The 273752-nt window shown below is 37.3% G+C and overlaps 41 protein-coding genes, 2 long non-coding RNA genes, 1 other non-coding gene and 3 pseudogenes across 59 annotated transcripts; 24 read left to right on the forward strand and 23 right to left on the reverse strand.

Annotated features, from left to right (window-relative positions):
* The first annotated feature begins 4236 nt into the window (after nucleotides 1–4236).
* On the forward strand, nucleotides 4237–6570 carry LOC117632385 (transmembrane protein 147). The gene is made up of 7 exons (XM_034365845.1): nucleotides 4237–4476; nucleotides 4613–4682; nucleotides 4833–4892; nucleotides 5086–5200; nucleotides 5335–5450; nucleotides 5706–5830; nucleotides 6085–6570. Exons 1-7 carry the CDS (start codon nucleotides 4400–4402, stop codon nucleotides 6206–6208), a joined length of 687 nt encoding a protein of 228 aa, XP_034221736.1. The 5' UTR covers nucleotides 4237–4399; the 3' UTR covers nucleotides 6209–6570.
* A 200-nt stretch (nucleotides 6571–6770) lies between these two features.
* Nucleotides 6771–8415, reverse strand: LOC117614602 (B3 domain-containing protein REM5-like). Its single transcript, XM_034343470.1, has 4 exons — nucleotides 8210–8415; nucleotides 7878–8121; nucleotides 7370–7747; nucleotides 6771–7250 (listed from the first exon to the last, which is right to left on the reverse strand). The coding sequence occupies exons 2-4, from the start codon at nucleotides 7956–7958 to the stop codon at nucleotides 6924–6926; spliced, it is 786 nt and encodes a 261-aa protein (XP_034199361.1). The 5' UTR covers nucleotides 7959–8121; nucleotides 8210–8415; the 3' UTR covers nucleotides 6771–6923.
* Nucleotides 8416–11727: 3312 nt separating this feature from the next.
* LOC117618057 (B3 domain-containing protein REM5-like) lies at nucleotides 11728–13800 on the reverse strand. The gene is made up of 5 exons (XM_034347689.1): nucleotides 13788–13800; nucleotides 13440–13582; nucleotides 13295–13328; nucleotides 12379–12689; nucleotides 11728–12297 (listed from the first exon to the last, which is right to left on the reverse strand). Exons 1-5 carry the CDS (start codon nucleotides 13798–13800, stop codon nucleotides 11971–11973), a joined length of 828 nt encoding a protein of 275 aa, XP_034203580.1. The 3' UTR covers nucleotides 11728–11970.
* Nucleotides 13801–15159: 1359 nt separating this feature from the next.
* Nucleotides 15160–18963, reverse strand: LOC117637480 (B3 domain-containing protein Os01g0723500-like). Its single transcript, XM_034372378.1, has 6 exons — nucleotides 18614–18963; nucleotides 17752–18217; nucleotides 17395–17588; nucleotides 16176–16671; nucleotides 15802–15965; nucleotides 15160–15694 (listed from the first exon to the last, which is right to left on the reverse strand). The coding sequence occupies exons 1-6, from the start codon at nucleotides 18701–18703 to the stop codon at nucleotides 15401–15403; spliced, it is 1704 nt and encodes a 567-aa protein (XP_034228269.1). The 5' UTR covers nucleotides 18704–18963; the 3' UTR covers nucleotides 15160–15400.
* A 1231-nt stretch (nucleotides 18964–20194) lies between these two features.
* Nucleotides 20195–23033, reverse strand: LOC117614807 (B3 domain-containing protein REM14-like). Of its 5 annotated transcripts, none has more exons than XM_034343713.1 (5): nucleotides 22707–22967; nucleotides 22542–22606; nucleotides 21861–22067; nucleotides 21680–21777; nucleotides 20195–20709 (listed from the first exon to the last, which is right to left on the reverse strand). In XM_034343713.1, the coding sequence occupies exons 3-5, from the start codon at nucleotides 22006–22008 to the stop codon at nucleotides 20428–20430; spliced, it is 528 nt and encodes a 175-aa protein (XP_034199604.1). In that variant the 5' UTR covers nucleotides 22009–22067; nucleotides 22542–22606; nucleotides 22707–22967; the 3' UTR covers nucleotides 20195–20427. The 5 variants fall into 5 exon arrangements, 3 of the variants coding, with proteins under 3 accessions (XP_034199604.1, XP_034199606.1, XP_034199605.1); XM_034343715.1 differs by having other exon boundaries at nucleotides 21875–22067; nucleotides 22707–22964; XR_004583923.1 differs by lacking the exon at nucleotides 20195–20709 and adding an exon at nucleotides 20720–21132 and having other exon boundaries at nucleotides 22707–23033.
* A 986-nt stretch (nucleotides 23034–24019) lies between these two features.
* Nucleotides 24020–28374, reverse strand: LOC117614165. Its single transcript, XM_034342882.1, has 2 exons — nucleotides 27575–28374; nucleotides 24020–27445 (listed from the first exon to the last, which is right to left on the reverse strand). Exon 2 carries the CDS (start codon nucleotides 27179–27181, stop codon nucleotides 24374–24376), a length of 2808 nt encoding a protein of 935 aa, XP_034198773.1. The 5' UTR covers nucleotides 27182–27445; nucleotides 27575–28374; the 3' UTR covers nucleotides 24020–24373.
* A 4534-nt stretch (nucleotides 28375–32908) lies between these two features.
* Nucleotides 32909–36427, forward strand: LOC117616384 (ent-kaurene oxidase, chloroplastic). The gene is made up of 8 exons (XM_034345690.1): nucleotides 32909–33181; nucleotides 33369–33529; nucleotides 34467–34628; nucleotides 34730–34870; nucleotides 34987–35244; nucleotides 35330–35491; nucleotides 35602–35796; nucleotides 35892–36427. The coding sequence occupies exons 1-8, from the start codon at nucleotides 33028–33030 to the stop codon at nucleotides 36201–36203; spliced, it is 1545 nt and encodes a 514-aa protein (XP_034201581.1). The 5' UTR covers nucleotides 32909–33027; the 3' UTR covers nucleotides 36204–36427.
* Nucleotides 36428–39391: 2964 nt separating this feature from the next.
* On the forward strand, nucleotides 39392–40721 carry LOC117616057 (dof zinc finger protein DOF3.4). The gene has a single exon (XM_034345257.1). It carries the CDS (start codon nucleotides 39570–39572, stop codon nucleotides 40359–40361), a length of 792 nt encoding a protein of 263 aa, XP_034201148.1. The 5' UTR covers nucleotides 39392–39569; the 3' UTR covers nucleotides 40362–40721.
* A 2937-nt stretch (nucleotides 40722–43658) lies between these two features.
* LOC117616323 (lysine histidine transporter-like 8) lies at nucleotides 43659–47019 on the reverse strand. The gene is made up of 5 exons (XM_034345596.1): nucleotides 46411–47019; nucleotides 45464–45597; nucleotides 44801–45228; nucleotides 44538–44669; nucleotides 43659–44405 (listed from the first exon to the last, which is right to left on the reverse strand). Exons 1-5 carry the CDS (start codon nucleotides 46794–46796, stop codon nucleotides 43917–43919), a joined length of 1569 nt encoding a protein of 522 aa, XP_034201487.1. The 5' UTR covers nucleotides 46797–47019; the 3' UTR covers nucleotides 43659–43916.
* A 1297-nt stretch (nucleotides 47020–48316) lies between these two features.
* Nucleotides 48317–53490, reverse strand: LOC117618065 (annotated as a pseudogene).
* Nucleotides 53491–58742: 5252 nt separating this feature from the next.
* Nucleotides 58743–63937, forward strand: LOC117618072. The gene is made up of 10 exons (XM_034347700.1): nucleotides 58743–59837; nucleotides 60072–60140; nucleotides 60259–60327; nucleotides 60441–60527; nucleotides 60633–60700; nucleotides 60840–60958; nucleotides 61221–61310; nucleotides 62143–62327; nucleotides 62423–62734; nucleotides 62984–63937. Exons 1-10 carry the CDS (start codon nucleotides 59133–59135, stop codon nucleotides 63728–63730), a joined length of 2451 nt encoding a protein of 816 aa, XP_034203591.1. The 5' UTR covers nucleotides 58743–59132; the 3' UTR covers nucleotides 63731–63937.
* Nucleotides 63938–64217: 280 nt separating this feature from the next.
* Nucleotides 64218–67087, reverse strand: LOC117618079 (protein NRT1/ PTR FAMILY 4.5-like). Its single transcript, XM_034347708.1, has 6 exons — nucleotides 66998–67087; nucleotides 66782–66860; nucleotides 66452–66669; nucleotides 65425–65865; nucleotides 65178–65302; nucleotides 64218–65091 (listed from the first exon to the last, which is right to left on the reverse strand). Exons 1-6 carry the CDS (start codon nucleotides 66998–67000, stop codon nucleotides 64218–64220), a joined length of 1740 nt encoding a protein of 579 aa, XP_034203599.1. The 5' UTR covers nucleotides 67001–67087.
* Nucleotides 67088–76160: 9073 nt separating this feature from the next.
* Nucleotides 76161–78542, forward strand: LOC117627122 (serpin-ZX-like). The gene is made up of 2 exons (XM_034359055.1): nucleotides 76161–76735; nucleotides 77419–78542. Exons 1-2 carry the CDS (start codon nucleotides 76346–76348, stop codon nucleotides 78190–78192), a joined length of 1164 nt encoding a protein of 387 aa, XP_034214946.1. The 5' UTR covers nucleotides 76161–76345; the 3' UTR covers nucleotides 78193–78542.
* Nucleotides 78543–79013: 471 nt separating this feature from the next.
* On the forward strand, nucleotides 79014–80015 carry LOC117627133 (annotated as a pseudogene).
* A 2222-nt stretch (nucleotides 80016–82237) lies between these two features.
* On the forward strand, nucleotides 82238–86374 carry LOC117614118 (nucleobase-ascorbate transporter 3). Its single transcript, XM_034342813.1, has 14 exons — nucleotides 82238–82855; nucleotides 83411–83508; nucleotides 83607–83783; nucleotides 83918–84018; nucleotides 84133–84208; nucleotides 84300–84359; nucleotides 84443–84627; nucleotides 84737–84833; nucleotides 84998–85084; nucleotides 85253–85311; nucleotides 85397–85488; nucleotides 85579–85656; nucleotides 85733–85893; nucleotides 86036–86374. The coding sequence occupies exons 1-14, from the start codon at nucleotides 82696–82698 to the stop codon at nucleotides 86252–86254; spliced, it is 1650 nt and encodes a 549-aa protein (XP_034198704.1). The 5' UTR covers nucleotides 82238–82695; the 3' UTR covers nucleotides 86255–86374.
* Nucleotides 86375–87123: 749 nt separating this feature from the next.
* LOC117631189 (probable disease resistance protein At4g33300) lies at nucleotides 87124–90402 on the reverse strand. Its single transcript, XM_034364203.1, has 5 exons — nucleotides 89607–90402; nucleotides 89050–89444; nucleotides 88587–88942; nucleotides 88303–88508; nucleotides 87124–88203 (listed from the first exon to the last, which is right to left on the reverse strand). Exons 1-5 carry the CDS (start codon nucleotides 90307–90309, stop codon nucleotides 87395–87397), a joined length of 2469 nt encoding a protein of 822 aa, XP_034220094.1. The 5' UTR covers nucleotides 90310–90402; the 3' UTR covers nucleotides 87124–87394.
* A 780-nt stretch (nucleotides 90403–91182) lies between these two features.
* LOC117631197 (protein OSB1, mitochondrial-like) lies at nucleotides 91183–93834 on the reverse strand. 3 transcript variants are annotated; one of them, XM_034364233.1, is made up of 4 exons: nucleotides 93217–93834; nucleotides 92560–92618; nucleotides 92284–92364; nucleotides 91183–91828 (listed from the first exon to the last, which is right to left on the reverse strand). In XM_034364233.1, exons 1-4 carry the CDS (start codon nucleotides 93723–93725, stop codon nucleotides 91560–91562), a joined length of 918 nt encoding a protein of 305 aa, XP_034220124.1. In that variant the 5' UTR covers nucleotides 93726–93834; the 3' UTR covers nucleotides 91183–91559. The 3 variants fall into 3 exon arrangements, with proteins under 3 accessions (XP_034220124.1, XP_034220115.1, XP_034220106.1); XM_034364224.1 differs by having other exon boundaries at nucleotides 91183–91813; nucleotides 92284–92368; nucleotides 92560–92698; XM_034364215.1 differs by having other exon boundaries at nucleotides 92284–92368; nucleotides 92560–92698.
* A 2889-nt stretch (nucleotides 93835–96723) lies between these two features.
* Nucleotides 96724–100016, forward strand: LOC117618085 (mitogen-activated protein kinase kinase kinase 5-like). The gene is made up of 10 exons (XM_034347714.1): nucleotides 96724–97001; nucleotides 97131–97859; nucleotides 97989–98076; nucleotides 98304–98366; nucleotides 98458–98624; nucleotides 98900–98975; nucleotides 99179–99238; nucleotides 99332–99442; nucleotides 99594–99782; nucleotides 99936–100016. Exons 1-10 carry the CDS (start codon nucleotides 96724–96726, stop codon nucleotides 100014–100016), a joined length of 1842 nt encoding a protein of 613 aa, XP_034203605.1.
* Nucleotides 100017–102126: 2110 nt separating this feature from the next.
* On the forward strand, nucleotides 102127–106984 carry LOC117614853 (mitogen-activated protein kinase kinase kinase 5-like). Its single transcript, XM_034343770.1, has 10 exons — nucleotides 102127–103002; nucleotides 103112–103969; nucleotides 104099–104186; nucleotides 104698–104760; nucleotides 104868–105031; nucleotides 105240–105315; nucleotides 105538–105597; nucleotides 105683–105808; nucleotides 105974–106183; nucleotides 106329–106984. The coding sequence occupies exons 1-10, from the start codon at nucleotides 102593–102595 to the stop codon at nucleotides 106380–106382; spliced, it is 2109 nt and encodes a 702-aa protein (XP_034199661.1). The 5' UTR covers nucleotides 102127–102592; the 3' UTR covers nucleotides 106383–106984.
* Nucleotides 106985–108475: 1491 nt separating this feature from the next.
* LOC117616038 (gamma-tubulin complex component 5-like) lies at nucleotides 108476–113965 on the forward strand. 2 transcript variants are annotated; one of them, XM_034345235.1, is made up of 17 exons: nucleotides 108476–108826; nucleotides 108930–109045; nucleotides 109132–109395; nucleotides 109494–109591; nucleotides 109833–109995; nucleotides 110094–110204; nucleotides 110499–111482; nucleotides 111561–111713; nucleotides 111794–111893; nucleotides 112015–112109; nucleotides 112232–112426; nucleotides 112509–112565; nucleotides 112809–112880; nucleotides 113002–113100; nucleotides 113220–113351; nucleotides 113450–113620; nucleotides 113712–113965. In XM_034345235.1, exons 1-17 carry the CDS (start codon nucleotides 108805–108807, stop codon nucleotides 113880–113882), a joined length of 3003 nt encoding a protein of 1000 aa, XP_034201126.1. In that variant the 5' UTR covers nucleotides 108476–108804; the 3' UTR covers nucleotides 113883–113965. The 2 variants fall into 2 exon arrangements, with proteins under 2 accessions (XP_034201126.1, XP_034201127.1); XM_034345236.1 differs by lacking the exons at nucleotides 108476–108826; nucleotides 108930–109045 and having other exon boundaries at nucleotides 109279–109395; nucleotides 109844–109995.
* An 8-nt stretch (nucleotides 113966–113973) lies between these two features.
* LOC117618093 lies at nucleotides 113974–117300 on the forward strand (annotated as a pseudogene).
* A 4675-nt stretch (nucleotides 117301–121975) lies between these two features.
* LOC117615378 lies at nucleotides 121976–124385 on the forward strand. The gene is made up of 5 exons (XR_004584007.1): nucleotides 121976–122158; nucleotides 122256–122875; nucleotides 122957–123035; nucleotides 123201–123382; nucleotides 123678–124385. It is a non-coding gene; the product is annotated as an uncharacterized LOC117615378 (long non-coding RNA).
* A 112-nt stretch (nucleotides 124386–124497) lies between these two features.
* On the reverse strand, nucleotides 124498–125215 carry LOC117618100 (crooked neck-like protein 1). Its single transcript, XM_034347724.1, has one exon. The coding sequence runs from the start codon at nucleotides 125143–125145 to the stop codon at nucleotides 124498–124500; it is 648 nt and encodes a 215-aa protein (XP_034203615.1). The 5' UTR covers nucleotides 125146–125215.
* A 460-nt stretch (nucleotides 125216–125675) lies between these two features.
* Nucleotides 125676–132401, forward strand: LOC117614155 (CST complex subunit CTC1). 3 transcript variants are annotated; one of them, XM_034342867.1, is made up of 16 exons: nucleotides 125676–126856; nucleotides 126963–127081; nucleotides 127228–127302; nucleotides 127423–127501; nucleotides 127599–127661; nucleotides 127743–127820; nucleotides 127991–128188; nucleotides 128555–128659; nucleotides 128762–129040; nucleotides 129221–129715; nucleotides 129806–130432; nucleotides 130531–130622; nucleotides 130804–131035; nucleotides 131158–131272; nucleotides 131579–131913; nucleotides 131992–132401. In XM_034342867.1, exons 1-16 carry the CDS (start codon nucleotides 125732–125734, stop codon nucleotides 132157–132159), a joined length of 4185 nt encoding a protein of 1394 aa, XP_034198758.1. In that variant the 5' UTR covers nucleotides 125676–125731; the 3' UTR covers nucleotides 132160–132401. The 3 variants fall into 3 exon arrangements, with proteins under 3 accessions (XP_034198758.1, XP_034198759.1, XP_034198760.1); XM_034342868.1 differs by having other exon boundaries at nucleotides 128027–128188; XM_034342869.1 differs by lacking the exons at nucleotides 131158–131272; nucleotides 131992–132401 and having other exon boundaries at nucleotides 131579–131751.
* Nucleotides 132168–133771, reverse strand: LOC117614156. The gene is made up of 3 exons (XM_034342870.1): nucleotides 133666–133771; nucleotides 132745–133348; nucleotides 132168–132460 (listed from the first exon to the last, which is right to left on the reverse strand). The coding sequence occupies exons 2-3, from the start codon at nucleotides 133210–133212 to the stop codon at nucleotides 132305–132307; spliced, it is 624 nt and encodes a 207-aa protein (XP_034198761.1). The 5' UTR covers nucleotides 133213–133348; nucleotides 133666–133771; the 3' UTR covers nucleotides 132168–132304.
* A 545-nt stretch (nucleotides 133772–134316) lies between these two features.
* LOC117614922 lies at nucleotides 134317–134915 on the forward strand. The gene is made up of 2 exons (XM_034343859.1): nucleotides 134317–134539; nucleotides 134634–134915. Exons 1-2 carry the CDS (start codon nucleotides 134365–134367, stop codon nucleotides 134891–134893), a joined length of 435 nt encoding a protein of 144 aa, XP_034199750.1. The 5' UTR covers nucleotides 134317–134364; the 3' UTR covers nucleotides 134894–134915.
* Nucleotides 134916–134969: 54 nt separating this feature from the next.
* On the reverse strand, nucleotides 134970–138764 carry LOC117614921 (aspartate aminotransferase, chloroplastic). 4 transcript variants are annotated; one of them, XM_034343857.1, is made up of 12 exons: nucleotides 138620–138764; nucleotides 138322–138397; nucleotides 138117–138188; nucleotides 137840–138034; nucleotides 137687–137725; nucleotides 137512–137601; nucleotides 137299–137407; nucleotides 137108–137217; nucleotides 136759–136902; nucleotides 136361–136527; nucleotides 135622–135886; nucleotides 134970–135432 (listed from the first exon to the last, which is right to left on the reverse strand). In XM_034343857.1, exons 2-12 carry the CDS (start codon nucleotides 138391–138393, stop codon nucleotides 135301–135303), a joined length of 1395 nt encoding a protein of 464 aa, XP_034199748.1. In that variant the 5' UTR covers nucleotides 138394–138397; nucleotides 138620–138764; the 3' UTR covers nucleotides 134970–135300. The 4 variants fall into 4 exon arrangements, with proteins under 4 accessions (XP_034199748.1, XP_034199747.1, XP_034199746.1 ...); XM_034343856.1 differs by having other exon boundaries at nucleotides 138322–138393; nucleotides 138545–138764; XM_034343855.1 differs by having other exon boundaries at nucleotides 138545–138764.
* Nucleotides 138765–140029: 1265 nt separating this feature from the next.
* Nucleotides 140030–140791, reverse strand: LOC117614205 (60S ribosomal protein L39-1). The gene is made up of 3 exons (XM_034342930.1): nucleotides 140681–140791; nucleotides 140420–140523; nucleotides 140030–140298 (listed from the first exon to the last, which is right to left on the reverse strand). Exons 1-3 carry the CDS (start codon nucleotides 140681–140683, stop codon nucleotides 140250–140252), a joined length of 156 nt encoding a protein of 51 aa, XP_034198821.1. The 5' UTR covers nucleotides 140684–140791; the 3' UTR covers nucleotides 140030–140249.
* A 1041-nt stretch (nucleotides 140792–141832) lies between these two features.
* On the reverse strand, nucleotides 141833–144195 carry LOC117618110 (homogentisate geranylgeranyltransferase, chloroplastic-like). The gene is made up of 11 exons (XM_034347732.1): nucleotides 143872–144195; nucleotides 143681–143764; nucleotides 143509–143583; nucleotides 143331–143414; nucleotides 143153–143242; nucleotides 142965–143066; nucleotides 142783–142878; nucleotides 142635–142706; nucleotides 142429–142524; nucleotides 142236–142340; nucleotides 141833–142091 (listed from the first exon to the last, which is right to left on the reverse strand). Exons 1-11 carry the CDS (start codon nucleotides 144193–144195, stop codon nucleotides 142050–142052), a joined length of 1170 nt encoding a protein of 389 aa, XP_034203623.1. The 3' UTR covers nucleotides 141833–142049.
* Nucleotides 144196–148090: 3895 nt separating this feature from the next.
* Nucleotides 148091–149300, forward strand: LOC117613917 (protein PPLZ02). Its single transcript, XM_034342533.1, has 2 exons — nucleotides 148091–148444; nucleotides 148559–149300. The coding sequence occupies exons 1-2, from the start codon at nucleotides 148362–148364 to the stop codon at nucleotides 149061–149063; spliced, it is 588 nt and encodes a 195-aa protein (XP_034198424.1). The 5' UTR covers nucleotides 148091–148361; the 3' UTR covers nucleotides 149064–149300.
* Nucleotides 149301–157316: 8016 nt separating this feature from the next.
* LOC117616788 lies at nucleotides 157317–158894 on the forward strand. The gene has a single exon (XM_034346203.1). The coding sequence runs from the start codon at nucleotides 157603–157605 to the stop codon at nucleotides 158656–158658; it is 1056 nt and encodes a 351-aa protein (XP_034202094.1). The 5' UTR covers nucleotides 157317–157602; the 3' UTR covers nucleotides 158659–158894.
* A 2689-nt stretch (nucleotides 158895–161583) lies between these two features.
* Nucleotides 161584–164114, reverse strand: LOC117613794 (deSI-like protein At4g17486). The gene is made up of 3 exons (XM_034342367.1): nucleotides 163474–164114; nucleotides 162561–162848; nucleotides 161584–162061 (listed from the first exon to the last, which is right to left on the reverse strand). Exons 1-3 carry the CDS (start codon nucleotides 163610–163612, stop codon nucleotides 161799–161801), a joined length of 690 nt encoding a protein of 229 aa, XP_034198258.1. The 5' UTR covers nucleotides 163613–164114; the 3' UTR covers nucleotides 161584–161798.
* A 2606-nt stretch (nucleotides 164115–166720) lies between these two features.
* Nucleotides 166721–168766, forward strand: LOC117614949 (uncharacterized protein At2g39795, mitochondrial). Its single transcript, XM_034343890.1, has 4 exons — nucleotides 166721–167051; nucleotides 167254–167582; nucleotides 167707–167870; nucleotides 168586–168766. The coding sequence occupies exons 1-3, from the start codon at nucleotides 166800–166802 to the stop codon at nucleotides 167864–167866; spliced, it is 741 nt and encodes a 246-aa protein (XP_034199781.1). The 5' UTR covers nucleotides 166721–166799; the 3' UTR covers nucleotides 167867–167870; nucleotides 168586–168766.
* A 920-nt stretch (nucleotides 168767–169686) lies between these two features.
* On the reverse strand, nucleotides 169687–170839 carry LOC117615121 (zinc finger protein 1-like). The gene has a single exon (XM_034344126.1). The coding sequence runs from the start codon at nucleotides 170678–170680 to the stop codon at nucleotides 169829–169831; it is 852 nt and encodes a 283-aa protein (XP_034200017.1). The 5' UTR covers nucleotides 170681–170839; the 3' UTR covers nucleotides 169687–169828.
* A 2689-nt stretch (nucleotides 170840–173528) lies between these two features.
* On the forward strand, nucleotides 173529–175392 carry LOC117613342 (class V chitinase CHIT5a-like). The gene is made up of 2 exons (XM_034341957.1): nucleotides 173529–175083; nucleotides 175185–175392. The coding sequence occupies exons 1-2, from the start codon at nucleotides 173967–173969 to the stop codon at nucleotides 175205–175207; spliced, it is 1140 nt and encodes a 379-aa protein (XP_034197848.1). The 5' UTR covers nucleotides 173529–173966; the 3' UTR covers nucleotides 175208–175392.
* Nucleotides 175393–180155: 4763 nt separating this feature from the next.
* On the forward strand, nucleotides 180156–184472 carry LOC117615745 (two-component response regulator ARR12-like). The gene is made up of 6 exons (XM_034344885.1): nucleotides 180156–180474; nucleotides 181217–181369; nucleotides 181634–182035; nucleotides 182284–182360; nucleotides 182479–183693; nucleotides 184116–184472. Exons 1-6 carry the CDS (start codon nucleotides 180345–180347, stop codon nucleotides 184125–184127), a joined length of 1989 nt encoding a protein of 662 aa, XP_034200776.1. The 5' UTR covers nucleotides 180156–180344; the 3' UTR covers nucleotides 184128–184472.
* A 377-nt stretch (nucleotides 184473–184849) lies between these two features.
* Nucleotides 184850–188260, reverse strand: LOC117615544 (brassinosteroid-related acyltransferase 1). Its single transcript, XM_034344644.1, has 3 exons — nucleotides 187802–188260; nucleotides 185960–186448; nucleotides 184850–185546 (listed from the first exon to the last, which is right to left on the reverse strand). Exons 1-3 carry the CDS (start codon nucleotides 188258–188260, stop codon nucleotides 185052–185054), a joined length of 1443 nt encoding a protein of 480 aa, XP_034200535.1. The 3' UTR covers nucleotides 184850–185051.
* A 4140-nt stretch (nucleotides 188261–192400) lies between these two features.
* LOC117624532 (CHD3-type chromatin-remodeling factor PICKLE-like) lies at nucleotides 192401–206695 on the reverse strand. The gene is made up of 31 exons (XM_034355837.1): nucleotides 206508–206695; nucleotides 204688–204837; nucleotides 204275–204412; nucleotides 204021–204175; nucleotides 203621–203782; nucleotides 203034–203278; nucleotides 202840–202935; nucleotides 202616–202752; nucleotides 202325–202537; nucleotides 202139–202246; nucleotides 201757–201807; nucleotides 201568–201667; nucleotides 201252–201394; nucleotides 201069–201172; nucleotides 200664–200802; nucleotides 200381–200550; nucleotides 200186–200252; nucleotides 199985–200107; nucleotides 198707–198816; nucleotides 198532–198613; nucleotides 197865–198062; nucleotides 197292–197442; nucleotides 197089–197194; nucleotides 196802–196876; nucleotides 196176–196237; nucleotides 196001–196077; nucleotides 195169–195299; nucleotides 194133–194505; nucleotides 193447–193576; nucleotides 193272–193345; nucleotides 192401–193112 (listed from the first exon to the last, which is right to left on the reverse strand). The coding sequence occupies exons 2-31, from the start codon at nucleotides 204832–204834 to the stop codon at nucleotides 192660–192662; spliced, it is 4320 nt and encodes a 1439-aa protein (XP_034211728.1). The 5' UTR covers nucleotides 204835–204837; nucleotides 206508–206695; the 3' UTR covers nucleotides 192401–192659.
* A 2144-nt stretch (nucleotides 206696–208839) lies between these two features.
* Nucleotides 208840–208912, reverse strand: TRNAF-GAA. The gene has a single exon. It is a non-coding gene; the product is annotated as a tRNA-Phe (tRNA).
* A 370-nt stretch (nucleotides 208913–209282) lies between these two features.
* LOC117615108 (cytochrome b561, DM13 and DOMON domain-containing protein At5g54830) lies at nucleotides 209283–212835 on the reverse strand. Its single transcript, XM_034344112.1, has one exon. It carries the CDS (start codon nucleotides 212408–212410, stop codon nucleotides 209696–209698), a length of 2715 nt encoding a protein of 904 aa, XP_034200003.1. The 5' UTR covers nucleotides 212411–212835; the 3' UTR covers nucleotides 209283–209695.
* Nucleotides 212836–214036: 1201 nt separating this feature from the next.
* On the reverse strand, nucleotides 214037–215845 carry LOC117615747 (probable CCR4-associated factor 1 homolog 7). The gene is made up of 2 exons (XM_034344887.1): nucleotides 215480–215845; nucleotides 214037–215352 (listed from the first exon to the last, which is right to left on the reverse strand). The coding sequence occupies exon 2, from the start codon at nucleotides 215081–215083 to the stop codon at nucleotides 214259–214261; it is 825 nt and encodes a 274-aa protein (XP_034200778.1). The 5' UTR covers nucleotides 215084–215352; nucleotides 215480–215845; the 3' UTR covers nucleotides 214037–214258.
* Nucleotides 215846–221442: 5597 nt separating this feature from the next.
* Nucleotides 221443–223654, forward strand: LOC117626486 (probable signal peptidase complex subunit 2). The gene is made up of 5 exons (XM_034358204.1): nucleotides 221443–221612; nucleotides 221840–221991; nucleotides 222421–222502; nucleotides 223112–223251; nucleotides 223360–223654. The coding sequence occupies exons 1-5, from the start codon at nucleotides 221451–221453 to the stop codon at nucleotides 223454–223456; spliced, it is 633 nt and encodes a 210-aa protein (XP_034214095.1). The 5' UTR covers nucleotides 221443–221450; the 3' UTR covers nucleotides 223457–223654.
* Nucleotides 223655–223822: 168 nt separating this feature from the next.
* On the forward strand, nucleotides 223823–228856 carry LOC117626473 (chaperone protein ClpB4, mitochondrial). Of its 2 annotated transcripts, none has more exons than XM_034358189.1 (10): nucleotides 223823–224512; nucleotides 224610–224828; nucleotides 224930–225167; nucleotides 225261–225456; nucleotides 225790–225844; nucleotides 225993–226143; nucleotides 226221–226529; nucleotides 226960–227225; nucleotides 227302–228231; nucleotides 228357–228856. In XM_034358189.1, the coding sequence occupies exons 1-10, from the start codon at nucleotides 224237–224239 to the stop codon at nucleotides 228666–228668; spliced, it is 2952 nt and encodes a 983-aa protein (XP_034214080.1). In that variant the 5' UTR covers nucleotides 223823–224236; the 3' UTR covers nucleotides 228669–228856. The 2 variants fall into 2 exon arrangements, with proteins under 2 accessions (XP_034214080.1, XP_034214087.1); XM_034358196.1 differs by having other exon boundaries at nucleotides 228317–228513.
* Nucleotides 228857–231522: 2666 nt separating this feature from the next.
* Nucleotides 231523–234827, forward strand: LOC117615754 (U-box domain-containing protein 7). Of its 2 annotated transcripts, XR_004584056.1 has the most exons (3): nucleotides 231523–232373; nucleotides 232897–233884; nucleotides 234551–234827. XR_004584056.1 is itself a non-coding variant. In XM_034344894.1 (2 exons), the coding sequence occupies exons 1-2, from the start codon at nucleotides 231751–231753 to the stop codon at nucleotides 233825–233827; spliced, it is 1554 nt and encodes a 517-aa protein (XP_034200785.1). In that variant the 5' UTR covers nucleotides 231573–231750; the 3' UTR covers nucleotides 233828–234023. The 2 variants fall into 2 exon arrangements, 1 of the variants encoding a protein (XP_034200785.1); XM_034344894.1 differs by lacking the exon at nucleotides 234551–234827 and having other exon boundaries at nucleotides 231573–232373; nucleotides 232897–234023.
* Nucleotides 234828–236915: 2088 nt separating this feature from the next.
* Nucleotides 236916–239183, reverse strand: LOC117615584 (stromal cell-derived factor 2-like protein). Its single transcript, XM_034344685.1, has 6 exons — nucleotides 238775–239183; nucleotides 238558–238698; nucleotides 238332–238472; nucleotides 238010–238059; nucleotides 237791–237920; nucleotides 236916–237265 (listed from the first exon to the last, which is right to left on the reverse strand). Exons 1-6 carry the CDS (start codon nucleotides 238871–238873, stop codon nucleotides 237182–237184), a joined length of 645 nt encoding a protein of 214 aa, XP_034200576.1. The 5' UTR covers nucleotides 238874–239183; the 3' UTR covers nucleotides 236916–237181.
* Nucleotides 239184–242437: 3254 nt separating this feature from the next.
* On the forward strand, nucleotides 242438–251167 carry LOC117625151 (hepatoma-derived growth factor-related protein 2). The gene is made up of 14 exons (XM_034356756.1): nucleotides 242438–242819; nucleotides 244431–244634; nucleotides 244740–244921; nucleotides 245075–245201; nucleotides 245288–245485; nucleotides 246019–246069; nucleotides 247076–247996; nucleotides 248093–248203; nucleotides 248434–248507; nucleotides 249143–249194; nucleotides 249364–249450; nucleotides 249530–249573; nucleotides 250125–250199; nucleotides 250274–251167. The coding sequence occupies exons 1-14, from the start codon at nucleotides 242718–242720 to the stop codon at nucleotides 250833–250835; spliced, it is 2790 nt and encodes a 929-aa protein (XP_034212647.1). The 5' UTR covers nucleotides 242438–242717; the 3' UTR covers nucleotides 250836–251167.
* Nucleotides 251168–268667: 17500 nt separating this feature from the next.
* LOC117615796 lies at nucleotides 268668–273521 on the forward strand. Of its 2 annotated transcripts, none has more exons than XR_004584059.1 (4): nucleotides 268668–269565; nucleotides 270248–270304; nucleotides 270549–270632; nucleotides 273263–273521. It is a non-coding gene; the product is annotated as an uncharacterized LOC117615796 (long non-coding RNA). The 2 variants fall into 2 exon arrangements; XR_004584060.1 differs by having other exon boundaries at nucleotides 270260–270304.
* The last annotated feature ends 231 nt before the right edge of the window (nucleotides 273522–273752 follow it).

The raw sequence follows: 273752 nt of genomic DNA on the forward strand, positions 1-273752 counted from the left end.
ATGACGATATTTTAAACTATTCTAATGTATCGAAAATGTAATAGAATTTAAATATAAATAAATTAGTACATTATCTTAATTAACTGACGTAACTTATATCTACCCGTTTTCCATCTTTTAATCTAATAAAAACAATAATAAACAAACAGTACATGGTAAAAGAGAGCGCGGTGAATGAAGTGGAAGACGATGAAGTTCGGAAATTTGATCGGCTAGTATTTGTCCGATCCAGAGTCTTCGATCGTCCCCAATATTCCCTCTCCGTGTCCAAGTATTCCTTGGCCAAAACCCATCTGTCGAGCCCCACCCGCGCGTGCATAGAAACCCACAAAACTGAATTAAATAAAATTAAAATGAAACTCAGTATGAGAATTAGGACAAGTTAGGAGGAGGGAGAGGACCATATTCCTCGGCGTCAACATAGGTTCCTGTCACGTGACATATTGTCTAGGCAAGAGGCTCTTTCTTTGTTCTCTTGTATTGGTCTTTTTATGCTCCTCCTCACACAAATCATATTAATATTAATAAAATGAAGCTCACAAACTCAAACCCCCATGACTTTTCTCTCCTTTATAATTATATAATTATATGATTTGTTTAATAATGGGGTGATTACAGAAACAACAAAATGACTAGAAAACGTTAATCATTTGTTAATAATTATCGAAGCCATGGTCAGCGCCTGATGCGCTCTAGATTCTCCGGGAAATGCAAATTTTGCATTACTTTAAATTATATTATAAATTACCAATTAATATAATAATACTATTTCCTTCCTTCCTTCCTGATCATATATTCTCCCCCTCAAATGCTCAAATCCTCATCTTGTTGGATTTATTTGAATAATAATAATAATAATAATAATTAAGGGTACATATTGCGTTGCATTGCAGCAGGGTAAATATCCAGTCAACATGTCTCTCTATGGCCTCAATTGCTTGGGGCCATATTCTCATATAATTATTCCATGCGTTTGTCTCATCATACTCTAACTCTAACTCTAACCCATCTGATTTTATTATTTGGGTCCACGTTAAAAACAATTCACATCAGTTATATTTTCATTTTCATATGCCACCTACCTCAAAGAATATAATATATACCTTCCTTGACCAGATATATTGCATTTTGCATTAATGGGTTCCTAATTTCCAGTTGCTTCACACAAGTGACAGATAAACTATAAGCAATATTGCTTGCTAATTAATTACAGATGCGTTTAATTATTCTTGCATTTGGTTAATTCCCGGTTTAGTGCATCCCAAGTAAGAACTGACACGAGTTTAGTTTATAGTTTACTAAGATTTATGCATGTGTCTCGTAAAATATATATATATATATATATATATATATATATGTTGCGTTTGTTTTACTGCTTAGATGCTTCTTCAAAATAAATCGTTAATGTTTTTCATCTTTTCACGTCCATAGCACGTGCAGTAGACCAATACTATATGAATGACACCTAACTACCTAAACCAAATTGGAGTTTAATTTCATGCTTAGGCAACAGATCCAAACTTAATTAGGGTTATTAATGTGGCATTCTTTGACTGCAAGGCAAGAGCTAGCTAGAACCTAGAAAAATAGCTCCCCAGCCAAGTGGTTGTGGTTCTACTAGAAAGGAAAAAACAGAGAACAGCTAGCACTGATATTAATTACCAGTGATTTAATTACTGTCATTGCTAATCATCAGGATGAATCATTTCTATAATGAATGAATTAATGAAGAGAAGAATATTAGTTTGTTGATGGCGATTCGTGAGATTAGGATACAGCCATACAAGCATGTGTTGCTTTGAGATTTGAATAGCATCACCATCTTCCCCTTCGGTTCCTTCGAGTATCGATGAAACGACAAAAAACAAAGGAAGGAATCACCGAAATCAACGCCGTTTAGGGTGACGTGCCCCATGACATTACATCATACCATCATATAAAGAATAAAACGAAGATGCAAACATCAACATGACAACATGACAACATGACAACATGACAACATGCATGCATATAATATAATATGTGTGTGTGAATATGGGTGCCCTAATTAATTCCACAACACATGCATTGCTTGCTGGGCAGGGGCAGTGTGGATTGGATGGGTTTAGAATTAATTTCCCAATGCCTTTGTGTGATACAAGACATTTTTGGTTCTCAAGGTGAAGGGTATAAGATGCTCTACTTAAAAAGGAAAATCTGACGGCTGGGAATAGTAAGTAAGGATCATTCATTCATTCATCATTCATAATGAGATAATGAGTGGACAAACTAACAATAATGCATGCAGTCAAACACTGTTACACACACACATAAAAAGGTTCATGTTTTGAAAACTAGATTTGACTTCTTCTTATCATTTTGGGTCCAACACCATCATCTCCTTTTCCAGCTTCAAACAGAGGTGAAAGTGAACTCAATTTACCTAGAGAGAGAGAGAGAGAGAGAGAGAGAGAGAAACACGAAAAAAGAAGAAGAAAAGGAATGAGGTCAGAGCCTACGCAAAAACCTTGAAACTTGAGGCCTCTCTCTCATCATTTAAAATTGGCGGGAAAATACCTTCATCCTCGATGGTAGCTAAACCTTTTTAGTCAATCCATGCACACACACCATAAATAATTAGAGGTCCATTGGGATGTCTATTTAAATTAGGTCTAATATCCTATTTTGTATATTTCGTGTCCCGAAGTCTACGTATTTGAAGCATTTTCATGCTCCATCATGTCGTGTTTTAAAATAAACTCATGTATTTTGGCATGACTTAATTACGAGCTTTAAACACTTTTTCTTCATTTAAAAGTTGTAATTTACTATAAGTCTGCGAAAATTAATATTCCAAAATTAGGGTTGCAATCATTTTCTCTTCCATTTCCCAAGCTGTGAGCCTGTGAGCCTGTGATTCTGCTGCAGCTGATGATGCTCTCGTTTTAGTCCCATTTTCAATTATGAAGGGTTTGATGGCATCCCACTGAACTTTTATTTGTATATGGGAATCATAGGAAGGAAACCCATCCCAATCACTTATATCTTCAACACCACCTCTATCTTTTCTCTTTTTGAATTAAATAAACTTCTTGTTTGCTTGGGAAAGTCCCTTGATAATTCCCGTGACACTGTCTGTCTGTCTCTCTCTCTCTCTCTCTCTCTCTCTCTCTCTCTCTCTCTCTCTCTCTCTCATTTTCCCCATAGTTGTCCCCGTAGTGGACCACACCACACACAAAATTAAATTCGTGCAATTTTCCCAACAATATAAAAGGACCCTCATATATTTCCTTGTTTTGACTCTTTCCCACACTGAGTCACTGACTGATGTATGGGAAATTAGGACGCCCCATTTATTCTGGCAAATGTCAAGCTCCTCATCAATGGCATATAGGAAAAAGCCCATCAACCTTAAATGTCAACATCCACATTTCCTTTTCACAAGGGAAAGGGGATAACACTTGATCATATTCATCATGTTTGAGTTATTAATTAATTCTTAGTATTAGTAATTTAAATATTATAAATCACACACTGCATGATGCATCTGCACTGATGATGACTAGAAAAATAAAACGATATCATTCTTGATGTTTATTGGCTAACAGTGCTCTATCTACCCAGAAATGCCGTGTGAACAGTCAATGATTCCTACAATTAATGCCATAATAAATTAACATTTCATAATTAGAGACGAATAATAAAACCAAACATATGGTATATTTCACAGAGAAAACAAATACAAGCTTTCAAATAACTAGTAAGTACTTTTTTTTTCTTCTTCTTTTTTTCTTTTTTCTTCTGGAGGTAGCTTAGCTGCCATGGCATTAGACCTAGAATTTTGTTTATAATGGTGGACCATGCGTTGGTTAGGGAGAAGTGGTGAACAGTCGAGGCCTTGGCATATAAGACAGTCCTGGAATCTTTAATTTCTGGTAAAAAGATCAAACTCGATCTCAAATCAAATAGCCACTCCACTGGGAAATTTCTTGTGTTTGTCATTTTCGTCACAAAATAAAAATTGATAATTAAACTTTTATTATTGATATTTTATAATTATATATTAAATTACTATTGGTTCTGACCAAACAAAAGAAGAAAAAGTAAGTGGTTAAGAGAATTTACCTCTGTATCCGAGGTCGAATATATCGCTTGTACTAAAATATTTAAACAAAAAACACCAACCATTGATTCTTGTATTTTTGTTTGTTTGGCCCTGTGGCCCATTTATAATAGCGAACCCCATCTACATTGGTCCAGTTTGTTGTGTTATTGGTAAACGAGGCCCATAAGAAGGGGCCGGGTCAAGTTGAGGGAAGCCTGGATCCGAATAGATGGCTTGCTCTCAAGTCGTCACCCAACTCTAGCCGAGATCGCAGTGTCCCAAGTCTGAGACGGAGAAAGAGAGAAAGGAGGAGAAATGACGGTGTTTCACTTCTTCAACTGCGCGATTCTGACGTTTGGCCCTCACGCCGTTTACTACTCCGCCACCCCCCTGTATGGCCCCCTAACTCTTCTCTTTTACTTATTTCTATATCTATTTGGATCTTATGCTCTCAAAAATCATATCCAATTCAGTTCATCTCCTTTTCCAAATCAAACCCCAACTCAATTACATGATTTAATTGTGCAGATCGGAGTACGATACACTTGGGACCTCTGTCAAAGCAGCTCTTGTTTATCTGGGAACAGCTTTAGTGAAGGTTCGTTAGTGTTCATAGTCAATAACAAAGGAGCTATACGTACAAAATCACGTTCTAGTCATTTTCATCTTGTGCCAATGGGGCAAAGCTTCCAAACACTTCCAGCAATGGCTGCTAATTGTTTTTCTTTGTTAAATCTATGTTCTGCAGCTCGTTTGTCTGGCCACTTTTCTGAAGGTATCCGACAATGAAAGCTTCGATCCATATCAGGTACTTGGGTCTTTGATTTTAGTTTAAATTATATTTCCTTATAGAAATCTACACATTTCAATAAGTCCATGCTACTTGCCACGCTTGATTTGGCTTGTTTCGAATTGAAAACATTTACTTTTCTTTCTCTCGTGGATTGTTGTTTTGACTGTGAGTGTACCAACAACTTATTAATGCATATCTTTGTATTCAGGAATTTTTGAAAGCTCTTATTGGTTTTATAGACGTTGCTGGCCTTTACTTTGCTCTGACTCAGTTGACCCACAGGAACATCTCTCAAAATCATAAATTCCAAGCAGTGGGACTTGGTGAGTAAAACATGATCAAGCCCACCAAAAAGGAAAACTATCAGTTTCTCTTCCCTTGATTTCTAGTTTAATTTGAACCTTTTACCATGATAGTGTAGTGTATTTAATAGGACCCTCTTATTCTCTGTTGGCAGGATGGGCTTTTGCTGATTCCGTTCTCCATAGATTGGCACCGCTGTGGGTGGGTGCTAGAGGACTAGAATTTACCTGGGATTACATTCTTCAAGGCCTTGAAGCAAATGCCAATCTGGTATACACTCGTTTCTTTCTTTTTTGTATTGTAGTCTTCTTAGCTGCTCTGTCAGTCATAGGTTTTTGGATATAAATTGCTGAAATTTCCATTCTGAGTCTGAAAGTTCATATAATAAATTTGTGTTAATCATATCTCAGACGATGGATTTGTAAATTTGGCTAACATATTCTGCCCTTTTTTCTCTTTAATTTGGATTTTGGAGTAGATTTGCCTTTCTATGTTATTAAGTTTCAGCTCTCTCCCTTTATTCAGGTCTTGAGCATCTCCCTTGCTGCATTGGGCTCTTTGATGTGGCTGCGGAAAAACAAGCCTAAGACGCTGATTCCTATAATATACACCTGTGCAGGGATCGTGGCAACCATGCCATCTATCACAAGGTCTACTCCTTCCCTTAATTCTACCACTACTTGAAAAATTCTGTGTTTTAGTCTATTGCTATGACAGATGGATACTTGGGGTACTCATGCCTCTCTAAATTCTCTCTCCCAAAAACTTCTGATCCTATCTTTCCCTTTCATTTTCAAATTCTGACAATTAGGGCTGGTCTTGTTCATCAATTGTCAAATGTAACAACTAGAGTGCACTCTTTTTACTTTTCCCTTTCCGTCTGACTCATTTATTGTTTTTGCAGCTATCTGAGGCGAGGCCTGGGTTGGCACTTTCCAGAGGTTGTAGGGTTTCAACTCTTTACCTCTCTGGTCATGGCCTTCATCAGTTGGCAGCTCTTTGCTGCATGTCAGAGACCTTCTGCCTGAAGCAACCAATCATAAGCCGCAACACTGGACTATCAGTCAGCAGCAAAGGTCTTGTGGATCAGAATATCCTCCATTCTCCTTCGTATGGTTACCGTGTGGTTTCATCTTTTTAGATCATTGATATGTAGAGATTCTTTTTTATATCTAATTTTGATCAGCGGACCCTTACTCACATTGCAAACTGAGAGAGTATTCAGTTTCAATGGAAGTTGAGATACGTAGGTTTATCTCATATTTCAACTTTCGTGAATTTTGCAACACATCTAAACGCGAATTTTATTTGTCTAATCGTATCCTTAAGACTAGTATGACCTTGTTTTCTGTATTTGCAAGTTGAAATATATGATCCCACTGATTGCCAATTGTTGTATGGTTGACCGTTAGCAATGGCCCTGAAATTAGTTGCATGATAAATAATCTCCGTCGTGCTCAGATTTCACGAAACTCATTTGTTTTATGTTCCCCTCAAAATATCTCCGTTCGACAGTTTGGAATAATATTATGAACTAATCACAAATACAACCAAACTTGATAGAACAGCTAGATGAGTGGACAACAAAGATTCAGCAAGCATATTCGTTTTATCTGGTACTCTCATCACAGTGAGATTTCTCTGCAAAACGCTTCTCTTCGGAAAGAGAAGAACAATTCCGACTGCAACACTTAAAACTCAAAATAACTGGCCATAGGTGAAAACTTGCAGTTAACTAACTGGCTATGGGTTTTGACTGGACTTCCGGGGCAGAACGCCTGAAAGAACCACCACAGAAGAGCTACTGCCTTCGCCTCTGCCTCTGAAAATATGAAGTAGTGTCACACCTTGCTTCACAAACTCAAAAATGATGGTGTCCCCATGTGAAATCTGGTTTGTCTCTCGACATGTCGTCCATCCTCTTTTCATCATCAAACGACCATCACTGGTGACATCAAGTTGAACAAGCCACGATCTCCCGGTTCGATCTTGAAGCATTATAGTGTCTTTGATCAAAATGCCTTCAGAGCTCATAAGTCCTTCAGTTACGGCTATAGACTTTGGAATCAACTGAAAACAAAAACATGTACTGATTAGACTTTGGAATCAACTGAAAACAAAAACATGTACTGATCAGATGCTTAATCAGAAAAGGTCTACATTTGTTTTTGGGTGACCAAAAGACTCACTAAACTATATAGATTATGGGGCTTAAAAGTTTTTGTAAAACACGCATTCTCCGATCTGAACAAGATGGGCCCCCCAGTTGATGTTTCTGCCAAATGATCACTTGCATGCCTCTTGGCTGCTGCTTTTACATCCTTCTCGCAACAAGTTTTGTCATAGATGGTGACATCAAACTCTGAGCCACCATCATAATCGAAGATCAGGAAGTCCTCAGATTCTATAAAATGATCCTTCACAAAACCAGGCCAACCCTTATGGAAGAACAAGCCATCCCGTCTCTGTTCCAGTTCCACGGCCCAACATTTTCCAGTAGGGCCTCTCATAGTACATTTTCCAAGTCTTCGTCCATTGAAGTTCTTGATAAATGCAGGTGGTATACGCTGCAAAAGTTTATAGCTTTTAGAAAAAGCCAATAAGAAAGAAAGAAAAAAAAGCTTGTACATTTTCAGGCTATGAAATTAACACAAGGGCGTTCACAAAAGGAAACCAGAAAAGAGGGGAAGATGTTACCAGATGCTGAGAGAAGTCATCACCAATAAGGAACACTCTAAAAGATGGCCTTTCTAGTGGACACTTTAGCTTCTTATCCATTTGAAATCTGAAATGTATTATGAGTAATCTCTCATAGATCGGTGCCCGCCAGACCCGCCCGAGTTCAACAAGTGACTGTTCAGCTCCAGGAGACGATGTTGAAGGACCCAAATTCCCCTTCAAATGGCTCACAACCTCTAAAAGCTAAAAAAGGTCTCACTTCCTGCAATAATCAACATGATTTGGATAATCTCAAAAACATTAAAGTTTCAAACTTGCAATCGCACTAAGGGCAGTGACTCTTTAATTACCTGATGGCATTGATCGGCGGCTCGTTCTCTGTGGTTGAGAGGCTGAGGTTTCTTCTCCTTCCGCTTTCGCTTTCTGGAATTTAAAGAAACCATAGCCTCTTGACCAGCGTGTTCGATGTCAAGACATGACAATTGAGTTGATACGACATTACAATTGATCTGACCGATAGAACAAGACAGAAAATTCATCAGTTTTTTGCCATTATCATTTGGGCATCTCTTGGCTCTCCCGTAACACTTGAATGCAAATACTAGATGCGACAAATGTACTTGTAAATGACAACACAAACATAAAAGAGAGTTTAGTTTAGTTAATGCAAACAATCTTCTCTCTAATCTTTTCTTTTGGAGAACATAAACCCCAACAAACAACTACAAATTAGCAAGAGAAATTTGACGAGAACGAGAGACCCCTAAGAGGTCATCTACCAAAGCATCATTAGCCCACATAGGAGCATTATCAAAATAACAAATGCCTAAGTCCAGGTTGTAGCTCCACCTTGCAAGGCAGTCAGCAAGGCAATTTTTCCCCCTCTATATATGATGTAACTAATAGTTCTCAAATTGCCTTAGAGAAGTGCAGCAAACTAGCAAGTGGGTGAAATCGAGAGACATCAGTTTGTTGGATAAGTTGTACACCAAGAGCTGAGTCCATTTCAATGATGAGCCTATTGATACCTTTATTCAAAGCCATTTTAAGTTTAGCTTCAATTATTTGGCCCTTTCCCAAGTTCACCGCAAACCCCTTAATCATTAATCCATTCTCCAGCACAACCACGAAGAATACCACCAGCACCAATATTCCCATAGGCAAGTTTGCAAGAACCATCCACATTCGGTTTAACCACCCCAATACCAGAAAACTCCCAAGCCAAGAAAATATGCATTTTCTCCCCAGCTATATTACCACCACATGGAACCTTACTCCAATCAGAGATAGTATGCTTTCATTTTTTTAGATCATTGATACATAAAGATTATTTTTTAAGGGTTTTATCACAAATAGTCCTTGAGGTTTGCCAAATTATCACATTTGGTCCGTCATGTTTTTTCTGACATTACTTATGTTACGAGTCCAATTTTCCTGTTACCAAATCCCATGTGCCTTCCTATTTCCTCCTTATATTTTTGACACGTGTTCCATAACTTAACACTGTTTATTTCAACATAATAAAATTTATTTATAAAAAAAAAAAAAGAAACCCATTTCCTCGCCTCATCTATTTCGTTCAGCGAAAAGGGAGCCTTGTCTTTGTTCTTTCTCCTCCAAACCCCAAGTTCATCAGATCTGCCATGGGTTTGTTTATGCCTCCATAGGATGATGGGACACACAATTTATATCTAATCTCCACCACCCGGCCCATTCATCAGACCCGCCACCTCACCGTGTCCATTTTCTTCAAGAAACCCTCAAACCCACACAGAGAAAGTGCTTCCATATTAAAGATTTGGCCCAAGGAAACATCACTCGAGCACTGCAAAGACCAAAATTTGATCAATCAGAAAAACCAGCAAGGGAAAGCTTGGAAATTTCATTTGGGGTTTAGCAATATTAAAGACCACACCAAAATCGACATGCAAACTAGCACTTGTTGGGTTATTGTTTGCCGCTCATGGTGAATATCTTGAATGGATGCAATATTGGCCAAGCTTGAGAGAGAATTTTGGCTTTGAATAATTGAGTTTTTTTAATCAATATAAAAACTTTTTCTTTAGATTTGGCCACAACTCTTAAGAATTAAATGGAAATTAGATAAGAAAAGTACTAAAGCAAGGAACGACAATGAAATGCACAAAAGAAAAGGAGAATGGTTGTGGTACTGGCGATAGACGACATGATTTGGGCTGACATGGAGGTGGCGGTGGTGAATGAGAGATGAGGAGGAGCTTGTGTGTTTTTCAATATTATTGTGTTGAAATATTGTTGACAGTGTTAAATTTATGTTTAGTCATTTGACAAGTGTCAAAAGATATATAGAGGAAACATGGAGGCACTGAGGATTTGGTAACAGGAAAATTGGACTCTAGGTGGCGGTGGTGAATGAAAGAGATAGGAGGAGCTTGTGTGTTTTTCAATATTATTGTGTTGAAATATTGTTAACAGTGTTAAATTTACGTTTAGTCGTATGACACGTGTCAAAAGATTTATGGAGGAAAAATGGGAGCACAGAGGATTTGGTAACAGGAAAATTGGACTCTTATGTTACACACTCACACATCAATTTGGTCCCGCCGTCAGATTCCGTCAAAATTTTCCGTTAAGTTGCTGACATGGACATGGATTAAACAACGTTTTAAATATTTTGGGTTTTATCACAAATAGTCATTGAGGTTTGCGAAATTATCACTTTTTGTCCTTTATTTTTGTTCCCGACATTATTGGTCCTTTATAATTTTTTAAAAATAGTTTAACATTTAAAATCTTTTAGAAAAAATGAAAATTTCAACAAAACTTAATGGATTTGACGTGACATGTACGTGGAGCCTACATGTCCAATAATAACATGCCAAGTGGATTTGAATTTTAAAAAAAATAATGTTTTGAAAATTTTCTCTCTTTTTTTAATTTTTTTTAAAATATTTTAAAGGCAAAATTGTAGCAATGGTCCCTGGACTAATACCAAACTTTACTTTTCGTCCCTCATATTGCTAAATTGTTACTGTGGTACTTTAATTATACATCCACTTTCAGAAATCGTCCTTTCCGTCATCTCAATTAACTTTTCCGTTAAAAATGAGGGCATATTTGTCTTTAACGATAAAATTTAACGAAATCTCACGGTGGGATCAAATTGATGTGTAAGGTGTAACATAAGGACCAATAATGTCAACAACAAAAATAAAGGACCAAAGGTGACAATTTCGCAAACCTCAGGGACCATTTGTAATAAAACCCAAAATATTTAAAACATTATTTAATCCACGTCAGCAATCTAACGAAAATTTTTGACGGAACGTGATGGCGAGACCAAATTGATGTGTAAGGTGTACATAAGGACCAATAATGTCAAAAAATAATATAAAGAACCAAAAGGTAATAATTTTGCAAACCTCAAGAACCATTTGTGTTAAAACCCAAAATATTTAAAATATTATTTAATCCACATTAGCAATCTAACGAAATTTTTTGACGGAATGTGACGACGGGACCAAATTGATGTGTGAAGTGTAACATAAAGGACCAATAATGTCGGGAAAAAAAAACATAAATGACCAAATGTGATAATTTGGCAAACCCCAGAGACTATTTGTGACAAAAAGCCTATTTTTTATATCTAATTTTGATAGTGTGTACTCACATTGCAAACTCTGAGAGTATTCAGTATAACATCGAATCGGTTTCTATGGGTGAACTTGTCCGGAGTATCAATGGAAGTTGAGATAAGTAGGTTCAAATTTTTTGTGAATTTTGCAGCACTAACATCTAAACGCGAATTTTGTTTATCTAATCTTGTTCTTAAGACTAGTATGACCTTGTTTTCTGTATTCGCAAATTGAAATATGATCCCACAGATTGCTAATTGTAGTATGATTTACCATTAGCAGTGCCCCTGGCATTAGTTACATCATAAATAATCTCCATCGTGCTCAGATTTCACGAAACTCGTTTGTTTTCTCTTCCCCTGACAATATCTCCGTTTGACAGTTCTGGATTTATAATATTATGAACTTGAAATCACAAATACAACCAAACTTAACAGAACAGCTAGATGAGTGGCAAGTTGTAGATGTTTGCATGTGAAAAATTGCAGTCGAGTCAACTAACTGGCTTTAGGTTTTTGACTTCCCGGGCTGCGAGCCTGAAAGAACCACGGAAGAGCTATTATATTGCCTTTTCCTCTCAAAATATGAACTAGTATCACACCTTGCTTCCCAAACTCAAAAACAATGTCGTCCCCAAGTGAAATCTGGTTTGCCTTCCGACATGTTGTCCATCCTTCTGTCATCATCAAACGACCATCTGGCTTGAGATAAAGGTGAGTAAGGCATGATCTCCCCGTTTGATCTTGAAGCGTTATAGTCTCTTTGATCAAAATGCCTTCATAGCTCATAAGTCCTTCAGCTATGGCTATATCCTTCAGAATCAACTGAAAAGAAAAACATGTACTACTGATCAGATGTTTAATCAGAAAAGGTTTTCATTTGTTTTTGGGTGACCAAATACTCACCATGCCGTATAGATTATAGGACTTCAAAGTTCGTATATAAAACGCATTCTCCGATTTGAACAAGATGGGCCCCCCAGTTGATGTTTCTGCCAAATGATCACTTGCAGGCCTCTTGGCTGCTGCTTTTACATCCTTCTCGCAACAAGTTTTATCATAGATGGTGACATCAAACTCTGAGCCACCATCATAACAGAAAATCAGAAAGTCCTCAAGTTCTATAAAATGATCCTTCACAAAACCAGGCCAACCCTTATGGAAGAACAAGCCATCCTGTCTCTGTTCCAGTTCCACGGCCCAACATTCTAGGGCCTCTCATAGTACATTTGCCAAGTCTTCGTCTATTGAAGTTCTTGATAAATGCAGGTGGTATAAGCTGCAAAAGTTTGTATCTTTTAGAAAAGGCCAAAACGAAAGAATAAAAATAAAAATAAAAAACTTGTACATTTTCAGGCTATGAAATTAACACAACGGCCTACACAAAAGGAAACCAGAAAGGAGGTGAAGATGTTACCAGATGCTGAGAGAAGTCATCACCAACAAGGAACATTCTAAAGGATGGCCTTCCTAGTGGACACTTTAGCTTCTTATCCATTCGAAATCTGAATGTATTATGAGTTGCCTTTGAGATAGATGATTCTTAGAGTTCAAATGAAAGCCAAATGCGCAACCAGGGCTGGGTTGAATTTTAAACACAAGAAACTTGTTGGAGAATCGAGATTAGGATCTATACTACCTACACAAGAAACTTAATAAGGTACTTGAGGTTTCAATAAGCTTGGAGAAAACATGATAGAAAACTGTGGAATGCATAACGACATTTCCACCATTAAGCATCTAGTTTGGGCAGTTCATTCCTACAGAACTAAGTTGTTTACAGATTCTGCATATAAATATGGGTTCGAAATGCAGGGATTACCAGGAATTAGATTGTAAATCTTCCCCAGATCAGACTTCCACATGATAGAAAACAAATCGTATAAGAAACATAGTAAACTAGCTAGCTCGCATTGTTTATCTCTGTATTTTTTAAAAAAACAGTCAGTAAGTCGGCATACGCATACCATGTAGAAGGCACTCTGTGGAGGTAAGATATACCGACAATTCAAAAGTTCAGCCTCCACATCTTCACCGGCCTCATTAACGACTAAGTTGTTGTTAAACCCAGGGAATGCACGTTGTTCACAGTATTGAATAATAGAGGCACCTAAGACAACAGAGTAGGAGTCAATTTGAGAATGATAAAGCGCATGGACTTTTAATAATTAACCAACACCTGTTTCTAAACTCGATTATGAAGCAATCAAGCACCCTGATAAGCTAATAGTCTTCATAAAACAACAAATGCCCAACGTTTCAATTTATCCAAAAATAAAGAATTAAAGGCAAAATTTTCAAACAATAAAACCAACCTCCATCTTCCATTGCATTGTCATGCGGATGGAAAGTCAGAGTGATCTCATAGAACGGTGCCTGCCACCGAGTTCGACAAGTGACTATTCAGCTCCAGGAGACGATGTTGAAGAACCAAAATCACCCTTCAAATTGCACACAACCTCTAAAAGCTCAGTTGCTCCACCAATTAAAAATTCATGCGCCTTCAGTGAAAAAGGTCACACCAAAACGAACACTAAGGCTCCGTTTGGATCATCTCAAAAACATTGAACGTTTCAAACTTTGAATTACACTAAGGGCAGTGACTCTGTAATTACCTGATGGCGTTGATCGGCGGCTCGTATGGAGTTGGACAATCGGAGACGAAGCAAAACAAAACATGAAGTGGGCTTAAGGGTTTTATTTGAAGCACGTAGGGTTTGGGAAATTTGATCCAACCAGTTATCACCAGCGCCAGTCCAAATGCGATTTTCCACTTCTTCATCTGCCGTTTTAATGAGGGGTGCTATTTTTCTTTCATTAATGAAAAATAATTACCACAACTTCCATTAAAAGAAGAAACCATTTGTTGTAAACTTTTTAAGAAGTTCGATTTTGCTTAAAAGTAATTAAGGACTAATCAGGACCACTGATCCGCGTTTTAATCAACAAACAACACAACTAATATCCACTGTTATCAAAAGTAAAAATAAAAAATCCCACTATTCTGCATGTCAATTGCATTGAGATAATAGGTCATAAAGAAAAGAGCAAAATCCCATTATCTGTCCGAAATTCTCCCTCCGATAATATTACAAGAAGAAAACAAAAAGATACCCACGAGTCACGACCCAGTAAATATACGCAAACCTTTATCTGTAATGCAGCAAAACCAAAAACAAAGAGAGTTAAAATACTAATAACACTTTCACCCATAGTGCCATGATAAAGGATAAAGGCAAATAAAGGCAGACATTATTTATATGAATAGTGACTGCCCTACCCTTTTTTATTTTGCATTTCCACTCATTGCCATGACATGTAAAGGCAAATACTTTCACATGAAATATGATGAGAGGAATTTGTATGGAATTTTGGTGTGAGAAGTGAAGAACATAACTAGGTATTTATATATATATAATTCTGAATTTTTTGGTATTTTTTATAATTTTTTTGGGTATTTAAATTGATCAACAATGTCATACTGACATCAGCAAACCCAAACAACATCCCAGACAAGTCTTGTCTTTGGACTTGCCCAGACTGATGGAGCCCACTCCTTGCTCGGGCTAACCTTCACCATTGGACTTCGTTTTGGGGGGCTAGGGGACCTTCTGCCCGTGATGGCCTGCCCCGCTGGAAGTGCTCTAACATATAAAAAAGTAAAGCCAAAAAAGAGGAAGCCACCACTTTCAGAATAAAGGGGATTTTGTAAGCAACATATGCAAATACTAGATGTGACAAATGCACTTGTAGATGACAACACCAACATAAAGAGAGTTTAGTTAGCAGTCAACATTATATGCAGGATAAGATTAGGGAATCGCAAAATGCAATTGGCATAGCTCAGCACAAAACATGTATTCAGAGGGATAGTTGAGCTAGATCAAGTGTCACAGAGAAGGTACATTGCCGACAGATTACACAACAGCTACACTGCATTAGATGTTGCTTCTCCATCTTGATGGTCAAACCCCTTTTTACCAACACCAGAAATGTGCACTTGCATTTCACGCTTACCAACAAGCTCAAAAATGCAAATATCTCCAATGTTGACATCATTTCCCCGTACAAATGCCATCCATCCTCCACAAAATGTATGCACCACTCGCCCTTTCGAGTCTGGGACAGAATTCACAGTCCAACATTCCCCTTTTGAATTTCGAAGAACAATCTCTGTTTTATAGTTGGGGAGGTGTTCTGTGGAAAACTGGTACGGGATTTTCTGCACAACAATAACCAAGTTATAAATACAAACCAGTGCCAGAAACAATCTTCAGAAGATTAATATGAACATGTTTGTTCACAGTAACACATATCTACAGGACTCACCAATGTATATGAACCGCAGATGTTGAACTTCTTCATGATTTTCACAAAACTCGGGAAACAAGAAGCGAACGATCGAGCCGCTCTTTCTTCATCAAGTGTTAACCTCATTCTCAAACTACTTCCTGGGTTTAGTTCATCTTCAACAACTTTTTTCCTGTGATTGACTGTCCATTTTATGGTTAAAAACCCAATTTAAATAATATAATCATCATGAGTTTCTTAAACGTATGGAAAATCTAAATACAAGAGCCTGAATTTATAGATAAAAGTATAGGATGCAAATCTAGATGACCTTCAAGCTCATTTCAACATGGATAGTACTCATGACCCCCTCTTTGCAAGAAATTGCTAAGAGGATTTAGGTGAAATCTTACCCAACTTTTTACTGGCAGCTTTTGACTGAGAGAGTGAAACTTTAGTAAGAGACTTTGATGTGCTACCATATTTCCTTGCGTCATTAGTGAAAGCAGCTTCTTGAAACTTCTTTGGTGCTATTTTATCAGCTTTCTCTATCTTTCTTATGCTCTTTGAATGGACTTTAGGAGAGTTCCCCGTCATTATCTTTGACAAACTTTTGAACGTTTTAATTGAAGGGAGAGCCAGCTCAGCACTTAACCAACTAGATGTTTCTCCACTTTGAACATGGACACGGAATTCACACTCACGCACAAGTTCAAAAATGCAGATATCTCCAAGCTTTATGTCATTGTAACGGACAAAAGCCATCCATCCTCCACAGAGCGTATGACTTGTATGCACTCTCGTACTTGGCACAGAATTGACGGTCCAACTTTCTCCTTTCCAATTATGAAGGACAAGCTTTACTTTGCAGTTGGGTAGATGTGCCACCGAAAATTTACACGGGATGTTCTGCAAACCATAAAGCAGTTTGTAAAAGAAAATTTGCACACGCCCAGGCCAACAATTGCATTCACTTACACACACACACACACACACACACACACACACACACTTACTTTCATATCTATGAGCATAAATGTATATGTGTATGTTTTTACTAATTTAACTGGTGAAATTGTGGAAGAGAGCAACAAGTTCGGGACAGTAAGTTCATGTCAAGAAAATGAGAAGAACACCTTTAACACTATGAAACATCTATCCCGAAAATACCATATACACTTCTGTGTGAAGGAGAAAAAGTTGAGTACTGTGAACATTGTCCAAACCCCAAATATGAACAAAGAAATGAGGAATCATAGTCACATATCTGGAGCTTTATGGTTCAAGATTTACGAGGAAACCCTTTTAAGTAATTCCACAGGGAAGCAGCAACATTGAAGATGATAGCAGCCCACAAAACAATCTGTTTTTCTACTTATAATTTTATTTGTAATGAAAAGCAAGATGATACATGGTTTTGAATTGTGGACAAACCATGATGGAAACAGTAGATCACTTTTCTGGATGCATATGCAGATAACTCAAGCAAGAGAATACTACTTATTTAACACTAAGTATCAATATACTGGCCTCTCAACAAAGTTCACTGATGCAAAACCTATGCCTAACATGAATAAATAACGCATTACAGTACAAAAGGAAAAAAGAACAAAACCAGAGGGAAGAACCCACCAGAGTATATGAACCACTGATGTTGAAACTTTTCATGATTCTCACAAAATAAGGGTTAGAGGAGCTAAATGATTGTGCTATTTCATGTGCCGATGACATCTGCACACAAACTCTACCATTCACATTTAATCCATCTCCTTTTCCGCACATATTTTGGATGGATGCATTAGCTTTACAAAGAACAATATCCAAACCTGCAAGAAAGAATAAATCACTAATTGCATCTGTATGTATTCAATTTTGTTTGCACAGACATAGATAAACTCAGTATTTCATGGATTATTTTTTTCCAGTGACTAGAAGTTGCCTTTCAGTGGGAACACAGGAAAGAGCCAATAGATCAGTTGGTTTCCTCACCAGGCTTTTCAGCTCGCTTAATTTCCTTGGAACAAGTTGCTTCTTCACACATTACACCCTCATGTCCGCATCCTTCCTCACTGCTGGAATCTCTCATTTTCTTTGCCACACCATCAACCAGTTTGCCAGATGATGCAGCCTCCTCCCTGCCCCTTTTTCGTCCCATATATTTTTCAAAATTGCTAGAGTCTTGGCCACATTCAGAATGAAATGCGGCTTCTTTCTCACACGCACTTTGATCAAAAATAAGCACAGTGAAACACAACTCACCATCATATCTGAAAATCAAGAAGTCACCACATTCCACAAAATGATCTCTCACAAATGCTGGCCACCCATGATGAAAGAACAAGTCACCATTTTTTTGAATCAAGTCAACATTCCATGCATTCCCGCTAGGACCAAACAATGAAACTAACCCAGATGTTCTACCTTCCATGTGTATCATAAATCTTTCTGGTATTTTCTGCAACATAATATCGCAATTGTGTGACCATCCAAAAAATGCAATAGACATTGAGCTTAGCCAACCAATCCTTTAACCTAGGTAGACTGAAGCTAGAAAGATAAATTAATAACACTTTTCCATGATATGCCATTGAAGTCCCTCTTTGAGCAGTAACAGAGTACCATTCATGTGTGATAAAGAATGCATAATTTCTGTGGAAGATACTAAGACCAACATCCAATAAGCAATTTCACTGTTTTTAACTGTACACCGGAAATCCAAAGCCTCACTATTGACAAATTAATTAGCAAATTTTATGCAAGAACCCTAATTCCCAAAGGAACATAAAAACAAAATGACCCATAGTTACACATAGAATAGTGGAAAAAAGAAGAGTAAGGGGGAAAAAAGTACCAGTCTTTCTGAGCTCAAATCAGCAGAATAAAACGCAAAGAAGTGAGGCCTTCTCGCATTCGACGTCTCCTTCTGAGCTTCTTCTGCCATTGGAGATAGCTTACAAGTTTCTAATTCGAAACAGAAAATTCAGCCAATTTTCCCAGCAACCAAACAGGGACAAACATTGTCCTTCAGAATTACAGAGGAGCAAGCATGATTAAATTAACCAAGCAAGAAAAGAAAGAGCCACACTGGATGCTTAGCTAGTGATCATATGACAAAACCACTTTCTCTTTTATTTTTTTTTCACAGGGAAAATTAGAGAGACGAAATTAAAAGCCAGCCACTTTCTCTCACTTACTCCGAGACTTTGATTTGGAGCGAGATTTTTACACGTACGAGAGAGCCCGTTGGGCTCGTTCCGTGTTTTCACGCCGCCTACTGGCGCGTGACTACTTAAGTCTCTGACTGACAATGCCACGTGCTATATCAGAAAGATCTGGTATTTTACGCTTACATGTTTTATGTTGCAATCGTCTAATTTCAGCTAAAATAAATGCGCCACATCATATAGGGAGGTGGATTTGGTCTTTCTATCCTTGTGACAAGGTATAATAGAACGGGAACGTTGGTTAGCTTAGCTCTTAACCGATAATTAACCCCGTATTTATTAAATTATTATCAAAGCCGTAGGCAATGACGGATTCAAAAATTCTTTAAGAAAGGGGCAATATTCGAATGAGGATTTAAATATTTTTTTTTAACTATAATGGTATAAAATTAAAACATATAAAGATGTTATGTCTATGACTTCTTGAGTATGGTCTATATATTATACCAATTAATATGAATAAAATGCATATAACATCATCAATTAATTTAACAAAAAATATTATCAATTCATCTACGGTGGAATTTGGGATAAATAAAAAGCCTCAACGCTGGCTGCTGCAAAAGCCTCAACGCAAGGAGGCTACTGCAAGCCCTAACAAAAATTATTATCAATTAACCAAAAGAGATAATTATAATAAATAAAGACCTTGCAATTGGAATTTGGGACTGCTGGCTGCTGCAAGAGTCTCAGCGCAAGGAGGCTTCCACTTTGTATTAATGCAGGTTCTACGGTGGAGGTAAGGAGTTTCACATAGGCATTTCATCGAGCATTTGCTGTGTACTTCCATGGCAGACCATAGGGGCAAATACTGCAACCTCTAAAGCATTTTCTGGTGAGGAGAAATGCAGCTACACCTCCTTATGTCTCTATGGGTCCACCAATGACCATAAGATTCAGTCGAGACACAAGTGAAAAAGAATCAACTTAATATCAAATACAAATAATTTGATTTCAATTCACCAAACTTCTTTAAACGAGTGAGACTCAACTTTGAAATTTTGGCTAATGAGATATGGTCATGCATATAAACACAAGTGAAAAAGTTGATACTGTTAATCTTATATGATTTTCGACCCAGAGAAAAAGGCTTATCATAAATGATTAATTAAAGATATCAAAGTAGTTTAATTAGCACTCAACAATAATGGAAACAGCAACCCTAGTTGCCATCTTTTTATCCGGTTTACTTGTAAGTTTTATTCAAATAAAACTGAGAAGGAAAGATTACAATTTCAAAAGTAGGCATAAAGGAGGTTTCATCCATCAGAGTTACACTCTTCTAGCTAGATAGCAACAGCAGAAGAATTACAGCATGAGCTAGATAGATAACCTCGTCACAGAATCAACAAACCCATCAAACATGATAGCAGCAACTTAGGTGATTGATGATATTGTTCAAAATCCGAAGGACATCAACAAATTTTACAATGGACTAGGATCAACCGCAGGTTATCTGGACATCCATGACACGTGCTGATTTTGAACCTGACTTAGATGATACCGGTTTCAGGTTGAATGTGCAGACATCTCCATTTTTGAGCTTGTTGGCTTCATAAACCTTGTACCATCCATTTGTTCTGATAGCTATACGATGACTGCCCCTGGATATGCTTTCCCACCTACTTAAGATCAGTGGCCATGATCTTCCAGATGGGTCTTTGAGAATTATTCTGGATGTGGCCACAATGCCATTTGATCTTGCAAATCGCGCAGGAATAGTCTGTCATAAATCAACCACCAGATTTAGAGAAAATCCAAAAAACAAAAAGAAATTTCATCATGCTAGTTGTGAGGATTGCAACTCAACCCTGAACAAATAATAAAGTCAGAATATAGTCTTATGAGGATCCACATCAGAATGATCCGACTTCAGAATGATCCACATTATTGAAGAAGCTTACTCGATCTATGTTAACTGGAACAGCCAGCATACATATGTGTTGGAAAATGTTTTATCATCTCTAGCTTCCCTATTAACTAAGTTGATAAGAATAAATAAACGACACAGTGAACATATAAAAGTAGCTCCAGTCAGCTTCACATCAATAAAGATGGCTTTGGAATATTATTTAATGGGCGGAGATTATTGAACAATCTTGAAATGAATCTTGTTCTAATTACGGGTTTGTACAAGTTGGATGATCTGCAAGCACAGATTACGGAAGCATTTCAGAATGAGATTATTCAAAATATAATTAAACAATTATTGTTACTATCAGTGTTAATGAAAACTTAACGACAAAGCTAGAGAGAGCATCAAACGAATCACAATCAAATAATATTACAACTTTAAATCTCACAAAAAGGAACAGAGCATCAAGCATGGCTCCAACTGACCAAGTGCAAGTCAAGGAAAGAAAAAAAGGGGTGGGGAGGAGTCCTTTGGGGATCTACATAATTAGTAAGCTGTAAAGTATATTTTCAGGAGAAAAAAAAGAAGGATGGCCTGCTCTTATTCAACACAAACTAAAGTTTCCCTCCTTTTGTCCAACACTACTCTCTAAAGCTTAAATATTAAAGCTTTTTTAATTATGCAACAAATAATATGTTCTCTTGCAGGCAACAAATAATGTTTTGTATATACTTCGGCAGATCTCCTTTGAAGTCCAATCATGAAATTGTATCTTCAATAATGTGCAAATAATAACATGACACACTTCATACAGCTAAAGAGATGTTAGAAAACTTACCAGGTAAGCCTTATGAGGATCCCCATGGGATTTTTTCATCGTGCACACGAACGAAGTCCTTGAGGTTGAGGATGCAGTTGCTTCTGAAGGGCTTTTTCCTGAAAATAGTCCAAGGAACAACCCACCATTAGATGCAACGCAACATGGGAAATGCAGAGAAAGAATGTAAATTTTGACCCACCTTTGGAATCATACCTTTTCTCACTACCAAGTGCCTCATAGGCAACCACATTGAATGCCCTTTTGCCGTTGTGTTTAAATATCAAAATTTCTCCAAGTTTCAGGCCATGATGGTTCACAAATTCTTCCCAACCTTCTTCAAAAGACATCACCCCATCAACAGTCCTGCCAACTCTAACATGCCAGGATCCCAAGCAGCTTTTAATAACTGCATTATCCATTTTATTTTCAATCAGAGAACTACAAAACGCTACTGGAAGTGAATGTTCATAAGTAGAACAAAATATTAGGTCACAGTTCCTAATCCTTCAATTTAATGAAAAATATAAACAACTTATAGTTATGTTAAAATGGATGGGCCTTCTCTAATAAGATGAAGACTAAATAAAAATATGCAGAGACAAAGAGAATGATAGAAACTTGAATGTCGGATCGGCTATGCTATACCTAGGCAAATATATTTTCCCCAAACCCAGACAAATTAAATAATTTTTGCCCTAGTAACCTGTTGTACTCGCATACATATACATGAAAATATATATATATATATATATATGGTGTAAAAAGTTGAAGCATCAGCACTGGTACTCTAATGGCCTCCCACAGCTAGCTAGCTAGCATCAAAATCTACACACCCAGATATATATAAATATTATACAGAGAGCGAAGAGGAGAATCGTACAAGTCTTGTGTTGAACCCAGGAGCCAAAAACTTAAAAAACTTGGAGCATTTCACAGCCATGAATCCTGATGGGATGAGTGAACAAGAAAAAGAAATGTAAAGACAGAGATGAAGGACTGATAATTTCTGTGGCCTTACAAATCAAAATCTGGGGTTTGGCCTTACCAGCTGAATACAAGGTATAAACATAGCCTCAAAGGGCCAATCTCTGCTCTCCAACGTAGCATTGGCTTACAGAGAAGTGACGGAAGCACCATTGATGGCATTGGGCGGAGCTTGTACTTTGAGTACAGAGCGCAGGACATAAGGGTCGGAAAAGCCTGAAGCTTCTGCCTCTGTGCTACTAACGCCTGAATGGCATATTTTAAGAAGCCAGCAAAATGAGCCCGCTAATTTAATTCACTGATTACCAAATGAAGAAAGAGGCCCATTACTCCCATTAACTCTCAAAGATAAAACCTCACACAAAGCTGGGCCCAATTGCACCTCTTTCGGCTGTTGACTTGTGCTGTTTCCGGTGTACGTATAAGGGTTTTAATTTTGAACAGGTGACTGGTTGAAAATATATGGTGCATCAAAAAGGTCCTGCCTTGGAGATTTGGTAATAAGTTTCTGCTTTCTTGGCATTGCTTGTATTTTTGAATTTTTGAGTGCGTTTGGTGTGATGTGAAAATCACATGCACTGGAAAACACTGTACGAAACAAAATCCATGCGAAAACGACCTTGCTACTCATGAATTATTTGAATGTTTTAGCTTATGGGTTATGACCATGTCGTCTTATGTTAATGGCATTTTCCTTCCAAGCTTTTTTGGTTCCTTTATGTGTCTTGGTCCATTTACCATTTTCAAATGACAGCAAGGTAGTGTTCTTGACCCCGTCCGAATCAATCAAATACAAAATTAATAACCAAGTTTATGGAACCAATCAACCTGGCCAGACAAGAAACCCCAAAAAATCTAATTTTTAAGTAGGGTGGGTGGTGGCTGAGGTGTGAGTCATGTGATTGTTATGCAGAAAAATGGTAGACTTAAATGTCACCAGTACAAGCACGAGAGACGACACACATAGAGAGCGTCAAAGCTCAAAGACTTGATTATTTTTTGGGGGTAGAATATGGCATTTTACGTATCAGACAAGGGATACGAGTATAATAAAGACGAATCAATCTTTACTTTCAAGTTTCAACCATCAATGTCCTTGAACTAGAACACAACAAAATCCAGACAAAAAAGCAGAGTAAAACAAGGGATATGGATTCTCTCCTCAAGTTGTTGTTGGCATAGAGAATAGAGATACTGGAAAATGGTTGTGGATGGATCTGAAGGAGATATATCGAGGTCAAACCATGTAAAGAGGTCCCCTAAGTTGCAGACAAAAACTGCTCTCTTTCTTTCTGTACCCAAATGGATGATTTATTAATGAAGAACTAAGAAATGCAAGTATTAATATTGTAGTCCTAGTTGTCATACAGCAGATGGTGGAAGAAGCTTTCCCATGAAGATAAATATTCAGACCATTTTACTTCTATTTCAAGTTACATAGGACTTCCTGAGCTGATTATAAATGGTTTTGAACTAAGCTCTGCACGAAACCAAATACCATTAATACAAAAAATTACATCAAAAGATATGACAAGAAGAATAAACAAATTCATCTGCTCACAAGGAAAAATCTCCTGAGGAGGAGCAAAAGAAACAGACCACACATAGCATCATTTCTTTCCACTTCCATATTCAGCTGCCCACCTTCAAGGGGAGGTTGCTAAATGAAACAGTAGGGGTCCATTTTCCTCAAAACAGAGACAAAAACATCCATATACTTTACAAGTGTTACGTTTCCGAATCCTCTGGTACTGTAGGTAATTCATCCCTTTCAACTTCAACAAATGATGAATCAAGAAACTTGGCAACAAAAGCCCACATCTTATATACATCTTCAAAGTTGGTCAAAAATCCAAGTGATGCTGTAACGACCTCGACCCTATAGAACATATTCTTACCGCCTTGGCGGCCATTAGCCATTGGCTTGCACAAAGATGTATCTTCAAGATCAAGTGCCCCACAGAGCTGTTTAGAGCCATCCAGGATTCGAACATGACTAAGGATACCAACACCAAGAGATATACCATTCTTTTCGGCCAATCTCTGTACAATTTCAGGGTGAACAAGTCCTCCACTGCTCTGCCTCACATTAAAAGCTACAGCAGCACCCCTTTCATATTTGATTTTAGGACCATATATTTGCACAAGAGGCACTCCGGCACTTTCATCCGAACCAGGTAATCGAAGTTGAAGTAGCGAGGTAACAAGCCAATTGATAAGATACCGCAGTCTGAGGGTAGTTTTGTTCAGACCTAACATATTAACATGATCAAGACACCGACAAACTATCTCAGGCTCCCTCCTTCCCCATTCCTGCTCATCACCATATTCTCCTTCACTCATAGATCCGTCATCGCCAAGGGTAGCCATAGATGTTTCTCCAGGCTCAAAAATATGGCTCGACTTTCCTCTGTGGCTGTCTTCTATGGTAAAAGACACCCTGCTACCCATGCTTAACTCTCGATCACCCTCTTCTAAACCGAAAAATCTACGACCGGAAAATCTATTCGTTTCCCTTCTTCCCAGAAGTCTGAAGTCACCCTCTGTCTCTCTCCTTATAGCACTTTCTTTTGACTCTTGGCAAATTTCAGAGGTTGAGGAACTCTCAAGGTTACTGTGTTTAAGACCAGTCTGGTTCTTTGGCCTTGAATCTTCCTTCATTTCAGGTTCTTCGTGAATCTCCCCAACATGAAGGGAACCTGCATATGTTCTACCATTTCCTGAGGCAGCATCTGTTTCAGCAAACATTTCTTCTTCAGGGATTCCCTTAACATGGTCCTGCTCATGTGATACTGATAATACAGCTGCATCAAAAGACAAAACAGGATCTTCATGCTGTCTGTGGTTTACCCTCTTATCGTCATCATAAATTGGGCTCTTTGGCAGTTTTGATGTTACTTTTGGAGACAAAAGCTTGTTATTTTTCCTGCCAGAAAACCATGATGGTGGCAATGGTGAACCAGTTTTCTGTCTCGTTAGTTGTCCAGAATGATCAGAACCAAATGGACTCTGACCCAAGTCAATCCAGTATGAATTGTCTGATGACTCATCCTCACTGAAGATTGGACTCTTCATAACCTCCCCAACTGAAATGCTCTCAGCTTCTTCAAATATGGTGCTTGCCCCATCCCTATCTGAGTCTTGATCCATCTCTGTCTCAAAGCAATCCCTCACCTGATTGGAAGTGAATACACCTGAAAAGGCAGGCATCAGAGACCCCCCATGTGTTTCAGGCAATAATTCTTCATTACTGTTGACTGCATCATTTTCAATTCCAGCAAGTCCATCAAGACCATCCACAGAATCACTCAGGTATTGAGGAAAAACAGGTAGAATCCTCACAATTCCAGTCCCAGTGCGCCCACCTTGACTTTGCAGACTCCCCATTACAGATTTCTTGATCAAAAGACATCCAAATCCAGTTGGGTCAGAACCAAATACCCTGTAGAACGATGTAATAATGAAATCTGGACGAAAAAGAGACAGCCCAAGTGAATCCATGTCTTTGGGACCCAATGATCCAGCATCAAGCAAAACATGCCAATTGTTCTGCTGAGCAAGTGCCATCCACTGGTAGGAATACTTGGCACCAGTTACTCTTGACTGAACAGGAAATACAAAAAGCCCAGTTGCAGAATCCTTCTTCCTCCTTTTCTTATTTGCAATTTGCTTCTTCAGCTCCCTGGAGCAAAGTTTCAGGGTTGGCCATTTAAACCATGAACTATAAACCTTAGCACCTTTCTCTTTAGCACTCTGAGCCATCCAGTTCACAGACTGGCTCTCATGATCAAACATGGTCAACAACTTCTTATTGGTTTGGAAAGGGTAAGAGTCAGCCAACAATTTAAAAGCAGACCCTCTACTAACAGTAAAAACAAGACCATATTCGCTTTCAGGGATGTTCAAATAATCCATAATCCTAGTCTTGATATCATGTTCAGTACAGCCTTTCTCAGCACCTCCATAAAGAGCATGGTTACTCAAATTTGCAGTTATCTCCGACAAAGTAAATGAAGAAGATTCCCAATATTGTTGAGTTTGGAGAGAGGAAAATAACCCAAAACCGCAGTAATCTAGACATACCTTTGCAAACGATTCTGAGAGGTGACTGTATTCTTCTGCCCTCAAATGATCAATCTTTTCTGAAGATTGGAACCTTGGGTACATTGTGAGGAACTTGTTGAAAGCTTCATGGAGATCAGGAATTGAACCCTCTGTGGAAAAGATTCGGTCCGCCGCGAGTGCTGTGGCTCGCAAAAACTCCTTCTGGGCATGAAGCCGAGCAAGAGACCTTGACCTTCCAAAGCTGCCGTCTTGATTTGGAGTCTCAGAATCAATATCCTGGGATTTTGCAAGAGACCCATCTTCGGATGCCTCTTCAAGAGCCTCCCTGAGCTTGTTTTCTTGCAATTGCCGGAGAACTGAAGACTTTCGCTTGGCGTCCACGGTCAAACCAGAACCATCTCTCCTTCTGGTCTTCTTCTCCATTAACAGAGCAGCACAGTGCGATATAGGCTTCCATACTGAAATATGCATGAAGGCCTCTCTGTTATTTTTTTTCTCTCTCTCTAACACCAGTCTGACTGCTATGCTACCCAGAAAGTAATGAACCAAGTACAGGTCCGAAAGAAGAACACGGACTCAAGTAAGCAGAATCAGAGAATCAGTTTCAAAGTAAAAGTGGGTCTCTGAGTTTGACAAAGATCGAACGCTGGCTTTTCAAAATCAAATTTTGGGCTTCAGAGATAGAGGCACATTTCAAACTTTGGCTGCTTCGCTGAGGAGCTTTTCCTTTATTACCTAAATCATTCAAACAACAAAGAGATTCTTCCATTAAAACCCAGAACTTTTGTGAGATCTGTAGGTACTGGTCATAAAGAAGAGAAAAGGAAAAGGAAAAACACAAAGGACATCTGATAAGGAACTCACCTTTAATAATCTAATGTGATCGCGGAGAAAACTCCAACTTTAGCATCCTTCAAGGGCCCATAATTAAGGAGTGATCCATTTCAGCAGAAAACATCCAAATAAACAAAACCCAACATCCCCGAAAAAGAAGAAGAAGAAAAAGATTAAAACCTCAAAACCAGGAACTTGGTCTTATAAACTCAGCATTCCCAAAAGACTCGAAGCCAACAGAAACATATCTCACTAATCCCACAACCCATTACAATTGAATTCTTTAATTTTTGGGACTAAACCCAGTAAAGATTAAGTCTTTCGAGGAAAAATATAAAAACAGAGCAAGCCCACAAACAAAAAATGAAAGGGTAAAGAGAGAATGGTGCCCAGGAATCAAAGACCCAAAAGAATAAAGAAGAGGTCTAAAGCAGAGAAAAGCAGGGCAGCAGAAACAGCTTCAATTCAACAACTCCTCGCCCCACTATCACTGCTCTTCCACCACCAACCAACTACTCTCTCTCTCAATCTCTCAGCTGGTAGTGATAGAGGTGCAAGATAAAAACAAATCCTTTGCAACCCATCAAATCCTCATTTACTATGGCAGTCAATACAGACATGTCCGCATTGAATGCTTACTGTTTCTCTTACCTCCCCACATTAAATATCACACCTCCCTCTTTGATTTTCCAGTTTAATTTACCTCCGTTTTCCTTCACAGACGCCTCCCCCACATGTTTAAAGCTCACTCACACCCAACACCAGCTTCAGCGCTCTCTCCCCTCCACTCAGCAATTTGAAGCTTGTTTGAGAAAAGTTGCGGGCTTTTTGACTTCGCGGTACCTTTTTTGTACCCACCACCGGGCCATAATCATAATATTCCTGCTAAGTGCGATAAGATATTTGTAAAAATAGAGAAACACCACTTATCTTTTTTATCTTTGCAAATCAACCTTGTATCTCATCTCAAAGTAGGTCTGCGACTTTAGTTGATAACTGCATTTTTCAAGTATTTAATACTACTACCCTCCCTTATCACAGGAAATTTAGATGAGACTCTTCATAATTAGCTTGCAAAATTAAATTGAATCACATTGGACCGTCGACAAAACTGAATTGCAAATCATGCATGCACTGGGCCTGTGCATGTGTGTGCCTGCTTTAGTTAGCTGTCACCATTTGGAAAGGCGGTCAACTTAAATGATATAGTGGCTTTTATAAGATAATAAATATAAAATGATGTGATTTGTTCGAGTCCATAATGAATTTTTTTCTTCCTAGCAGAAAGAAAATAACTTCTTACAAATATAAATGGTTGATAATCTTCCCAATAAATAATCATGTGGCATGAATAATGACTTTACTCACTGTCACTAGCCACTACCTCGACAAGTCAGCATTTGATAGAAAACAAAACAAAACAAAAACCAACTATAGATAACCATAATTTTCTAGACTCATATAATCTAAGAGATTGGAATTGTTTTCTTTGAATCTAAAATATACTGTGGTCCGTATATTGTTGGAAATTTCAATGAAAAGGTTAATGCACTTATTTGGACATGTTGAGAATATTGACCAATTTGACCTGGAATTTTCAACGAGAAAACGCAAAACTGTTCTCACTTTGACTAAGTTGAAACCATTAGTAGATGGAAATCCACATATCGTGGAAGTTTAGGATGCTTGATTTGATAAAGCAACAGACACAATCCAAAACACATGGAAATGAAAAGAATTTTATGGTTTAATGGTCACTCAAATTTCGGCCTAGTTCTTTTCTTTGAAAGCCAGAGTTTTTTTTTCAGTAATTTCCAATTATTTTATATGATATTATGCCCTGTTTCGTTTCTGGACATGACAAGGAACACCCCACTCAACACTCAACACTCAACACATGGACATTGATTTGATAGCTGGAGCTGGACGTAATGAAAACACTAATGTCTGATTAAATAATCTCATAACTAACAAAGAGTCAAATGTAATAAAGTAAGAATGGCCTACTCCAAATTTATAAAACTTGAGGCACACTGTTTTTGTTTAAATATTATTTTCCAACAATATATTTGGCTATCCGATATAAGATTGGGTTTCTTTTTCCTCAAACACACAAGATAACAGGAGAATAATAAGACCCTTCTGTGTTCGGAAAATCTTCTATTTCTGTTTTCCTTCGTTGCTAAGATGCCACGCCATGAGTTACCCAAACCCCAAGCAAGGAACAACCACTGCATCTTCTACAAAGTTCCTTTTTTAGTGCTTAATTGCTTACTAGGAGATAGAAAATCCGAACACAATACCTCAAATGCATAAATAACTGTTCTCGCTTCAACTACAAACCCTCTACATTTGATGTGCAAATTGGTGCCCCATTCATGCTTACTGAAATGAAGTCCCGATTTATAAATACAAAATTACGTGACATTTTTTGTTGTTGTATCTGATAATGCAGCACAGCTCGAACCACGATGTTTCATGTCTTGCATGCTTATTCTTGTGGTCCTCAATACTACAACAACATTTCTGTTCCTGAATAATAATAATAATAATAATAATTGATGAGTAGACCCCCTTTTGAATTGGGTAGGCATTACTTTCGAGTATTTTTCTTCTTTTTCTTATAGTTGAATGATGTCGTCAATTCCATTCAAATTTAGCTTTACCTAAAAGCTCCATATCTCTCCAGTATATAAGTAAACAATTGAGAGGTTTGTGGGGGCTACCACAAATATATATGCTCACAAACATTTTCTCTGAGTTTGGTGAGTTTGGTCGTCGAGTCTCCATATGAGACGACCATGCCAAACGTCAAGTGTTTGTGGGTGGATCGTTTCCAAATATAATTAATTTCATGCAAAATGCAATAATCCTAGTTATAGTGTTGCTCAGTCTGGGCCCTTAGCCTAACTTTCGGGCAAAATCACAATCAACTTTTGCTCGTTCCTTCATGGCACCATTATGGACAATAATTTTGAAGTTAGATCTTTGATTGGGACATATCACATATTGTTAGAAATGTATTTTGATTCTTTAAATAATTTTATTTGAGTGATATTCTTTAGGGTATCTTATGATTTTTTTTATTTTTTATTTTTAATAACAATTCAAACTATCTATTTTTTAAGTTTACATTCATAGACCATTCTTGTAAAAAATTAGACAAATCGAAAAACGTTTCGATATTCAATTGTATCATACAAAATCAATGAACACGGTGCTTCAAGAAAGTATTAAAATTTCAATAACACAATTGAGTGGTCAAATGATATCGAATTCAAGTGATTTCTTGTAAAGATGATCGTTGAATGATTATCTAAAACATAGACGATTTGGATTAGTGAAATACAATGTGGAGTGGACCCTAGAAATGTGTCTTTTAAATAAACTAATTTGAAAAATCTCTTAATGAAAGCTTTCTGTGTATATATATAATAATAATAATATATAATACGAGGACGAAGACGAGGATGAGGACGATGAAGATAAAGATTCTTTCAACTTTATCGACACACTCCACGAACTCTCTAATATTCCAACACCTACAAGTCTTAGAATTGAATTTCTGAAAAATTAAAAAGACGCTGAAATAACCAAAAAATGTATTGTTTTTCCAAATGTTGGTACAACTTTTGCCTACCTTTTTTTTGCCTGTAAAGAAACATGAACATCTCTAAATGCATATATTTTGGTTGGAGTTGGGCTCAAATGTTAAATTACATCCAATAAAAGCAGGTGAAAAGCATCCAAGATCCATCCCAAGGTTGCCCAATGCTTAGATTTTGGGCCAGTTACAAATTGTTGCAATACGCTACACACCAAGCAATTCCTTCCCCATCTTAATGCTTGGGCCCAAGAGTGATTTTGTGGTACTTTTTTGGACGTCTTCCCTTTTCTTTTCTTTTTTGGGTAAACAAAAAGTTTAGGGGGAGATAAGGCTATTCTATCCAGGCATCTCCAAGTCTCTTTAAGGACTTACAAAAGGAGTCTTAGTCCCTTTCTTAATTTTTACAAATTACCCACTAAGAGGAATTGTCGACAAAAGGACTCGAATCTATGCCTTACTAGTGAAGAGAATGCTCTTTACCTACTCATCCAACCCTCGTAGACACTTTTCTTTTTTATTTGGGTTCATTGAATTATGTTAATTTTATCTGCCATCAATTCATTTCCCTTTCAATTATCAATAATATATATAGTAATATTTTCTTCCTCTTGTTAGATACATAGTATGTTATATTACCAAATAGTCAATCTCTCAACATAGTATGTTAGTGTTCAGAAAATTAGCTAATTAGTTTATCAACGTATTTTTCCCATATGAAGTTTTACCATGAGCAGATTGTATCCATAAAGACACCATAGACAATGTTCAAATTTCAAAGCTTTCTTCAAACTTGGTGTCTTTCACGAGCGGCAAGGAAGAACCCAAAGCCCAACTCCCCAAACAGGACAGTGACACACACAAAGTCACAACTAAGAGCATCTCTAACCGATATGTCAAAAATGTCACATATACATTTAACGGCTAGAAATAACATCTCACATCACTCTAACCGAATTGTTAAAGCTGATGTGAAATGAAGGCTAGAGGTTCAGCCGTTACTTTTGACATCCAAAAAATAAGATGTCAAATAAATATTTTATTATTTTTTAAAGAGAGCTGGTTGTTACTTTCATTTATTATTTTATCCTTTATCTTGAATGATTTGACTGTTACAAATTTTTGCCTTCTTTCTCTTTCCAATTTATTTCATATCTTGAATTATCATTTAAATGTAAAAATAATAATAATTTAATTTGACATATTAGATGGAGTATAAAAATGTGTAACTGTCAAATTACCACATTAATCATTAAATTTAGATTTAATATTTAGTATTTGTCATCCCCCTTAAAAATCCTCTAAGCGCGCCAAATAAAACATAAACATAAGAAGAAAAGAACTCAACTTTGATTTCGTGACACGTGCAAAGCCTACAAGGTAGAAGAATTATTAGTTTTCTAATTTAAGGCCAACGCATGAAATGAGTCTCGACCGTTTCGATGCCCAGATGACATCTAAAATGCCATTTTTGTCCCCATGCCCGAGACTGACTGGCCATCTTTAGGAACGAAAGGCCAAAATGGAATCACTATGCTTGAGCTTACCAAATAGAAAAAGACAGACCAGTGGAGCAGATTTAGATTCAGAAGGAAGGGCCATCACGTTTTGAGTGGGCATATTCCTTTACCTCAACTACCTTAGAAAGATGACGAATTTCTTCTTCTGTTTTAGCCAACTCGGTGCTTTTAATGCTTATCCTTCCCCTCTCACTCTCTTTTGTAACTTCCTTTTCTGTCCAAGCACAAATTTTCACACCCCACCATATACATATATATATATATATATATATATATACTTTTGTGTTGGGTGATTTCAAGTATCAAAAGCATTCCCAACAGACCCAAGTACCTTTCCTTTTAGCTTTCTGGGAAAATCAATGGCCCCAATTCAACAAGTCCTTCAAGATTTTCAAGCATTGCCCTTTGCCATCCCTGTTGCACTGGGTGCTCTGTCTTTGCTTTTCCTGTTTTCCATCAAAGGTTTAATCTTTACCAAGAAGAGTGCATTTTCCCAACTCCCTTCTGTGCCAGGTACATATTTCTCTGTCTTTGCCTTAATTTGCATGTCATGTTCTTCTTCTTTGAGATTTTCTCTTGATCAGTGATCATGAGATTTCTGCTTTTATCTTTGTCATTATTAGTTTTTGGGAATTTAAGAAAGAAGATGCAATGATTATTGTGTAATTAACTTGGGAATTTGTTTGGGGTGTGTGTGCAGTGGTACCAGGGCTGCCGGTGGTGGGGAATTTGCTGCAACTGAAGGATAAGAAGCCTTACAGGACGTTTACAAAGTGGGCTGAGAAGTATGGACCTATCTATTCTATCCGGACTGGTGCTTCAACTGTGGTCGTTCTCAATACTACGGATGTTGCCAAAGAGGTACCTTTCTTCTTCTCATTTCTGCTGATCTCAGGGGAATCTGCAACTCAGGCTTTACATATAACTTGTCCCATTTTTATCTCACCAATCTCTATGTACCATGTCACATATTCGAAGGGTACTTTCATTATTTGAGGAAAAAAAATCTAATATCTATTCATAAGTTTACTATTGACCAATCACCATAGATGTTGTTTATACCAACTTATCAAGTGAGTTCAGTGTGTACCATCTCATAAGATGAAAAATAGAGCGGGCTTTGTGTCTAAAACTTCAGAGTTGGGTGAAATTTGGTTGCTTGTTAGGCCTTTTTTTAAGCTAGACTAGCTTCATTGGTGCTGAAGTTTGGTAGCAAACAGGGGACTGTGAAGTGAACTCAAGCTGAAACGTTTGATATTTAAGTTAAAGAAGAGGCAGGTTTTTCACGCTTTGATCTTTCTGAAAATTTTCATGTGGACAAGTAATTAATTACTTTCTTGCAAGAACAGCTGTGTTCTGTGTCTTAATGTGTCATTCGCAATCTCATGGAGAATTAAGACTCCATAGCTGAAGTTGCAGTTTATGAGAATCATACTTATTGTATAGCATTGTCAATTATGAGATGCAAAAGCCCCCTGTGTTTTCCTTAATGCCGTGAAAGATCCATTGGGTTGAGTTTTCTACTGATTAAATGGCTTTAATATTCTCCATTGGCATCATTATAGATTTTGATGAGAAACAGCAGTGTCCTGGATGCCCTATGGCAATGATCAAAGTGTCCTAACAATGAAGTTCTGTTTCTTAAATATCCAATATGTTCATGCTTAATACGTACATAATACAGGGCTGGTTTTATCTTGTATATGAATGCTTCTATGTTATTATTTTCCTTTTGGTATGAAGTCAATGGTTGTATATATTGGTCACCACTTTCTGCTCTAATGGTTGGTTGTTTCAGGCCATGGTGACCAGATATTCGTCCATGTCAACGAAAAAGCTATCAAAGGCACTAAAGATTCTCACTTGCAATAAATGTATGGTTGCAATAAGTGACTACAACGACTTTCACAAGATGATAAAACGATACATACTCACAAATGTTCTTGGAGCAAATGCGCAGGTTGATTGTTACAGTTTTTGTTCTCACTTAATTTGTGTGCTTACTGTTTTTGTTGCCATAATAAAGTAGATCTTGTTATAAATCCATTTAATAATATGCAGAAGCGACACCGAAGCCACAGAGATACAATGAGGGAGAATGTTGCAAGCCGATTGCATGCTCATGTAAAGAACGCTCCTCAAGAAGCTATTAATTTCAGGAAAATATTTGAATATGAACTCTTTGGAATTTCATTGAAGCAAGTGAGTGTTTCATCATTTCGTTTGAAAAAATTGTTCTTTGACTTTTGTTCCTTGTACTTGACATTGCAATTACAAAATCAAGAACATAGAATCAACTAGCATAATGGGATATGCAGGCCTTAGGAAAGAACATAGAAGACTCCATTTATGTGGAGGAGCTTGGCACTACATTGTCGAGAGATGAGATCTTTAAGGTTCTAGTGCTTGACATAATGGAGGCTGCAATTGATGTTGATTGGAGAGATTTCTTCCCTTACCTGAGATGGGTTCCCAATAAGAGCTTAGAAATGAAAATTCAGAGACTCTATACCCGCAGGAGTGCGGTAATGAATGCCCTGATCGATGATCGGAAGAAGGGAATTGCTTCAGGAGAGGTGTGCTCTCTTTTTACTTTCAAATGCATTTTTTTCTGTAACTTCTCAGTTGTTGTTTCTATAACTTGACTGGGATATGAAACAGGAACTAAATTGTTATACCGACTACTTGCTTTCTGAAGCAAAAACGCTTACATCAGAGCAAATAGCTATGTTGCTTTGGGAGACGATTATCGAGACAGCGGATACAACATTGGTAACAACAGAATGGGCTATGTATGAAATTGCTAAAGATTCAAACCGACAGGTACTTTTAATTTCAGTCACTAATTTTTCTGGTGGTTATATGCTTTTTTTTATTTTTAAATTTTGGTTTTATCTGTAACTGATATTGGTGGTTGCCTCTTTATGAAACAGGGTCGTCTCTATCAAGAAATCCAAAATGTTTGTGGATCCAACAAGATCACTGAGGAACATTTGTCCCAACTGCCATACCTGAGTGCTGTTTTCCATGAAACTCTAAGGAAGCACAGTCCAGCTCCAATAGTTCCTTTAAGATATGCACATGAAGATACCCAATTAGGAGGTTACTATGTTCCTGCTGGATCAGAGGTAATTGATAAACAAATATGCCATGAGACTTCTCATCTCTCTTTTTATTTTATTTACAGATGTTATTGATCTTTCAAGTAACTTGTAATGTGCAGATTGCTATTAATATATACGGGTGCAACATGGACAAGAATCAATGGGAAAGCCCTGGAGAATGGAAGCCGGAGAGATTTTTGGAGCCAAAATATGATCCAATGGATTTGTACAAGACCATGGCATTTGGAGCTGGAAAGAGGGTTTGTGCTGGTTCTCTTCAGGCAATGCTAATAGCCTGCACCACAATTGGTAGGCTGGTGCAGGAGTTTGAGTGGAAGCTGAGAGATGGAGAGGAAGAAAATGTTGATACTGTTGGGCTCACCACTCACAAACTCCACCCAATGCATGCCATCCTAAAACCAAGAAATTAGCCTCGAACTTCGTTTCTGTTCCAAGCCCACAAGTTGTTTGTGGCTGAGGCTTTTGCGTTGCTTATTGCCTAGACTTTTTCTTTTCTTTTGCTTTTTCTAAATTTAAGAAGATTCTGGGCTTTATCAACTTCGTTATGCCATCTGAAACAAATGTAATCACACAGGTGAATAACTTATGAAGTATTTCTGTTGAATGATATCAGCATCCTTATGCCTTCTTTATCTTTTCTGCATTCAAACTTCATTTATGTTAATTATTTCTGATTCTGGTGCATGTAATTAAGCATGAAGCTGAGACTACATATTAAAATGGGACCAGAAAATGATGTGAGACTGCCAATTATTATAAAAATATTGTCCTTTTATGTAATCTGTAACTACCTCATACCTGAAGTTATTGAAGAAATAAATGGGCAATGACATTATTTCAAGTTCACAGTAGAAACAAGAATGTCTTGTTCATAAGTACAGCTAATTATTTCTTCTATATATCCAATAAAAAGAGAATTTGCCACACAAGTGATGGCAAGGCAACATTATTTAAGCCTCAGCAAAGCAAAGGTCATACCATGAATTAAAATAACAAGCAGAGGGTAGTTGTGTTTCAAGGACACTTCATGAATGACAATAAACTTATAAATCACAAGTGAGTAGGCAAATAGTTTGTTTGGCAGTTTTATGGTAATAATTGGGTTCATGGTCGGTTGTGTGTGAGGCCAAAACGGATAAGAAAAGGATGTGAATTAGTCAAACCGTCCAGCCTCAATCTCTGGCCTAGTCCTCGATCTACATCAATGTGATGGGTTGGGTTTGGTGAGCACTTCTTTCAGCATCACATAAAAAGACACAGGAAATTTTAGAATCAGTATCAGCGCTGTCGTTTATGAACTTTTGTTGGGAAGTAAATGCACATTTTGAATGCCACTGAAAGTTTGCATAGTTATTTATAACATCCAAATCATGCAAGTAATTACATGTTTCTGCATTAATTTATTTCTTTCCCACACCAACACTGCAAGAATCAAATTGGTATGTCTCTGTTTCTTTTTTGCTTTCTTGTTGGGTTACGAATTTTCTCTGTAGGAAATTTTTATTTTTATTTTTATGGCATTTCTGCAGGAAAGTTGACATATGCAACAACAGCGAGAGGCCAAAGGCAAAGGTGTGATGAATGAACTAGAGGGCATGCCACACCACACCGAACTTTTCTTTATTATGAAAATCATTGCAAAAAACATTCTCCTCTTGTGAAAGGAAAAGAAGAAAAAACCAAAAAATAATGGATGCAACTTGCAAGTAGAAACACTGTATAAAGTAGACAAATTACATTATGAATGTGAGAAGAAATGTAATTTAATATGGGCAAGCTCATGGGTCCACCACTGAAGACTATTTCTCTCCTTGATGAGTTTGCAGTGTGTACAGTGGTGTAGAGCGGTGTGTATAGAAGTCACCTTGGAGCAGTCAAAACTGAAAAAATCTGACAGAGAGAGTGGCAAACAAATCACACACACACTCCTTATGTGATTGACAGCGACGTATAAAGGAAAGAAGTAGAGGAGAGACAATCCTGCAGGATGCGGCCCACCCCCACCTCTCTTTCCTTTGAGCTGATAATGAGCTTTGCCTTGGCCATTGACTGGCTGCTGGAGCCGCTAGCCTTTCTAGCGCTCTGCACCACGAGTCGTTCATCAACTGACTCGGTCAAGTTTTATCATATATATATATATATATGGCCTTGAGCTCACTGATCAGCTCTTACGAATGAGGTCAGATTATTTCAATTTACAAAGGCCGGCCCGCGTGCAAGTCTATGGCACGAGAAAAACTTCCCTTTTAAACTTCTTTAAAAAAAAGGAGTAAAATGAAACGAAAATAGAGAAGTATTTATTGTATACGAATTATTATTTTTAGAAATGTGTGGAAAGTGAATGAATATCATGTGCATGCAGCATAATGATATATATATATGAAACATGAACATAAATAATGTGACACTCTTTATAACTATAGTAGATAAATATATGTATAAAACATGAAGTATATAGGTAGAAGTGGGAAAGAGAAGCAAAAGAAGGAAATGAAAGATTGTGATGGAGAAGGGTCACGGGGAGCGAGAAAATGAGGCACAAGGGGCAGAAGGTGAGAGAAAGTGACTTGGGCCCCAAGCGAAAGGATGAGAAGAATCTCTGAGGCCTCTTAAGTTATAGGGATGCAGTTATCTGCAAGACTTAGGTATGTAGCCTGTGCATTAGACTAGACACCAGACAGCACTAGAATAGGTGACTACTGATACTGACCTCAGGCACACACCTCCCCAGAAGACAAGAGGAGAGAAAATAAAGAACGTAGAAAGAGCGCGCAAGGAGGCAAACCCAATAATTGCTTCCCACGCTGCCCGACACCCATCATATTGTCGGTCTTCTCCTTCGCTCCCTAGTCGACGGTTGGACCTTTTTTTCCATTCTTTTTCCAATTCCTTTTCTTTTCCATATCTCAAGGACGAGTTGGAATTGAATTTAGAACCTCTGCATGCGTAGATACTCTTAACTCAAACGAAAATACTTAGAAAACTACACTAATCTATACAATATTTGTTGTTGGAGGTGGAACCTAGTTGTAGTGGTATTCCCTCACCATGCCTATAGTTCTAATTCTTTTTCTTAAACGCATTGAACAGGAATGAAAACAACTCTCTTTTGCAAAAGATCAAAACAACTTTGGCAAACACATAGTTTCACCACATACAAATACAACATTAGTAATACTAAACACCCCACTTTTTAATATTTTGTGGTCTAGGAGGATGACATGAAGCTGGTCTCGTCTGGTCCCATGCGTTTGCAATTTGCACCACTTGAGTTTTTTTTTCTTTTTTTATAAAATTTTTATGACATGAAGTTGAGTAGATTTCACGCCAATGCTTTCCTGATACGCCACCCCACCCGGCCTCCCACCCTCCACGTCACCACCAGCCGTACTTCCTCACAGTAAAAGTAAAAGTAAAAGCAAAATGAGATAAAAATGATGAATAATCAATTCACATGTAAAAACCAATTAATTAATTAATTAGCATTAAAATTAGGCGGTAATTGAGCTGAGCCACGCGTCGCGCCACCTTCAACATCGTACACAATCCCCACAGACACAGAGAGAGAGAGAGAGAGAGAGAGAGAGAGAGAGAGAGACACCAGCCAGCCACAAATTAAATGAAGCACCTTCACAATTACACTCTCCTCCATAAAAACCTCTCACTCCTTCCAAAACTTCTCCTCCTCCCCCTCTCTCCAATCTCCACACATCTGTCTCTTTGTTCTGGAGAAACCCAAATGCCAAAACCCCTCTCTGACAACGACACCAACCACGATGCCGTTTGAATCTGAAGACAATAATCAAAAGCCACCCTCAACGACGACGACGACAAAAGTCCAACAAAGCATGGGTCACCAGGCACCGCCCCAAACCGACCCGCTTCACTGCCCGCGCTGCGATTCCACCAACACCAAGTTCTGCTACTACAACAACTACAACCTCGCTCAGCCCCGCCACTTCTGCAAGTCCTGCCGCCGCTACTGGACCCAAGGCGGTACCCTCCGCGACGTCCCCGTCGGCGGCGGCTCCCGCAAGAACTCCAAGCGCTCTCGCTCCACCACTTGCTCCTCCTCTTCCTGCTCGCCTTCCTCTTCCTCGCTCACCCAAGAGGTCACCTCAGTCGCTACCGCGAAACCCGTTTCCTTATCCGCTGAAGTGAAGCCAGAGCCGGCCTCAGATGTTGACCATTTGATGGACCTGAACGAGAACGTGGTCGGGAACGGGGGTTTTACTTCGCTGTTGAATTCTCAGGGGCCACCTCCACCTGGGTTCTTGGCGCTTGGTGGGTATGGCTACGGGTACGGGTACGGGTCGGCGTTTGGTCACGGGCTTGATGAAGTGGGCGATGCTTTTGGCCATGGCGGCAAAGGGGTTTGGGCTTTTCCTGAGGTCGGTGATTTTCCAAGTACTGTCATTGACCATAACAATAACAATGGTGCTCCTTCCGGGTGCAACACGTGGCAGATGACGACCAGTGCTGATGGTGGATTTGTCGATGGGGATTGCTTTGCTTGGCCGGAGCTTGAGATTTCCATGATGCCTGCTTCAGGCAAAGCTTTCAAGTAATAGAAACACTCTTTTCCCATTTCCAGAATTTCAACAAAACAAAAAAATATCATTTTCCTGTTTCTTTTTTCTTTCTGGGTTATGGGTTTTCCGAGTCGTACTGAAATTGTGGGTCTTATACTTGGTTTCTTAGTCTTTCTGATCATCTGATGGTCTTTTTTTGGTTTTTGGGTCAGAGTCTCTGTGGTTGGTATAGAATAGATCACTATAGGTTGCAAAAGGTAGTTGCTTTTGGTTACTTATTTTCGTCTTAGGGTTTTGTTTGTACTGGCTTTGTAAATCTTTTGGGACTACCACCTGTCTTTGACAGAAATGCTGCAAGAAAATGGACAAAAATGACTGCTTTTTGGGTATGTTGCATTTACTTTGCATGCTATAATTTCTTTCTTTCTTTCAATTTGAACTTCTGGGATGAATTTGCATAAAAGCATGAATCTTTTGTACCTTTAGACTTCATCTGACAAGCAATCGAGTTAATATATTTGTTGGGTAAAAAATTGAACTTCGTGTATGAACTCTGATACAACAGTAATTAATTAATCTGTGTTGTGTGAAGAAGATGGCATATTTGGATGGATATTGAGGCTAATTTCAGTTAGTTTAACCGAGTGATCAATTTTAATTCCTCTATAATTGGATCATTCTTGGATTTGTCTAACTACATCGGCACATCGGCACATGAGCCACGATGAATCGAGTCCCACACAAAATTAACTTGGTTGATTGAGCGGATTTGATTAAATATTATGAGAAGCCAGACATGAGCCGACAGTTTTAAAGGGATTAGCACTAATAAACTGTATGCTTACTTAAGAAATGGACAACTATAAGTTAAAAATGGTGTTAATTAGAATAATGGTGCACCGAATTGGTTTTAATTTGAAATTGATACGACCAAAACCCTACCTCAGTTTCTAAGGTTTTATGTTTATCTGCTCAGTTCTGTATTTGAATATTCTGTGTAGTTTCCTGTTTGGCATTATATACTGAAATGGGAGACTTTGATTTTGATTTTGAACTAGATGCCACCGACCAGGGACCACGTGTTGCATGGTTCATTGTGTTGTGGATAATGCCGAAAGCTGACAGTGCTTCATTTGGAATTAGAATAGCTTTTCTGCTCGATTCCATTGCAATGCAAGAGAAACTTCCGCATCTGGTTTCATTACTTCTATCACCCGTCAGAGTCACAGGAGGTGAGAGATAGGGAGAATGAGACAAATGAAACTGGAAAGGGAAATAGTTTTGTTCCAAAGTCGAACCTCTAGTTGGATGGGTTCAATGAACAATATTTCTGACTGTTGTTTGGTGTGCTGCTGAGATTTGATTTATTAAATTAAACATCAGTCCAACGTATTAGGCGGGACTCATAAAGGCCAGTTTGGATTTCCAATCTTCAAACCGAATCATCATGAATTTAACTTATCCAAGGACTCTCCGGTGTCTAAAGTTTTTCTTTTATGTTAAGAATGGATTATTGTTTATATTATTATTAAGTAATTGATCGGCTCTCCTTAAGTTCTTGTTAAGATTATGATAGTTCCTTGATTTGTGGTTAGGTTGAACTCAGTGCATCCTGCATTTCTCCCCTGAAGTTCTTTCTAATCTCCAAACCCGCTCGTAGGTTTCGAATCTGAGACGGTGTTGTGTGTTTTCTGATTTTTATATTGATGTCCCATTTGGGCATTGCTGGCAGCACAGCACATACATAATAATATATATATATAAAGATGAATTAGAAGAATCATGTTCTGCTGCATAAGTTAACGTCCGTTGTTTGTGCTACAATCAATCAATTGAATCGAATTTAAGCACAGAGATATCCACCACAACAATCCATGCATGCCCAGATGCACTTTCCAAATTACTAAATTAAAATCATAATTAAAGATAAGATACTATAATTATAATATACCTCTGTCAGGTGGAGTCATCATTCTTGTTGTAAGGATATTTGTCACCCCCCACCCCACCCAACCAAACACGCCTTTCCCTCTTCATCTTAAATTAAGAATTGCCATCATTCTTAATTTAAATATAAATAAACACAATTGTACAAGTGCATGAAGCAAACCTCCTCATTTTCCTCGAAGCATCCATTATCATTGCAAATCCCACTCCACATTACATCCGACATTATTACTTGATTAAATAAGTGCTTGAGGTGTTGGTCGACATGTATTTAGATCACTTTCATTCATTTACTAGGGCAAAAGCAAAAGATAAGAGGAAGTAAGGGTATTTACTGTTCACATGAATAGTGTATGTCCTAGTAATATTTTTGTTGTTTTTCCATCAATTACCATGGCAACCCAAGGGCAATTACTATTCACATGAGATTAATTTTATTTATATGTATGAGATTAATAAATTAAAAAATAATTGATATATATATATATATATAAATATTCTGGATTTTTTGGGTAATTTTTCAGAATTTTTTTTCTATTTTTTAAATAAAAATTTTGTCGTTGACATCAGCACCCTTACGCAACAGCTCGGACTATTCTTGCCTTCGGACCTGTCCAGTCTTAATGGAGCCCACCATCTGCCCGTGCTGGATTTGATCGCTGGAGTGGGTTTCTTTGGCTGGAGGCCTTTTTGCCATGGCAAGTTCAACCACTTGATTTGCTCTTAGAAGCCTCCAATAAGGGTTTCTCACAACCAATTGGTAAGACAAGGGGAAGGTTTAGGTAGGTTTCAGGTTTAACTCAAAATCATCACAAGTAGATATATTTTTGAGGGTCGGTTTATGTATTGCGAGGGATTTTCATATTTGTAGTTTTTGTATTTGTTTTGTGTGTGTTGGTGTGTTTGCGGTTCTTTCACTCATCATTAGTCCTAGTGGTGATATCTCGATCTTCATGGAGGCAGCGGCAACGATACTTTGGTGTTTGGTGGTATTTCTGCTTTTGGTTGACTTAGACTTTACGTCAGTTTTGGACTCTGAATTTTGAGCTCTAACTTTATGTCAGTTTTGGACTCTAGCTTTATATCTGTTTGAATTTTATTTCTAGTGGGCGTTTACTGTTACATTTGTTTGGACTCATTTTTATGAGTTCCACTACAATGTAATTGGCATTGTCTTTCTATTAATGAGACTTGATTGCGACCAAAAAAAAAAAAAAAAAAAAGCACATAGCCAATTTGTATTCTATTATATAGTTTAGGTAGGTGAGGTTGGGGCCAAATCAAATTCAACTTACCCAAAAAACATGCAATGAAAGTGGGCCCAATTCAACTTATAAGTTATAATGACCCAAAAGCATGCAATGAAACTGGGGCCAATACAAATTATAGTCCGGGCTAACTTATCTTCTTTGAATACTCATTAGAGAGGACCACAAACAGCTCAGGTGGAAGGGCTATGTAAGTATATAAAAGTATCTATTACAGAACCAGAACAAACTTACCAACCATTACACCATTTAACTATGTGCCACAAAAGAACACGAATATGTACGCACAAGACGTATTTAATTTGCAGCAAAGCAACAATGTTTATAACATTCTTAACAAATTTTGAAGAATTATGAAGCAGGGGCCATTGAAACATCAATTAGGCGGCTTGAAGAACTTCAATTTAAGTCCACTGTTGACCATGCTCCACACGCCTCCAATGGAAAAGGCCAAACTAAACGCAATCCCCAGCCAACCCAAGATCCAATGAAAATACCAGTTAAAGCTGTACTTTGTAGGCTTCTTAATGAGAACCCACATGAAGCAAGGATATGCAAATGTGACTGGAAGTGTGAGTCCTCCTAGTAGCCCGGCAAGACTGGAGAGGAAAGGGAGTGCCACTCCTATGAAGAAGTTGATGAATCCATAGAAAACTCGGAAACCAGACCGGACCCAAATCGAGCAGGGACGGTTGGTACGACTAGTGTAACCAGCTTCAAAACTGTCAAACACAGGCATTGAGTATATCTGGAAACTGCTCAAACAATTAAACACAACTAGGAGGAAACACATTGCAAGAAGTCCTCTAGGGATGTCATGACTGTGGAATCCGTACAAGGCATTGAGAATCCCTCCAGAAGGCATCTGTAGAAAAAAGAGAACATACGGAACAATCAACAAGACTGAAAAATGCAACAATTTATGAAACTTAATGAAATGGCTGAAATCAAGTCATCCATGATACCAATATGCTCCTTACAAGGTTGGTAAACTTACAAGGTTTCCATAAGCCCAAAAGCCCCCAATTGCAACAGGGAACAAACACATTGCAATGAAAAAATAGGCAACCTTGGCTCCTTTCCACATGGGCACATGAGCTGGGTGTTTAAAGGTTGATGGCATTGTTGCCTAATTCAGGTAAATGATATTCTGTTAGGTAAGAATTAAAAGTGCAAATTCCCAACTTAAGTAATTATATATGTTTTTGTTTTTAACAAAGAGAATATAACTTCATTACTCTGGACTCACAGAGAGCATACCTGAATCTCCAGAACTAAATTGTGCCCCCTGAAAGCAAAGGCTACAATACCAAGAGCATTCAGGACTGCAAAGACAGAAGCCGAAGAGGATGGCAATGTAATTGGCTCATAAGAAATTGTGGGTGGCCTTGGCTGGCTTACAGAGAGGACCCAAACCATTGTGGAGTAAGTTATGGCTGTCACAGCTCCAACGAGTGAAAGTCCTGCAATTGAATTGAGGTTTGGAAGCTGAGATAGAACGATACATAGTGAAGTGAACACTAGATACCACTCTACTGTTGTTAGGGGATTTGATGAACATAAGGGACCACAAACTATCTGGAAAAATAGTTTCATGGTCTCCCCTCCTATTAGAATTAAAGCTGTTGCAGTTCCTGCTGATAGATAGACAGTTGGGAAGAGAGCAAGCCAAACACCCAATCTTTCCCCTGTGAAAGAAGAAAAAAAAATATCTGCCATTAATTTACTTATTCCCATACCTTACTATCCACTACAAAACTAAATATCTAAGCTAAACAAGATCAAGCTAAAGGCCTCATCACTAAGCTGTTGTTAATACTTATATCAATTGCATCAGTGTAACTGTGACACCTACTGCATATTATGAAATATTTGAGAACACAAATAACCATGTGGTGGTTTGTAAATCGTGAAGTCTCTTACCAAATGCAGCTTGTGCAAGCTCCACATATCTGTTGTACCTCTTTCCTGGAACCGCTTCATGTAGCTGAACAAGAATCCACAATGTGTAAAGTTGCCAGAAGTAGGCTATGGTTAAGGAAAGTGTTCCCCAACTCCTGTGGACGTAGTCAAACAAACGAACAAGGTCAATTCATTTCAAGTACTCCAAACCTTTCAGATAATGGTATTCTTCAATTGTTATTAGCAGCTTGGTAAACTTTATCTTAATGTAAAGTGTCAAGCACTTTAAAAGTTCAAATCTTCAAATCTTTGAAAATTATAATGCAAAAATAATATAAAATGAAAAAGTTAAAAGGCAAGCCGAGTACTATTGCAGTGAAGAGAATAAACAAGTGATACTATAACCAAAGTATAAAGGTTCCTGTGTCTAAATTCCTTCAAAAAGTAATAACAAAATCATGAGTGACCCCAGTAAGATGAGATAGGGCTGGCATATGTATATTTCCAGGATCTTTGAAGCTATGGAAAAGCAAAAGATAAAGCGACGAAGTGAGACATCCCTCAAGGATGTTCTTTTACTTTGTCAAATTGAAACCTATAATGATAATCTTCAATAAATGAAGTGACTTTACCCAAGTAGACCCACAAAGCCATGAACTTTAGTCAAATTCCTCTCAGTAGCATGTGAGAGAGGGACAGATATAGAGAGATCAAAACGTGAAAGAAATCAATTTGGAGAGCGACCCATCAGGGCCACCACTGATATTAATTAGCACTTAGCTGCAGCATTAAGCAGAAAACGCCAAGAAACATAATTCTAAAGCTGGATAATTGTCTATAATATTATTATGAAAAAAGAGAACTTGAATGAGATTTAACTCAAAAAGGAAGAATTTTTATGAAGCTTGAGCTAACAAGGTGAAATGGGTAATAAAAATCAGTACTTGTGAGGTTGTGAAATTAATTACCAGCCAAGAAAAGAGAAGGCAACGGGAAGGACCAAGGCCTGGAAGCCAACGCCGGCGTTGAGGTTATGAAACGCCGCGTAGTGAGCATTGCCGTTGCGGGACTCGGTGATGGGAAGCCAAGCGTCCTGTGGGTTGAGCTTGGTGAGGTGGCCCACCTCCTCCAAGTAGCTCTTCATGTTGACGAGTACCCTCTTCATCGGCGTCCCGATGGGGCTCAGGAACCTCGGCGATATGAACGAAGTCGGCGTCCACGCCGACGACGACTTCGCCTCCTTGGACGGCGGCCGAGGCGACCTCTGCCCAGATGGAGTCTGTATCTCCGGCGTCGACACACCACGCGGCGTCGCCGGAATGGATATCAGCTCCGTCTCCGGCCTCTCGTCCATTGTATAATGTCTTCGAAGTGTTTGTGTGAGTTGTGGTGTGAGTTTTGCGTTATAATAGAGGCAAGAGGTACGAGAAGCTCTCTGTTTCTCTGTGTGTTTCTGTGTGTTTATAATGGCACTTTTTTTGTTTTCTTTTCTTTTTGCTTTCAGTGTGTGTCGGAGGTGTCAGTGATTATAGGGTGATCGTGGGGCCTTTGAGTGAGTGAGAGTTTGACAAGAGAAGTGACTGAGAGGAAGGAGGAGCTTCAAAGTTTAAGCATAGAAGTTTTGCATTTGCGCTGCTATTATTCTACGGGCAGGTGCTGGTGGACCACCACACTGACTGCAATGCATATGTATGGGCGGTGATGATGTGAATCCAAATGCCAAGCCTTTTTAACACTGAAACAGCTCGCAGTGAAACTTGAGACCTCCTCGAGTTGACCGCATGCTTCAATATTTTACTTGGCTTTGATGGAGGGCTGTGATGAGCAAGGCGTTTGGTCAAAGAGTCAAACAATCGTGCGGTGGTGGATCAATGATCATTATTTAGTAGGGCCAGGCCTCCGGAATTTTCGGTTGTTTGAGGGTTGGATTGGGCAGGGCGGGGCAGGGGTCACTATAGCACGCAAGGAGGAGATGGGACCAGATGATCATTTGTTCTGCGTTGGCGTGTGAATATAGGATTTAACTTTTAAGTTTTTCTTCTTCTTCTTTTTACTCGTTCACAGTCACAACTTACAAGTTACAAGTCGGAAGCAAGCAAGCAAGCATATGCAAGCTCCTTTTTCCAATAGTGTTACAAGATTTTGGGACATTCTGGGCAACATGTGTTCCAAGTGATTAAAGCAGCTATTCGAGGTTCAGTGTTCGAATTCTCCTACTCTCAATATCGCTTATCAAGAAAAGTTACTGGGAGTTGTAAATGCCTAGGTTTTGCGGTGCGCGTGACGTTGGGGTTAACAAGAACCTGGAAATGGTCCCTACAGTCCATCGACTTCTGAAAGACACTGGCCAGTGGCGGTAACTTTGAAAAAAGCAGTAAAACTGATGCAAATACACAGGGAAAATGCCAGATTTACCCGACACAACCCACGTTCTTCCATCTCGCGTTCGCTGCCAGTGCGAGACCTGCCATTATTTTCAACTCTTCTTTTTAAGGGATTAAAATTAATATTTTATTTCAAGCCTGGACTCAAGTCAAAGTATTGATTTACATACTGTCACGCATTGGAAATAAACTGATTATAGAAAGGCATGCAATGCAAAGTTTGCAAACTGCCCAACCATATAGTAGCAGCAGCATGCGTATTAATTATCTATCTCTTATCATATTCAGATCCAATTATTCGTCTTCTGCAATGATTTTTGTTTCCTATGATTATAAAGCAAAGCCAAGTCAAGACAGAGAATTGTTATATATGAACGACAAAGTTGCTTCTTCTTCTTTCTTTTTAATTATTCAGCCGAAAGCATAACATGGGTTGGTTAAGCCGTCAACTTTTCCTTTTGGCTCTTTTTTTTATTACTTAAATTCGACACTAACTAACTAGTGAATGGTGATTTCTGGGTTTGAGGATTGCATGCAATGGATGGAGCTTGTGAGTGGTGAAGGTAGCAGTATCATCATTTTCTTCCTCTCCACCTCTCGGCAGCCTCCACTCAAACTCCTGCACCAAACTGCCATTGCTGGTGCATGCTATTAGTTAGCACTGCCTGAAGAGAACCAGCGCAGGCCCTCTTTCCAGCTCCAAAAGCCAAGGTCGTGTAAAAACCCGTTGGATCACATTTCTCCTTGTCCAAAAGGAATCTCTCTGGCTTCCATTCTTCAGGGCTTTCCCATTTGTTCTTGTCCCTGTTACACCCGTATATATTCAAAGCAATCTGCACCAAAATAGATGAATTAATACTCATATTTTTATACATAAAAAAAGGGTGAAAGAAAAACATGCAAGAAAATGTCATGGAATTAATATATATTTTCGGTTTTCATCAATTACCTCTGTTCCAGCTGGAATATAGTAACCTCCTAACTGGGTATCTTCATGTGCATATCTTAAAAGTGCTACCGAAGCTGGACTTTGCTTCCTTAAAGTTTCATGGAAAACAGCATTAAGGTATGGCAGCTGGGAGCCTGGGGCAAATGTTCCTCACTGATCTTATCGGATCAACACACGTTTTTTATTTCCTCATACAGAAGATCCTGTCACATATATATCATGAATGTCAGTTAATTAGTACTTAATCTCAAATCAAATCAAACTAATAATGGGTACCTGTGGATTTTGATCTTTAGCAAGTTCATACATAGCCCATTCTGTGGTTACCAATTGTTAATGGATCATACCATCACTGTGAGCCGAGCCTATCACAGAACGCCACATGGCCATTTCATGGTTGGGTTACCCTTATACTGGCCTGATCAGATCTGATGTCCCAGGTGTCGATTATAAGCTTCCCAACTAAAGTCGAGTGGGACTAAGTGCGAATCAGTGCTCGGGCCTTCGAAAACCGACTTGACCATTGTGGTGCCGTGAATGACAAGAGGCACATTAATGATCAACATGACTGATCAGACCCCTGTCAAGTCAAATTACTCCACCATTTGATAAACAACCTGGCAATTGAGATAGATCAGTTAATGTACTTCCCATCCAAAGTCAGGTGTCGCCTTACCCTTGGATCCCTGAATGAGTAGGCTGATGATAGAGATGGATCATTTAATATACCTCTCATCCAAAACCAAATGTCGCTTTATTACACAACCCCTGCCAGATAAGTATGGTGATCAGAACATGTCATTTAATGTGATCCAGGCCCACCAAGGGGAATGAAGATAAATATCTCCCCTTCTAGATATATGTCTCTCCTTCTCCCCTCTATAAATACCCTTCACTTACATCAAGACAGAGTTAATAAATATTTTCATCTAGCAAACCCTACATCCATTCTCACCATCTTATAACCACTTCTGACTTAACCATCAGAGGGAGTTCAACTGGGACCAACCCCAGTTCGCTCTTATTCTGATAACTGTTCAAAGTGTGCAGTTCTTCTAAGGGGAGCATCTCAACCAGGAAGATCTGGCATAGGCCCTTACCTCAATCCAAATTCAGGCTATACATTATACAAGAAGGATTTACACTAATGTAGTATCTGCCACCTCAAGAATTGCCTCCCAAACAAAAATAGTAATTTGCTCCATTGTAAGAGTTTTTGCTTCACAAAGCAAGTAATCCAGGGAACTATTTATTTCCTGTTTCACATCATCATAGTTAATTTCCTCCAAGCTAAATTAAAGAATGTGGAATTAATCTAAGCAAAAGCATGCATGCATGCACCTCTCCTGAAGCAATTCGGTTGGTCTGCTCCTTGATCAGGGAATTCATCAGTACTGCTTTCCTGCGAAAATAGATGCCCTGGATCTTCATTTCCAAGCTCTTGTTGTTGGGAACCCATCTTCTCAAGTATGGAAACAAGTCTCTCCAATCAACCTCAAGTACAGCCTCCAGTACATCAGCCACTAGAATCTTGAAAATCTCATCTCTTGACAATGTAGTTCCAAGCTCCTCCACATAAACTGAGTCTTTTATGTTCTGTCCTAAGGCCTAACCATTTGGCCCAAATTAAGCAAATTATAGTTTTTGGGCCTAAACCAATATGAATAAACTCACTCCCTCGCTCCAACGACACTACAAAGAGTTCCGTGGAAATGCTATAATGAGAGGTTATAGGAGGGGTTCAATCTCACTATCCAATAAGAGCAAGTCCACTGCAAGGCCTTTTGCCAGGGCAAGACAGGGCCTAGGCCCTCGAATGGCTCCAACGGGCAAGGGCAAACCTGGGCAAGGCTTGAGACCCACCAACCCAGGCACTTCCCCACAGGCAAGTCCAACCCATGCTGCTACATGGGCAAAGTGACTCAATGCTGATGTCATAATGACATCACCAACCAATTTAAATAACAAAAAAGATTGAAAAAAAACTAAAAAAATTCAGATTATTATTATTATTATTATTATTATAAATACCTAGCCATATTCTTTACTTCCCACACCAAAATTCTATATAAATTTATCTACTCATATCTCATGTGAATAGTAATTGTCAATAGGAGTGGAAACAAAATTGCAAGGGATGCCACTATGCACTTGAATAATGACAACCCTTGCCTTGCCCTTGCCTTTGCCTATAGGGGTGGAAGTGCTCTAAGAGAGATAAAATATTGGACTTAAACTTTTTAATGATTGAATTGTGGGATTGAACCCCTCATTCAACCCCTTCACCTAAATCCCCCTCATTGTAGCATCTCCCGATTCCTGTCATACTCGAATATTTTTTTGAAATTTACAGCTTCTTGAGGAGACTTGTTTACATGAGCATGTAATGGGCTTGCAACATTTTCTCTCAGGCCTCGTTTGTTATACAGGACTGTCATGGCATGGACTATGCTTAGGGATTGTCTTGGCTTGTCTTGGCTTGTCTTGGCTAGGTCTAAAGTTGGATAACACTTATTCTGCATTTTGTGTATGCTTGGACTAGGACTAGATTTTTTTTTATTTTTTAATATATATATATATAAAAAACATATATGTGTATATACATGTATATATGTATGTTATAATAATATTATATAATATAAATAATATAAACACATATATATATATATATGTGTATGTGTGTATGTATATTATAATATACATGGGTATAATACATATGCATATATATATATATATACAGTCCTGATCTCTTGGACCCCTGTAGTCCAAGAGATTTATGGTCACTCACCGTTGATGTAAATTCAACGGTTCACTCATTTATGACTTGAATCGGGTAATAATCATTTATGTCATATTGCATTTATATATATCATTTTGAACCATTGGATTAATATCCAACGGTGGGTGACCACAATCTCTTGGACTCCTGTGGTCCAAGAGATCGGGACTGTATATATAAATATATATATCAGTCCTGATCTCTTGGACCCCTGTAGTCCAAGAGATTTATGGTCACTCACCGTTGGATGTAAATTCAACGGTTGACTTGAATCGGGTAATAATCATTTATGCCATATTGCATTTATATATATCATTTTGAACCATTGGATTAATATCCAACGGTGGGTGACTACAATCTCTTGGACTCCTGTGGTCCAAGAGATCGGGACTGTATATATGTATATTATACTATATAATATATATGGGTATGTTATAATAATAATAATATGCATATATATACGTATGTATATGTATCTTATAATACATACATGGGTATAATATATAGACACATATATGTATACGTATATATATATATATATGTATATATATATATATTACATATATACATGTATGCTATTATTATAATATTAATATGTATGTGTATATGGGTATATTATAATAATAATATACGTGTATATGTATATATGTGTTTATATATACATGTATATGTGTATATATGTGTTTATATATACATGTATATGTGTATATATGTACATTATAGTATATGTGTATGTAATAATAATAATAATAATAGTAATATATGTTATTAGTATTACAATATAATATATGTATCTTATACATTGATGAACATAGGACTAGTTAGTCATTCCTTTCTACATGAGCTTAGTAGTCCCCTCTTAAGGAGGTGTTTTGGTGGGCCCGGTATTAGCAATCCCATCTAAGACTAGAATTAAATGAAACAAACATGGTACTAAATTTAATCCAAATCAGTCCAAGCCAAACTTGTATACCAAACGACCCCTCAAGGTATCTCTATGGCTTCGGTGTCGTTTCAGAATATATATATATATATATATATATTAATTTATTATATATTCAAATGGAGTTAAAATAATATGTACAAATTAATTAAGTATAGTGAGAGAAGAAACAAAGAAATAATATGTAAACCTGAGCATTGCTTCCAAGAACATTTGTGACCATGTGACGTCTTCCCATCTTGTGAAAATCGTTGTAGTCAGATGCTGCAACCAAGGCGTTGTCGAAAGTTAGGATCTTTAGTGCCGTCGTCGATAGCTTTCTCGATGAAATGGACGAATGTCTGGTCACCAAGGCCTGAACACAAAAACCAACCAACCAATATTAACATACACAAATTTATATAAATATAATGAGAGATTAGATAAATGAAACCTCTTTGGCGACATCGGTGGAATTGAGAACGACCAAAGTGGAAGCACCAGTCCTGATAGAATAGATTGGGCCATACGTCTCGCCCCACTTAGTAAAGGTCTTGTAGGGCTTCTTCTCTTTCAGTTGCAGCAAATTCCCTATCAATGGCAGCCCAGGAACCACTGCACATATCCACCCACTCATCATTCATAAATCTCCAAAAACACTTAGATTCAACAAAAGAAAGTGGCAATATCTTAGGATCCCAATATATCATTTTTATTTAAAAACATAAACAAGGATATGAGAGCTATTGGGCACCCTTCTCTTACAAAACGGTTTTTTCGAGGGCAAATTCTATCCATGATTATCAGAATATAATCGTCAATGAAAGCAAAGAATTCGTAGTAGATACCTGGCACAGGAGGGAGTTTGGCATATCCTTTCTTCTGGGCAAAGATGAGTCCCTTGATGAAATATAGGAAGAGCAAAGAAAGAGTACCCAAGGCAACAGGAATGGAAAAGGGGACTAATGCTTCAAACTCACGAAGGATATTATTAAGTTCAACGGTACTGCCCATTGTTGATTTTGCAAACAAGTTAAAAAGGTGTTGTAGGACAATTTGAAACTTACAATCACACAACACATTATATATACACTGACCACGTACAATAAATGTAGCATCAAATCATATACAAAAATATTTTTTTAAAGGGTTCTATATAGTTTTAACTCAAATGATCCTTAAACTTATACACGATTTGTATTTTGGTCATTTAACTAAATTATTCGTTCAAATGATCCACATACGATTTGCATTTTTGTCCCTTTTGTACCCCAGGTGCCGTTCACATGATAAAAACTTACAGAAAATATAACGGTAGGACTAATTCACCGAATAATAAAAAATATATAAATAATTTAAACGAATAATTTTAAAATGAAAATATGATATAAATTTAGAAACCATTTGAATTAAAAATACCCCTTAAAACTATTATAATGGAATTAAAAGACATTTTTTATTTCTTGGTCGTCGCATTTTAGGAAGAAATTCGTCGTCTTTCTTTGCCATGTAAAGTAATATACGTATGTGTAGATACCCACAGTGCATGCAAATGGTAGGGCTCGCTCTTCGGAGTCTTATTTGCTCTATGGTTTATTGAGAAAACACATGCAGAGAGCGATTCCCTTTTGGCGTTCGGAGCGATGCCATTGGGTAGGGCAGTCTCTATTAGTGACAACACAGGCATTTGGGATGTCGTCTGTCTGGTTATGAAGAAATGCTTGTCAGAGTCCAATTTGGTGTGCTTCCATTCCTCGGGGCTTTCCCATTGATTTTTGTCCATGTTGCACCCGTATCTATTAATACAAACCTGCAATTAAATTAGATTTAAAACAATATTTAATTCCTTAATTACCTCAGTTCCCGCAGGAATATAGTAACCTCCTAATTGGGGTATCTTCATGTGCATATCTTAGGGGGACTATTGGAGCTGGACTGTCTGTACTTCCTTCAATTTTCATGGAAGACAGCAGCACTTATAGGTATGGCGGACAAGTGTTCCTCAGTGTTAATGGGTTGCTTTTGGTCAAAGAGAGCTTTCTTAATGGTCTTAATGTGTAGGCCTAAACTTGCATTTGGGCTATGTGGCATTGAGATTATGTCGTCTGTTAATAAATCGAAATGGTTCATTTTCAATCTAACTCAAGCTGCCCACTAAAGGAGCCCTTAATCCCTAGACTTTCTAATTCAGCCTACATTTTTAGCTGGCCCAGTATATGAACATTCATGTATAAGTATGTGGGTTAAGCCAGTAGGATAAGGCAATATGCTCTTTATTTGCACAAATTAGAGTTAGGGGTGGATATGAGTTTGATTGAGTCGTTTTCGTTCCAATTCGTAACCCACCCTGATATGTAGCGATCTATAATTTCTTGAATCCAGAACCCAATTATTATTAGACCAACCCAATTCGACCCTTTTGTGATTGGATTGGGTTGTTCAATCAGGTTAAATCAAAATTAAACCCACTATTAAGTTTTGATTCTAACCCGTAACCCAACTTGTATATAGCGGTTTATGATTGTTTGAACTCAAGACCCGTTGATTATTAAGCCAACCCAACCCTCTAATGATCGGATTCGACAGTTCATTTGGGTTGACCTGAATTTTTATTTTATTTTTAATACATATTGGCCCGAAGTTATGCCCATCCCTAATTAGAGATTTAGAATAATCACCTTGTCAAAAAGAAAAAAAAAAAAAAAAAACACATCCCTATATTACATGGTAGGTATTGACTCATATCAAGGGCACCAACATTGGATAATATATGGATAAACCAATAATATAATTTGTTTTTGCATTCTACATACTTCATAGAATTCAGCCGAAATTAAAAGAATTGGTCAATCGTCTGATGTTAATGAAGTTCCAACCTCAACAATTGAACTTTCACTAATTTTATCAGTTTTGACTCATTATAAGCAAATAAATGTATAATGTCTCGTTTTCCTATCTTTTAGATTTTTGCACTTTTCTTCATTTCATTGTATGCTACTCTTACCACATTTGTATACCACATCCTTATACCATCTTATGTGGCAGTTGATGTGGACAGCCACATCAATTAAAATCATTTAATATTTTCTTTCTTTTATGATTTATTCAAGTTTTTGTTTTTCTAATTGTCTTAATTAAAATACACTTCATCGATTTAATTGATGTGGCATATAATATGGATATGCCACATCATGTGGTATATAAATGTGGGATAAAAATATGGTAAGTGTAGCATTACTCTTAGTTTAAATATCCGTTTGACATTTCTTATTGAGTAATGCTACACTTACTACATTTTTATCCCACATTTCTATACCACATGATGTGGCATGTCCATATCATATGTCACATCAATTAAATGAATGAAATGTATTTTAATAAATAAAATTAGAAAAACAGAAACTAGAATTTTATATAATATAGTATGTACACATTAGCTGCCACATCATGTTGTATGAAATTGTGATATAAAAATATGGTAAGACTAGTATTATTCTTTCTTATTTGGGGCCATAAGTGTTCTTACACCCATTTTAGGTGTAGGTTATGTGAAACATTAATAATTTTTAATTAATAGAGTATGCTAATGTGGCCGGTCAATTCAGGGTTAAATAGTATCATTGACTACATTTAAAATAAAATAAAATAAAAAGAAGAAGAAGAGGGATTCATCGTTTAAATGGATGGACATTGTGACGGATGCAGTTGCGTCAATTAATCAGAATTTGGATGGAGAAGGGATCAAGCGTTTTGAAAATCACAAATATTCACATTATAATAATTCGTTTCCTTAATCTAATCAGCTATGTCGCTGACATATGCGCTTCCGTCATCAACTGCCTCCATACCAAACACTCACCCAGTCAAGCCTAAGATGCGTCAACTTCAAATTGTCAAACATCCCTTTTCTTATCCCAATTTCCAGTTTACCCCATTTTATTATGGATTGTATTTTTGAAGACTTCAATTCGAAGCCTCGCAAACTTCTTTTTTGAAGAAAACTCGCACAACTCACATTGGTTATTCTATTTTTCTTTTCTTTTGCCAACCATTGGATTGTGTTTTAATTATCACCGAAGACTTACTTATTTATTATTTTAGAAAATAAAATTACAGTGAAGTCTCGCCTACCTAATTTGTATTTGTAGATGAACTATGTGAAAGAAACTTACATATAACAATTGTATACACCACTTACTAACATGGACTTTATTTTTACTTGCTCAATCTTTTGTTACTAGATGACTTGGTATTGTGGTATTGCTTAATGATTGTAAAAAAATGAAATTCATAATGGGTTTAAATATATAAAAATAGACTAATTTTTTACATAAGTTGATATCTAAAATTTTAGGATATGAGTTGGTTGGAATATGAACGATCCTTCCTTGACTCATTGTAATCTATATATGCCACTTAAATATTATATTTTTAGATACTTTTTCATATCTATTGCCAATACTAAATAGAAGTCAAAAATTTATATTCATTTTTTAAATAATATTATGCATGGATGAGATATATCATGTCGAATTCTTCATAAAAAATTGTGTTCGTACAAAAGTTGTAGGACAAATAAATTATGTGGTTTATATTCCTATGATATCCATCAACGGTTTCATCGTGCAGAGGATATTCCTAGGGCTATTATCGTCTTTTGGGATCTGAAAATTTTAATTTTTAGGAAGGTTGCAGGAAGGCGAGACAAATCTCATTCACGTTAGAAGCCATTCCTTTGGTCAAAGTCATCCAAAATAATGGAAAACGACATGGTACTGTAGCCATTCTTTTACATAAACTTCCACGAAGAACCTCTCGACCTTTTAATGGTTGAATGACCAAATTACCCCGGGAGTTATGTGGAATTTTCTTATTAACATGTATAAGTTTCCATTATAGTATAAATATTAAAATAAAATTATAATATTTTGTAAAATTGTCCAACATGTTTGTTGAATTTAAAGATTAACTTTAAAATCTGAAAAAAAGAAAAAAGAAAAAAAAAAAAGGGAGCTGATTTTCCCACTCTTTTTTTCTCCACTTACACTCCCTTTTGTTTTTTAATATCATTTAATCAATTTTGTTATTTTTTGTTCTTTCTCTTTCCTATTCTACCCTTACCCTACATTAATTTCTTTTTACTTCCCTTTTATATCATTTCTTCTTTCTTTTTACTTTATTTTCACTTGCTCTCATTTTTCAATATTTTTTTGGCTTTTTTTTTTTTTTATATGGGGAAGTGTATTTGAGTCTCACTTTGGCCCTGAAACTCATTTTGTCTCACTTTACTCCTTTTTCCACAAATATATGTCTCACTTTGTCTGGATTCTGGCAAGGCCAACAAATCCCAACTCCCTGCCTTCTTCTGTTTCTTCCCCCAACAGATCAAATCAAACTAAGAAAATCAACTTCCAAGAAATAAAATCATAAAACCATACCAAGTAATCAAAAGAATCATTTCAAAAACCAACCCACCAAACCAAATCATACCCAAGTCCCAACCATTCTTGAGCCACCCAACTTCCTCTACACACCCAACATCAGTTTCACTGCAGCCCCCACCCCAGTTCAACCACAACATCCTTCCAACCACCATCAAAGCCACCCCCATCCAATCCCTCACCCCATCACCCCAAACCCACCCAAGATTAATCTCCCCATCCAAACCCCCACTGTGTTAACTAATCAAAATCAATAAAAAAATTGAAAAACAAACCCAAATCTCAAGGAGAGTGACAGAGAGATTGGTGGGTATGGAAAAAGAAAGAAAGAAAAATGGAGGAAGAGAGCAGGTGGTGGCTGGGATTGGGTGGGGACGGTGCCAAGGGGAGGGTACTGGTTGGGCACAACACAGGAGGGGTTGGGTTTTTTTATTTTTTTATTTTTTTTCTCTTTTTTATTTTTATTTTGAAAATTGAAGGTGTATATATATATATATATATATATATAATAAAAGTGAAGTAAAAAGAAATTAATGTCGGGTAAGGGTAGAATAGGAAAGAGAGAGAACAAAAAAGAACAAAATTAATTAAAAAGTATTAAAAAATAAAAAGGAGTGTAAGTGAAGGAAAAGGGAGTGGGGAAATCAGCTCCAAAAAAAAAAGGGTAAGAGTAATCTGATAGTCACACAAAGTGATGAGATAATAAGATGATGCACTCAAATCTTTAAAAAAGAAAAAAAAAAGAAAAAAAAAAGAGATTACTAAAAAAATCCGTATTTTGTGGCAAAAATCTGCACAGAATGAAATGTAATCGTAAATAAGGAAAGAAACAAAGGCCACTTTTTAATAGAATTTCAGCCGCCGTTCTATTAAACCTATACTCTTCCCCATTTGACGCCCATCTTGGTATTTTCTGGCGTCTCCAAATCCACCTGCTTGTGACTCGCGAGTCGTCAGCCCCTCACTCTCTCTCCGGTAAAGCTCGGCCACCATCTCCGAGCTTTTCCATAAACCCTAATTTTTCAAATCCCCGAACACCTCCATTCCTTACCTCAGCCGTAACCCGGCCTTTCAATTCACCTTTCCCTTCCTCGCTTCATTGTCTTGCACAACCGAAATGGCATCCATCGTTTGCTAGGGCTCTCTAGATCAACTTTATCAGTCTCCGAGAGCACACTGCATCTCATCTTCACCTACCTAATCAAATTCGTAGTCATGGCTATCCGCGTCACGTTAAGCTTCTCCGGCTATGTTGCCCAAAACCTAGCATCCTCGGCAAATCTCCGGGTCGGAAATTGCCGAGGATTTCACGAATGCTGGGTCAGGTCTCGGGTATTCGGATCAAACCAAAAGCCCGAGTTCGACCCCTCCGTCCCCGTCCGCAAGTACCACCAGACCCAATTCTCCCGTTCGAAGCCGAGCTCGCTGGCCGCTAAGACTTTGCCGTCCTTGTACACAGCCCTCGCCGAAGAGATTCTCGGCGAGAGTTCCAAGAGCCCGATCGTTTTGGGCTTGATCTCGCTTCTGAAGTCAACGGCTTTCGTTGCGGGTGTCTCTTCAGCTCCGTCTGCTATGGGTATTTCGCCGTTCAAACCCGGTTCGATGATGCCTTTTTTACAGGTCTCCAAGTGGCTTCCCTGCAACGAGACTGTTCCGGTGTCTATATTGAAGGAAGTGGACAAAGGCGGAACCTTGTGTGTGGATGAGGTCGCTGAGGTCCCGCGGTTGACTAAAAAAGAATTGGGGAGGAGCGGTTTCTTATCGCGCTTGTTGAATTCTTGCTCGGAGGACGCTAAGGCTGTGTTCACTGCTGTCACTGTTAGTGTCTTGTTTAAGTCCTTCTTGGCCGAGCCCAGATCGATTCCCTCCACTTCTATGTACCCTACTCTGGATGTGGGTGATCGCGTTTTAGCCGAGAAGGTGAGCCCATGTTCATATCAGTATATTTAATTGGTAGAATTATGTTGGTTTTTTGATGAATTGATAATTGATTTAGTATTCATTTGAACAAAATTGTGAATTTGGAAATGTAATGTTATGTTTGCAAGTATTATTTGGTTGATGTCATAAATGTGAAAACCAGATTTTCTGCAAAGTTTTATTTTTGAAATTGCTTATGCCCATCTGATTTATATCCTTCCTTTGATAAATCAGGTTTCATATTTCTTTAAGAAGCCTGAGGTTTCAGATATAGTAATTTTCAAGGCACCTCCAATCTTACAGGTATTGTGTACAGTCACATTTTATAAGGATTTTCGAGGAACCTCCATTTACATTTTGTAAGAGTTTTTCACATGTGGGTGCTGACATTATATTCTTGTGTTTTTCGTGCACTCTGTAGGAAATTGGTTATAGCTCAGGCGATGTATTCATTAAAAGAATTGTGGCTAAGGCTGGAGATTGTGTTGAGGTATAAATCTCATTAATCTTGAAGTAGTTGTTTATAGCTCTGGCTGTACTCCTAGATACGAAAACATATGTATTTTGTTTTTTGACATGTTTTATTTTGTATGTATGGAATAGGTTCGCAATGGAAAATTGCTGGTAAATGGTCTTGTTCAAGATGAACATTACATATTAGAGCCGCTTGCTTATGAAATGGATCCAGTGGTAAGCATCCTTTTCTAGGTTTATGTTTTCCTTCGGTTGATTTGCTTATGGTGACACTGAATTGTGCTTACAAAAACATTGCAATCTGTTTGCTTGATTTTGCAGCTCATTCCAGAAGGCTATGTCTTTGTAATGGGAGATAATCGGAACAATAGTTTTGACTCTCATAACTGGTAATTCTAAACTCTTAGTATTGCATTTTCTCGTAAAAAAACTGTTAGTATTGCGTATGAATATTTAAGAAGATCATTATTCTTCAAACTGAATTGTTATATCTCTGACATGCCGATGTGGGTAACTTGTTGTGTTCAGGGGTCCACTTCCTGTCAAAAACATTCTTGGCAGATCAGTATTTCGCTATTGGCCTCCCTCCAAAGTATCTGACACCACGTATGAACCACAAGTAGCGGACAATGTTGTTGCAATTTCTTGACGCATTGCCCTCTGTTTGCTGGGGGGAGGACCTCATAAGATTTTCTTCTTCTCTTTATCAAGATATTGAATTTGTTTACACCACTCTCTTGGTTCGTTGTTGGGCACGTTGAACGTGCTTTGGATGGATATCTTATCCGTCAGTCTGTGAATCTGTATGACTTTTAAACTTACGTTTGACAAGAGAGTGGGGAAAAAAAGATGAAGCTAAGCTATCATCTTGTCTGATTCATCAATTACTTTGTTCATATATGTTGGGAGGTTCAGCTGCTGCCATACATGAGGTTTTAGCACCTGTGAGAGACCAAATATCTGAAGGGAAAGATATGGCACCGCTCGTGCTGAGTGAAGGTATGATTCTGATTGCCTTTGAAGCTGGTGGGGATGCGGTGAGATGGAGATGGTAGACGCAGATGGTTCTTTACTGGATATGCTGAAAGCCTCGGCAGATGAATTACATTGGACTTCCTTTTTCCTGTTGCCTGTAGGATTGCTTCCAAGCATCTTTGTAATGACGTCTTTGGAGTTGGAGTTTTGCTGTTCCAACTTGCATTTTATCAAGACGCATTCTTTATCTGTGTAAATCGTTTTTGGTTAGTAATTCAGATCAACCTGCTTTTGATTGAGTTGATCGTACTATTACTATTATTTTTACTGTTGTTGTGATAAAGCCTACAGCGAACAATGTCAATTTCAACATTATTCTGGTTTTGTTGATCAACCTGCATTCTCTAATAATAAAGATCATATAATTGGAAAACCACTTATCCAGCATTACTCTGGTTTGGATTGTTCGATTTTTCAGTTTAACTGGTACAAAAAAACCAATCTTATCCAAAATGGTCACAAAAGAAAAACAAATCCCCATCAATCCAAATGAATTTATCTTCTAAATGGAATTTCGAAACCTTTTATTCCATTTTCAAGTTTATAAAACCTCTTCGGTCCAATACCACCCCCCAAAAAAAAAATAAAAATAAATAAACACCTGAAAAGTGAACAGAACTAGCACAACTATATGATGAACTAATAATAGCAAAAAATGAAAAATGAAAAATAAGAAAAGCGGCAGTAATTAATTGAACCGTCCGATCAACAAGGCCTTATCATCAATCATTCATCCCAACCGCAAAACGCAAAACGCAAAACGCAGAAGCACATGGCGGTTGTTGTGGTGGTTAAGTCGGTGGTTCAGGAGAGAGAGTGGGATGCGATCCCTTCCGCTTAGTCAGTGGTTCAAGAAACATACAATTACAATTTACAAAGATGAGGAGGACCGGCACTCTTCTCGTCTCCCTCATCCTCTTCCTTATATTCCCACTTCAATCAATTCTTGCTTTTAATTCTTCCACCACCCAAATCTTGCAGGTACTTCTTCCTCCTCCTCCATCTTATTTACATGATTTCTTCTCTCTTTGATTTTTAATTACTACTTTTCTTTCCCATTTTTGCCAAATTTGAAGGATGTGTTAAAGAAAATATCGGCCAAGCACAAGTGGTATTTGCAGGACATCAGGGTTTCGAGGTTGGATGCCAGCAGGGTTCGCTTCGGGAGCGCCCAGCGATATGAGTTCCGGGTCGGATTCGGGAAGACCCCCGTAGGGGTCTTGTTCTCCGACGACGTCGCTTCCTGGAAAAAGTTCAGGCAACCCAGAACCCATTTCGGCTCTCTCGTTAAGGAGCTCAGCTCCATGGCTGTAATTGACACCTTCAAAGTGGAGGGTCCCTTTGAGTTACGGGTCGGCGGCATTCATCACCTCTCCCTTTCATTGCCGGTACGCTCTATTTCATAACTCAGTGCTTAATTGAATCTTCAATTTCAGAGTTTTAATAGTTGCATCGTTTCAATCTTCAAACTGTCTTTGAATGTTCAAGTGGTGTGTGAGCTTTTGGTCAATTTCATGCACAAATAGCTAGCTCAAGAATTACACTTGCAATGATCTCTTAAAAGCTCAACACTACATATAGTTCTGGGTTGAACAGTGAGTGTGTTTTAATACATTATTGGCGTTTATATATTGTAGATGAACACTACATATAGTGGGTTTAAAAGGGTTCTTGTTGGTAAAGGCATCACTGTTGAAGTAAGTGGAGCTACAGAAGTCTCTGTGTTTCATGCATCTGATCTTGGGTTATCATCAAAGGGAAGTGGTGCTATTGGCAAGGAGAAAAGTGAGTTTTGGCCTATTTGGCATTCATACTGCGCACCGTTATTTCCTATTCGTGTTTTAGGGCCTGCAACGTTGGTTGCATACAAGACTCGAAATCCTGATGCCTACATTGAGACCAAATTTATGTCCAAGGAGATAATTGAGTTCTTGCCAGAGAAGTGCTACAGAAGCCATGCTTACAAGAAACGGGCTTGTCCCATTGATTCTTTACGTTTGAGGATATCTATGCTGGAAAGAATTTGGAAAAGCTTTCTTGGTGATAGAATTCGCCAAAGTGGTTTGTCGGGATTTGTTGAAGGGAAAATCAAAGCTTCAACTGTTGTCCGTTTCAAGGTTGAGCTCGAAAGGGAATTTCGGAGGAATGGTGCACTCCAGGGCAGGGCAGGGTGGAGAACTAGGCCGGCTGTTGAACGGGTTTGGTTTGAAGTTTTGGCAAGAGTGGAATTTGGGAGGGTGAAGCCTCTCATGGTTAAAGAGATTAGGCCCTTCATTGTAGCAGATTCAGTTGCGTGGAGTAGTTTGATGTCTAATATTTCCTTCACCAAGTCCTCATCTGTCCTTGTACCTTCTGAGGCGCTAACGTTGGATGTGAAGTGGTAGAGTAAACATGTTGTAACATAGGACTCATGTTTGAGAATGTTTTACAGATTAAGGTGGCAAGGGGTTGTCTGTGTCCTTGCCCCTTCTCTGGATGATGGATGAAACAGTACATGTCAATTGGTAAATAACCCTCTTATTTGGTCCCGTAAATAAATTGTTCATTGAAAAGAAACAAACGTTATACAGAAGTTTGATCTTATTTTGATTTTTTTGACTTCATTACTAGTTTCGACTAACCTTGGCCTTGTGTGTTTTTCTTTTATTTTGTATTTCGACTTTTAAAGGAAATCTTAAGCTTTGATCTGCTTTCAAATATAGAAATTAAATTAGATAATTAGAAAAAAAGAAGAAGACCCTTTAGAGAGGAAATGGCTAGGTTTGATACAACAATGAAACCAACTTTTATAAATAATTATTGGATCTGATTACAATATTATATGCTAATTATCCGTTGAATACCACAATAAAACCTTTAATTCTAGCCTCCTTACTTAGGCTCTTTTACCATTTCAACTTTTCCGTTCAAGTCACATTGCTTGAAAACTTCGACCTTTTTGTACTTATACCAAGATGCACAGATCAAATAAGCTACAAAATTCAGTACACTCAGCCCCGCCAACAACCAGTAGAAATAATTCAACTTGTCTCTGTTCAAGTTATTACTGGCCAGCCACCCTCCGCTGACTTTATTGACCACCTCCACCACCATTGAGCTCAAGAAGTAGCCAAATGCTATCGAACACCATGAGATGGCTGTGCTCAGTGACTTCATACCAGCTGCGCTCTCAGCATAGAAAAACTCCAAGAGACCTACCAAAGTAAACATATCTGCTGCTCCAAAAATAGCATACTGCAAGCCCAGCCAAAACACGCTCATCGGCAGCGGCTCAATACTGTCCACCATGTTGTGTTCAATGGCCACAGCTTTTCTGCGAGTCTCTATGAGAGCAGCAACCGCCATGGAAATAACAGAGAGCACCAACCCAACCGCGATCCGCTGAAGGTGTCGTATCCCAGTTGGAATTCCAGTGAATTTTCGAGCAATTGGCACAAAAACTCTGTCGTATATTGGGATGAGAAAGAACATAACCAGTAAAGGGATTACTGGGATTGATGGGCCGGGAATTTTGAAGCCAAGGATATGCGTGTCCATGGTATTGCTTTGTTGGACTGAGAAGGTCTGAAGCTGTGCCAAGCACGTGTTCATGAAGACAGTACTGAATATGATTGGGAGCATGCGAATTAGGAGCTTTGTTTCTTCAACTTGTGTGACTGTGCACAGGTTCCAGGATCCATGAGCTTTAGATGTTGAAGAACCATCAGCAGTAGTGGCACCAAAGATTGCCGCCCGGTCCAAGAATCTGCAAAATTATATTTACTATTAAGCTTATTTGAAGTAGGACTGTAGGAGGGGGCTGGATTTCAAAGTGTAGTTATTTTAATGTACCTGAATTGATCTGTTCTCTGAAGAATTTCATTTTGTTCCCCAGCTTCTTTGTCATGGATCTCGTGTAACTCATCTGCATTCTCCGGAATTCGAAGCTTTCGGTTTTTGGTAGCAGCCACAAGAACCTGAACATTTAAAAACAAAACTACATATCAATATTGAGGAACCAATAAATTTATGAGCATATATAACGGAGCAGAGTGATGCAGTGCAGGGGACCAATTATTGACACAAAACTTGTGGCTACCTGTAGGATACTTAGGAGGGGGCTGCCCTTGGGAACATTGTTTCTGTACAGAGACTTTCCCATGCACACAAACACAACAGCAAAGAAGACTGCCATGGTGCACAAAGCGAAGGCCAAGTCCCAGCCCCGGTTCGAGCTTATCCATACAACAACGGTGACACCAAACATGGCTCCAATGGTGAGGCTGAACAAGAACCAGTTGAAGAAGCTCGACAACTGTGCTCCCCCGTTCGGGTCCTTCTCGTCGAATTGGTCAGCTCCCAAAGCTGGTAAAGCCGACTTGACGCCGCTGGTGCCTAATGCAATTAGGTAGAGGCCAGTGTAAAGGATCGCAAGTTGGTTTCTGTCTGCAGCCTCGCATGTTTGGCCTGGTGTAACATTTTGGCATGGGAACGGTCTTAGCTGGTGGAAGTGTGCTTGTACAGTTAACAACCCAAGTCCCTGCAAATGTAGAAATCATGTACTTAAGCATAAAATTCAATTGGAGGAGTTGTTTATTGAAGCTATAGCAATTAGATGATAGAAAAGTTAACTAATAATTTTTTTCTATTGGTTTGTAAGAGGGATGGGACTGGAAAGTTGCAAACATACTAATCCGAAAAATATATATATATGTACAAAGTCGACCTCATTTTTTATTGTTTGCATTAGATCATCAACCAGTAGCTACATGATATCTGCGTCAGCTATTAAGTAGGTTGTCGATGATCTTCTGCTGACCATTGTGGCCAAGCTTTAGAATATACATGTATAATTGTTGCAGGCCATGGCTAGGCTTCAGAAAGTTTTTCTTTGGATGAATATCTTTTAGTTATTTTGGTTGTAGTTGTAGGTACATGCAACTTGCCACTCATAGGACAAAGGGACAAATAAAAAGCACATATATTTTCAGAAGGGAATATTTTCAAACTTAGTCTTTCATCTAAACAGTATGAGAACTAACAGAGTAGAATTAGTAGTAACAGAATTAGCAAGTGTAAGAAAAAAATTCATTCAATTTCTGAGTTCTTCTTGTAGAAAAACGTACCAGTAATTCGATGAATCCGAAGACGACACAAGTTTTGAACCTTGACCAATAGGTATCAGATATGAATCCACCAACAAGTGTTAGTATAAATGCAGTTCCCATGAAATTGGTAAGGGTGGTGGCCGACTTTGTCAAGCTCAAGTTCATATATCCATAGAAGTAAGTCACAAGGCTCACAGCATTTGCAACAAATGACATGTTCTCAAGACCCTCCGTGGCTGCATGCATACATACATACGAATTTATTCACTATCAATAATTAAAAGATAAATAAGAATATGCAAAATGCAGAAAATGAGTGGTTAGTGTCAATTATTTATAGTCACCCACCGTATACAAAAAGTGCAGCTCGATTTCCTCCTAGCCTTGCTGCCTGCTTAGGCTGCCCTTTAAATCCTCCGCAGATGCCCTGTTCATAATTTCAAATTAGAAACTGAATTAAGTACATAGAACAATAGCTGCCAAATGAAAACCCCACGTCGAATATGTTAAGGAATTTTCTTAGGTCCTATAGAAAAACAACTTTGCTGAATTGAGAAGGCTTACCATTGTGGTAGCAAGGAACCTAAGGTACACAAAGAAGCCTTTTGCTTCTCAGTTTTGTGGAGGTTGACTGAAATTGATACCAAGCTCCAGTGATCACGAGCTTTATATATAGAAACTCATGGATGCTGCTGCTGCTACATTGACAATGCCAACAAAAAGGAACCAAGTGGTAACTTGGGAAACACTTGATTGGCTGCATTTTGTTTCTTAATTATCCAATCAGGGCATTATCATATTAGCGAGATGTGAGATATATCAGAGCTGGAAAATGTCAAACACCCAATTACCTCAATTATTGACATGTGGAAAATTATGTTTCTTAATATGATATTAACTTCTCAATACCTCCAATGAATTTAGTCATACAATTTTTTTTTTTTAATAGCTAAAATGTTGCCCCTCTATCTCCAAAAGAAAAATGCTTCATTATTAGGCCTTGGATAATTAATAAAAATAAAGATGTCGACTTGTACTGAAATAATTCGCGCAGTTTAGTGAATATAATTAGCTTAATCATTGGTTTCCAGAAAGTCTATCAACTCTTTCACTTCACCCTAATAGGACCCCCTTCATTATATCGGCTTTTATATGTTTACAAGCTACTACACAGGTTGACAATTTGCATTCCAATCACAGCATGGGCTAATTGGTATGGTAATTAAAAGGGTTCATGAGGCGGCCGGCCGGAATGCAGGTAATTATTTCTCAGGCATACAACTGTTGCTTGCAAAGGTTATTAATTAGGTGACCTAAATAAGCTTTGCTAGTAGATTACAGTAGTCAATCAGATTTTGCCTTGGTGATTGGAAGTAGCACATTGCTTTCTTAAACATTTGATGAAGGTTCCTAAGTACTTGCTACTTGGTTTAACTGATGTCCAGAAAAGCCAAAGCACACCTGCGTCATCGTAACTGATCAAAGTGCTTAATTAAATTAAGGTTTTAAATAAAGTATTATTTGGTTAGAGAGAGGCAAGAAATTCATTACCCTAAGCAAACAAAGGCTTTTGGGATTAAAGAAAGCGAGTTTGGTAAAAGAGGCACCTCAAAGCTAGTGGTTTATTTGTCTCTCTCCTAGATGGCATCTTCTTCTTTCAACAGTTGCAATTAGTCGTGTAATTAAAAGGGCTAATCTATGCTCATGCCTTTTCCCGCATGCATGTGAAAACAAAAGGAAAGGGACACAAGATGCAGTAGCTGGTAAAGATGCCCCTTATATTGGCCATATAAATAAATCATTATAGAGTACGTAGCTCTGGCTACTCCACCTCCATGCGCATACATTTATATATCCTATCAGCCGTGTATACTATTACGTTCCTCCTAAATCAATATTTTGTTATAATTAAATTAATTAAAGCACTTTAAAGGGTGGGTATGGAAAATTTTAGCGATGACCCTCAACTTAAGACATTCTTTCAATGTGCCCCTGAACTTTCAATATGCTTATAAAGCTCCCCTTAAAACGTAAAGACTCGAATGAAACACTTTTTTTATTTTCTTTCTTCTAATGATTTCTTTTGGGTCCAATGAATAGTTTGTCATTGGACTTATTAGTCACGAAATTCTATAGTGAGGGTGTCATATATGGACCATTCATGTAAACTTTCATATTAATCACATGCAATGGTGGAATTAGGAATTTTTCAATAAATGTGTAGCTAAAAAATTTAGCTTAAAATATATATTTTTTCCTACTTACAATTTCTATAATTTGTATAGATGAACACAAAATGTGTGCAATAAGAGTATTTCATTGAAGAAACCATTATAGTGTATCTTACACGTTAAGGTTCATTAGTGCAATATAATCCCACAAGTACATCAATCCTTAGTAAAATAATCATTATCCTTGAGGTAAACCATTTCATATTTTTCCTAGAAAAAGCATACACATATAAGAGATTAACAAAGAGAACCCAATCTAATTAAAAAGACATTGGATACTTAGAAATGGCAAGTTGATGAACTATATAGGTATTTATCTATATATATATATATATATCGATGGGTTGTACCTGTATAGTTTTATATATATTTCTTCAAAGAACTACTTGGGCTATAGTGGTTGTAGCTCTCTACTTAGTTCCGCCCATGCCCACATGATCATTTCATTAAACTTAAGTGAAATTATTATTTAGATAAATGATGTGACTAATATGAAGGTACACATCTATGGTCTATATATGGAGCCCCCACCATAGAGCGACTCCTTATTAGTCACCCACCTTGCCTCCTCAAGCCATATATTATACAACGAGGAGCCATTCTATAATGGTGGTCATATCTAAGGCCCTAAGATGAAGCCCTATTTTTTTAACCATTGAATTTTGATCCAACATGCCTCATTTGAATATAATTTTAAAGTCCAATTAGTCAACATTTTAAGGACTAAGCTTGAAAGAAGCCCACAACTTGGTCTACTTGAGAGATATAACTAAACTCACTCAGTATAAGGGTAAATTTTACGCGCCTAAGCCCAAAAAGGGGCCCACAATAATCCACAACTCTAGTTTCATCACTGTCATCACCGCCACTATAGAAATCCTCGTCATCATTGACTCCGATCATGTTGAAATCGTTGTCTAATTACATTTCGTGGGTTTTTTGATGAAGACCCAAAATTGGGAATCAATCCTAATTGCATTAAACTAAAGAGAGCTGGGATTGAGGTTGATTGGAGGAAGGAGAGAAATAGATGGAGTGACAAGGATGTAAACTAGAGGAGTATTGAGGGTGAAATTGGCAATTTAATTTATTTAAAAAGTATAGCTACGTGGCTATATTATTTTTTAATAAATATAATATGATAATTAAATAGTTTAGCCGATCAACTATACTTTTTAAATATATATTCTTTTCAAACAGTATAGCCCTAAGTCTCTTTCCCTCTCCCGCCTCATTCTATTCTCTCTTCGCTCTCTCCCAAACGACATGTTCACCTCACCACATCAACAACAGTGACGACAATTCCTCACTTTGCCTACTCCACCAATTCTAGCTCAAGATCGCTTGCTTAGGTATTTACGCCCACTTGAAGCTTTATTTTTTTATTATAAAAGAATTTTAGTTTTGGGCTAAGGATAGATGTTCTTGTTGATGAGCCAGCGTGACGAGGCGCGGGCCTTATAGGCCAAGTTGAGGCCCTATTTCAGAAGTTCAGAGAAGCGGTCGAGTTGTAACTGGCGTATGGCTGGTAGCTCTACGCCAGAGTACTTGATCTCTTGAATTATGGGGAGGAGCTCTTGGACAAAAGGATATGAGGTTGTCTGCGTTTCCTTTGTTGAGCCATGACTTTCTTGAGATGGCTATCATCGTCTTTAGAAGCTCCGTCACGATCTCGCTGGTGAAGAAGTCTGTCACTGCCATTACTAATCGCTCTAAGCATGTGGCCGGTGAATTTTATTAAGTTTGAGTTTGAGAGGAGGTTGCTTCTCTGTTTGAGAGCTTAGTGAGCTTTTTTATTTACTTATTTATTCTTTTAATCTTGTTTGATATTGTGACACGTTATGGCAGAGGTTACTAATTAGTCAGTTAATTACAGCTTAGCCAGTAGATTACAGTCAATAAGATCTGGCCTTGATAATTGAAATTAGCACATGCTTTCTTTAACATATAAAAGAGAAAGCTCAAGGTAAGGTAAACTTTACACAAAAATAAATGTAGATTTTGCAAAGACCCACCAGTGTAGTGGTATGGAGCAATTGCTCTCTTAGATAAGATTATGGGTTTGAGTCTTAACATTAGTGTAATCAAGCCCGATCCACATGGTGTGTGGGCTGGGCGACGGCACAAGGCCCCCAAAAAAATGGGGCCTCCTACCCATCTCTAGTCCAATAAGTATACCAGCAAAAAAAGCATTTTATGTGTGAAATTAATGTTTTTTGTGCTTTATTTTGAACTTTTTGGGGTCTTTTTCTTTAGCTTTCATATAATGGGCCTTTTTTTTATATGGGGTAATTACATTTTTGGTGGTTAGAGTTGAATTTAATTTTAGTCATTGAAATTTCAATTTTCCGATTTTGCTCTTTGTATTTGTAGTTGTTAGCAAATCAGGTACAATGTTTTAATTCCAAGAGTTTCATTAATTAAAATTTTTTATATTAAAAATAAATAAATTTTAATTATTTTTTAATATTTCTAATCTTCTAGCCCAGCCCCCTGTATTCTACCAAACCTTCCTCGCCTCCCCTTGCCACTATCCCCACCCAACCCCAGCCACTGTCTTCCTCCATTTCTCTTTCTTTCTTTCTTTATTTCTTTCATTCTCTTCACCTTTTCTCCTCTCTCTATCTCTCTCCTACAAAATCTAGCGTAAGTTGAAACAAAACTTTGATTAGCAGTATTTCCAAATGGCTTGTGTTGAAACTCTACTCATTGATCTCAGAATTTTCATATAATCCAGTTAAATTGGCATCAACTGTTATGACTAGGGGTGGGTAGGTTCTGATTGGATCGGTTTCACTTTAAAACCACAGCCGAACCAATCACAATATGACGGTTTGGGGATAAAAGTTATAAAGGAAACCGAACCAAACCAAACCAATTTAAGATGGTTTGTTCGGCCAGTTTGGGCCTAAGCCTAATTATCTTTCTTTTTGCATTTTTTCCACATTGTTAGCTCAATTATAACAAACAAATTCACAACTTGCTTCATACATAAATCATTTTCTGGAGTACAAAACCATTCTAAAGCGCAAAATGTCATAAAACTTTATATTTCACTAACTAATATAGCTCAATTCAAATATTCATATATAGTTATTAACTAATTAGAGTATTAAACATGTAAAATAAAATACAAATAAATATATATACACATAAACGGTTCAGTTTGGTTTAGATTGGTTTACAAAAGTTCAAAATCAAACCAAACCAAATCATATACGGTCCAGTTCAGTTTTTAAACCATTTAATTTTTTCTTAGTCAAAACCAAACCAAACCGATAATTATGATTTGATTCGGCCGATTTCATCAATTCGCCCGAATTGATGCCCACCCCTAGTTATGACAATGCCACAGAGATCTTCTTTCCAAACATCAATTCAAACTCAAATATAAATCTACCAAACCCATAGCCTTTTTTTTCTTATGCATTTGAAATACCATCTTAACGAATTTATCATTACTACTCAAAAAGTTGGCGCAATTGAGCAAAATTCCAGTGAAAGATGCATGTACAACTCAAAATTTGTGAAAATAAGACCAAACCAGAAATCCGAACAGCCACGAAATCAATAAGAACTCAAAAACACAATCACAAAGTGCCAATCTTCAAAAAGAGAATGAAGACAAGAAATTCAAATTCAAATCGATAAAGCAGTAAATAAACTTAATTTTTGGATAAAACCACTTTGTCCCATTCAAAGAAATGGATCTAAAAGCAAAAAAAAGTAAAGCAAAGAGCAATAGCGAGAGAAGAGAGAAAGAGGAACCTTAGGAGAATGTAGCGGGAAAAGCTAGGATAGGAGATCTAGGGTGCGATTCAGATCTGTGCGGTGCGGGAGCTTGGTTTTAGCTCGTAAATTTTTTTATATAATTAAATTGACGGAATTGAAAATACTGGACATGATTTGCTAATGGTTGTAAATATAGTGACCAAAATCGAAAAACTGAAATTTTGGTGATCAAAATTAAATTCGAACATAACCCTAGTAACCAAAAATGTAATTCACCCTTCTTTTATATACTTAAACTAACCTACTTACCAACTAAGTTTTTAACATTTTATTATAATTTTTGTTCAAAATGAAGTAAGTGTTAAACAAAAAGGCCTCATTTTCATTTTTGCCCAAACCTCCAAAATCAATAAACCGATCATGTATGTAGTGTATGTGAGTTAAATATATTATTACCCATCTCAATTGGAAAAGTCCTTATAAAAAATAAAATAAAAAAGTGAAAGTAGGTTTTCATATGCACATGGAACTTGGGACATTCTTCCAATTCTGCCAATGAACTTTCAATATGCTTATAAACTCCCCTAAAAAGGTAAAGACTCAAAAGAAACAAAATTCTTCAATTTCTTCGCTGCATAAAGCTTACATTGGCCAGCAAATAAAGTTCTCCCTGTGGCATCAAAGGTTAGGACATACCACTAATGAGGTTACAAAGAAAATGTTGCAAGCTTCTGCTATTTCTGCTTCTGATGATCTTTCTTTAGCTATCTGTTCAGCATGTTTGCAAGGCAAAATGCATAGGTTGTCTTTTCCTACTAGTCATTCTAGAGCTACTATGCCATTTCAATGTATCCATAGTGATGTATGGGGTCCCTCTGCTGTAAAATCCATTGATGGCTACAAATATTATGTCAATTTTGTTGATGAATGTACTGGTTTATGTGGCTATATCCCATTCAGATGTTTTTGGAGTTTTCAAGAAGTTTTATGCTATGCTCACAAATCAGTATGATGCTAAAGTTAAGATATTTCAAACTGATGGAGGGGGTGAGTTTACTAGCACATTGTTCATTGCCTTTCTTATTCTAAAGGCGTTAATCATCACTTGTCTTGCCCTCACACTCCTCAGCAGAATGGGCTGGCTGAAAGAAAGAATCGTCATGTTATTGACACAACCATAACTCTTTTATCTGTTGCTTCACTTCCTACAAAGTTTTGGGTTCATTCTGTTGCTCATGCTGTTTATCTAATAAATAGAATGCCGAGTGTGGTTTTGAATCATCAATCTCTATTTCTTAAGTTGTTTGGTCATGCTCCTCGTGTTCAACATCTGAGAGTTTTTGGTACTGCTGTTTATCCTTACTTGAGATGTTATAATGTGCACAAGCTTCAACCAAGGACTGCTCAATGTATGTTCATGGGTTATGCACAAGGTTACAAGACAGTTTTGTGTTTTAATATGCTTACTGGTAAATTTGTTGTTTCAAGACATGTTTTGCATGATGAGACAGTTTTTCCTTTTGCAAATAAAATGTCTTCCTCTGTTTCGGGTTCGTTTCATGGAAATTCAAGGACACCTCTGGTATTGGTTTCTATTCCTATTCCTGTGTCTTCATCCACTCCAGCGCATAGTATGAGTTTATCACCATCTGGTTTGCAACCTGCTGTATCTCAGGATGTCATTTTTCCTCACCAAGTTTCCAATAGTGATCCGATTTCTCGTGCTTCTTCTAGCAATGATTCTATTGGTAACATGGTACCTCTTTTTTCTATGCCAGCACTCGTGCTAAGGGATGATCAGCTACAAGTGCTTCTACCAGCTAGCTCTCAATATGATGATGTTTCAGTTCCTAGTGGTTCTGTTAATACCCATACTATGACTACCAGGTCCAAGGTTGGTATTGTTTGCAGAAAGCCTTTTTCTGATTATCAATGCTATTATGCCTCTATTCCTTCTTTGCCTGATGAAACTGAGCCTGCAACTTATAAGTTAGCTTCTCAATCTCCAGTGTGGATAACAGCTATGCAGGAAGAACTTGATGCATTACACATGCAGGATACTTGGATTTTGGTTCCAAAACCATGCCATAAAAATGTTTTTGGCAGTAAGTGGGTTAAGAAACTCACATGGAGATCTTGAAGAAGAGGTTTTTATGAGGCAACCTCCTAGTTTTGAAGATTCTGCACATCCAGAGTTTGTGTGTCAATTAAAGAAATCTCTTTATGGTCTTAAGCAAGCTCCAAGGGCTTGGAATGCTAAATTCACTGGTTATTTACCAGCTATTGGTTTCAAATCTTCTCATTCTGATCCAAGTTTGTTTGTCAAGCATACTGGATCTAATATTGTCATTCTTCTTTTATATGTGGATGATATAATTCTTACAGGCTCAAAGGCATCTTGTATTCAAGAAGTGGTTGATGAACTGATTGCAGTTTTTGAAATGAAAGACACGGGAAAGCTTACCTATTTGTTGGGTTTACAGATTGATTATAATGCAGAGAGTGATATATTTGTAAGTCAGAAGAAATATGCTAAAGAACTTCTACATAAAGCAGGCATGAGTTCCTGCAGACCCTGTTCAACTCCTAGAAAGCCACATACTCAAGTATTGCAGTCTGAGGGTACTCTTCTATCTAATCCCTCGTTATATTGAAGTGTTGTTGGAGCTTTACAGTATTTAACATTTACCAGACCAGATTTATCCTATGCCATCAATTTTGTTTGCCAATACATGACTGCTCCTACAGACCTTCATTGGTTACTTGTTAAAAGGATACTCAGATACATTCAGGGCACTCTAGATCATGGATTGAAGTTCTCTAGTTGTCCTTTGCAATTACATGCTTTTAGTGATGCAGATTGGGCAGGATATGTGAATACCAGAGGATCTACTACGGGATTTGTGGTTTTCTTAGGTCCTAATCCTATTTCATGGCAATCCAAGAAACAAACCTCTGTGGCTAGGAGTTCAACAGAAGCTGAGTATCGATCCTTGGCACATACCTCAGCTGATATAGCTTGGATAAGGCAGGTATTGCAAGATTTAAAAGTTAGTCTGCCCCAGCAACCTGTTTTGCACTGCGACAACTTATCAGCTATTGCACTTAGTTCTAACCCTGTTTATCGTTCACGAATCAAGCATTTGGATATTGATTTTCATTTCGTCAGATAGAGAGTTCAAAGAGGAGACCTGATTGTTCAATACATACCAACTGAAGAACAGGTGGCTGATGTATTTACCAAAGGTCTTCATAGTCCTATTTTTCTCAAACACTGTAAATTTGCAGAGAAAGATTAGGAGGAAGAAAGCTAGAGAGAGAACATAGGAATTTCTAAAAGATCTTTTCTGTTTTTATTTTCTCGATGAACAATTACCACACACAAGAGCTTTATACAATTGCTTAACAACTCCTAACTGACCAGAAGATATACATGTGATCTACAGCTACAGCTAATATGCTGACTAGGCATGTACAGTCATCATTAGCATGTAGAACTCTCCATGTCGGTAGTCGGTAGTCGGTAGTCGGTTACGGGTGTAAACGAATCAGACAGACAAATGGTTGATGTATTTGCCAAAGGTCTTCATAGTCCTATTTTTCTCAAACATTGTATTAATCTTAGATTGGGGAACCCAGCTGGGTTTGAGGGGGAATGATGACTGTACATGTCTAGTCAGCATATTAACTATAGCTGTAGATCACATGTATATCTTGTGGTCAGTTAGGAGTTGTTAAGCAATTGTATAAAGCTCCTGTGTGTACGGTAATTGTTCATCAAGAAAATAAAAACAGAAAAGATCTCTTAAAAATTCCTATGTTCTCTCTCTAGCTTTCTTCCTCCTTATCTTTCTCTGCAAATTTCACTTTTGTCATCAGCTAATAAGCTTTTCCGTCTCGTATAGGCTGGAAACAATCGCAATTTCATCCGATCAAACGCACAGCAACAATGGATCTAAGAGAAAGCATCCGCAACCAGAACGACGTAGCTTTGGGACTGACCAAGAAGCTACTTCAGACTGAGGGCAAGGAATCGAACCTGGTCTACTCGCCGCTATCCATCCACGTGGTGCTTAGCCTGATCGCGGCCGGGTCGAAGGGCCCCACCCAGGACCAGCTCCTCTCCTTCCTCAAGTCCAAGTCCGCCGATCACCTCAACTCCTTCGCCGCCGAGCTCGTCTCCGTCCTCTTCTCCGACGGGTCCCCCAGCGGTGGGCCCCTCTTGTCATTTGCGAATGGCGTTTGGGTCGACAGGTCTCTCCCTCTCAAGCCTTCTTTCAAGCAGGTGGTGGACACTGCTTACAAGGCAGCTCTCTCCCAAGTCGATTTTCAGACCAATGTAAGCTCCCTTGCCCCTATACCCGTCGTGGATTTTGGTCACTGGCTTACAATAAAATGGAACTTGGAAGTCTCCAACTTTTTTTTGCTGCTGCTGATGCTCTGTCCTACTTGTTTCATTTAATCTCCAATTGCAGCAAACTTTAATTAATTTTTTGCTACTTAGCCTGTCTGTGTTCATGCTAATAAGCAAATTCCACTATGAAATCTTATCACCAATTTCTTAATTATTTGCTTTTGCATAGCCTTTGCCCTTATGAAATCTTATCACAGACTGTTTGCTAATTAGTATTCGTGCTGGTAATATGATTAGTCAAAAGACCCTTGGGATCGCGCAATTGCTGGTCTATAATGTTCCTCTTTTCGTTTAATAAAATGATTGACATTCTAAAATCGGTCGGTTTTGATTGGCGGGACTGGCAAGCAACACAATCCTACTAGTTTGTTACTTGCAGAAAACAATCCATTAATTGCACTTTGTGTGTGTGTGTGTGTGTGTGTAAAGTATGATAGAATGATAAAATTCCTAGGGGGTAAAAGCACTCCACAATGAGTTGAATTGCCCTTTGTTTCTGCCTTTCTCATTTAGTTAGTAGAATGATTGTTTTTCAGTCTGTTTTTATTACTGAAACAATAAGTATGCTGATAGCAATATTTCATAAATTATTGTTCTTGGTGCTCGAGGCTGCTGAAGTGACCTCTGGAGTGAATTCATGGGCTGAAAAGGAGACTAGTGGCCTTATCAAGGAGATACTTCCTTCCGGGTCAGTTGACAGCTCAACCAGGCTCATCTTTGCAAATGCATTATACTTCAAAGGAGCTTGGAACGAGCAGTTTGATGCATCAACAACTAAAGAGCATGACTTCCACCTTCTCGACGGGAGCACAGTTAAGGCACCCTTCATGACCAGCAAGAAGAAGCAGTTTGTAAGTTCCTACGATGGGTTCACAGTCTTAGGACTTCCTTACAAACAAGGTGAAGACAAGCGGCGTTTCTCCATGCACGTCTTTCTTCCAGAGGCAAAAGATGGGCTGCCATCTTTGGTTGAGAAACTCGGTTCTGAGTCCGGGTTTTTGGATCGCCATCTTCCCAAGCAACAAGTTGAAGTGGGTGACTTCAAACTCCCAAAGTTTAAGATCTCTTTCGGGTTTGAAGCTTCCAATGTTCTGAAGGGTCTAGGAGTGGTCTTGCCTTTCAGTGGTGGAGGTTTGACAGGGATGGTGGACTCTCCTGTGGGTCAGAACCTATATGTTTCCAGCATATTCCACAAGTCCTTCATTGAAGTGAATGAGGAAGGAACGGAAGCTGCAGCTGCTTCTGCTGGTGTCATAAAATTGAGGGGTCTGCCCATAACCACCGACTTTGTGGCCGATCATCCATTCCTCTTCCTGATCCGAGAAGAATTGACTGGAACGGTCATGTTCATCGGTCATGTTCTAAATCCCCTTGCAGACTGATTATTATTATAACATCTCCTGTACTAAGAGGAAATGTGTAGGTACATCAAGACCAGACTTTAGTATTAAAAAAATGTATGTTCATGTGCTGTATTTTGTTATTACCTAATTACCCGTACTCTCAGTAGTAGCCTTGTTTCCCATGTGGCTGGCGATTGTTGTTGGTTCTGCTGCCATGGCTTCAATCTATTGTAGAATCTTGATTCCAAATACTTATTTTATGATGTACTAAGAAGCTTTAGCTGAAACTGAGTGATGGTTTCCAGAATTGTGGTTTAGTGCTAACTATCAGTACTAAGTTTGACATTTACAAAATAGTACCTTAGTTGTGTCAAAAACATTTAGAAACACATGTTTCTGATCCGAGTTTGAGGAGCTTGCTTTGTTTGTCTTGTCTTAAAACTTTCACAATATCTGAATCAAATTTCCAAGTATAATGCTTGATTTTCTATTTTGGATACTTCTATTTTCCTTTCTTGTCTGCTTGCTTACGTTTTTTATAAAATTTCTTGTCTGCTTGATTATGATTTGTTGAATTGTTGCTATTAATTATTTTGGTGTAATTCGGGTTATGGTCCAGCATTTTCCCGCTTTCTAATCACGGCCATCTCCTTCTTTCTTATCACTTCCCCTCCACTTCCTCCACCGTCAGTCAGCATGCTATTATATTAGCAAGCAAGAGAGAGAGGAAAGAAATTTATCATAAAATTAATGCCTAAACGAAAGAACCTCCTACTAAATTAATCAAATGAAACAAACCCAATTAGAATTAGTCATCAGTTAATGTGGTGCATACGACAAATAAATATACGTACATTTTAAGCAGCTAACAATCGAAATGTCTTCCCTTCCCATCCAAAAAATAAGGCAACAATGGATGATCTAATAAGAGAAAGCATCCGCAACCAGAACGACGTCGCTTTGGGGCTCAACAATAAGCAGCTACTTCAGACTGAGGGCAGGGAATCGAACGTGGTCTAAACCCCGCTGTCCATCCACGTGGTGCTCAGCCTGATCGCCGCTGGGTCCAAGGGTCCAACCCAGGACCAGCTGCTCTCCTTCCTCAAGTCCAAGTCCGCCGATCACCTCAACTCCTTTGCGGCCGAGTTTATCTCCGTCATCTTCTCCGATGGGTTCCCGAGCGGCGGGGGCTTGTCATTTGCAAATGGCATTTGGGTCAACCGGCCTCTCCTTCTCAAGCCTTCTTTCAAGCAGGTGGTGGACACTGCTTACAAGGCCGCTCTCTACCAAGTCGATTTTCAGACCAATGTAAGCCCATGAAATGAAAGTCTCTAACTTTTCTTGCTGCAAGTCTTGGGGACTCTATCCTTCTTGCTTCATTCAAACTCTCATTGCAACAACAAGCAGCAAACTTTAACTAATTTTTTGGTAATTAGCCTTGTGTTTTCATGTTAATATGCTGGTAATGCCATTATGGCATTATGCAATCAATCTTATCACAGATTGTTTATTGATTTGAAAATTGCCTTTTCAATTAGTTAGTAAAGCAACTGTTCGTTAGTGGGTTTTTCTTAATGAAATAATATAAGAAGCATGCTGACAGAAAGCAAAATTTTCTAAATGGAGTGAATTCATGGGCTGAAAAGGAGACTAGTGGCCTTATCAAGGAGATACTTCCTCCCGGGTCAGTTGACAGCACAACCAAGCTCATCTTTGCAAATGCTTTATACTTCAAAGGAGTTTGGAACGAGAAATTTGATGCATCAACAACAAAAGAGCATGACTTTCACCTTCTCGACGGAAGCACAGGTAAGGCGCCCTTCATGACCGGCAAGAAAAAGCAGTTTGTAAGTGCCTTTTGACGGTTTCAAAGTGTGGGGACCAAATCTCATTTGTCTTGGCTTGATTCATATGCTACAACCAATAGACGTGGGATGATCGAGCTTTCCTCCCACTAGAGAAGTGCGGAGCGAGGGAGACGCAAATCACTCATCTGATCCCACTACCATGAAGTGGGGAACGGGATGCGCAAGGCTAGGAAAGCATGGCCAAACCCAAGAACTCGAAACGCTATAAAAACCAGGCTAGACCTTCAGCCAAAAGGGACAAAAATTGAATTAAACACTAAGAGTACGCTGCGCAAATACTGACTTGAGCGTCAGAGTGACTTTTGCAGGCACTCACCCCTCTTCCATCGTTCGACCTCGGGAACAAAGTCCGGAGTTCTCTTTCGACCAAGGAAGCATGTGGACTTCAGTCAAGAACCCGTGGAGGATTTCTTTTGGCCAATTTGTAAGCCCATTTCCCACAGACGGTGTATATCTTTTCACTGGAACGGTGCTGTTCACCGGTCATGTTCTCAATCCCCTTGCAGGCTGATTTATTCTTCTTGTAATATCTCATGTACTGTATTTTGTTATTACCAAATTACCTGTACTCTCGCAGTAGTCTTGTTTCTCATGTGGCTAGCACTTGTTGTTGGTTCTACTGCCGTGCCTTTAATCTATTGTAGAATCTTGATTTGGAAAACTTATTTTATGCTATACTTTGTTTGACAAAAAGCTTTAGCTGAAGCTAATGATGATTTACAATCTCGGATCAGTCCTCCTAAGTTGACAATTACAAAAACAGTATCTTAGTTGAGACAATTTCATTTCTAGGCACATGTTTCTGATCCGAGTTGAAGGCGCATTGTTTGTCCTGTCTTAAAATTTTCACAATTTATGAATTAAGTTTCTAAGGATAAACGAGGTGTGTCCTTGAGGCTCTTACTTGACAAAACCTTATTGATGGGGATCGGGATCCGGATATAGGTCACCAACCACACATACGATCACTAAAATCTAGGACTAGTGCAAACTCACATATATCATAGCAAATTCATGCCACAAATAACTATTTTATTAATCATCAACATATATCCCCTACAACTATTATATTAGCCTTATTTATAGGTTTTACAAGACTTGGGCACTAAGGCTGCTTGGTCTAAAAGTAAATTAATTAATTATAAAATCACATATAAATAATAAAAAAATATCCTAAAACTACCTAAAAAAGAAAATAACAATATATCATGAAATAACTAATTAAATGATAAATATTTATTTTGATCCACCCCTATACTCCTGCATCACTTATTACTCCCGTTGCATTATCCCTTTCTTGAGAGAGGGAGAAAAAGAAGAAGTGAGTGTGAAACAATGAAAAAAAAGGAGGGTAGGCTAGTCGCTTTCATAGGATGTGAAAAAAGACATATAGATTATTATATTTTTGCTTGATTTTGGATTTTGGATGTATATACACATCACATGTATGGTTGATTACTGATGTAGATTATTTAGTACATGGAAACGTTGTCAATTTTTTTTTTATAAAAAAAAAAAAAAACAACAACAACAACAACAACAACCTTCAGCTTCTGCCGACCTCGTCTCGTTCCAAAGGACGGCGTGGGTTTCACGTGGCTGGCGCGAAATTTTAAATCCCTATAGTGTTAGTTGTCACGACCCTCACCCCATGCAATGGTGCACAATGTCACATGTAGGCATCATTTTGTTCCAATATTACAATGGTACCCCAGAGGAACACAATCCTAGGAAGGATTTTAAGCAAAGTGAAAATTACTCATGATAATCATAATTTTGTTGAAATTTTGCATTTCCTAAACACGATTAGACAGTCGGATAAGGCAGGACCTAGAATATGATTAGACATCGGCTGCTGTGGTGGAGTGGTGACTCTCCCCTGTGCTACCGAAAGTGTTTTGCCTAACAAATAATATTAATTTCATTAAACGGTTAACGTAATGAATAAAATTATCATGGTGGTCGAAATCTTCAATCTTTCATCGGATAATTATGTCCGGAAAGCTACACCACAGAACCAAAAGGAGATAGACACCAAAAAAAGGAGGAAAACGAAATGAAGGAATTGGCTTTTTGTTCATGGAAGAATCATCCCCTGGCCCCAGCTGAAAAAGAAAACAAACGGAATGGCATAATCGTTAATACGAGAAAATGAAATGTTAATCTGGGAAAGTGAAAGGTTGTAACTCTCGTAATAAGCAAGTGGAAGTTCCTCGAAGAGAGTTAAGATGCACGCGTTCTGTTCTGCCCATCCCCTAAAACAATTAATGGTTATGCTCCTCAGTACACGACAATCATAACGTAATCTAATCTCTTCCTATGAGTTCAGAGCACTCACCCTCTCTCTCTCTCTCTTCCCATGAGTTCTGATTTTCGTTCTGGTTTCTTTGTACTTTCTTAAGAGTTTAACTCGAAAGGAGCTTTCTATTTATTTTTTATTTTTCTTGCTTGGAAGATACCAATACAAAGACTTTCTCTTTCTTTAAGCAGAAAAAGAAAAGACCCTCTTCCAATCTCATTTCCTTTTGTTTTTTCCGTTTCTTTATTTGATCGTGTCGGTGATTTACAGCAAGTACTAGTTGTTAAACCAAGAAGAAGAAGAAGAAGCTGACGCTTCAGAAATTCAAAAAAAAGAAGAAAGGAAGTGAAAGAGTGAACAAAAGCAAATCAAAAGATGGGGGAAACAGGCCACCACCACCAGCAGCAGCCTCCACCAGTACTGGTGGCTCCGCCGCGATCTCAGATGCCTCTTGGGGCGGCAAGGGGTCCCATTTGGACTCCAACTGAGCAACTCCATCAGCTTCAGTTTTGCATCCACTCCAACCCCTCTTGGCGTTAGTCCCTCTCTCTCTCTCTCTCTCTCTCTCTCTCTCTCTCTCTCTCTGTGTTCTGTGTCTTCTTTCTGGATTTTTGACAAATTTTCTTCCCACTTAGATTGCTGTATTCTATATTCTTTGAAATCCTGCGGAAAAAGCTGGTTATTGGTGAAAGTTAGCTTCTTTTTTAATGGTTGGGTTTAAAATTAAAAGTGCATGCTTTTGGTATTGGTATTACTCTTTTAGTTTAGTAGTTGCATGTCTTAATCAGTGTGTTCGTGTTGTGGATTTTAAAGAATTGTTTATGTCATTTCTTGTGGGTTTAATTCTTTCCTGATTTGCAGCAGATCCCTTTTACCATATTTGGTTCCGATTCTCTCATCTATTCTGTTGTGTTCGAATCTATAAGTGCAATGGATGTTTCATTACCAATTTCAAGTTATCCTGCTTAGCAGAATAGAATACGATGTTACTTTAAAAAATATTTTAAGAAGTTGAACAGCAAATTTCCCCTGTTATTCCTATGATATGTTTTGGGATCAACTGCCATAACTAGATGTTTGCCTTTTGCAGCGGAAACATTCCTACTGGCTTTTCAGCACTATATCGTTATGCTTGGATCCATAGTTATAATTGCAAGTACTTTTGTGCCTCGTATGGGTGGGGATCATGTAAGTTATGTCCTGTATATCATAAAGATTATAATATATTAGTGATCACACACTTAGCTTTGATCTTAGTGTTCTGACTTTATTCTCCCTTTGAACAGGGTGATAAAGCCCGCGTGATTCAGACGATGCTGTTTATGGCAGCAATAAACACATTGCTTCAAACAATCCTCGGGACAAGGCTTCCAACAGTGATGACTGCTTCATTTGCTTTTACCCTGCCAGTGTTGTCAATCATCAATGATTATTCTGATCGGACTTTCAGAAGTGAACACGAGGTATGCAAAGCTCAAAACATGTTATTCAAAGAGGATAAATCACACTTTTGTATCGGCATCCGTTGTTTTGGAGCAATTTGACTTTAAAACTTTGAGGCAAAGAATATCTGAATGATCAATGTGTATGATTGCAGAGGTTTGAGGTCACAATGAGAACGATTCAAGGGTCGCTTATTGTTTCTTCCTTCGTCAACATCTTCATTGGATTTAGTAAGGCATGGGGGAACTTTACAAGGTTTGTAATCATTATCTTGAGAGTGATGGTTAGAAGCCTACACTTGAAGTTCAATCAGGTCTTCATTATCCTTATTTTCTAACTATTGTGGCTTTCATTTTTCTCCTCTACCAGATTCTTTAGTCCCATTGTTATCGTGCCAGTGGTTTGTGTGGTTGGTCTTGGTCTTTTTGCAAGGGGCTTTCCACTTGTAATGTCTTCGATAAAACACTTCATTGCTTTCATGACATTCATAAGAATAATATCAAAACCATTATCTCACTCTCTGATGTTCTACACAGCTTGGTAACTGTGTGGAGATTGGCCTGCCTATGCTGATTCTGCTGGTCATTTCCCAACAGGTAATTAATTTGATCCAATCTGCCACTTTTTGTTCTTAGTCTATATCCTTAATAAGTTTAACGAGACTATGTTGTTTTGGCAGTATCTGAAGCGTGTTTTTCCTAGAGCCCATAACATACTTGAGAGGTTTGCTTTGCTTCTCTGCATTGGGCTTATCTGGGCATTTGCTGCTATCCTCACTGAGTCTGGTGCTTATAACAATGCTAAAGAGCAGACTAAACAAAGTTGCCGTACAGATCGCACTTTCCTTATATCATCTGCTCCTTGGTATGTACAGATATCAGGGCTCTCTACTTGTGTAACGAAGTTAATAAATTCTCTTCAAAAGAATTTTCCGTTTCCTGATACATTGTTGATATTGTTGTTGCAAATGAAGGATTAGAATCCCATACCCATTTCAATGGGGTAAACCCATATTCAGAGCGAGCCATGTCTTTGGCATGATGGGAGCAGCACTTGTTACATCTGCAGAGGTTAGTATCTATTCTATAGACCCAATTTATTTAAACATCTCAAACATTTTTGGCATTTATACTGCCCAAGGCTCTTTTGACCTGCTTCACCTTTTTATGCACTTAGATATAGTACTATACTACTATGCACAATTTTTTATGGGTTAAATAATATTCTGTTGCAGTCAACTGGAACATATTTTGCAGCAGCTCGGCTTGCAGGTGCTACGCCCCCTCCAGCAAGTGTAATAAGCCAAAGTATTGGCCTACAGGTATTGCAAAGACTCATGCTGCTCCTTCCTCCCTCCCCTCACCCGTACGATGTATCTGTAAATGCTTTAATAGAACTGAAAAGAAACCCTTATCAGACCAAAAAAGAAACCCTATATTGCTGAACAGTTAGATAATATGTGGTTCTATTTCTATATGTTCAAATGCAGGGTGTTGGAATGCTGCTTGAAGGAATTTTTGGTGCTGCTGTTGGTACAACTGCATCCGTGTAAGAAAGAAAACCCTTTTTACTTTGACATATCCGTTTCTAATGAAGATTAGGAATTTACTCGTGGCTCTAAATGATGTTGCAGTGAAAATGTTGGCCTCCTTGGATTGACGCACATAGGGAGCAGGAGAGTGGTGCAGATTTCAACTGCTTTCATGTTCTTCTTCTCTATATTTGGTTTGTTCCGTCCTACCATTTTGAAGTGTACTAAAGACATTCCCTGTGTTTACCTCATTGTGTTTGATAATGTTAATTTGTGCCTTTCAGGGAAGTTTGGTGCTTTCTTTGCATCTATTCCTTTGCCGATATTTGCTGCCATATACTGCGTGTTATTTGGGATTGTTGGTGAGTGATTCTGTTACCATTTTTTTAAATGTTCATTTATCATGAAAATTCTTACCTTGGTTTCCTCTATCTGCAGCTGCTGTTGGGATCACGTTCATACAGTTTACAAATAATAATTCCTTGAGAAACATCTATGTTTTGGGTCTTTCCCTGTTTCTTGGGATATCAATACCTCAATACTTTATCAGTAACACGACTCCGAATGGTGTCGGACCAGTTAGAACAGATGGAATATGGGTAAGTTACATTGACAATAGGATGAAACACACACACACACACACACACTCTCTCTCTCTCTCTCTCTCTCTCTCTCTCTCTGATGATGATGATGATGATGGTTTTGTTTATCTGAAATACGACATCATTTTGATGAGTGCAGTTTGATGACATAGTGAACACGATCTTCTCATCGAGCCCGACAGTGGCAATAATCGTCGGGACGCTGCTTGATAACACACTTGACGCCAAGTACTCAGTTGATGACAGGGGGCTTGCATGGTGGAGACCCTTCCAAAGCAGGAAGGGAGATTCTAGAAATGAGGAATTTTACAGTCTACCTGTTAGGATACGCGAGTACATTCCCTCCAGATATCTGTGAATGTAGTACACAACATGTGTATATAGTATACTATGAGCATATTTGTTGTGTTTATGTGCATGACATTGAGGCTTGTGATTAATTATATATAGAACCATAAATCCCACTTGCCCCTTGCCCTTTGATTTTTTTTCTGTTATTTTCTGGGTAATTGAAATAACCAAAATGGTACAAGCCTAAAGGGCAAGAAAACAGAAACCAAACAAAAAGCACATTGTCCCTTTGCTCCATTTTCAATTCTCCATGATCTGATTAAAGCAGTGGTGAGATAATGATGAAATCCATCAGTGCCAATCTTAATCACCAGTGATCTTAAATTAATATCGTGCACCACTAACTTTTGTTTGTAACAAAAACAACAAAACTATAAAGCAAATGGTACCTGTCCAGATTTTATATCATCAATATATTGTATAATCTATAATGTAGTCGTCGAAGACCAAGAATGTGAATGCTCCAAAGCTTCACCCACTACCATTCACTGAAAACCAAGCTTGGAATTGACTAAAGAAGCGTCAAGCTCACTTGAGGGTCCATCTGTCATGGCTCCCACACGTTTTCTCTCTTTCTTCTCAATACGCGTTGCCTCGGCTGCTAATCTAAAACCCAAATCATAAAAATAAGAAAGAAAAAACAACAATAATCTAAAAATCTACAATTTTTATACTATCACTAAATTGACTCAATTTAAGTTATCTCCATGGCCTGATGGATTTATCTTTTATTATCATTTTGATGAGCTAAAATGATGTTATGGGATAGGTGGGATGGGTGTAGACTAATTCAAAGAGCCATATAAGCTCCCCAAAAAAAATAAAAAAAAACATGCACGAAAATATCAACCCCAACCAAGACCATAAACAAGTGTATGTCAAAGAAACGTAAATTATTATTAAATATTCCAAATTTCTTGTCCTAACTTTTGGCTTCATGCTAAGTTGCTTGTGAGTTAAGTCACTCTGTTGCTCCTTAGCCGCCTATCATAAGGATGCTGACGGAAGAAATTGACAGCACTTGAACGACTTATGAAGTCTTGAAAGATTACAGAAACCAAGTTTCTACTTTACATGGTGGACAAGTTATTTACAATTTACGTGAAGTAATAATACAAAGATACAGCCAAATATTGGTACAATTTGTTCACTCGTCAAGCCAGTCCAGATCGAAATGTTTCTCTGCTGCCTGAACAAGAAGGTCCGGCAATGCCTTCTCTGCATCTCTCCACAGCCCAGACATCTCTTCATCGCATACTACACGACGCAGAGAATGTAATGTTGTAGCAGATTTTGGTAGGTTCCTGATCTGTGAACACTCCCTCATGTCAATCTTTTCCAAATTTGCTAACTTACCAATGCCTATGGGAAGGCACCTCAAATTAACACATTGGGAAATGTCTAGGTATTTCAAACAAAGTAGCTCACAAATGCCAGCAGGAAGCGTCTGCAGTGCCGGACATGCATATAACCTTAGGATTTGCAGAGATTTCAGCTTATCCAGATCAGTTGGCAGTTGGTATAGGCTGTGGCAGTTGGTTATGCTCAGGTTCTTGAGCAAATGCATTTCACAAATGCATGAAGGCAGCATGAATAAATCGTCACAATGATCGATTGTGACTTCCATTAGCAGAGGAAAGGCTGATTGATCAAGGCTGTTACTAATCTTGCATAGGATTATTGAAAATTTCCTCAAATTTTTCAGGGGGGTGGTGGATAATTGTGGGACGGAAACTTTTTCAAGCCAGAGGGTTCTCAACTTGGGCAGAATTGACAACACTGAAAACCCATGGAGGGTTGCATTTGATGTACTGTAATTCATTATTATCAATGCCCTCAGCTTTGGCATGTTGGCAATGAAGGGAGGTAAAAGGTACTCGTTGGAGGCAAAATTCAAAATGAGCACTTCACATTTAGGGAACTCCATCTGGAACCAGTCCATCTCTTTCATTTCACCTATATTGTAGAGTGATAAATTGTTTTAGCTCGGGTCGAAAGACTTGTAATAAACAACCTTAAATTTAATCAAATAAATCATTCAGGGCAACGTAATACCTGTATGAATTGATACAATCCTGGCATTAAATGGCTGATCTGAATACCTGTCCCATTCTCTTGGAAGTTCTTCCTCTCTTCTTGCCATAAGTAATCGACTGCGATTATTTACGCAGTCATCATCGCTCAAATGAAGAGCAAGGTCCCTCAGCACATCATGCTGTGTAACAGAGATGTCATAGCAACTGCTATATATATCTCCATCTCTACAATATTAACACAAACAAAGCGTTAAAACTCAGATTCATTAAACATTAAACAGAATGTATTGGCAACATCAATACCTTGCATCTTTCACCAGGGTAAGGAGATTCTTATCTGAAAGCTCGGCAAGAATAGCCAAGGCTCCTTCTTCATCAATACCGTGTGTTTCAACCCACATGTTGGTAAGCAGATCAAGAGGGATCTTCTTGTCTTCTGGAAAGGCACCCAAGTCCAAGAAACATTCCTTAACTTTTCGGGGTAAGCAGTTCACACTTATTGCCATCCGTTGAAGTAGATTGTTCTCATGGGACTCACAAATAGCTTCTCCTCGTGACAACCTGCTCCTTGCATTTGCCCAATACCATTCAGGCTGGTCCCTTAATGAAGCTCCAATCACTTTAAGGGCCAGAGGAAGTCGCTTACACTCGTTAACAATCTAAAGTTGAAGCAAACAATCAGCTAATAGTTTAGAGAAGAGAAAAAAGGCAACATAGAGAACCCACTTTAATTAGTGGAAAATGGAGAGTAATTGTAAGAGAGTACCTGCTTCACCAAATTTTTATCAGCAGCAGGAGGAACTGACTTTTGGCCAAAAGCAGAGTGGCAAAACAGAGAGAGGGCTTCATCTTCCTTTAACAACTCCACGTCATAAGTGGCATCTATAACTTTTGGGAATTTGAAACGTGAGACTACAAGTATCTTGCAACCGGGAATTTTAAAGAGCAGTGGCTCAAGCTCTGCGAGTGACCACACATCATCCAAAACCACCAGAGTTTTTGTTACGTTGAGCCACTCATATTGCAGATTCCATTGAGGAAGCACAGAAGTAGGACTCAAAATTTGGTTCCCCATAATAAATCCCACAATCTTCGCTTTCAGATGCTCCACATTTGGAGACTGTGACACCGTCAGGAACAAAATTCTTTCCTGGAAGTAAGCTGCATGGCACGCAAATGGTGATGAACAAAAAACAGAGTCAGTGTTTGACTAGAAATTCTGTAAGAACCCATTAAAGAAAACTCAAATTCTAGAGAACCCATAAAAGAATATACTGAAAAAGAAGCAAAAAGAAGAAAAAGTTGGAAGCTTTAATTACTCACATCTAACTTGATCATCCTTGCAAAGCTCTCTAGCAAGAGTGGTTTTTCCAGAGCCTCCAATCCCACAAATCCCAACAACCCTCAAATCCTCTCTCCCAAAAATCATCTCCTTCACCTTCTTCATCCCCAAACCCAATCCCAAAACCAATGAATTGCTGATCTCCCACTTCATCTTCCCCTCCTCCTCCACCCTCCTCACAGACTCTTCCATCCACCCACCGCCGCCGCCACCACCACTACAAGTTCCAATTTTTAAAGCCCCAAGCCGTTGCTCCAGCCGCTGGTTCCCTTCAAACCGGTCGAACCGCTGAGCAGTTTCAATCCTCATTTGGTGCACGTCAGCCAATATATGGGCCTGCAATGGGCCCTGCATGAATTTGGACACCGTATTCTCAAGCTTCTCCATCTTCCGGGCCAAGAGGAGGTTCTTGTAGACGTTCCAGCGTGGGGAGGCGAGGACCTTGTTGGCCAGCTCGAGGCCCTGTTTCAGAACTTCGGAGAAGCGGTCGAGCTGGAACTGGCGTGCGGCTGGTAGCTCCACGCCAGAGTATTTGATCTCTTGAATTATGGGGAGGAGGACATTGATGGAGGCTATGAGGCTCTCTGCAGTTCCTTTGCTGAGACATGACTTTCTGGAGATGGATAAGAGGGTCTTCAGAAGCTCGGTCGCGATCTCTCCGGCGAAGAAATCTGTCACTGCCATTACTAGTTGCTACGAGTCTGAGCGTGTGGCGGCTGAGTTTGGCAAATGCGAGGCAGCTTCCCAGTTTGAGCTTCCTAAGTTTTTCTTTATCTAATTTGAAATTATGACATGACATGGGAAATGGTACTAATTAGTCAATTAATTATTTTTAAAAAAAGGAATTTTTTTTTTTTAAAATTTGACTCTGTTTATTAATTTATTATGTCTATAGACTATAATGCATGCACTGAGCCTAATTCAAAGACTTTCAAGTCAATGAATACCACTTTAATTACTTTTTGAAAGATGCAATAATGGAAGGTAGTTGATTACTTTTTACAGCCAATTATATGTCTTGTTTACTCCATGACTTTCTTTGTAGGACCTCCATCTTTTGGTCAATCCGATTTGATTGACTTTGGAAGAGCTCGCTGCTTCTGGACAGAAAACTGAGCAGTGAGTGGCTTTTAGATGCTTGAGAGCTTGCTCCATTCCTTTGAGTTTCAATAAATCTGATAATTTGAGGCTTACCATCCTCTGATTGATACTCATCCTTAATTTTTCTTAATTAGTGACTGATTCAGAGATTGACATCTAATTTCTTTTCCGTGATTATCTAATTCAGACTCTAAAAACGACTCTGTTTCATACCCAAAAAGAAAAAAAGAAAAGAAAAAGAGTTTCAAGTTGACGAGAAGGACAGGATGGTCATTTTGTTGGTCAATAGAGGAGAGTCACCACTACGTTCTACAGGGTGCAAGAAACAAGCATCATTGATCTGCTCTCTCATCTTCAACATCATGAACAAGTGAGATAAATTCACCAATATATGATGGTCAAATTTATCTTGTTTCTAGTCATATACTGTAATTTTCTACCCAATCCTTAAATATATGCTCGTTATAATACCATAAGCTTTTGAAAAGAAAAGAATTACAAGGACTTCTATACATTCCGAATTTTCGTATGCAAATATGTCTTTGTTAAGAGCTTTACAGAACACAATCGTTTACAATTGTCTACACCCTTGACCGATGGACCTCAGACGGTAGCGATCCATGTCAATCAACAAACCCACTTGTGCGCAAACCTTCTTCTTCACTTTCTTACTCTTCTTCCTTTTTTCCCCATCAAATATTTGATGTATTTAAATTGCTCATATATCATGCTTAACCTCTAACCTGTTTTATGACCAATTCCATTTTTTTCTTGTTTCCAGTAGATGGCAGCAAGGCTCCAACACCACAATCCATTCCTTTTGTAGCCTGCACCTACTCATCATACTCCCACTTGGAGACACGGAAATGTTTTTGGCCGTGCCCTTGTTCTGCCATTCTCGTGTCAAGCAATTCGAGTTGTCTTTTAATCCATGGAGGATCACCTGGCGACAGCCAGAGAGCTTCACCAGTATCCTTGTGCTTAAAATCTGGTTGCCTTGGATTCAACTTGTCTTCCCTGTTATCCCACCATTCATACGGATTGGCAAAAAACACTTGCCACAAGTGAAGGCGATCCTTATACTTCTCTGAAACAGCTCCACCTAGATTTAGTCAAGGGGATAAAACATCTTGGGAGATTCCGTATAATACCCAATATAGGAGCTCAAATTATATAAAAACCCTATATGAAATGGACTTTAAAAACACACCCAAAACCCATTTACAACATAACAAAAAGGCTTTTAACTTCTTTTAAGTTACAAAATTGCCATTGATTTCTTAAAACAAACTCAACTCAAAAACCTCATAAAAAAGCCCAAAACACTCAATAGGACATCAAAGTAATTTAATAATTACAATTCAATTCAATATGACCAGCTGTTATTTTTTGGGTATGTTTATAGAAATTAAATAATGTATGATTTATTTATAGTTTTAGTGCTAAGAATTGGTATTTGACTAAATATCTCAAACATCTTCTCATTCAGAAAAAAAACAAAAACACAAACTCAAAAACAAACAAGTGAAAGACATTGTAATATAAGTATGTCAATACCTCCATCAGATTGTGGTTCCTCATAAGTTTTGGAGCTTGATCCTTGTCCATGTTGTGCTACATAATTCAACTCCTGCACTACTAACTATGAAAAAAAATCAATGAACATGCACATAAATATTTGTAAAACAAACAACCCATGTCCATGCCAAAAAAGGGAAAACCAACTAAATAATAAAATAAACAACTCTAAGGCATATTAAGTGCATGAAACAGGAACCAAAAATTTCTAAAGATACTCGACGCAATGTTCTGAAAAATATTAAACATGCTAACCTGGTGATGCAGTCTGGAATCCCCATTCTGATCCGCCTTTGTGTAAGAACCTAAACAACCTGAGACATAAATAAAATCATTCTGTTTCAAATGTTTGAAAGACAATTCTGCCATCTCGCCCCACATCATCAGTAGTATCCTGTTCACAAATTCTACATGAGTTCACTACATTTCCAAAACTCTCTATCAATACAAAAGCAAGTATCATAAGGAAAGTGACATGAACAGAAGTGATGAACAATCATAGACACATTTTGTAATCAAATTCATAAATCAATATCTGGGGACCAATTCCTCTGTTTTTCCAATAGAACTTAATCCTAAATAGAAGTAATGGTCGTAAGTTAACTTAACAATAACAAAGGCGAAACCATTAATAATTCATCCATAAAACAGGGATTTTAAATTGGCATTTGACTAGTTGACAGAGACACATAAATTGCTTACTGGTCTTGCACACAAATGGTAAATGGGTCACCCATTTTCATTGTCTGCTTGCCTTATACTAAACCAATTCAATCATTTAACAATAATCTCATAAAACCCAATTTCATCCCACAAAAAAACCATGCCTTGTAAATTATACTTCCACACAACAAAAGAGAGCCTTTTCATAATATTCCAATCATAAATAAAAAATTAAATTCATAAACTGACCTAAAATTGCTGTCAGATTGAGGGGAGTTTTTGACGCAAAGAACAGTGTGAACGCCAAACGGACCACGGTCGTTGTTGTTTACGACCCGAAGGGGGCGAATCACAGTGCCGATAAAGCTAGCAGAGTTGCCCAGATTCTCTTGCCAAGGATGCCATACAGTGCCGATAAAGCTAGCAGAGTTGCCCAGATTCTCTTGCCAAGGATGCCATACAGTGCCGATAAAGCTAGTAGAGTTGCCCAGATTCTCTTGCCAAGGATGCCATACAGTGCCAATAAAGCTATCAGAGTTGCCCAGACTCTCTTCCCGACGACGCCATGTTATTGTCGTTGGACGCTGGAACTTGAGTGCGCGCCGATAAACGCGGCTGCCTTCTCGGTCGTCGTCGGAAAAGGAATTTGAAACCCTAGGGTTAGCGGCTGAAGATGAAGATAAAAGGGCGAGCCTTTGCGAGAACAATAGCGAGGGACTTGGCTTCCTAAACTGGGTTAGAAGATGAAGCGCCTTCATATGCGTTTGGAGATCGCGATCATGGGTTGAATTTGAACTTTGAACCTTGAAGTCGGGATTTTGGCGGGTTTTTATCTGAGAGTTCTCTGACAGAGTCCGGTTTCTAAGATTTCGGCGGGTTTAATTTTGCTACAAGCAAACAGTGAGAAACAGGGCTCTGAACTGGATTTGAGCTGTTGGGCCTTAACGATGTCGTATTTTCATCTATTGGGCTACGGATGGATCCATATTTTATCATGAGGTTCCATACAATTTGGTCCATCAGAAATCAACATAAAATTCTTGCAACCTATATAATAATAAAGAACAGCAATTTGAAGCAAATAGTAACAGGATAGTGGACGCTAGAGAAAGAAAAGAGGGGAAAAAAAAAAAAAATTAGAGTTGGATAGCTATGATCAAGTATGTACAGCATTATTGTAACTTACCTTAAAATTTTAAAACAAGTAGAAACATGATGAACGACCAAAAAATTAAAAATAAACACGGCAAAACCGAAACCGAAACCTAATCCAATTAACTTGTATTTCTTAAATTAGCATCCAATCTAATTAAAAATCCAATTAAATATAGATATTGAATTGGGTTGGAACTTGGTTTGGTTGTTAAAGTTTTCAATTCAATGATTTTTTATTTATTTGCAAAGAGAACTTATTATTTTTTTGATAAAAGAGCAATATAGTATTTTATTAATAAGATAAACAAAAACAAGTACAAAACAACTAAGGTGCCAAATATGGATACAACTTCTCTAATGACCAAACGCAACAATAAGCTGAATTGATCTAGAGAGAATACGCACTACCTATAAAATAATTAATATCTATGAATTAGCAACCAGAATCACATGTACTCAAAGATGCAATAAAGATTTGTCACGCAACAACAGAAACGGCAATCCGTATCGAAAGTCAAAAGTGAAAATAAAATAAAATATCCTAAACAAAAAATAAACCACAACAAACTCCTATAGAGTTCATGGAAATTACTAGACTAAAACAAACTAAGAAATAAGACCACGTCTCCACAGCCAGTGGCATAGCCAAGATTTCACATTAGAGGGGGCATTTCACAAAAAAATTAAAAATAATTCGAATAGGAGCCCTCAAGTGCTAATCGGGTTAATAAGTTAATAATATCATTTCATATTGATTAATAATTTATCCATTTATTTACAATCATAATTGTCATGAATTTCATATTTTAAAATGATTGAATATTAATCTCATCATCTACACTATTAAAGACTCAAAATTTAATAATTTATACTTCAACAAGAGAAGAAATATAGAAAATGTTCATAAATCCCCCTACTTAGACATGTAGCAAACAGCAAATATATAGCAACACATATAAGTAAAAATATGAGAGAGGGCCTGAGCCCACCCTGGTCCTTAGATGGCTCCGTCACTGTCCACAACCTCTTGGGCAACCCAAGGAGAGTCATAGCATCATACCGCCTAAACCCAAACCCGATGTAACCTGACATCGTCCATGCTTCGTAGCTCCAAATTTATATCGAAGGCTGACAATTGGAGCCAAATCCTTACATGTGTAGGCCAAAAGACGACAACTATATCATTGCAACGACAACGTTTTACGACGATTACTTCTACATTATAAAACAAAGAATCATGGGGAAGGGGAAAGGAATGAGAGGAATGGGATGTGTGGAGAATAAAGGGAATGGAGTGGGAAGGGTCGGCTATAAATTTTTCTTTACCCTCCTTTTGGATGAGGAAAAATAACTCAGAATTTAGCTAAAACTTGGGAATTTAAAAGGAAAAATTGACAATTTCCTTCTTTCGTAACTTAAGCCCAGAATTTATTAAATGATGCACAGAAAAATTGTAGAAATTGGAGTATCAAAATTTCCAAGTTTAATTTTCACCAAAATAGGCGTTATTTCACAATTTCCATAATTTCACTTACAAAATTCGACATACATAAATTCAAACATTAAAATATTTAATTACCAGAAATTGAAATAATGAAGTAAAATTTTCTCAAAAAATAACGATCATGTGTGTTTGGGGGTTAGCGGCAAGAAATTTTTCTTTAAGATTTTCTTGAAGAGCAGCGATCGCGTGTGCTGCACTTAAACAAGTATAGTGGTTTGGAGTATTTACTCCCTCAGACAAGGTCTTGGGTTCGAGTCCTACTATCCGTATTGTGTGTGTGAGTTTAATATGTTATCGTCCCTTTCAATAGGAAATGTCCTAAAACCAACCAAAAAAAAAAATTCAAAAAAAAAAATCAAAACAAAGATAAATTCTTAAATTAGTGTGGTGGATGGTCACACTATTGTGCGACATTACTAATTTAAAGGTTATAATATGAATGTAGAATATAATTGATAATTCATATAAAGAGATGGATAAACGCACGTGTTGGTCAGATTTTTCCTTTTAACTTTCGTCCTCCTTAATTAAAAGCATTTACTTTTATTTTAAAAACAGCCACCACAAATGGTATGGTGGCTAATAGTTAAAAATAATAAAAAGAAGGAAAGGAGAACAACTAGAAGGTCATCTCGTGGATGAATCATGAACATACATTGCGGGTTTGTTCCTGCCTCGTGTTCCAAATTCTGACTGGCTGACTCTCCGACCTCTGCAACACCAACAACGACGACAACCTCAAAGTCTCTCTCAGTCTCTCTCAATTCGTCTCTCAAGACAAGAGAGATTAGGAGGATTCAATTTCAGGCTTTCAGTCAAGTAATTTTAATTCTGAATTAAATATGTTAAATCTCAAGAGATTAGAGTTTAGTTATTGTCTAAATCTTAACAATTAAAAATCATTGACCGTAAAAATTCAAAATGTTTGAATTTAATTCAACCACATAGGAGATGTAAGTTAACCCCTTCCACAAGCAACACCTGGGCCAATAGGCCATTAACAGAAGCCATAAAGGGGCTCAAACACTTTCAAACGACGGCTGCATCTAGCTCTAACAACACCACCATCACCACCACGTGCTTTCTCACTCACCCAAATGTCGTCTTCTTCTTCATTTTCTCTTCACAAACACTCTACCACTGCCTCTTCTTCTGCTGCTGCTTCTTCTTGCTCTGTTTCAGTTTTGAAACAGGACAGTGGGGCCAGCTGTGAGCGGGATCCGGGGAGGCTCATGCGGCAGAGGAAGCTCCGCTACCTCAGCAACCTGGACCTCAGCTTCTCTAGTTCCTCTCTCACTTCGCCTGAACATTTGTCCCCCTTGCCTCTTACTGAATCTCCTCTGATCCGCAGATCCAACTCTGTGCATACAGATAGGTACTTGGACCCTGCGTTCATTAGTTTCTAATTTTCATATACCTTTCTTCCAAGTGTATGTTTTGCTTGTTCATTATGTCTTTCTTTGTTATAATGTTGAACTCTAGGTGATCTTTGCTGTTTGAACAGAAACCAGATTGCCACAACCTCAGCAACCCTGAATTCTAATTCAAGCATTTGTCAAGGGGCATTATATAATGGTGGGGGTTTTAATTACAACATGGGCCTGAATGCTTTGTCTAGGACAACTCAAGCAAATCGAATCGCAAGTCATCCTCTTGCACCACTAAGACCAGACATTGTGTGTGGTTTTCCTATACATGTTGCCACCACTTCATCCATTAATCGTTCAAGCATTTGTCAGAGGAGAATGCCAGAAGATCTTGATTGTGGATATGAAGGTTACAACTTCAGTAGGAGTGCTCCAACAAGTCCTTCATTTAGCCCTAGAAGATCAAATGCCATGGATCCTTTTCCTACTTTTGGGGTTTCTCAAGAACAATATCAGGATTCCTATCCTTCAAGATTACAACCAAACAATCCTCATCATAGTCCCAGTCATATTTCTCCTCCTCACAGCCCCACATCTCGAAGTCTACGCTTCAACCAAGAAAGTTCAAATGGAAATGCATTTGCGTTGCATCATAAATCATTTACAGAAAGGGCTGAAAGTAGTAGTCAAGTGACAGTCAATGCTCATCCTTTGCCTTTGCCTCCTGGAGCAGTGGAACCACCACAGCCATCTATCATGCATCATAATGCAGAACTTGTATCCACATCATCAATGAAAGCTCAATGGCAGAAGGGAAAACTTATTGGACGCGGTACCTTTGGTAGGGTTTATCATGCAACCAACCGGTATGCTGGTCTCCGGCATCTTTGTGCTACTTTCTCTTGACTTTGTTCTGCAATGACCATTACTTAGTTTTGCTCTTTGTTCTTTTTCTTTCGAATTTAGCTCTGTAACCATTTCTAATCATGTGACAGAGATACCGGGGCCTTGTGTGCAATGAAAGAAGTTGATCTCATTCCCGATGATCCTAAATTTGCTGAATGTATAAAGCAATTGGAGCAGGTTCGTTTCTGGAGTCCTTTATCAATTTGTTAATTCACAGGGCAGTTGCAGTTATATATTGTTGTCTACCTTTAGGTTTATTAAAAGAGCAAGTCAAACTGCAAAGTTGTTCATCTACACACATGCCACACACTTGCGCTATGATCTTATCAGCATTGTTGTGTAGGAGTTTTTCCCATTTGCCTTTAGTATGCTTTATAACTGTTCTCACTAGCTACATGGGACAGGAAATTGAAGTCCTCCGTACACTGAATCATCCGAATATTGTGCAGTATTATGGTAGTGAAGTAGTGAGTATCTTTTTCACATGTGCAAAATTTATTAAAAACTAATCTTTGCCAAATTTACTAAACATGGGGAATATTGTTTTTGCGTATGCAGATTGATGATCACTTCTACATGTACTTGGAGTACGTTTATCCTGGATCAATCAATAAGTACGTCCAAGACCATATTATTGGAGCTATTGCAGAATCTGTAGTTCGCAATTTTACTCGCCATATCCTCTATGGGCTGGCCTTTTTGCACAGCAAGAAGATAGTTCACAGGTGAGAATAATGCTCGAGTAGCAGGGTAATATTGCAGCGTCACTTATTTGTTAAAAAGAGCTTGTTACTGTATAAATTGTCTCAATAAATGATGAGACAAGAAACCTTAGGAAAAAAATGTTTTTTCTTCAAAGAGAATGTTTAGATAAACTGTAGAGATTCTAAACATCATCCCAACCGGTTAAAATAGGGAAAAAATTTGAGAACTCATGTTGCCTTTATTGGTCATAAGCTTTCCTTGCTTTATTGAATGGAGTTTTTGTTGATTGTGCTAGGGACATAAAGGGTGCAAATTTGTGCGTTGATACATCAGGAGTTGTTAAAATTGCTGGTTTTGGGATGGCAAAACGAGTGAGCTTTGTAATTTTTTTGTTACTGACCTAATTTCCTGAAAAATTCATGTTTGAATAATCGAGATCACAAGTTTTAGTTGTTGTATATGTGATTCCTTCAGATATAGTGATGTTACGTACTTGTGTATTTTGTTCCTGTCCTATCAACACCGGCTGCAGTATTGTTCTTGGTTTTATATATAACTCATCTTTTGGATGCAGCTTAACGGACAGTCAAACAATCTTTCTCTGAAGGGCAGTCCATACTGGATGGCTCCTGAGGTAATCACATCATCACTATCTAAGAGTTTGTAGATGGTCTGTGCATACTGTACCTATAATCTTTATATACCTTCGCGCGCTTGTTTTCTGCAGGTCATAATACAAAACAATCCAGATCTTGGTTTGGCTGTTGATATATGGAGTTTGGGTTGTACCATCATTGAGATGTTGAATGGAAAACCTCCTTGGAGTGACTTTACAGGAGTAAGTTAATGAAAAAAACTTTTTCATGCTTTATTATTCATCATAGTTTCTGATTTTTTGAGTACTGTCTACTGCCCAAAAGGCAACCTTTGCTCTGTTTGAGCATAGCTTTGTTGCTTTCTTAACACCTCCTTGTCTTTCTATCTGTCAGCCTCAAGCCATGTTCAAGGTTCTGGACAAAATCCCAGATATACCAGAAACATTATCTGCAGAAGGAAAGGACTTCCTCAGTCGGTGTTTTCGTAGGAACCCTGCAGAGAGACCATCAGCTAATCAGCTACTTGAGCATCCTTTTGTACTAAACTCACACTATGCCCACAATTTTTCTCTGATGAACCTGGTGAGTTTTCACATTCAACACTCAGTTGATTTTTTTTCCCCTAAAGCTATAAATTTATGAAAAGTACAATTCAAAGAAAATTAAAGCATGAAATTTCTATTATATCGCTAGTAGATTGATATCTTGGCATGTTATGTGCGTGCACTATTGTAGGATAACTTGCGTAGTCCTAGAGACCAAACTAAGCTAGAAAATGGTCGACGAGGGAGGAATATGAAACCTGTTAGCGGCTAAAGACGAAGAGAAGAGGGCAAGCCTCATGAGAATAATACTGTAACAGTAAGGAGGGTCTTGGGTTGTTGAACGAGGTTAGAAGACAGCGCCTTCATATGCGTTCGATGATCAAGATTTGAGTTCGGTAGGTTACTTTTGTTCCAAGCAAAGAATAAGATTCTCGGTGCTTTTCTTGGTTTGGGCCCTCGTTATGTTTATTTGGGCCTTACAATAAGTTATTGGCTAAGGGTGAGTGCTTGGCCAGGCCTTTTTCTTTTATAGGGAAAAATTTTGAGGTGTTTTTTTTTTTAGTACAAACGATAATTTAAATTATAAAGAATAAGATTTGAACATGAAACATCTAGTTTGCAAGTTAAAGCTCTTTTTTAGTTGGCTAAACCTCATTGACAAGGGATTTATTTGTTTTTTTATCGTGAATCAGCTGTCGTGACATTAGACCTTTGAATTTATTTATTTTGGATAAATCAGTTGATTAAATATTGTTTAATATGTGCCGTATATGTGATTCAGTGAGTCTGATTAAAAGTCACCTTAACATAAAATTCTTTATTGAGGCTTTCTCGGATAATATAGAAAAATACTCATTTAAACTTAATTATAATCTCGTAAATAAAATAATAACAATTCTAATCCCATTGAAGCATATTGCGGAGTGTCCCCAACAATGATAATTTTTTTCAACTATTCATTTGAATTGAAGGGATCCTTCTAAAGAATGAGCGTGTATAATAATAACATGTGATATAAGAAAAGAAAAATAGAAAAAAACAAAGTAAAGTTTTTCTTTGTTTTTTTTTTATAAGAAGTGAAGATGAATGAGAAGAAGACTTAAAAGTCAACTTTTCAGGTCTTTGGGGTTTATTTTTATGGACGAGGTCTTGGGGGTTGTTCAAATCCAACTTAATGTCTGTTATTAAATAAGAATGATCCTTGGTTTGAGTGGGGAATATCTCGTAAGCCTTTGTTTAATCTTAATCTTAGAGATCAACGGAGCAAGCAAGGCACTTACAAAAGAACAATATTTTGCTTTTTACCTAGTAATGTGGCTTAAACACAAATTGACATGTGTTTTTTTTTTTTAAGTCTCAAAAGTGATTTTTCCTTCTCCTTACATATATAATGTCTCCTTGTCTAGTTATGAAAAACTAAAGAGGTGGTTTATGGGATAGATGAAAGCAATTTAAAAAATATAATTCAGTTATCTATATATAAAAGCAGAGAATGGTGAAACATTTAAAATACCCAAAAATGTCTTTTGTTAATTCAAAGATTAAGAATTAAAATTATTAATTAAATAAAGATAATATGGTAAAAAAAAAAAATATTTATTATATATATATAAAAAAATAAAAAAAAACATGTCAGTTTGTGGTTGAGCCACATCACTAGATAACGAGGAATTCCTCCTTATAGGTAAGGGGAGGGAAGTATTTTCCCTTACAAAATATGATTTGAATAAGCAAAAAACTAGTGGGTTGGCTTGGCTTGCTAAACCTAAATGCATGCCACCCAACAGCAGAACAGCCGACGAAGAATACTTGAGATTTTTCAGAGACACAAAGTAATCTTACATTAAAAAACAAGTAGTTTTGACATGGAATTTGATTCGTGCCTCCTTGGCTGGTCCAGTGGGTTTTGTCGTGTTGACGATGAGGCTTTTTTGTAATTTTTTTCCAAATCCAAATCTCCATCCCATCATCCATGTGTTCCTAGTCTTCTTCGTTCAACAATAAGTTAAAAAGGTCAAAGGGGCATACAGTAAAACACCGTAACACGGTATCAACCGGACTGCAATTTTAGGTTTCAGAGTTTTTGGTTTTGTTTTGTCAATTTTCAGAACAAAAAAAGAAAGAAAAAGAAAGTGGAGGATTGGTTTGGTTGACGAAGTCCTCTCCCCAACCAGCCCAAGAACGCCTAGCTTTGCAGTACGCATACGCTTACGGCGTATCCTAGATTTCGTCAACTCCAAACTTTCGCCCCCCTTCCTTAAAAAGCATTTAATTTAATTTTAAAAACAACACCAACACCAACTAATGAGGATAATTAATAACTAATCCCATACTTACCTTAATAATTAAAAATAAAAAAAATAAGCAGCAGAAGGTCATCTCGTGCATTGACAATTTGACATTGTAAACACAGAGAGTTTGTGAGGGATTTGTTCCTCATCCTCCTGACTGGCTGACTCCGACGTCTCCTCTCTTCTCCATCACCAAACAATATTAAAGTCTCTCCTTTAGTCTCAAAGAGATTAGGAGGGAGAGAGAGAGGACCCAAGTAAGTTCCCGGCTTTCAAGTACTCTGAGGTTTCAATTCTGAATTCCCAAGCAGGGTCTTGACCATAAATAAATTCAAAGTGTTGAATTTAATGAACAAATAAAGTAAACGAAGCAAGGAGGAAATTCAGATCAAAGCTAAGCGAGAAACAACGGAGCTGCTTCCCCTTCCACAACTTCACAACATAGCTTCGGAGCTCTGCTCTCTGAGATTTTGACACCAACAAACAATAAAAGACCACGGCTTTAAGCCTTTTAACTTTTGCAAAACCAGAACCACTTGCTTTCTCCATTACCCAAATGCCTTCTTCTTCCTTTTCTCTTCGCAGACCCTCTGCCTCTACCTCTGCCTCTACCTCTACCTCTACCTCCTCTGTTTCTTCTCCTTCTGCTTCCTCTGTTTCAGCTCTGAAACAGGACACTGGGGGCAGCTGTGAGCAGAGCCCCAGGCGGCTCACGCGGCAGAAGAAGCTCCGCCACATCAGTGATCAGGACCTGTGTTTCCCCCTCTCTGAAAAGTCTCGCTCCTCGCCCACTTCGCCTGAATATTCCACCCGAAAGTCAACGTCTCCGGATCGTGAGTCCAAGTCAAACCACTGGTCCTCTTCGGCTGCTGCTGCTCCACAACCCTTGCCTCTACCGGAATCTCCCGTGATCGGGAGACCGGGCTCTGTGCCCAAAGATGGGTACTTCGGCCATGCGTTCTTCAGGTAAATAAAAAGCCTTCTTTCGCCTCTGTGTCTCTGTATCTGTTTGCGTGTTTATATGTGTTTATTATAATGCTCAACTGGGGGCGGTTTTCGTTGTTTGAACTATCAGGAAAAAAAGAAATCAAGTTGCCACAACCTCAGCACCACAGATTTCTAATTCAATCAATAATCAAGGGGCATTCTCCTCAGCACCACAGAATTGTAATTCAAGCAATCGTCAAGGGCCATCCTCCTCTGCACCACTGACTAATTCAAGCAATTGTCGAAGGGCATTATCTTCCCAAGATGTAAATAATAATGGTGGGGGTTTTAATTACAACTTGGGACTGAATGTTTTTTCTAGGACAGCTCAGGCAAATGGTGTCTCAAGTCATCCTCTTAGCCCACAAAGATCTAACTTTGTGGAGATGGATGGTTTTCCTGTACATGTGGCCACCACTTCATCCATTAATTCTTCAAGCAATTATCATAGGGGAAAGAGACAAGAAAATGAAAGTCACAACTTCAGCAAGAGTGCTCCAACAAGTGGGTTTTCCAGTCCTGCAGTTAGCCCTCGAAGATCAAAGGCGGGGGATCCTTTTCCTACGTTTGGGGCTTCTCAAGAACAATATCCGGATACCTGTCCTTCAAGGTTATCACCAAACAATATTGCTCATAGTCCCAGTCATTCTCCTCTTCCCAGTCCCACATCTCGAAGTCCACGCTTGAACCACAAAAATTCAAATGGAAATGTATTTGGGTTGCATCGTAAATCATTCACAGAGGGTTTTTCAGAGAGGGGTGAAAGTAGTAGTCAAGCCAATGCTCACCCTTTGCCTTTGCCTCCTGGAGCCGTGGTACTTCCACAGCCATCTAGCATGCATCACAATGCAGAACTTCTGTCCACATCATCAATGAATGGTCAATGGCAGAAGGGAAAACTTATTGGACGAGGTACCTTTGGTAGTGTTTATCTTGCAACCAACCGGTATGCTGCTCGCTGGAAGCTTTGTGCTACTTTCTCTTGACTAAGTTCTGCAATGACCATTAATTAGTTTTGCTCTTTGTTCTTTTTCTTTTGAATTTAGCTCTCTAACCATCTCTAATAATATGACAGAGAGACCGGGGCCTTGTGTGCAATGAAGGAAGTTGATCTCATTCCCGATGATCCTAAATCTGCTGAATGTATAAAGCAATTGGAGCAGGTTCATTTCTGGAGTCCTTTATCAATTTGTCGATTCACAGGGCAGTTTCAGTTATATATTGTTTTCTACCTTTTGTTTATTTAGACTAACCAAATTGCGGAATTAGGGAATATTAGTCATTTATACAGATGGGCACTTGAAGTATTGAAGGAGTTTTTTCTCTTTCAATTATGTTGTGATAAAACTTTTAATGGGACATGTTGCGTTGTGTCTGCTGTTATCAATTATAGGAAGGAATGAGTTGGTTGACATTAGCTAGTCAAAAACCTGCATAGTATCTCTACACATGCCACACTTGCACTTTCATCAACATTTGTTGTGTAGGAACTCCAGTTCATGCCTGCCAGTAGCCACTACTGATTATTGCACAGAGGTTGAGGACGTGTCACATATACTGAAAATATATTTCATTTATGCTCAAATATGCTACTGCGCATTCCGTAATAGCTTTATATTTTTGCATTTATCTTTAATACGTTCTAGGACTGTTCTTACTAGCTACCTGTTGCAGGAAATTAAAGTCCTCCGTGCACTAAAGCATCCAAATATTGTGCAGTATTATGGTAGTGAGGTGGTGAGTATATATCTTTTATGGTAGTGCAGTATAAATCTTGTTTATATCTTCAAATTTATTAAAGACAAATCCTTGCAAGTTTTTGTAAAATTGTGTTTGGTGTGCAGATTGATGATCACTTCTACATATACTTGGAGTATGTTCATCCTGGATCAATTAATAAGTACGTCCAAGACCATATTGGAGCTATGACAGAATCTGTAGTTCGCAATTTTACTCGCCATATCCTCTCTGGGTTGGCTTTTTTGCATAGCAAAAAGACAATTCACAGGTGAGAATAATGCTTGAGTAGCAGACTTATATTGTGACGTCACTTATCTGTTAAAAAGAACTTGTTACTTCATAAATTGCTTGACTCAATATTTGATGTTTCCCGTCAAAGAGGATTGTCTGGATAAAATGGGGAAAAATGTCTGGAAAATCATGTTGCATTGCTTGGTTGTAAGCATTATTGAATGAAGCTTTGATGATTGTGATAGGGATATAAAGGGTGCAAATTTGCTTGTTGACGCATCAGGCGTTGTTAAACTTGCTGATTTTGGGATGGCAAAACATGTGAGTAATGCCTTGCAATGTGAAATTTAATGCATATATTTTCCCTTGAACTAGTGTAGCAGTGTTGCTTCTTCATTGTTAATCTTTTGTCACTGACATAATTTCCTGACAATTTTATGTTGAAATAATTGAGATCACATGTTTTTCTTGTGTATTTTGTTCCTATCAACACTTCCTACATTATTTTTCTGGGTTTTATATATAACTTACTTTTGGATGCAGCTTAACGGACACTCATACAATCTTTCTCTGAAGGGCAGTCCATACTGGATAGCTCCTGAGGTAATCATATCACCATTATCTATAAATTTGTAGATGGCCTGTGCATACTGTTACTGTATATAGACGCCTCGTTTGTTTTGTGCAGGTCATAAAGGCTGTGATGCAGAATAATACTGATCCTGATCTTGCTTTGGCTGTTGATATATGGAGCTTGGGTTGCACAATCGTTGAGATGTTCAATGGAAAACCTCCTTGGAGTGACTTTACAGGAGTAAGTTAATGTTGAAACTTGTTATGTTTTATTCATCATAGTTTCTAATTTTTCAGAATATTGCCAACTTCCCCCAGTTTCATGTGTTCAGTGCAAATCTGAATTCGCTCTGTTTGAGAGTCGCTTCATTGCTTTTTAAACATATTTTTGTCTTCTATCTGTCAGCCTCAAGCTATGTTCAAGGTTCTGAACACAATCCCAGATATACCAGAAACATTATCTGCAGAGGGAAAGGACTTCCTCAGTTGGTGTTTCCGTAGGAACCCTGCCGAGAGACCATCAGCTAATCAGCTGCTAGAGCATCCTTTTGTACGAAATCCACATGATCAAACTGTCTCACACTATGCCCAGAATTTTTCTCTGATGAACCTAATCGTGAGTTTTCACATATTCGACACTCAGGTTTTTATTTCTTAGATCAATAAAGCTCAGAAAAGTAAAATTCACAGAAAATCAATAGACGTTTCGATTATATTAGTAAATTGATATCTTGGCATGTTGTGTGTGTGCACTATTGCAGGATAAATTGCATAGTCCGACGGACCGTACTAAGCCAAAAAATGGGCGATGTTGATCTCTCCACACACTTCCAGTTGAGAGGTGGCTTTGCACCATTCTTCATACCATGTCCTCAAGTATCATCCCTCTCCCTAAACTAATTGCAGCCCTTGTTCAAGTTAAAGCTTCCAGCCGTAAGCATTTTAAAGACTCATGGAAGGGAAGACCCAAACCTGGGACCCATATGTTTTTGGAAGAAATGGAGCCAAGTTTCTCTCATGCAATATCTGGAAGATGCTAGCTTTTCTTTGGAAATATGCCAGCGTGCAGCTCTAATGGAGATTTTTCCGTTGCCCATTTCACCTTTGCTGCCTTTGGTGAAGTTACATGGCTTTATCAGTGAACCAATTGAGAGGATTTGGAAGCTGGTTATTTTATTCCTCATCAAGTTGAGGACTTTCAACTAATATGACGGGTTCCTGCTTTTGGGGATGACTCTTTTTTTTTTTCTTTTGAGAATGTCACGTGGAGCTAAGATCAGTATAAAAATAGAGTGCATATATTTACATAGAACAGGTGATGGAGCTCATATGAATTTGTAAATACGAATTTGTGTAGCAATTAACATTTAATTGAATCCATGAAGCCGGCTTATAGAAAATTTCAAATATTCCTTTCTCGGTAAATGAGTTCATGATAAATTTCGATTCTCTGCATTTAATATGACATGCTTTCATAAAGGACATTAATTTGACATAAGTTGATAGATGAGGAGAACAATGTCATGTGCAACCACTAGTTGCATTACGTTCCTTTTGGTTCATAGGAAATGAGATTTGGGAATAGAAAATCAATTGCTTTTTCATGTTTGGTAAGTCTAGGTATGAGAAATCATTGCCTGGTTCATGAAAAAGGAGGGGGGAAAGTGAAGTCATCCTCCCAACATGGGGTTTTGTTTTCCCCCATCATGGGAAAGTTTGGAAAAATAAACTAAAATAAACTAACATTAAATACATTTTTTATGACCATTTTATCCTCATTAACAATTCAGAATTACAATATATCATTAAATGCATTATTTTTTTATTTGATTTAATATGGGTACAATTGAAAATTTATATAAACTTTGTTTTCCATTCCTACTTAAAACAAACATGGAAAAGGAAATAAAGGGATATTTCTCGGTTACTTTCCAGGCATTACCAAACGTGAGAAAGGAATCTTACATTTCCATTCCATAGGAAATAACATAGAAAATAATTTCCTCTCAAATTCATTCCATGAACCAAACGGGACCTACATGGTAATTATACTTTAGGTTTGATGTGGAATTGTTTTATTAAATTATGGGTCCATAGAATAATTTAGGTTTATAAAAAATACTCCAAAGTATTAAGCTAAATCCTATAAAAAAAGAAGAAGAAGAAGAAAGTATTATGCTAAATAAAACCTTATTTTTTTCTTTTGAGAATGCAGAATAAAACCATTGCCATTTATCTTTTTTGCTGAGAAATAAGACTAGGTCAAAAGTCACTTTTGGTCTCTATAGTTTGAAACTTCAATTACTTTTGACCCTATAGTTTTAATTCCGTCAATTTTGCTATTGTAGTTTCATATTTATAGCAATTCAAGGATATGTTAGTATTCTTGTCAATTCCTTTAACGATGCAAGGGGCAATTTTGTCAACCCAAAACCCTTAAGTGTAAAAGCTTGTTTGAAATTCTCCCCATTTCATATTATGGCTTGAAATTCAACCACTAATCCCAATTTTTGAAGAACCCTAAACCCAAATTACCAATTTCAAGTCCTAATATGAAATTAGGGGAGTTTCAGACGAGCTTTTATGCTCAAGGATTTTGGGTTGACGAAATTGCCTCTTGCACCGTCAAAGAAATTGACAGAAATACTAACTCGTCCTTGAATTGCTACAAATACGAAACTACAGGGTTAAAATTGACGGAATTGAAACTACATAGTCAAAAGTTATTAAAGTCCCAAACTACATGAACCAAAAGTGACTTTTAGCCATAAAAGTAATACCCATTATTAAACAAATTTATTTTTGTATTTATGTTTTTCTTAGGGCGGGTGCACGTGTTAACGTGTATATAATATGGCATTGCGCGCTTCCCTTTTAAATTTGTTGTATTTCTGTTATTTTTGAAATTAAAATACTGGTTCAATTTATTCTCACTGGGGACTGGGCTTTGGGTAAAGGAAATGCTACTGCCAGCTCCAATCAACCGATCCAGTGGCTAATGCTAGCAGCGGTGGTGGAACCCGGAGGAACAATACACCATCTACGACGTCGTATCATATCCGTACATACTGTGCATAGTTTAGTTTACAACTGGGTTAGGGTTTTGCAGTGATTAGCAAATTGCCATCGTCGTTGAGGTGTTGGTAGGTTAGGTTTGGTTCTCGCGATCAATCAATTCAAATTATACAAGGCCAAACTCAAACCCAGAATTCGGCAGGGGAAGGGCCAAATTCACCGATGGGGAAGCCTCTTTGCTATGGTATGAGATAATCTTTTGCTGTTTCTTCATTACAAGTTTCTAAATTTATGCCCGTCGTGATTTTCATGTTTTCGTGGAATTAATATCATCCTTGATTCGGCAGATGCTGGAAATGCAGAAGTTTCTCAAGGTTTGATCAATAGGCTTTACAGTGACTTCTCCGATGGCATTCATTTTGCAACACCAGTTTCTTCCTTGAGGACGAATGAACTTGACTTGGTAAGTCTTTAGCTTTTAAAATCAAATGTAGTTGTACTTTCTTTTTGGTAGGCTTGGAACCTAATTTATATATTTTTCCTTCCAAGGTTCGGAGTGTGTTGCAAATGTTGCAAGGATTTTCTAGCTCACTATTTTATTGGGACCAAAATGGAAAGTCTTTTCAAGTCAAAAGTGGGTTACATGTGAATCACCTCTCTCATACAAGTCTTCACGCCATTGTCCATCAATTTATGTATGCTGCAACGTGCTTACAACTGGTGGAAGTTTTAGTCAATAAAATTGAGAAATCTGCTAAATTACCACCGCCTACTTTGAGGGCTTTTGCGTGTTCTGTTTCTTCATGGCTTACGGTATGTTTTGGATTCAATTTACTGGATGAAATTTGCTATTTTCTAGTCGTCATGTTCAACACTCGTTTATAAGTGTATGTTAAATTGTGCTTGGGCAGAGGTTGCGCGATATTTCTTTAAAGGAGGAAATGAAGATAAGCAATGATGCCGTTGGAACAACTCCAACGCTATTGGGGTTGGCCAATTCTTTATCTAGGTTCGTACGCTGTTAGCTTTACCTTCTCAAAATTTGGGATGTCAGTGGCTGTAGTTTGTCCCATGCTGTTGGAGACAATCACCACTCAAAAGCTTATCAGTATTATTAATATTTTATTATTCTCCATTTTTTTATTTACCTTCGAGGTTACTGTGTCAGCCCTACATGTCAATTCCCCTTTTGGATTCTACATCCTCATGCAATGCAATGGATATCGCTGATGACAATTTATTGATATTAGTCTTTGCTCAGGTGCTGAGTATTTGTTGCAAATAGTGCGTGGTGCCATCCCCCAAGTGTATTTTGAGTCTAATTCTTCTCTTCCTGCTGCTGACTTGGCTGTGCATGTCCTTGACCATATTTACAAGAAGCTGGATGAAGTGTGTCTTGTGCGAGGTCGTGAGGTTGTTACACATTTTTTCTACAACCTTATGGTTTCTAGTTTATACTTGTGGTTCAGCTGGTTTATGTAATCCAAATTTGGAACTTATGCCAATTTCAGGAGGAAGACTACAAGATGCTACTTCATTTATTTATTGGAAGTATATTGCCATATATTGAGGGTCTTGATTCTTGGCTTTTTGAAGGAACACTAGATGATCCATATGAGGAGGTAAATGTGATTGGAAATTTGGTTTTCCATGTCCCAAAAGTTTGCAGCAGTTTATTTATTTGTTATAAATTCTTCTACATTTTTTTTGCATCCCGCAAGTGCGTGTGATGCATCCAATCCATCTTTTATTGTTTGAAAGTTTGCACGCCATATAATTCTAATTTCTGTACTCTTTGATTATAATTTATCTTAAAATTTGTATAGGCAGTATACATGCAATTTTTTTCTATTTTAAATGGGCGGTCCTATATGTATCCTTGGTGAACACTTTTCTGGTGGCTCCTGTCTTTTCAGATGTTCTTTTATGCTAATAGAGCAATATCTGTTGATGAGGCTGACTTTTGGGAGAAAAGCTATCTATTGAGGCAAGTACAGTGTCAAATGTTAGATGTTGGGGCCTCTGCCTCATCTTGTGCCAGTGACCGCATATCAGTAGCAAATGATAAAAAGGGAGTGGGCCAAAGGGAATCCATCTCAACGTCTAGTTTTATGAAAGGAAAGGAATGGAACGATAAAGACCTTCAGTCGTGTCCACTGTTTATTAAGGACATAGCTAAGTCTATTGTTTCTGCTGGAAAATCATTACAGCTGATCCGGCATATTCCCATGACATCAGCAGTTGTATCTAGAAAAGGAAATGACTGTGAGATTGATGGTTTTAGCAGTTTGGATAAAGGTGTTCTATATGGGCATAGCATTGCAGGCTTAACTTTGTCAGAGGTTTTCTGTGTGTCATTAGCAGGCCTTATAGGCCATGGTGATCATATTTTTCAATATATTTACGGTAAACAAAAAGTGGAGAGTGATGATGGTGTAATTGTGCCAGTAAAACGCTCAGAGAAAATTTGGTGTAAGTTCTTGGTTGATACGCTGGCAGAGAAAAGGTTGGTTGATACTCAATCTGCACATGAGGATGGAAAAACACTTCCTGATGCAAAGGCAGAGAAAATGCTTGCAGGTGTTGTAAATGAATTTCCTCTTTCAAGATCCTTCTGTCAAGAAAATCCGGTTTTAACAGTCTGCCAAAAGACCCTTTCTAAGAATGGGGATGCATGGAAAACGTTGAACTTATCTAGAAATTTATGTCTGCCTCCTTTAAATGATGAAGTTTTGCGAAAGGCTATATTCGGTGGGGAGAGTGGATCGATTTCTGCAGCTGAAGGAACAAATTATACTTTTGGTTTCCGGTTTGGTGAATCTGAATATCTTCGTTCACAAGACGACTCACATATGTTACAAGTGTTGTTTCCTTTTCCTACTCTTCTTCCTTCTTTTCAGGTATTTCTGATTGATAGTCTAAGAGCATTTGATATAGCATTCTTTAGGTCTAGCTTTAATGTAATTCCTTGCCAACAGGACGAGCTCCACATGTCAGAGCTCTTACCTTTCCAGAAAAATAGCACCCTTCCATCAAGAGTTCTTACCTGGGTTCAGCAGTTTGAACCAAGAAGTACTCCACTTCCGGTGGTTTTAGTGCAGGAATGTCTTACGGTGTACATCCAGAAGCAGGTGATAGCTCGAACCCATGTACAGATCTCAGTTTCTTGGTTGTGGTTAACATGATGTCTTCTTTTATATTTCCATTGTAGGTGGATTGTATTGGCAGGCATATATTGTCAAAATTGATGAATGGTTGGAAATTGATGGATGAACTGGCAGTGCTGCGCGCCATTTACTTGCTAGGGTCAGGTATGTCAGAATTACTTTAACATGTTTGCAGGTCTTGTATGTTCAACCTGTAATATCCTGGTCTATCAATAGGTATGTCAGAATTACTTTAACATGTTTGCTGGTACCTTGCCATCTTTAGGTGATCTGCTACAGCACTTCTTGACTGTAATTTTCAATAAGCTGGATAAGGGAGAAACATGGCATGATGATTTTGAGTTAAACACGATATTGCAGGTTCAGTTACTTTTATTCAATCTAGCGTTTTCTTCCTATTTTGAGTTAAACACGATGACTGTGGGATACCTGGATTTTCTTCCTATTTATAACATAGCAATGTCAATTCTTATTAACTGCAGGAATCTATAAGGAACTCTGCTGATGGTGTGCTACTAAGTGTTCCTGATTCATTGATTGTATCCCTCACCAAAAATCATGACTTGAATGGCAATGAGCAACCACCTAATATGGCTTCACTACCCTCGACTCCTCGTAAAAGTCGTGCTCACAGCTTTGGAATGGATGGACTTGATCAGCTAAAATTTACGTATAAGGTCTAGTGATGGCTAATAAAGCTTCTTTCGTCATTTAGCTCCTTGCAACCACCATGAGCGTTTATATGTATTTTATTGTCAGGTCTCTTGGCCACTTGAACTTATTGCAAATGCGGAGGCAATCAAGAAATATAACCAGGTTACTTTTATTCATTGGGTTTTGAATTTCTTGTCGAAATTTAATCATCTGTCTTTCGTTGTTCGTTTTATATATATATATATATATATATATATGTCTCTCTCACACGAATCAATCTGACATTTTGGGGGAGAGGTGATCTGATTTCAACTTGGGATCTCCTCTTGGAGGGGAGGTGTGACTACCAACTGGGTCACTTCCTGACCACTAAACTTGTTATCTAATTGTTAAACATTGATGTAGGTGATGGGATTCTTGTTAAAGGTCAAGCGAGCAAAATTCGTACTTGATAAAACTCGAAGGTGGATGTGGAAGGTTAGTTTTTATGCCCTTTTTAGGATAAATTATGAGCAGTGATAATTTACTTGGCCTAATGACAAGAGCTATTTGTGTGTGATAATACAATGACTTCGGTGGTTCTTGTTTTCGTAAACAGGGTAGAGGCACTGCAGCAAACAATCACAAGCGTCACTGGTTAGTGGAGCAGAAACTTCTCCATTTTGTGGATGCTTTTCACCAGTATGTGATGGATAGAGTAAGTTTTGTTCCTTTTAACATAAAATCACCCTTTCTATTATTAACTGTGCTGGTATATGCTTGCTTTCTGGAAAGCATATGGAATTGTTAGATCACTAACTAGTACTTGTTAAACAGGTATATCACAATGCATGGCGTGAACTTTGTGAAGGCATGACAGCCGCTCGATCTCTTGACGAAGTCATAGAAGTACATGAATTGTACTTGTTGACAATTCAGCGGCAGTGCTTTGTAGTTCCAGATAAGCTGGTGGGTAGTTTGTCTTGTTTGAGAACTCATGAACTATGAAATAATCTTTTATGCCCCGAGAAAAGCTGAATTCTGTTTATTACTCTCTTTTGCATCAGTGGGCTCTCATAGCGAGCAGGATTAACAACATCCTGGGATTAGCATTGGACTTTTATTCTATACAGCTGACACTTAGTGGCGGAACAGTTTCTGCAATTAAGGCCAAATGTGAAATGGAAGTTGACCGTATTGAGAAACAGTTCGATGATTGCATTGCTTTCCTGCTCAGAGTAATCTTCTCTTTGCATTGATTTTGATTCAGATGGGACTGATTTTAAGATTTGCATTTAACGTGTGGTTTGGTGCATGCTGATTCTGCAGGTGCTTTCTTTCAAGCTCAATGTGGGGCACTTTCCTCATCTAGCAGATTTGGTAACTAGGATAAACTACAATTACTTTTACATGTCAGATAGTGGAAACCTCAGGACTCTCCCCAGCTCTGAAAATGTTACTTCGAGACTGGGAAAGGCTTTTCTAGGCAGAACAGACTGATAACAGTTGAGGATTTCGTTTCTTTATTAATTTTCAAATAAACCATTAAAGCCCTCCACATGCAATTTCTTTCAAGCCTCTCACCCCGACCATGGTTACCATTAATATTGTTGGTAGTGGTAGTGGTAGAAGTAGAGATGAATTGGTTGCCAACCTCGCTCGCAAACAACGTCCGGTCACCAAGGTCAACAATCTCTACCCATGGCGGAGTGGTATTGCGCTCTAGTTTCATCACTCGAAATCCTTTCGTCTTAGGTGGATTTAAGTAATTATGAGAGGTGATCAGAGGAAAGAGATTGAACGGATCGGTAACAATCATAAACAACTCCACAGATGCGGAATCTTGTGTTAGGGAAATGTATCCGGTGTCAGTGAGACGCTGGATTACTTCTCCGCTTCTTATCATCCTCTCTCTATAATCAGCTAGGGAAAGACACAGAGGTGGCCAGGGATAAAGCAAAACAAACTTTTCAACCCTATTGCTGGGTTGGCTGCCATTGCTGTTCTTGGATTATTATGTGAAACACCATTAATGCCACCCGTGTCGTAGCATATATTTTCCCATGCTTTATAACTACATCGTCAAAAAGAAGTTCCCCCTCCTCATCAATTGAGGTCCATGATATGTCGTTTATCATGCAAAATTCCAAACGACCTGTTGAGCAAAGACTGACCAGAAAACAGGGGTGGTGGTGGTGGTGGTTGTTGATGTTGGCTTCTTTCCCCATTTCCTGTTGGTTCTGAAGAGACAACTAACTTGACAGTGGAGCAGCCTTTCCCACATTCGCAGTAGTATTTTGATGAGGGAAGCGTCACTCGGGCACTTGATATTGGATTCCAGAAGAAGTAGTGAACATGAAAGAAAAAGCCCTTACGATCAACCATAATCAACCATCCCCCAATTGAGTCGAAACATGTCAAACACTTCCTTTTATTATAAATGGGATCTGATGGTGATGGAATTTTATGAACTTTTCCGTCACTTAGACTAAAAAACCAATAATCTCTGCCGGAGGAGGGATGAGAACAAAGCATAAGCCATGCAAGCTCAGGAGCAGGATGACATCGCGTGCTCTTAATCATTGCTTGCCAAGAACTGCAGACCGCACCACATCGAACCCAATCTGATATGCCTAGTCGTTGTACAATCAATTGCATGATCTCTTTTGGGACTTGTTTCGACCACATGCTGCTGCGGCTGCTACTGAGAGGGAGCAATAACATTATGTGAAATACCAAGCAGTAAAGAATTATATCCATCTTTGTCTGCAATCTGCGACACATATAGAAATATATATTTTAGGTCCACCTCGATCATATATACACCCTTTCAATTAACGAAATATGCCATTCATCATATGCGTACCTTAATCTCCACCACAACTATATTGTGTCGTGCAAAGGGCAGTGACTTTGTGCTCACCATGGTGCGTTCATTAGCTCCTTCTGGAATATGACGAAACCCTAGCTAGGTTATTGACTTGCGTACGTGTTTGGATTCGCATCACCCTTTTATTACTTGAAAACAAGATGGAGTTCTATACCTACGGGATTATTAATTGTTGCGGCGGGCAGCAACGCTATACTTAAAAAAAAATGTGGGTTTTTTCTCTCTCTCTCTCTCTCTCTCTCTCTCTCTCTCTCTCTTTTTCTATTTCCTTTTCACAGTCTTGTTTGTGGGCTGTTGAAGCTTATTTTTCTGTATCAACATTGTAATTTGTACAGGTAGTTGCCATCCACATCCTAGTTCTGGAGAAGAAATTTAGAAATGTCAATTATCAACCTAAAAATCACTTCAGGCCGTATCTTGTTGAGATCCCACTTGCCGGTTTTGTTCTGGGTAATCTATTTGTTTATTCAGGAATATTTTTAATTTAACAGAAATTTTGGTATGTTTAACCCTCGTTCTGCATGTTGGCCAAGTCAATGGACAATTGTAAAGGCATTTGGTACTACTTATCATACTTTGTATTGATAAAGATGATATTCAGATCATCATCAACACATGGAAGCAAGCTTCTTTCTTGTGATGAACAGATAAAATAATTTATTTTTTTAAAATTCTATTTGCTATCGCGGTACTCCTTTTGGCAGATGTTATTTGGTACTTCATTCACTCTAATGACTATGCAGATGGGATTGGTACTTCATTCTCTCTAATGAGAACAAACCTACAGAGCGGATATTGGAGAGCCAAAGGGGAGGCGTGTAGAATATTCTCAAACTCTTCCATGACTGGTTGGAGAGCTATTATTGAGTTCTATCAAGGCCAATCCCCTCATGAAAGTAAAACTAATTGGGTGATGCAAGAATACTGGATAACTCAGAAGAAGTTGTCTAAAGACAGCAAGCCAAAGGTAAAATAGAATGAGGCTTCCAATCCTGTATTTCTTACATGATGCGTTCTATTTATTTTGTTCTCGCCCCAACATGCCAATCAATTGCCAATTTGGTTGGATAATGTGCAGGAACCAGACCAGGTTTATGCCTGAAATCGATTACGTTTCCAGAGGTGACTACTTGGAATTGCTGGATCTTGATACACCAGCATCCTTTTCTTTTAGTTCAGATTCAAGTTGCTTGACCATGTCATCGGATGAATGCTTCGATTCTCTGGCTTTGTTAGAAGAACTAGAGCCTAAAAATAGCCCATACTTGGTAAATAATAATGCAGGTTGCAAGTTCAGTATCTCTGCACCTCTAAGAGCAGATGAGTTGGTCATGTTTGCAGCCTCTTCAGGTACATAAAAGTACTTGTTATGTTTGGTGTAGATGGCATGGCACACTGTGTCAGTTCCTTTTTCTCAGTGGCTAAGGCATGAAAATATTAAACTGCTTCTTATGCTTGTGAATTGAAGAAGCTTAAAAATACCCAATTTTTTGTTCTTAATAGGATCTTTCAGCAAGTCTCCAAGTGAAGAAAGAATCAGAACTCATTCTCCAATTCATGGTGCTGTTTGTGGCAAGATCTCAGGAAGGACTTCAAATAATATGAGCAGAATTCAGAAACCAGAGTATAGGAATGAAGGAGGCCCATCAACTTTTCATAATGTTGCAGTCTCACTCAGTAGCCATACTGCATCCCCAGAAGGAAAAAGGAGGGCTAGAATTGTTGGCAGAACCAAAAAGCTTAAGAAGTAGTATTTCTGCTTCGTGCCACTTTAGGTCCTCTCTCCATTCGACACGTGTATTTTATGTATATTAGTGATTTATGTTGGCAAATAATGGATACGTTTACAATGCTTAGAGGTGGTCAAGGTTGAGGAAGGGGTAGGTCACTAATTCAGAAAGAAAAGAGTAGGAGATTGATTGATTAAGCTGTTCTTAATGTTCAAAATATCTTTTTGGACAAATTTTTTTTTTTTGGTGGAATGTAAACTTTTCTGCTACTTGTGGTGCTTGATGAATGAATACACAATACAGGGGTCAAAAGAGATGTTTCTCTTTGTCTCATTTTATTTATTTATTTGTTTGCCTTTTTTTTTTTTCCTTTTTTTTTTTTCCTCCTGTTCTCGTTGTTTGCCTGATACTCAACTATAGCAAATTAACAACTAATAAAAGACTAAAAAATAGACTAAAAACTCATTGATTAAATAGGGAAAAAGAATGAATCAACCTCAACTCCACTGCTGCTCTGACAAGACCTGACCCGAATTCTTTTTTGGAATCCGTGTTAAACCCTGTTACTTATCCAGCATCCAATTAATGCCGGACTCACCTACTATTTTACCCTCTTCCCCGCATTCTTCCCCGCATTCATAAAGTTAAAAGGGTCAAGATGTCTACCGAAATTTCAGCAGAGTCTTCCCTGAAAAACGGACATTTACCAAATTATTTTCATCTATAAATATCACAGTTTAATATTTCCAAACTTCAGCATGCACAAAGCTAACACACACAATTTACCATGTGGGCCTTCAGCATCAAATTCAACCTTACCAGGGCAATATCAACGTAATCTGCGAATTTGTTTCTTACTTTATAAATAGCCACAAATTCCAAAGCACAACTCAATTGTTTATTTTGTGGGTGCGCTTAGGTTAACTTAGATTGCCTACGTACCCTTACCGAGGGATCAAGCCACACATAGTTCTTACATACTAAAAACAATCACAATTCATATAATGAAATATTGAATCAAACTTGAGTTTGTAACCGACCATTATATTCTTTATCTTTATATTACAACACAATCCGAATCCAAAACAAACCAAGTTTCAGACTAACTTTTTACCTGAAACCATACCTGCAACCATCCGTATAACGCATATCCTGATATCACCCACCAAGGGGTATATCATAAAATCCAAAGGCGACCAATATGTTTCCGAAGGCAGCCAATATGTTTTCCAAAGGCAACAAATATGTTTTCCGAAGGCAACCAAGGGATGAGGGAAACTAGCCAACCACCTGTGTAGACAAATTGGGCAGGTGGCTGGGGAAAATTCTGGCCGGACACCTGCAGAGTAATCTCAATGCAGGTACAGACAAATCACTAGCCGAACACCCACATAAGTAGGTACATGCAATACACTGACTGGACACCTACAGAGTAATCTCCATGTAGGTATATGCAATATCCACTAGTCGGACACCCACATAAGTGGGTACAGGAAATATACTGGATGGACACCTACAGAGTAATTTCCATATAGGTACAAGCAATATTCACTGGCCGGATACCTGCATAAGCGGGTACAGACAATATATTGGCCGGACACCTACAGAGTAATCTCCATGTAGGTACATACAATTTTAGTCATGTACATGGACTCTACCGAAGGCAACCGACCCAATTCCCAAATCATTTCTCAAAACGGTCATAAAAATTCCCCGTTTCCACAAACCTACTTCCCCAAAACCATGTTTCCACCCCTTTTTCGACTTTCCAAAGATCCGTTCATAAGTAAATAAATAAAATCCCTTTTTAAACCGAGACCAAACCAAAAACTCATTAACTTGATTCAGACCATGCCTACACATTTAAAGTCCTCCAAAGCCATAAACTAATGATACTAAAATATAACTACATCAAACTTAGAAATATAAACGATAAGCTAAATCATTCATAAATACTGAATAACACTGTCGCGATATAACAACCATTTATGTAACGATAACTATTAACAATTTCATAAATATAAACATACAACAAACTAACACCCAATATTACCACAATCCGAATCCTAAATTCATATAGTAGGAAGGATAATGAGATGGTGTTTGAACACGTGTCCACACGTGATAGGGGAGAGCCAGAGTACAAAGTTGCATTCATGTATCATGTATGTATGTGTATATGCATATATGGGTTACGTCCATGTAAAACAAACCTTTTTTTTTTATGTATGGTGGCTACAGGATTCTCTTTATCAAATTGAAAATGTGTATAGTGCATGCTTGATATATTATACTCTGAAGACTACTTTTTTTTGTCATACAAAATAAGGGGACATAAAATTGCTTAATTTTCCTAAAATAATATGTTTCAGGGTATAAAAAAATCCATCTAACCAGCGGTCATCTATCTAAACCTATATATTCGTCACAATATCAATTGTACCTAGAGCCAAATTGGAAACATTTTCTACCTGGTCAGAGTAATGTTGATTGTGGCTCCCTTGATACTCAACCATAACAAGTTAACAACTAATAAAAGACTTAAATATAGACTCAAAATTCATTGATTAAATAGGGAAACCCATAGCCACTCCACCCTCCACACCTATATTTTAGCGGCTTAAGAATGCTGCAGTGACTGTAGTTCTAGTTATGCCATCACTTATAAAGAGAAAAAGTTTGTCGTTAGACAGCCCAAGCTCATCAGCCAGATCTTCAATCCTTTGTTGACGACGATGATTATGTTCTTCCTGGAAGACAGATGGATAAGGAAAGCCTCTCAAAACTGAAAAACTTTCAAGGAAAGTGAGAACGGTGTGTTCTTTCAAGTAAAGTGAGAACGGTCTTCTAAGATCGTATATGCCCTTTCAATTTTTTTGATTTCGAAATGAAGAGTCATGAACACGTCATGCTACAATGAAGTTTCGAGAGCACGACGAAGATGATGAATGAGTATATTTTGCACTCGTTCAAAAGCAACTTGAACCTCAGCCTCGGTGACTATTGCAGTCCAATACATAAATTCTAAGATTGACGTAACAAGCAACACAAGAGCAGGAACCAGAAAAATCTTTAGAAGAACTATTTGGTAGGGTAGAGAAGAAGAAAATGGATGCAACTACTATGAATAATAAACAATAGTCATATTTTATACATGAATATATAGTAGAAAGGATAATGGGATGGTGTTTGGACACGTGGCCACACGTGATAAGGGGGAGCTAGAGTACAAAATTGCATTCATTTATCATGTTATGTATGTGTATATGCATATATGGTTTACGTCCATGTAAAACAAACCTTTATCTATGTACGGTGGCTGCAGCTGCAGGCTTGCGCAACCACAACCTTGCAACATAGGATTCTCTTTATAAAATTCAAAGTGTGTATAGTGCATGCTTGATATACTACTCTTAAGACGACTGAACCTATATATACGTCCCGATATCAATTGTACCTAGAGCCAAATTGAAAATATTTTCTATCCTGTCAAAATAATGTTGATTGTGGCTCTCCTAATACTCAACCATAGCAAGTTAACAACTAATAAAAGACTTAAACATAGACTAAAAATTTATCGATTAAATAGGGAAACCCATGACCGCTCCACCCTCCGCACCTCTAGTCTAGCGGTTTAAGAATGGTCGTAACCCGTGGCCGAGTATGCTGCGGTGAGTGTAGTTCGAGTTACGCCATCACTCATAAAGAAAAGACATTCATCGTACGTCAGACAGCCCAAGGTTATCAGCCAAATCTTCATCCTTTGCTGACGAAGACGATTATCTTCTTCTTGCAAGAAAGACGACATAAAGAAACCCCTCAAACTAAAAAAATTCTCGCGTAAAGTGAGAAATGTGTGTTCTTTTTACCTGTCGCAGTCGTTTTTCCTCCATCACAATGCATATAATTATTACAGCTCTCTCGATTATAAAGTTACAATTCCTGAACCAACATAAGGAGTCAAATCTTTGTTGGTTTAGGTGCAACTGCGCTAGCTAGTCGCGTAGCATATCAGGAGTAACGTGTGGCATTAATGTGTTTTCTAAGATCATATATGCCATTTCCATTTTTTCCTTTTCGAACGCCATTAGGAGCGCCTCTTGATGCAGTGAAGTTTCGGAAGTACGATGTAGACGATGACGGAGTATATTTTGCACTCGTAGCAAGTTGAGCCTCAACCTCGGTGACTTGAGCAATCCGATACATAAATTATGGAAATACTGTAACAAGCAACACAAGAGGAGAAACCATTTTGGTAGAGTAGAGAAGAAGAAAAGAGAAGCATCTTATGTTATACATGAATATATAGTAGGAAGAGTAATGAGATGGTGTTTGGACATGTGTCCACACATGATAGGGGAGAGCTAGAGTACAAAATTATATCTGTGTATGTATGTGATGTATGTGTATATGCATATATTGATTACATCGATGTAAGACAAACCTCTCTCTATGTACGGTGGTTGCAAGTGCAGAGCCTGTGCGACCACAACCTTGCAACGTAAGATTTTCTTTATCAAATTGGAAGTGTATAGTGCTTGCTTGATATATTATTTGGTGCATTGGGAGGTAGTTAGCCCTGTGTCCATTGTTCCCTGTGCAACCCGTCATAACAATTTGAAAACCAATAAGGCTTCAGATTCAAGCCATTCGTCAAACCTCCGAGGCTTTTTTTACTCTCCAATTTACGGTTTATGAGTGTCAAGTCTGCAGTTCAAAGGAGGCAGTTACAGTTTTGAAGGATTCAATTAATTCCAGAAAAAGATGCACATTGACATTCTTTTACCAAACCAATGCTTGTATATTGTTCCGGTTCTGTTTCGTCATGGCATCCTGTTTTTACAAAACTTGTAGGAAATGTTGTTGCTATGTCAGGCTTGAAAAAGAAGTTGATTTTTATAGGAAAGGAAGAGTCTAAACCAATGTATGTAACTAATGGAAATTCTGCATTGTATCTGCTTAGATTGTCACGGAAGTGGTCACCAAAATGTACAGCTGTTACCAACGGAAAAGGTGAATGTGGCACTGGCACATATAGAGGGATAGTCAAAGGGGCGCATATGCAAGGGATGGTTGTTGAGTTGGACTATCAGGTGTGGCTTTTGTTAACTGATCAACTTCTTACTCCACCGCATAGCCCTAGGGTGGGTGCACTCGTAAGTTCTATATCTTTTGTTAAATTTCTGGCCTTAAATTATTTCGATCTATCTATTTGTCAATTTGATTTTTTAATTTTTTTGGCTTCTTTTTCAGGTGTCTGTGAGAAATGTCCATTTTGTGAACCCCAGATTTTCTTGGACTAAAGTTCTTATACTTGGTGCTCTCTTTAGGGCTAGTGCTATTGTAGAATCCTTCTCTCCACTGGAAACTGGGTAAAGACATGTACTGTGAATTGCACTTGAGATAATTGTCATTCGCACCCTTTTTTGGATGACCTAATATGTATTTAGGCCATTTAACATCTTTGGGATGCCCAGACTTATGCATGTTCAGAAAGTAATATAATTGCATGCTGTACGTGTCATATACTTCCACAATCACAGAGTTCGTTGGGGAAATTCGTTGAGTCCTTAACATTTTCTGCCAGATTATGGTATTGGTTTTTGTTGATATCTCTTTTGTGTTTGTATGGGATATTCTGTGGTTTTGTTTCCAATGTTTAGAATATATTACTTTCCTGGTTAGTTTACTAAGCAGTATGGTTGGGTTTCTGGCATCTTATCTGGGAAGGAGACTTTTTGTTTTCTTGCGCAGTAGTTGTTATGTTATTACCTTATAGGGTGAGTTGGATGGTTGCAAGATGCTACCAGAAGGGAGGGTTTGTTCAGATGTATGCTAGCTTACAATTTCCTTTATCGATGCATCCAATTCGGGTAAATTGGTTTTGCTTCTGAATAAGCACACTTATTTTGTTATAATTTTCTGTTAAAATCTTAAATAGTTTCTATTCGCAGCATGGAGTATTCATGGAACTGTGCAACCATGATCCATGTGTCTGTGGTTGTGGACCGTACATCGGTTAACCTGAATTTGGTATGTCCTGCCCAGAATCATTTGTGTGATGTGATCTACTTTTGCATTGGCTTGCTTCTGTTTAATGTTGGGCACGTTGATTAGGATAGAACTGTCAATTTCTTACAGCTGTTTGGCGTTAAGCTATTGCTGAAAAGTAACTTTTATATATTTTCTTAAGTTCAGGTAGTTCCCTTATCTATTTTCATGTCATTGTGAGGCCTTTTGGATGAGAGCAGTGCAGTTGGAAAATAGCTGTGAAAAACTGCATGATGACAAGAAATATATAGCCTTCAACTCATGTTCAGTCTGTTAGAAAGATATTTTCAAGTGAAGATATAGGTGTATCTTTGATGGGAAGTTTGAAGGTTAGTGGTTGGTTTCCTATTTCTTAATTTCTTTAGGTATACCGATGTATGAAATTTTCTATCCCATTTGTCTAAACTGCGATTTTGTTCTTTGGCATAACAACTGTACTGGTTCCAAAATGCTGGGAAAGTACGGAAAGCTTTAGTTTGTTGATTGCGACAGAATAATGATTTACTGCAGGTTTTTTCCTTTTAACATAAAATCAACCTTTCTATCATTAACTGTGCTGTTATATGCTTGCGTTCTGGAAAGCATATGGAATTGTTAGATCGCTAATTAGTACTCGGTAAACAGGTATATCACAATGCATGGCGTGAACTTTGTGAAGACATGACAGCCGCTCGATCTCTGGATGAAGTCATAGAAGTACATGAATTGTATTTATTGACAATTCAGCGGCAGTGCTCAGTTTGTCTTGTTTGAGAACTCATGAACTATGAAATAATCGTTTATGACCAGGGGAAAGCTGAATTGTGTTTATTACTCTCTTTTGCATCAGTGGGCTCTGATAGAAAGCAGGATTAACAACATCCTGGGATAAGCATTGGACCTTTATTCTATACAGCTGACACTTAGTGGAGGAACAGTTTCTGCAATTAAGGCCAAATGTGAAATGGAAGTTGACCGTATTGAGAAACAGTTCGATGATTTTATTGCTTTCCTGCTCAGAGTAATCTTCTCCTTGCGTTGGTTTTGATTCAGATGGGACTGATTTTAAGATTTGCACTAAACGTGTGGTTTTTTTTTTTTTAATGGTCAAGAAACGTGTGGTTTGGTGCATGCTGATTCTGCAGGTGCTTTCTTTCAAGCTCAATGTGGGGCACTTTCCTCAACTAACGGATTTGGTAACTAGCATAAACTACAATTACTTTTACATGTCAGATAGTGGAAACCTCAGGACTCTCCCCAGCTCTGAAAATGTTACTTCGAGACTGGGAAAGGCTTTTCTAGGCAGAACAGACTGATTACAGTTAAGGATTTCATTTATTTATTAATTTTGAATTTCTAGTTCAGGAGCTAGCACTTCAGAGGCAATATTACAAGAAGAAAAAATATATAATTTGAATTGGAAATCTGAGTAAGTTACAAAAAGGCAGAATCCAATTAGCGTTTCTCAAAATCTTGAGAATAAACTTGTCCCTCTTTCCTCCTGTAGGCCGCTTCCAATATCGTGAGAAGAAACTTGTTCCTTCTTCCACCTGTAGGCAGCTAATATTATCTTGATCTCCAGAGACATCATCTCTCTCTCAAGGGCATCTTCAATCCCTAGTCTGACCCCATGACGCTTCCTAAAAAGTACAAACTTGCTATATAAATCCATGCCCTGTCCTTTTGGTATATGATCAAGAGCGAACTTGTAGATACACATTGCACGCAAGATTTCTTCGCAGTGCTCTTCGAATTCGGCGAAAGCCACCAGCAACTGCTCTGCTGCCTCATTAAAATCTGCTAGTTCTACCTTCTCCACTGCCCTCTCATACACCTCCCTTGCCCTCGCAACATCACCATTACTAGTCTCAAACTTGGCATATCGAATCCAAGCCTGAATTTGATTTGGTTGACATTGTACAGATTGCTCGTAAATCGCCCTAGCACCCTCCACTAATTCATTATGGAGAAGCTGGAGCTCACGTGCCTCACTGAGAATTTGCTCAGCAGTGATTTGGACAGTGGCTGGGTTTTTGTTGTTAACCATGGCCGGCGGTGGTAGCTTGGCCATCGAGGCATTTTGGGTTGGCTCTGCTTGATTGAAGGAACTCATGGCTAGGAATAGGATTTTCTCACCTAAGCTCTCTGAAAACTAAACAATTCGATTTGGATCACAGATATTTTGCAAACTTGCTGTGATGTAATGGGTTGCAGAGTGCACATTTGATAGGGTGAGAAGCGGAGGTATATATATATATATATAGATCTTGCATTTTCCAACTAGGATTAGGATTGGAAACCAAAAATCCCAGTTAAACTGAGAATCCCATTCCAGTTTATAAAAGGATTTTCTTTTTTGTTTTCTTTGTTCGCTTTGTTTAATGAAATAGAAAATCCTTTCTCAACCCAAAAACAAATTCGAGCACACATTACCAAAGTGTTATTATGTGCGACTGCCATGTCATACTAATATATGAACCATCATACCACTCCAGGCCCAAAATAAACGAAATCATATGAAACGAAGCTGTGGGACTGCGACGCGTGTGAGATTATACTAACAAAGTCAAACGACGAGTCGTTTTGGGTTTTATAAACCCCTTCGTTCCCGTTCCCGCGCCCCCACTGCTTCTCTCACTCTCTTCTCTGTGTGTGGAGAGAGCTTCCACAGTTGTCCTCCTCCTCCTCCATCCTCATCAATGGAAAATGTGAGAATTTTCACAATTGCAGAGCTACTCCAACGCGGTCGTTCCCTCACCGCCACATCCTCCATCTCCCCCAATTCAAACGAAACATCAAAGCCCTCCACACGCTCCATTCCCATCCACTCAAACCCTAACCCCAACCCCAATCCTAGCCATAAGGTTCTCCCCCCTCTTGACCACTTGACCATCATCTTCGGAACCCTAACCCTCCCCACCGCCATCGACGCCTCCGCTTCAGCCTCTTCAAATACCACTCCTCGATGCTCCTACAACACTTGCTTCCAATTCTCCGACGGCTCGGCTTCCATCTGCTGCGACATTCTTGACTTCGACGTTCGGATTATCGGGAAGAAAATCAGTGTTCTTGCTTGGAATTTCATTCCCTGGAAACGTGGTGGCGGATTCTTGGAGATTATCAGATGGAGTTTTCAAGATTCCAATAGCGGACTTCGTCCCTGTTCGAATTTCAATTCCATTCCTCTTGGTTCGGGCTCTTCAAGTGGCCACGAAGACAGCTCCAGAGCTCGTCATGGTGTATTTGGCGCATTGGAGGTAGTTAGCCCTGTGTCCACTGTTCCCTGTGCAACCGGTCATAGCAATTTGAAAACCAATAAGGCTTCAGATTCAAGCCATTCGTCAAGCCTCCGAGGCTTTTTACTCCAATTTATGGTTTGTGAGTGTGAATTCTGCAGTTCAAAGGAGGCAGTTACAGTTTTGAAGGATTCAATTCAAGAAAAAGATGCACATTCTTTTAACAAACCAATGTTTGTATATTGTTCAGGTTCTGTTTCGTCGTGGCATCCTGTTTTTACAAAATTTGTAGGAAATGTTGTGGCTTTATCAGGCTTGAAAAAGAAGTTGGTTTTTATAGGAAAGGAAGAATCTAAACTAATGTATGTAACTACGGAAAATTCTGCATTGCATCTGCTTAGATTGTCCTGGAAATGGCAACCAAAATGTACAGCTGTTGCCAAGGGAAAAGGTGAATGTGGCACATATAGAGGGATAGTCAAAGGTGTGTATATGCAAGGGATGGTTGTTGAGTTGGACAATGAGGTGTGGCTTTTGTTAACTGATCAACTGCTTACTCCACCGCATAGCCTTAGGGCGGGTGCACTCGTAAGTCCTATATCTTTTGTTAAATTTTTTGCCTTAAATGATTTTGATCTATACTATTTGTCAATTTGATTTTTAAAACTTTTCAATTTTTTGGCCTTTTTTTCAGGTTTCTGTGAGAAATGTCCATTTTGTGAACCCCAGATTTTCTTGGACAAAAATTCTTATACTTGGTGCTTGCTTTAAGACTAGTGTTGTTGTGGAATCCTTCTCCCCACTGGAAACTGGGTAAAGACATGTACTGTGAATTGCACTTGAGATAATTGTCAATCACACCCTTTTTTGGATGACCTAATATGCATTTAAGCCATTTAACATCTTTGGGATGCCCAGACATATGCATGCTCAGAAAGTAATATAATTGCATGCTGCAGGTGTCATATACTTCCGCAATCACAGAGTTCGTTGGGGAAGTTCATTGAGTCCTTAACATTTTCTGCCAGATTATGGTATTGGTTTTTGTTGATATCTCTTTTCTGTTTGGATGGAAAATTCTCTGGTTTTGTTTCCAATGTTTAGAATATATTACTTTCCTGGTTAGTTTACTAAGCAGTATGGTTGAGTTTCAGGGTATTGCTTATTGCCTCATGTTTCCGGAAAAAGTTTTCTGGCATCTTATCTGAGAAGGAGATTTTGGGAACAAAACATGTAATTTACCTTTGAGTTGAAGCATTTACTTTCTTGCACAGTGGTTGTTATGTTATTACCTAATAGGGTGAGTTGGATGGTTGCAAGGTGTTACCAGAAGGGAGGGTTTGTTCAGATGTATGCTAGTTCACAATTTCCTTCATCGATGCATCCAACTCGGGTAAATTGGTTTTGCTTCTGAATAAGCACACTTCTTTTGTTATACTTTTCTGTTAAAATCTTAAATAGTTTATATTCGCAGCATGGAGTATTCATGGAACTGTGCAACCATGATTCAAGTGTCTGTGGTTGTGAACCATACATCGGTAACCCTAATTTGGTATGTCCTGCCCAGAATCATTTGTGTGATGTGATCTACGTTTGCATTGGGTTGCTTCTGTTTAATGTTGGGCACCTTGTTTAGGTGTAGAACTGTCAATTTCTTATGGCTGTTTGTTTGGTGTTAAGTTAGTGCTGAAAGGTAACTTTAATATATTTTCTTAAGTTCAGGTAGTGCCCTTATCTATTTTCATATGTCATTGTGAGGCCTTTTGGATGAGAGCAGTGCAGTTGGAAAATAGCTGTGCAAAATTGCATGATGACAAGAAATATGGCCTTCAATTCTGTGAAGGGAGATCTCACGTTCAGTCTGTTAGAAAGATTTTTTCAAGTGAAGATATAGGTGTATCTTTGATGGGAAGTTTGAAGGTTAGTGGTTGGTTTCCTATTTCTTAACTTCTTTAGTTATACTGCTGAATGAAATTGTCTATCCCAGTTGTCTAAACTGCGATTTTGTTCTTTGACATAACAACTGTACATGATAATATCTGGTTCCAAAATGCTGGGAAGTACAGAAAGCCTTAGTTTGTTGTTTGTGACAGAATAATGATTTACTGCATGACATTCAGGTTCTTAGGTGTTAGCATATTAATAGTCAAGTCTAAATAATTTATAGTTGAGAATTGCACATTTACAATTAAATACTTTTGGTTTGTCATCACCCTAACATTTGTGTAATTCAACAATTTTTTTAATTACAGTTGATTTATTCACCATTTTATATTGAGTATACAGACTTCTCCATCTTCTGGAAGGCTGCAGTTGGTTGATGCAACTGGGAGCATTGATGTTCTTATACCAGACCTTCCATCAACTTGGGATGCCAATAGAATATACAAGGTCGTGTTTTACAATAGATTATCTGGACATAGCTACTGATCTGTACATGTCCATTACACCCTTTATGTATCTGGACTCACTTATTTCAGTGTGGCTTTCCAGGTAGCTGACTTCAGTCTTGTTATTGAAGGAATGCCTCAGTCTGTGGAGTGTATAGGATTGCTCGACAATGATTTATTCTCATGCAGAACCATCTTTCATTTCATACCGTTAGCAAGAAAGATGAATTTAACAGTTTATGTTTACTTTCGTCTGAGAAATTCAATGTGCAGAAATCTACCCATTTATCCTTGTACTGGACCGGGAGAAGATTTGAAGAGACTTGAAAGTGGAATGTTTCACTTGCTTTTGGTTACCCACAAATTTCCAGTGCTACAGAAGGTATATTCCAAATTTATTATCTTATGTAATTTCAGTGATGTTTCCAAAAGCTGCTCTGAGGAGTTCCACATACTTTTCATAAGCCCCAAAATGGAAGAAGGGGACTCTTGATAGTAGACATGGAAATACTGTCTGTGTTTCCTTTACTTATTAGTGATCTACTTACTTGAATTTTAACAGTATCAAGATGATGTCGTTATAGAAAACTCTTCAAGCATGTTTGTGGAGGCTATAATCTTGCCTTGGGATTTATTTCTTGCTGGAAGCTATGAGATTTCATGTCCAACTAGGGCTTTTGGGGATAATCCGAAGAATTCCATGGAAAGTGCTGGTGGAAATTACTTGGACCATGTTTCTCCCAAGAGGCATAAGGTTAATCATTCATCAAGCAAGGGATTAAGTTCTAATTCAGTGAACAATTCCTCCGAGTCAGTCAGAGAACCGAGTTCTTGTTCTATTTCTTACAAGGAATCCTGGGAGAAACAGATATATTGTGACTTGACATCTCGTGAGATATCTTGTTCGGCTATGATTAGTGGAGTTAACGGTCACAGTCTAGTTGGTTCAGTTATCTTGCATTGCACTAGGGCCAAATTAAATAATGGTGGCTTTTGCAGACCAAGTGGACAGAAGGTATTGCTGGAGTTTACATCTGAAAGTTTTTATAAGTATCAGGTGCGTCAGATTTCTCCTTTTCATGGTTAGGACATGCTTGAGTAAATAATTCAGTGAAATAAACTGCACTAATTTTTGTTTACATTTCAGTTGTTGCATATTGGTTGTTATTATATCACGAAGCATGACGGAGAAGATTCTTTTTGTAATCTCAAAGATTCTAGCTATTCCAGCAGTGATAACATTCTTATCCCTTCCACAACCCATCTGTGGAGCCTTTCGTTTACTTCTGATGAGATTTGTCAAAACAATAGCTCACCAAAGTGTCTCCCATTAGATAACTCTCTGAGAAATAATGAGGTTCTATCTGAACATCATAACGAAGTACGTCTTCAGATGTCCCCCGGAAGTGGTTCTGAAAACTCTTCAGATATTTCTCTCTGTCTCTGTGAAAATGTTATCAGTTTTGGAGAGGTAATCCTGAAGGAATTGGAAGAGGGCCTGATCAAGCCAGTTGTGACAGCTGAAGGGATTCCTAAAATATCTTCATGCATTAGTCTTGCAATGACTGCGCCTCTGCTATCACTTGATTCAAACGGCCTGTCTCCTGAGGGAAATCTATTATCTTTGTGTGGGCATGTCATTGCTGTTCATAGTGTGGAAGACAATTCTGTTAATCCATATTTGAACTGTCAAAACGTTGGTGATCCTCTTCAGTGGAGATTCTTGCAGAGAGCTAAAAGCAGTTGTATTCATGTTTTGGTAGACCATCATATTGTAAGTAACATTTCTATATTTGTATCATTCTTTTCTGTCTCATTGAAAATAAAAATAAAATAATATTTTGATATCATTTCGTCATGTTCATCAAATAGGTAAGGCTATCTGGTTCCTTGAGTGGACATGCTTTTCCTGTCGGATTTGGACCTGGTGTGGATGCAACATTTCACCGGGTTCTTGAATTACGGTATGCTGTCTAATTAGTCCTTGACACTTAACTGCCTTATCCTTCAGTCCTGATTTATCGTTTGGCAATTTTGGTATTCTCTCTTGTCTAAGGGCATAGTCTGATAATCTTTAGAGGCTTTTAGTATTGCACCAGTCATGTGACAAATTTGTGGGCTTGACGTATATTCTTTGGTTTCCAGGGGGCAAAATAGATGGATGTTGACATCTGTATCATTTATTGTAATCAATTCCATAAGGGCTGTCAGCTTCCAGAATAACTTCATAAAGGTAGATAATGAATCATGCAGCGACAAGTGCTCCAGTCCTGCTTCATACATGCAGAATGCTGCACCTCTAGACTTAGTTTCTTCAGGTTTGATTTCTGAGTTGGTTAAGTGCTTGGATTTCAAGCCCATGCGGTTTCATTGCAGGGTAAGTTGTATATTGTCTAGTTTCCTTCCCTACATGATTAAAAAAAATTTATTTCCTCTTCACAATCTTGTTTGTGGGCGGTTGAAGCTTATTCTTCTGTATCAACATTGAAATTTGTACAGGTTGTTGCCATCCACATCCTAGTTCTGGAGAAGAAATTTAGAAATGTCAATTATCAACCTAAAAATCACTTCAGGCCGTGTCTTGTTGACATCCCACTTGCCGGTTTTGTTCTGGGTAATCTATTTGTTTATTTAAGAAATTTTGCTATGTTTAACCCTCGTTCTGCATGTTGGCCAAGTCATCAGAAAATTGTAAAGGCATGGTGCATTTGTTACTACTTAATGCTTATCATACTTGGTGAGTATTGATAAAGAATTCAGACTATCATCAACACTTGGAAGCAAGCTTCTTTCTTGTGATGAACAGATAAAATAAATTTTTTTTTAAAAAAAATTATATTTGCTATCGCCGTGTACTCTTTTGGCGTTGTCTTGTTTCCCTGTTCAGGTTAATAATCTTTTTCTCTATCCTTATGTGTAGATGATGGCTCATCCCCATGTTGTTGCTGGGCTAATTCTGAAAGAGCTGCAACTTTGCTAAGGCTGTATGAAGACTTCCCACTGTCAGCTTTTGAAGGCAGTGGCTGGACCTTAAAGTGGGTCAGGAAAGGCGACAATGCGTGTAGTGCCACCATGTACCACCTCGAGAGAATTTTAAAGAATCACGACCGGATTACGGTGAAGAACTTTGGATCAATGTTTGATTCTTCCTATCAAGATCTCGCTGTGTCTGTGAGTTCTGACAATGCCCTCAGTAGCCATGATGAAAACCTTATAAAATTCATAATCTTCAATGCTTGCTTCAGCAAATTTTGGGTGAGTTCATTTCCAACTAAATTACTGTGGTTTCACGATATAGTTAAAAATCAATTGATTTAGCTACTATATTTGCAGACCGTAATCGGTAGGATGATGGATCCGAATGCAGTCACGCGGTTGAAGACAACAAACCTACTGGAAACGGAGATGTCTATGCATTCCATGCAACATATATGGGCCAGAGAAGTTCATTACACAAATCCCCTCACCGAGGCGAGGAATGTGGTTCAAGAACTCTGTTAGACGGGCTATTGTATTTAAGACCAATTTATGATGTGCAGTAATCAAAGGATTCATATACCCAAAAGCATCTGTGCTGTGAACTCATGAAAAGTAGGCTTCATTATCAAAATGCTGAATAGATGAGAAGATTCAATATTTGATCTAGCTATTGCTTTTTGCAAGGACGCTTCATCTTGAGAAGATGAGAGAGACCTGCTATTACATGTAGCCGACTACTCGGAATGCCAGTCTTTGCCAGCGCCCTCCCCTTCTTGTCCACCAGCACAAAGCAAGGAACATATCTAACGTCATAATGGAGAAGCTGCATTACCAACAAGAAAAAAATAATCAGACAAGGGTCTACTATGTAAACCAGATTATATCATGAAGACAGCAATTTCACCCCCAAGAAAATTACAAGCAAAATAGCGAGTAAAATACCAAATTATTTCATGGGTTCATCAACGTTACCATATTAACATATAAAAACCCATAAATAAAAATAGCTACATCCGTGTAGATATAGAATAGTGTTTTGTGAGCAAAACTAATGGGTCATTCAAAACCAATATCAAGAAATAGAGATACTTGTGGGTGGTAGTGTACCTCGGGAAGCCATTTATAGTTCTCTGCATCTGCCATAACAATGTTAAGCCAGTCTGAGTTCCTACCTTCAACCTCCCTAACAAAATTAAGCAGAGAATTACACAGCCTGCATTTGGGTGAATAAAACTCAACCACAGTAGCCTCTTTCCCACTTGCTAAAGCTGAGGCAAATGCTCTATGCTCTGCCTCCCCCTGCTCTTCAGGACCCAAGATTGTTTTTGACTTCAAACTGTTACTCTGGCTGGTTCTTGCATCCAACTGGGAGGGCATAAAGGTATTGGCCAATGAAAACGAGGACCCGGAAACTGAGTTGACGAAATTGCAAGCAATTGACCCAATAGTTTGCAGAGATTTGAATAACCAAGGACCCTCAAAGTTGCAAGCGCTAGGAGTATTAGCTTTAGCATTTTGGTTCATGTCCCACGGCCATGTCAGACAAAACAAAGGGTGTTTAGGTGCAGAACCCATTTTCCTATCTAAATTTTTTATCTCCCTGAATTAACACTTTCTGAATCACTTCAAGTTCAAACCCTAATGGATGGACATTTGTGACGAAACGTTGACAAAATTGCAGATATAAAACAAACCGAGGGGAGGCGGTGAACTGCATTAGGATACAAGATATAAGGAATAAAAGTTAGCATTGGGGGTTTATGGAGCCAAATAAAACAATAGCACTGTCAGTTAAAGCATTCAAGTTCCCTTTTCATGGTTTGCAATTCAAGCATGTTAATGGGTTCCCATAAATTCATAAACCCAGTTAAACCCCCAAAACCAAAATCAAAATTTTTGGTGCTACCTTCAATCTAATCTAGCTGAAGATCGAAAACAAAACACCCCAAAGACGAAAGCTTTAGATTACTTTTAAAAAAAACAAAGATAAAACATTGTGAAATATTCGAAGAAAGTATAACTACTTACCCCCTGTAGTACCAAAGATTCAATCGCTTGCCTCTGACATAATTGAGTTGCAGAGAGCGAGAGACAGACAGAGGTATCTGTGTAATTTCAATGGTGGGCCTCAGTCGGTCACTTCTTCTGTGAGCTTTCTTGGGCTTCAGTATTTCGCTACACATATTGGGCCACCAGCTGATTTTCATGGGCCAGGTAATAACATGGGCCCACATAGCACCGTTGAATTGAATTTTTAGGTTATAGCCGTCAGCCAACGAGAACGACCAACAACCCACATTCAGTTCAGTTGTTTTTAGAGACCTTATTGCCTCTCTAATCATAACCATAAACATGTTTTTCTTCTTCCCGTAAGTAAGTGGACTTTCGCCAACATCTTAAAGACCAAACCCACTCGTCGTCAACCGTTGTACCCTCTTTTCTTTGTTTTCTATCCAATGGCACATGAAACTTGAAAAACGGCAAGAAAACCCAGAAACAGCACCAGACAATTGACAAAATCTACATTTTCTATTCACAAAAAATGAATTTTTTACAAGTTTTCCGGCTCCTCTAGTGAGAAACGAAGGCAAATTGTGGCCGATTTGCTTCAGGACATGTGATCAAAATGCACTATATAAACCTCTTCTGCTCATATCCCCATTACCACAATCTTATTAATTAGATTTCTAGCTCCTTAGTGCCCTGTTGAGGATCAGGAATTTGAACATGGGTTTCAGTTATGGTTCACAAGGATTCATTTTGATTCTTGTAGCTGTCTCTCTATTGGCACTTGGTGACGCTAAAACTGTGGTTGTAGGAGGGTCACAAGGTTGGCGTTATGGCTTCAACTACACTCATTGGACTCTCAAAAATGGCCCCTTTTACATGAAAGACACACTTTGTACATTTATTTTAAAACTGAATATAATGTCACACTTGTTCTTCTTTATTATTTTTATTTTATGTTTTAACGTTCTAATTATTTTGATGTGCAGTTTTCAAGTACGATCCACCAAGCAACACCCGTGCTCATGACGTGTACTTACTTCCAAACCTATGGAGCTACATAACATGTGATTTCAGGAGGGCAAAGTTGTTGGCAAACAGTACACAGGGAGGCGGCGAGGGGTTTAATTTTGTGTTGAACCAGTGGGGGCCTCACTACTTTGCTTGTGGCCAGGGTGCCAATAGCTCTCACTGCAATCAGGGGCTCATGAAGTTCTTCGCTGTGCCATGGCCCCGCTGGCATTTTTGATCCTCATGCCTGGGAAGAAGCAGTGCTTTGATTTTGCTGTTTTTGTTTGTTTTATGATTCCATGATTATACATGTATTCAATAAAATTCAGGCAACCTCCTTTTTCCAGGAAATAAATAAAGGTTGCAACATATCGACCATGAATATGAACTTGAGATGAACCTTATTATTATTACAATCTCTGTATGTCTTGATAGGTAAGAGGTAAGCCCCAAAGGTTGATCTTCTCCTGCTATCCTTTTGTCGGTGCTGTTGGAGATGCCTCTCCTTTCTGCGACTGCTGATTATTATTAGACGATCTCAATAAATTATAGACACAAGTTCACAGGTGCTTAAATATGGGGAGAGGCTCAACAAAATTTTCTTAGCATCTTCCTCAAAGTGGTACCGCAGCTATGAATTCTACTTCAACTAACATTGTGGTACGAGTCGATGATTGCATCTGATAGGTATTCACATTTCGCTAAAGATAATCCTGCCAGGGAAATTCTTCCATCCTTTGTCATGTATACATGCCACTTGTTTGTCATGTTCTCGGTCTGACCAGACAAAAAAAAAGGTCAGATGTAAATCTAGGGGCAGGGTTTATGGTCAATAAAAATAAATAACTAAACGATCAAATTTGCACGAAATGATGCAAGAATGAAGAGGACCAGGAACAAAATTCATATCAAGAGATCGAAGACCTATAGATAGACTTAGATCATAGTTTAACAGGAGGGAATTACCTGAGCCTTGTTCAAGCCTGTGAAAGAAAACATGCCAATCTGCTTAAGTATGAATGACCAATCCTTTCCACTCTTATCCTTTGCAGTCAAGTTATCGTATAGTTTTTGTCTCACGTTCTTTATCCTTCCAGCCATCATCTCCATCTCTGCTTTCCATTCACCAAAAAGTGTTGGATCTCCAACTACATTGGCCACAATTCTAGCCCCATGAACTGGAGGATTTGAGTACATAGGTCGAGCAATCCTCTTCAGTTGGCTCTTTACCCTGGATATAAAAACTAAAATCATTAGCAGATCCTACAAATTCAGGTATGTCACTATATCTGATCGCAGACTCAAGTAACCACAATAATGTAACAAATTACAAGAACCAGTTCTTTATTTTTATTCCTTTCTTTGCTTGACAAGAGTAGAACCTAGGATCTACCCAAGTCTTTAAAACTTGAGCCAAGGCACAAAAGATGGTTTAGTGGTTTGCAGATTCAAGTTTCCCAGGCATTCAAATGAAACCACAAATAGTATCCAACACCATACAAAAGATCCAGAAGGAGGCTTCAAAACATGAAAAACTATGACGCACGTTGCAAGTGTTGGACCACAAATTGATCCAGAATGCAAAGAACAGGGCTTGAAATAGCAACAGAGAAAATTAAGTAACCATGTTACTTAGTAAATTATGCAATTATGAGCATTGTCTTATGCCAGAAGATAAATATGTGTAGTATAGTTTCTACTGCACCTTGTTGCTGTATCAGATGATGTGCACACAACATTGATTGCTCCAATTCTTTCTGCATAAAGACCAAGGTTTTTACTGTATGACTGAGCAACCAATAACTCTAAACCACGTGCAGCAAACAATCTGACAGACGCTGCATCAGTATCCAAGCTTCCACTAGCAAATCCCTAAAAGCAGAATGACAAAATTCAGACATTAACATTATAAAATAACTCATTTCAACAGGAATTTTAAACCATCATACTTCAATATATTATTAACTTTTCAATATGAAATAGATTATTAGAGATTTCATTCCAAAGCTTCAGTGTTATCACTTCCATTTCAGCATTAGAGAAATTACTACAGAAACTAAAATTACAGTATGACTCCAGCCAGTAGTGTGCAGTACTATGTACCTGGTATGCAACATCGAAAAATGGGATATGGTTTTTTTCTTGAATGACATCAGCAATTTTTTCCCACTGGTCAGGGGTTGGATCTATGCCAGTAGGGTTGTGAGCACAGCCATGAAGCAGCACAAAAGATCCTTCAGGTGCTGCCTAGAAGATGGAATGGCATACAAATTAATAGTAACTAATTCCATATTAACAGAGAGAGAAGATATAAATATATTACAAATGCAATTATTGAATAACAAAAACATGTGTTCTCAAGATCCAGGTGATCAATGAGTAACAATTTCAACAATCCATAACTCAATGTAATAACCATTCGTGCGCAAATTCCTGTGCAAAACTATATTACCTTTATGTCGGATATCATCCCCTCAAAATCCAAACCAACTGTTTTTGGATCATAATATCGGTACTCTGACCATGGAACCCTAGAGTCATTAAAAATATTCTTGTGGTTACCTGCAACACAATTTTGTTAGGAATGAAAAACGAGTAATCTTGAGACAAGTCTTATAATGATATGGGAGTGATGATACAGACCCCAGGTTGGAGATGATATTAAAACCTTGGCCCCAGGAAAATATCGTTCAATAAGAGCTGCAGCAAGACGAAGAGAACCAGTTCCTGATAGACCTTGAACAGTTGCTACCTTAAAGAAAGGAAAAACAAACAGTCAAAAGACCAATATAAGGTCAAAGAGATATACTACATGATTAACTTCACAAGAGGCACGAGTTCTGATTTCCGACATACTTTTTGTTGCTTTATTACTGGGTTGTCTGCTCCAAATAATAACTCCGCAGTGACCTTATTGAATGCTGCCAAACCTTCTATTGGGAGGTACTGCATATTTTAAGTGAACTGCAGTTAGTAAATCGTAATTTCAAGAAGAACAAACCACATCAGTTAGATTGTTGTGTATAATTACCTCTTTGTTTTCTCCCCTTTCAATCATAAGATTCTCTGCCTGCAAAATAAAAGGATTTCACTTTAAAAAATTTACAATAAGAAACTCAAGATTTCAAAATCTCATTAGCGAAAAATTATCCATTTCATGAAGAGAGGAGGATAGCAACCCGACCTTCTTAACAACATCAAGCACGTATGGCTGAAGCTCTTCTGTTCGATATGCCCCAACTCCAAGGTTGAGCTTTGACTGATTTGTGCTAGCTTTGAATGCTTCGGAAACTCCAAGAATTGGATCAGGCGGGGCCATGGTTACGCCCTCAAATTTAGAAACATTCACAGCAGCTACCATAGATATCCGACCAAAAGACTACAGGCAAGACAGCAAAACCACATTAGCATTAATGTTAAACAAAAATTCCAACAAAGCCATAGCAGCTCACGGCATTTACCTCTGTCTTCGCAAATAGATTGTTCCTTTCCTTGTTCAAGCTCAAAAAGGAACTCCCAAGCTTCACCTTCCCCTGTTGAACAAAATCACACCAATGAATTAAGCCGAAAGTCAGTACTTTCTCGGCAACCAAACAGTAAAAGATAAGAAAAGAACGAAACCGTTCATGAAAGTCGCAATTAATTACGAAATGAAATGAGCGGTACCTTGGGAGTCTCATGCGTAGAGAGTGAAGCTGAGGGAGACACAGAAGCTAACGAAAGCATCGTTGAAGCCATCTATCTGAAGCAAAAGCAGAATGTAAACGGTTATTTGCGTGTATAATCAAGAAAACAGCAGAAAAAATTGACGAATCAAGACTGATAATTACGCGATCTACGAGCAAATCAATAGCTAAGAGTAAGAGATAATGATTATGATGCAATCAACCAGATGGATTCAGATAACGGAGTTGAATGAATCGAAAGCTGAAATTCGACGAAGAGATGAAGTTGAAATGAGAATGTTTTTGTGGAACTCAGCGATAGAGGGCGTTGAATACGAAGCGGAGTCCTCAGCGTCAGCTGTCACGGAGAGTGAATGAGTGAGGTCAGGCTAGTACTCTGCCTTTAATCAGTGGAGCGTTTGGTCGTTATATTGGTAAAGTGGGAGGGACGTGTAGCTTACAATTATTCATATATCCGAGCTGCTCGGTTATCGCTTGTATACAAACAAATTGAGTAATTGTTCATGAATTTGAGGTGCTACTTTCGATCCTTTCCTTTTTAATATCCGAGATTCTATGCTTGATTCTTCTTCCCATATTACTTACATAATCCGAAATTTTATTTTCGATTCTTCTTCTCAATATTTCTACGTTATAAAAAGTGATTCGTTTGTGTGGGAAAAAAGGAAAAACAACATTTTTACCATAGGTCATGTGTGAATTAATGATGAATTTTTTTATGTGAAGAGATATCGAAACGTAGTGTTATTAATTATCATATTATAACATAATTTTATTTTATTTTAACAAAATTATATTCCAAATTTTGGGTTAATTTCAATTTAGTACCCTAAAACTTTCCACTTTAAAACATGTTTGCCCTTGCACTCTCAATTTTAACAATGGGAATTATGTACCCTAATCATTTAAAAAATTTGCAATATGATTCCGGTATTAACTTTAACGTCAAAATTTTCGTTAATTGCATATGTGGCAAGGTTGGATCCCACCTATTCACTTCTTTTGATGCTAGTTTAGGGGTATTTTGGAGCAAGTAATGTCTTCCTTCCCAAACCCATATGACACAAAAAAATCTCGCCCAAAACCATTTGACATCAATTACCTGAAAATACCACTCAACTAACATTGAAAGAAGTGAATAAGTGGCACACAACTCACAAGCATGCCACATAGGCAAATTAATAGAAATTTTGCTATTGAAATTAACACCGGAATCATATTGCAAAAAATTAATAAAATTAGGTACATAATTGTTAAATTTGAGAATGTATAAACAAACATATCTTGAGGGTGAAAGTTCACGGTACTAAATTAAAATTAACCCCCAACTTTTTGTCCAACATACGTGTCACAGGCACTTGCAGAGTAAAGATTGAAGTTCATGTATTTTCAGAAAAAACTTCAGAGATCTGAAGATAAATTCTCAACTTGATTCTTTTTTACTTTATCCTGCTGGCAGACGGGAAAAGAAATTTCAACTTGATTCATTTTAGTTTATTCATTTTCTTTCAAAAAATTATTGAATAGCTGAAAAGTTCTTGAATCAAGAACAAGTGCATACAAATTAGCAGAGGAAATCAGCTATGAGGAGAATTTTTCATCTCATCAAACACAAACAATCATGATTTGCCCTAGCATAGAATTCTCCTGCAGAAACCAGACGAGAGATGGAGCAAACACATACAACCTCAGATGAAGGATTTGGGTGAATTGGGAATTCATTTGACACTTGAAATTGATTCAGGGAAGCTAAATCATAATAAACGTCTGAAAATTGAGAGACTCTTATGAGTTCTTACAACTGGGTTCTCAACAAAGTACAAAAACATTAAGCTCTGGAGTCTGAATCAAAACTAAAACCCCTAATCAAATTACAAAATATGCCAAATGCCATTGCAGCAAAGCACCTCAGAAACCGAGCTTGGTGCGGCGCCAGTGCCTGCGCTTGGCGTTGTACCTGATACATACATGAACAAATTTGACAACTTGTAAGCATCTAATCTGAGAACCGATCAAGAACAAAATGAAAATTAACAATGAAATTCCAAAATAATTAAAGCAAAGAAAGTAGTTTCAACCTGATGGTGTTGTCGGTCCTCAAACGGATCCAGTGAGGGATGGGCCTGTTCTGCCTCATCTTCTTCGCCAGCTTCTTCTTGATTATGAAGGTCTTGTGGGACGGCTGTGCATATTCATCATAAACCCAAATGAGAAATTTACTTAAATCCCATGAAATCAACAAAGTACAGGAACAAACAGAGATATATATAAAGATCGATGCAATAGATATATGCGTAACCAGAGAGCGGGAGGAAGGGAGAAGAGAGAGAAAGGTTCACCATTTTCGCGCTTGGAGATCCGCCGCGATGGTTCAGAGCAGAGAGCAAGGAGCGAAAACCCTAACAACAAAAACGCACTTCTGGACGACTAAGAAAGACCGGCGCTTTTTTTAGTTTTAATATAAAGGAAGGGCAAAGTTGGAATTAAAGGTCGACTTACCTGCCGGGTAGCTAAGATACTGAACAACGCTGTTTCACTGGCCCAATAAGTGAAGATAGTGGGCCAGATAGTTTGACCGTTCTCTTTTTCTACAGAAAGGTGTGGCTTCATTGCTCCGTGAGGCAATCTTTAACTTGGCCCAAACCAAAACCAGTTTCTAGGTCGGTTCATGCCGGCGTGAAGGCCAGATTATCTGTGGCCTAGCGTAATATGATCCTTCCTGTAGAAGGTTTTCCGAGGCCCAATGTCTTTACTTTTTTCTTTTTTCTTTGGTTTCTAATCCATCGCCAATGTGTAGGAAGATTCATGAGGGTTTAATTTCACTCGTCAAGCGCGGCTATATTCGTTTTTTCAAAAAAAAAAAATTTAAAATAGTATAGCCGTGCGGCTTTAATTTTTTGACACGTAGTATAGCCGGGCGGCTATACGCGTTTTTTCAAATTTTTTTAAAAAATAGTATAGCCGTTCGGCTATACCAGATTTTTTGAATTTTTCAGAAATAGCCGCACGGCTATACTCTGTTTTTCCAAATTCTTTTAAAAAAATAATATAGCCTCCTGGCTTTATGATTTTTGACACGTGGCGCCTAGGAGTTGGGCGGGTCCTTTTTTTTTAATATAGTTTTAAAAAAAAATTTAATCAGGCAACTTTCGTCAGCATCGACTTGTGACGACGAACTTTCGTCGGGAGAAGTTTTTTTGTTTTGATTTTAAAATATATACATAATCAGTTTCTTGGCTTCTTTTTTTTTGGCCAACTTCTTTAATTTAATATATGTAATTAAGTAATATCTTAGCCTTTTTGAATTACTTTAATTAATAATTATATTTTAGTTATTGTTTAATATTTTTTTTTTAAAAGTCCACAACATAATTTAAAATGATTCATTTCTATTTATTAAGTCGTTTGGGTATCTTAATTAAATAATGGAAACAATTTTAGTGATGGCTTTAGAACTGGAATGTATTTTTGGGTGATTTTGCCCGTTCATAACTTCATGTAGATAATGGAAACAATAAATGAATAAATAGTTGTAAAGAGAAAAAATAAAATCTGTAATTTGGGCGTTTGGTTTGGTGACGTGGACCGAACACAAGAAAACCAGTAAAGCCAGTTGTGATGAATGATGATGACTGATGATGACAGAGAAGCAGTAGTGTATGAAATTGTCCAGAGCCCACAACAATTCTTCTTCTTTATCTTCTCAACTCAGCGTACAAAAGGAATGAGCAAGTACTCGGCATAGAAGAGCTACAGCCAACATATTTTTAAGTCAGTGCCAAATAAACCAATGCATTCTTATGCACATTTGCTTGTATAATGTCACACAGGCATGTGCCACTTATCATGAACACAAAGAAAACAGACAGGTGGTAAGAGTAAGAAATCCGTCACCTTCCAGATGAACATGTAAAAAGAAGTTAGAGAGGCTTTATCGGCTATATCGACAGATCGAGCTCGGAGCCAAAGAAGGGAAGCAAGTGCAGTGTGGCCTAGTATCTGCAACCAAAGCCCATGTATCAGTAAAACATGTAAAATTAATAGCTAGCAGAGTAGAAGTTTGAGTAAGAGATGGGGGTACACATACAGTAAAAAGCTTGCTAGGTAGGAAGGGAGAAGAAGCTCCTACCACCAGGGCAGCCCCGTATGCAATTAACAGCATATTTACACAAAACCAATATACCTGTAAACAGTGTACAAAGGAAGGAGCATATATTAAGAAGTACACACAATGTATATATATATATGTCCTAAGAAAAGAAAAAGAAAAAGAAAAAAGGAAAAACTAGTAACCTTTTCTTGTCCAAGGCTGACACTGAAGGATTGAATGCCATAATATCTATCACCATCCACATCAGGTATATCCTGTTCAAATGCCAAGGACAAATTACCCCTGCACTCGAGGTTCATTTTTTTTTTTTTAAGTTTAGCAGTTGTTTACCTTGAATAACGCAATAACAGAGGAGAAGATGCACATGAAAACCACCGCAAATGCCAAGGATCTTGTCATCTTAACAGGTCTACCAAGTACAAATTTCTGCAAAATACATATATACACTGCTTTAGTTTTGTCAAATATTTGGCTTCTTCAAATAAAAATAAAAACTAACCGGCGTATGTTACCTGGATGTGTACATAGAAGGCAAGCTGGACAACGATGGCCCTCACAATTAGGATGCAAGTAGCAGCAAGAAATGCATGTCTCTTCCACCGCAGCAAAGGAAGCTAATCAACAAGTTAAGATGGATGAAGTAAGGTAGGTACTTGGCTAGCAAAGTAAGAGACTATATGAAGAGGCACAAGAAACTCACTTCAATGGAATAAACACTTCCAAGCAGAAAACTGATGAGAAGGGCACAAAACAACGGCGGAGATTTAAACATAACTCCCATCGCAAAACTCTGAAAAATAACAGACAACTAGTAGTGAGTAGCAGAGATTTATACTGTAGAAACACTAGGTGGTCTCATATCAGTGGCAATTGATTACCATCAACAAAACTGTTGAAACAATTGTGATCCCAGTTCCCATAGAGAATTCACCAGAAGCAAGAGGGAGCTCAGGTTTGTTAACCTGAGAAGCAAGAGAAAAAGATACAAAATTAATGAACATTATATATATACACAGTATTTTTCATCCTTCAATTCGGTCTCACTTAATTTTATACCTTGTCGATTTCGACGTCAAACAATTGATTCAATCCCACCACATAGATGTTCATTAGGATCGATGGCGCCAATGCCTGAGAGATATGATCAATCATTGAAAAAACAATCACATGTAAGAAGCCCATTTTACCTGTGGCATCAAACAGTAGTGTTTCGAATTTTCTAATATACCTTCAATAGTCCTACGAAAAATGCAGAGGACAGGTCAGTAACATTTTCTAATGGAAGAAGAGAGACCGATGAGATTCCTATAACCTGAAAACAAAAACAAAAAAAATTAGTGAATTAGTGAAGCTCAAAATTAAATTGTTCAATCCAAATGTAATTTATATCAAATTTTGAAAGGAACATGTGAAACTCACAGTGCCAATTACAGTGTGAGGACGACAAAAGCGATGAAATGCATCCCATTGTTTACAAAGGCCAGTCAGAAAATGATCACAATCATTCTCTGGTTTTGATGATGAAGCATAACCCCCATGTTGAGAACAAACAGGTTGGCAATAAAATTTCTTGAATCTTTTACTAGGGTTTCTTCTAGTGGTCACTGTGATCTTCTGATCATAGTTTAGATTGGCATTGGTGGCTAGAGATGATAAGTTTCTGGAACAATATTGCGGCAAGGGCTTCTTCTTGATTACGTTGCAATGTGTTGTTGGCTTCAGTGGCACTGGAAGTAGTAGCATTACGCAATCCCAAAAATTTCAAAGACGATTAAGATATCATTATATCAAATTCATCTAAAAAAAAGTAAAAGGAGATCAACCATGGAACTGAAACCTAATTACTGCATTTTGCATGCCTTTGTATTTTCATTTGATGCGTTGTAGGATTCGAGTTAGGACTTATTTTTTTCCCACTTTAAAATAAAATAAGAGTAACACTGGCAAAACGCGAACTCCATATTTTTCTTAACAGATAAGTTCAGTTATCAAAACAATCAAAAGCTATGATAAGAATGTAGCACATTTTTTGTTTTTGGTTACATAAGGGGGTTTCCAAACCCGGCTGCCAAACCAACGCAGCTAAACCCCATTGGCAGAATGTAGCACATGTGGTTACCTACAAAATGAACAAAACATAAAAGGCTAACCTGGAGGACAAAACCTTGAACAAGCAGGCGTGTACTGAACCATTTGTCTGCCTCTTTCTACTGGCAATGAGATTGGCAAAGAAGAAGAAGAAGAAGAAAAGATAAAAACATGTTCACGCAATCTCATTTAAGATTGAAATAGTAAAAAGCTTTTAAATGGTTGCTAATTAATGCTGGCATTGCCAAGTTGAGATAATAATCTGAGAGACACTTGACTATTTAGCTACTCTGGAATAAATTGCATACTAAATAAAAGGATACACAATTGTTTAGGCCTTCCCATTATTGGAATCTGGAATATTGAATTCTGGATAGTTTTCAATTTCAAAAGCCCAAAACTCTAGTAAGAGTCTGCTTATTACTGAAGCCCAATATCTGTGTTCTTTTTACTCCAAGGCCCACAACTGTGAATCACAATTTGGCCCAACAGTCAAGCCCAAATGAACCATCGAAAGTTTCAAATTTAGTTTTTTTGTTGTTGTTGAAATTATAGGATTGCATTCATAATTTAGCTAAAAAAATCACCCGTCATAAAGGATCAATACAAACTAACCTTAAAAGATTATTACAATATCAAAACGATCTAACCTGATTAAAATAATTTTTTGAAAAAAAAGGAGTAAAAATTGTAAATTTGATTGAATATGTATCGAAGCTATTGAACCACATGCCTTGATTTCCCTTCTACGCAATTCACACAGTACAGCAGCATGTGCTTGAGCTTTGACTAACTTGTGTGGGCCAATACACCAATATCTATCAAGTTTAGTTTAATAAGTCTATAGATACCTTCTAATTTTAGTTTATCTCATCTGCACACAATTTTCAACTGTATCTTGCAACTGCTCTTGTTTTACCCTTTTATTGGGTTGGGGTAAATTCAAAATTACACTGCCTAGCTAGTCCTCTACTAGCCTTTATCTCTAATCCCCCTTTTTACTATTTTTAATTGTGGTTGTATTTGTTATAAACATGATTATGGTCATGGACATATATGTCCCTTTTCATGGCATGCAAATAATAGTAGAGTGACAAATCCCATGTACTGCGGGCATAACTTGAAGCTGGACGACACAAATTTCTACCTATCAACATCCATCTTAATTTTTTGATCTTAAAAAAAAAATACATCACTTTAATTTACTTCACGTTTTTCTTCTTTCCTTCCTCGTACGTAACCGCGTCAAAATTTACAAAGTTTAAAAGTATTAGACTCAACCCGACTTAAAAAATTTGTATTTAACAAATATGTTCATATTTAGATCATTCAATTAAAATATTATCATATCAAATGTCATAGTATTACCGATCATTCCGATAGTAACATATGAAAAGAGATGACGCATATAATGTTTGGGATTGATAGAAAACCTAAATTCAATGTTTCTGTGGCCAACAAACACATGAATTTTCTGAATGATTTTTGTTGTTTCTTAACCTTTTATAATAATTGTTCAATGGATCAAATATTGGATTGTTTTTTGCATGTGACTTGAAGAGTGTTAGTCCAAAATTGACAATTGATATGGACCGGACCGAGTCATGGGGCTTAAAAACCGTGGGAGGTTTTCAGTTTGTTTCACGACAAACACATCCAGTCCATCCCCCCAAGCTTCTGCTTCATCTTCAACTTTGCTCTCATCACCCATGTTCATGATATGTATCTTTGGGCCCCACATTACGCGCTTTTATAACTGGGCCCCGCAAACTCCCGCGTATTAAAATGTCGATTTCAGTCTAAAGGGGAGGTTAGCTGTAAACCAGGATTGTGACAAAGATTTTAATCTTTTGATTATGGGAGATACATGCTTACATGCTGTTTGTTCTTTTATCTTTTTTGTCTTGCTCTTTCTGCAGTTTCTTCGACCTTTTCATAAAGAATATGTCGTCTCATCTTTCTTCTTTTCAACACAAGCTCCAGGAAAATCGTTAGGGCCGTAGAATTGGTACATGGTGAGAAAATCTTCAAAAGCCTATGTATTTTCCGGTGAATTAATCCTACTGATATGACGTTTTTTTTTTTTTTTTACCTTTTTCCTTCGGAAGTGCTTTTTCTTTAGGCCTTATTCATTCTCGTTATTACATACTATTGTCATGTCCTAAATGGTCGTTACACGTTTAACGGTAACATTAAATAGCATCAAAATGTGATCTCCCTAGCATCAAAATATGCCGTTTAAATGATCCACGTGTCAACATGCACACACAATCTTGACTCCAACATTGTAAATTGGAGGACACAAACTTGTAATCTGCAAGTTAAACAAGTGGTTTCCATTGGCATGCTCACTGTTGATGCCTCCAAATAAGGAAACACAAAAGTCATAAATAGCTGCAGCCTGCAGCGTGAGAGAGATATGGGAAAAATACTCATCACATGCACAAGATCATATAAGCGCGTGTAATAAAATAAAAAAACCAAAACAATTTAATCTTACCCTAATCCTGTGCAAGCCATTGGATATTTTGCCGAAAACCTGCAAGAGCAGTTGGCAGCTCATGTCATCAACTCACAAGCTTGCCCTGCATCTCAGCATGAAAGGTCCAGGTTTTAGAAACTGGGCATGGCAATTCAAAAACAGACATTGGTTGGTTGTCTGCTCTTACTTTAAACCATATGCCAATGTTTCCGATTTTGGCACCCGACGCCAAAAACCCAAGTGGCATGAACCATGACCTCACCAGTCACCCCCACGATATTTTTATTTTGCAGATTAATCCATTGATTCTATTTGTTTCTACCTTGTTTTGCATGCATCATCACCCTAGTTTTTTAATCCATATTTTTTTCAATGAAGATACAGAGCCGTACAATCAATATGACAACTATCAAGTTGGTATTTCTCTAATTAGTGTAAATTGATTCTTAAAATAGTGAATAAGATTTGGTTTATGTGATTGGGATTGTTAATTAATAATTAGCTCGGGTAATTATGAGGATTGACCCAATCATTTTGGTGCCAATCGATGGTTGTTTAACTGTTTAATTGTTTACCCATCCAGAACAGAGCATGCAGCCTCTGTTTTGATCATTGCGTTGAAGCAATCAGTGCTCAGAACAGAGCATGTTAGCAATACATGAAACTGAAATTCCAAGATTCCTTAAAAAAAATTATAATTACAATAATGAATATTATATATGTTCATACAAAATTTTCTTTAAAAAGGTTCCCAGTTCTTATAATACTCTGTAATTATTGGGATAAAAAAATGTATATTATATGATCAGTGTTTGTCATCTCCTGTGCTTAGACCATACTCAGTCACATGAAGAATCCGCGGGACTGTGACCTTAGATTTTATTGAAGAATGGAAGGCCCAAAAGGCAACTGAATTATAAATCTAAAGTTTATAATGTTTTCTTTGAGACAAAAATTATTAGCATGGTCATGTGAATTGAGTTTGGTCCAGTTTGAAATTGCACTTGACATATTTATTCTATAATCATCAGTTGCAAGCCAACTGGTAACTAATAAGATACAGGAAAAATAGAGTGAACAAGACTCAAAAAGAGGCCAAAACTCGTGGGACCCAAGTTCTTAATCTGTTGCCAGGAGGGAGGGTTAGAAAAAGGAGAGCCTCCAAAATTGTCTTTATATCTGTCTGCAAAACCCAACTACAAAAACCAATCTCTCCTCCCCCCCACCTTCCCACTGGCATAAGCATTCATTCCTCTCTCAAAGCTTTCATTGCACCCCAAACCCACATACAGGCATTTTCACAAACACTTTCTAAAAGAAACGTTTCTTTTGCACAACAATGGCAAGACCGCAACAGCGGTTTCGAGGTGTACGACAAAGGCACTGGGGCTCTTGGGTCTCCGAAATCCGCCACCCTTTATTGTAAGTCCACCCTAACTTTGCTTGAAAACGTTTAATAATTGTTCATACATACACGTTTCTCCATTTGAACATGGAAACTGAAAGAAACGTTTTTTCTTTGGTGTGTGTTTGCAGAAAGACTAGAATTTGGCTAGGAACATTTGAAACGGCTGAAGACGCAGCCAGAGCTTATGATGAAGCGGCAAGGCTTATGTGCGGACCAAGGGCAAGGACCAATTTCCCTTATAACCCAAATGCATCTCAGTCCTCAGCCTCAAAGCTTCTGTCAGCAACTTTGACAGCAAAACTGCATAGATGCTACATGGCTTCCCTCCAAATGACGAAAACATCCCTACAGGAGCCTAAAAAACCACAACCTTGTTTCGTTGACACAAAAAATGACAATGCTGAGAAGGCCATTGAACTGGGCATGAACTTTCCAGAGAAAAAACCAGAAACTCATCATGAGCAAGAAGAACCAGAAGAGACGATGAATTGGGTTTTCAGTAAAGTTAAAGTAGAAAGCAGCCAGCAACAGTTCAAGGCTCTTGAAGATGATCACATTGAGCAGATGATTGAGGAGTTGCTTCATTATGGGTCCATTGAGCTATGCTCTGCTGTAGCACCACAAGCCCTTTAAAAACTACCCTAATCCAATTAATGTAAGCCACAAGATCATTCCACCAGATGAGATTATTAGCTCATATTTATTTCTCTGCCAATGCAACTCATTCAGCAGATTTAACCCAATTTTCTCCACCTTCCTTCCTAGACCCAATTAGGACTGAGTAACCCATTTGATGATGCTATGTGTACAATATTATTATGTACGATATTATCAATTCTATGCTTAATTTATGGCTTTGTTTCCAGTTCATCTTCTCCGCAATAAGCGCAAGTGATTTTGGATTTTCTGAAAGTTACAGAGTTGGGGTTGTTTGTTAGCCACTCATTTTGTTGGAGGTACATGTAAAATTCACAAACTTAACTACACAACCTTCACCTTGCGCAAATCAATATAAAATTGGATGCGGTACATTTAAAATATTATCCATGTATGTCGTATTGTTATTGAGATGACTCTCTTTACCGGATGTTTCTCTTGTACTCTTTATTCTTATTCATAGAATTTCTTTATTCTTATTGATCTCATAAAATTCTATCGTCTTTTTACTGGATACTCTTTATTCTTATTGACCTCATAAAATTCTTTCGTTTTTTAAATTATAAAATAAAGTAAAATATATTATCAGGAAAATGCCCTGCAAGTGCAACCATATTGAAACCAAACACCATTAAATCTCGTCACAAATTTCAAATGGAAGTTGGGAAGGAGGCCAAAATTTCAGTAGACGGTCAACGAACTTTTGTTTAATGCACCTGCATTTTGGTCTGAGATACAAAATATCACTCTCACTGTCCCTTTTTTTCCTTCTTGGCAGCACTTGTAGCTGTGCTATTCAAAGTACCAAAATACCCAACCCTCAGTAAAATGAAAGATAACCTAAATCCGTACCTCATGTCTTTCCAGAAAATAAACAAATAAAACTGGTCCTTGTTTTGCTAGTGCGCGCACGCACACGGAGTACTGTAACCTCATCAGAAAAGATGATCCTGCAAAAAGTAACTTTGTATAAAAATTAGGCCTTCCGACAACACATGGGTTTATGGCTTCTTTATGTTACAGCTGAAGAGGAAAACAAAACAAATATATATAGTGAAAAAACATAGAATTCCGATCTTGTGTAATTGTTTCTATAATAAGAACCAAAAGACAACTGCCATCAGTTTCAACATGGTACCTAAAAAATGGTAATTACATTTCAACTCGTATCATCTTATATTCTTAGGTGCAATGCAAATGTGATGTAGGGAATCATGTGTCCATGTATTATTGGCTGAGCAAGCAAAGAAAAAATAACAAATGAAAACTACTTTCTGGAATTCTTGGGACTAAAAGGGTTTCTGGGTTTATTTGAGTTTTCAACTCATGACTTATAAGCCTTGGCAACAAACAAAAAATAAATAAATAACTTATGACTTGTGACTTATGAGCAGGCTTTTTTATTTATTCAAAGCTCCATGTTTCTTTCTCTCTCTGTCTCACTTTCTCATAGCTTGCTAGAAGCATAATATATAAAGTTTTTCCAGCATTGGTTTCAAATTAGTTGAAATTGGAAAGAGCTTATTTTCAACAAAAAGTTTAATTGTTAATTACAAGGAAGAAGTTTAGTCATAACGATCGTGCTATTTCAGTAGTTTTAACCCTACCTTAAGAGCGCGTTTGTCCCTATATTATTTCATATAAAATGAAGTCATGTCTATAGACGATAGGATCTTACGTTCATGGGAGACCGGCTCTATGCAAGCCGCATCTCTGATCGCATATAGCTCTTTATTGGGCGTGTGAGATATATAAAAAATGCCTGACATTACTAATCAGATTATTAAAACCATTAAAACAGTTGCTATCACGCTTAATGTGATGTTTTACCATGATGTTCTGATTATGAGACCAAAGTAATTAGAGTGCAGTAACGTTTGATTTTTCTTTGCTATATCTATCTTTAGATTCGTTGCTGCAGTTTATTTCAAATTTCCTTTTGTAGATTGTTGTCTAGCTAGCTACTAGCTAGTTGAGAGCGATATGAAGAGGAGGAATATTCTTTATCCAATCTTTTTCATGTCAGTTTCATCCAGAATTTCAACCCTGGTTTTCTTTTTCCTTAGTTTTTTGGGATGTGCAAGGACTTTTATTTCACGTGGTTAAGTACACTGTTTTAACCTTATTTGGATAAACAAAATTACAAGGCAAGATTAGCATTAATGGAATGGAATTACCTTTTTTTTTTTAAATTAATTTTGTAAAATACATGTGTTGCTAGCTTTTGTGTTTCTGGTGTCCCATCTCTATCAGTGAAACTTCATGATTGTTCACCTGTTTGGGAATTGATTTTGCTCCCCACAACCATAAAAAATTAAAGTTGGTTTAGTCTCATTATATTGTTTTGCCTTTTGATCCAGAAAAGTGCTTAAATAATGGCAAGTTAGTGAGTTCACCATCATCAATAGTTTGAAAATTGAGACCTGGGGACACATGAAATTCCACCTGAACAAGTATGTTGCAAAATTACCAGTTGCAAAAAAACTGCTCATTTGTTTTCTAGGAAAAATCCCAGTTACACAACAAGTACTACTGCTTTCACTGAAGATTGATCTGATAGCCTGATTAGATACTGAAATGAAAGCATTTTGGCTCTAAACTTTTCATCCCTTTTGTTACCTCTTTTGCAAATTACAGAGCACTTTGCCATGAAAAAAAGTTGAAAACCTTGGATTTAAGCAGTGGTTTTTCTGTTCTTTCTTCAATCAAAAAAAACATGTAGCGTACGGAAATTCCCATAACCTCAATGATGAAGCTTGCATTTGTAGAGAACAGTGGCCTTCCCTTGAATTGCACACCTGACAGACACACAGTGTGCAGTAAAAAAAGAGAGAGAGAGAGAGAGAGAGAGAGAGAGAGAGAGAGAGAGAGAGGCCTCCAAGAGTCAAAGGAGAGATCTTGCTGAGAAGAAAAAGCAGTCAAAACAATGATGGTGTATCCAATCATGATGTATAGAATCTCATGTGAAACAAGAGACAATCATATTGGTATTCAATCTTTTCATAACCCAACAACACAATTGCATTTCATAATTCTAATTTCTTTGTAATGGGATTTATTTAGGTGCCTTGGATCAAGTGAAGCATGCAAAAATCCAAAAAGGCAAATTGCTTTGTTAAGTGAGTGAGAAAGTCTGATAGAAAAGGCTGGTGGTGGGTGGGTGGCCTACTCCGCCTGCAAAGCCAAAATACTTTGAACCCTTTGTTAATTACTTCAGGAAAACTAGTATATATTTCTGTTGGTAGCACCTATAGACACAAACTGATAAATATGTCATCATTTTTATCACATTAGGTATATACACTGGTGTCTCATTCCTCTTTCTTTTCTTTTTTTTTCCAATCTTCCCATGCATTCACATGGATGGGCATGTGCAGAATTGCATGCTGCATAAGTTGTTGACATTTCCACATGGCTCCTAATCACATTTTCTCCTTAAACTAATCTAAACAGACAAAATATTAAGTCATGGAAATCTCTGCCCTCGGCCACTTAATTATCTCTCTTAATTATATTTTTGTCATCTAGTCACATAATTTTCTGCTTACTAGGCAATGGGCCAGCCCAGGTTTCATCAGATTGGGACATAATCTAGCAGCTTTGACAAAATCAGAGTGCTTAAGCAGAAGGGGGCTGAACCTGGATCCATTAGATGCCAAGGGTTACAGTGCTTGATGGAAATGTTTTCCAGTTTTTATATCTGAAGAAAACTCTGGAAGAAAATACCGAACAGAGCAAAACCGTGACATAGTATTTTCTGGACTTTTTATTTACAAATCAGGACAGAACATTCGTGTGAGAGAATTTCTGTATATATATATATATATATTCTATTTGATAATGTCCTGTGTATGATAATTTTTCTGTCTAAATAAATGGGTTTGTAAATATTTTCCTCCATTGTCGATTGTCCATACACAAAGGCGTTTCTGGAAAATGCATTCTTGAGCAACTGGGCATGCTTTACATATTGAACATGTTTTCTTCCATACAAAACACAAAACAGTCCCAACACGCGGCACAAACTTATTGGATATCTCCGATTTGGTAGGTTTTTGGAGAAGTTCTTGCAAAGTAATTGCCTGCTACAAGAGGACACATGATGTTGGAGGAAATGATAAAGAATTAGATCCTATGCGTTGGGCCAATTAAACTGTGACGCTTGCAACCGTTAGGTTGAGTTTTTTCAATTTTATTTGCTTCTTATTTTGTGTCACAGGGAAAGTTGGGCCTTTAGTTTGGTTAACAATCTTTTCAGCCTACATAAGTTGGGCCAAAAGGGGTTAACCAGCAAACCTGGGCTGAGCTTAGCTTTTAACAGTGAGTTAAGAGATGTTGAGAGGCCCAATGGACTCAATTTTGCAGAGTCATTTTGTAGTGAGGTTGCAATATATAAATTATAGATGTGAACCTTCATATTAGCCACATAATTTATCTGAATTGTAATTTCACTTAAGTTTAATGAAATGATCATATTGCTAATATTTGTATTGGTCTCATTGGGTGGCCCGATTTGAATTGAATTGCAATTGAGTATAAACCAATCCTTATGAATGGGACTTGTAACACACAATACGTTGAATTATTGTCCAATTTAATAAGATCAATTCCATAACACAAAACAAATACCATAACTCTTCTCCACTTTAATTGAAATAGTCTAATCCAATCTCACTCACCAAGCGCCTAAACTTATTGGTTGCAATTGTGACTTCATTCAACTTGGGGCCACCCAAACCGGAACCTAACATTGACAATATATATTCATAGAAAACCAAATCTAGAATATAAAATTAAAAAAAGCGTATTTTACAAGGGAAAAGTGTAGCTCTGGTATATAGCTCTGATAGGCCCTTAAAAAAATGGGTGGGTTTTTGGGGGGTTGAAGAAGTGTTGGATCTGTTGCGCGATTGGCTTCTTAATTTAGGGTTTCGTTGGGTGGTTTGGGTGGCAAGCGTGCTCGGTCAGATACCCAGAAGAGAAAGAGAACAAAATTAGGTGCTGACTGACACTATTGTATAGTGTATGCTTAAAGCTTGGGGAATACCTGCACATGGTGGTGGGGCTCCTCTGTTTTCCTCATCAGTTTTTTGACCCACACATAATTTAACCTCCCATAAAATAAATTAAATAAAGTTAGTTAACTACTTTTCTTTGTTAGCATTATTTACTTTGACTAGTTGTCTTCTACCGTATGAAGACTTCAAATTAAATCCAATATAGTCAATGTAGATTACACCTTTTCCAAAGTTTCATTTCAAGGCCAGTTATGCGTGAATCGATTACAACAAAGTACATTCCCCTCAATTTTATTCTTTCTCAGCAAATTTGACACTTTTTATAGCAATAACATTGATAATTTGAGCAAATATGAGTTAGGTCAATTGGCCATAACAATGAACTCGTTTTCTGACATTCAAGTTCAAATCTTCTTTTTCGTAAATTAAATAAACTTAAAGTAATTTAAATTATTATTTGTCTGTAAAAAAAATCGGTAATTTGGTATGATCAAATTCCAAAACGCATCGTATTGTTTTCCCCTAGGCAGTGTAGGGCAGTGCTGAAATAAGTAACAACCCAACTTCCCATATGCCTCAATTTCCTGGAAACTTCACAAGACCCATTAGAATAATCTATCAATCGCATTAAATTAGGGACCTAAACTCTAAAGAAAAAGTACAACTTAAAGGAACGGTCGAGTACCTAAAGTACCAGCTGGCAAGTTTAAAGCAGAACCAAAGCCTCTCCTTGGCAAGGGGACAAACTAAAGCATTGCATAGCCCAGCAGAAATGCTTGGCCAATTGTGTGGCTGATTGTTGATGGCAAAAGAAAAATAATTGGGTCACGGCTGTCTGTTAGGTTTTATGCGAGAGAGCATGGCTTTTCTGTCTTATCGGTTTTTAATTTCTAGGACCCCAGAAACACTTAAATAACAGCATCTCGATGCCAAACTCAAAATATCTTAAATTTTCTCTTCATTCTTAAATAAAATAAAATTAAGGAGCTAAAATTTAGAAAAATTCAAACTTGATAGAGCCCATTCAAGGCTGAAGCAGTCCATGTGTAAAAAAGAATCAATAGAGCACCATGGATCGTGTTGCTGGTGCTACAGAAGGTGTCATGTGCTTGTGTTGCAACACTTTATTTCTTTATTTTTTTTATTCCAACAATAACCCAAATTAACAATCCATATTAAATCCAAGTTATTTTAGCTGTTAAAAAAAAAAGATCTAATAATTGAAATTTAAATTCAACGGTTAAAATAATATTTTAAATTAATATAAATCATATCCAACCCCAAAATTCACTTTAAACTCTATAATACCCACCTATTTCTCAAATAAATATTTTTATGAAATTTCAATTTTTTTAGGTCAAATTGTTCAAAAATTTAAATTATAAAGTTATTTAAAAAGATTAAATATTAAATGAAAAAAAAGTTATCCATGAAATAAAAAATATATTAGACTTAAATTATTTTAAAATAATTTAATAAAATTGCGGACTTAAAATTTGAGTCTAACGGGTTGGAGGAAAAAACAGTTTGAATCATGGTAAAACCCAAAAGGATTGAAAAAGCCCTTAACGAGAATAACACTATTTTGCTATTTCTGGCCAATCATAATATGTCACACGTGATAACTTTTCGATATGGCATTCTTTAATTAGCTTATTTCTATTTCATATAATTTTTTCTGCCATAAATGGCATATGATATTACGCATGCTGCAAATTGTCAAGCTGTGTGCAGATAGAGGGCCAGGATTGTGTGGCTACAGTGACTTCCTTTGCCACTTGGAATTATGGTTTTCTTGATTAAATAACACATGCCATGTTTCTGTATGAAAATAGGAACTTGGGTTTGGCTATCTGATGTCATGTCAGCCTCTCTATGCCCCCTCAGGTTTACAAAGGACTGTGTCTTCACACCACCAGTCCTTAATTATGGTAGGGCAACCAGGTATATATTTTCAATCAAAGGTCGGGAAAATTGAAATGAAACGAAAAAAGTCCGTGATACAAGCAATAGAGGAGGGGGAAATCGGATACAAGACGTCGAGTGCAGTAGCTTCCAAATGTTGATAAATAGAACACCCATAATTGGAATTTAGCGTTTTATGGGTTTTTGTCCTCGCAAAATATTCAATGATGAAATAGCAGCAATAGTAAATAATTAAAAATAAGAAAAAAAATTGGGAAAATAAAGTGATAGGCACTTGCATGATAGAAATAAAATGATATATTATGAAAGGAAGTTACTCCTGATCTAGCAAAGGACAGGAAACTTGGCTGGAAAATTCGAATAGAATCGCACGCATTAAACAAGTGGTTCAAGTTGATCGACTTGGTTCTTCACACGCGTTGAAGAGAGAGAGAGAGAGAGAGAGAGAGACTTTGGCCGTTTCCAAATTTGCATTCAAACGACTAAGTTGTTGAAATATTCCATGCCTTGGATTGACTTTTATGTACTAATCTGATCATAATGTTTGAGAATTAATTTTCATTTAATATACAGGAAGAATTTTCAGAGTTAACCACAAATGGTGTAGGTGTGTACTTGTAGCGTGAGAATCGCTTCAGCAGGCTCCTTTTTTGGCTTTTTCTTCCTCCTTCCGCGGCTTTTCCTTTTACCCTCTCACCTACGTAATTACAGTCTACAGATATAATTCTTTCCTCAGATTTTGTTTTGCCATATTCAATTTGCAATGAATCTAGCACTAACAATAAGGTAACCAATTTATACGACCAAGAATATATATAAGGTAAGAAATATAATACATTTTTTTCAATATATGTCATATTTACGTGTAAACGTCCATTTTGATGAATGAATCTTCTTTATCGTTTTTTTATAATTAAAAAAAAACACACACACACCTTTATTGATAAAAATAAGGGCATTGCTTATATAGTTATTTTTATTAGTATGCTTGTGAAATCCTCGCAGATTTTTCATAACGCACTCACTTTTGAGTTGGATGTGTCGATGAATTGTAATCTATGACCATGCAATCTATAGAACAGAAGAGGGCGTCTATAGCAAATTTAATGATTGCGGATTGGGATCTTTTCCATTTGTAGGACTTTTGCCTATATCTTATAATTTTTTGCTTAACAAACAAGGGACTTGGAGTTAAAGTGGTTAAAAAAGTTTTTTTTTTTTTTTTCATCCGAAATTTTGTTTATATTTAAAGGGCAATTTCACGTAGAGGACTCTTGTTACATGTGTCGTTGAAAGTCCAATATTTTCATGGTCTTTAGTCTCTCCTCCACCTTTATCTTTCTCCTCCCTTTTCATCTGTGAAGTCTGTGACAGGCTCCCTCTCTCTCTCTCTCTCCTCCCAGTGCCCCCATAAAACCCCAAATCCTCTTTCTTTCTCAGTATCTCTCTTTTCTGTATGTCCCTCCAAAAGGCAACAAAACCCTAAACAAGATTCTCTTAAATCATCACATTCACACCCACACATCAAACTTCATATCAAATCCAATCTACCAATCCACCACCACAACCCAATGTCCCGCCACAACTCCTCCACTTTCCCTTCTTGCTTCCGCCCCTCCACAGCCAAACCCACCGACCTCCGCCACTCCCCGCCGCCTCCACCTCCTCCGCCGCCAATCTCCGGCCATCCCAACCTCACCACGTGCCTCTATCACACCGACCTCGCCCTCTTCTCCCTCACCTGGTCCCGCTCCTTCCTCGGCCGCTCTCTCCACCTCAACCTCCTCCACCACTCCTTTGACTCTCCCCTCCCCCCTTCTCTCTCCTCCGCCTCCCCCCCTTCCTTCCACCTCCACATCAAACCCTTCATCTTCTGGAAAAAGCATGGCTCCAAGAGGCTCTCCCCCAACACTCGCATCTTCTGGGACCTCTCCAGGGCCCGGTTCGGGTCCGGACCCGAACCCCAATCCGTGTTCTACATCGCCGTCGTCGTCGACGACGAGATGACCCTCCTAGTCGGAGATTTGACCAGAGAAGCCTACGCCAAAACCAGAGCCCACAAAGCCCAGACTCCCCAAATCCCAATTCTGAAACGGGAGCATGTGGTCGCCAAGAAAATCTACACCACGAAAGCGAGATTTGGTGGGAAGCTGAGAGAGATCCAAATCGACTGCGGGTACGGCAACGACCTGAGCCGGCTCTGTTTCAGCGTGGACGGCCAGAGGGTTCTGCAGATAAAGCGTTTGAAGTGGAAATTCAGAGGCAACGAGCGAATCGAAGTGGACGGGGCGCCGCTGCAGATCTCTTGGGACGTGTACAATTGGCTGTTCGAGAGCGACAGTGACGACGGGCACGCCGTGTTCATGTTCAGGTTCGAAGAAGACGAAGAAATCAACAAAGAGAGCAATAATTGCCAGCTGGGTCATTTAAATTCATGGAATTTTGGGATGAATGGGATCGAATGGAGAAAGATGGGGAAGAGCTTGTCGTCTTCCTCGGTGTCGATGTCGTCTGCAGGGTCTTCTGGAGGGAGCTCGTCGGTGATGGAGTGGGCTAGCATGGAGGAAAGTGAGCTCAGCGGCGGTCCTACTGGGTTTTCTTTGCTGGTTTATGCCTGGAAAAGGTGAAAATTCAAAGGAAAGCAAAGCAATTCAATTCAAATTCTTCAAAATTACAATTTGAGTAGGGTGGTTGGTTCTATATAAGTAATTGTTGGTGAGATTGCTTAGTAATTTGTTACTTTTACTAACCCATTTGTTGTTGAACATAGTCGAATAAATCCAATTACTATCTATCTACATGGAAGGAAACTATGAAATTCATAGATACTTTATATGAGATTAGATCTAACAATTCTTACTTAGCCTAGCTATATTTTAAGAGAAGACAAAATCGTGTTCGGTATTTTTTTGTTATTTTTCTACTGGGAAGTGAATTAATTATGCTTTAATTTCCGAACTGTTCGTGTAATGTCATTTATGAGGCATATTATTGATGAAGACGAACATAAAAGCATTTGTGTAAAATTGTGCATCTTTGGTTGTTCTTAGCTATGTAGCACGGACACAAGGATACGGAAGCGACACGAAAATTCTTAAAAAATTAGGACACGGCATGGTAGGACACGGTAATTAAAATAATAATAAAATTTATTAAAATTCTAATAATATATATTTATATATATTTAAATTTTCATATTCAATACTTCAATGTCATAATACCATAAAATAAATTCATACTCATTTGATATAACTTAGCATTACTCATCTTTCCCTAAATAAAATAAAGAATGATACACGTATTTATTCACACATATTCATGACTCATCATAAACCTAATTTCACATATTTTTCATATATGATCTATCGTCTTCAAAATAAGAAAAACGATTTCCCACTTCATAAAATAAGAATTGAGTTTACATAAATAAAGAAAGAAAAAAAACAAACAAAATGAGTGAATTACTCACTCAAAAAGATAATTCTCTCACGACCAAATTCCTATCAATATTCTTAGTCAACCAAAAATATCAGCTCTGATACGAAGGAACAAAGAAAAAAAGCATATTTAAAAAAAAATATTGTTTACATTTTTAGCCAACTTTTTAAAAGTATGTCAAATATGTCCACATAGTTTTCAATAATTATGTTTGACCCTAGTTTTTGTTTTATGATTTTCAAAATAGTCCATGCAGTGTCTTGACTTTAGTTGACTGTGTCCAAAATGTGTCTTGACTGTTGACCCGTGTTCAAGTCGTGTTCGTGTGTCCGACACTTCGGCATGATGAAGTGTCCATGCTACATAGGTTTTTTGACATTATCATAAATTTATAAGAGCAACCGCAATGATTGTTCAATAATTCAATAAATTGATTTTTTTTTGGCATTTATTGAATTAAATTGCATTTTTACTTGCAATGGTACAATTTAATAACTTCCGATCAATAGTTATATCTATTTACACTTTTTTTACATTTCAAATAAAATAAAAATGATAAATTTAATAACACTAAAAATTGTACCATTGCAATATTCTCAAAAAGATCTTTAAAAAGAGACCAATTTTGAATGTATTTGAAAAAAAAAAAAAAAGTGAGATTTGACTTTTAAAACAATTGCAAATAAAAAGAGACCCACAATTTCAAAACAATTAAAAGTGAGATTTAGTTCTGAAAAAGAGACCCACTCCTGCCTTTCTGGACAAGTATTTATTTCTTTTCCATAAAGCTGGCTTGCATTGCATTGCATACGGCCTAATCAGTCGCTTTTTAAACTAATTATTTAAAAAAAAAGAAAAAAGCATGAATTACATAAGATCTTAAAAAGCATGATGATACCGGAAGATTTCTATACAACATGAATAATAATATCAGGAGAATCCTTATATCATAAGAATATTTCCAATTAAAAGATAAAGCAAAACGAACAAGTGTTTAATTCATTAGGATTTATAGAGCACGTATTTCTGCAGCGTTTTCTATTTTGATGTGAAATGCCCATAGATCCACCTTATTTACTGCCCCAAAAAGAAGGTATGTTTAGTCAATATATCATTAAATATGAGTTCTTTTCTTACTTTCAATTCAACTGAACGTTTTGGTGACTCCGAGTAAAACCACCCCCCCCAAGACACAGTAAAACGTTGATAAGCTTAGTGTAAATGCAAAGAATGGTAACTTAGGGGACATCGAGGTAAAAGGTGGGGGGTCCAAAGTTCAATCAACGCGCAGAGTTTGTCGAGATGTTTCTTGTAAAAAGATGGCATCTCTCGAATCTAATAAAAGGCAGAGAGAGAGAGAGAGAGAGAGAAGTACGTTTCATGCAGTGCAGAGAGTGTTTTGTCTTCTTTTGCAATGGACGGGAATGATTTTGTCGATTTCTTTCAATACTAGGTATCTTTTCTCCAGGTACAGCTACAGCAATACAGCAATTGAGGAGGAAACAACTTTACCTACATTTCAAGGCACTGGTTAATTTTCTTCTGTAAAATGATAACCTGAGTTCAAGGAACACTACCAAAACATTGCCTCCTCATCCATACCAAATTCAAGCTTCCTTCCAAGTAAGGTTCTTGCAAGTTGCAACAAACAACTTGTTATGAACTGGGTTTTGCAGGCTTCTTGTTATATGTACAAGCCTTGAGCCCGAGCCCATATATGCATTTGGGTTCTCTTTGTACATACAGGGATTAGACTAAACATGTTTCCATTGTTTGGATCAAGCCCAAACTCAAACCCCAGACCAGTACAAAAACTGGAAACCAAGCCAGCCATCGACATGAGAAAGCTTTTGACCAAGAATGGGACCCCGAACAGACTGTCTTTCTCTTCTCTCTAATCCGTAACGAGAAAACCACCTACTTCGTGCAATTCATGTCTACATTCATTCAGATTAGGTTTGAACAAGTCGGCAGCCAGCAAGAATTAATTTTGATTCATTCCATTCCATGCCGTGCATATATGAATGTAAACCTGCACGTGTGTATGTTATGTGGACATGTCACATGCTTTGACTGCCTTCTTATTTTGCATTACTTTCTTGAAGATAGACGAGAAACCAAAATTTTGAAAGCCATCAACTTCATCTCCCCAGTATGTCAGAAACACAAAGCATTATACACAAACAGGAACACCGAAACAATTTTCAAGCAGCTGTTTTACATAATAATAAAAACAGATTACACAACGGGGCAAAACCAAAATTTGCAATTTCCCCATCTGTTGTTCATATGGACTCTAAAACCCTATAAAGTCTCAATCAAATAGGTGTCACACCTTTACAGTCAAGGCCGAGGTTGATGAAGAATGGATCAAGGAGGAAGATGGAGGAACACAGTGTCTTTGTCTACTACTTCTGCCTGCAGAACCCCCACTGGAGGGTTGTAAAGAAGAGGGCCGAGGATTTGAGGATGCACAATTAGTTGAAAGGCTTCTCAATTTCTTCTTATCCCCACTGTAAACCCCATCTGATTTTACTTGCCGAACTTTAGTTTCATTCAAACCAGCTGGAAGAACACAATTGCAGAAAAAACCTGAAGTTCATCAAGGAGCCACACACACAAAAATATTTTAGGATTGGTTTTCTCAGTAAGTAATTAATGTAGGGAACGAGAACAATCTACGAATACCTTTCTTTTCTTTTTTTTTTGTAGGAAAATGTTTCAACAATTGGCATTCCCATGGAAACAAATCTAAAAGTCATGTTTGCAGCACACAAACAGAAACAGGCACTACGGTGGTGATCAGCCTTCTAACATCGTAGAGATCCCAAAAGGATATAAAACATGGGCAAATAATGAACAACAGAGTCATCATTTCCACCCAAATTGTTCTTTCCCATTGAGTTTTGAATCCTATGTTTGCAATGATCTCAATCTAAAGATGGATTGAATCTGGGATTATCTGGGCGCAAGGGGTAACAATGGTAGCTCTGGTTGTGGCATTGGCATCGTGTAGTGGTTTTGTTTTGTGGTCGTACTACTAATAACGGTGGGATTGTGAAAAACTGATAAGAGATAATCAAATCCTTACCAAGTCGAGCAAGACGGTTGACCCAGCGAGGAATAGGCTTCCCCGTCAATCTGGTACACACATCATTACAGAAGTGGTTGCAGTTCTTGGTGATCAGATGGTATGTGTTTCCAGAGTACTCTTCTGCAAGTTTCTCCATAAATGCGCGGACCTCCTTGGGGCCTAAATCTGTTCTTCCGATCAAAATTGATTTTCTGAATACGAAGCCAGGACATTGTTTTGGTTCCACTTCAAAAATCCCAGTCGTTGCATGGTCATGCGCTCCAAAAGCATATTCAACACCATGTACTACAGCATATTAAAATAAAATTTTCTTAAGTGAATAAATAAATACAAACATATGTAAGCAGGAGCTTAGATAGACATGTGAGAGAGTCAAAAGATAACCAAGTCTACCATAAAAATTTAAGTCAATGGATTACATTACATCCGTGCGGTTGATGATAAACTAGAGAAAAACAATCCTTTTTTATTACCCGCGATACGAAAATCAGTCGAAATGAGGAAACTTGCTTTCAATTGAGTTTATTTGAGATGAAAGGTTGTCACTTTATCACACCAAAAGCTTGAAAACTGAATTCAAATTAGCCCAATTGCTTAAAATCACTCTGTTTCTTTATTGTGCAAACCAAAATTTGTGAATCAAACACTAAGAATCTCTTTGATTCTTCCAAAAAAGATGAAACCCAAGTTCAGCTGAGTCGAAATTACGCTACCCAGATCCAAATGAGCATTTAAAATGATACACAAAACACATCACAAAGTGCAAATGATTGGATTTTCGTAAAAATTTTAAAGACAAACCATCTGTTCTGTTTCATTCATACCAAAACATACACGCAGATCTACTTTCTCAGCATCCAAACAAAGCCAGAAAGCAAGAAAAGAAGGGCAACCCATTAAAACCCATTACCTTGTACACCGGAATGGTAGACCCCAAGGCCGAGCCAATACGCGTAGCCATTGATCGGAGTAAGATCGTACACATTCAGATAGACAGGCACTTTCCCAATCTTCTTCTTCCTGGGCACCAACACCATCCTACACAGCATTTTTCTCTCAGACTCGTCTCTCCAAAAAGAGAACTCCAAAATGAAATCAGAATTAAGAACGGAGCTCCAGCTGCAGCTAGAATTGCTTAAACCGAGGGGCGCCTTGGAAATTGAAGAGCTTCTTTGGGTGGGGGGGCAAAACCGGAACAGTAGATTCGTAGAATTCCTCTCCAGAAAATTTTAATGATCCTTTTCTTGGAAGACGAATCTTAGGTAGTTCCGGCGGCCGAAAGTGTCATCGCCGTGTACTCGCTTTTATAACTAAAAGTGGGAGACGCTGTTTGTTTTGGTAGTGAATTGCTAATCAGATAAAACACCCTTCCAAGTTTAACTAATTACGGAAAATGCCATTCCAGCTCCAAAACCAAGACCAAGACCGAAACCCAAAAAACACCCACCAAAATACAAACCAGGTAAAAAACCAACGTATGCAAACGATAGGCTTCTAGATCTTCTGCAACAGAAATCTCCAGCTGCTGCAAAATTTGCTCATTTGTTTTTTAAGTTTTTTAAGATTAAAATGGTAGAGTAGATAGAGTGATTGGTTGAGTCCATTTCTTCCACGTCGTGCCTTTCTTTCTTTTCCAACCTAACGTGTAAGTTGAGTCTCTGCTGCGTCTCCGCGGCGTCTCTGCTTTTGCAAACCCTACTTTTTGGTATCACATGGTTGGAAATTGGATTAGGCTTAATTTATTATTAATCCGGTTTAAATATTATGCAAATGTGAGTTAAGGGCTAATTGGTTAAGAAAGTGTGTCTGCTACTTTGCACCCGAATTTAAACTTCCTCCAAACAAGTGATATCTACGTGTAGAGGATTCAAACTTTGATGCTAGGAGATGCATACAAGCAATATCTACCTGGAGGAAATTCGTACTTGCCTAATACCTTTACCAACTTCCCTAACCCCGTTTGCTTATAATATAATTATTATATGACCTTGCTTAATGCCACAAAAGTGGGAAGGAAATTGGGGAATTTACTGGGGAAAAGCAGAGGAATTTAGGGACAAATTGGGAATTGTGAATTTATTTTTATTTTTATGTTGGAAGAGTGAAGACGAATCTGTGAGGTTGTGAACTTGGGTTCCATCGTTAGTCGCATGATGGGCTTATATATCCAGGGCCACGAGCCATTGTCACGTACAATGGAGACAGCAGTGATTTCACCCACGATATTTTAATTAGATTAATATTTGTTTAATCAATCATAATAGCTTCTTAAGTTTTGATATCATACAAAACTCGAATAGAAATATTCCAACTTGCATAAACCGAAGTAACTCATTGCGTACCAAAGAGATTAAAATTTTGTTTTTTTAGTTTAAGTTATCTCCCCATCAATTAAAATAATTAAAATAATATAATTATTACCAATTGTGCTAAATAAAAAAGGATTTCATACCAATTACGATACTCTCTTATTAGTTGGCATTTTACTAATAAACAATTATATAAACCTTAACTTTTTAGTATTCTCATATTAGGGATCCTAAATCTCTGCATTTATAATCAATGCATTTACACGCATTTGAAAAAATATAAATCATTAAATTAATCTAATAACTTTCTAAAATAAAATTTTAAAATAATTCATATTGGGTATAAAAATATTGTTGTAATTTCTTTACTACAATAATTTAGCATCCATATATATAAGATTTTTTAAAAGTTAAAAAAATTAAGAGATTAGATTTTTCGTTACTTCAGTTTTTCGGATGGTCACATATTTTTCTATGGTCATTGATCGCATCCTTAACATCATAGAAGAAGAAGAGATGGATGTCACATCTACTACTTGGCTGTGACCCCATTGTTTATTAATTTGATATCCATTCATTTTGGCAGTCAAGAATGACCATAATCAATTATACATATAAGGAAAGGATGTCCGCAATTTTATTATTATTATTATTATTATTATTATTTTGGACGAAAACTAACCAAGGACATAATATCCATAAAATATGAAGAGTTTGGTCAAATTTGAATGGTCATAAACTTTGTGACATACGATTCCTAATTGGTTTCCATTTTCTGACTTTGTACAAAAACGAACCAAGGACATAATATCCACCTTGTTGTTTGTCCTTCCTTAGCATTCTAATTAAATTAATGGTGGATTAATAATGGTAAAACAAAACGCAGTAATGATAACACACAGTAAAACTTGTTATTTTTGTCCTTTGTTTGCATCATTCCCATTGCACGAGAAACATTCTCTTACAACGAAAATAACACTTTTTATTATCCCGATCAATAATACGACAACATATAAAACAACCTTTTTGCACCCGCACTGCACCCATGTGTCCAGAAAGAGAAGCTCATTATATATCCGCGTTATCATCTCGTCGCCATCATCAAAGTAATGCAATTTTTCATTTTCATTATGATGCAGCATGGCAAATAGTGTTGCTGCTTGTGCATTTTCATGTCTTATATCATTCAAGGGATGGCCTCAAGAAATTATTGCACCAAACCCATGTCGGCTTTCAGGACCCACTTTATGGGATTTCAATTCAATAAAATATCTCAATATTATTTGAAATAATAATAAAACATTGCTCCCTCCTTTGAATGTTCTGTTTAAACATATGGATAAAATGCTGGTGAAGCGGAGGAGTATATTAGGGCTACTATTCCAATGGCCATAGAATTTTGTTGCCATCACTTTCAGTATTCTTCAAGTTTTGAGGCATCATGTTGGGTGGTTAAGAAACCAACGAACTGGAGCAGAAGATAAGACCGCCACGAGCTCTATGAACTATACAACCCCGCGCTAGGGACAAGTAATTAAGAAGCGTCACACCTCCAGAATCATTCATACCATATGCATTTCAACTTTCAAATAAACAACAAAAGTGCATGTTTCAAAGTCGCTGTCACTACGTAAGAAATTTGTAGTTCAAATAGTTAAAAGTATTTACGAATGTGTCAAGGCTTCTTGTTATTTATTTCCGCTTTTTTTAGATCTCATTTAAGAGCCCAAAAGTACATTCTTTGCGGTTTGTAGCCAAAGCCCAAAGGATTGCATTCGTTTGGTTTGGCTGAGTTTGAGGCCCATTGTTTACGATGCACGTCAAAGCCCAGATTAGATATCCATCTTCTTCCCCATTTCAGTTCCACTGTTCACCTAAAACCCCAATCCTTAAACCCTAAAAAGAAAATTTTGATTCTCAACCCTAAATGGCTCGATTAATTCGAACTGCTCAAAGTGCGCTGCGATTGTCTTCTTCTTGTTCATGCAAAACCCTAATCAATGGCATTCAACGCCACCCAAATCCTTCGCTGCAAGTGCAGAAAGCGATCTCAACCTTTCTCTTCCAAAACAGACCTTACGCTTCTGAGACGCTTCCCAAGTCGCCCGTGGAAGCTAACATCCTTAGAATCCTCAGAAACGAGGAGGAGTACCAGTCCGAGTATGCTCCTCCTGAACAGGTCGGTCATCCTCCTCCTCTGTTTGGTTTGTAAGAAAATGCACGAACATAAACTGAGAAAGCAACCATTTTTATTAACTTGATTGAGTAGGTCTTTGTGATTTCTCGATTCCCATTTAAGTGTATTCATACTGGACAGTTTGAAGTGTCGATTGTAATCCGTTTTCATATTTTGTTATGGAAATTGTAACGATTGACAACAGCCTCCTACAAAATTCAATTCGTTTACGGTGCAAGATCGGCCAGGTGAGCTGTGGATGACAATGAGAGGAAAATTTGGAGACACTGAGGATATTAAAATTGAAGTTACTATGTTTGATGGGTATGAAACGGTTCCCAAGACTGGAGATGACAGTTCTGGGGAAGACGTGCGTCTTCACCTCAGTATGATTGTTGATATTTCCAGGGGGGATGGCTCCAATGATTTGGAGTTTCTGTGCTCGGCCTGGCCGGACCGTCTAGAGGTTCAGAAAGTTTATGTTCTTGATCGTTATAGAATGCCGGCTAAGCCATTTATGGGACCTGATTTCAGGTACATTGCTTAATTTCTGCCGGCAAGTATATGATGCACAAAGAATGAATGTTTGTTGGTTGTATGAGTTTGCAGTGTTGCGTGTTTGGAGGTGACTTGTTGCTTCTTCTCTGTTTTTGGACAGGAGTTTGAAGAGAACGATTCAAAAGAGGTTTATTGAGTATTTGGAAGCAAGGGGAGTGGATGATGAGCTTTCTGTTTTCCTGCATCAATATATGGCGAACAAGGACAGAATAGAACTCATCAAATGGTTGGGAAAGGTCAAGTCGTTTCTGGAAAAATAGAACGGTACATGTCTAATATCTCTTCTCTCGATTTAGATTTGTGGTGATTCATTTGTTCCTCTTCCCTGAAAAAAATTGTCATTGATTGGAAAGAAGGTTCTGCCTAAGTTATGCTTTATATTATATGCAAGCGTGCCTTCAAAATCATAGATTTACAATGTAATATTTATTCAGGTCAGCAACTCTGTCTGTTTTATAACTTTGAGATGCTTCTGATTGTATGAATTACTCCAAGCAAAGTGATGGGAAATTAGGATTTGTGATGGTATGCAGATCTTTGTGTGCTGATTTCCATTAGCTAAGCTGAAAATGAAGTTTGACACAGACAAGGGCTATCAGCTATATGCGTCCTGAAAGTCTTACTTCAGTAGAAACTCAAAATCTCTTGATGAATAAAATTGACGAAAAAAAAGTTGATGCCTCTAGTATTATTGTTGAAGTATTGTGTCTCATAACAGTGGAATTGGTAATGTCATGAGCTTGGTTCAAACCTCAAAACATATTTTTATTACTCATCGCCTTTAGTCCTCCATCGCCCTTGTTTGAAACATGATTGTTTGAAGGTGTCTCTGGATCAATTTTTGGGGAACTAGGGTGGTTGGTTTGAGTTATTAAAAAAAATAACCATCAAACAACAAATTTTCGGCGTTTTCAGCGTGCTTAAATATTTGATCAACCCACAGACAATCATAAGATTTACTTTGAAAATGTGCATGCAGATGTGAAGGTGTGGGAATATGACATGTGCTGGGGCAACCATGCGAAAACCTTGTTTATTGGGGCGACAGGTGCAGTGACTTACGCCAACCTCGAAGAAATTTGAGTTTCTGATGGGAAAGTTATGTAAAATGTGACACATAAAGTATTATTACATTATTATACAAAATGTTTAAACTTCAACTAAAATCTTTCCTAGATTTTCAGATCAGTTAACGAAAGTGACTCGGTACACGCTCCTCAAAAGAGGACAAAGATACCACTAATTTTTTTAACATAAAAAAATGAAAAAGCAAGTCATTTTATATGATGCATACAACGACAAAAAAACATCATCAATCTTATATTCACAAGTATGACTCATTTATTTTGGGTTTCTTGTATTATCAAGTTGACACTTTCCACGTTCATCTATCTAATCCCCTTCGTCAGTGGCAGCTTTGTCTCAAGTTTAGAATAAAAATTCATTGTCTATTTTCTTTATTTGTATACAATTGATATTGGAGGGGCGCGGCATTCAAACACACATTAGGTATAAAGGTAACTGTCCTGTATTATTTGAGCTATTAGACCCTTCTTTTCGTTTTTAAATGTATGAAAAACGGCAAATTTTGATAAATTATGTGTTTATGATCTGTTTATTGTAAATCGGCAAAGATTATAGAATCAAATTTGTCTCATTGTATTTGATTGTTTGTTTTGTTTGGATCGAAGTAGACGGATAATCCTAAATTATTTGGAACGACACTCACAAGCGTCACACGTCCTTTCGAGTGCAAAGCATGACATTTTTGAATTTTTGTTGGGCCAAAACAGAGGAGCTCTGTTCTGTTACTGATTGTTGATAGCCAGATAATACCAATTGATTTGAAGGGAGTACATAAAAACTTCTGAACATGGCTCCACCTTCAAAATTTATCTGTTTTCTAAAATAAATTTCTATAATTGAAGAAAAATAACAAGAGGGTTTTTTCTGTTTTAGTTTTAACCAAAAGAGGATTAAACAGGTTGAAGAAAATGAAAAATTCTAACCCAGATAGCTATGGACAAGTTCAAAGCAAACCAAAAAGAAAAGGCTGTTGCCGTTCTAAAAAAAATTAAAATTTATACAACCATGAACCATATTCGAAATTTGAACAAGAAAATTTAAACAACATCTCAATACTAACAGAAAAAAGAAAACAAAAACAGAGGATCATATATGTTACATTGAATAAGAATTGTGCAGAGCCTATATTAAACTACCTAGAGCTTGAGGGACAAGTCAAGCTTCTTCATTTCCTCCTGATCACTCTTGAAACGACTGCCGTTTGCCAACCAGAATTTACCAATTTCGTCATTGGCTTGGGAACCCATCTTGTTCTTTCCCATGTCAAATCTACCAGCACCGCCTCTACCCGTCGTTTGGAAATTCTCTGCTGCTGCTGCGGCTAGCTTCCCAATTGCTGGTTGTTGATCAATGAGCGGTCTTGACCTGTAGCCACGATTTCCATACGAACTTCCGAACCCAATAGAAGATGATGACATATGAGAATTAGGCTTGTGAATCATTGAGTGCGCCTGAATGTCCAAAGTTTTGTGATTATAAGCAGCGCCATGGAGAGGGAGAGAAGCCAAGCTTGAAATATGGTGGTGATGGTGATGATGCAAGTAAGGGTACCCAAAACCTGCAGCTGCTGAGGCCATTACATGCGTCCCTAACATCCTCTGTCCTCTCTTTGCTAGGGTCCTCTCTCTTTTGTGGGCATTTTGGTGCCCTCCAAGTGCCTGTGAGCTGTAGAATTTTCTTTGACAGTAGTTGCATGAGAAAACTCTAGGCTCTGCCCCATCAGACCTAGGGGCAGCTGTACCTTCTGATGAACCCATGTCCAGGCAATCAATGAGGTTGAGTTCTGGATTGAACCCACCATTTGAATCCTCAAGATCTACTAAAATATTGGGCTTCATCTCTTTTTCTTGATCTTTATTAGCTTCCTCTTCATCTTCCTCAACTAGTTTTTGTTTGCTCTCTTTGGGGTCCTGAAGTGGTGTGTTTGGACATGGAGGAGCCTCTGGAGCAGAGATGATATATGTTTCATAATTCCTGGTTGGTTCCATTGCACAAATCTTGGAGCTCTTTTTTTCCTTCTTCTTCTGAGTTATCAACTGGGATTATGAAATTTGAGTTGATAGAAAAGCTAGCTAAGCAACAGGGATAAAAAGTTTATTGATGGGGGAAAAGTAAATTGCTTTGTGGTATAAATGGATAATGGAAGAATGCACTGTTCTACTAGCTTTTAAAATATTAGATCCTTTCATCAAATTAGATCTTTAAAGTATATTGGTAGGTTCACTTATTGTCATGCACTTTGATTGGATCAATGGAACTTTTTCACCGTTCGATCCATTTGCACGTATATATCATACATTAATAAATTGACCCCAAAAAAAACGAAAAACTTATTTTTAACAAGAAAGTATCGTTTTCCTTTGATATCATATCCAAGATTGTGTTTTTTTAACTGTAACATGCTCAATATTGTGCACCAAACTCAATAGCAGATGCACATCTGCCATTGTTGTCGTATATTGAATTTTTTATTTTATAAAATCAATCAAAGATGGGACATTCGAATTTGTGACTTATTTCGACATTGAGAAAATAAGTCCCTTAGAAAGACTTTGAGTTTTATTTTCTTAAAAAATAGACGGACTTGAAGCGACGGATAATCCCGGAAATGTCGCCCTAGCCAGGGCATGCAGTATGCCTCAGTACATTGAGTGTGCCCCTTACCACATTCTGTGGGGGCATCACTTTGCTTGGATGTTCCATAATCATCTCACTCTCATGTGTTGTGGACAGACCATTATTGACATCTTCCTATAATTTCATTGACTTATTTTCTCCATCTATATTGAGAATGAAATTAATCAATTACTTTGAGTTGGGGTCATGAAAATGAGGGTCCTTCTCAATGCCCTTTTTGGGTTATAATCATATCTTCCCTTTGAAAAACTAGACTGGAGAACTAGATCACAGGCTCAACACATGTTAGGTGGAGTAAATGTTATAATTACTGGTTTTTTTTACTTATAATTTATTTAGAGAAAAGCAATAGCATTTTATTGAGAAAGAGGAGAGTAACTAGTACAAAAATCGGGCTATGTCGTTGAGGATTAAGCGAGTATCTCTACACTAATGGACTCAGTCGTCGGTTTAACTGAGTAGCCTTACATGCTCAATCAAAGGCGGGAGCATGAACCTTATCTCCAATAGAGTGCCCCCGTCCCCCTCAGATAATTACTAGGTTTATAATTGTCATTTTCATAACCTAATAGCCATATCAAATATATATAATTAACTATCATTGCCAATAAGTGCATGTTTTATTTGTTCTCCTCCAAAATTTTATCGTATTCTAGCTAGCTGTTGTCAATTGTCTGGGCTCTAAATATAAAATCTAATCTTAAACTTCTCATAGAGTCCATGTTACTACAGTAATATAGTATTAGCACGCAAAGTACAGACATAAACTAAGTTGACAGACAGGTAAAGCCAATTTGGGTCGCTGGCATAAAGCCAAATATTCTTATATTTTTTTCAAAAGGAAAAAAAAGAAAAAAGAAAAGAAAAGAAAAAAAAGGAGAGATGATTTGTCAATGGTAGAGAAGGCGACAAATGGCCGACAAATAAAAAAGGGTGAAGGTGACGTGGAGTTGCTCATGCCAATATGCAATGATAGTGCAGTTACATGGTGCATTATTAATATTTAAACAGAAATAAATCAGCAAAGTTAACCCCGAAAGATAAGTATAATCTGAGTTTTAATATTGATAATTATTGCACGGGCATAAAGTCATTTTAGGCAACTTTCTCTTCTTTGGGCCAATCATAACCCCACATAAAAGTTTGGTAGAATAAAATGGGCATCGAGTGACTCACAACAACTGACTGAGTTCTGAGTGGAGTTTGGCATTTTACCCTGATTGGCTAAACTTAAGCGAAACAGACACCCCCATATGATTCTCCATGTAACATTCATAGTCATATCAAATGGGACCGAAATCTCTTTTCAAGATCTCTCTGTCTCTTTAAGCCAACTTCTCACTTCAAAACTCTAAAAGAAGAAACACAGGAAAGTTCCATTATTCCATTCCTCCATCCATCATCATCCTCGTCATCCTCGTCTCTCCTCCTCCACGTACAGATATACTTTCCATATCACCAACCCTAAGTTTGAAGTGAAACCACTCGCACACGAATACAGACACTTCCACTTACATTTCCCCACTCTTGGTCTTGTACCAAAAGACCAAGAGTGGACTCTAGTGAACCTCAGTCCAGCTCAGGCTTGTTAGTGGGTCGACCAAGCCACTAGGCCCGGCCTTAATTTGGGCTCATTCATATCCTAATTAAGGGGTCTGCCGACTCTAACTGCTGAGGTGGATCCATGCTTTCTCTGCTTTTGACTTTCTTTGCCAGCAACTATTTGACATTTTGATTGAGAAATGTGCAACATCATTATATTAAATATATAAAGTGAAGTTTACCCACTTTGAAGCTGAAGCATTCAACTTTGGCTAGTTTTGCTGATTTGATTGGACCAATCAAAATGCACTGAACCATACAATAAACATCTAGATAACCATTAGAAAGTCATCAAGTCAGTGGCTTGCTTTATTCACCAATCACCACTCAGTTTATCTAACATGGGATGTTAAGATACACCAATTATAATCCTACTTGACTTGTTCAATTGTCAATTGCCAACTGCATTTGTGGTCTTACAAGGATTCAACCAGATATCAGATCAGTGCATGTGATCATGATTCATGACTGTATGCTTCAAAACAAGATCAAAGTTAGTGGCTGCCCCATCATTCAAACCTTAAGAACTTGATGCTTGAAAGAATTTTCTTAATTTTATTGACAGCACAAGTCCAACTTTTCTATTCAATTTTTTCATGCGTTTTACCCAAACCCTGTAAATTAGTGGACTGGAAGAAAAAAACACTTAGACTCAAACTAGCTAGGACAGAAAGAGACAGAAGCAACTGGTCTGCAGACTCGTATTTATATTTGAGACCACCGCAACCAAATTTAACTTACCCTGTTTTTTTTTTCTTTCTATTTACTATTCCATTCCAAACAGAAAGAAGTTTTCTTCCTCCGTTTGTTTCTAGTTTGGCTGCATGTGTTTGATATTTTCCTCCTCCTCCTTGACCCCTACATGCTAATCTAGTTTGAAAATTATTAAAACATCTCCAGCAGGAAACTTCCACCATAAACTTCCAAGCATAAAACCAATTGTGACAACTTGGTTGATTCAAACCGTAGCCTATGCACTCGCCTGCTCTATAAAACAAACGCAATCAAACCCTGACAAAAATCAGAGCAGCAATAATGGGTACCCCAAAGTTCATGCCTTTTCTCATCTTTGTAATCTTCCTCACAACTCTACTTCAAAATTCTGAAGCAAACCAGTTTCCTTCTGTTCATCCACCTCACAAAGGGATCAGAGCAGCATATTGGCCATCGTTTAACACATTCCCAGCTTCCTCTATAGACACCTCCTACTTTACCCACATCTACTATGCCTTCCTCTTACCCGAACCCACCACTTACAAACTCAACCTCACCCAATTCGACCAAAAAACAATACCCCAATTCATCGGAGCTCTCCGTACCCGAAACCCGCCCGTCAAAACCCTTCTCTCCATCGGCGGCGGAGGTACCAACGCAACAGTATTTTCACTCATGGCTAGCACCCAGCTGACCCGGAAAGCCTTCATCAGTTCCTCCATTGAAGTGGCTCGAAAATTCGGGTTCCAAGGTCTCGACTTGGACTGGGAATTCCCGGCTGATGCTGTGGACATGTCAAATCTTGCCTTGCTGTACAAGGAATGGAGAAAAGCTCTGGACAATGAAGCTAGAATTAGCGGTAAACCGCGTTTACTTTTAACCTCCGCGGTATATTATGCGTCGAAATTTACCTTTTACGGCGGCCCGAGAGCGTATCCAGCCTGGGCAATAAGTAAATATCTGGATTGGGCGAGCCCGATGTGCTTTGATTATCACGGGTCATGGGAAAATTTCACTGGGCTGCATGCTGCGTTGTATGATTCCAAGAGTAATATTAGTACCAGTTATGGAATCGGGTCATGGATCCAAGCCGGAGTACCGCCCAATAAGCTCGTCATGGGGTTGCCACTATACGGGAGGACTTGGACGCTCCAGAACCCGATCGTGAATCGGGTTGGAGTGCCTGCTTTGGGTGTTGGGCCTGGGGACGGCGTTTTGGTTTTTCACCAAATAGTGAATTTTAACAAGAGAACTAATGCAACTGTTGTATTTGATAGCAAAGCGGTGGCGTATTATTCTTATTCGGGTAGCTCTTGGATCGGGTATGATGACGTCCGATCCGTGAACTTAAAGGTCCGGTTTGCGAAGTCGCTAGGCTTGGGTGGATACTTCTTTTGGGCTCTGGGTCAAGACAAAGACTGGACTATATCAAGCCAAGGTAAGTCTCCAGCCCACACTCAATTACCTCATTAGTATTTCGTTTCGTTTTAAAATTAGGTTTGATTTTAAATTTCTAATTCTTTGTTTCTTGTTTGGCAGCTTCAAATGCTTGGAAATACTGAAGGGAAATTGGAATATCCACTACTCCACATGTAGCCCACTATCATCTATTTGTATTTATGTTGTATGGTTAATTATCACATTGTAGCAAGGGCATTGTAGCGCAATCAATTAAGAACATTTATCTATGTATTTGAATTCTATGTTTGAATCTTCTTTCGTCAAATAATTAAAAAGATTCCAACTATGATTGCTTATCATGATATTCTTCGAACATAACCAAGTTGGCTAGAGCGGATGTGCTTTTCACTTAGCATCCGAGTTCAAATTACCCTCCTCATAGTTTAGATTAATTTAAAATAAATTATCACTTGTATTAAAAAAAATTATAATATTCTTCCAACATAACCAAAGGCTCATCTTCTTTTTCTTTTTTTCCTTTTTTTCCTTCAAGGTAAACATGAAACTAAACCTAGAGTTAATTCTTCACAATATCATGCAAAATCGCAACTCTAAGCTTATGTGGTTTGAAAACCATTGTGGAAATAAGGATATACATTAGTTCACATCTTGGTTAAACAATGACAAATTACACAACTATGTTAATTAATAATTTTTTAAAGTGCCAAGTTTATTGCTAAAAAACTTCGGACAAAATTAATGAGTACATGCCACCCAATATAGGAGCCCAAATTATAAAAAAACCCTATATGAAATGGATTTTAGAAACATACTCAAAACCCATTTACAACATAACAAAAAGTCTTTTAACTTCTTTTAAATTACAAAACTGCCATTGATTTCTTAAAACAAACTAAACCCCAAAACTTCATTAAAAAAGCTCAAAACACTCAATAGGGCATCAAAGTAATTTAATAATCAAAATTAAATTCAATAAGGCCAACTATCATATTTTGGGTTTGTTTATAGAAATTAAATGGTGTAGAGTTTATTTATAGTTTTAGTGCTAAGAATTGGTATATGACTAAATATCTTCCTTCTTTTTTTTTTTCCTCAAATAAAACCATGAATTTTCCCCCATAAAAAAAAGGATGGAATTAAAAAAAATGGAACATTCTAATATTGGGATTCTTTATACCAAAGCCAAATTGAACCAGGCAAGTTGGGTTTTGTGAAGGGTTTTTCCAAGCCTAGTAAGAGGCTTCACTATTTAAACTTTTCTTTGATACTATTCTCTCTCTTGGAATTTTTTTTTCAGGGTATATTTGATGATCATGTTCATGTTGGAAGTGGTGAACGATCTGCTGGACCATTCTCGCAATTATGCACCCGAAATTCAGAGCACAAAAAGCCCCAAACATTTTTTTGGACTGCAGAAATGCATCAAAAGTCTGTAGCTGCTGTTATTAAGCTGGGCATTGACAGTATGTTCTTCAATCTTTTGGGTTCCCTTATTTAAATTCTGCAATTGCTCATATGTTTGTTTTTTTATGCAGAGGCTCTTCCCAGCAAGATTCTAGATATATGATGAATGTTGAAAAGCTTACAATAGAAAATGTGGCAAGCCATCTCCAGCTATAAATTAATGCTCATATTTCTTCAGTTCAGTGCAGTCTTTTATTTTGTATTCTAGCAAGCATCTTATGCTCTTTACTTTTCTCATCTTTTTCGTTGCAGATATGCAGGCCTTACGTGAAAAAACTCAGCTGCCTGGCTTTACAGAAATAAATCCGCAATTGCCATTCTTACGTGGCTTCCCATGATTTAAAACAACGTGAAAATTCACTTGGTTCTTTTCTTCTAAGATAACAATTGCTTCACTTGGTTCTTATAAGCTCGTAGAATAAAAATTAATTACCATAAAGTTAATCGTAAATCACACATAACATGTAAATCATAACAAGCGTTGTACAAACCTAAAACTCTATTCGCATTTAAGAATTTAGACAACTCAACATCTCTATCCCTCACTAATTGCCAGCCGTTCATATTCGTATGTGTGTTCGTTGAAGAATAAAATAGCAAAATACTTAGATGATGAGGTAATCGATTAAGATAAAGGAAGGTTGTAGGAAAGTCACTCAACATGTTTAAAAATTGTGAGCATATATACCTCATAGGAGACAAGATTAGCTAAAGCTTCACCATTCACAAGCCTGCCTTATATTTAGCCAACTTGCATATTGTCCTTCCCCCCTACTAGTCACCACGCCCTACCCTCCTCTCTTAAAATATAATCATGCCAAACGGAAAGTCATGTGACTCAAAAAAGCAAAGGAATCTCAAGATTTTGCACCCAACATGAATCTTCTAAAATAATGCATATCACAACAAAGCATAACTATATTATATTATTTCATGCTTATAGAGAACAAGAAAGAGGGATAAGCTTTTGTTATCTATTAATATTTGTTGCCTTAGTCAATGATGCTGCTTTTGATCATCGTGTATTTATTTATATAAGCTCATTGGTGTCTCGTTTTGAGCCAGATAATGGTTGCATGATCCTCCAATCCAAGATGCCGTAGGAAGTAACTTAATTATATCATTATCAATCTTTAATCTTTGATGTTAAGATTATTTTACAATCAACCTATATGTAGGCTGTTGATTTTTGCTGACCACCTAATGGCCCCTTAATAAATTACGACGAGTCATTTTCATTCTTGGTCATTGATGATAACTCTAAATGAGTTCTTAAGTATAAAACTATGTTAGGTTTCAATTACAGTTTGATTGCAAGATCAGAATATTATCATCCATAAAACGCTATTTATATATAATGATTTAATTAATTAGTCTAGCTACTTGTATTGGTATTCTAATACAGTTTGTGCGCCGATAGAAGTTGGATGAAAACTTGTTTAACTTTCCTTTGAGGGCTTAAGTACGGATGGAAACCACTAAATATAATATTATATTAGGGATTTAGGGTAAATCACATTGTCTAAGATTATAACTTTTCACACAAAAAATCCGAAAAGCCTCATGCTACGTTTTTCTCCACTAAAATGAATCGATGACGCACTCAAGGACCAGGCTAGGTAGTGGGTTTTCCATTAAACTTGAATGTGATTGATTTGCTTGCTAGCTTTTCTTAGGATTGGCTCTCTCTCTCTCTCTCTCTCTCTCTCTCTCTCTCTCTCTGTGTAATAATCATCACTGTGTCTCTTTCTCCAATCCACGGTTCACCCACCCACCCTTTACAGGTTCCTGGATTTGTCTCTCTCACTTATTAAGGTGTGATTTTCGGGTATATATCTTTCTTTTTCATCTTTTTTTTTCTTTCTTTTTTTTGGGGGAGTGGTTTTGTTTTGAAATTCACAGTAAGAGGAAAACGATAAATGCACCTAGTTTTATTGTATCAACTTAATTAGGTGTAATTAAAAGAGGCCATGCTCTTTGATTTAGACCAAAATTAAGAATAATATAGCTTTTTTATAGGAGATGAGCACGACATGTCAAATTCGAAGAGAATCGTTTTTAACACGACATGTCAAATTCGAAGAGAATCGTTTTTAACTACTTCATTTACAAGTTTCTTACCAAATTAAAAAGAAAATTAGCAGCCAAATCATTGACTAAAGAAAATTGTTTGAAACGAAGACATTGGCTGTTTTTTAATTTCCAATGTGTTAATCTTTCAAAAGGAAGAAAAATCAACATATATATGTAAAGATAATAAATTTTTTTTAAAATACAAGCGATAGTCTAAACTATAAGGAGAAGGGGGTTCATACACACTACTAAGGTGTTAGAGGGGTTCAAATGCAGGTTAAGACCCTTTTTCACTTCTTCTAAAAACAGTATATTGTGGGAACTTGTTTTGAAATTCCAAGCCAAAAAAGGGAAGAAGATAATGAAGAAATTCAAAAATGTTATGAAAAAGAAGAGATTTGTTTTCTACCACAAGCCTTCCAAAAATAATATTTCTTAAAGTCTACAATATTCATTATTCAATATTGAAACAAAAGCTACTTATGTTATATTCTTTACATGACCAAACATTCTTCTTCGATCTTTTTTTTTTTTATGACCAAAAGGATCTTTTTTCCCTCATTATTGAAGGTAATTATGAAACCAAATATAGAACTAAATCTTAACAATATCATGTAAATTGCAACTCTAGATTGGGTGTTTCCTAAGAATCATGGTGGAAAAATAAGTTACAAATCGACAAGTATTTAACATTTATAATGCACCAAATTAACTCGGGTTCCTAAATCCCGATCTAGACCACTGTATTTGAATTTCAAATGTTGCATGCGATACATTCTTTTGCAAAAACATGAAGGAAAAAGTCAAGACAATGCATAGACTACATGTAAATTTCAACAAAATCTAATGAAAATATAATATTAAAAGAACCAACTAGGAAATTTTGACAAAAAGGAATATGAAAAAGAAAAACATTTTTGAGAGGAAGACGATAGTATTTTATTGAAGAAACATGAATAACTAGTAGAAAAACCGGGCGGGCTATGTTGTATTTTATGAAAAAGAAAAACATTTTTGTGGATTTACTTCTCTTCCATTTAATAAATCATATCAGAATCTTCAGTTAAATCTTTCGGCTGCAGATAAAATCATAAAAGAACCAGTCAACTTGGTAAGATTCTCTTTTTCCCCATATGTATTTTTCAGTTTTAATGCTAATTCGTTTGTTCCTTATTTGGAAAATTCGAATTTCCTTTTTCTTATTGGGTACCAAAAATTCTAATTTCTTATTTTTGAAAAAGTCATAACACAAAAAACATTAAGAAGGGAAGAAACTCAAAATCAAAATTAATGCGAGATCATAATAATGAGAATCAACTGAACCCAAAACCAGAAAAAAAGAAAGGGTCCATTTCAGGAAAGTCTACAGAGTCTAATTCTTCTTCCTTCTCTCACAGTCCATACATAGTTCAAATTCCTTTTCTCTCTCTTTCAACGCATAAACTCACACACACACACACACACCAAGAGAGAGAAAGAGAGACCTTCATTAATAATATTCTATGTTTACCACTAATCGCATTCCTTAATCTCTCTCTCGCTCTCTCTCTCTCTCTCTCTAATCACCCAACCCATTAGACTTTACAAGTCATTTTCTCTGCATCTTTGTGTTTTTATTGATTCTGGGTTTTGCTGGTTTTGTCCAAAACCCAAAAAAGCAAGAGGCTTCAACATTCAAACTTCACTTCTCTCTCTTCCATTTTTATTTTCCGAGTTTGTCAAGTTCTCTGCTTGAGAAAAATGACTGTTGAGGGGGTACTTGATGAACCCAGAGACCAATTTCCCATTGGAATGCGTGTGCTTGCCGTGGATGATGATCCCATTTGCCTTAAGCTCTTAGATGCTCTACTCCGTCGGTGCAAATATCATGGTTTGTTAATGGGGTTTCTGTGATGCCTTCTGGTTTTGTTTGGTGCTAAAATGGTGTTTTTTGTTTAGATTTTGTGTTGCTGTTGGTAGTTTTCATTTTGGTTATGTAAATTTATAGCACCTCCGTGATTTGTTTGCACTTGGGGCTTTTTGCCAAAGTCAGTTTAATATATGTTTGTACGAAGATGGCTTCTTAGATATGTGTTTCTTGAAAAGATTTTGTGAGTCAATTTTATGTCTCCCTGATTCAATAATTTCTTGTAATATCCATTTGTATTTAAACGGTTGATCCAATCTTCTAAAATTAGGAGTAAAAGTCATGTTATTTCCCTTGAATTTAGAAACAAGAATATCTATCTCTAAGTTCTGTAATTTTGTCAGTCAATTTTATATTTTCTCCCTGATTCTGTAATTTCTTGTAATGATGATTTGCATATAAAAGGTTGATTCTTTTTACTAAAATTAGGAGAAAATGTTTTGTTTTTTCCTTTGAATTTAGAAATAAGATTATCTCTTAGATATTCTAGTCAATTAGAGGAGACAGGCATTCAGCAAATGGATTCTCAATTACATTCAAATTGAATTCTCTATTGCATTTTCTATAGGTACAATCAACATTTTCAGTTCTATTGGTTGAGTTGTGGTAGATTGGTCTGTTTTGGTTGCTCTTTTTTTGCATCTGTACGTTTGATTTTCCCCCTCGAAATTTGGTGGGTATATAGTAACCTTGATGGATCTTGCAGTTACCACTACCAGTCAGGCAATAACGGCATTGAAGTTATTGAGAGAAAACAAGAACAAGTTTGACCTGGTTATCAGTGATGTACATATGCCAGACATGGATGGATTCAAGTTGCTCGAGCTTGTAGGGCTTGAGATGGATCTCCCTGTTATAAGTAAAGCCACGCTAACTCTGCGCAATCTTCACTATGTTGTCTGTAGCTTTTTTTTTTTTTTTCTTTTCCCAATTTAAACTTTCCAATTAAACTTTTGATAACTGAATACAAAACTGTGAAATCCCTTTCATTTGTTTTGTTAAATTCTGAAATTTCGAGATATCTTAAATCTTTAAGATATTGGTAGAATTGTAGGAGCTCTTCTGCAGCTCTTGTTTTTAAGTTAGGATTCGTTACTAATTATAAATGTAAACATGTTCTTAGTGTTGTCTGCAAATGGGGATACCAAGCTTGTGATGAAGGGAATCACCCATGGAGCTTGTGATTACCTGCTAAAACCCGTCCGAATTGAGCAGTTAAAGAACATATGGCAACATGTGATAAGAAGAAAGAAAGTCGATTCAAAGGACCAGAATTCTTGCAATCAAGAAAAGTCACATGCTGGAAATGGTGAAGGAGGACCTGGATCAGCGGGCACAGGAAATTCAGATCAGAATGCAAAGCTCAATAAAAAACGGAAGGATCAGGACGAGGATGAGGATGATGATCGTGATGAGGACGGACATGATAATGACGATCCGTCAACCCAGAAAAAGCCTCGGGTTGTTTGGTCTCTAGAGCTGCATCGCAAGTTTGTGGCCGCTGTTAATCAGTTAGGCATTGACAGTATGTTCTTAATCCTTGGTCAAAGCTATTTGAGGAAATTATCCTTGTATTTGTGATAACCCTTAATATGTGGAATTCTTCAATCTTTTGGTCTTTTTTGAAATCATCTCTGAAGTTTCTGCATTTATAGCCTGGATTTGAAATTCCTAGTAGTGAGTAGATCATGTGTCCCAAATCTGTCATACTTTGTGTTTTTTATAAAGATTTTTTTAATACTAACTCTTTTGCTTAAATTTATTTGTATGCAGAGGCTGTACCCAAAAAGATTTTAGATTTGATGAATGTTGAAAAGCTTACAAGAGAAAATGTGGCAAGCCATCTCCAGGTATGAATGCTCATATTTCCTTAGTTCAAGACAGTAGTAATATTCTCTATTAAAAAAAAGACAGTATTAATATTCTATTATAGGAAGCTTATGTTGTTTTATTTTTTTGTTGTTGCAGAAATATAGGCTTTACCTGAAAAGAATCAGCCGTGTGGCAAACCAACAAGCTAATATGGTGGCAGCCTTAGGGACTTCTGATTCTTCATATTTGCGAATGACTTCTGTGAATGGAGTTGGAAATTTCCATCCATTGACGGGACCTGGTCAGTTTCATAACAATGCATTCAGATCCTTCCCACCTAGTGGGATGGTTGGTAGATTGAACACTCCTGCTGGTCTGGGTCTACATTGTCTTCCTTCTTCAGGAATGTTTCAATTGAGTCATGCACAGAATCCAAGCAACTCCATTAATGATCAGCCATTGATATTTCCTGGAAACCGTAATGGAAATATACTGCCAGCACCGTTGGAACTTGATCAACAACATGGTACTGAAGCTGCCTGCGTTGCAGACTTCTCTGCTGCTGTCAATGGTACAACAGTTTATCCTACTTCCAGTGGTCTCCCAGATGCAAAAGTGTTTAATAGCTCAAATGATGCTCTTGGGCTTGCAGACAACCCAATTTTAAGACACACTCGAGATTCTGAAGTTGGAAGAAATTATGTAAATCAGTCTTCTGTATCAAGGGCCTCCTTAAGATCAGAATTGTCACCACCTTTTTTGGATCATGGTAGGTTGAATGACAACTGGTCAAGCGCTTCTCAGCCATCTATGTTCTGCTCAAATTCATTTTCTTCACGTGACTCATTCAAACAACCTACTCTGCTTCAAAGTAACCTGAAGGACAATATGCCTGTTATGTCTTCACAAATTGGGAGCTCTCAGATTGATGTCTCTATCTCCTGTCAATCGCAGGATTCAAGATTTGGACTACCAATCCAAGCATCTGCAATCAGCAATAATTCTGGGCAAACAATTAATAATGACCCGTTTCAGGGGTGGGATGACCATAAGCCGGATTCCCAGTACCCATCAGATGTTATGTGTACCTCAGTGAACTCTTTGATGCCGGTTAATGATACTGTGGCTCCTTTTGACCAAAATTCGGACTCTAGAAGGATATCCTTCCAAAGAAACATGGGCTTCAATTCGATTGGACAATCTAATTTTCTCGATCCATTACTCATGAAATATGATGATGTTGAACTGACTCAGGATGCATCATTGAAGATGAGACCGGGGTACCTTATGGACCAACGGAAGCTGCAGGGCGGTTACAACCCCAACAATGTTGGGTCATTGGATGAGTTAGTGAGTGCAATGATGAAACAGGTAAGAAACTTATTTTACCTGCCTTGCTTATTACTGTTCGAACTTGGATTCACTGACATTCCTTCTACAATGTTTTGATAACCAAAAGATAAAGGTGAGCTTTGTGTAGTTTTGTGCAAGTTTTAGCAACACTTCTGGGGATCTGTTGAGGCTTAACAGTCCTTGTAGGGTCCTGTATGCTAAAAGACTTTGTGTTAAAATAGATCATGTTGGTTTCTGCCTCCGGATAGGTGCAACTTAGTTTTCATCATCCCCACTTGATTAAATTTTCTGTTTGGAGCTAGCCAACTTTCAACATAATCTGAAACAGTGCAGCCATTTCACTGTATATTTCTGGTTAATGCAAATTTAACATAGATGGTCTTCAGTGATAATATAAGCATTAGCTCTTTGAAACTCAATAACGTGAACTGGTGATGCAGGAAAGGAGATAAGGCGAAATCAATGGCGGGGAAGGTTCAATGGCCATATAGGGAAAAAAGAAAAGAAAAAAGGAGAGATCACTGTCCTTCACTCCTCTAGTTTCAGAGCATTTGTCTACATATTTACATTAATATCAAGTTTTGTATTTTCCTAGCAAGAATTAGTCTCCATTCTCTCTAGTTTAGTTGCACATTAATCCGTTTTAGATGTTTATCGAACAAAATTAGGGCTTGTTCAATCTGCAGTCATCCAGCCCCGGCAATGTATTAAGGAGTAGTTAATGATATCTCTTTGACTACACTACATATATGCTTTGGCTTCCCTTTAATATATTCTGCATAACTAGCATTCTATTCCTCACATGCAGCAGCTTTATTTTTTCTTCATTTTATATATATTACAAAAATGAAAGAAGAATTTGGTGAATTATTTAGTCTTATATGTGGCTCTACATACACGAATATGAAGATTACGATTTGATTGAGATAATGACAGGACTCAATTTATTGAAGCATCTTTCGTCTGACCAAGAAAAATGCATGTCACCATAATTTTCTAATTTGAGTTTGTTCTGTAATGTGCTTTACCAAACGACCATCACACATATATCTTGGAATAAATAGTTGTCTTTTGAACAACTCATATGGCAAATCATAATCATTAATATATGTATATATATTTATAATAATCTAATCATCAAAGACCACCTAAAGACTTGCTCACACTCCACCCCACGGCGCACCCCACAGCACTTACAAACAAAAAGAGAAAAGGTAGACGCAAAACAAATCAAACAGTTTCACAGCAAGTTGTTCTTTGTTTTTGTTACATTGGATCGACCAAACGAACTCTTGATCTATTCTAATCCTAACAGTACTTTTCTCGCTCGACTCACTGCCCGAGTGAGCCCCAAAAGCGGGTTAAGTTTTCACTGCTCATTTATTAGTGAGGAAGTAGCGAGTGAAGGCACTGAGGTAGTGTGGAAGCAATCCAACTCTCATGTCAATGCCCCTATTATCCCTAGGATTCTGCATAAAATATGCAACCTGTGGGATTGGAGAAACCAGTGGAGAAGCATAGGCTGCTGCTTCTTGCAAGAACCCAACTTTGTGGAAGGGCATTCTGGTCCAATCAGATATCAAAGTGAGCTCCTTGATAGGAGGCAGAGATGTCTGGGGCCCTGCAACTGCCTCCATATATGCCTTGACATAGTTGCTTGTAACAGAGCTCTTGGCTTCCCTTATCTTTTCAACAATGGCTTTGTGGGTCGCTTGCTCTACTTGCCCTGCTGTTAGGGCAACAGAGGCAAGGACATAGGCATTGCCGCTGAACCCTTCAGGGAGTGGAGGCTCCACCTTGTTCCTCGCGTCCACGGCAAATTGCAGGCACATCATCGTCTCCTTCCTCGCTCCTAAAGCTTTCGTCTTTGCCTGATAAATTCACTTAAATTATTCATGAATCTTCAATTTTGTGATGAACAATTAGAAAGAAATACTATTATGGATTAACCCAACAATTCGTTAAGTTTGACGTTGCTCTTGATTATTGAGTTTATGTCTTTGATTTGATTGATGAGTAGTTGCATATAAACTGGTACGTGGGAACTACTTCCAAAAAAGGAAAAGAAAAAAAAAAGACAGTATTTCTTTCGTATACGTAGGTTAATACAAGACTACAAGTGGAGTCTCAACCCAAAGTGAATATTCCCGAACTTTTAAACTCCTTTAAAATCTCAATTGAATACATTAGTATGTCGAATTTTCATAAAAACTCAAATAATTTTTGTGGTAGGTAATTTTGATAAAACTAAATTTTCAGTGGCAAATTGAATTGATAAATTTACCTTCCAGAGGTGAGCAGCAACAACTTCAAAGGATGAACAAGAAAAACCATCCATGTCACCACCAAAAACCTCCCTCTTCAAACTCTCTATCAACGCACCGCTCAAATGAAAGGTTTTATGAACATAATTATTCTCAATTTGATCCAATTTTATCTGGTCACTGGATGCTGCTGCTGCTTGCATTATCAATTGGTACAAATGATCCACGGCAGCAGCCCTTGTCAATACCGAAGGGACGACGTCGTTCCCATTTTGCAACAACTTTGCACCAACCCCTTTTGGAGCTTCATGAGCAAACTTACCCATCAACAGTGTCCCTCTGTCGTGCACTGGCAACTTATTGGGCAGCTCCAAAGCTTTGTGTTGTTTCATAATTACAGCAGAATTTGAAGCCCATGCACACATAAAGTCATATGCCGCCGGACCATCAAACAGCGAATGGCTGATACCAATACCTATTGAATAGCCTCCACACCCAAACTTGGTCACCTACACCAACGTAACCATTCCAAGAATAATTTAACCAACTTAATTCAATTACAGCATACATATTTTTTAATATATAAACGATAATTTAAATTACTCTAAATTAATTTAATCTATGCATGAAAAAGGAAACTCACACTTTGGTGATATGGGGCGGACTCACTGTCCCTGTCAACTGGTTACACACATATTTTCCTTGTTTAGTGTATAGGAAGAATGCTTCCAAATTAAGGTGTTTTTTCTTATATGTAATTTCAAGAAACCCTAATGAAGAATAAACAAAGATTTGTCTGAAAAATAATGAATAATATTAAATTTATTAAAACAGAAATAAAGATAATAATAATAAGAAAAATGGAATTGGTCCAATTGGGATTTGTTCTAGCTATGAAGAGGGTTAATTTCAAGAAACACATTAATGTCTTTGAACAATTAACACACACATATATATACATGATTTTTCTCTTTAAATTAAGAAATGCATATATATATTGAAGGGAAATTTGCATAAATACCATCTAAACTTTTAAGTATGTGAGCGATTATCACATGAACTTTTAATTTTAATTATTAACCACCTAAACTTTATAAAATGAAGCCATTTATCACCTACGTGTAACTCCGTTAAGATTTTTGTTAAGTCAAGCATATTATCTCTCGCCTCCCCCAACGTCTTTCTCCTCCAATACCAATTTGCAATTCAAGGTGAAGTCTTACAAAAAGTGGAAGATATGCTCAAGAGTGCTAAACATACCCTAGTTCTCTAATACATTAAAACCTAGCAATCAAGTCCTTTTCCTTTTTTCTTTGTGCTAGTAAAATCAAACTTGGCAAACCTAGTTATGGCTGAATTTGTTATTGATTTGCAGAGCTTGGCCTATTGTTTGTGCAGTTGGAGAGAGAGAGAGATAGAGAGGAGGGGAGTTTTAGGGCGAGGGTGGGGTAGGAGGGATGGATTGTTGTGGGCTGTGGCCTTTTGGCTGGGAAGGGGGCTGTCGTGAAGGAGAAGGGGGAAGGGGAGCTAGTGGGATGATTAGGTTGAATTCTTTTTCTTCTTTTTAATTATGTTAGTTTTAAAAAATGTTTTTAATTGTAATAAATTTGGCGAAAAAAATTACAATAAATTGATGAAAATGTTCTTTTAAAAATATCATATGTTGAACTTGTGATTTTATTTAACGGAAATTTTAATGGAGTTACACGTATGAGGTAGCTACACTTTGCAAAGTTGAGGTAGTTAATGGTAAAAATTGAAAATTCATGTGATAAAAGCATACACGGCTAAAAGTTTAGGTGCTATTAATTACGCAAATTTCCCCATATTGAAATAAGGTCATCAATTTGATGAGCACGTACCTGAGCAACAACCAAAGGCATCTGAGAGAAGTCTCCATCAAACACAGGCTTGTAAACCAACTTCTCCAAAAGGTCATTGTACTGAGAGAGGTCTCCAAGCTCAGAGATCTCAACCTGCGTCTCTGCCTCAACCAGAATAGCTCCTTTGTTGTTGCACCACAAGTTAAGCTTATTTCCATCACTAGGGTTCAAGGTCAACCTCCCCGCCGCCGGGTACCACACCGACAGAGCCTCCTCTAAGCCACACTTCAAGCCTCTGAAAACTGAATCACGATCAACGAACAAATTATTATTCTCGTGTTCATAAAAGAAAACCAAGTACATATGGACTGGACACTGCCTGTCCAAGTTTGAGAGGCTGAGAATTTTTGGAGGGTGCACAACTTTTGGAAACACAGACGCGGTTTTGGTGATCGAAACAACCCTTAAGTGATCACCAAAATCAGGTTCTGTGGCCATGAAAGATGAGATTGTACTAAAAGCTGTTTAATTCTAGCAAGTGCAGGTTTTTTTTTTTCCGAGCTTAGCTTGGCCTTAACTAACAACTGTGACAGAGAGAGAGGTGAGGAGTTGGGTAAATATATAGAGATGGGTAGGGAGGTTAGTTAATTATATGGCTACTACTCAGAACCAATCACATGCTTTTGCATGGTACTGTGTACTTTTTATCATGAAAGAAATTAAATACTGAATTAATAGGTGAATTTAAGACAATAGTACTATATATATACATATCCCCTCCTCCTCCTCCTGTGCTGTTTTCTATAGTGTTATGATCTGTCTCGCACTTGGAAACCCACTACCTCTCTCTCTCTCTCTAGACTCTAGTCCATCATCTTCCATGGGTGGACCCCAGGGAGTACGTCTATTTGGTGGGACCATCGCAGACGTTCATTTTTTTCTTGAGCTAGCTATGTCGATAATAATTCAAGTTAATGAGGTGAAAAAAATGGAAAACTTAATGTTACATATATTAATTTGGAGACTTATCACATCACATCTATCTGTAACCCTAGCTTTGTCTGTTACGTATTCTGGAGCCAGGTGCTGCAAATAATCAGAGGTCTTTTTGATATTTCCAAAAGCTTCCCGTCTGTAATAATGTATGAAGAAGCATGTCATATGAGGTTAAGAGCAACATGTGCCTTTGTCACATCGACTAAACAAAAACATTCTACTTTAAAAACTACATTTATATATACTAATTATATATATATATATATATATTAAGGTAGTTAGGACGTTACTTCGAACATCTGTTAAGTTTCCATGCATGTCACTTCCATAACATTGACAATTAGACTTTGCCCTTTCGATTTTTATATGTTTATTTTCAATATTTTAATCCCATTCTCATTACTGTAATTTGGTTTGAATTTTTATATAAGCGATATTGGATAAAGGGGAATCGAAACTAAGATCTCGGGTGCAGGGGTAAATGTTCTTACCCACTTATTGATGTTTAATTTGATTTAGCTCCAAACTAAAGTAGATACTCAAGTTCAATCCTTCTATAGGGCATACATATCTATAATATATGTATATACGCAGTTGAAAACAAGAAAAGGAACAATGAATGAAATGAAACTGTATAAAAAACGACTAGATCGAATATATAAAGGCAACAAGATGCATAGAAACTTGTTTTTTGTTTTGTTTAGAGGAAAAGGTGGACCTGGTGATTGGAAGATTGGAGTGAGAAGAGAAGGAGATGTGTGGGGTTGAAGTGAAGCTTACTGTTGGAAGAACAGGTTGGCATGTCTTTGAGGGAAAGAGAAGGCTAGACTAGGGCGAGGGAGAGGGAGAGGGGTTGGCAAGTGGCTCTCTCTTGATAGCAAAGCATGCGTGGTTTTAAAGCCCACCCTTTGTCTCTTCCTGTATCTACCTTTCCCAGCACCTTGCCTTATTTTCGGGGGCTCTTTCTTTTGCTTAACCTTTTCTTAACTTTAATTATTATACATTAATTTAATTTATCACATAATAATTATATTGCTTAGAGTATAAATTAGATTTTTTATTTAATTAAAGTTGTAAAGGAATGTGTTTTCTTTCTTTTCTTCTATAGACTCTAGCTAGCTACTGCCTAGTGCCTAGTGCATATGCCTGCATCTTTATCTTTTCTAATATCTGATTTTACTTGCTTCAAATTATTGGCAACAATTTCTGAACTTTAATCCAGTCAACGTACATATCTTTTAAGTTTCAACTTCATGACAAATTTTATGTGTTCCCATCAAGTACAATAATTCCTGTGCAAATTCAGCGATGCATGTGCCTGTCTTTTTAATGCCACATCAACTGTAGTTCTAAATTGCTTATAATAATCCAAAATGTTTTCACAAATATTTTATTTTGAATGATTGTTTAGCAATACTGTGTAAATGTCAAACGGTCCGACCCCGTCCTTGTTCTTAACGTTATATATGGGCAAAAAAACCTAATAAATAAACTTTTTTTTTCTTTTTTCCTTATTTACACAAAGGATGCAGAAGACATGTTCAGGGCTTCATGCACGGATATCTAGCTAGTTCATCCTACAATTATTACGATTATGTTCTCATATCTTTCTGCTGTGTATGTCTTCCGATTTTAGAAGGATTATATTTGTAAATGTGTGCGTTAGGCTAGTTGATCGAGATAGTCTAGAGTAAATTAAATTATCACTTGTATTAAAGAGAAAAATAAAGACCAAAACTATCATCGCGCTAGGAAAATGAGGTAAATGAATAATTAAGAAAACTATATGACATATGGTGTTCTTTGGTTCACATCAAAGATCGAAAGAAGCTTAAGAAAATGACTGGTGAACCCTTGATGCTGCTCAAAAGGAAGAAAATGAAACGACGATTGAACTTGGTACATCAATAGTGGACCTCGAGAGCTTTTAAATTTATTCTCTCTTTCCGCTAAGTGAGACTTGATTAATTTACAAGGCATGAACATGATTAATAATAATATAAACTTGGCCAACCTGGTTGAGTGAGTATGGAACATGTGGGGCTTTTGATGACCTAGGAACGTACGCTTTCAATAGTGAAAGACAAGTACCCGTCATTAGCAACTAATTAATTTAGGCTAGAGATTGGAAGCTTCTGAGTTTTATGTCTCTACTTGAAGAATAATAACTTATGAAATCACAGAACTCACAATTAAAATATATGTAATGATGTAGCACAAGTGGTTAGAAGAGTTGATATCTCTACATTCGAGATCATGTGTTCGAATTCCTCCTCCCCCGATATCATTTGTGTAAAAAAAGTATATGTAATGTTATTCTGTTTGGCAAAACCACAAAATTCATCGCGTTTTTCACAATAATTAGTATTTAATTGTACCATAAGTTAATTTTTAAAGAGATATTTAGTGATATACCCATTTCTAGCACTAATATTCTAAATAAACCCTACACAATTGAATTCCTATAAACAAACCCAAAAAATGATAGCTAGCCTTATAGAATTTAATATTGATTATTAAATTACTTTGATGCCCTATTGAGTGCTTTGGGTATTTTTATGAGATTTTGGGGTTGGGCTTGTTTTAAGAAATTGATGGCAGTTTTGTAATTTATAAGAAGTTAAAAACTTTTTTGTTATGTTGTAAATGGGCTTTGGGTGTGTTTCTAAAGTCCATTTTATATAGGGTATTTTTATAATTTGGGCCCCCATATTGGGTATAATAGTGAATCTCCCATTTTTAAATGGGTTCATCAAGAAATAAAATTTGAGGAACATCATATATAGTGGGATTATGTTAATTATATTGTGGTGTTGGTAATAAATAATAGTGGTAGTTGCTACATCACTGGTGCCGGTGCTGTGGTTTTGGTACTTATTTGTACTAATATTATGATAATGTCAGCAATCAAACTAAAGAATCTTATGGTTAATTAAGTCTTAATGTTTAAGAATACAAGAGAGTTTAGGATTTTAGGCTCCTGTTTAGACAACGACGAGAGAGTTGAAATTTTGAAGACGGAAAGCAACTATCCTGTTGTTTTGGCCTACAAGACCTAAAAGAACAAAAATAAAAACAAAACAAAAAAAGTAGATAAAAATTTGGGTTATTATTTCAGACTCAGAGCAGTAGGTTTTCCAGGGGCCATGCTAGAAAACAATGCCTATGCATGTAGATATTGACGTAGGCCTTGACATTTTTATGTGTCAAATTGTTGGAACTACAGTTTGAGGCTGAAAGAAATGGAGAGGGCAGCCATTGATGTGATCGAAATGCTGAATTTCCTAATTTCCTAATTTCCTGCAACTTGGTCGGAGATCAAAAGCTACTCATGAGAAAGACTTCCACAAAACCGGATATCACTATTTTGTCATTCCCAATCAATAACGCCATGACAAACATAACAACACTTGCACATAGCATAACATTATTGATCGGGGATAGCAAAACAATGTTATCCTTGTTGCAACTAAGTTTTTCTCCATTCACACATGGATATGCGGTGTGCACATATCACCACCAAGTCTATCTCATGCCAACCATAATTTATCCTTTTCTTATTTTTATTTTTCAGATCCTAAGCAAGATCCAATTCCAATTTAACTGGAAGAAGTCAAGGAGTAATAATCTTGTACAAATCCGAAAAAGAAAAAAGAGAAATTTTTTTTTTAAAACACTATAGACAGTTGGGTCGGGCCAAAAGAACTAAAAGACTCATGATTGGGCCAGTCCAAGCAACTCCACAAATGAGCTTTTGCTTGAGGGGGGAAAAGTTACTCTATTATATGATTTAGAAGGTCCGGCTATTTTCAATTACTTTCTGCGGTATACACATTTTCATTGCAACACAAACAAGGGTACAAAGAAAGTAAGCCTACCAGCCTAGTATCATCACTCCCATTTAATCATCCAATACTATGACCTGCTCAGGTTTTTCTGCAATTCCCTCTCCCACACCATTTCCAGAGTTTCCGGCCAGATTTGTCCGGCCCAACTGAGGCGAACCCGAACCTGCAGGAGCTTGAACGTCACGATGTGGTTCTCTACTTTCCTCTTCCTCTTCTGGGTCAGGGTCTAAGTCCGAGATTGTATGTTTGGGTTCTGCAGCCAAATCTGTCATGTCAACGTCCGCCACAGCAGCATGCTTGTTGTCACCTTGATCAGCTGATGATCCGGGAACTACAACATTGCTCTTTGTCTTGGCTTGTGATTGCTTATTAGGATTGACTATGGGCTCTGCCAAATTAGAAGAATTCTGTTGCACAGTAGAGAGAATCCTGCTTATTTCTTCACAAATGGTTCCTAATTTGGTCTGAACTAATTCATGGGCATTTTCCTCCACAAGCTTGCACATCTAACAACAAAATAGCGAGAGAAAAACATAAACGAATCCATTACCAAATTTTAACAGCCATATTAAGAACAATATGAGAACATAAAATTTTGTTTTATACAAATACTGCAATCCCCATAATGAAGCCAAGATCATGCTCAATTAACAAAAATGATATACCTCATTATAAAGGTGAGGCAACTTCAATCGATCTGGATCGTTGTCACAAACAGCTGCGAAAATTTCTTCAGAAGCTGCAATTTAATCATCACCAAACTAATCAAGGACGGCAGAAGAAGTAGTTTCTCGTTATTGCTCTGCCTAGCAGAGGTTCATGAAACAGAAACAGACTTACTGATCTTTACTATTCCAGGCAACTGATCAACCGTTTGTCCATCAATCTCCATAGGATGAGGGCTTGACATTCTTGTAACCTTGGGTTCACTGTCAGGCTCTTCACTCGGAACCTCATTTGAATTTTCACCCTGAGAAAATAATTAATGGGCGACAGAAATTCAAGAGACAAAACGAAATCAGGTATCGTCACCCAATTATGAGTAACTAACTACGCATCTCAGATCACATTGCTACAATATTTTCCACTTAAAATCATGTCTACTTCCGTCAATGAATAATACACATCTAAAGCCCAATCTCTAAATGATCAAGGTTAATAAGATAGTACGGCACTTAAGACAGAGAATATAGTTTCTACCAACCTATCTCAGCTTTATGATAAAGTATTCAAACCCTAGCCACCTGATGGGTTCTCCAAAGAAAGGAGGTACACAGAAATATAACTGACCATCCTTGGGAAAAAAAAAAATTGTCAAGAACGCCCTTATAGATTGAAGTCATCTATCATATTTCATAAGCTTTAACTATATTCTTTTTGGACCTTATTTTACGATTCTTAACCATAATAATTGCACTAGGCATTAACATTTAATAAGGTAAGAATGGTTTAGGCTATTTTCATATAAGCTCCAACAGAAAACAAACTGGCGCGATATGCAGGTACCATGAGACATCATAACTTGCCTGTTCTTTCGCCAAATCTACATTGTTGCCTTTCTCCAAGAGAAGCACTCTTTTCTTGATAAATTCTACCTGTCTTCTCTGCATGTCTCTAAATTGATACAGCACAGACGAATCTTGATATAACTGTGGTTGGTTTGCAGCATCACTGGTTCCCTGGGCAACATTAGCTCCTATATCACTTCCGGTACCATTTTCACTAGCATGGTTGCCAGGTCCTTCTGTGTTAGCTGTTCTCGCACCATTTTGTGCTTGACTATTAGCTTGTCCGGGGACTGGTAGGTTTATAAAGGGAAGATTCAACTCTTGACAGATAACTTCTTGAAGCCTCAGGTCTTTGTCATCAACGATAGCTTGCCATCTTCCATATCCATGCCTTAACCAAATAAGCAAACAGTAAGTGAAAAGTTAACATAAAGGATTCATTCTGCATGTACTATCACGCAAAAAAAAAGCTCAGAATAATGTGTCCCATGACCAATAAAATAATTAGAAGAACGTCCTAAGCCAATTTATAGGTAACCTACAAACAAACGCAAATTGATCTAAACTAGCATATGTAGGAACATGGTACAGATATCTTTCCACTGAGGACTGCCCAAATTAAGCCAATCCACAACCATTCAATTTGGACTCAGTTTCAGCATAAATGACACTGCCCTTCAACTTCTAGATGTAGAGGAAGAGGTAGGAGACACCCCAAAAGAACAGCAGCCCTATTCTGATATTTCTAGAGTGACATATTCCTGGTCAAGTTATATATAAACCCTTCTGCCCATGTTAAGAAGTGCTTCCCCAAATTAGTGCAAGCACACTTTAATTGATTATCAACAACTGTACTGCTAACACAGACAATCCATGTATATATGCATGTGTGTTAGTGCAAACCTAGTCAAATCATTAACATCAACCTATGACGATATAACATGTAATGTTCCGCATCAGGCAGACAAGCAAAGAATAATTATTAACAGCAGATGCAATAGAGAATTACATAAAAGCACAGAACAACTGCAAATATCAAGCAGTAAGTTCATACTTTAGTACGGCACGCAACAATGTTAAATCATGTTCCTCTTTCCAAAATTTTCCACCCTTCAATCCAGGGTAGAGCAACAGGATGTCCTCTGAAAAAAGCGGAGCGCCTGGATTCTTTGATGCCAAATCCACCTATCATTGCACCCCAAAAAAAGAAGGAAAATTTCAAATCAGAGGAAAGGATGAGGTTGTTACCTTGAGTTGTGCAGGGATGCAATATTTATACATCAAATGAGAAGTCACAACGTCATGTATTCACATAAAAACCTTCTATATAACTAGATAGATTTTCTGAATCACTAGTTCTCAATTGCTTATATTCACTTCATCAATCTTATCACAAATCTGCACGCATCCTGTCCTGTAGCTTTCCCCAACTCTTCATAATTTTTCTATGATCATACTTTTTATTACAAAATTTGTACTTAACCGGTGATGCTTCCTTACCAACATTGTCATGTTATGTTGCCAGACATCTAGCATGTTAAAGACTGTCCATCATTATCATTGCTCAATCAGACCATATTGCCTTATCAACAATCTAAACAATAGTAGGCAACATAACATGCCAGATTGCACAGTTTAGTCATACTTATCAATTTTAATTATAAATATGATACAAATTAATGAAATCTAAACCTCACTACACTTGAGGAGATCCAGACAACTGCATCATCTAATCCACATTGCTCACTTGGTTAGGTTGTATCCAAATACCAACCATTTTTTGCTTAATTTACTTAGTTTCCAAAAGAGGAAATAAGAATAAAAGAAATCTATAAAACATATAGTGTAACAATAAGCATAAATAGAACTTGTAATTACAAGCTTACCCTTTGCTGCATCTGCATCAGAACAGCAATCCTACAAAGTACATCTCCTATTCTGAGCCCTTCTTTAGGAACACCATCTACAACCAAGGTCAGGAACATAAGCATATTAAGACTAGAAAGAAGCATAGAACATAAAGGGCAGATGATAATGACATGAGTGATAATGACTTATCACCTGAAAAGGTTGGGGAGTCAGTCATCTCTTCAGCTATGTGAGCCAAGAATAGTCTACCATAACTGAACAAAAAAAATATAAAAACTAAATAAAAATATGTAGGAAAAAAAAACAAGTAATTTATAAAAGGGATGTGCTGATAAATCGACGCTCATATAATGTGCCTTGTGTTCATGGGTAACATGCATAAACATATATATTAGTATATTATTTACTATGCAACACATTCCTAATATAACATTTTACAGTTTCTGATTACATTAAATCTATGGATTTTATTGATGATTACTTCTAGCACAGGGTGCGGATAATGACTTTTTTGCACGTGGCAATACACAGTACAATACACACAACTACTCAAGCAAGCATAGACTGATCAATGCATCTGAGTGATAACAATTTTTCCTAAGTTTTAAAGGCATAAAATTCTCAAAGAGCCTTGTCAGTGTTGCTGAGAGGATGCAATATTTTTTTTTTAATTTTAGCTACAATCACATGGATGACATATCCAGTCTGTCTTAGTATTTATCCCTATGTCACATCATATTTCATTAGTGTGATTCATCATTTTAAATCTACTACAAATGCCCTAATTAACAGAACAAAAGAAATGTGCATCTCATTACTTCTCTATTTCTTCAAATGTCTTCTGCTTCATGCGAGGTGTAAACTCTTTCCAGTCATATTCCCCAACCCCAAACCTGCACATTCCAAAGATTCTTGTCACCAATGCGAAAAAAAAATAACCCACTCAGACACATATGTATGAGACAATTTGAAACATAGACACATACTCAGAAAGACATAATCTGCAACCCCAAACATGTAATAATTTCCAGACATTCTTGTCAGAATAAAGTTATACACAATACAAGAAAATATATATATATATATACAATTTTTAAAACAAGACCTCATCAAAATTTGTACAAATGCGGCTCTCTGACTTTGATTGAAACCCAAAACTTTGAATGATCTTCCTTCTCCTTCCATCAAGGGAGGGGGCTCTGCACTATCCACTGCAAAAATAATTTCAAAGTGGCAACATGATAAGCAAGAGATATCAACTAGTTGTAATCAACTTATCGATATAGTACCATGACATGGAAAACATACCACGACTTCTCTTTTTGTTAGGCTTCCTCCCAGAAAGAGTTCCTGATGATGATGTTTCACCCTCCATTATGTCAGCTTCATAGTTATCATCCTCACCATCAGAACTTACATCTTCCAAACCAGCAAGGTCGTCATCTTCAACAGATACCATCTGAAAATTTTCCAAAACCTCAAGTTGATCCCCCTTCCATATATAAGGACTTGGATGTCTAGTGGCATTTTTTTATACAATAGATGTCTAATAACATGCTTTAACATATTGAAGAATTTTGATATAACACTTCAGATATAACATGGCCTCAAGATGCAAGCACACACAACCATACGCCTGATCTGGACGCCGGTGACGTCTCCGGCGTCATTCCGGGCTAAACCTGAGAGAGAGAGAGAGAGAGAGAGAGAGAGAGTAACTGAAAGAACATGTCATACTCTTGTATGACTATGCAATAGCATGGTGGGGGTTTCTTTGTTGTTTGTCTCTGATGGTAAAATGGGAAGTTCTGCATGAGAAAATTGTTGCACAGAACGATAGGGTACATAGAGAATTACGCTAGTGCAACTATAATGCAATACCTGCTTACGGCTTCTCTTTCCTTTGCCCAAAGCATTAAACTCTTCAACTTTATGCACTTCATATTTGTCTCTTAATAACTCTTCCCAGTAATTTGTTCTTTCGGAACTGTTCACGGTAGGTCTACTGTCCACGGCAGCCTTTTGTGGTTCCTCCTCTGCTACAGCCTCTGCTTCATCAATATATTCAAAATTTGCTACCTATAACACATGTGCAAGTTTAATTACTTAAAAGGATACCCCCATAAATCAGAATAGAGAAGAACTAGATAAGACAGTTGTAGATCATACAGAGCAATACTGCCTAGTGTCTACAGGACAAGTTCATATTTCATGTTGCCCTATTTCAAACTAAGGGATTAAGTATCAGAAATGCAGGGTCACATGATGAAATCAGATGGAAAGAAAATCCCAATCTAAACCTACAATTTCTGCATTCCGGCTTATACAATTGCTGCATTTCCAACAGTCCAATCCTATGAGCTACGACCCACATGTGGCCAACAGAGCTAAGGCCCAGGGGTATCAATGAATATTATGTTAAAACTACCAAACAACAATATCAAGTATGCTGCTATGGCAATTGAGCCTTGTGCAAATCACCACCAGCATGAAATGCATATCAAATATAATATGAAGGACCTTTACTATTTATATTGTAAAATATAACCTTGAAGGCCTTTAAAAATCCATCTTCATCTTCGTCGTCCAACATAGCCTCATCGTCCCCAGCTTGTTCACGATCAAGTAATCTATCAACAAAGAAACAGAAGAAACAAAACTTTTGGGCACATACATGTAAATGCTGTCAATCAAGTGAAACAGAGCAGGATATAGAAATTTACCTATCTATGGCAGCATCATCATAATGAATTTGACGGGATTTTCCTGCTTCATCATTTTCATCAACAAATAACTCCTTCGATCCGTACCTTATGATGTCATCTAACTCTTCCTAACATAAATTTAAAATCATTTAAAACTTTGATTACATTTTCAGGGGAAGATAATACTTTACTCCTCTTACTGCAGTTCTGTTATCTGACCATACATTCAACTTCTATTAAAGTAACTGCTAAGAAAAAACTTTAATATTGCAGCACCTTAGGTAAAGTGACAAATATATCAGAGTTCAATGAATTGACCAAATGCAACAAATATATGCTTCTCTTTTTTCTTTCAAATAAATCTGGCCTCCTTTCTTCTGGGTTAAATAACATTTTGGTCCTTGTGTTTTATCCCGTAACAATATCGGTCCCTTCTGCCTAATTGAACGTTAATATGCTCCGATGTGTGAGTCTCTGTGTGTGTCGCATGTGCCACGCGTGCACATTATTGCCCAAATTATACGGAAAGGGCCAAAATAGTTAACATATTACAACATGGACCAAATTGGCCAAATCGAAGACACAGGGACTAGAAAGGTATTTAACCCTTTTTTTGTCCAAAGAGGAAAATATATCATATTGGCCCTATTTGGTAATGGGTCTAACCTTCCACGTGATGAATCTAAGAACCATTGCACATGCAATGTATCCTAACTTCCTACATTCTAAACCACAAAGCATGTCTTCCATATTGATTAACCAGCATTCAAATTTGCAAAAGCATGCCTAAAAATGCAGTCATCCATAGTTAAAGAACCCACTCAATTCGTTAGCAACTTTTAATTCAACCTCTTTCCCACTAAAACCCAAGACACAAGAGTTTTCTGTTGAGTAATGACCATAGATCTAAACTTTTACTTTTTCAGTATCAAAGTTGTTTACCTTCAAATATACTTGAGCTTTTTCAGTTTCAAAATTTTCATTTGGGCGTACATCTCAAGATTATTGGCCTATTACTTCAAATTGGAATTTAGTTCTTTTTCAATTGAAAACCCGATAGGTTTACCTTCCAAAAGCTTCGGAATTGCCCAAAAACTAAACACTTTCTTTCCTTTCCATACAGAAAAATATATAAATTAATCATGACCTAAACTTCAGTATTCTGCCACTAGAGTAGCAATGACCTAAACAAGGGAATTGCTGCCATTCTTCCTGGATTCTATCATTAAGAGTCACTTTGAAAGTACAGCTTCAATAAAGGTTGCTGAAATAACGCATCCTAAGATATTTGCATACCTGGTTGATGTTTTGAGCCTTTAACCTTCCAACAACCAAATGCTCTAATACCATTTTCTTCTTAGTCATTTCCATCATCCGTTCTTCAATACTTCCTCGAGTTACTAGCCTATAAATCATTACCTGCAATGCCAAAACCACTATGCATTTTAAGAACCATAACCAATAACAAATAGATATCATTAAAGACTTAATTTCAACCTTGTTAGTTTGCCCAAGTCGATGAGCTCTAGCCATTGCTTGTAGATCAGCATGAGGATTCCAATCACTGCAGACCAAAGAATATTCTTGAACACAGATCCATAATATTCACAGTTCCATGATACTACCTTTTTTTAATGATTACATGAAGGTAAACTAAGAAGACATATAAGCAGTAAACCCAAAATACTTCACCTGTCATATATGATCACTGTGTCAGCAGTGGCAAGGTTTATTCCTAAGCCCCCAGCTCTAGTAGAAAGCAGAAAACAAAACCTGGAAGAATTTTTGGCATTAAATCGATCTATTCTTATTTGTCTCTCAGCTCCACCAACTTTTCCATCTATCCGTTCATACTGCCATTTCTGACCACAAAATAAAATGACAATTTTAAAATATAAATAAACTATTTCATCTCCAAATTATATGCCAATATAAAAGAATGTTGAGAAACATCGAAACATCTACACATCTATACTTTGAAAGTACAATAGTCTTCTAGCAAATCCAGCATGTGCTGAAATTGTGAATATATGAGAACTCTATGCCCTTGCTCCTTAAGTTTCACCATCATTTTGTCCAACAATTGCAATTTCCCAGAAGATTCCAATAGCTGTCTGTCAAACAGTAAAAGAAAAGTGGAAGCAGGTATCTCAGGAACTCAATGAACAACACCTCAAAATGCCTATAGCTTATTTAAAAGAATAATGTTCTCTAGATCAAGAAAATGCAGACTATTTTCAACACAAGCATAAGACTGAAATAATTTATCGCGACTTTACTTAAAGCATCAAAACAAATCACCAACTGTATGGAGGAAACCGGTGCCTCTGATAGACAGCATAAATGATCATATTGGAATTTAACAAAGAAAAAAGATTACTTGTAAGATTCATTTGAATCTTCTATGTCTGGTTCAACTCCCTCTAACATATAAGGATGACAACAAAGCTTGCGCAATTCCATGACCACGTTGATAAGAGATATCTGGTAAGCAACCACAATATTTTGTCAAGGTAGAGCAAAATGAAAAATACTTCAACTTCACAGGGCAACGCAATCTTACCTGTGCACCACCTCGACGAGTTAATATCTGATAGTTACGTGTCAGAATTGCTTTGTAGTACTCTTTCTGTTTGCTACTTAAATCAACACGTAATATAAGTTCCTTTTTAGGAGGTAGTTCCTTCATGACATCTTTTTTCACTCCTGCAGCCATTACCAATTTGCACACATTTCACCAAATGCTATTAACAATCTCAAAATTAATTAAAGTACAATTCTATTCCTGGAAGGAGTTTAAATTTATAACTCTCAGCAACATTCTCTTTTTCAAAAATAAAAATAAAAAAAGAAGAAGAAGAAGAGTTTAGGATTTATACTTCTAAGAAGATGAGGAGCCAACATTCTGTGAAGCCGTGAAATCTGCTCCTCTTGATTGATATCCTTAAACTCTTCCTGGAATTCCTCCAGACTTCCGAACTGCAAGTAAAACTCATCAAATTAAAAAATAAAGAGATTTTTTTCCCATCTAGCTAGATTCAATTCCTTAAAATTGATGTTATACTTACCTTCCCAGCATCAAGAAAGTGCATAAGCATAAAGAGCTCGTCCAGATTGTTCTGAAATTTTATCACATGTGAGATCACAAGTTTGAAATAGATAACTTCGATGCATGCAACAAATTTATTCAGGTCAGCACAATGAGAACAAACAAACAAAAAACAATCTGACTATTATTTGTGGTAGGGTACCCAGAGACCCCTAATGAAGAAGAGGATACAAAACCAAGAAAGAAATTATATAAGCTTTACACTGGACAGGAACTGTAAAACATTGACTAAAATGGGTCAAATTGTTTTTTAAAAAAAGGAGGATACTTTTTAGAAAGTATTTAAAAAGGGAAAACTAAGCAAAAACATATCCATAACACAAGACAATCTCATAACAAACCTGAAGAGGAGTTCCAGTCAGAAGCACACGATGACTAGTGCAATACTGCTGTAATGATGAAAATAACTTTGAATCCTTATTTTTGAGACGATGACCTTCATCAACAATCTGCGTATAGAGGTCAGCATTAGGCAGAAATCAAATATTGACGAGTAACAATGTGCACATGGAGCCACAGAATGTTACCATACACTCCCACTTTATCGGTTTTAGTGATGTTGAGTCTAAGTTGATCATTTCATATGATGTCAGGAGGACATCAAATTTGATCCTTTCTTGCTTACTTTCACTAACAATTTGACCAGATTTCTTTCTCTTAATCTTCTTGTGATTTTTGGGAAAGTAAAATTCATATTCCCGTATGACAGCACGGGCTTGGGCAGAGCCAACATACATAACCTGAACCAAGTGAACTTCGATTCAGAACCACACTTGGATAGTGATTATAAACAAGATAGATATTTAATTGGTACATACAACATTCATTTGAGGTGCCCACGTTGCAAATTCACGTTCCCAATTTCTCAATGTTGAAAGTGGAGCCACCACTAGATGTGGACCAACTTTCTCTTCAAAAAGAGATGCTAAAAAAGCAATACTCTGTATAGTTTTTCCTACAATCAAATAAAACCCAAACCGATGGTAAAGTCCAGCTATCATGACAAAAAGGAAATAAACGTCTAGGATAAACTAAGACTTACCAAGTCCCATTTCATCTGCAAGTATCACGTGAGTTTGTTTGGACCAGGAGAAACGTAAGAAGTTCAACCCTTCAAGCTGATATGGATGGAGTGAGCCTTTAGTTGCACCAAAAAGCAGATGATCAAATTAACTACCATAGGAAAAGACAAGCATACCAGACTGCAGAAAGAACATAGAAGAGAAAATAATGTACCTCCAGAAAGAAATTCAGGACTATGTTCATACTGTTGAAACTCTTTCTGCTTCTTTTTTGATTCCATAGCATCTTTAAGAATGCTCTTCTGCTTACTAGACAACATTTTACTTTTCCTAGACTGAATTCTGTTGAATCTCTCTATTTCCGGCTGAAATGCAGATATGTCCGACTCTGATTCCCAATAGCATTCATCATATGATAGTTCTTTCCACTTCACTAGATATTCTTTCTCATCATCTCCCCTGCAGCATCCAACAAGTAGCATTACATCAACAACTTAAATTCCAGGACAGCATTCAACTTGCTCCAAAGCAGAACGATATATGTTATTACAGGGGAGGAGAAGGATGACCAGAGACTCATCAGAAACTCAATGGGAAACATTATCTGAAGCTTGCTGTTTTCTTTTTAATCAGTAATCTTATACTTCACATAGCATGCTTGAGGTCTTCTCTTAAACCCTTCCCAAATTAATTCAAATTTCAGATAAACTGAAGATACAAAAGATACCTCAAGTAAACACAATCAAAATACAAATTATTTGGAACTCAATAATGACAAAAGATGTTTGAAATAGGTAAAACCTGCAGGCCAGAATTCGATCAACAGTTGTCCATTCAGGTCGAATGGCGACAAAATCATCCTCAGAGTTATTACTTGATTCCATTTGACGATGGAAATTCTTCACTTTAGTCTTCAGACGTGGATGAGCTTTGAAAGCTTTCACGAACTCCTTCTCTGGAACCCTGGAGGAAAATACATGTAATAGAGTAAACAGAAACTCCCAAATTGACAAAAGGTCAGAGAAAATTTAAGTAAAACAAACTACCAAAAGAGGAAATACAATTTCCCAAATAAAGTATTAGGGCAGGTTTCCAGAGTCAAAGAACTTTATTGTAATCTGTTATTCTTGACAAGAGTTCAAACAAACGTTGGCCAAATTAAATAAACAATAAAAGCTGAAACCATTAACCAAGACATTACCATGTGCAATGCAAATAAGAGAGTTCCTTCCACTTCACAAGATATTGTTTTACAAAAATTTGCTTCGAGCCCAGCTTTGAGGCATCACTATCACCAGCCACAGTAGGGCGCATTTCACAGTCCAAGATCTTATCAATATCATTTAATGGGCTTACCTGCAAAGAAAGAAAATTCAATTCTCAGCTATCACCAAAAGCATATGATCTGTAATCCGTTTAATTGAAACAAAACTGAATTTAGAAAAGAAACCATACACATTCAGGGCATCTCCAGTTGCCAGGGAGAGGAGATCTCGGTGGTGGAAGTAAACATTTAGAATGGTAAGCATAACTGCATGTTTCACAGCACAAAAGATTCCCAGTTTCGCCACAGGCTTGACATGAATTCTCTTTCTATTGACCCCCAAAAGAGAAAAATATAAGCAAAGTCCTTGTCATAAATGTTCTACATAGAAAGGAAACATGAAAACACAGCAGTTTTGAAAGAGTGATAACAATCACCCACAAAAGGACAAAATAACAATAATTACTTCAAATTTTGAATAGAAAATATAAAACATATTAGAAAGTAATATTTTCTTTCAAATATCGAAACTAAATATAACTTCCATCATACTAAAGGTTAAAAAATACAAGAGAATAAATAATAAAATAAGTAGAAAACAAACCGCATCGCTCCTAACAATCTTTTCAAACTTTTCCTCAGCTGTCCCAGGTTTTCTAGTTACAAAATCGGCCTCATCATCTGATTCATCAATGTTGTAAACTGGCCTTCGGTCTGACCTAACGCGAAGCCTCTCAACCAAGCTACTCATATTCTGCAAGCAGGGAGTGGAGAGATCTATTGAATCAGAAGCGGGTGATATTATCGTAAACCCTAAACCCCAAACTCAATTTATGTGACAGTATAAGGTATCGGAAAAAATGTATATAAGTACTGCCAAATGATCAACTGTATTTAGCAAGGTGCTATTATCTTTAACCAAAATGGCAAAATATCAATTGTCATGAACTAAACAGATCAATGATTAACCAGAAAATTGAATACAAGTCCTAAACGGTAAGGGAAGAAAAATCCCAGTAATCCTACAATAAAGAAATTACTTCAACCCACCCATCTACAATAAAAGCGAGGTTCTCTTGGAAAAAGTAATTTGATTATTCAATGCAATGCCATAAATGGTGAAAGAAATAAAGTGTAAATGCATATGTACATACATAGCTACATTGTACAGATGTACATACAGGTACAGTTATACAAACGACTACAAATTTACACATGCATGCACAAGCACGTCCCCATACATAGAACATCATAATCCACTAATCAAGAACGTTCAAGCGATCCATATGTGCTGGGAACAAACTCATAAAAATTCCTCATTTATAACAACTGTGTCATTTTTCTTATAAGAACCAACATAAATAACCATGTTGCATTACGTATAATCACACAATCAGCAACACCTCAGTTCTCAAATTGCTTACCCTCGAATAAAGAAACCCATGCAATAAATAAACTTAACAGCTTAAACTTCAAGTGACCAACCCCACATTGAACACACCAAACAACAGCACAACATAAAAAGTGGTACTCAAAGGCCAGTATCAAAATGACCCACATGAGAATTCCCATCGAGAAAGCAATATATAATGAAAAAACAAAACACCTGTTTGTCAAAAACAGCAAAACAACCCTACGAGAGTGAAATTCACAAACCATTCAAGGGTTTATTGGACATAAAATTCAGAATTCCCCACCATTTATTGGTTGGGACTTGGTGGACTGACGTGAGTTAGAAAAATATATACTGAAAAAGTACAACCCCGCTTGTCAAAACAGAAAAACAACACTACAACACCGAAATTCACAAACCAGGGTTTCCTAGACAGAAATTTTGAATTCCTCCACCATTTCTTGGCTAGGAGGACTTGGTGGAGTGATATGTGTTAGATAAAAATACAGTGAAAAAAACACATCACCCGTCTGTCAAAACAGCCAAACAACCCTACATACAGGACCGAAATTCACAAACCATTGGAAGGGTTTCCTAGACAGAAAATTTTGAATTCCCCTCCATTTCTTGGCTAGGAGGGCTTTGTGGAGTTATGTGTGTTATATAAGAATACAGTGAAAAAAACACAATACCCGTTTGTCAAAACGGCAAAACAACCCTACAGGACCGACAAACCATTTGAAGGGTTTCGTAGACAGAAAATTTTGAATTCCCCTCCATTTCTTGGCTAGGAGGGCTTAATGGAGTTAAGTGTGTTAGATAAAAATACAGTGAAAAAAACACAATACCCGTTTGGCAAAACAGCAAAACAACCCTACATGACTGAAATTCACAAACACCATTTGAAGGGTTTCTTGGACACAAAATTCAGAATTGACCCACCATTTTTTGGTTAGGACTTAGTGAAGTGATGTGAGTTTGATAAAAATATGTAAGCCAAGCCACAATGTTAAGGAAAGAGAAGGAGTTACCGGAGCTCAACGGATCTGGGGGACCAAGTATTTCGAAAGTGTGCCTGAAGCCCCCTGAACCCAAACGCCCGAGTTTGGAGCGGGTTAGAGAAATTAACAAAAATTAAAATAAAATGAAAAAAGAAAGAAGAAAAGCGGTGTAGAGAGGGAGAGAGAAAGAGAGTTCTGATATTCTTACCCCCGACACTATAGCATTTTTAGCGTGAAAACACTGTTTGCCTGAGGGCTTTATAAAGCTTTAATCGTGGTTTGCATGGGAATATTAAGGTTGATCAGGGACCTTAAGGTCTTTTTACGTTATATAATTAGAATACCATGGTCTTTTTACAAGGTAGGTGTTGGACATTTACCTTGGTTTTGGGGGTTAAAGTATAATTTGGTAAAAGTACAAGGGTACGGATGATTATGCCGTCGTGGTCTTGGTACATGCATCTTCAAGAACTCTGGGTGCATTTTGTAATAATTGCATAATTTTGTGGAAAGGATTTTATAAATATACCTAGGTTTTTTTTTTCTTGAAAGATATAGCTTACATTTTTATCTTATCTTATGACCCTTACAGTTGAAGTTCTTAATTTAGAAAGAGAGCATCTCGTTAAAATATGAATTTTTGTTGTAGTTAGTACATAATTTGTGAAATGTCGATCATTGAATATAAAAATAATTTCATACTATAATGATTGGCTATTCATAATACAACGTCGTTTACTTATTTATAATATAACATTGTTTATTTTTGTCTTCTTTTATGAACAATCACATTTTTCGAACAGTATAGCAGTAACGGCTAGTTAAAAAGATACTATCTAGAACAAAGATCGCACGACACGTTACACTTTCCAACACACGTGTTGTTACTTACCTCACGTGCAAAAATAGTTAAAATTATAATATGTCATGTTTCATTTAAAACGTATCTCACTGTTATCATTGACACAACGCATTAAAGACATAAAATTCTTGTCATCAATTACAAAAGTTTGTTGCTTCATTTGCGAGTTAAAATACAAATTGTGGATGCAAAGCATAACTTTCAACAACTCTCAAAGATCTATGCACAAGTGTGATTGGTGAGCAATTGAACATTGTAGTGAAGAAGATGGACATGGGCATTTTTCTCACTACCCAAAGAAAAAAACATGAACATGCCCGAGGGACAAATATAAGTTACTTAAAACATTGGGGAGCACTTTACAAATACCCTAAAACTTTGAGCTTTTAAAAAAGAAAAATTAAAACTTATTTCATATAAAATTGTGCGTCATGTTTGAGGGGTGTGTGTTAAGGCTCGCATGGAATTGAAGGAAAGAAAGAAGGCAAGCTCATCAATTCGATTGGATTCTTTTTTGAGATATTTAGTGATATATCCATTTCTAGCACTAATATTATAAATAAACCCTATACAATTGAATTTCTATAAACAAACCCAAAAAAAACCCAAAAAATGATAGCTAGCCTTATTGAATTTAATATTGATTATTAAATTACTTTGATGCCCTATTGAGTGCTTTGGGTATTTTTATGAGATTTTGGGGTTGGGCTTGTTTTAAGAAATTGATGGCAGTTTTGTAATTTATAAGAAGTTAAAAGCTTTTTTGTTATGTTGTAAATGGGCTTTGGGTGTGTTTCTAAAGTCCATTTTATATAGGGTATTTTTATAATTTGGGCCCCCATATTGGGTATAATAGTGAATCTCCCTTCTTTTTTTGTTGTTGTGCATTTTGACAAGTGGACTTCATGCAGTGCATGCACACACACATCAGATGCGAACGTTACTTATGAACTTTCTTAATTTTGTTTGAATCCTAATCTGGAATATATCTAACGGCCAGCGATAAAAGAATCTGACATTTATTTACGTTTCGGAAATATCGCATTTGCAACAAACTCAAACTGGTTTGTTTTTGTTCTAAAGGAAAATTTGAAAAAATAAAATAAAAAACAATCCCCAAAATAAATACAGAGGAAGCACCCAAGTGAGGTTTGAACTCAAGTTGACTTTTGAAGTTGTGCTCCAAAACAAAACATTTAGTATGCTATCGCCCATTTCAATAGAAAATGTCATTAAAAAAAAAAAAAACTCATACAGCCAAAAATTAATTTCCAATTGAAGCAAAAATAATTACTAAAATTCAGAATGCCAAGATAACATGAATGTTGGAAATTCTCAACCGTTGATCTAGTGGGCTCGCAATTGCATCAATGGCTGGTAGTCAGCCACCAGCGCATGGACGAGTGTTCTAATAGCTAAAGAAAGGCCCAAACTATTAACGTAAAAAGCCCATATGAAAATATCGGACTGAAGAATAAGTGGAAAACTGCCAAAAACAAATGCGGTGAGCGTGGATCGAACACGCGACCTTCAGATCTTCAGTCTGACGCTCTCCCAACTGAGCTATCCCCGCAATTGTGAACACAATTACTTCAAAATCCTATTTAGTCATCGTAAATAGTTATTTTCTACTTTACTGTCAACTTTTTTAAGAAAAACTAATTATATATTGATTTGAAATATACAACTCCTCTTATTTGTAGCAGAATCTAAGTTCAGCAAAACCAAATTATAATAATAATTGAACAAACATCAAGGCGTAAGAGAAGAATTTTCTTTTGGCTTTGTTCTTTTTATGAACCTCAAAAACACACAACTTCGCATTCATCAAATGCAACATCTAACCAGCCAGGAGGCTTTTTTTGCTTGTCAATGATAGACTCAAAAGCAAGACCAAAAACAACAAACATAGCCAAAGAGAAACAGTAAACATCTGATGCAGATTGCAAGTATAGTGAGTGCAAATCACTTCCATTTTTCCATTAGAAACTCTTCTTCCAAAGGCATGAGAATTACTTTCACATATCTGAATTTTAAACTAAAAGTCCTAGTACTGTGCCACGCCGTAACCCGACTCTTCGGTTGTTTGATAAAGAGGCAACAGATAAAATGATAATACTGTGTAAAAAGATGTATCAAGTATACAAAGTGCATGGCATGGGGTGAATAGTCTTCAAGATGAATGGTTGGAGCCGAGGGTGGTGATCGCCGAGTAAACCTCCCTTACAAAGCAAAAAGGCCGTTGAAGCAACTAAGCACGCAAAACAGGCCTTCTATTCCCCATATATGTGAGAAAACTCTCAAAATTGGTGAAATGTAGAAATTCATATCAAAGAATAACTATCTATCTACCTATCTATCTGTTCAGAGGCTCTAATTGAACTTCCATTCTTCCTGAAGTTTGTGATTCTTTCTCTGCATGCACTCCGTTCGGGCTCAACAGATCAACAGAGTCATCTTCCTCCAGGTTCCCCAGCACCCAATTGCTTCTTCCAAAACTTCTATCCCTCCTTTGTTGTTTTTCACGGTATTCAAGATACATAACTATCAATGCACCAATCAAGAACCAAATTATTAAAGCCCAATTAAGTCCATGAACATTTTCACCGTCATATCTATCTCCTAAATGCTTCATTCCACTGAACAGTGCTGCAATGCCTACAACAAAGGCACACCTTCCACCGATCACATGAAAGTACTCCCAAAGAATCCTTTTAGAGGAAACCTCCTCTCCATGAGCTGGTCTCTTAGGCCTTAGGAATGCATTCACTGGTTGTATACACGCCAAAAATATCGCAGTAATCCCAAACTTAACATGCAATGAGCTGACATAGAAACCTCGAAGTTCAGCAACAGCAAAAAGAAGGGCAAGCAGGACGATTACCAAACCTGAGTACTGCAAATAAACATGAATCTTGTACCACCCATCACCCTTAACATGTTTTAAGTATCTAGCCGCCAGTATTCCACCAGGAAGCAACATACCCCAAGCGAGAAACATCATAAATCCATGTACAGCTAATACCGGCTGTAAATCCTGCTCCGCCTCTGCAGAACCACGCATAAGAAGTACCCTAATAGGCCTACTGCTCGTAACAAAATGCATATTTTGTTCACTTAGATGCTCATCTGTCCATGTAGAACCCATTGCCCAAATAACTTTAAGAGGAGTAGTGCGATCAATTATGTTTCTACACTCCGGTCTATCACTCTTACCACATGATGGATTCAAGGGGCGGGTGAACTCGAATGAAATGATGCCATTTTCTGACCTGCACCTCACATAAGTCAAATTCTCAATTGTTGGATGCACACTCGAGGCATCCTTTCCATCAATCCAATAAGTGTTTACCCGCCCTTTGCCAATGTTATCAATCCAACCCACATAAGCATAGCTGTTTACCATTCCCCTGCCAAATCCTATTGCCAAAAAACCGCTCTTCTTCTCACCACGAACAGCAATAGATATCGACTTTTCTGACAATGTCCAAAATAACGTAACTTGCTGATCATCCAATATAACACTGTTATTATACATATCAGGCAGACCCCCATCAACCACCTGCACTCTATAACCCATTTTCTGCTCATAAAGAGATTGATAATACACTTGGTCTGGAGTATTCCTATCTGGTTGCCAAACCAATTCCATGGGACTGGCTTGAACTCCTTGAGCTTTAGGCCCTCCTGCATAAATAGTCTCGGTCACATTCCTCAGGGTAGCATTCCCACCAAGCGGGTCTGAAGTAATGTAGAGCGCAACATTGTGCCCTGCTTGTATAGAAAACTTGACAGGCACCCCTCGTTCCACTCTCAACATCGGAGCCTCTTTCTTGTTAATGTACAAAACCTTTGAAGGGTTTGGAGGGTTTGGATAATGCAATGCCGGGCCAGAAGTAACCACAAGTGGGGCATTGGCATCGGCGATGATGAGATGTTGGTCCTCCTTGTCTTCTGCATCCAGTGGACCCAAACAGTCATTCACATGCTCAGAAACATTCAGCACCAAATGCCCAAAAACCACAAGCCTTGGTCCCCCATGGTTTTGAGGAAGATAGTGAGGCTGAAGAAGATCCGGGGGCCTTATTGGCCCCAACGCCCAAATCACCGTCATTTTCTGTGTATGGTTCACCGGCAAATCGTACTTCTTGTCGTCTGATATCAACGGCCTCTGGTACCTAATGAACGACACGGCGTCCCTCCTCTGCCCATAAACTAATTTGGTATTGTTAACCTCGCTATTCTGGCCAGGCCCTTCGTATCTCGTATCCGGGCAAACCCCTTTCACCTCACCATCCTTGTACAACGTACACTCGCTGTACTTTGTGATGTAAAAATCATTCACAAACGGCAGGCCGTCCTCTTTAAACCCGGTGACGGCGACATCAGCTCCAAGCATGAGCTCCGAAGTCGAGTTCGGGCTGGACCACCCAAAAGCCATGTAATTCATAGTCCCGGTGGCGGCCTCCAACCCAATATCAATTATATTCTCATCAGAATTCAATGTCCATCTAACCCTATAGTTCTTCGACAATACCTTACAGTTCTCCAACATAGTCGGCTCGGTGTGGACCCGACCCGTCCCGTTCCCCGAACCGGTTGCGCTCGACGGCGACGGTGAAGGAGCCGGGTCGGACGATCCGCTTCTGAAATCGCCGAGAATCACGTGTCCGAAGTCGGAGGCGGTGGGGCGGTCCCACACGGCGAGGACCTGGATCCGATCCCAGGTGACATTGTCCCTCAAACGCACCGTAAAGCTCGCGCTTTTGTAGGTCTCGTTGAGTTTCTGATCGGAGACTACGAAGCCGGCGCTGAGGTTGGTGAAATCGGGAGCGGCGGCGCCCCACCATTGGACGTCGGAGCCGGGGAGCATGTCGAAGTCGGAGACTTTGAAGGAGCAATCGTCGATTATCTTAATTGAGCCTCGGAGCTGGTGCTGTACCATTTTGAATTCGGACTCGGAGTTGACGAGAGGGCTGGTCTTGGGGCAATTGGAACCCGGATCGGCATGGCAGAATGTGAGGAAGAAGAGGCTGAAGAGAAACCCTAGGATGTTGGGTTTGCGAGGCATGAGGGGTGCGAGATCCGGATCCGATCGGATCTATTTTGTGTGTGGGTTTGGATCCGAATCACTGGTTCTATTCTTAATATGAATTCAGAGATTAAAAAGGGATAGAGAGAGAGCGGAGGAGGGAGATGATAAAATCACCTGGCGGTGGTCGGAGAAAGCGGATGTGAGGCTCGCCGTCGATGAGCTGTGTCCTTTCTTTCTGTTGGGTGAAAAGAGTAACGAGAGAGGAAAATGGGGTGACTCGGTCGGCAGGAACAGAAGACCGAGAGAGCTCGACGTGCGTGAGCTTTTCATAAAGTGGTTTGCCGAGTTCTTTTTTGATTCAATTTCAAGGAACAACTTTATTTCTTTATTTCTCTTTTCGGATCCGAAACATAATAGCGTGCCAGGTGTTTTCTATTTCTCTAGAAAATTTTGTTTTTATGTATTTTGGTTGTTATTTCTTTCTTATTTAAATAAAAAGAGAATTTGTAACTCAAGTAGTATATTAAACTAATCTATAAAAGAATATAGTTTGACACAGGAAAGAAGGGTACGGACATTGTAACACTAAATTGCTTATGGAGTTACATTGCAGCTGAATTTTGGGTCGCAGATGCTTCGTGGGGAAAAAAAGGAAAAAAAAAAAAAAAAAAACCTCGGAAATGCCAAAATATCCCGAGATTTTCGCAGGATGTTCCGGTGGAAGCAGCCCATTTGAACATCGTCAACGCCGCTCAACGTAGACAATGGGACTAGCCAATCAGCAAGGGAGACGCTTCCTCATGGTTACTAAACTCAAAGTGCTTTTTTTTGTTTGTTTTTTGTTTATGCAATCGGTGGAAGCAGTCTTGATTTGTTTTTGCAACACAGACAGAGACTAGAACATCTGAAAAATAAAATTTATGCGGTCACTCTTATACACTTGGGATTCTTGTTTAAGAATGATGATGAACTGCATTTGTCATACTGTATGCTCAGCAACAGACGATGACAATAACAGAGGAGTCTTACAGCTGATTCCTATAGAAGAGTGATAGTGTAGCTGCTGCTTCTGCAAGCTTTCCCCCATTCCCGCCCACTGTCACTACTCTGTCCAAACTTCATAAAATTGGTGAGTCCTTCAACAAGATTCAACTCGGCATCGGCCTTTCAAAATCATGGAAATAGGTTTGTGACAAATGGAATTACAAAGTTACAAGTAGCATAAGACACTAACACTGAACAAAGTTCCATTCATTAAAGGAAATGACATGATAAAAGCAATCTTGAGCAGATGAAAGGAAAAATCTCCAGCTACAATATCACCGTGCGTAAGATAAACATCACAAAGACAAGGACTCTCTTTCTTTTCCAAGGCATCTCTCATTCAGATTCACAAACAGACTAGAGCTAAGTCCAGCAGCCATAAGTGAACACCTCTGCCCCCAAAAGATACATAAATAGCTAAATACAAAACCACTGATGATTGATCAAAGAATAAGTAGCACATCTATATGGTATCAAATAACTGTTAACTTCTATAAAGTTCAAAAATGTTAGAGATAGAACAAGAATGCATCGATCTGCTGCTGCCAAGAACGAGGCAAATGATGATGCAAAGGGGCAATACAGCACTAGAGTCAAATTAGTGAGGAACAAAACGCATTGAAAGAAAACGTCATGAACTTTTATTGAAACACTAACTGCAATAATATACAAGAAACTCGGGGCTACATAACCGGTTAAGGTTTCTGTTACAAGCAAGCAAAGAGGAAAAAGTTAAAACTAAAACAACAATTCTTTTGCGAAAGTGTACAGAGAAAACTACCATGTCTCACACTCGAATAGTCTACAAATATCCATCAATCTTTTGACAATTATTTTCTTTCAATTAGTACTCTGTCCATTCTCAACACCGAGACCATACAATACACCAGCATATTTCTCAGCTGTGCCACCGAAAAAGGTATCCCTCAATTTCCTAAAAGTACAAGCTGTAAGCAAACTGTCTGAGCCTGCTTGATGGCACACACCAACTCTTTCCACTTCCAACAATTCTGCAAGCTTGTTCAACCCACCATGAAGGCTATTGCAGAACTTCATCAAATGCTTGATATCATATACCACTGGGAAGAAGGCCTTGATCAATTCAAAGAAACCCGCTTGGGAGTCGGGCAAACTCAGACCAGTCAATAGCTTAAGCAAGTATCCAAAGTCATATCCACTATGAAAAGTAACCCAATGCACTTCAGCATTCAATACAACCCCCGAGGACACCAAAAGCTCACCAAACCGCTTCACATCAATTCCCTTCTCGTTGTTCTTCTTAAAATCAATCCCACATTGCCGCAGCAACTCAATCGAATCGCTAGCAAAGATGTCTTCGCTTACATTGAACTCACGGAAATTGAATTGCCAAATGTATTGGTTCTGGGTATCGAGATCAGGAAGTTTACCATTCTTGTCAGAGAAAGTGAGACCCAATTGAATCAATTTCAACATATCGACATTGTCCTTCAGGGTCTGGTAGTTATAATCATTGATGTTCTTGAAGGCCCCCACCGGGCGAAGAACCACACCGGGGAACTCGGTGTCCATAGCAACATAATTATACGTCCCAACAATCTCACGGATTATAGCAAACTCTTCATCAAGATTATCACTCCACACTTCTCGGATTTGAATCGAATCCCCTTTCGGTAAAATCGACATTTCCAATATATCAAATCAAGCAACAGGACGATAAATACTATTAAACCCAGATCTGTAACCAAAGCTTAAAGAGTTCAAGAACTCCCAAAAGAGAAAACCCCAACTTGGTTCAGTCCAAAACGACGGCGTTTTAACGCTTCAACCAGATCTAGACCAAACCCAACAGGTTTACAATAAAGGATTAACAAGCAGTCAAGAACCTCAGAACCTGAACTGGATCTTACGGATTGAGCACCAAAACGACAGCGACTTTGTGATTCCACTGAGATCTGAAACGAAAGCGATAAGAAAACCATAAATCAGCGACGAACAACAGCACTTAGCTATGGTACAAGGCAGAACCTAGTAAAGCAAAGATAATTGGAGAAGAAACTCGGAGTAAGTTAAAGATCTGACCTTTGATTTGTGGAATTCAGGCCTGAGATTAACAGATCTGAGACTTGAAAACAGTGATTTGGTCTTCTGCGGATAAAACTTATAGGTCAACGGACCCAGAGATACAGAGAGCGAAGGGACTGGGGAAGAACGTGGTTTGAGACCTTTACTAGGGTGGGTTCTTAACGACTGTGAGGTCGCAGCCGAAAGGAGAAAGTGATGTTGCCAAGGAACGGATGAAGGCCACGAAACGCCGCCGTTTTGCTCCCCAAATGCACAAAACGACCACGTTTCGTCTTCCCGTGCTTTGTTCAGGATCAATAATTTGCCTTTTGTCAAATACTGATGAGGGATAAGATTAAGCCGTAATCTGATAAAATTTTATGAAAAATATCCCAGAAATCAAAAGTTATCTCAACTCTCTCACGTGGATTTATTTGTAAAATCATGTCATGCAAAATATTCATGCAGTTTAGGTTGAATTAATGCAAAGTATTGTTTTAAAAAATTGAAAAAGTTTAACTTTTATGCATGTTTATTGGCTTATAAACATTCTAATCTGTAAATAACTTTTATTCATGTTTAAGTGGTAAAGAACAGTAAATATAAGCTTAGTCAAATTAATTAAGACGAATTTACCTTTCATTCTACACCCGAATTTGAATCTGCAGTAATCTTTCCAACCCAATGTCTAGTGTTTGAATTCCCGACTTCAAAGAGTCGTACTTGATAGGCCACCGGCCACGGCAGTCTGAGTCAACACCTAGAAGCCATCAGCCCAAATAATTTGGACCGCCCATTTTCGACAGCGAAATGACTCAAAACTAAACAGTATAACTATTTGGGCTTTGCCAAAAGTGTCCAAAATTGGACTGTGTAATGGACTGTGTGACAAAGCAGAGAGACACGCACCGTTTTTCGCTTGTCCTATTCTTCTATCTATCCTATTCCTGTCCTATCATTTTATGCACATATGGATGGCCCCAGAGGTCAAGTCTTTTTTTAATTATATATTTATTTAATTTTGGAAATTAAGAGGTCCAGCTCGATCATGTAGAAGCCACCACTTGTAACTTTTTGTCTTACCACTTTTTTAAATTTATTCAATTTTTATCTAATATTAGTAATAATTTTGTTTTGGTACAACGTGGTGTCCTCACAAAGCTTCTTTCTTTGAAGCCATAGTTTTTTTTATTAATTGTTTTATTCAATTCTATTTTTTAATTTCACATCTTTAAAAAATTCCTTTATCCTTTTTATATTCTTATAGCTTGTTTGGGAGTGATTTTGGGAGAACCATAATCACTTATAGGAAACAACACCTCCTACGTGCTTCTTAATATAATCACTTTAAATGATTTTAAGTGATTATAGGGAGAATCACATTCTATGTGATTATCCATAAAATCACTTAAAACCACTTAAAGTGATTATATAAATAAGTGATTCTTTATAGAAGTGATTATTGGCCTATTCAGAATCACTTCCAAACAAGCCCTTAATCACTTTTAATCATATCATTTTATTTTTATTGTATGAATGACCACTTTCTTTCCTTGAACCCCTTTAATTCCACTGCTTTTGTCTTTCTCTTTGTGGATCATTGCTTATAAAATTTCCAAGAATCTTTTTTTTATTTGTAATTAATTGAATTATGCTCATACAAGTTTTACAATTATTTGGTAACATAGATGATTTGGTAGTAAACTTGTTCATTATATTGTAAATAATTTAATAATTGACCTATTTTAATCCTAACATCACCTTACATCACCGGCTCAAATAGCATTTTTCACATAATTTAGGGGTTGTTTAATTACCATGAATCGGGGAAGTAATGAATAGGTATTATAAGAATCATTTCAATTAAGCTGTTTATTAATAACCATATGAAATCAACACATAAAGAAATGAAAGGGCAAATTCCATATTATTTTTGCTTTATCATTTAAGTTGAATGATTTCGAAATGATGGTAACTTAATCATACAACTAAGGGATATTATAAGTATTAATGAGGGAATTCGAAATGATCTTTAGCAACTATCAATTGATTTGGCTGCAAAAATATATGTTCTTTGTCCAAGTTTTAATTGATGGCGGATCGAAAATTAGTTTTTTTTTTTTTTGGTGGTAAAAAGTTAAAAACATGTCATTGTCATTTAGTAATTGTAGGGGCTTTTTCTTCTGGCAGTTGTAAATGGGTTGGGCTGCCGTAAAGAGCAGATGGATGAAATTATCCCCTGTGTCTAAGTTTGAAGATCAAGCCCTAAAAATACTTCGAAATGACAGAGATACCGTAGGAAACACATTGGTTACCTTCACCAACAAAAATAACAACAGCTTACAGATAGATTTTCTAGCTTGGCATGAGAGGCTTGTGGCATGGAAGCAAAATTGTCATGAGTTTAGCACTGAAGAGAAAGCTATGTGTTCTTTGTGGAAAAATGGGGTGTTAAGGTAAGAGGTGAAGGGTTTGCAGGAAGGTTTGGATGAAAATGAGGGAAAGTGAGGAGAATTGGTGGCTTAAGTGTTTTTCCAGTAGCTTAACAGAGGCTCTGTCAAATGTTAGAACAGTCTGCCAAAAGAGGAAAAATGAGGGAAAAAGATGAATAGAGCACGAATTTGCTGGGTTTTGCAAGTGAAAGAGGAAGCTTGCTCTCTAGATGTGGTTGTTTTAACTAGTGATGAAGTAATGGGTGTGCCGGGTAGTTTCTGGCAGCTTGACGAAAAATCTGTCAAGCTCTGAAACTTTTAACATAAGAAAAAAAAAGGGAGGAGATAGAGGAATATGGCACGAAATTGCAGAGGTTTCAGATATGAAAGATGAAGCTTGCTCTCTGAATGTGTGTGTTGAGATGATGGGTATGAAATACCTCTTTTTATAGGTGCTGGAAGCTATCATTTTCCAAGAAACCCTAATGGTTTCTATCCAATTTAGCCAAACTTTTTCTGTATTTCTCCTCCCTTTCTTTGACTTATCTTACTTTGGCAAAATCCTCTCTACCCAATCTCACAAAATCAGAGATTTTTGGGAGCTCAATGCTCTTCCTGCAGCTGCCTCAGTGGAGAACTCCTATTCCCAGCCATCTCATTTTTTTCTTTCTTTACTTCCTTCTTCCATGGCTAGGTCTAATGAGGGAAAGAAATTGGTATGCATCCTGGTTCAAAGGGTGATTCCCCTTATAGCAGTCTACGCGCAAATATCCCTTGGTCATTTTGATTTTTTTGCTTGAAACTTGTTCCCTCCATGTGTTGGAGCCTCTCAGCAGCTTTGCGTAGTGGACCTCCAGACTTCCTTTCGTGGCTTTTTGTTCTCCAACCAAGTGTTGGGGCTTTTGCAGCTCCTTATTGTAATAATATGGGCCTTCTAAGACAACAAGTTGATTTACCAAGTAAATGGGCTAACCTTATCAAGTGTTGAGCTATTTCAGTTGAATTAATGGGCTATTTTGGTTGAAGTAATGGGCTATTTTCTCTTTTGTGCTCACCCACATATTTGGGCCTAAAAAATGGGCTTGAGTTCCGAGGCTCCTAAGCAACCCCGGGACTTCCATTTCTCGGCTCATCAATGGGCCTCATGTCAACTTATTACCATCCATACCAACCCACTCAAGCAAGCTCCGGGCATTTAAATGGCTTGGGCCCACTTAGGCTTGTAGCGTGGTTGGGTGTGAAATAATGATTTCCTGATTGGCATGCTTTAATTTTATCGTCCCTAAAGAGGGACATGACGTTCAATTTAGCATGGGCTTGTAAAGCCAGTGCCTTTTATAGGCTCATTTCAAATTTTTAGCATGACGAATTGCATATTTATTTAGCATGGCACATGGATCATGACTTGTGCGAACGTGAATAACGAACTTTTGCGTGCTTCAAATTGGGTCTTTTCTTAATAAGGCATTGCACTGGGCCTGGAATTCATTTGGGCCGAACCGTAGAGTTTTTGGGCCGCAACAGTAACATAATGTAACAAAGTGACATTAACATAAATAAAAAAAAAGACATGTATATAGCTTTATTTTGCTTATATATATTTGTTCCTCATGAGGGAGTGTTAATTATTAACATATATGCATGCCATAAAAAAAAGAGAATATACTTTACCCAAAAAAAAAAGATAATATAATTGCATAATTGTTATGTTTACAGAATTACTTAAATGTTGTGAATCACAAGTAACATTTGAGTGCTCACACATCCAGTGACGGATTTAGGATTTTCGGGTCATAGAGTCACAATGTAAAAGAGTCAAAAAAAATTTAGAATAAACTGTTGATGCATTTTTAGGACAAATGAGTAATTTCCTATCCAATTATTTTTTAAAATGTAAAATTAATAATAAATTAAAATATAAAAAAAGCAAACACACACACACACTAATACTCTAACATCAACCCCAACCTACCCTAGAAACCCTTTGTTTATAGACACTTTTTTTTTTGAGAACCCCTTTATAGACCAATTCATCACTAAAATTATAAGTTTTGTTAATATTCACTGCCTAGGATAGATTCAATTTTTCAGATTTTCCCTTTCAACCGTTTTTTTTTTGTTGGACCTCAATAGAATTCAAGGCAAATACAACATATAAATAATAAAACCCAACAACAAATACATAATTTAAACCAAATGAAAAAGAGCATATCTTCCTGTTCATTCATTTTCAAGTGAAGGATTGTTTGTTTTAAAAAAAATATTTATTCAAAGATTATACTTTTAGACTTTGAGCAAGCTCTTCTTCTTTTTCTTTTTCTATCTTTTTAATTTCCATATAAAAATCTCAAAAACCACATCAACACATAATAAGGCTAGAAACAATAATAATAAATCAACTAAAAATTAGAGCAATAATTTAACTAATGAGCAAGGACGAAGGAACAATAAAATATAGATTTTGAGCAAATTTTTCTTCAATTGAAGCAAAGAACAACTTGTATGTGTGCTACATATCAATAACAATATCAATCAATTGTATTGTACTTTAGTCCAAATAACAATCAATATCAATAAATTCTTCTAATCCATAAAAAAAAACCCTACATTTATCAATTTCATTAAAAATATAAATTCTTCCACTCATTTGAAACTTGAAATGATCGGAGGCAAGGCAAGTAAGCAACTCAAGGGTAGTCGGCAGCAGTAGAGTGATGGTGGTGTGTGTGAGAATGAAGGGTTCAGGTTGGGTTAATTCAGGGAGGAGTGAAACTGTGAAACTAATTTGGGATTTAGGGGTTTGGGTGCTGACTCTGGTAAAGATAGGTAGGAGGGATTTTGGGTTTTTCATTATTTAAGCCTGGCTCAAAACGAAGCCATTTTGATGCCAGGTCATTAAATAACTTTGAAACCTCTTGGACCAAAACGACGCCGTTTTAGTTAGGAAGTTAAAAAATAAATAAAAATTGCCCAACATGCAGCACCCAACGCAGGGCCTTTGTGGCCTTTCATCGAGCACCTTGCGTGCATCTTGGGGTCGTTGTTCTGCTCACCATGAAGTTTGCTCAGACCTCCACATCCATGTTTTCGACTAGTTCATGGGGTCAAGCGACCCCTCTTGTCCCTTAATATGTCTGCCCCTGCACAAGCCCTTTTGTGGTGCACTATTTGCTAGGACCACAAAAAATGAATTGCATATTACTTCACAATGTGTTGTTTTATTTGTTAGATTTATAGGTATGCTACAGTCAATTGTCTACACGCACATGAATAGTGTTGATCATAACATATAACAATTATAATGCATTAATGGCCAAAAAAATTTCACGCACGAACAATTGACGCTAGCAAAATTCAACCCCTCCTCCCTCCCCGGGCAGCCAAAAAAGAAGAGTGAGAATTCTCACTTAAACAAGTGAAGTGAGTGACATGGAAAACAAATCCCACGTGTATCTCTCTTTATTTACGTGGCAGACTGTGATAGGTACAATGATGTCAAGACTCAAGTCACAGTAACAGCCGAAGCGCCAAAAGCCAAAAAGCCAGTGATATGCTGCATGTCTTTCAGAATAAACCTAAAAATCGAAACAAAGGGGTCCAAATCCAAAATTTGCGAAATGTCGGAGACGAAGGCCGAGAGTAAGAGCAAAAACCCTAAAAAGGCCAATCTGTCAGATCACAGCTCCATCAAGCACCTTCTCGACGAGTCTGTCTCCGAGGTCGATCTTTCCCTAACCTAAATTTCTATCTATCTCATTCTCATCTTAACATGTTATTAAATTCTTTAGCTGATAACATTGGAAATCCGTCATTTGCTTCAATTCATAAAGGAATTCGATAAATCTCGATTGAATATTGTACGATTATCAATTTGTGTCTGCTTTATCGTCTAATTTGTCGATTATGAGGCTGTTTGGAGTGATCAGCGATTGTAATGGATTTGTAGATTGTTAAGAGCCGCGGATATGTGGAGAATACGAGGTTAAGTAACTTGAAGTTGTTGATTGGAGCCATTGTCATAATCATTGCTCTATTTGCTCAGTTCTACAACAAGAAATTTCCAGAGAACCGAGACTTCCTGATTGGATGCATTGCATCATATCCTTTTTACATGGGTAACATGTAGTTTAAATAAATAAATAAATCCTACAGTTTTCATCTAATATATTTCTTAAAGATGATTTTTTTTGCATTTTGATATGTTGGAAATGCCAAAATCAGTTACTAAATGGGTTCTGCTATTTGCTTTCAACATTATTTTATCATGATTTCCAATTCTAATTTCCATATTCGATAAGTGCGTGAAGTTGGTTCAAGTGTTTTTAAAAGTATTTTTTTCCCATAAATTTCAGACCATACTTATGTGTTATATCAGCAAACAAATGTTATTTGAAATGGTTGGTTTTAAAAGAGGTTTTTTGGAGAATTCATAAATGCATTTTTGGTAAGGACTATGTGAATGTAATTGAAGAGTTCCTTGTTCAAATGATAATACTCTCAAGTCTGTTTCATCCTTGACTCTGGCAAGTATATCATCGTCAATGGGATATTACAGGTGGTTTCATACACTAAGGAGAAAAATGCAATCTTGTTCACTCATCCTCCTGTGGTAAGCTTATTTTCTGTTTTGGTCAATGGGTTGGCGAAATATATGTTTGGAAGCAATTCAGATGGTTTGACTGACATTTTGTTTAAGATTTTAATACTACCCTGTTGCTGTCTCTTGTGTGAGGAAGACAAGTTGTGGTCATTAAGAATGTTGTCTTGTATCTTTATGCTCGAAATTTCAAATATTTCCTTGGTTGGCCTGTGTTGGCTTGGCTTAGATTTGTTAACATGGCTGGTTGTGTGAATGACATAATTGAACTCTCAAGTCTTGTTCAGGTTTTGCTCTAAATGATCAAAACTGACCAGATTTTGATCTCACATGGTTGATTTGCCTGCAGTGCAGAATATGAACCTATACTGAAACTTATATGAGAGTGTTTTCCTTTTTTGCATGTTTAATTTGTACATCTGATATTTGAAACTAGGTGTCATTTGATTTCTTCACTAGTAACTAGGCACTGTTAGTTGCTGGTAATTCTGCCAAATATGTCAGTCATATCTAAGATTTGGAAGAGCATAGAGAAGTTGGAATTTGGTTTCATTAGAAAATTGGTTTCATTAGAGAATTTGTTTCGTTGTCCATTTCCTCATTAGTAATTCATATGTACAGGGAGCCTTCAGCACTGGGTTGGTGGTGTCTTCCAAATTACCAAGATTTTCTGACTTGTACACACTTACAGTAGCAAGTGCGGATCCAAAATCAATATCTGCAAACAAACCGGTGGAATTCACGAAGAGTGTTACTCAGTGGTAAGTACTCGCAACACAACTCACAATTGTGTTTGTATTGCATCTTGGAGTTTCAGATTGCACTAACATATTTTGATCTCCTTTCTCCTTCTCTGTCTACTGTTCCAGGTTTACCAAGGATGGAGTATTGGTGGAAGGCCTGTTCTGGAAGGAAGTAGATGGACTGATAAACGATTATGCAAGAGAACCCAAGAAGAGCAAGTGAATTTCGGCTTTGCGGAGACCCCAATCTGATTCAGTTCTCATACAGAATGAACTCTTTAAAGTGTTGTGATTTTTGCATAAAATGTTGGTAGCCACAATGAATTTGAAAGACACTCTACTCCATCATTTATAATGAACACTGGGGTTCCAAACCTATTTTGTACGTAGACCTTTCAATTTGACTCCAGATTGACGACTATTCTAATTACTGGGGGTCAGATTGACTCCATCCTTTATAATGTTTTAATACTTTACTTCACCGAGGCATTTTTGGCGTTATTGAATTTGAATGTTTCACTTTTAAGGCCTTGTGCCTTTATATGTGCATGGATGCTACAGATTTGGAAATGCCAAGTGCAAGTGCACTAACAACCTTCAACTGTTGATGCAATGTAGACCTCTCATGTGTCAACGGCCACCAGCCGCCAATCGGGCATAGCGGTTCACTCAAGCACCACTCTTTTCAATGGAGAATTCACTCAATCCGACATACTCGAACTCGATCCAATTTATCGAATTGGCCCACAACTTAAATAATTGGGTCTGTTGGATGGACTTATATTGGGGACAAACGAACGCCGCAAATGAAAAAAAAAGAAAAAAAGAGGAAAACTAGACGACACTGGACACCTCCAGATGCTTCTTCTACAACCTTCTATTGCCTCTTCCCCAAGTTTTCTTCGGTCTTTTTCTCTCGCTCTCTGAAGAGGAACTATTTTATAGCAAAACCCTAAACCATTGAGCTTGCTTTTGTGATTATTTGGATTCATTTCATGGTCAAATGGCGAGCCGCAGAGCCACAAGACTCACCCAGTCGACTTTGGCTTTGGCATCCCTGAACGCCTCTAAAGCCTCAAGAAACTCTCTCTCTCAGTCTCGTGCAATCTCAGTGGCAGCCTCCGCTCGCGCCTTCGGTAGCTCCGTCGCTCCGTTCTCTCGCCCCAACGTTGTTTCAGAGAGCAGTACTGTCGTTTCAGTCAAGTGTTTGGCAACCGCCTTCACTCGCAGCTTTCACTCTTCCACTCCCAAATTCTACTCAGCCACAACCTCTTCTCAGGTCACAAGCTCTGAAAGTTTTCTCATTTAATTTCATCAAGTATTGAATTGTGTGAAAAGAATTGGAGGCTAATTTTTGTTGTTGATTGAAATATCAGGCTAATCCGAATGAGTACACTGAAATGGCTTGGGAGGGCATTGTGGGTGCTGTTGATGCCGCCCGAGTTAGCAAGCAACAGGTTGTGGAAACTGAGCACTTAATGAAAGCGCTTTTGGAGCAAAAGGATGGTTTGGCCAGGAGAATTTTCACCAAGGCTGGCGTAGACAACACCACGGTTCTTCAAGCTACTGATAACTTCATTGCTCAGCAACCCAAGGTGCTTTGATAAAAACCCATATCTCATTTTGCATCATATCAAATATGTAATGGCTTTGTTCGTAGGAGGTAGTGAACAATTTGAACATTGTGTTGTGGCAGGTGACGGGTTCCACCTCTGGGCCTATAATGGGCTCACATCTGAGTGGTGTGTTGGACAATGCCCGGCGGCAGAAGAAAGACATGGGAGATGATTTCGTGTCGGTGGAGCACCTTGTGTTGGCGTTCCAGTCAGATACTCGGTTTGGGCAGCAATTGTTTAGAAATCTCCAGCTTAGTGATAAGGATTTGAAGGAGGCTGTTAAGGATGTTCGTGGAAGTCAAAGAGTCACTGATCAAAGTATGATGTGCTCCACCTCAAGTTGATATTTTAGAATTCTGTGTATTTGCTATTTTTATATGCTTTAATTAATATAATCCATATTGTGTATAGATCCTGAAGGAAAATATGAGGCCTTGGATAAATACGGGAATGACTTAACTGAACTCGCTAGGCGTGGCAAACTTGATCCTGTTATAGGCCGAGATGATGAAATACGACGGTGTATCCAGATATTGTCCAGGAGAACGAAAAACAATCCTGTTATTATTGGTGAGCCTGGTGTGGGAAAAACTGCAATTGCTGAAGGGTATGTTCATTCAAGTGCATTGCTTTGCTGTACTTTGTTATGACTGTTTCAAAAGGTTTTAAGATATATGCCTTAGTTTATTTAATTTATATGAGTAAATTCGTTGGCTTGATGCATCCCTTACATGCCTTCTGGGCACTACCGTAACACTTTAAGAAGTAAGATTGTTCAATCAACCACCCAGGTGTTCTGGTATTCTCAAGCATTGTTATTGTCACATAAAGACGGATGTTGAACAATTTGCCTGGTGGCATAAATTGCCAGATTATTCATTATGCATCCTATGCATTCTTCTGTTGTATTGTTTTACTATAACTTTTGTATGATCTGCAGATTAGCTCAACGAATTGTGCGTGGGGATGTTCCAGAACCGCTATTGAATAGAAAGGTAGTCATTCGTTTTAGTTTTAATTATCAATTCTAAAAATTATAAGACAATAATAGTTTTATGTAGAAACAAAACCTTGGTTTCAAAATATTTTTTCCTTGATCTTCAAATTTATACATAGTTTTGCATTTTGTCTTCTATTCTACAGTTGATTTCCTTAGATATGGGTTCATTGGTTGCTGGTGCCAAGTTTCGTGGGGATTTTGAGGAAAGGTTGAAAGCTGTTTTGAAGGAAGTTACTGCTTCAAATGGACAGATTATATTATTCATTGATGAGATTCATACTGTTGTAGGAGCAGGTTTGTGCAAAACTAGTGTCTTTTTATTGTGGGTCTGTTGTGTTTTCTCCTGATGCCCTTGTTAATGATTCTTGTAGGGGCTACAAGTGGTGCAATGGATGCTGGGAACTTGTTGAAGCCAATGCTTGGGAGAGGTGAGCTTCGTTGTATAGGAGCAACTACATTAAATGAGTACAGAAAATACATTGAGAAGGATCCTGCACTTGAGCGTAGATTTCAACAAGTATTTTGTGGCCAGCCATCTGTTGAAGACACAATATCCATTCTTCGTGGCTTGCGTGAGCGCTATGAGCTGCATCATGGTGTGAAAATATCAGATAGTGCCCTTGTTTCTGCAGCTGTTCTTTCTGACAGATACATTACAGGACGTTTTTTGCCTGACAAAGGTAATAATAATTTCCACCTTATAGGGCTCTCTTGTTTAGGGTGGCAGGAGGGGATGAGGAGGGGTGGTGGGATTTGTTTTCTCAAAATATAATTTGTGTTAATTTGTGTTTGATAGATCTTGCAAGTACAGGAATAAGATGCACTCATTTTTTTGGAAACTTCCATTGGGTGGATTTCAACCAATACAAATAGAGGGCTTGGAGCCAACGTAATAAAGAAAAGAAGGGATGGAAGAACTAGAATTTTCTTTATGGTTCCCTCTTGTGAATTTGTCTTCATGTTTAGTATTGGACTAGGATATCTGATTCTATAAAAATGAAAAAAATGAAAAGCTTAGTCACACCACACCCTTCAAGACTCTTACCATTAAATTCTTTTGTTTTCTTTTTTGCCAACTATGAGTTTTGTAACTTACCTTCTCTGTTTCAGCCATTGATCTTGTTGATGAAGCTGCTGCAAAGCTGAAGATGGAGATCACTTCTAAGCCCACTGAATTGGATGAGGTAGACAGAGCTGTGTTGAAGTTGGAGATGGAGAAGCTGTCTGTCCAAAATGACACTGATAAATCATCGAAAGAAAGGTTAAGCAAACTGGAAAATGATCTGGCATTGCTTAAGCAGAAACAAAAAGAATTAACCGAACAATGGGATCATGAGAAGGCTCTCATGACTCGGATACGATCAGTTAAAGAAGAGGTATTCCTCCATTATTGTTGTTGGCAAGGTTCCTCATCCCTTGTTTTGCTGATTCATATGTTTCTAATTTTCGTAGATTGATAGAGTAAACCAAGAGATGGAAGCTGCTGAACGTGATTATGACCTAAATCGTGCTGCAGAGCTCAAATATGGAACTCTAACATCCCTACAACGCCAGTTAGAACAGGCAGAGAAAAACCTTGCTGAGTATCAGAAGTCTGGAAATGCTTTGCTTCGAGAAGAAGTCACCGATCTTGATATTGCTGAAATTGTAAGCAAATGGACTGGTATACCCTTGTCAAACCTTCAACAATCAGAAAGAGACAAGCTAGTTATGCTAGAACAGGTTCTTCATAAGAGGGTGGTCGGTCAGGATATAGCTGTGAAATCAGTGGCTGATGCAATTCGACGTTCAAGGGCAGGCCTATCTGACCCAAACCGACCAATAGCAAGTTTTATGTTCATGGGTCCAACTGGTGTGGGGAAAACAGAGTTAGCAAAGGCTTTGGCTGGCTATCTCTTTAACACGGAAAATGCTCTTGTCAGAATTGATATGAGTGAGTATATGGAAAAACATGCAGTTTCACGCTTGGTTGGGGCACCACCTGGTTATGTCGGTTACGAAGAAGGTGGGCAGTTAACAGAAGTGGTTCGTCGAAGACCTTATTGTGTAGTGCTGTTTGATGAAATAGAGAAAGCACATCATGATGTCTTCAACATTTTATTACAATTGTTGGATGATGGGAGGATCACCGACTCTCAAGGGCGAACTGTAAGCTTCACCAATTGTGTGGTGATAATGACCTCAAACCTGGGCTCCCACTACATACTTGAAACTCTTCGTAATACACATGATAGCAAGGATGCAGTTTATGACGTGATGAAAAGACAAGTTGTTGAGTTGGCGAGACAAACTTTCCGCCCTGAATTTATGAATCGAATTGACGAGTATATTGTCTTCCAGCCTTTGGACTCAAAAGAGATCAGTAGTATTGTTGAGCTACAAGTGAGTAATCGATCTTCCACCTTTCATTCTTTTAGATATGATCTAAATGTTTTTTTCTTTTCTTTTTCTTTTTCTTTCTTATTAGAGATGGTGGTTAAATGCTTCAATGCCCATTCCGATTGCAGATGAACCGGTTGAAAGACAGGCTGAAGCAGAAGAAAATTGATCTTTACTACACAAAGGAAGCTGTGGAGCTTCTGGGTACATTGGGCTTTGATCCAAACTATGGTGCAAGACCAGTTAAGCGGGTGATACAACAGTTGGTTGAGAATGAAATTGCAATGGGATTCTTGAGAGGGGATTTCAATGAGGAAGACTCTCTTATTGTTGATGCTGAGGTGCCCCCATCTGTCAAAGACCTTCCTCCCCATAAGAGGTTGCGCATCAAGAAACTGGAGAACACGTCTACTGTGGATGCCATGGTTGCGAATGACTGATCTCTGACTGATTCCGGTGCTTGGAATTGTAAATAAAGCTTAACAAAAAGGTTGGTGTTGGTTTGTTTTAGCTTTCAGATGTTAAGACAAGAAGTGCCTGCCTGAGTTACGTATTGTGGACAGTTCTGTTTAAATCTATACTCTAATTTCTAACCAAACAAAAGATTAACAAATAAGTTATTTTTTTACCGGGTGGTTAGGGGCATGTGTCTCAATTCAAGTGGTTAAGAGCAGTTGAAGAAAGAAAAATAGTTTTCCGACATGGGTGATTGCCCTTAGCGTATGCGTATCCCGTCCCATTCAATTGAAAATTTGCATCCAAATCAAGTTTTGTGACAGAAGAATAAAGAACAATTCGAATCCTAGTATAGGATAAGGATTGTAGGGAAACAAACAGATGGAGGGAAAATGTCAAAATCGCATCAAAATTTATCACTGGACTGGACCCACGCATGAAAAATGTCGATATAAATATTATAGCTACACTACTGATATCATTGTCGTCGTCTTTACCAATTAGAGAATGTTTTGGGACTAAAAATCCAAAATTTGTATGACTTGACACTTCGTAGGTGGTGCCCATAAACAAACTCATAATAATTCACAAAGCAAAAGCTTAACTATGTTCATTAATAATGGATGCTAATTTTCTTCGTGTTAAAGTGCTAAACTCATAATTGAACGACTCTTTGTTAGGATGCAAAAGTCATATCATAATTCTATTTGGCATTTGTTTTTGTTGTCTTCTTCTTTTCCAATTGCTCTCAATCAGTTCATAACCCACACCACTCATCCTCAGTCTCATCTTATCGTAAAATTATCATTATTAGTCACGAGATTAATCAAATATGACAATTATCATCACTGACCAATATGCATGCAACCCTCACAACCAATAATTAATCATGCTTTGATTAGGATAGCCTCCTTTGACAATCCAAATGAATTATGAACCTACCAAATATGCATCCTCTCTGTCTAATCATTATATTTCAAGTGTAAACCTGATCAGTGTGAATCTGCCAACTTTTTTTCACTTGAAGTCAACTATATATAACAGATGGCACGGTTTTTATTTATTTATTTTCTATTTACATAACTTATTTATTTATTTTCTATTTATATATAACAGATGAATCAATTGTTTGTTTTTCAACTCTTTATTCATAGATTATTTTTATATAAAAAAAATATATATACACGCATAAATTGAGTAACAGTTAACCATTTAATAAAATAATACTTATTTTAGTGTTTGTCTAATCATTTAATCACAACTAGATGTCTTTATTTATGCTTAAAATTTTGAAAATAATAATAATTCTGATTACCAAAATACAATACTAATTGAGTACACAAATAAAGTTATTGTTGCGTGGATGCATTAGAAAACCAATATAAACTTTGGAAAATGCCTCAACAATATGGTGGGATAAGATTATAAAGTAAGAAACTATAAATTTTGGAAATGAAATCCAAATTACAAAAAATTTGGTTACCTGAAACAGTCTCACCCTTAGCCCAAATTAGAACCCATGAATAGTCCAACTCCAACCCCAAAAGTCAAATTTTTATTGCTTGGACTTGGACTTGGGCAACATTCGAGCCAGACAGAGAACCAGAGAAGCTTTCTTTGCACACACTTTGACGTGAACTACTACTTTGCAATTATACCATACACTCACCGTACCTTACTTATCGTACACCCCACATCTAGGCCCCAAACAAAAGGACACGGCAGGCCCCACACGAAGCTTCTTCCATCTATAATTCAATGGACGGTAGCGACGGTGTCAGTACACTACACCGTATTAATGGTGCAAAATTACTCATTTCCCTATGCGAAAACTGATGGCTTGCTTTGGAAGTCCCTTTCTCAGTTTTCTATCTCCCTAGTCCCTCCCCCACACAAATTTTAGAAATGGCTTTTTCATTTCTCAACAAGCCTTTTTCTTTCTACAAATTATTTATTTATTTTAAGATCAAATAACCAAAGGGAAAATGTTGTAAATTTGCACGTTCTATTGTCTTGAAGAGTAAGGAAAGGCACTGTTTGTGTTGCACACCAGCAGATCAAGGACTTTTCCATAATTCACAAATTTGTAATATAACGATATCATCTCCGCTGGAGTATGTTGGAGGTTCAAAGCCGTGAACTAAATTTTCATACGTATTGTGAAAAGTCATTCATTTATAATTTAAGGTAAATTCAAGATTTAAAGTGAGTGACGAAGTTTTGATGTGTGGTATAAAATGTATGTTATTCATACGTTGAAGTAGATTTTAGATTCAATGTACCGAGTAAAATTTTGAAGTGCAACATCAAAAGTCAACAATTCTAGATTATGCATTTAAAGATTAAAGCATTATTTAGCGTAAATAAATCATCTATAATTTAAGTATTTTATAAAACTCCGTAACTAAATTTTGACGCGTGGCGTACGAAGTTTTGATGTGTGGTATAAAATGTATGTTATTCATACGTTGAAGTAGATTTTAGATTCAATGTACCGAGTAAAATTTTGAAGTGCAACATCAAAAGTCAACAATTATAATTTAGACTAGATTATGCATTTAAAGATTAAAGCATTATTTAGCGTAAAACATAAATTATCTATAATTTAAGTAAATTTTATATTTAAACTCCGTAACTAAATTTTGACGCGTGGCGTAAAAGGTTAGTCATGGATAATCTTGTAATGCAATATTTAAGTTAACAAATTACCTTTATTTTTTAAGATGCAGAAAACTGTTGGTGTATTTAAATAGTGGTAGAAAACTATTATTGTGTAATTTGAAAATGACATTATTTTTAGTGAAAAAAATTTAAAATTCGATAAATTTAGAAAGATACAAACAGGGCCTTAAATATCACTCCCTGTGTCTCTGGTGTCAGTGTTCAGTAAGAAGCAGAGTGTCTGGGACTGAGAGCTCATTATAAATAAACAACAAAGAAAACCAGATTTACAATTAACAAATACTCTCTCTCTCTCTCTCTCTCTCTCTCTCTCTTTCTCTTTCTCGCATTTAGGCTCGTTTCTCCGTGCAATGTAGTTCACTACAAAACTAGCAGAGAAACGATATGGCCAAGTGTCACCGAAACGACATCGGATCCGTCGTGCTAGACCGCGCTACCACCACCACGTCCGCCGGAGGAGGCGGTCACTTCCGTCTCTGGTCATCCTTCTCCGGTGCTTCATTCCGCCGGAAAATCTTCTACGCCGTCAGTTGCGGCGGCAGCTCCCGCTATCGCCACCACAACGACAAAAACAACGTCGCTCCGTCCAGTCCTCCCCCTCCCCAGGCCACTGCCACTAGATCAACGACGACAAAAACGACGCCGCAGTCGCACTCCAAAGAAAAAGAGCTGGAAAAGGTAAAACCGAAGTCCGAGAAGCTCTCGGATCTTCTGAACCTCGCGCAGTTTTCGGAGTCAGAGAACGACGACGTGACCAAGAAGAAGGTGGAGGCTTTGGATGAGCTGAAGCGCGTGGCGAAGGAATTGCAGGTCGAAGACGACTCGGCGAAGAGGAAAGAGGCGGCCAGCAGAGTGAGATTGCTCGCCAAGGAAGATGTGGAAGCCAGAGCGACGCTGGCGATGCTCGGAGTCATTCCTCCGCTCGTCGCCTTGCTCGACTCCGACGACGTCGTTGCTCAGATCGCATCGCTCTACGCTCTGCTCAATCTCGGGATCGGCAACGATGTGTGAGTTAACACGTTCTTCGGATTTTGAGCCTTCTCTGATCTAATTTTGTTTTTATGTCATTTTCTCGTTTTAATTTCTCTCTGTGATTGTTCTTCTTGCATGCATTTTTGTTTTATCAGTTTCTTAGCTTTGATTAATTGGGCAATTGGTTTTGGTTTTAATTCGTGTTTTTGTTTTCTATCATTTTCATGCCGTGATGTTTTATTCTTCCGTCATTTTCAAGGCCGAGTAGTTTTTCCACTGTTTTTTACTTGGAAAATAAATTATTTATATTTATTCCAACTGTTCTCATCTTCAGGCTCACAGTGTTGCATGTTTGTGAAATGATGAACTCTGTCATGGACACCTCATAGTGTTAATTGCATTCTGCAGTTTATTTTCGATTTTTTTGTTATTTTGCGTTCTGTTAATTTGCTTTATTCCCATTTTAATTGCATTTGAATCACTTTTATTGACCCATTGTTGCATTTGTTTCTGAATTAAAAAAATTTATCAATGCTTTTTGGACCACTCCTTTTGCAGAAACAAGGCTGCAATTCTCCAAGCAGGGGCTGTTCACAAAATGCTTAAACTCATTGAATCCCCAAATCCTCCAGACCCATCAGTCTCAGAAGCTATAATTGCAAATTTCCTTGGCTTAAGCGCATTGGATTCGAATAAACCCATCATTGGAGCTTCAGGTGCCATACCCTTCATGGTTAAAACCCTCAAGAATTTGGACAACACAAGTAGCCCTCAAGCTAAGCAAGATGCCTTGAGAGCTCTCTACAACCTTTCAATCTTCCCATCCAATATTTCGTTCATATTGGAAACTGATTTGATCCCATTTTTCCTGAATTCGCTTGGAGACATGGAAGTGAGTGAAAGAATCCTTGCAATTCTAAGCAACATGGTATCTGTCCCCGAAGGTCGAAAAGCAATTAGCAGTGTCCGGGATGCATTCCCAATATTGGTTGATGCATTGAATTGGAACGATTCGCCGGGGTGTCAAGAGAAGGCATCCTACATTTTGATGGTGATGGCACACAAGGCATTTGGGGATAGGCAAGCCATGATCGAGGCAGGAATGGTATCGGCATTGCTTGAATTAACGCTTTTGGGTAGCACATTGGCACAGAAGAGAGCCTCAAGGATCTTGGAGTGTTTGAGAGTGGATAAAGGAAAGCAGGTTTCACAAAGCTTTGGTGGGAGTATGGGTGCAGTGGTTTCTGCTCCCATTTGTGGCTCTTCGTCGTCTTCTACAAACCCGAACATGGGTTCCAAGGAGTGTTTGGAAGAGGAGGAGGACATGATGAGTGAGGAGAAGAAAGCCGTGAAGCAATTAGTGCAACAGAGTTTGCAAAACAACATGAGGAGGATCGTGAAGAGGGCCAATTTGCCGCAAGATTTCGTCCCATCGGATCATTTCAAGTCACTCACCTCAAGTTCAACTTCAAAGAGCTTGCCATTTTGAGGAATTAGAGCTGCCAATGAAGATGTGGAGATTGAATTGAAGTGAAGAATTTATGAAGTTAGTAGTCTTCTTTTCATACTTATATCATATTTCCAGCTTCTGGGCTTTTGTAGCTTTTGTTAGTAGATTAACTTGTTAAAATTTATAATAGTTATCATAAATTATAATCTAGTAGCAGGAATTTTGTTTGGTTAAATTCCAGTTTGCTCTTAGTTATCCGTTTTGGCCTGAATATGAAAGAAGCTGAAACCGTAACACAATTTCTAGAGAGAATTTCTTGTCAGTGGCATAGAATGCAAAAATGGAAAAATACAAGGGATGCTTTAGTCATAAAATATTTGCTCTGCGCATCCCCACAATCATAGGGTCACTTTCAACCCATTAGTACAATTTTGTCCAACTCATTGGCCCTACCCACAATTAAAATTGCTAATGTAACCCGCATCTACTGGAAGAGGTGTCGGTCATTTTCTACCTTGCATGAAATAGGGACAGTTCAGGACCTTCACCGTCTGGGAATCTTTACTTTGGAATTGGAAGAGGTTGTTTTTAGTATTCTTGGTCTGAAAGTCTCACCTGGAAATTTACAGAGTCGAATAATTAATGAATTGATTATACAAATTGCAATGAGAACATTAATGAATTGATTAATTTCTTAATCTCCTTCACGTCTTCATTAGTTTAATATTGTATTAATTACCAATTTCTATTAACAATTTACAGATCTGAAGAGAAGAACCAGAGCAAAGCTGAGCCGTTCGTCATCAAGTAAGGTCATAGACATTTCTGTCCCCACTGAGGTACATGTATTATCACATAAACTTCATGGTGGGGTATGGGGCATTTTGTAATCTATGTAAATTTAGATCTTTTGCTATATGATTGAGTAACTGGACTTGTCTCTGTGTGTGTATATATTTGTAGTGTGAATCTGATATTTACCTCTGGGCCTTTTATTTTGTTATTTGAAATGTGCAAAATTTTGGTTGTGTACAGTAAATTTTGCTATCTACTACTCTGCTTTAGTCTGCTACACACAGTCACAGAGGGATGCAACATTTACTACAGTGCAATAGATTTTAAAGATCTGTTTTTTTTTCTTAAAAAGGCTACATGCTTTTTATTATCCATTGGTATTTTTTATTTTTAACCTAATCGCACTCGGTCCACTTGTATTGAGATACAATCATATTTTATTTACTTATTGCTATGGAAGTGGGGTAGGTCCAAGGCTAGGCCCTGCAGCTTCTGGACAGTCCGGTATGGTCTGATTCAATTGTTTATGCACCAAAGTGCAAATGCACGTGTAGCTGTGTGTAAGTCAATATTTAATTTTGAATGCCGTTAGGTTTGTAGGCAATAATAGGTGAACGGCAAAATTAAACTCAGGACTTCGGGTGTAGGAGTAGTAAAAGCAGGTTTTGTTGAGTTGAGTTGTAACCGTAGCTTTTAGGTCAAACATTTTAGGCTGCCTTTTCACATGTGAGATTTTAAAGCAAGTAAGGTGCGGATTAAATGCGGCCGTCCAATGTATTTATTGAATATATTCAGACCCAAAAAAACAAAAAAGATTTATCGAGTATGAAGGACAGTGGTGACGTACACGTGGCCCTGTTAGGGCTTTTTTCCAAAAATTGTGAAAAACGTGACTGGTCTGGTGGCGTGGAGGTGGCTGGCTGAGATTATATGGCCAAAACTGCTATATTGTTGGAGGGTTTCTCTTATAATTTTATAGGCAAACAATTTTGGTGTGTTTTTTTGCAACTACCCAAGTAAGCAAATTAAACCCTTTTTAATATCCCACCAAAGAATAGATGTGTGTAGTACTATTGGTCCATTCAAATTAAACTGATTTTCCCACTTTTAGGTTGATTAAATATTAGTGGGAATCTCTTTTCCAAGTATTAATGTTGAAGGGTTTAAGTCACTATCCACCAAAACTTAACACTTTTTGTTTGTTTGTTTTCTTAATGATTAATGTACGTGCTAACAGTGACAATTATAAATGTTGGGGGGACAATAATATCCACGTTAGCCCCAATGAGATTATGGTAACTTTTAAATGCCTTTGAAGATCAAAATAATTTCCAAGTCAGCAAACACTTGTGTTGTTTGATTTTTGTTACAGTTTTCTCTTTGATTTTTTTTTTTAAAAATCAACTTTCTCTTTTATACCCTGCTTTTCTAAGAACATTTGGAAGAACACACGGAAAAGCCCTAACCGGGAGCCAGTAGCTTCCTTTAGGTCCTTCATGCATGCTCATAGCTAAGCTTTTTCCTCTTTCAGTGAAGGCGTTAAAATAACTAGCCAGGTCTTGACTTGGTTGGGAAAGGAAAGGGAAAAAGAAAGAGGAATCTATGAGTTGGAAAAGGTTAAGAGGATAAAAAGGATATTTAGGCTTTTTCCTCGATCAAGCCACACACAATGATTCGTTCCTATAATGATTCGTTCCTATGCGTCCCCTGCTAGTACTTCATGTCTTCATATGGCAGCCTTATGCAATGCAACCTCACTTTACATGAAGCTTCATTATTCCTAATCAGTTTTTCACATCTCTAATTCTTTATCCGTTTCAGTGAAACTACAGATATTCGGGTCAGATTAATGTTCGTGTTTATGCGAAATCTGATGAATTATCTCTGTTGAGTGAGAAATATGATCAATTAATTCGTATTCAAAGTTGCAAGTTGGACGACACGCTTGCAGCAGAGTTAGGTGCGAGGAAGGACCACTGAAATGGGGGACAATTACCCAAAAGCCGTAGGGGTGCCCCAGCCCAGCAAAGGTCAATTTCTGCACTGGTGGAATGGAATACGACTTGGGATGATAAATGAGTACCCAGTGACTTCAACAATGAGCCCATATCATACTTATGGTTCTGTAAAAAGAAGCCTTCTTCAAGCCTTCCCTTTTGAGCTTTTGAGCTCAACGGGCTTTTGCTTTGAAAGTAAATTGCCCAAATGAGAATACTCATGTGGGCTGGAAATGCATTGCTGTTGATACTCGCATTTCAATTAACAAAGAAATCAACGAAAACTAGTGTTCTGCCCATTGCAGCTTATAGATGGTGTTCATGGACATCTTGAATTGTGTTATCTCACAGTTCATTAATTCAGCTAAAGCTGACCACTTAATCATTGCTTAATCACTAAAACGATAGAGCACAAGATACAGGGGAAAGTTCCAGAGGAAAACAACATTGACAATATCAGATAACATTGTAATCTTAAAACATATCTTCCTTCATTACAACATCTACTACAACTATTATGGGACCAGGTACCAGCCACCAAAAAAATTCCAAAACCCGTATACCTGTTTTTATAGAGTGATTCATCCTAAATTACTAGAATCTACTTGGTTTCACCGACCGGGAGGTACACGCCTTCGGCTGCCAACCAAACATTGTCCGCGCGTTTTTCTCTGACAGCGCAAACCTAGATCATAGTGAAAGGATAATATTTAGCACAACTTCAACAATGATTTATCAAAAAGTTTATCTCCACTACTGTTACATAAATGGGGAAAAAAAAAACAAGTAAAATTGTTTTCCATAGATATGACAGTTATATTTGAAATATCTTTTCTTGCCCAGCTTAACACTAACATTGCAATAACTTATTGTATTGTAAAATTTCTTTGTTAAGCCGCGGAACACACTCAAAGCAATCAAATTCAAGCTATTTAGTTTACAACATGCGGACTTTACAGAATTATTGGAATGTCTAGTACACCACCAAATCAAGAAAATGCGTAAATGTAAAATCCAGAGATAGGTGTAAAAGTAAAACAAATCATTAAGAGTATAGGGCATAATCAGTCATAAGCACCGTTATTAACAATCCAGACTCAATGCACCAACAGAAACCACTAAAAAACCGCAAGTGACCAACGAACTTAGAAATTTCATTTTCATTTTCATTTACTGGTGGAGATATGGAGTTTAGTTTCATTATTCTTACCTCCTGCTGTCCCCCGGCAATGCGGGTGTACTTCTTGTCATGACTATGTAGATAAACACCTGTGTCGACATGCTGAATTCGAACCCTTTGATCCTGCTTCCAGGTCTTCCCACTCCCTTCAATCATAACCCTACAAAATACCACACCAACCCAATTCATGAGCAATGAAGATGAAAAATACAGTCTAATCTCCTATGAACAAATCAATTCGCTTCTCACCTCCAGTGATCGCCAGTATCAGATTCAGATTCTCCCCCAAAGCAGCTCACCTACACCGAATGGATTATGCAAGTAATTTCAGACGTAATAATGGCCCGACACTTGATTATACAAAAGGAAACAGATTCAAACTGTCTACAAATAATATTGGAAAAGCCATATACAAAATCAGGTCGCAAAGATTCTAATATTCAGTGGGTCACCAATTCATAATTACAAGTAAGCCCGACAAACACAAGTACAAGCATACAAAACAAAAATAAATAATGCTTGACCAATGACCATTACGAAAGGTTGGTAAGAAAAAGAAGAGTTTTGAAACCTCTTGGTTGCCAGTTATGGGGGAGGCGTGCAAATGGCTGTGCAGCCATTTCCTAGTCTTCATGTGCTGCAACCTGATAATTGTCCCACTTGGAATGCTATCACCTTGCTTGGCAGCTGTTTCGAGCTCAGGTCTAACAATCTGCAAACGAAAACCCAGTTCAGTAACTGTAACCAAACCACACCCAAGAAACAGAGACGAGGAGAAACAGAAGAGAACACCATACCCAGTAGCTATTTGCATCGTCAACGTTGGGAAAACCAGTGACAGACTGCTGACCACTACCGGAACCATACGGCACGTCGTGGGAATGCAGGCGAAACTTGGTCTTCTCGTGCATCAGCTTCAGCACAGTCCCGTACGTCACCTGCCCAATCGCAATTCAATTATACAAAATTCCCAAAACATATCAAATCAAATAGGAAATGGAGGTGGATATGAACCTCGACGCCCTCGGAGGTAGAAGCGGAAGCAGCGTAGCCTGTATCGAGATCGAGGCCGAAGATGAGGAACAGAGCAAGGCAGAAGAAACCCATCGCCATAACAAAGAGTAATGCTATGAACCAGTTCTGTTGCCAGAAGGGAAACTCAGGCTCCGAAGCCCGCCTGGGTACTGTGACTCGCCCCACGACCCGACCCGGCTCTGTGGAAGACGACGGAGCAGAAGAGTTGGAGGGTTTTCTTCGACTCAAACTCGGCGAACCTGAAGAAGCCACGGTGAGACTCCCTACAAAAGGGAACTGGAAATCTGGATTTGGGATTTGGAAATGTGAATTTAGGGATTTGGCCTTTTGGGGTTTCGGTCTGTGACTGTGACTCTTTCTCTCTCTGCCTGTAATTTGTGAATGTACGAGTCTTTTTTCTTGTTGGAGAGCGCTGCTGTTGTGACATGGGATCAGCGAATGGGAGCGTGACACGTTGGCATTGTATTGACATGGAAGGTTGTTACTGGACGTATGACGTAAAACCGCGTTGCGGCCCAAAAGGTTCGGATTCTTGAGGAAGCCAGTGAAATAAGATTGATACAAGCATAATTGGGCTTATTAATGGGCCGGCTTCGACCCAATCCCATTAATCGGTGCTCGCAAGGCAGTAGCCGCTGTTTTGCAGTCACACATGAGTGGTTTTCAGTCGTTGATGTGTGTTCACACATGAATAGTTTGTTAAAAATACCCTTTGAACAAATTTTATTGATTTATGACATATAAAAATTTATGAAAAATAATTCCCCATTCTTATTGGTCAAACAAACCTCCTCTTCGGCCGGAGGTAAGTACCGCTCACCGATCCCTCCAAGTTCTCCCTTTTTCCATATTACTCGACAAGCACAACTAAAAACTTAAAATATATATATATATATATAGTTACCAAAAGGCTAAAATTTTAAAATTTCCCCCAACCCACCATGACACACTATCATAAATGCAACATGACTGGATTCATGGTCAACTAATTTTAGTTGAATTGACGACTAATCAACCAACTATTTTTTCTCTAAATCCTCGTAATATAATAGGAAAGAAAAATCCATTAAAATCTTCCTTCCTTATATAATGTGTGTTGTTCCATATGCATGGTCCAATTTTATAAAAGAATATCGATATAAATATAGTTTACATCAATTGGCCAATGTAATCATTGGTGGACTCAAAATTTTTTTAGCGGATGTGTAATATCGACTAAGTATGAAAAATAGTTTTTCGGAATAATCATTTTCTCAAGATAATTTTTGGCGGCTTTTATTCCTTATGCGCCTTAATAGGTCCACCACTGAATGTAATGTACCCGATTATGTAAACTAGAGTTTGATATTTTTTTTTACGAACGTTAGAGTAGTGTAAACTATCAACTTGCACAAAAAATCGCTTATAAATATTTTTGTAATAAAAAAAGTTTCCATAATTAATATATATTAGAAAAAGAAAAGAAAAGGAAGGTATTTAAAAGGCAGTTACTTACTTGTCCATCCTCCCCGGTCCTCCTAAATTACACCATCCTTTTTTATTACTTTCATTCCTGTTTTTTTCCCGCTTAAAATTTGAGAGATTTTCTGTACTTTTTTTTTGGTCCCAAAGAAAGCCTTTCTTTACTTGAATTTGCCTAATATGATAAGATCCCATGGCCTGTGGATACCAAAGGAATATTATCTTTATTTTATACTTATGGATTAAAAAAAATTACCAAATGCATTTTAATAATGACAATTAAATCACAAGTCATTTTATACGATGCTTAGTGCATATTTGGCATTACTTATTTAGAGTGATAAATGATTTTTATTTATTTTTTGGTAAGCCCAGCGTATTTGGTAAACTATGATAAAATCACATATTGTTAAAAATTGCTGTGAGAGAAAGCTATAAAGGAAAACAACTAATGAGATGCTTTTATTTTCTGATTATGCAGGAATCAGTTTCAAAGAGGCGCTGAGTTTAATGAAATTTACAAACTTCCGAGAATACCCCAATCTATTTCACACACTCTTTTCTATTCGTGCTTCTTCATGCCATATTTTTCACAGAGATTCTCGTTCTCTTGAATATCTTCTATTCTTCCTATTATTTTTTGAGATATTTAGTCGTATACCCATTTTTATTACTAAAATTATAAATAAACTCTACACCATTTAATTTTTATAAACAAACCTTAAAAAAACCCAAAAAATGACAGCTAGATCTATTGAATTGAATTTTGATTATTAAATTGCTTTGATGCCCTATTGAGTGTTTTAGGCTTTTTTATGAGGTTTTTGGGTTGGGTTTGTTTTAAGAAATCAATGGCAGTTTTATAATTTAAAAGAAGTTAAAAGTCTTTTTGTTATATTGTAAATGGGCTTTGAGTGTGTTTCTAAAGTCCATTTCATATATAGTTTATTATATATATATATATATATAATTTGGACTCCTATGTTTGGTATAATAGTGAATCTCCCTTATTTTTTCTTATTAAATCAATTGAAGTACACTCTTGAGAAGCCATAAGGCTCAGGTTCAATTATGTTTATTTCTTCTCAATTAAAGCACACTCTTGCTCTTTAATTTATAGGGTTTTAACTATAAATTTCATTATTCACTCTCTCTTTAATTTATAGGGTTTTAACAACAAATTTCATTATTCACTCTCTGTTTAATTTATAAGGTTTTAACTTAAATAGTTTTTTATACTGATTTTTATTTGTATTTTTTTTTTCTGTTCATGTTTTTGTTTCTTTGGTTCTTTGACAGAATATTTATTATTAATGGAATATATTGATTTAACTTGAAACATTAGTTTAGAGCATTTGGATACAAATATTTAATTTTCAACATAGTACTTTATTTAATTTATAATTAAAATAATTTTTAGGGTGTGATGAAAATATATTTAATACCAAAAAAAAAAAAAAATTTGAAAGTGAAAGTGTTTTCCCTTTTATCAAACACTTTAACAAAAAAGTCATTTCAACATAATGCCATTTTTAGTCATTATACATAACTCACAACATTTTCACACCAAAAATTACCAAATACTTAGAAACTGATTATTGTATCAACATCACTTTTAACAAAAAATATATCAAACGTAAAACTACTCTATATCAAACGTAAAACTACTCTAACAACAAATCTAATAACAATTATTTTCATAGCACATCAATACTAAATTGGCCTTTAAACTCATCATATATCTAGCTCCGTATATATATATATATATTTTAATTCCTTTTACGATATAAAATCACTATACATATTTTATTATACAAAATCACTATACATATTTTATTATACAAAATCACTATACGTATTTTATTATACAAATACACAGACAGCACGGGAAGACTGGAGACTCTAGACATTTATTCAGTTTTGGGGGAAGGAAAAAAAAAAAAAAAAGTCTTCCCAAGAAAAGGGAAAAGCAGCGATAAATCTAGTCGTTGAAGGACCCCTAGGTGGGCCCCACCAAGAAGATCCAAAGGCGGATTTGAAATCTCAAATTGAACTCCAATTCACAATCCCGCGGATTCCGAGCCAAGCTTCGCTGGATTCTCTTTTTAAGGGCAGAAAATAAAATTTTATTTATTTAACACAAACAACGACTGAGGCTCGGAGAGTGGGATGGGATGAGAGAGAGAGAGACGGTATAAAAAAGAAAAAATATAAACGTGATCGAGCGAGTGAATGAACGACATAAATAATTTTTATATGCAAAAACAATATCGAAAACTCTCATTCACTTTCTCTCTCTAAAAAGAAAGAAGGGGAAAACCCTAACTTTCTCTCTCCTAAACTTTTCCGATCGCTCTCTCGCATCGATTCGTGTGGTTCTAGGCCTTCAATGGTGTGAAATTAGGGCTAGAGCTGCGGGATTGTCAAGGATCTAAAGCAAGAAATAGGAAAGCGCGCAACAATGGCGTCGGCGGACAAGGAGCTCGAAGCCCAGCTTACGGAAGCTGGGAATCAGCTCTTGGAACCTCCGTCTTCCGTCGAAGACCTCCTTCCTCTTCTCGACGTAAGCCCCAATTCCCTTTCGAATGGTTATGGTGTTCTATTTCGTTTTCTTTTCGAACGGTGAAGTTTGTGCCTTTCAGTGGTTTTTGTTCCTTGGTTAATTTCGCGTTTTTATTTTATTATACTCCTTTCTGTGTGGTTAGTTGTCAATTTAGTGAAATGAGTTTCGAATTTTATTGTTATGAAAGCTTCTGATGTGGGAATTAAGAGGTTTTATACAATTTCCACGGTTTTATTTTTTGACGATCCGTTCTAAAGTCTTATTCCCATTTTAATCTTGCGCTGCATGTTCATGTGATTGGTATTGCTTGTATTATCGGTTATTCTTCACCTCTTTAAGCTTTAAGCACGAACAATACTTTCATATGCCATGCATGAAGTCCTAGGTAGCCTTTCTATGCCGTAATGTTGTGTTTTCATGAGGTTGAGGACGAGGGGTTTGAGTCTCTAGCTCACTTTCCTTTCAGGCTTTCTAGTATTTTACTCTTTTTGTCCCTCAGTGTGAACATAACACAGGTCTAAAAGCGGTACGTTAACGTCAATTATGCCTAGCCAAAGTAAAAGTAAATGATGCATATTTTTGTGGTTTCCTGCACAGTGGGATGATAATATGGTTTATGCATTTAATGTAATACCAATTAAGTTTTAATTTTTAAGAATGATGAAGGTTTTAGATAATTTTAAGGTTAGTTTTTATCATATACAGCAAAGGAAATACAAATTATCTTATGAAGATACTTGTCTAAGAAATCAAATTGAAGGCCGATCATTTCAAGTTTCATTTAATGCTCAGGAAAGTCACTTCGTTTTGGATATTTGTCCTATGCTTGTCCCTAGTAGATATTTGGAAAGAATGTAATGTAAATATTTTTGGTTACTTTGCATTACACTTTCCTGAAAAGGAGCTTGTATTAATTGAGGTTTGCATTGCTGTTCATTTCTCCCTGTATGCATCATGTTTTCTATGTGAATTTATTATTGGTACCTTTCTTAAAATGAAGGCCAGTTATTTGTTGTTATTTCTTTTAAAGTTTGTTACTGTTGTATATTCTTTCTTTCCAGGTTCCGGTTAATGTAATTTTCATAGAAACTTGTCGATGTTGTTAAATTTTACTTTCTCTGGTTTCAGATCAAGTTAATTTAATGTTTTTGAACATATTTGGCTTAGGTGGAAGAATAACATTCTTCTCGTTTCGGTGGTGTTTAATTCTTGTCTCTTTGGTTTCAATTGGTTTTATTTGCCTTTTTTATCCTTCCATTGAAGGAGAACCTTATTTTTGTCGTTGATGAGTTGTTCCAGGCTCAACAACCAACATTAATACATGATACATGATTGTCTTCTGAATCCCATATGTAGGATTTGGGTCTCAAAGGCTTATAAAGTGTAGTGAAAAACCGGGAGAGTAGTCATGTCACTTGAAATCTTCACCACTCTTAACCTCGTAATGAAGGGCACTACACATCTTAACTGTCATCAATGAATGGTTATTGCCCTTAGTTTCAAAAAATTTGCAATGGGAGAATTAAATATTATTGATTTAATTTGTTGTTCTCAAGGTCACTAGCTTTGGCTAATATTTTGTTTTTTGTTTTTTTTTCCTGGTGATGTTAGAGTGTCGAGAGTTGTCTATCAAAGGTAGAGCAATCACCTACCAAGTCAATGCAAACTGCACTTTCTCCGTCACAGAAAGCATTGGTTGCTGAACAGCTTTTAAGGCATTCAGATCCTGATGTCAAAGTTGCTGTTGCATCTTGCATCAGTGAGATAACAAGAATAACTGCACCTGATGCACCTTATGATGATGACCAAATGAAGGTACCTGGGATTGATCTAGGTCATACTGATTCTTCATCTGTCTTGTGTACACATATTCCATAGTTTAAAGAAAATTTAAACTTCTTAAATTGTATATGCATGCAGGAGGTCTTTCAGCTTATCGTATCTTCATTTGAGAATCTATATGACAAGTCCAGCCGATCATATGCAAAGAGGACTTCGATTCTTGAAACTGTTGCTAAGGTCCGGTCATGTGTGGTGATGTTGGATCTTGAATGTGATGCATTGATTCTTGAAATGTTCCAGCATTTCCTTAAGTCAATAAGGTACAAAGTCTTAAGTTGAGTTCTTGTCATTACTTTATGTGTGTATATATATACTTTCAGGAATGTTTGCTTCCACTTGTGGAGTAAGACTTGTAAGCTGATACGTTGTTGAAAACTGAACCTTATTATATATTTGGCTCTTAATGTTTTCAGGGACTATCACCCAGAAAATGTTTTCTCATCCATGGAGACGATTATGACTCTTGTTTTAGAAGAAAGTGAGGATATTTCTCTTGAGCTAATATCTCCCTTATTAGATAGTGTGAAAAATGACAATGAGGTAAGTCATTTTTTTTTATTGACAATTAGTACTTTCTACTTCCTGTTTTATTTTTTAATTTGCTAATTATATTTTTTTTCCTCCAGGATATATTACCAATTGCAAGGAAGTTGGGGGAGAGAGTACTTGAAAGCTGTGCTACTAAACTTAAGCCTTACATGATAGAGCAAGTCAAATGCTTGGGCATTGCTTTAGATGATTATAGTAAAGTTGTAGCCTCGATATGCCAAGAGGCAGCTGGTGATGATGAGCCAAACGAAGGTTTTGATGCTGATGAAAATGTGGTAAGATCTTCATATTATTAAGACATTGATGTTCATTCTTTTATTGAGAGAGAGTCTGGAGATTTGGGAGGAAATGTATGTATTGATATTATTTCTCTTTAACAAGTGAGAGCGAGAGTGGTTTTTGAAAATTGAAGAGTTTAGGGTAACCCATAGATGCATGGGCCTGGCCCCTTTGGTGTTTTGGACGGTGGGTACATTTTTTTCTTTGGTGTTTCTGAGAAAAATGAATAGCTAATAACAATTAGTTGACAACTCTAGTTTGATCGCTGGTTTGATTTTTTACCCTTAATCCTTTGGTAGCTTGTCCAAGAACATTGATGATTATCTAAGATGCCACAGCATGCTTGTTTGTTTGTTTTTTTTTTTCCCTCCTCTTAGGGTAGGGGTGGTTTGGTGTGACACGAGGGTTTCTTGTGCCCGTTGTTTCATGCCCAAGGTCAAACAGCCTGTTATTGGCCGATGATGTCTTTGTATTGATATTTGTCTTTGTGAATCAAGTCAGCAATTTGTATTAACCATTGATACTTCAGGCTGCTGAGGACAAGTCAGCAATTAGGGAATCTTCTGATGAGGCTGCCCAGGTGAGTTGTGTCTTCTTCTGTCAACTCCTTCCTTTATAAATATTTATTTACTTTGCGCTTCTATTTATTTATACACATTAATTTTAGGGTTTTCAGCCATTTTACACCCTCAACTATCACCCTAATCAAACTTAACCCCCTAAACTAAAAAATCAGCCAATTTCGCACTCCAACTCATTGGAACATCCAATTTAGCCTGTCAAAATTTTCAAATTTGATCAATTTTTCCATCCTAAAAGTCATGTGACTTACTATTTAAGTTTTTTTAATTTTATAAATATCATTAAAAACCAAAATATTTTTATAAAATAAATATAATAAAAGAAATGATACACGGATCTGAAACAACAATCACAACATGACTGAACCATTGTCACTGAGGAAGACCTATAACTCTACTCACTTTGTAGAATTGCATTTTTGGCCTTCCATATCTTTAAGTGCCAGCATATGATAGTTCTCTCTCTCTCTCTCTCTCTCTCTCTCTCTCTCTCTCCTTAGGCCCAACTGCATCTGCTCTTTCCTTAATTAAAACTCCAAGTGTTCCAGGTCTTCAAAATGGTTTGGTTCTGCACCATTGTCACAAGATATTTGAGAGTTCATTGGGTTTTGGGTCTTCAAAAGGTTCCTTATTTCAGTCTCACTCTAAGTTCCCTTATCGATCTTCGGCCTCATTCACAAGAAGGGGTTGAGTTGTGGCAGATGGTAGGATGGGGCTGTGGGGAAGAGGGTGGGCCTGTGGTTGGCTGGTTATTTTATTTTATTATTTTGGCTTTGGTTTTATATGTTTGACTTTTTATTTTACTCGAAATTACAAATTTACTCTTATTATTAACGGAAATTTGGAAGAAATTCGAAAAACTTAACAGGAAGGGCTAAATTGGCTGACTTTTTAGTTCGGGGGGTTAAGTTTGATTAGGGTGAGAGTTGAGGTTGGAAAACCACACTTACGCTTAATATTTTGGATTGAAATGGGTTATTTTACTTGTTCTCTTTGTCTTTCCAGGTGGATAAAGGGAAGGCTGAAGCAGCAGTTTCTCCTGACCAAGTTGATCCTGCTATTGACAAATCCTCGCAGTTAGTTATGAACAATGGTAATACAGAGACTGGAGAAGATGACTCTTTTGCTGAGTCAAATGCCTTAAAGAAGCAGGAGGAGGGTGACGATACTGAGGATCAGAAAGATCCAAATGCATCAAGTAATGCTGAACCTGATAGTTTGGAGACTCAGAAAGCTGTTGATGCAGAACAAATTCCAGAACAAGCTATGAAGGAAAAGGCAGGGGATTATAATTTGTCAACAAATTCAACAGAACCTTCAGAAAATCGAGAAGTTGATAATGAGGAAGATACTGAGACACAACCTGACCATAAAAGTGTCACAGAAGATGTTCCGAGTTCACCTCATGAGGCTCCTTCTGAGGAGGCAGCTGTGCCATCAGAAAAGGAAAAAGGATCTGATGTTAACCTCTCTTCAAAGGCATTGGAGAAGGAATCTGCTGTTGTTGCTTCTCGGGCCGCAAGTGAGAGCCTTCCTGATGAAAGTCGTTCCAAAAAGGCTGGACGGAACAAGAAGAAAGATAGTTCCAATAAAGGGGCTGCAGCATTTGCAGATGATGAACCCATTAAGGCAACTGATGGGACAAGTGATTCAGAATTAAAACCAAGTAGACGCACGGGGAAAAGGGGGTCTGGTGGTATTTCTAATGAGAATAAAAATCCAATTGTCGTGGATGCATCTAGAAAGGAAAGTGGCACCACAAGTGATTCAGAGGCAAACCAGAAATCAGCTAAGAAGGTAGATGGAAGCACTAAAACAGATGATGGTTCCTCTATAAAGCAACCAGAAGATAAGAAAAGGCGTGGTCGTGGAAAAGTTACTCCTGGAAAGGATGCAACAAAATCTTCATCTAAAGATGATGACAAAGTACTTTCTTATTGACCTTGCAGTTATGCCTTTGATATTTTTTCATTGATTTCTGTTGTTAAATACATTTTAAACAAAATAACTGCTGTTATTTAGGAGATGATGTCAACACCTAAGACGGCCACAAAATCAACCAAGGATGAACCTCCCCTGGAGGAGACTCCTAAGACAAATTCAAAGAGGAAGCGTGCTTCAGGAAAAGAGAAGGTATACATGCTTTAGTCTATTTTGTTGCAATTTGTATGTTTTGTCCAATTTCTTTTTTAGTGTTCTTAGTCCTTTATCCCATCAATTGCTGTCAGCCTTCTATATTTTAGGTTTTTTCAAGTGTCTATACAGTTCAAGTAATCATGCTTGTATTCAACACTTTAAGTTTGCTTAAAGACTCATTTGATTTTGCTTATGCATGAAGTCTTACTGGTTTATTACCTTTTCAGGGATCTGGTGCCAAAGATTTTGGTGAGGATGTGGTTGGTTCAAAGATTCAAGTTTGGTGGCCAAAAGATCGTAGGTAAGTGCTGACCTTGGGTTCAATGTTTTCTCAATATTTCTCTTATGCAATGCAGGAGTTTGCACATAACTGTTTGTTCAATATTTTCTCAATATTTTTATGTTGTTATTATATCTCAACCTATATGGGCACGACGTATATTAGCTTTCAATTTCAGTATCCACTATACTATATGCAATTTGTAATGTTTAAGAAGTGCTACTATATTTTCGTCTTATTTCTGTAGTGATTATGATTCCAAACAACTTAAAATTGTACTATGTTTTTGCTATACATTTATTGTTCTGCACTTAAAGTAGTGTTACTTGGTGTAAGTAGAAATGTCTCATAAATGCAGTGCCTTTGTTGCAGCCTTTTAGGGTGTTTTGAAGGTCCACATATAAAAGTCTACTAGGTTGTTCAATAGAGTTCTGCATTAGCAACTTTTTGATGACTCCTGCTTTGTTTTTCTCCTGTCTTTTTTTTTGGGTTATCCTTTAAAAAAAAAGTTTTCATGGGGGTGGGGACAGATTGTTTCCTGCTGAATTTTCCTTTTAAATAGGATTCTTATAGAAGAACTAGATTAAGGAATTTCTTTGTGGTTTTAAATTTTGAAGTTTTAGTTTGTGTATAATATCTTATTTATAATTTTACAGGTATTATAAAGGTGTTGTTGATTCTTTTGATCCTGCTAAAAAGAAGCATAAGGTGAGATGCTAACTATGAAAGTCTCAATTTTTTTTAATAGATTTTGTGTACACTATATTCTCTCGTATTTAGTTGAATTGATCACAAACTTTTCATTTTAATGTTATTATTGTCTAAAAATGAAACCTGATATTACTCAATTCTTTGTACTCTTGCCATTCTTGCACAGGTGTTGTATATTGATGGTGATCAAGAAGTACTAAATCTTAAAAAAGAGAAGTGGGAGTATATAGAAGGTGATTTTGGCTCAGACGAGGTTGGTAACTGACATATTCTATTTGCTAGTTTTCATCTTTACTTGCTTAAGTTGTGCACTGAGATATTTTTGTTTACAGGAGCAAGAAACTGATCAATCAAGTCATGATGCCTCTTCTGAAGTGTATGTATTTTTCACTTCTGATATGTACTATATAGTTTAGAACTTAACATTTTTAGTCTTTAAGCTTCAGATTTTAAAGCTATATTCTGCATCATACCATAGATTGAATGTGACATCCAGATATTCTGATTCTGTTGAATGTCACCCTTGTGTACTAAATTTGTTCTCGTGTCATTGACTTGACTTGACTTGTCTTGAAAATTGTGCTATGTTGATGAAACTTTTAATGTTTTTCTGTTTTGCTTATTGAGTCAGTATTTCAGTCTAACGTGTCTAGCAATGGGCACCTAGATTCTTCTTGAAGATGGATGATTCAGATAAACAACCCTCAACATTGCTGCCTGGAGTCTACCTCCTAAATCATAAACTTAAACCTGAGAATCTGTTGCTGTATATTTCTATGTTTTAAGGTTTAGGATCTAACATAAAGTCCTCAATATCAAGTTTCGATTCCTGATCTTTCTGTTATATTTTGCTTTATATATTTGGCAAGTGTTTGTTTTATGGAAATTGTGGTGATGTCCTCCTTGATTGTCTGTTGTCATAACCAGGCCTCTGAAGAGGAAAGTGAAAATAAATGCTGAAGAGGCAACTAAGGCAGAAAAGATGGATATCTCACCCAAATTGTGAGTGCAATTTTGTGTTAATAAAAATTAATGTCATTATTTCTGTAAATTTCTAAATGAAGTCAATTTTCTAGGGGTGGAGCTTCCTCTGGCAGATCAAAAGGTGGAGCTACTAAATTTGGTCGTAAATCGAGAGAAGGCAGTAAAGCTGATAGCAAATCCAAAGGTACTGTTGGAAAATCAGATGATGAGCATATTGGAAAATTGAAGGATCACACCCTAAAAAGTAGTGGTAAATCAGTTGATGTTGTTCAGAAGACATCCAGCAAATCGAAGAACAATGATAGCCAGACACCTAAAAGTACCAAATCCAAGGAAGATGACAGCAGCACACATAGGGCTTCCACCAAATCGAAGCAAGACACACAGAAGGCTGGAAAGTCAAATCAGGGCACACCAAAGACTGCTTCCATTTCCAAGGGTAAATCCTCTGCAAGTGGTGGCAAAGCAAATGCCAACGGGGTGGGCAGGGTGAAATCTGGTTCGAAGGCGAAAGACAGTGAGGACATCAAGGAAAGCTCCAGCGATTCTGAGAAAGCAACAGAAAGTACAAAGAGGAAGTCGCCAACTTTATCCAAGGCACAGGGAAGTGAGACCAAGTCTGGTAAGAAGCGACGGAGAGGAACCAAGAGTTAATCATCATCTATCTAGTCTCTCTTGTGACCGTGCATTAGTTTATATCTTAATTGTCGTCGTTGTCGGCATGATTCCCAGATTTGTGGCTAGAATTGTTTGATAGCCTAGCGTATGTTGGTTGTAGGGGTAACCTTAGTTTTCTTTGATGTATCTATGTTCTAGATGGAATTAATTGTTGTTTATTTTGGAGGCAAGAGTAGAGAACCACTTTCGGGGGTTTAGGTTTGTTGGAGAAGATGTTTTTAATAGATAATGTCATAGATTATTAACGAACTTGCTGCCAGATCCATCGTATAATTTAATATTATCTCAAACTCTTGTTAGCGAGCCAAGTAGTGGCTATACTTGAATGTTGTTCTGAGATTTATTAACAAGCCATCTCCCCGTTAGAAATAGAATAAAATTATTCATTCTTTGTGTAACTTTGGTTTGTTTGCTGACCGTAGATCTTATTATCAACCATCTGCATCCATCGTCTCCCACTAGTCTGTAATGCAAACGTTATTATTATTACTAAGTTAAATAAATAATAGTGATATGTCACTCTAATTCAGTCAATTAATCCCTTATTAATGTCCGATCAAATATCAAAAAGATGATGGGCTGGACTTGAGCCTTCGCTTGAAATGTTGTAGCCCAAGTTCAGATTTGATGAATATAACGCTGGTGAGGCTGAGGGAGCATAAATAATAATAGGGGAAATTGTCATTTAGTAATTTAATATGTATAAAATTAATCTCTATTAAAAAATCATTTGTTTTTGTTTTTTTTTCAAAATTTTTTTAAAATGGGAGATAAGTATACCTGACTAGCTGAGTCATAGCTTCTTTACATAAATATGAACATAAATTCAGTAATATATAAAAAATATATATGTTGAAAGGGAAGGAAGACCTAATGAACCTACAATATATATCCAATTATTATATATTGTAGGTTTGGGCTTTTCATGCTCTACCAAAATCATAAGTTAACACTACATTTTTTTGAAGTAAACAAAATCTAACAAACCCTCCTTTTTTGGTGTCGTCCAATTTATATTTTAATTAAGGATTTGACCTTTCGTGCTCCACCTTAAACAACCACAAAAGCTGAAATTGACTTGAATATTTTTCAAGCCGATAGAGACTTTGTATCTTCTAGTGCTGAAAACGACCTCTTTTGGCCTTTGCTTATACATTTTCTCAACAATTCTCTATAGTCTACACTACAATATTAGACTAGAGATTCCTTATTTTACATTTTTCTAGTTTACAACAGCTACTCCGTAACTGATTATATATAAATATGTGTTTATCTCTTTTATCACCCAACGAAGATGATCGAGATATAAGTTTTTTCAGTCAAAGTTGACATAAATCATATATATGTACTGTTTGCCCATTATATATCAAATTTGTGTAACTTGGGCATTCAATTTCTCAATAGGTCACACTCTCATATTCTGGATGTCCTAATTGGATATACATTATTGTTTGGGCTGGGGAACCCTTAAAACTTTTGTGATTAGTGTAAAGATAACCCCACATGCGCACAACATCTATAGTCATCTACTTGTCCCCCACTGAGGTAGTTTTATGAAATTAGTGGCTTGCAAATTGTTGGTGGTTGTTGAAACTTAATTTCCCAAATCCCTTTGGCTATGCTTGCCTTTATTTTATTTTATTTTATATTGTATATTGCATTGTGGCGCTTCTGCCTGCACCCTACAATGGTCAAATATTACTGCAAAGTTGCAATTTCCTGTCATGTATCAATCTTTAAAGAAAGGGCCACAAACATTTGGAGATACGGTTCATGTATCAAAAGTGAGACTTTCCTTTTGTCATCTAGCCAAACCCAGTTTTCTTCTCTATCTAAATGCTGATGGAGATCACTGTGAATGCAGCTCCTGGTCAAAAGGAAAATAGAGAGCATACAGAAAGGCAGAATTGTTTTACACACACACGCACACATACACACAAGTCAATCCTCCTCCTGAACTAGCCTTTTAAAACTTGGTAATCTTTTTTATACGTTTTCTCAACTTGATATTATTTAACTTGCAAGTGCGTCTGCATTAATGTCAAGACTGCAATAATGACAGATAGAAAGATAATAACTCGAGTCTATTGCTACGTATAGCTACCAAAACGTTTGATTTCTATACATCATACATACGTGTACAAAATCCTATTCATAAAATGCTTTTAAACCCTAACCCTATTTATTGCAGGTCATGGTCAGACTCAGATGTTTAATTTGCTATTTCAAATGGGATGAATTAAAAACTCATAATTAATATATAATACAAACGCGTTTTATTATTAGATAACAAGTAATTAAACTGAGATTAAGAGAGGAACCCACTAGCAGATGCAGATTGGCACATTGCATTACTGACAGCAGCCACATGGGGTTGCAATTGATCCGCACTCGTAAAGATTCCTAGACAAAATAATGTCCCATAGCCATCGACTGTGGGGATGGGAATTGGGAAACAAGTAGAGTCAAGGTGACAAATACAAAACATTTATTATCTTTCAGCTTCCTATTTTGATTTGATGTTTAAATATAGATAGACGACTTTTTTCTTTCCCTTTAAACAATTTGAGTTAGGCTATTTCATATTTGACTTCAATAATACTTGAGATAGGGACAAAAAGTTCATCTCCAGAAGTTGCATCATAAAAAATAAAAACTAAACACGGATAATAATATAAGCGGAATGTAACATTTTGTGACTGTGTTACAATTACACACGGGAAAAAAAAAAATTACAGAACTTGAATTATACTTCAAAGAATTGAGTTCATGTTGATAATTGATCTATTTCAAAACAGATTTAGATGGTCTTAACTTAATTGCCACGAGCATTAATTATGAGGACAAAAATGGTGTTACAGTTTTGGAAGGGGACACCTTTTGGAATTACGAGTGGTCCATGAATGATGAGTGATGACCCCTTCCTCAACCCCACCCCTTCATCCCTTCCAAAGTATAAAGTACTTAAATGGAAAAGGAGAAGTTTAGATGGTTGGGAGAGGGAGGAGCCACTAGGTTAAGGGGGGGCTTTAAGGGCGTGGTCTCTGCTTCCAATAAATACCAATTTTTTCCTGCAGTCGGCTACTATATTCGTTTATCAATTTGCAGTGACAGGAGTAGCCAGCCTACAGCTAACTTTCTTTCTCGTTTTAATTGTCAAACAAAGTAGCGAAATGCTCACATCTTTATTCTTCTATATGAAGGTATTTATAAAGAATTCAAATTATAAATAAAATAAAAAATAAATTCAAATTATAATAAAATATAAATATAAATTACAATAAGAAATAAATCTCAATTATAATAGAATTAGATAAATGGGTAAGTAACCAAAATCTTAATTAAGTAAGGACTCGCCAACACTCCCTCTCAAGTTGAGGCAAAGATATTTCTCATGCCCAATTTGACAAGCAAGTCATAGAACACCATACTTGACATTGACCAATCGAACAACTGTTCAAAAGGCCTTGTCATAAACCATGAGTGAAACAACTAACAAATCTTAACAAATAGGGCACATAGAAGAACACATAAAAGCAGAACACAGAAACCCCATAAGCACGGTAGTAGATAAGGTAGAACACAAAAACCATTTGAGCACGATATTAGATAAGGCAGAACACATATTCAACAAACTAGGTTCCATAGTGCACATTATCCAACTTTTCAAGGTAGCATAATCTTTTTTCCACTTTCCAAATTATGGGTCTTTGGAATTTGGGGCATCAAAATCATGAGTTAGGTAACCCAATTTTCATTGTAAAGTAGTATAGAGTTCGATCATCGAAGCCCAAATCGCTTAGTGGGATCTATTCAATTTGAATCCAAAGAATAGGTTGGTGGACGATTCAGTATGAACCATCACAATAGAGGTAGGAGAAGCAGTAGATGAAGTAGAACTAGAAGCAAGTGAAGAAATAAAGGCATCAATATTCAGCATGGTGATGGATGGCAGGCTGGCGGCAGCGGTTGGCGGCGGTGACGGTAGGTAAACGGCGGCGGTAGGCTAGGATTATAGGCTAGGTGTATAGTGTATCGAAAATAGGTAGTGTTTAGGGTTAGGGCTTTTTATATTTGTGAAGACCCATATTTTAAATGAATAAAAGAAGATATTTATATTTTGGATAAACTTGGACGATATTATCTTTTTAAGATATTTATATTTTGGATAAACTTGGATGTTCTTATCCTTTTAATATTTAAGTTTATCATATCCCAATAACCATTATAAATAGGAGTATAACCTAATAGTTTCAAAATATGAGAAACTCTTGGAGCTTGGTTTGAGTGATAGTATATGAAGATAGGTAAATAGGTTGTCTTGCCAATTTATTTTAAGGGCTCTCATTATTGAGGTGAGTGGTTTATGTAATGTGTTCTAAAAGTTCTTATTTTATGATAAAATATGAAAACCATGAATTATTGTGGATTTGTTCTATTTACAAATATCTCTCTATTTCAAGTCAACATGCATGTCTAATTTAGTGCAATCTTTCACACACACACACACACACACACACACACACACACTATATATATATATATATATATATGAACATTTATGAAGTATGTATTATTCATGGAACATGAGAACTTCAACGTTGGAGTATCCAAAAGATAGATGTACCACATGGGGACTTAGGGCAGTGAGGCCAATAGGGGTCACGTGGTTGGTTACATGCTATGAAGGATAGCTGAGATATGAATGGATGATGTGATATGATCTGGATTGGTGTATCTTTTCATGACATTTTCTAGAGTGTGTAAAACGGCATTGCTTGACTTGCATATTACATAATTTACTCACTGAACGGTGGTTGCTCATCCTTCCCCTGTTTAATTTTCCAGATGAATTAGTGGGGAAGACAATGACTAAACCGGTTGAGGCTGAATTAGATGAGAGTGATAAAGCTTTATTTATTTCTTGTAAAGTTGTAAGATTTTGGATCTATTTTTATAAGATAAATTTATTTTAAACCCATGTTTCAGCTTTTTTATTTTATTTTACCTTCTTCTTTTTTCACACACCAGGCCCGAGGTTTCCACCGGCCCCCAGGTCCGGGGCCTGACAGAATGGTATCAGAGACTAAGAATTAGATACCCTTGGGAACACTATGGTTTAACATTAGTGTTAGATAAACTTGAATTCATGTAGTGACAAAGATTTTTAGAAGTAGATTGTCTTGGGTAAGATGCTATAAATTTCAAGGACGATATTTCATTTAAGGACGATAGATTGTGAAGACCCATATTTTAAACGAATAAAAGAGGATATTTATCTTTTGGATAAAGTTGGACGATATTATCTTTTAAAGATATTTATCTTTTAGATAAACTTGGAGGCTCTTATCCTTTTAATATTGAAGTTTACCATATCCCTATAACCACTATAAATAGGAGTATAACCTTATAGTTTCAAAATATGAGAAACTCTTGGAGTTTGGTTTGAGTGATAGTATATGAAGATAGGTAGATGGGTTGTCTTGCCAATTTATTTTAAGGGCTCTCATTATTGAGGTGAGTGGTTTATGTAATGTGTTCTAAAAGTTCTTATTTTATGATAAAATATGAAAACCATGAATTATCGTGGATTTGTTCTATTTACAAATATCTCTTTATTTCAAGTCAAGCATGTCTAATTTGGTGCAATTTTTCACACTATATATATATATATTGATTGGAATATTTATGAAGTATGTATTATTCATGGAACATGAAAACTTCAACGTTGGAGTATCTGAGGGATAGATGTACCACATGGGGACATAGGGCAGTGAGGCCAATAGGGGTCATGTGGTTGGTTACATGCTATGAAGGATAACTGAGATATGAAGGGATGATGTGATATGATCTGGATTGGTGTATCTTTTCATGATATTTTCTAGAGTGTAAAACGGCATATTACATAATCTACTCACTGAGCTGTGGTTGCTCATCCCTCACCCTGTTTAATTTTTCAAATGAATTAGTAGGTAAGACAATGACTACACTGGTTGAGGTTGAATTAGATGAGAGTGATAAAGCTCTATTTATTTCTTGTAAAGTTGTAAGATTTTGGATATATTTAGATTGAAATACATCAACATCAATGGCAATGACAAAGGAGAATTCCTCCTAATTTAGCGAAAAATTCTCTTTATTCTCCCTCTCCCGCTAAAGAGAAGGGGTCGTCGGAGTCAAGGCTATATCTTCATGGGAATACATCAAGGTAATGGGGATATGGCAATAAACATATCATTTTCATTCCTAACCCCCCCCTCCCTCTTGAAGAGGAGGGGAGGAGAGCATTTAAATTGCAAGGGGAACACAAGCACATGTCATAAGAAAACTAGGCCTATGATACCATGTCAAACAAAGTATGGCATATATTCATGTATGCTCATTTATGCTCGGATCTTTATTCTTCTCCAATATAAAGGAATTTTTGAAGAAGTACAACCCCAAATAAAATAGGAAATAAATCCAAATTGCAATAGAAAATAAATATATATTACAATAGGAAATAAGTCTCAATTATAATAGGACTAGATAAATAGGTAAGTAACCAAAATCCTAACTAAGTAAGGACTCGCTAAGATTAATTACATGGCTACCATATTTTGCAATTTTCCTTCTTTTATACAAACTCCTCTAATTCACGTTTGCAAATAAGCAAAGTGAGTTTATACTCTGGACAACTAATCTAACTCACGTTTGTAAATAAGCGAAGTGAGTTTACACTTCAGACAACTTATCTAACTCACTTTTATAAATACTATCATGCTGGGTGCATCCTACTTTCACTTTGTGTGAGATTGAAATTGAAATAACCATATTGTATTATGGATTAATTTATGTTTTGGGGCTTACCATCTTACTAATAAATGAGCATACTACCATAAAAAGGAAATTAAGAAATATGATAAATGAGATTAGAATTGGGCACAATTAATTGAATGTATAATACATTAATTGGTCAAAATGTATAATACCACGCCGGTGGAAGCAGAACCCAAACCTGAGTTCTTGGTCAAAATATCTTGTGGCAATATTTACATTGCTTTTTGCAACCTCTGGAACTAGACTAGTACGTACCCAATTATTTTCATCAAATTCGATGACAAAAGTACCCCGCTTATCATGAAGTCAAATTATAAGCTAAGCTAAAGACAAAAACTTAATTATGTTACCCAGTAGCACGTTACAATTTGAGTACAAAATGACTCACGTAAATGATATACCTATTTAAAATGAGTCTAATATCTAATTGTGACTAATCCATTATTGTAAATAAATTAACTTATTGTTTTATAAAAATATATAGAGATATAGATATATAAAAAAAGTGTAAAATGACAAATTAATAGTATATACAATATTTTTATTTGTTTCTTATCACAAATATAATATATTTTCGCAAAGAATCTACTAGTATAGTGGTTTGGAGTAATTGCTTCACAGGCAAGGTCCTCGTTTCGAGTTCTAGTATCTGTGTAGTGTGTGAGAATTTAGTATATTATTGCCCATTACAATAGGAAATTTAGTATATATATATATATATATGATACCAGAAGGGTCTAGAACCAGAGAGATAGAGGGACAGATTACAGAACACATGCAGGTTTATGCATGAAGCAAATTAATGAATATATGAAAATAGATGCAATGAAAATAAACATTAATTAAAATAATCAATTCTCAAAATATCTCAAATATATTGATAACTTGGAGAATGCAAAAGACTTACAAAATTCTAGTTTCACCACTTAGTTCTTTCGGAGTATTGATTCCTGATAGAACTTTGAAACTGAGAAAATTATAGTGTACTAGATTACATTCTGCTCAAAATAGAGGGCGGTGCTCAAAACAGAGGCCGGGGCCTTCTTAAATAGACAAATAAAACAGACTCAAATAACTTTTGGTGAGCTGGCAACTTTGGATGCTTTGTGAAAAGTAACTGTAGAAGCACGCGAAAGCTTTAGCTTTTACTGAGTGCAGCAACCTTTACTTTTGTCGGGGAATCTCAAAAGACCACGGCGTTCAGACTGATGAATGCATGGGTCCGGATACTTTGTCTCAAGGCTCTTGATGCAAGGCGACTTTTACTTTTGCTTTAATCATCCCCTAGATTGAAAGGACCAAAATCATAAGGGTCTTGTTCATCAAGATAATCACTCCGCATTTTTGGGGCTGGAGCTTGTTGACTGGCTGGCTTGGGCTGACTAGTAGATGTCTGTGACGCAGGAGAGGCATCAGAGTCTGCCTCATCATTCATCTGAGAGGCTTGGAGCATTAGTTGGCGAGCAAGATCTTGTAATTTGGACTTAGACCTTCCCTCGATTGGGAGAGAAGAATGTGATGTGGCTGGGGAACTCTTTTTCTCAGGGTGCGGATTCCTGACTGGAGGAAAATCAGCATAAACATAATCTGCAATACGCTCAAGTTTAAATTTATCCCACCATTTGATTGAAAATTGGCGAGATAGGACTCTGGTTTCCCAATTAACCTGATAAGACCATTTAAGGATCAAAGGGACTTTATATTTGGCAACAAAATGAAGCAGATTGGGGAAGAACAACTCAGATTCTTTGAATTTATTTTTATTAGTAAAATAATTGACTAATTCTTGCATGGGGGGAGGAAATAAATCAATGATTGGACCATGTTTTTCCCACCAGTGATTGAACCAGTAAGGAAAAGAGCTCTTGAATTTGCTATCAAAGTTTAAGAACCAGGAGTGACTGAAATCAACTGTTTGGTGAATCAAGATAGAATACCATGCTTTGATATAGTCATAATAACTGTATTGAAGTTCTGATTGGAGAACTTTGAGATCATAAGGGTGACTACTCCATTCATTTTCATTGATAATTTGGTGAATATAAAGAGAATGATAGAGGATGATATGGGGGTTTTCTCTGTCTTTGATTGGCTTAATGGTGATAGAATGGGTCTCATGAAGGATATCTCTATAATATTTGAGGTTCTTGAAAGGTGCTGGGGGAATGAAATGACTATTTGGTGGAAAATAAGACTTAGCAATGGTGATGGGATTAGCAATCGAATTGTAATTGGACTCAATGACAAATAGGTGACAATGACTCTTGACCATGTATGGAGATGTTTTTTGGTAAGAAACAATTGGGGGAGGGGGGGGGTTAGAAACAGCAATATCTTGAAAGGGATCATGACTAGAAATTAAAGCAGACTGGAAACTGGGGCGAACTTGGCAGACTGTGGCTCCTAGGTTGGCAAACCTGTTACTAATTTGGATTGAAGAGCATCCCGGGAAAGGGACGATCTGGGAAGGAGGCTCATATTTGGTTTGACTCATTGATGGCGGGAGGACTCGGAGTGACTGGGGTTGACTAGGTTGGCTTGATTGACCCTTTTGTTTCTCATCTTTTTCTCTTTCTTTTCTTCTTTCTGCCATTCTTTTCCCTGCAGAAATTCTCTGGTAAGGAAATCAGGAATAGAATTCTCGCTGCCTCTCAAATATTCAATTTCAAAATAAAAAATACTCAAAATAGCTTGCCATCGTGCAAATATTTGTTTGGATGCAATGTTTAGAACATCTTTTTCTAATACATGCTTAGCAGATTTACAATCAACTCGGACTAAAAAATTTTGATTTAATAAATCAGATTGAAATTTATTAATGCATAATACAATAGATAATATTTCTTTTTTAATAGTACTATAATTATTTTGTGACTGGGACCAAGTGCAGGAATGAAATCGAATGATTTGCTCAGATTGACCAGATAGGACTCTCTGTTTGAGGATACCTCCATAACCTACATTAGAAGCATCGGTTTCAACAATTTTAAATGAATTAGCATAAGGAATACCAAGACAGGGAAGAGTCTTGATATGAACTTTGATTTGTTTGACAATTTCAGTATGAGCAGATGACCATGGAGGAGGATTATTTTGGAGACGATCAAATATGGGCTTACATTGTTTTCTCATATTTTGATAAAAATCAGAAACATAATTTAAAGATCCTAGAAATCTCTGGAGTTGACTTTTGTCTAGGATTTGGTCAGGATACTTATCAGCAAATTGGATAACTCGATCTATGGGACTAATCTGTGACTGGCAGATATTAAACCCAAGAAATCTCACTTTAGTTTGGAATAACTTAATTTTCTTAGTAGAGACAACTAAACCATTTTGTTTAACAATTTGTAAAAACTTATACAGATGTTTCCAGTGTTGTTCAGTAGACTCAGAGAATATAAGCACATCATCAATATAAACTATGGAAAAATGGCTAAAAGGATTAAAAATCTCATTCATTATATTCTGGAATTCACTAGGAGCATTTTTAAGACCAAAGGGCATAACATTCCACTCATAATGACCGAAAGAAGTAACAAAAGAAGTTTTATATCTATCAGACTCAGAAATTTGAATTTGCCAAAATCCACTTTTCATATCAAATTTAGAAAAGATGACTGATTTTTCTAATCTGTTGATTAAGTCTCTTTTGTTAGGTATTGGATATCGAATCCATTCTAAAACAGTATTAAGTGGTTTGTAATTAATGACTAGTCTTGGGACACCACGTTCTAACTCAGCTTTTTCTGGACATAGAAAGCAGGACAAGACTAGGGTGACTTACTCTTACGGATTATTCCTTTTTTAAGTAAATCAGCAATCTCAAGTTTGCAAAATTCCATTAATTCATGGCTCATTTGAATGGGTCTTGCTTTAGTAGGAATATTTTTCTCACTAAAGGATTTGACATAGGGGAGGCTGACAACATGTTGTTTCCTATGCCAGAACGCAGTGGGTAACTCAGAACAGACTTCTTGTTTTAGTTTTTCTTCAAATTGTTGTATTTGGGATTGAAAAGACGTATGACTTAGTTGTTGCTCAATTCGTTTGGTTTTAACCTCTTCCTGGAGAAATCTTAATTGTTTATCTTTGTTTTGGATGATTTGGACAGTTTTGGTGACTGCATTTTTTTGTAATTCTTTTAAACTATGTAACTTAGGTTTACTCAAAAATTCAAACTTAATTTCTTCTCCTAAACAGGTGGAAATGACACCATCATGTTTAACCTGGAAAGGGTACAGGAGGGAAATGAACGGTAGACCTAATATGACTTCATCAGTTATATTTTTTTATTAAAACAAAGGAAGTTTTAAAACAGATTTTATTTTGACAGACATGGGTTTTAGGGATCTCATAATTCAGCTGGAGGGATTTTCTTGAAGCAGTGTGTAAAGATTCTCTTGACTTTCTGCAATACTTAGTTGGGATTAGGCCTTCTTGGATACAATTAAGATCAGCTCCGGAATCAAAAAGGGCGACTATGTTTAACTCAAAATTTTGAACAAATATAGTGACTCGAGCATACCATTTTCTAAAATTTACATGTTTAATCAGATTAACGGCTTGTTCTTGAATAGAGTTTTCTTCGTTTGAATTAGTGGGACTTTCCGGATTAGACTTAGGAATTTTCTTTTCTAATAGGTTGATCAGGTCTTGTTTTATCTCATAATTTTCAGTTTATAATTTTTGACTCATTTGTCTTAATTCAATGATTTCTTTTTTGACTGATTTGATTTCTAGTTGTAAATCCTGTAAGGTAACTTCTTTCTTTTTCTTAAATTTTTCTAAAGTTGTATTCATATTTATCTTTTGGGTAGACTGTTTTGGTCCTTCTTGGCTAATGACTATTCTTAATTTCTTTAAATGTTCAGATTTTAATTCTGGATTCTCAACTTTACTTATTAGATCGATTAACAATTCTTCTTGTTCTTCCTGTTTGGTGAGGACACTGATTGACTTATTTTTACAACAGTTATCTTGGCAACCAAATTGGATTATGGGGGAATTGGGTTGTGACTCAGAAGAATATATTTCAGAAGACTCAGTACGGCTAACCATGGTTTCATTCTCACTTGACTCAGTGTTATGTAACTCAAGGACTTGGATTAGTTTGTTTTTATCTTCATCCGTGATTTTCAATTGTTTGATTGTGTCTTTAACTTTATAATTATTAGCATAGTGACCATACTTTTGACATTTGTAACATTTTACTTTTCTTTTGTCGGTCTTTTTCTTAAAGTTTGTTTTCTTCTCTCTATTGTGACTCTTTTTCCAATTTTTCCGAGGGGAAAATCTTTTCTTACTATAAAATTCTCTATCTTCATTATTATGTTGGAATGACTGTTTTCTACGTGAATAATGGCGGGTTTTTCTAACTGTTGGCTGAACTTATTTTTTCTAGACGGAGGAATAGACATCAAACCGTATTGTTCGCAGAAATTTCCTAATTCGTATTTAGCAGAATTTCTTTTATATTGGATTTGTTTACCAATTTTCATATCGACACACATCCTCATACCAACTTGATTAATTGTACTAATTATATTTCCATAAGTTAGACTATCCCAATCAATGTGACCTTGTTCATTACTAAGGGTTGATCGGATTTTATGAGCAAATAAATTTGGTAATCCATTAACAAATTTTTCTTTCCAAAAAGGTTTATTACTATATGTTCTTCCCATGACTCTGGAAATGAAAACATCTTTCTACCATCTAAAATCAGATAATTTAGGGCATCTTAGATTACTTAGTTGATCATGTATTCTGGCGGTAGTACTACTAGGTGTTCCAATAAAATGATCGACTATGGTGTATAACAATGTGTTGACGCCATCCTCAATACCTTGACCTATTTGTTCATCAAAAATAGGAAGACCATCTTCATTAAGTTTTAGCGCATGAATTATTCGTTGCTTAGACTCATGAGTTAAGTGATTATCCCACCAAGAACGAAGAGTTCCTGTGAAACCTGTTTCTAACAAGGGAACAATTTCAGACTGTCTGAAACTGTGATTGGTAATGTAACTGTTGGCGACCATAGACATATGTTGAAGTTTATTAAGGATTTCTTGTTCAAAAAGACCATCAATATTCCATTCATACAATTTATCAGAAGAAACAGAAAACTGGCTTTGAGAGTTTCGTTCTTCGAACTGGATATCAGGTGGCGTAGGCTTAGGATACCAATTTTTTGTGAGGCTAGTAGGGTTGACTTTGTTTGTTAATCTTTGGACTTGTGAACTTTGTTTGAGCTCAAGATTTTTGAATGCATTTTCAATTTTTGAAATATTACTAGACTCAATATCTATGCTATCAATTGAATCAGACTCAGAGGAGTGATGAAGTATGAAAGGTGACTCAAAGGATCCTAAGACTTTATGTAAGCCGTGAGGATGCAGCTCAGAGGGGAGGCCCAAAGCGGACAATAGGATCCCAAAGTGCTACTGCGGAGTTGATCTCGGGATGTGACAATTTGGTATCAGAGCCACTCTGCCGTGTGGTGCGAGTGCGCCGACGAGGACGTCGGGCCCTTAAGGAGGGTAGATTGTAAGATCCCACATCAACCAACAGAGAGGGGGTGATGTGCCTTATATGTGCACACCCGCATCCATCTAGCACGAGGCCTTTTGGGAGCTCACTGGCTTCAGAGTCGTAGGAACTCTGAAGTTAAGAGAGTTGGGGGCCAGAGCAATCTCAGGATGGGTGACCCACTAGGAAGTTGCTCGTGAGTTCCCAGAAACAAAACCGTGCGGGCAGAGAGGGAGGCCCAAAGCGGACAATATCGTGCTACGACGGAGTTGATCCCGGGATGTGACACTTTAACACTTGATTCAACTTTCGCTTTATCTTTCCGTTTGGTTGAGGTTAATTCTTCTAACATTTTCTCAATTTTTGCCATTGTAGTTTTTGTTTTAAAAGTTGGACTTGATTGTAAGTCTTTGAAGGTGACTAAAGGTTTCTGGTTATGCGGTTTAACAGAAATTTCTTGTGGAAGTAATTTGTCAATTTTTGTTTCTATCTTGTCTAATTGTTTACCTATGACGACTAAGCTTTGGTTTGTATAATTATTTTGTTCAATTATCATTTTATTTTCTAAGTCTGGGATTTTAAAAGGACTGGCAATAACTTGTGTATTCTGGTGCTGGATTACTATGGATTCAACAGGGGGGTGACTGGCAAGAATTTTGGTGTGATCTATTTTTTCCCAATTTTCTTGAGTTAGGGTTTTTAATTCATTAGTGAGATGACGGCTTTCTACAAAATCAAGATAATAAATTTCGACTTTAGCAGTGCGCATGTATTCTTTCCATTCATTAAATATCTATTATCTTTTGGCTCTATCTGGAATTATCGAGTGATAATTATTTCTTCTTGCTTGGTTTTCAGGAGCATGTAAGTGATGTTCTAATTTTTTCCAATTAATTTCAAACTTCTTATTAAGTGTTTGGAGTTGGTTTTCTACTTTGAAACCGGCTTCGACAAAATCAGATTGAGTGGGTGACTCAGGGGACTCAGATTTATTTTCTTCTGTTGGTTTTCCATAGACAGGATGGGTGACTTGTGCAGTTTTTCTTAGTGATTCTAATTTCAAATCAATTAAAGCTTTCTCTAACTCTAGGTCTCGTTCTAGGGTAAAGGAAGAGGCAGTCTGGCAGGAACATGTCTCTGGGATTGACCAGGTGTTGGCAACTGTTGTAACTGGACTGTTGATTTTTGTGGGGCTTGGTGACCAAAATTGATTTTAACTTTTTCGTCTAAGTATTGTTGTATGTAGTCTAAATCGCTTAGACTACGCTGGATAGGCACTGGAGGGGTCTCAGTGGTTAGGGTCTAATCAGTGGGAAGAGTGACATCTGACCATTTGATAGAGTGAGGAACTCTAACAGTAGCATCAGGCGTATGACTTTGAATTAACAGTGTTTGACTCTTTGGACTCTTGTTTAAGGCTTGGAAGTTCATGTTTGTACCTGTGACTTTATAGTATATTATGTAAACTAATGCTAGGGGTTGGCTTCCTGGCAAAACATCATAACCTTCAGTTTTAATATTTAAAGTGAGAGTTTTTAATATATGTGGATCGCTCAGACTAACTGTAAAATCTGGATAACAATCAAAATGAATTGGGCCATTAGCAAGACTGGACTCAATAATTCCTAATGTACTGTAATTAAAATTATTAAATCTAGCATCACGCAGATAGAGAAGGATAGAAGCTTTTAATCCTAATCTGGTTAAAGGTTTTACGGCAACTTGTACTAAACCAATATAAAGAAAGTTGTTTCCATCAGTTTTATTATATTCTAATACCTGATCAATTACAAAGTTAGAGTATCTCCAATAATAATAGTAAATCAAACTCTTGAAATTGTAGTTTGTTGACCTACGTGCAATTTGAAATTTTTTATTTGCTATTTTAATAATTTGTGCCCTAATAAACTTTTCAATTCAATTAATGCAGTGTTTGTTATTTTAGCATTTTAAATGTAGGTTTCTTTTAAAACATATTAAGAAAGTCTGTATTTATTATATGAAAAGAAAAAATGCATGTTTTTAGCATTTTCAAAGAAAGGATGTGTTCATCCAAAAATAAATAAATGTTGTATATATGAGAGGTGTGAAAAAAGGAGTTTTAGAGATAGCAAGAAAACTCTCCACTTCTCTCCCTCTCAAATCCTAGGAGAGGAGGGAGGAAAGACATCTTTCCTCCCCCTTCCCTATCTTCTCTCCTCCTCTTCCTCACTTTTTTTCTCTTGTCTTCCTTTTGGTTTTTTTGGTTGAACTTGTGGTGATTCTGACCCTTTTAGGGTTTGGTTGTGCTATCTCCTATAGGTTTTTGCTGCCTCGGGTCTCTTCAAATATATCTCACCTTCTATTGCCCCTTTGTTTTGCGGCTTTATTTTTGTGTTGTTTGGGTTCTTTTTGTAGATCTGTGGGTTTTGTGTTTTCTTGTTGTAGGTTTTTGCATGGCTGTGGTTTTCCCCTCAACTTGGGCTTCGACGATGGTATTCCTATTTTTCGTTGTGGTGACGACGACGACTCTACCTTTTGTTATCTCGGTTGTTTTGCAATTTTTTGGGTTGTAATAATTACACCAACTCTTTGTGAGTTGGGCATTCTGTATGTATTTGAGTCTCTACTTGTATTTTTTACTTGTGAAAATTTAAAAGTTGTAGTAGTACATTAGCAGTTTTGGGTGCGGTCCATGTCTAATTTGTTTGGTTTTATGCCTCTATTAATGGAGATATACCTTGTGGTGTATTTCTCTGTATTTAGAATAACCCTACGTGGTTATTGTGCTTTCACATTTGTAGTAACCTTTTTTAGGTAGTTTATGCCCTCGTGGCTAGGGATGGCAACAATCCCCACGGGGGCGGGTCCCCGTCAGGTCCCTGACCCTAATGGGGGGAGATTTCGGGACCAAACGGGTATCGGGTACGGGGATCCCCGAACTTGAAAAATCCCCTACGGATATGGGGAGGGGATGGTATTGGTGTCCCTATCCCCAAACCTGACCCGAAAATATATATGTTTATATTTAAATAAATACATATATAATTATAATATTTATGTTTAACCTTAAGTTAACCTCCCTCTCCTAATTCTTCCTAATCTTCTTTGGAATTTCATATTGATGTGATTTTGAATAGTTGAGTTAAACTTTATAGTTAATTTGGATGTGTTGAATGATAATTTAATATGAAATTTAATGTTAAAATGTATGATAAATATTTTTTATGCAAACAAATTCGGGTATGGGGAATAGTCCCCCGATGAGAACGGGAATGGGGATTCCCCGAAACCTATTAAACGGGGATGGGTTCGGGGACATGGGCAGGGATGGAGAGCGGGGACGGAGATTGTATTGTCATACCCGGCCTCTACCCGACCCGTTGTCATCCCTACTCGTGGCTGATGGTTTTGGTGCCTAAGTTATGAATACAATTATCGCTTATTTTAAATAAATAAATAAATAAAAAATAAATGTTTTTGAGAGCCAAAATTCACTTATCAATTTTAAAAGAAAAAAATTAATTGCAATTTTAGTCACTGAATTTGACAAATATGTTGCTGATTGATGGCTCATTTATTTTAGTATAACAAAGCTAGTTGTTGAAGATGCTATATCGTATCAAAAATCGAGTATCAAACTCATTAAAATATATATTGTGTGCTTTGATTATAATAAAAAAGATACGAAAATGGTAAGTAAGAATGGTGGTTTGTGCTTGAGTGATTGTTTAATTGGTGACGAATATGAATCTCACAGGCAAATGCATCGACGACTACAAATCGTCCACGCACGTGTCGGTAAGAGCGGAAAGCCAACGAAGCTGTGAAGGGTGTAAATATATAAAGGTGTGTTTATTCGGGCGGAGTGACTGTTATACCCTGTGGAAGGCAACAGTGATTGGTGGACGTGGGCGGTTGGCATGGCGAAAGAAGGAAAGGGAAAGCTTTGTCTCCCTAAATGCCGCAGTCTCTATCAGTCTCTTGACGACCCAATTTCCCAGAAGACATCCCAACGCTCCTCCCCATAGTACCACATCATCACCATCTCACGGCAGGGATTAGGCCACCTTCTCAAACCCCAGTCGTATAAATCGACGGCTATAAATCCATCACACGTTACAACCAATCAAATCTCAACAACACTACACACCCAAGAGTCCCTCTTAGTTGATCTTTTAGGTTAATTTGTGTCCGTTTTACCAGACGGATTAGACCAGATGTCCAGAACAGTGAATTCTTCCTTTTATTCGAATTTTCCGCCTCATAAAAAATCCGTATATTAATGAAAACTCTGATTTTTATCTTTTTCTCGAAAAGGCTCGGTGGACTCTTTCTTTGTCTGATTGCCTTCCCAAAAGACCAACAAAACCTCCACACACACACACACAACAAACACGATGATAAGAAAGCAGCCGCATGCTCAAAACGAAAGCCATAAACATAAAAGCCTCTCTCTCTCTCTCTGTCTCTCTCTGTGTCTCTCTCTCTCTCACAAACATCAAGTCATCAAGACTTTCCTTATTTGGTTGTTCAAGGGGTGAAAGGTCGCCGTTTCGGCACTGTGGAGTTGCTCAGGAAACGTCAGGTCTCTCTCTGGCAACGTGTCACCGACAACTGTACGTCTTCTTCTGCATGATGCAGAGAGAGAAAGAGGTGGAGAAGGAGATAAGATCATAAGTAAGAGCAGTAGCAGTGAATGAAGAGAGAGAGACACAGAGAGAGGGAAGAGAGGGTACACAGCTTTTTGGTATTGGGTTTTGTGGAGGTTGTTTCTCTTTTTTATTTCTTTTCTTTCTTGGCCTGCAGAGCAAACCCTAAATCCTCATTGGCGTCTTACCCATTGATTTCTCTTACACCAAAACAGCAGGAACCGTAGATTTTTGCGGCTTTTGGTAGGTTTCCTTATATGGGTTTCTTTCTGTGTTCTCAGATCTGACTCACATAACATCGATCATTCTCTTTCTCTCAGGTTACCTTTTTCTAGTTTTGCTTTCCTCCCAGTTTCCACTCCCTTCATTTCTTTGTTATTAATCAAACTTTGCGATTTGTGACTTTAATTTCTTGTGCCGTTGGTTGTGAATTTGGTTGGAACAGAGATGGAAATTGACAGAAGAGAGTGAGCACACAGAGGCACTTGGCATAAAGCGTATGCTATTGCTTTTGCGTGCTCATGTCTCTTTCTGTCAGCTTCCCAGTTCCACTGCCGGATTATTTTAATTTCTTATTTACTTCTCATCCATCTCTGGCCTGTGTTTCTTCCACTACTTGTATTCTCTCTCTCTCTCTCTCTCTCTCTCTCTCGCTCCAAATCTTTAATCTTAAAGCCTTTGTGGGGCTTCAAAGCAACGCTTAATTTGCTACTTTGAAATCGGTAAGTGATGATTATATTATATATAAAAATTGTTTGATAATATCGAAGCATCAACTAATACCTTGAAAGCGTGACTTTTGATGGTGTTTTTCACGAAGCTACACATATATTTGACATTTACTGTGCGAAATTAGCGGCAAAAACCTGGTAATCAAGCATAGAATTAGCATGGGAATGGGAATTTTGAATGGGACCATTCACGTTATCTATCTAGCTTAGTATGGTCCTCCTATTCTTCATCGTCTTTCTAATTCTCTATTTGATCTCCATTTTTAATTCCTGCGCATGCGATGTTCTTGACCCAAGAATTGCTTCTGCTTGGACTTAATTTGTTTTTTTCTTCTTCTTCACCTGAATCTAGTGCTTGTACTGTGCACCTACCAAGCTAGTTCGAATGGATATATACATATATATATATATATATGTATATATGTTTTCTTTATGGGTTTTTATACAACCCTATTTAGCTGCTCGAATAGGGTTGCTTTTGCTTGTTTGTACAATTTGATTACAAATGGTTTTTCCAATCACTAGTCTTTGATCTGGATTTTTATCGAACCCGGTACTTAATTTCACACCCACTGCACATTGGGTGTTTATATATTTCTCGAAATATTGTGATTGAATGTGATGATTTAAGGGGTTAGAATCTGCTTTTGTTATCTGTGACTGGTTTGTCCAGTTGACTTTGCAGGAACGCTTAAGGATTCATTTTCGAACCGTCAACACATTATCAAGTGTAAGTTTTCTTCTCTCAGAAGATAACTTGTCAAACAGGTTTGAATTTGTTTTTACAGTGAGCAAAACTGATCTGGTAGCCCATTTGTTGCACCATTTTATGTATACGATCTACATTTTAGTTATTTGGGTTTTATTGATGTTTGTGTCTCTTAGACGCTGGTAACTATTTCTAATCCAAAGTCTCAAATCTGTGACTTGCTGCAATCATGAAATAATTTCAATCTTGTGTTCTTATCTTGCAGTGAAGTTGGTTTCATATGTAAGACAGACGATTAATTTCGAGATGAAAGAGGCTTTTGGCAAACCAGTAATACTGAGAAAGACTGGTGAGTTGTTTTGGGCATGGATCTTAATTACTCAATTAATTGATCTTAATTACTCAATTAATTGATCTTAATTACTTAATTAATTTCAGAATTATGTCATGTAATAATATTCCTTATTACATCTGGTTGGGCACTGGTTGTGCTTGTTGGTCTAAATTAAAGTTGCAATGGAGTGTAATTGTGAAATTGCTATATAAATATACCCATTTTTAGTGGCTTGCCCTTGGAAGGCCTAAATTGTTTCTTGTGTTCGGTATCTCTATAATAATATAATATTAATATAATTTGCATGATGGTGGTAGAATTAATTTTTTTATTTAAAGAAACCATATATATCTTTGTTAGTTAATTTTGTGTTACTGTTTGTTGCATATCTTTCGTGACATTTCTTTAGCAATTTTCTTTGCCATTATAATTTTCATGTATCTAGACATAATGTGATGTGAGGTCATTGTTCTTTTCTCTGACGTTCTTCTATGCTGTGATGCATTGCATCCGGTTTTTAAATTCTCTTTTATAGACAACAGACTTCAGTCTGGGCCATAGGAACAAAATATTTTTATTAGTAGTTGGGTGTGCAAGCTTGAAGAGGACTAGTTTGTGTATAATTTTTGAAAGGAAGTTATAGAGTCACGTTTATACCAAACACAACCACTCATTCACACTTTTTCAGTGCTATGAAGGCATGATTCACTGAACTTTTTTCTAGCAAATGGATACCAGATTTAACTAACTTGCCCGTGCGCATGCGAGGCATGTGATGGAGTTCGACCCCCTTAGTTTCTAGGCTTCTAACTATTAAGGCCACGATAAGCTCCCCCTTTAATTTTCCCTTGTTACTTATCAAATGAAGTTATACATTGGAGGACATGTTTTGTGAACATGTTTCACATATGTCGTTAAAGTTAACTTGTAGCTAAGCTAGTAAAATTCAAAATTTAGTAAGGGGGGAGAGCAGATAATCTTTTATCTTTTCCGCATGTGATTGAGATGCTTCCGAAGTACAAACAAAAAGAGATTTTGGCTTCACTTCCTATTGGGTTTGTTGTGTTCCTTGTGTACTAATTGGCTCACCATCCCAATAACATGTTACCGGCATCAAGGTCCAACCTTGGGGGTTGGAGCTTTGGTGGTACTATGCTCCTACATTGTCTGTGATGACCACTGTTGGACCATTTTGCTGCGTTGATGTGCCACCATTACACGCATGATATGTACTTACTGAAAGCAGCAGCTCAAAGCTTGGGGATTTATCTGAAGCAACCACACCACGTAAACAAACAAGAAAGCCCCACCGACCTAGAAAAAGATTATAAGGACTACATGTCTCCATTTCTGATCTTTTGTTGATCTATTTGCTTGGTTGTTGCGTGCATGAGATATTGATGTTGATGATTATCTGTATCTTTTTAAAATCTCTTATTGTTAAAAAACAAAAAGTAGTTTGTGACTAGTGTTTTATAATATTATAGAGGCTTCTGAAACAATTCAATGAATCCGAATTGGTTGATTTGGAATCACTATTCTATGTGTGATATTTTGATTGATTGTTCCTGTGGTGAATTCATTGGTCTTTATCATATACATTTTTAACAAAGTAAATTATTTTTATGACTTCTCTTACAGTACTTATTGTGCTAGAGTTACTAAACAAGTAACTTGAGGAGCTAGAAATGACTGCAAGAAATATTATAGCAAGCTCTAGATGGGAATTAATAAGGTAGAATCTACTGGGAAGAAGTTAAAGAGGAAAAACAATCTCGCTTTCTTAAAATTTCAAACTCAAAATTAAACATAAAAGCCAGCCTGGTCATCTTACTATATGTTCCTGCTAAATTCTTGTTTTATTTCCCTAATCATGAGTTAATGATTGCCTAAAGAGATTGGTCAATTATATTCTTTGGTGTAATATATGGATACAATGTAGGTATTGCTTAGAATGTCTTTTACTAACAATCGTTGAGATTTGAACCTAGCTATAGCTAGTTTTTCTACTTCCACAACCCAAAAGCTTTTAGGCAAACAACGTGAAGATCATATAAATCAGTTGTAAGAATATATATGTAATGTCGAAGTTTGGTTGGTTTTTAGGTTAAGAATATATATATATATACAGAGAGCTTCCATTGAGGGATCCATGTATAGCAATGGAAGGGAATTTTTGGAATCACTTAATTATGAGGTTTTGGCATTAGGAATAAATTGTTATACTCCTATTTCTTGTTTGTTAGTCAAGAACATACTTAAGTTTATTTTGTCTTTTATTTCTGTAGATTGGTGTTTTTTTTTTCTTCAGAGAATTATATTCAGGATCCTCTATTGGAAACTTCCTGCATTATACACTTCTGAGCAGTGAGAGTAAATTAGAAATGAAATATAAAAATATATACACACATATTTGTTTCTGCTGTCCTCATGTATATAATTCCCGGTCTCTTATATCATTGTGATGCTTTTTCCAAAGTGAAAGAATAATAAGGAAAACCAAATTCCTTCAAGTCCATGTTAGATGTTTTCATATTAAGTTGGTTTTGCTAATTGTTACAATTAATGGAAGGGTTTTAATCAGGAGCTGGTTAATTATATGATGATTTTGAACCATAATCGGAAACGTTGTGAAAATGTTGCAGGATATTGTCGCCGTGCTGTCGATGCTTGATCATCAATAATAATCACCTTGTGCTGTTGGACGTTAACCTTGGAGCTAGCTCTCGTCCTTAGCAGCGGATGAAGTCAAAACAATATCTTTATAAACAGTTCGGCTATAAATCAGTAGCTGTAATGTAAAAGCACAGTTTGTTTTTTATATCTATTTTGATTTTGATTTGTGAAGAAATTCGATTTTGGAGGTGGTTTTTCTTTCTGTTTTAGAAGCAAGGAAACAGTAATATGCAGAAAGTTGGCCTTCATTGAATATGTAGTGATTTCTTCTCTTTTTATTGACACTACCTATTGAATATATATATATATATATATATATGGGTTTTTCTTCTTGTTTGAAAGTCCAGTAATTTGTTTGATTATTAAGGTTGTTTGTCTCCGACTACCCTGGGTCCAAAATAACATGAGCATACTGTGCTGATCAATCTATTGGTCGATTTCATTTATGTGACTACTGCA

The sequence above is a fragment of the Prunus dulcis genome, chromosome 1 (genome assembly GCF_902201215.1).
Source record: "Prunus dulcis chromosome 1, ALMONDv2, whole genome shotgun sequence".
NCBI classification, from domain to species: Eukaryota; Viridiplantae; Streptophyta; class Magnoliopsida; order Rosales; family Rosaceae; genus Prunus; species Prunus dulcis.

Bases quoted from the DNA above. Each gene is read 5' to 3' on its own strand.
- LOC117632385 (XM_034365845.1), top strand. From the start codon at position 4,400: ATGACGGTGTTTCACTTCTTCAACTGCGCGATTCTGACGTTTGGCCCT. The intron at 4,683-4,832 runs GTTCGTTAGTGT...TATGTTCTGCAG, and splicing joins TGGGAACAGCTTTAGTGAAG to CTCGTTTGTCTGGCCACTTT. The intron at 5,831-6,084 runs GTCTACTCCTTC...TTGTTTTTGCAG, and splicing joins ACCATGCCATCTATCACAAG to CTATCTGAGGCGAGGCCTGG.
- LOC117614602 (XM_034343470.1), bottom strand. From the start codon at position 7,958: ATGGATAAGAAGCTAAAGTGTCCACTAGAAAGGCCATCTTTTAGAGTG. The intron at 7,748-7,877 runs GTAACATCTTCC...AAACTTTTGCAG, and splicing joins ATGACTTCTCTCAGCATCTG to CGTATACCACCTGCATTTAT. The intron at 7,251-7,369 runs GTGAGTCTTTTG...TTTTGTTTTCAG, and splicing joins CCCATAATCTATATAGTTTA to TTGATTCCAAAGTCTATAGC.
- LOC117618057 (XM_034347689.1), bottom strand. The intron at 12,690-13,294 runs GTAATCCCTGCA...ATGTACTATGAG, and splicing joins GATTTACAATCTAATTCCTG to AGGCCCTAGAATGTTGGGCC. The intron at 12,298-12,378 runs GTGAGTATTTGG...TTTTCTTTTCAG, and splicing joins CCTATAATCTATACGGCATG to TTGATTCTGAAGGATATAGC.
- LOC117637480 (XM_034372378.1), bottom strand. From the start codon at position 18,703: ATGGCAGAAGAAGCTCAGAAGGAGACGTCGAATGCGAGAAGGCCTCAC. The intron at 18,218-18,613 runs GTACTTTTTTCC...ATTATGTTGCAG, and splicing joins ATTTGAGCTCAGAAAGACTG to AAAATACCAGAAAGATTTAT. The intron at 15,695-15,801 runs GTGAGTCCTGTA...ATTGTTGTGCAG, and splicing joins TCTGCGGTTCATATACATTG to AAAATCCCGTACCAGTTTTC.
- LOC117614807 (XM_034343714.1), bottom strand. From the start codon at position 22,008: ATGTCTTTTGAAGAAGGTTGGGAAGAATTTGTGAACCATCATGGCCTG. The intron at 21,778-21,860 runs GTGGGTCAAAAT...GACTATTTTCAG, and splicing joins GAAAAGGTATGATTCCAAAG to GAAAAAGCCCTTCAGAAGCA. The intron at 20,710-21,679 runs GTAAGTTTTCTA...GATTTATGACAG, and splicing joins ATCCTCATAAGGCTTACCTG to ACTATTCCTGCGCGATTTGC.
- LOC117614165 (XM_034342882.1), bottom strand. From the start codon at position 27,181: ATGCATATTTCAGTATGGAAGCCTATATCGCACTGTGCTGCTCTGTTA.
- LOC117616384 (XM_034345690.1), top strand. From the start codon at position 33,028: ATGGCCCCAATTCAACAAGTCCTTCAAGATTTTCAAGCATTGCCCTTT. The intron at 33,530-34,466 runs GTACCTTTCTTC...TGGTTGTTTCAG, and splicing joins CTACGGATGTTGCCAAAGAG to GCCATGGTGACCAGATATTC. The intron at 34,629-34,729 runs GTTGATTGTTAC...AATAATATGCAG, and splicing joins TTCTTGGAGCAAATGCGCAG to AAGCGACACCGAAGCCACAG.
- LOC117616057 (XM_034345257.1), top strand. From the start codon at position 39,570: ATGCCGTTTGAATCTGAAGACAATAATCAAAAGCCACCCTCAACGACG.
- LOC117616323 (XM_034345596.1), bottom strand. From the start codon at position 46,796: ATGGACGAGAGGCCGGAGACGGAGCTGATATCCATTCCGGCGACGCCG. The intron at 45,598-46,410 runs GTAATTAATTTC...CTACGTCCACAG, and splicing joins GCCTTCTCTTTTCTTGGCTG to GAGTTGGGGAACACTTTCCT. The intron at 44,406-44,537 runs GTAAGTTTACCA...TTTTTTCTACAG, and splicing joins TTTGGGCTTATGGAAACCTT to ATGCCTTCTGGAGGGATTCT.
- LOC117618072 (XM_034347700.1), top strand. From the start codon at position 59,133: ATGGCTATCCGCGTCACGTTAAGCTTCTCCGGCTATGTTGCCCAAAAC. The intron at 59,838-60,071 runs GTGAGCCCATGT...TTGATAAATCAG, and splicing joins ATCGCGTTTTAGCCGAGAAG to GTTTCATATTTCTTTAAGAA. The intron at 60,141-60,258 runs GTATTGTGTACA...TGCACTCTGTAG, and splicing joins AGGCACCTCCAATCTTACAG to GAAATTGGTTATAGCTCAGG.
- LOC117618079 (XM_034347708.1), bottom strand. The intron at 65,866-66,451 runs GTACGTTTTTCT...CTACATTTGCAG, and splicing joins TCGGATTCATCGAATTACTG to GGACTTGGGTTGTTAACTGT. The intron at 65,303-65,424 runs GTAGCCACAAGT...TTAAATGTTCAG, and splicing joins CCCTCCTAAGTATCCTACAG to GTTCTTGTGGCTGCTACCAA.
- LOC117627122 (XM_034359055.1), top strand. From the start codon at position 76,346: ATGGATCTAAGAGAAAGCATCCGCAACCAGAACGACGTAGCTTTGGGA. The intron at 76,736-77,418 runs GTAAGCTCCCTT...TTGGTGCTCGAG, and splicing joins AAGTCGATTTTCAGACCAAT to GCTGCTGAAGTGACCTCTGG.
- LOC117614118 (XM_034342813.1), top strand. From the start codon at position 82,696: ATGGGGGAAACAGGCCACCACCACCAGCAGCAGCCTCCACCAGTACTG. The intron at 82,856-83,410 runs GTTAGTCCCTCT...TGCCTTTTGCAG, and splicing joins CCACTCCAACCCCTCTTGGC to CGGAAACATTCCTACTGGCT. The intron at 84,360-84,442 runs GTAATTAATTTG...TTGTTTTGGCAG, and splicing joins TGCTGGTCATTTCCCAACAG to TATCTGAAGCGTGTTTTTCC.
- LOC117631189 (XM_034364203.1), bottom strand. From the start codon at position 90,309: ATGGCAGTGACAGATTTCTTCGCCGGAGAGATCGCGACCGAGCTTCTG. The intron at 89,445-89,606 runs GTGAGTAATTAA...CGTGCCATGCAG, and splicing joins CAAGGATGATCAAGTTAGAT to CTTACTTCCAGGAAAGAATT. The intron at 88,509-88,586 runs GTATTGATGTTG...TTAATATTGTAG, and splicing joins ACCCTGGTGAAAGATGCAAG to AGATGGAGATATATATAGCA.
- LOC117631197 (XM_034364215.1), bottom strand. From the start codon at position 93,725: ATGAAGGCGCTTCATCTTCTAACCCAGTTTAGGAAGCCAAGTCCCTCG. The intron at 92,699-93,216 runs GTCAGTTTATGA...ATTTGTGAACAG, and splicing joins CAATCTGACAGCAATTTTAG to GATACTACTGATGATGTGGG. The intron at 92,369-92,559 runs GTTAGCATGTTT...TTTTTTTCATAG, and splicing joins ATTCCAGACTGCATCACCAG to TTAGTAGTGCAGGAGTTGAA.
- LOC117618085 (XM_034347714.1), top strand. From the start codon at position 96,724: ATGTCGTCTTCTTCTTCATTTTCTCTTCACAAACACTCTACCACTGCC. The intron at 97,002-97,130 runs GTACTTGGACCC...CTGTTTGAACAG, and splicing joins AACTCTGTGCATACAGATAG to AAACCAGATTGCCACAACCT. The intron at 99,783-99,935 runs GTGAGTTTTCAC...GCACTATTGTAG, and splicing joins ATTTTTCTCTGATGAACCTG to GATAACTTGCGTAGTCCTAG.
- LOC117614853 (XM_034343770.1), top strand. From the start codon at position 102,593: ATGCCTTCTTCTTCCTTTTCTCTTCGCAGACCCTCTGCCTCTACCTCT. The intron at 105,598-105,682 runs GTAATCATATCA...TGTTTTGTGCAG, and splicing joins CATACTGGATAGCTCCTGAG to GTCATAAAGGCTGTGATGCA. The intron at 106,184-106,328 runs GTGAGTTTTCAC...GCACTATTGCAG, and splicing joins TTTCTCTGATGAACCTAATC to GATAAATTGCATAGTCCGAC.
- LOC117616038 (XM_034345235.1), top strand. From the start codon at position 108,805: ATGGGGAAGCCTCTTTGCTATG. The intron at 111,714-111,793 runs GTGATAGCTCGA...TTTCCATTGTAG, and splicing joins CGGTGTACATCCAGAAGCAG to GTGGATTGTATTGGCAGGCA. The intron at 113,352-113,449 runs GTGGGTAGTTTG...CTTTTGCATCAG, and splicing joins TTGTAGTTCCAGATAAGCTG to TGGGCTCTCATAGCGAGCAG.
- LOC117618100 (XM_034347724.1), bottom strand. From the start codon at position 125,145: ATGAGTTCCTTCAATCAAGCAGAGCCAACCCAAAATGCCTCGATGGCC.
- LOC117614155 (XM_034342867.1), top strand. From the start codon at position 125,732: ATGGAAAATGTGAGAATTTTCACAATTGCAGAGCTACTCCAACGCGGT. The intron at 127,502-127,598 runs GTAATTTACCTT...AGGTGTTACCAG, and splicing joins AGATTTTGGGAACAAAACAT to AAGGGAGGGTTTGTTCAGAT. The intron at 130,623-130,803 runs GTATGCTGTCTA...TTTGGTTTCCAG, and splicing joins CACCGGGTTCTTGAATTACG to GGGGCAAAATAGATGGATGT.
- LOC117614156 (XM_034342870.1), bottom strand. From the start codon at position 133,212: ATGGGTTCTGCACCTAAACACCCTTTGTTTTGTCTGACATGGCCGTGG. The intron at 132,461-132,744 runs GTACACTACCAC...TTGGTAATGCAG, and splicing joins ACTATAAATGGCTTCCCGAG to CTTCTCCATTATGACGTTAG.
- LOC117614922 (XM_034343859.1), top strand. From the start codon at position 134,365: ATGGGTTTCAGTTATGGTTCACAAGGATTCATTTTGATTCTTGTAGCT. The intron at 134,540-134,633 runs GTACATTTATTT...TTTGATGTGCAG, and splicing joins TTACATGAAAGACACACTTT to TTTTCAAGTACGATCCACCA.
- LOC117614921 (XM_034343857.1), bottom strand. From the start codon at position 138,393: ATGGCTTCAACGATGCTTTCGTTAGCTTCTGTGTCTCCCTCAGCTTCA. The intron at 136,903-137,107 runs GTAATATAGTTT...TCCATCTTCTAG, and splicing joins GGATGATATCCGACATAAAG to GCAGCACCTGAAGGATCTTT. The intron at 136,528-136,758 runs GTACATAGTACT...TTCTGCTTTTAG, and splicing joins TTTTCGATGTTGCATACCAG to GGATTTGCTAGTGGAAGCTT.
- LOC117614205 (XM_034342930.1), bottom strand. The intron at 140,299-140,419 runs GTTGAAACTACT...TGTATGTATCAG, and splicing joins AGGACCGACAACACCATCAG to GTACAACGCCAAGCGCAGGC.
- LOC117618110 (XM_034347732.1), bottom strand. From the start codon at position 144,195: ATGCTACTACTTCCAGTGCCACTGAAGCCAACAACACATTGCAACGTA. The intron at 142,341-142,428 runs GTATGTGTACCC...CTTTGGTTGCAG, and splicing joins TACCTAGCAAGCTTTTTACT to ATACTAGGCCACACTGCACT. The intron at 142,092-142,235 runs GTGACGGATTTC...TGTTGGCTGTAG, and splicing joins TTTACATGTTCATCTGGAAG to CTCTTCTATGCCGAGTACTT.
- LOC117613917 (XM_034342533.1), top strand. From the start codon at position 148,362: ATGGCAAGACCGCAACAGCGGTTTCGAGGTGTACGACAAAGGCACTGG. The intron at 148,445-148,558 runs GTAAGTCCACCC...GTGTGTTTGCAG, and splicing joins GAAATCCGCCACCCTTTATT to AAAGACTAGAATTTGGCTAG.
- LOC117616788 (XM_034346203.1), top strand. From the start codon at position 157,603: ATGTCCCGCCACAACTCCTCCACTTTCCCTTCTTGCTTCCGCCCCTCC.
- LOC117613794 (XM_034342367.1), bottom strand. From the start codon at position 163,612: ATGCTGTGTAGGATGGTGTTGGTGCCCAGGAAGAAGAAGATTGGGAAA. The intron at 162,849-163,473 runs GTAATGGGTTTT...AATATGCTGTAG, and splicing joins CTACCATTCCGGTGTACAAG to TACATGGTGTTGAATATGCT. The intron at 162,062-162,560 runs GTAAGGATTTGA...GATGAACTTCAG, and splicing joins CAACCGTCTTGCTCGACTTG to GTTTTTTCTGCAATTGTGTT.
- LOC117614949 (XM_034343890.1), top strand. From the start codon at position 166,800: ATGGCTCGATTAATTCGAACTGCTCAAAGTGCGCTGCGATTGTCTTCT. The intron at 167,052-167,253 runs GTCGGTCATCCT...GATTGACAACAG, and splicing joins AGTATGCTCCTCCTGAACAG to CCTCCTACAAAATTCAATTC. The intron at 167,583-167,706 runs GTACATTGCTTA...GTTTTTGGACAG, and splicing joins TTTATGGGACCTGATTTCAG to GAGTTTGAAGAGAACGATTC.
- LOC117615121 (XM_034344126.1), bottom strand. From the start codon at position 170,680: ATGGAACCAACCAGGAATTATGAAACATATATCATCTCTGCTCCAGAG.
- LOC117613342 (XM_034341957.1), top strand. From the start codon at position 173,967: ATGGGTACCCCAAAGTTCATGCCTTTTCTCATCTTTGTAATCTTCCTC. The intron at 175,084-175,184 runs GTAAGTCTCCAG...CTTGTTTGGCAG, and splicing joins CTGGACTATATCAAGCCAAG to CTTCAAATGCTTGGAAATAC.
- LOC117615745 (XM_034344885.1), top strand. From the start codon at position 180,345: ATGACTGTTGAGGGGGTACTTGATGAACCCAGAGACCAATTTCCCATT. The intron at 180,475-181,216 runs GTTTGTTAATGG...TGGATCTTGCAG, and splicing joins CCGTCGGTGCAAATATCATG to TTACCACTACCAGTCAGGCA. The intron at 182,036-182,283 runs GTATGTTCTTAA...ATTTGTATGCAG, and splicing joins TAATCAGTTAGGCATTGACA to AGGCTGTACCCAAAAAGATT.
- LOC117615544 (XM_034344644.1), bottom strand. From the start codon at position 188,260: ATGGCCACAGAACCTGATTTTGGTGATCACTTAAGGGTTGTTTCGATC. The intron at 186,449-187,801 runs GTACGTGCTCAT...ACGTTGGTGTAG, and splicing joins TGCCTTTGGTTGTTGCTCAG to GTGACCAAGTTTGGGTGTGG. The intron at 185,547-185,959 runs GTAAATTTATCA...TGAATTTATCAG, and splicing joins TTGCTGCTCACCTCTGGAAG to GCAAAGACGAAAGCTTTAGG.
- LOC117624532 (XM_034355837.1), bottom strand. From the start codon at position 204,834: ATGAGTAGCTTGGTTGAGAGGCTTCGCGTTAGGTCAGACCGAAGGCCA. The intron at 202,936-203,033 runs GTACATTATTTT...GTGCAACTAAAG, and splicing joins TCCTGAATTTCTTTCTGGAG to GCTCACTCCATCCATATCAG. The intron at 198,063-198,531 runs GTTATATTTTAC...CATGTGTTATAG, and splicing joins GATTTTTAAAGGCCTTCAAG to GTAGCAAATTTTGAATATAT.
- LOC117615108 (XM_034344112.1), bottom strand. From the start codon at position 212,410: ATGCCTCGCAAACCCAACATCCTAGGGTTTCTCTTCAGCCTCTTCTTC.
- LOC117615747 (XM_034344887.1), bottom strand. From the start codon at position 215,083: ATGTCGATTTTACCGAAAGGGGATTCGATTCAAATCCGAGAAGTGTGG.
- LOC117626486 (XM_034358204.1), top strand. From the start codon at position 221,451: ATGTCTTTCAGAATAAACCTAAAAATCGAAACAAAGGGGTCCAAATCC. The intron at 221,613-221,839 runs GTCGATCTTTCC...ATGGATTTGTAG, and splicing joins TCGACGAGTCTGTCTCCGAG to ATTGTTAAGAGCCGCGGATA. The intron at 223,252-223,359 runs GTAAGTACTCGC...CTACTGTTCCAG, and splicing joins ACGAAGAGTGTTACTCAGTG to GTTTACCAAGGATGGAGTAT.
- LOC117626473 (XM_034358189.1), top strand. From the start codon at position 224,237: ATGGCGAGCCGCAGAGCCACAAGACTCACCCAGTCGACTTTGGCTTTG. The intron at 225,845-225,992 runs GTAGTCATTCGT...TCTATTCTACAG, and splicing joins AACCGCTATTGAATAGAAAG to TTGATTTCCTTAGATATGGG. The intron at 226,530-226,959 runs GTAATAATAATT...TCTCTGTTTCAG, and splicing joins ACGTTTTTTGCCTGACAAAG to CCATTGATCTTGTTGATGAA.
- LOC117615754 (XM_034344894.1), top strand. From the start codon at position 231,751: ATGGCCAAGTGTCACCGAAACGACATCGGATCCGTCGTGCTAGACCGC. The intron at 232,374-232,896 runs GTGAGTTAACAC...CTCCTTTTGCAG, and splicing joins CTCGGGATCGGCAACGATGT to AAACAAGGCTGCAATTCTCC.
- LOC117615584 (XM_034344685.1), bottom strand. From the start codon at position 238,873: ATGGCGATGGGTTTCTTCTGCCTTGCTCTGTTCCTCATCTTCGGCCTC. The intron at 238,473-238,557 runs GTATGGTGTTCT...TTTCGTTTGCAG, and splicing joins ACGATGCAAATAGCTACTGG to ATTGTTAGACCTGAGCTCGA. The intron at 237,266-237,790 runs GTAAGAATAATG...ACTATGATCTAG, and splicing joins TTGCCGGGGGACAGCAGGAG to GTTTGCGCTGTCAGAGAAAA.
- LOC117625151 (XM_034356756.1), top strand. From the start codon at position 242,718: ATGGCGTCGGCGGACAAGGAGCTCGAAGCCCAGCTTACGGAAGCTGGG. The intron at 244,922-245,074 runs GTACAAAGTCTT...TAATGTTTTCAG, and splicing joins CATTTCCTTAAGTCAATAAG to GGACTATCACCCAGAAAATG. The intron at 250,200-250,273 runs GTGAGTGCAATT...TCAATTTTCTAG, and splicing joins ATGGATATCTCACCCAAATT to GGGTGGAGCTTCCTCTGGCA.